Here is a 288,358-nt window from a genome sequence, read left to right on the forward strand (position 1 = left end):
CTTTCATCATGGTAAAATATCTATACATAGGCTGATGAGTAATGATGACAAGTGTTCCATCCATTCCTAGGACCCTGCTAACTCAGTTCATTAAATGTATTCAGTTAATGAAGCTGAGGTCACAAGATCAATTCCCCTGTGGTCTTTAGATTTTCCTAACTGCCATCACACAAAATCATTTAGAGAACTCAGACTGGAAATATATAGGCATTCAGTCTAGTTAGGCATCTTAATTAGGTCAGTCCCCTGCCATCAGAAAGAAGCATCTCTTTGAAAACATTTTGCACAAAAGCTTTTTAAAAACAATTTGTTTTATTATATACCATTTGAACACTACTTTCTCCTAATTTATATTTTAATATGCTAATCTGAATACCAAATTATTCCATTAATAGGAATGATAGGGTCACAAGAACTTGTAAGTGAAGCAACAAATTTATCCCACTTTCTTTTTTGCCTTTTGGTTAATTTTCCATTTGTCCTTCAAGTGGTGAAAATGAAGTGGCCCAAATGATATTTAGGAACTGAATTTTGTAGATCTCTTTCTCCATAGTTGATATTTCTAGATGTGTTGATACAGAAGGTTTAATCATTGACATGTGCTTAAAGACTATCCATAATAGATGAAGAAAAAGAGAGAGGGAGAGAGAGGGAGATGATCTATGTAGTGAAAGTGTACTTTAAAAATCATGAATTTGGGGTGCCTGGGTGGCTCAGTCGGTTAAGCCTCTGACTTCAGCTCAGGTCATGATCTCACGGTCCGTGAGGTCAATCCCCACTTCAGGCTCTGTGCTGACAGCTCAGAGCCTGGAGCCTGTTTCAGATTCTGTGTCTCCCTCTCTCTCTGACCCTCCCCCGTTCATGCTCTGTCTCTCTCTGTCTCAAAAATAAATAAATGTTAAAAATTTTTTTAAATAAAAATCATGGATTTATGCTCATGAATAACCAACTTATATAATGGATACATGGGTTAGTGCTCATATTACTCATACCAAAACTCCATTCCAAGTTCACCTTAGAGAAAAAAGTTCCATTTGAAAATTAGCCTGTTGACAATTATAAACATATAAAATTAATTTCACTAAAATAATTCAAACTAAATATGGTCTGGGAAATGTATAAGCATTCAATAATTAATAACACCCTTCCCTCTGGAAACTAATGACCCACTGAAGCAAAAGTTAAAATGATATTTGCGTCATGCAGATTTATCATTTACAATATAAGCTATAATAATACTATTGCAATATCTATAATTTATATTATTATACCCTCGATAAGGAGATAGGAAAAAGAAATAGGAAAAATATCTATAGATTTACAATTTTCATCCACTAATTTGTGAAATATTAATGTAAAATTATTTACAGATTATTTCACCTTTTTCTTGTACACATACAGTACACACACAAAAATTTATATATTTCCCACCGTCTAAATTCTAGGAATGAAAATGTAAACCTAAAGTATTTAAAATCTTGATACATATAAAGTTTTAAATTATAAGTAAATAATTAGAATTATACTTTACATGTAAAAAGTATATATAAATACATATAACTGCAATGATTATAATTTATAATTAAAACATTCTTGGGTGATATAACATTTTTCTTACTACATTGTAGTGCAAAAGGAAAGACAGTATAGTGGAGGGATTAATATCATGTGGTAATAGATAATGAAAAGCAGAATAATTGGGATTTAAGATCTCAATTACTGAAGTAAGACTGCCTGGATTTAAATCCTGATTCTATCAATTATTAATCATGACTTAAACTCTCTTTATTTTTCCAGTACTTTACCTCCCAAATGTCATTTACACTAGTACCTACCTATAAGATTTATGGTAATGTTTAAATGAGTTAATATAGGGAATGTATAGGGCAGGTCTGGCACATAGTGACATTATATATATGTTTGTGTGTGTATTTGCTAGCTATTATCATCATTATCTTCTTCTTATTATTATTACTATAGTTATAAAATGGCTACACCTATTTTATAAAGAATTTAAACTAGATAGCTTGTTAAAGTTATTGACCCTGGGGTGTGTGGGTGGCTCAGTCAGTTAAGTATTGACTTTGCATTTCAGCCGAGGTCATGATCTCAAGGTTCATGAGTTTAAGCCCTGCATCAGGCTCTATGCTGGCAAAGTGTTTTTCAAACACTTTCTCTCACCTTTCTGCAAATGGTCTTTCTTCCCTTTGTGCCCTTAGACCTCTCATCCTCTTCTTAGCTCATATAAGCATTATGTTGCTTCACTGTCTTTGAAATTTCCATTCCCATATGAATTCCCTATTCCCTATTAGTTTGCTCCTGTTTCTTTGTCTCATGTCAATTTGATTCTAAGTTCAGCCTCTGGACCTTGAAGGGCAGAGGAAAGTCTTCCTCTAGTACAAGCTAATTTAAGGTGCAATTGTGTATAAATACACACACATTCACCTCCATACATATACAAAAAATGCCACACAAACATGTATGTGTATATTTAACAATTTAAAACTACATATATGTGTAGTTCATTGTGACTCAACCTTCTGACAGCAGTAGACCTTATCATCTTTTAACTAAACCTTCTCAATCTTCTCATTTTGTGACCATGGGGCCTTAAGGTATCAAGAAAACAACCTGGTTACCAGAACTCTTCCAACCCTACCAAACTAATTAACCCTAATATAATTTACAATACCCTCGGTTGAAAGAATGCTTATTTCACAAAAGAAGGAGAATGTATGCAGTTTACTAATAGAAGTGGCAAAGGAATTAAAATCTTGTAACACTGATGTATCAATGAGACCCAAAGAGAATAAGGTCTAAAGTGACATTAGATGTTTTCAAAGATGCACTTTTGCAAAACATAATCATCTTCCACCTTTGTTTACTCCGTTGATTTGCAGTAACTCCCTAAAGAGAACTTGCTGTCGTGGAAGAGTTCTACACAACTGTCCATTTCTGTGTTCAAATCAGGCTCTATAATTCATCTCCCTACAATACATTTATACTATAATACAGAATATCTATGGGTGTATCTTGGCAACTGAGAAGTCTTTCCTTGATGATAAGTCTGAAGCTACTCGATTTTCTTCTCAGTGTGGTACAGCCATCTTAAGTTTCTCTGATGCAAATTTTGCAAAGAATCAGGCAATTACTTTCATTATCTCTTACATACACCAGTTAATGTTAAACTGACCCACTTGTTTGTTTATTGTTTTCACTGCTGTAATGAACTTGATTTTGTTTTTGATGTCATTTGTTTAGCTTTATAGGTAATTATGGAGATATATATATATATATATATATATATATATATATATATATAAAAAATACTATTAGAGTTTGAAGATATTAGTATAATTTATGGTCAATTTTATTCCTTCTCATTTCAGTCCTAAAATCATCTACAGACTTTCCCTGAATAGATTTTAGCTCTACCACATGTGGTTACATTTCTAAGTGCTATTTACTTCATTTGCAAATGGCTTTTCTCTTTATATCGTCAATGCATGGGGTGCAAACCCATTATCAGGGCAAATGGAAGTGATATCTGCAAAGTAAAGCCTTTTAGACAGCTTCAAGGCTACTTGTTCAAATGCTAAGTTCTTGGTCCACTTTACTTTTACATTTATAAAGAGGCAAAAAATCCACAATTGCATATATATATGCAATTGTGGCATATATATATATATATATATATATATATATATATATCCATCCATCCATCCATCCACAGGATGTTCCTGACCTTTATACATTTTACATAATTTACTAATTTTACATGTAAAAGTTTTTGAATATATATTTCCTTCTTTAACCAATATATTATCATTAGAAGTCCCCTACTGATTAATCATGCTCACTTACCAAGCTTTGGACTAGAATATGTAAGATAAGTTTAAGTATCATTTTTAAGAAGCTATGGGTCAAGTACCAACTTAAAAGTTATAACATTCATACTAGCAGAGATGTTAACAGAATAAAATTGATCTAGGCAGGTAGAAGGAAACAAATAACATAGTAAGTAGAAAAGAAGCAACAAGATGGTAGAAACAAATCCCAAATATCAGTAACTCAAATAAATACAAAGCTTTAAAGTAAATGGTTAAAAGTAGAGAAACTGTAATTGTTTATTTAAAAATAATTCATCATTATGTTATTTCTACAGGCATTTTAAAAAATAAAAGACATGGAAGCTTTAACAATAAAATTATAGAAATATATGAGTCAAATAAGGAAAAGAATAACCTGCAAAAGTGAGCTTGTAATGTAATAATTGTCCAAGTTCAACATGTATACTGAAACATGTACAAATCAAAAGTATGTTGCTTGCCACATTTCCATGAAAAGAAGAAACAGACCCACAAATTTCCCCTCACAAGAATTTCCAGCTACTCTCTTTCTCCAAAGACAACTATTACTTGGGCTTCCAAAACAATGGATTAATTTTGCCTATTTTTAACTGCTTATAAATGGAGTCACATAGATTGCACCATTTTGTGTCTGATTTTATTGCTACAATTTTTGTTTTCAACATTTACCCGTTTTTTCATATAATTGTATTTCATTCATTCTCATAATTCTCTCATGTTCCACTGAATTAGTTGTCCATTGCTGTAAAATAAATTGCCACAAAACGTCAAGGCTTAAAGAAACAAATGATTATGATAGTACACTTTCTGTGGGTCAGAAATCCAGGCAGAATTTAGTTGAGTAACTCTGGCTCAAGGTCTGCCACAAGGCTGCAGGCAAGGTATGAGCCAGGGTGACAGTCAATTCAAAAATTTAAAGGAGGAAAATATGATTCTGAGTTAACTCACTTGATCCACTCTGGATGTTGGGCATCAGTTCCTTGCCTTGTAAGTCCCTTCATGGGGCAAGTCACACTATGGCATCTGGGTTCCTTCAGTGTGAATGGGGAAGTGAGAGAATACCTAAAACAGAAGCCATAGTCTCAACGTTATCAAAGCTCAAAAGTGAACTCTATCACTTTTCTTGTATCCCACTGGTTAGAAGTGAGTCATTAGTTCCAGCACAAGCTCAAAGAAATGTGGTTACACAGAATATAAATACATTTAGTCAGGAATTATCTGGACTCTCTTAGTGGCTGCCTACTATATCTGTTATGAACTCAAACTTGTTGGTGAAGCCAATGCACAGAGTAAGCCAATGTCTGAGACATCGGTTTTGAAGCAAAGAAAGCTTATGAGAAGGGCAGCCCAAAGAGAAGGCAGGAAATCATTCCTAAAGTTGCCCTGTTGAGCTTAGGGGCAGTTTATATACAAGAGAGGAGGGTAAGGAGTTTCTTGAAACCTTGGAGGGGGGCGGGGGGTGGGCCTTGAAATAATCTGACAGTAAGCATTCTCCCAAACAAGGAGGCACTATTTGGGACCTGATATGATCAGATACATCAAGGCAAATGTTACTATCTAGTCCGCATTAGGTTTCTACAATCAGTGGATGAAGAGGCAGTAGGGGTAAAAACGCAAAGTTAATGACTGATTGAGCGTGAAGTTAAGAGGTGCATAACCCATAATTAAGTAGGGAACAAAACAGAACATGCAGCTAAGTTAACAGCACAGCTGATACAATGATAGTTTTGCCTATTCTTTCAAACCAGGTCCAGGAACCAAGCTTCCAGTCTCAAAACCCCACTTTTATTTTATAATTCCTCAGCCTCAGGGAATAGGACTATGAGAGCTCTAGCTGCTTTCTGCTGCTTCCTATTCTTGAGTGCCTGGGTGCACGGTGTGGATCTTCTTTTTGAATGTCACTGTTTCTCTAGGCTTTCCTAGGTGGCAGATCTAACAGTGGCCAGCCATCTCATTTCTTTTTGTTTCTCAGTTCTCTGGACTCGATGCCAGTTATTATAAATCTTGAAAGCAATTCATCAATACCCAAGTAGCCATCTGAAAGCTCCCTTCTTTTTGTAATTTTCTTCAAATATCTGGGGTGTGTTGGCTAATAAAAGTCACACTTATCATTTTTAAATTTTTATGGGCTTCTTGATCAATAGCAGCATATCAATGATCTGCTTGATAGATTCACTCAAGAAAAGATGAGAGATCTTCTTGAGGCAGCTGATTAATTTGGTGAACCTTATTTAGATTCTTTTGTTTAGGTATCCCTGTTTTTAATCCCACCAGGATAATTCTCAGTGTTTTTGAAATCTGGGGAATCCTCCCTCATTCATATCCTAATTGAGGCCACAGGTTGACATTGCCTCTGGTGCCTCTGGCCTCAGGATCCTTTGGACCTAGTAGATGAAGTGGATGGGCTTCTTCTCTAGCTTTGTCTGAAGTCATTCAGTAGTCTTCAGCCACAGAGAAGCATTTCTGTGGAAACAAAAGAAAAACACAAGTTTATGGTTGGAGTAGATTATAAACCCATTGTCTAAGTCCCAAGTGTTGCCAATGAAATGGTTTTTAGATGTTTTGCTCAAAGCATCCTCAGAGTACTAGGGCCAGGCAGTGGCAATCTGACAGATTTTTCTGGCCTGTAGTTTGAAAGTCTCTGGTGACTGATTTCTCTGAAGCAAATTGTTCACCTTTAGTTGATTAAGCTTCAGGAAATGGATAGTCTTTTTTCCTAATTGTTTCAACATAAAAGAATGGGAGAAAATGGGAAACCTTAGTTTGTGGCATCATAGCCAGATATTGGAAGAAACTGAAAGAATTTAGGATCCAGCCGAGTTTTATATGCAAACAACAATCATTTAAATGTAATTAATTACAATTAGAATTTAGCATCCACAAACGTGTAATTGAAACACAGTTTTTCTCTCCAACCTCACCCTCATTTTTATCAAAGATGGCCAAATTAAGACTAAAGTATTTCCAAAATAAATTCAGTTTTAACAAACTTAGCCTAATTATTTACATAAGTGCAGTGAAAATAATGATTGGCCATATAGGTTCTTCTAAATCTGCTTTGCTGGAACTTTTCATAAGGAATTTCAGATGGAACTTTTAATAGTAGTTCAAGGTCAGAAGCCAACCAAATACTCGCCATCAGATATTCCCTCAGTAACTGGAGATTTGGGTTATTTCTTCTCTTCTTGAGGTCCCCCAAATCTTCTGAGGTCCTGTATCTGCCAGGAAGTGAAATTCTTTACTTATCTGGTGAGTAAAGCAAGGTATCAGCATTTCCAAGGGGCTTCATTGGGTCTATAAAAAGTCAACTTTAGTTCCTTAAAGCTGTCTGGTTATATCTGAGTCTATGTATGTGTCTCTCAAATAAGACATTCTAGTTTTTTTACTATTTTATTAGTAAAATAACCAATGTTTTCAGTGATTTCCTGTTACAAGGAAAACAGATTCTTATTGAACTTATGTAAATAATGATAATTGTCATAAAAGAAAGAATACTCACTGAGAATTTTTGAATTCTAGAGGGTTTGGGTAGAGAAAAAGAGAAATGTTTCATTTTGTCCACAAAGGAATATTTAATCAAATTTTTATAAGTCATAGATATTTTAATAGAGAAATTTTCCTGAAATCCGGAAAAGCAAAAATGTGAGGACCAGCAATGTTTCAAACAAGAGTCATAAAAACTATAATGACTCCAGAAAACATGCCTATTTTAATTAAGCTAACAAACTCAAACTTTAATTTATCAGAGATTATCCCATATCATATGAATCTGAGAAGCATTTGAATTAGATTCTATCTTTGAGTGTTATAAAGCCCAATTCTTGTAAGAGCTGGTTATCAACTACATCCAGCTCTTTTATATTTAATTTAATAATACTAAGGGGAGGTAGCATCAGATATAGATAAACACAAATGATAACTTTACCAGTAAGATTCGTATTTGTCTTTGACAAGTAACCTTATGGAAGCTGCGGGCCAGACTCTGAGCAAGGGTGGATATTTTTTTCAGCTATTTTTATTTTAGGCCTCTCCCCGCCCCCCCCACCCCACTTTTCTCAGAGAGACTGAAGGATTTTGAATTCTTTCTGGGATAGTATTTCCAGTTTTGCAAATAAATAAATAAATAAATAAATAAATAAATAAATAAAAACATAAATAAAAATAAAACAAAACAAAAAAACAGTTCCAGATGTATCATGGCCAAGCTACATTACTAAGGTATCATTTTTCAAAGACCAGTTTTGCCTAATGCAACCCAAAGGGCTATATTTTGGGATGAACTGGTGTTTCCCATAAAAAGATAAGATACATTGACAAGATGGGACTAACAATGTAAGTGCAAAACAAAAGCAAATGATCGACTAGCAAAGCAAATTAAGGGTGGTCTTACCATCATTCCAACTCTCAAAATGTGAGGTTCTGTCTTTAAACATCTTATTAGGAAAGATTCCTAAAAAGAACCAAAAACAAATGAGAGGAAATGCATTCATTATGCACATCAGGAACCCACATTTCAGCAGCAAAAATTCTTTGCTTCAGTTGAGGCTTGGCATATAGAAGTGGCTGGGGTTGGTTGGGAAGGTATCGGGGCATTTCCCTGGATTCAATGGTGTTCCAAGCAGCAATGGGAAATTCCCCTTTAAGTCACCACCCCATCCTCCAGGCTGGTTCACCAAAGCCACATTTGTGTTAACAAACTCAAACTCGTCCATGCCCCTGATGCACACAGTAAGCCAAGGTCTGAGACATTAGTTCAGAAGCAAAGAAAGCTTTATTATCGAAAGGGCAGCCCAATGAAAAAGCAAGGGATCATTCCCAAAGCTGCCTTGCCCAGTTGAGCCTAGGGGAAGCTTATATACATGAAAGGATGGTAGGGGTTTCTTGACACATTAAAGGGGTATGGGCTTGCAATAATCTGGAGGTAAGCATTCTCCTAGACAATGAGGCACAATTTGGGACATGGTATGATCAGATAGTCAAGATAAATATTACCATCTGGTCCCCATTAGGTTTCCACAGTCCATGAATAAACAGGCAGTAGGGATAAAAAGGTGAAGTTAATTGAGCATGAGGTTAAGAAGTGCATAAAACATAATTAAGTAGAGAGCAAAATGGAACGTGGAGCTAAGTTAATAATGGAACTAATGCAATGATATCTACTTATGCTTTCAAAACAGGTCCAGGAACCAAGCGTTCAGCCTCATATCCATTGTGGATATATCACTTATATATTTATGGAAACATTTACTTATCCGTTCTAAAGTAGATGCATAACGGGGTTGTTTGAAATTTTAGCGATTACAGAGGGGCTTCTAGGAAAGATCTCACACATTTTTTTTTGAGGAAAAATGTTCATGGTTTTCTCAAGTTTATACCTAAAAGTGAAATTGTTGGACTATAGGGTTGATGTATAGCCAGCTTCATTAGATACTTCCAGTTATCCAAAGAAGTTGCAAAAATTCAAATTCCACCAGCAGAGGATAAAATAAAATTTAATAATTTTTTTATACTCTAACATCTCTACTATTTCCTTTATTTTAGTGCCTTATATGTCATAAAAATCTTTAATCTAGACCCCAAAGATATTCTTTTATGTTATCTTTTATAACTTTTGTTATTTACATTTCATGCTTTGATTTGATTACATTGACAATATATTTTTGCATATATTGTGAGTTAGAAGTCAAGATATGCGTGTGTGTCTGTGTGTATATATGTGTATATATATGTGTGTGTGTGTGTATATATACATATATGTATATATATATATATTTCCATTTGGATAGCCAGTTGGTCCACCGACATTTAGGAAATGACCATCATTTCTGCTGCAGGACATGTAAACAAATGGCACTATTCCTGGACTGTACTCTGTTCCATTTGTCTATTTTTTTATCTTTGATTCATTATCACACTGGTTTAGCTGTTATAGCTCTATGATAATTATATCCAGAAACATATGTCCTCTGTACTTTTTTTTCAAGATTTCTTCAGTTATTTTTGTCCTTTGTATTTCCAAAAATATTAAAAGTAACTTGTCAGTTTGTCTCAAATGTCATTTTTTAAATTAATTCTCCTGGCAATTACCTAAGTGTCTCTGATGTTGTCTTTCCTTTATTGTCATTCTCTATGCTGTAGTTTTCATTTCAGTGATTTTTAGTCTTTCTATTTTTCAAAGGTGCTGATCACAGGTGATTCTCTATCTACACTTTCTCACTCTGATGGCAACTTTTGCTGATAATCATGGTTGCTATGGACTTGATCATTTTCAACTTGATCATATATATGTACATACATTGTCAACTCTTTTATGAGATTTACAGAGAAGAAGAGCTAGTCATGAGTAGTGCATTTCCTATCATTATCAAGAAAAACAAAAGCATCCATGACATCCAGGAGCTGACCTGGTAGTTTTAGTTAGAGGTTGGCATTGCTACGAGCTGGTTTGGCACTCACAGTGAGGTTTTGGTATTTTCCTGTTGAACATAAGCAATCTCACAGAATGTCAAAACTAGGCAAGGAGACTCTGATCATGATGGACAGAGACAAAACCAGCACCACTACCTAGTTATGTCTGAATACAGAGGAACCATGACCATTGTTCAAGACACAGAACACCAAAATTCCCTTTCACTCCTCTACATGAGTGTTGTCGCATCCTTACCAATTAGAGCTGTGTCTCAGTCTTGTCTTCCTACTTTCTAAGTCAGACTTATTAGAATACTCAATCATAGAATTATCCCCATATCCTGACACCATACAATTCAGAGTGAAGTCCCACTCCATTAAACCCTCCCCACAATCACCTACACTAGCCCACATCCTATAAAACTTCACTTACATCATTTCTGATACTCATTTAATGAAACACCCCACAATTTCCCATTGCGTGGTATCTCCCTTCAGGCAACAAGAAATAATTCAACTTGTTCAACTATAGTGTTCCTGGTTGTCTTTGGCTGGAGGGCAGTGAGATTAACCAATATGAAAATCATTTATAGGATACATTTCCATGATGGATTTCTTCACAGATGCAAGAAAAACAAACTTACAAGAGGAACTAATTTGTTTTGAAATTGAGAATTTATTTATAATTTTTAATTACATATTAATTAAACAAAGTAGGCTGTTTATATTTGCACACTTTAAAGTAATATTTACATCATTTTTTTATTGTTTCAAAGATTTAAGTGAATCAATGTTTAATGAAAATTTTTTTCTGACACTAGTGATGAAAATATTAATGTGCTGAATAAATAAAGGAATAAACATTTCCTCAGGTTTTGTTTGTTTAATAAATCTACCTGTCTCTACCATGTTCAAATTTCTAATCACATGCAAATATTCACCTTTGAATATCTGCTACCCTATGTCTCTAGAATAGATTATTTTATAAGGAACTAAGAAAATGCAAACATTTGATCGCAAATAAAATGCAGTATCTTTAAAAGTTGACTTTATGAGCATTATCTAATATATGCATGCTCTCACATTAATATATTATTTTTTCAACACAAACAGTTTTCATGGGATTTATGTGCATTATACTATTTATGAAGTTTAATATGATTCAACATAATAAAGGCATTTGCATGTCAACAGGATCCTTCAGTAGATTTTGTGCCAAGAAGCTTACATTGCTTTATAATTCATTTGCTTCGTAGCAGTCTCTGGACAGGATATTTCATGACCTGGCCTTATTACTTGGCGACATTGAACTCTCTCAGATGCTAAACACTTAAAGAATAAAAAGCCAACTGTCTTTATGATAGAAAGTATCTGTATACTTCTCACTTGCTTAGTTATATAAATTTCTTTACATCCTTTTGTCATACGACAAACACAAAGCTCTGTTCTCTTGTCCTCACCACCCTGTGAAATTATTGTTCTAAATGCCCTCGAATTCTGTGGCATAGACAAAAATCTTGATTTTTTTTAACATAAATTCACTCTAATTGCTTATTTCCTTCTCAATCAGCTACAAACTATGTAAGTTGAAATTTCTTGTTCCAAGATCACTAACCACACCATTGTTTCCATTTGACTTGACGTCTCTACAGATTTTGATATTATAGATAATCCTCCATGTAATAACGCATGTTCTCTTGTTTCTATGACTCAGCTTTTGTTTTTCTCTTTTTCTTGAGTGTTTTTACCCTTATTTCTCCTCTGTCGGATAATCCCCTTTTGCTGTCTCATTAATGGTAAAGTTTCAAAATCTGTGATTATCGCCTCTTTCCTCTTCACACCTCCCTCTAATTGGCATTCACTATTTCATGGCTTTAAAACCATCTGTCTTTGGATGACTGCTAACTATACAGCTCTATTGCACACTTCATCTTGGAACTTCTGGATCAGACATTCAACTCTCTCATTAGCAACTCCACCTAACTAGTGCAAATTTTCTTATCGAACATACCAACCGTGAACTCTTGATTTCTCCTAAAATATTCTCTTTCCTAGTGTTCTCCATTTTTCATGTCTAGAGGGCACCACCTATATGATGTACCTCTGTTTTTATTCGTCGTGTCTACGAAACCATCATATCCTCCCGATCTTGCATCCAAAACATCACAAGTATGCCTTTCTCTCTCTATTTCCTTGGACCAAATCTCAGAATAGCATCAATGCGTGGTGCACCTAAGCTGCTGCAATACTTCCTAACACTTTCCTATTACTTTCCTCACCACCTGCAGTGGGTACTGCTGCTTTTAGTCTCAGAATCCATTTCTTTATTACTTTTTTCTAAAAAAAAAATGGGACTTCAAATTAGAGGGATTCATGTTCATGTCATTTAGGGAGAAGGTGGACTTGGCTTAGTAAAAAGTAGTACATCATACTGCCACAGGGTAGGGTTTGTTGAAAGGATCAGTTAATGAGAGGAACTGAGAAAATGAGAGCCAACAAAATACCACGCAGGGCATATGTTCAAGCTGTAGAGGAATAGGATGTGTTTTCTGCAGAATGTTCTTCTATTCTTATTTTTATAGAACTTATTCTTGTACCACCTAGAAAGCAGAGTGGTCTTTATAAAGTGAAAGAGAAGTCTAGCATTGGGATCCTTAGAAGTCTTTAGTTCCCTCCTAGTAGAGCGAGAATAAAATGGAAGCCCTTTGCTTTAGCTTAAAAGGCCATGAGGTCCAGCACAAGTCAGTACAGAACTGCTAACTGAAGCCAGTATTAAGTGGGCTTTGCTAAAGGAAGCATGATTTGCATACAACAAAAATTCTCACAATTCTTAAGGTTAAAAATGTGGACATGGGAAGAAGAACATTCAGTACATCATACCTTTCATCCCTGACAAAATCCCATCGCAATGACAGAAAAAGTAACAAATAAACAAATGACCTCATACCAGCCGGCCTACTGAGAAGGATGCCATAATAGACCAGAAACATTAAAATATTTCTGGAATTTATAAAAGGAATGACTTTTGATTGCTGAAGAAACAAAACTGAGGAAACCGGAGCTTAGTATAGGTAAATGAGTGAATATCTGACAAGTGTATTTGCTTTTTTTTAGAAACACAGAAAAAAAAAATCCAAAGACCAGAAATAGAAGGAACTTTGGTTCAGGGTAAATAGTAGGAAAACTGGGGAAATGATTAGCAGCAGGAATATAGACCAATGACCTATCCTTAGCTGGCAGTTGGATGACTGCAACTCTTTCCTTTTAAATAAAATCCAACAATTAAAAAGAAAAGCTTTATTTACTAAAAGCTATGGGGACAGTTTGCTGTAGGGAGACCCCAACTTTACACATTTTTCTATGAAACAAAAAAACTGGAACAATCATGTATAATGTTATGTGGCCCTGTAATGGACAGAGTTCTTCTAAACTTGGAAGTAACCTCTCTAAAATGGAGCATTAGCTTGGCTATGAATCTTCCAACACTCACCGTGACCAGGACCTATAGTCATTTCCTGGGTTCACTCTGGAGGAGAGTAATTTTACATGAGTGGACAAATTAGTTCAGGCAACAGATATTTAACAATTTTGAATATATTTTATGAATTTAGGTAAATCAGTCTAGATTCACCAAATGTTTGAGAAAAATTACTATGGTAGATAGGCATCAAATTGGAACAAAATTCACAAAACAAACACACAAATAAATAGGGGTACCAATCTTTAAGAAGTACTATTTAAAATGAAAGGGAAGCTATATATGGAGGGAACAATCTAACTTGATTTCATAAGCATATTTTGTCAAATGTCACACATATGTGAGAATAATTGAATAAGGAAATAAGACACAAGAATTTTAAAAAAAATGTTTAATGTTTATTTTTGAGAGAGAGAGAGAGAGAGAGAGAGAGAGAGAGAGAGAGAGAGAATGAATGGGGGAGGAGCAGAGAGATGGAGACAGAATCTAAAGCAGGCTCCAGGCTCCGAGCTGTCAGCACAGAGCCTGACACGGGGCTCAAACTCACGGACCGTGAGATCATGACCCGAACCGAAGTCAGATGTTTAACCAACTGAGCCACCCAGGAGCCCCAGGACACAAGAATTTTTAATAATTAAAAATAAGGTTGCAAAATTTAAGTAAGTATATATCAACAGAAAGATTCATGATAAGGCTGAAGATTAGATTGGTTATATGCAAAAGTGAGATAAGATATTCCTCCTCAAATAAAATTTTAAAATTTACTCTGCTTGTGTTTCATTTCAACCTTGCTTCCTTCTTTTAAAATCTGATATTCAGGCACAATTTTGCTCTCTGCGTTGGTAAACAAATCTTTGATTTTGTCTTGGATTTACTCTTTCTATTTTTACTTACTCTTTCTGGATGATTTGCTACCTAAATCCAACTCATTGGGACCCAACACTAAAACATATGCATTTCATGGTACTTTATATCCGTTAGAAACCCTTTTTAGTGAAAGAATCAGTCGACCTGTCATCTGGCAATACGTGGGCTCAAGGTCTGCAGGGTAACAACATCAAGAGCTCAAAATCTATCTGCTTGCTCTCTTGTCTTCTGTCTTGGCACTCATTTCTCCTGTTCATTGCTTGTGTTGATAAGCAACAGTTGCTATAGACCCAGCACTATTGTTGCATTCATGACAGAAGGAGAGAAACGCAGTGGCGAATGTGAACCCTTCTGTCACACACGTCTCTTTTCTAAGGGAGAACTTTCCTGTAAGCTTCTAGAAGAGTGTCTCTGTTATTTCATAGGCATATGCCTGCCACCACCATAGGAGTTAGTACCTTCTTTCTTGAAATCAAGTTATATTCAGCCAGTACTTGAAAACATTTCAGTTTTCTAGGAGGTGAGAGATTGTTTATGGTTTGATTAAGCATGGTCAAAAGATCATAACACAAGTTCCCTGGTAGGAAGAAGTAAAACAACAATAAGGGTATATGAAATCTTTGTGAAAGTCTTGGCTATGAAATAGAGGAATGCAGTTTGGTGGAAGTTGAAGAGATGGTATAAAAACACTATGTGTATATAAGCAACTCTTCATATCTACACACACATACACACACACACACGTAATTACTGCTATTTGGTTTTTGTTAATGGGATGACCTTGAGCATGGATAAGAAGCTGGATTTAGTCTCTTCCTTCCATTTCCACACTTATGGACACAGTTTCTGTTTTGATTCCTCATCCGGAAAATGACAACACAAAGAATCTCTTTTAGTCCAGGAAAAAGCCAAAAAAAACCCCACAAAAAACAAAAAACAAAACCAACTCCCACAAAAGCATTAGTAAACACTCCATATTTCACAGAAGGTTTTGTAGGCTATATGGAGGAGGAATTTTACATCATATATCCACAACAAATAATTTAAAATCCCCTTTGGCATTTTTTCTTATTCCATTGTCCCCCCAGTTATGATAAAATTATATCTTGATTTGCCTGAACAGTCCTAATTTGCTCTAGTTTTTAGAATAATTATTGACAGTATCCTGTTCTTTTCAAGAGTCTTAGTTTACCTATGAAATTATATGCTTACTCTATTACACCTGGGTCAAATAAATAACTAGTCATCAGTCAGGAGGGAGATTATAGGAGGTGATTCTTTCCTTAAACTCATCTTAATGGGATTTCCTTTCTCCCCCAACCCCAACTCAATATTTTAAAATCTTCATATCTTTATTTACACATGATCTCTTTTTTTTTTTTAGCTAAGCCTTGAGTTTGGCCAATGCTCATTTCATAGGCATCATGTTCAACCACAAAAACTTATTAAAATCTATTTCCAGCATGAACACCATGGGGATTTTCATACCTCTTGCTAAAGCATCACAAAATCTCTTCAAACATAAAAAGGAGGAAAAGAGAGAGAAAGAGAGAGAGAGAAACTGATATGTCATATCTATATGGATTTCCTCAATACACATCATTTCATAAAGCATTTAAGTTACTTCAAAATATGTTTTTAATGGATGTATTGTTCATTTTTGCATGTTTTAGCCAGGATTCCTGCATTACCATCATTTTCAGCCTCTTCTTTAGTAGAAATTTATCTTTAATAAAGACTTTAAATCTTTATTAAGCCTAAACACAAGGATTTTCTGCAAATAACATAAATTTATGTATTTTCAAGTCACACTTCATATTTATTTTATTTTAATTTTTAACGTTTATTTATTTTTGAGGCAGAGAGAGACAGAGCATGAACGGAGGAGGGTCAGAGAGAGGGAGACACAGAATCTGAAACAGGCTCCAGGCTCTGAGCTGTCAGTACAGAGCCCGACGCGGGGCTCGAACTCACGGACTGCGAAATCATGGCCTGAGCCAAAGTCCGCCACTTAACCAACTGAGCCACCCAGGCGCCCCAACACACTTCATATTTAAAATAGATTTTGGCTCACATTTTTATGTTTATAATTGACACACTTATTAAATATGATGGTACTATTTATCTTTACTTTGGCTCAGTGATACCAAATCCTATTATGGCCAGATTCTTTTTTTAAAATGTGAGTCAGCTTTTCACCACTCACAAGCTAGTAAAAATTAATAATATTAATAATGATATACAAGATTCATCTGTAAATCATACTTTTCCACAAATCAAAAGTAAATTCACACTACTTTTTTAGATGGTTAGTTTAAGGATTTTGGAAAATATTATGTAAAATATAAAGACAAACATCAATAGAAGATATGCTATCAATCATACCTTTGTCTCAAGACAACTAGATATATATACCTCATGCACACATATGAGAAAATTTAAAGTGAACCTTTTCATTTTAAGATCTTAATCTATTTTCTGTAATTCAGTCACAAATATGGATAAACCTAATTGATCTGTTTTCCTTATGTTTTTAGATAACACTTTTTATTTTTATCCCAATCCTTTGAGATGCTATAATATACAATAAAAATTGCTTGGTTGACAGTTAAAGAATAGGTTTGAAGCACAAACACATACATAAATATAACTGAAAATGGGAGGAATCAGTATTCAAATACAGGATCTGTCAAACAATTCCTTATAATAATTCCAATCAAGTGCAGTCCCCTAAATATTCCATTTAAAGTATGCTTTACTATTATAAAACACTTGCATAAAATAAGAAATAGAATTCCAAATACAGTTCATGACATTTTTTACTCATGATAATCCTATCATTTCTTCACGCTATTTCAAATGCCATTACCATAATCCCTTAAATATTTTTTTTGCTTTTAGCTTCTTATAATATCTTGGTATACCAAGTGAAGAACATTTCAAACAAAAGGACACTTTCTACTTTATGATTAGATGAGAAATTGAGTTTCAAATAGATTCTCCCGATGTATTCATATTTTTTTCTAGTTTTAAATTATATAATGTATTAAACTTTCTTCTCTTTTAGAAGTGAATTTTGAATGACACTATTTTTATCATATCTCAACATGAATTCTCATCTAAACCAGCTGACATGATTATTCTTTTATTTCAAACTTTGATTTCCCATGCTTTTATTTGCTAAATGGCCTTTATATGCTTTGATCCTTTTTTGCCTATTATAGACAGAACTTAGTCTTTTAACTTATCATCTCTCACCTGAATCTTCTACTTCATTATTATTCCATTTTCTCTAATCTCTTTATCTCTAAATAAGCTCTGTTTTTTTCACTCTTATGTTTTCAAAATGACATAAAAACACACATTTTTTTATGCTAATGCCCAGAGAAAGATTTTAGCTAATACAAGTTGCTTGGGTGCAGTTCCTACTATCTTTAAAAAAATTTAGCAGCTACCCTTGAAAAACTATTCATTTCAACTTAACAGATCCAACACAGGCATAATCTATTCTTTTCTTTCTTTGTTGAATGATTTTCTTACTGGTTTAGTTCAATGTATAGTACATAAAAATAGCTGAAAAGTTTTTGCTGGGTCTATAATATATATAAAATATGCATACACAGAGACTGAGAGATGGATAAATAAAAATATATTAAATATATACTTATATATAATACCCACTAGATACCACTGCTATGTCTCATATATATAATAGTATCATCTGAAATAGGCCTATGCATTTAACTATTAAAACAGCTTAATAGAATTCAACTTTCTTTTTATAATTTAATGTCAATATTTTCAGTCTCCATATTTTAATATATTTGTAAAATAGATATCATAGTTTCTTAAGATTATTTTTAAAACTTTGTTGCAGATTTTCCTTACTTATAAATTATGGAGACTGGTAGATAATCATATTAAAGTAATCAGCAACCCTACAGATGAAATTATTAAATATATGAGACATACCATGATAGAAAAGAAATAGGAAAATGTCAAATTTTATTACTCAAAGCAAGGAATTATTTCCTTAAAAATACCAACAATGGGATGGATCTTTGATAAGTATAATGAAGGCTCAACTAAGGAGCACACAAATAAACCCTTAGGAATTAAAATAATTGCATATTTTATGTAGGTTTATGTACACACAAACACAGAAATGCATTTGAAATAAAATATACATGAAGTAATTTTGAATGAAATATAGTTTGATAAAATTAACTCAGAAGTGACAGAAAATTTTAATAGTCTCAAATGTCATACAAGAATTAAGAGATTCAAAGCTATGTCTCTCTTCAAATTTACTGTGTTCATCCATTATCATATACAATTTTAAGGCATTCCACAAACCTTTATAAAAAATTAGTACAGCTATGACAATAAAACAGAAAAGGAAGAAAAAGACCTGACTGGAATCTTTCATTTTTCTTACGAATAGAGGTGGAAAAATCTACGTAAGGACCAGACAATCATACTGAGCTAAGTACTTGGTTTATTAAGGCTATTCATTATTTCAACTCCATATATTATTCTCAGTAGATGACAAAAAGTTGATTAAATTTGAAAATCTATTCCTGAATAAAGACTTAGAAAACTAAAAATAGAAGATATATTTCATAGATTTGCATTTCTAGGACTAGAATAAATCTACTGAAAAATTATAGAGTTAAAGCTTTCTATTAATGTCAAAAAGATGAAAAAGTCTTCACTCTGCAGTGTGTCTATTATTTAACACTTTGCAGTCAGTCTTAGTCTACACTGTAAGTGAAAAATAAATAAATAAATAAATAAAAGCATAAGTCCGAAAAGGGCAACAGTTACCGGACTTTTTCTAAATACATCGCTACACAACTCGAACATGCCAGACTATGAGTTGCAAAATATTACACCTAATATTAAAAGTTGGTACATTACATTAATACATGTTCAATATAAAAAGCAAGTTTTCTATATAACATTATCAAAATAGAAGGTTACAGGTGAAGGGCGCCTGGGTCCTCAGTGGGTTAAGTGTCTAACTCTTGATTTAGGCTCAGGTCATGATCTCACAGTTTGGTTTGTGGGATAAATCTCCACCTTGGGCTCTGTGCTGACAGCATGGTGCCTGCTTGATATATTCTCTCTCTCTCTCTCTCTCTCTCTCTCTCTCTCTCTCTCCCCCCACCTCCCCCATTCACCCACGTGCTCTCTCACACACTCTCTCAAAATAAACTTAAAAAAAAAGAAGATTCCAGGTGAAAGGAAGAAAATCATGTCTTTCACAGGAAAGTTGCTATATGGAAGACATATATAGACATATATGCTTCATACATCAAAATCCTACAATCACTAAAACATATTTTTAATAGAAATTTTTAAACCAAACTGATTCTTATTTTTTTTTCAAAATCAGGACAAGAATAATGAAACATTTATGAAGCAAGAAATGACAGAACTGAATGATGCACACTCACCACAAATCAACTCCCCTCCTCTGAGCTACTGGTATGTAGTCTTTTATATCAGTAGACATTATTATGCATTCCAGAAATAATATGTAAAGAATAACATAACAATAAAGTACCTTATTTCTAAAAAAAAGATAGACTCTCTAGTTTATGAAATTTTCCAGTGTACTGAATAGTTTTTGAATTTTACTTCGATATTTCTTAGTGATTACTTTTTAAAGCATTAAAAATAAACTTGAAGTATCTTTTGCTGTCTTGTGGCCTCAGGCTGTCCCCCCTAAGGTGGAGATAGGTGGAGAGACAGAAGGGCAGTCTTTCTCTTGCTCTATTAGTTTTTATTTATTTAGAGAGAAAAGAGGCATTATGTTAGGGAGTATTATCACTTTTAATCCATATGCTTTTAAAATTTCTGCACCCAAATATTGTTAACCAAACTCAAGTTCGGCTGCCATAGATCTAAAGGCCAATATTGAAGATACACGTTTTGATTGGAAAGGAATATGAGCTTTATTCAGGAGGCCAGCAACCTGAGGAGAAGCAGACTCTTGTGCAAAAGCCAATCCCGAAGTTTCTGCCTGGCCCAGGGATATTTAAAGGGGTTTAAGGCAGTTAATCAGTAAAGGGAGTAGAGTGGTCTGTGTAACATTTCTTGATTATGTCCGGACTTGGTGCCAGCCACAGACGTTATCACAGTACTCAGAGGTTGTGTGAAGGGGTCTGGTTCCTTAGTGCCCTGGGGCGGGGTGTGTGTGCAAGAGCTTTCTGTTTTGGGATGTGCAGAAGTCCTCTGTTCTTTCTGGGAAAGAATGCATGATCTATAGATATACAAGAAAAAGTTAATCAGTCCTGCAAGCTCAGGGTGTTTGTTAAAGTTTAAAGACTACTAGGTTGGCCAGAGAGGCTGAGGTGGCTTCAATATTACTATCAAAGGGAGGTGCCGAAGAAAGTTTCCTTGTGAAAGTGCTGTTCATAATCTGAATATTTGAGCACTAAATACTCTTTTTTTTCTTGTTTGTGACACTTTATTGATTCAAGCTCTAAATATTCTATTACATCCTCTAGATTTTCCATTGTTATAGAAACTAAATAGTGCTGGATTTACTTTCTGTCTAGTATTGCTTTTATAACAATTTATGATTTTTTTTATCATAACTGAACATTAGAATCCTTGGGTGACTTACAAAAAGGAAGATAAATATGGAACCACACTGCTGGATTTTGTTTTAATTCATCTGGGTGGATTTAGGCCTTTATATTATATTAAAAACTCACTAGATAATTCAAGTGTACGGACAAGTTTGAGAATTGCCTAGAATCAAAATCAACTGTCATATATTTGAAATGAATATTTACCAGACCAAACGATTTTCGATTCAATATCCAAAACCAGAGGAGACTGATTTGTGAACTAGAATTTTAGTGAGTTTATTAAAAAGAGAAAATAAGAGTTCAGGTCTCTGAAAAACTCCCAGTTCTTATAAAACTGTTGAAACAAAAAGCAACTTCAAGTGTGAGAGCTGTGCAGTAAAAATAAAATTAATCACTTTGTTAAACATTATGATGGATGTTAGTTGTTCCAACATCTGGGTTAATCTCAGACTTGGTATCACCTGGTTTTCAGTCGTGATTGTTTGATCCTTATGGTTTTGAATATTCTATTACAAGACTATTGATCCTATTTGAATCTATTATTGCATCTAGTATTTATCTTGTTCAGATTTAGTGTGTATGTTCTGGCCTGCATTTGTGGATGTAATTCCATTGACACCTTTTCTAGCACATGCTTTGCAATGCTTTTCTGGTCCTTGTTCTTCAGCTTTGAGGAGAGAGCTCCCTCTCTACCCCTGCTGGTGCTTCCTGTTGGGTCAAAAGGCACTGCCCTGGGACTCCCTGCTAGGTGGTGAGGAAGCTGGGTGGAGAATGTTTACTTTATCCTGTTCGCCACACACAGGATGCTATAGGTTTCTGCTTTATCTTAGCTAAGCTGTTGGAGGAAGGAAATACCTCTCTGGGCAGTTTTCTGCCACGGGGTGAGAATCAGGAAATCCTGAGCCTACTTACTTTCTGCATTGTAGTGGATGAAGACCAGGAAATACCTGACCTGTTGGAGCTGGGATTTGGTCAGATCTGTTATGCTGTTGTCAGACATGTGGACCAGTCTGTCTGCTGCTCACTAATGTCACTGCCGCTGGGTGTGGATCAATGAATGAATCTCCTTACTAGGTTTCCGCTGAGCTTAGCCTATCTTAGTCATTTGGCCAGAGAGCAAGCTTCACTTCTCTCTCTCTCTCTCTCTCTCTCTCTCTCTCTCTCTCTCTCTGTGTGTGTGTGTGTGTGTGTGTGTGTATCTTTCCTATGTCTATTGGTAGTTCTGGGTAAAAAATAAAATTATATACATCTTTAAGAATTAAGTGCCCTAGCCAATCTATCTTCTTTTTACCTTTCAGAGCACTTTTATGGTTGTTTGTTGAATTATTTCTAAAGTATTTTGCTGTATTAGAGGTTAGGAGAAGAGAAGAGTGAGTTTATACCATCTTATGGGACCAGAAGTATTGAAATTGAAAACTTTTTTATCATTGGAATTACTATCAAAATTAGTTCCTTTAAAAACTATAATACCTGGGGGGGGAGGGGGAAATCTGTATTAACAATAAAATCTACACTCTCATACAATCATCTCTATGCTTTGTTATCAGTAAAATAGTAGAGATGCAGAGTCCTCATCCAATTTTGTCCTGCATATATCCTTTCCTATTATCCCAATACTGGATCAACTACCAAATGAATATTTTAAAGCTCTCTGGGTGTCTTTTCCCATGGTTTCTGTTAATTTCTATTTCATTCCCAATTCTTTTTCTTTTGATATGTTGTCCTACTTCTCACAAGATTCATGTTTATTTCATAAAATTACTGGTTTCTAGTCCGTAGTTTACATCTCATACTTAATAAATTATAATACATGGTATCTATAATATTAATTATTTCAAGCTACAAATATTCTATAATTGATTAAAACTTAAAATTAAAAAAATTAAGCACTCAACTGTTATAAAGCAATCAAATCAACTCACTTAAAATAATACTCAAAAAATAAAATAAAATTCAAAATATTGGGAAAATAATTTCTGAAATAACTAACTCAGGATACTTTTTGCTATTAAATATAATCTATAATGGTAACTAATTACAGGAGCCATAGAAATATAAAAGTAAATTCAAGCCATATTCATCTAATTGACATGTTCTAGTAGAGGTATTCACCTTAAGGGCAAAGGTATTAGAGTTCATTAGCTAAACTTATTCAAATAAGTTTTCTGTTCGTTAGGATTTAAGAAACTTTGTCAAATATACAGTAATTAATGATAAATTATTTAGTAGGGTACACAGTAAGCAAATTAAAAATGTAAACTTCAATGGATTTCCAGTCAGCTCTTTTTGGACAAGCATTTATGATTCAAACATTTACCATTTTAACATTTTTTTTTTTTACAATCCACATAGCAAGAGAAAATTATAGAATATATTTTAAGTTATTCTATGATTATGCAGAAAACACTACATAACAGTAAAATTTAATGAGTATGCACTACCAAACAATTAAAATTTTCTTTCAGAGACATATGGTGCATAAGTTAAAAATGTAACATGTATGGTGGCTACTTTTTATTACTATCCAGAATGAGATAGAAATAGTGTTCTCCTAAGAATTCCAAAATATGGCTAAATCTAAAGTAATGCATCATGAATTGCTGAATAAGAGGAGCTCTAATCTGCAATATATTTCCTTATTTCTCCATTTATCTCTTATTAACTACTGCTCTAGCTGCTTAGAGATTTCTAGGAGCAATTAGTGGTGACAATCATCAAAGATCAGATAATATATATTAATTCTTCAGACATTAAACTGTAGCTTGATCCTAATTCTTAAAAAGTACATTCTAGGGGCTCCTGGTTGGCTTAGTCTGTTGAGCATTTGACTCTTGATTTAGGCTTGGTAATGATCCCATGGTTGTGGGATTGAGCCCCTCATCGGGCTCCATGCTGAGCGTGGATCCTGCTTGGTATTCTCTCTCTCTCTTTCTCTCTCTCTCTCTCTCTCCTTCTCTCCTTCTCTGCTACTCTTTCCTGCTCATGCTCTCTCTCTCCCTAAAGTTTTTTTAAAAAGCGCTTTTCTATACTATAATTATATAGCTTAAGTACAATGTTTTTAGAGATATTACATTTTTCATAACATATTTTAAATAATTATTTTATGCTACAGGAAAATTTGATAACTATATGTTAATTTTTTGAGTTTATTTATTTATTTTGAGAGAAACAGAGACAGAATGAGTAGGGGCGGGGCAGAGAGAGAGAATCCCAAGCAGGCTCCACAGGGTCAGTGCGCAGAGCCCAATGCAGGGCTGGGACTCATTAAACCAAGAGATCATGACCTGAGCTGAAATCAAGAGTCAGACACTTAACCTATTAAGTCACCCAGGTGCCTCTGTGTTTATATTAAAATTAAAGACTACAGAGAAATGAAGGTTTTCAAGGCAATTAAAGTAACAAACTGTTAGCTGTATCTCTTCATACTGAAATAAAACTAAATATTAAGTTATGGTGTCAAACGTTTGATTATTTACATAGACATCTGATATATTCCTGTCACTGAACAGAAGATAAAAAAAAATGCTGATAAAAAGATTGAAGTGTTTGTTATTTGTGCTATACTTGGTATTTTCAGTTACTATGAAACTGAGCTGTATTTGGCATTTTGTTTTTCAGTCTGCAAAAACAATAATACCAGTACTAAGAATAGATAACAGATGACAAGTTTATATCGAAATATTATAATAATAAATTTTTTGATAGAATTACACTATATAAAAATAAAAATCAACATTCACCTGATTTAGAAAATTACACAAGAGATATTTATTTTCATTTTACAAATAGACATTATTTTTATTATTAATTATTATTTTTATTTTTATTATTATTTTACTTTGTTTTAAAAGTTTCACTAGGTAGTAATAGACTAAGTATGATTAATGGGTATCAAACTACCCTCCTGACTGAGAATAAATCTAAAACCATAAGAAATATCTGAAACAACTGTTGTAAGAATTTTGATGACAGCAATAATTCTTGGGGCAATGTACACATACAAGGTGTACTCCACAAAGGTCTGGGGGCTGCACAGAGGTGGGAGACCACCAACCAATCAGAATAAAGACACCCCACTAAACACTCTAGGAATTCAGTCAAGAACCAAGGGATACTCTAGACACGTCTCAGACAATCTGAGCATCAGTAGATGAAGCTGATCGGCAAATAAATTAACTGACAGCAAGAGTAAAGGTCAACACGAAATCTATACCCTCAACAATGTAGCAACTGCAATTTCCAGTGTACAATAAATGCTACATATATGAAGACACAAGAACGTGTGTCCCATAACCAAAGGGGAAAATTCATAGGTAATGATGAGGTTATAATTTCCAAAAAAATATGTATTTAAACATTTTAATGTAGTGAAAGGAAAGTTTAAGAATCTTAGCAGAAAAATGGAAATCAAGAAAAAAGGAATGACATGGAAATTCTATAACAGAGAGAGGGCTTCAGCAGAATGCAGGATTTGTCAAAGAAAACACATACATACATACACACATACAAATAGCCACCTAATGGTGGTTTCTGATAATGACATTTACAGCAACAAAATGAAGAGAATTTTAAAGAAGGATTTGAGAGATGGGAATTCCTCTGGTTACAAAGCTAGAATTCCAGAGATCACTTTGGGCAACCTGGAGGGTGGCATGTTGGGGGAAATGAGTGTTATTTCCACAATAAGGATGTACAAAGCCATTTGACGCACAAATTCTGATAAAATGAAATGTTCTGTGAGACTAAGAATTCTTCAGTGATTGAGGGAAACAAAGGTGTAGGGCATAATGGGATTTTTCCTGGTTAGTGTTTTAGAAAAAATTGGTAATTGGCCTCATTTTGGAGATGGCCTTTGGGCAATGGTAATGGCAAGGGAAGGAGATTTAGGAACGGGAGAGTGCGAGAGATGGCCTTCTCAGGAGCATATCAAGTTATGGGGGTGAAGATTCGGTTAACTCTTGCAGTGCATACTTTTCAAGCTGGATTATGAAGAGTCTAATGTGGCCATTTATTTTGTCAGTGTCTGTTTACAAAAATAGGAATGGGGGCACCTGGGTGGCTCATTTGGTTAAGCATCTGACTTCAGCTCAGTTCATGATCTCACAGTTCGTGGGTTGGAGCCTTGTGTTGGGCTCTGTGCTGAGAGCTCAGAGCCTGGAGCCTACTTCAGATTCTGTGTTTTCCCCCTCTCTCTGCCCCTCTCCTGCTTGTACTCTCTCTCTCAAAAATAAACATTTAAAAATTAAAAAAAAATAGGAATGAATTCTGTATGATTCTTACTTTCTTTTTTCCTTTAACAGGCTCCTTAATGGAAATTCTCCCAATTCAAACTGCGTATATTAGCCTCAATTTTACATTATATTAATGTACCTTTAATTCAAAAGTTTAGGTAATAATAAATATTCACTCTTTTTAGATTTTATTTTGTTTTGAATTCATTTCTTGACACTAGTGATAGTTTTGTATATTATCCACTGTAGCTGGTGGTTTTCCTTTACAGATGGATTCCTGGGTGTGGGATTGGTAAGAATTCATATTCAAGGTTACATTCATGTTTATGTTAACATGTAACTACAAGTTGCTTTATATATATATATAATTTTCTTTTATATCTTAATTATATTCTTCACTGATTTTATTTAATCTTAATTTTTAAAAATGTATTCTTTCCTTCCTTTTCATTTCTATTTTTATTTTCTTCTCACACTGATGCAATTGCAACGCTATGAAATTGTTACTGTTTTATTTAGAGTGACACTTTCTTGTTCTTTGTTAATGATGCTAAATCTTTTGTAGATATCTGTATTTTACTCAACAATATATCTTTTCAAGATGGAAGTCCTTGATTTAAATCTCATAAGCAATAACCCCTTGTCTGATTCTAAAGTTATTTTTTAAAACCACATGATAATTTATCTCCACTCATTCTGGAACGAGGCTGTTTTGGAGGCAGCTTGATCCTACTGTCTCTATTTTTTCGTAATCTTTATATTTTTAACTCTGTAGTGAAGAGCAGGATGGTGTCTAGTTCTCAATTCAATTACAATTGCCAAATCTCATAGGGATTTTATCATAGACTAAGTGGATTAAAAAGAAATTCATTGTTTTATACTTCTGGAGGCTGGAAATTCCAAGATCAAGGTTCCTCAGGGTTTGATTTTGGGTGGGCGATCACTTCCTGGCTTTCAGAGAACCACCTTTTCACTTCTTACATGAGAGAGAGAAAAATTTCCCTTTTTCTCTCTCTGTTCCTTTCTATGTCTTCCTCTTCTTATAAGACCACGGTCCAATCTAAGCAGGTCCCTACTCTTATGAACTCATTTAAGCTTAATTACCTCCTAAGGATTCTATCTCTAGCTATCATCACCGTGAGGGTTAGAGCTTCACCATACAAACTTTGGGGGAATACAATTAAGGCCAGAGCAGGAGCTCTGGACCACAGTGTCAGAGGATAGAACTATATGCCGTGTGGATTAGAAAGCCCTTTATTGGGTACTATGCAGCCGTGGAAACCCAGAATTATCTCAGAGAAGGGCTAGGTGGATGGAGGGCAGGTAAAAATAAAAGAGACTATTACTTAAAGGACTATTAAATCATCAAACCCAGTTTTGAATTTGATAGAAATAAAATCAGTTTCTCTTTTACTACCCACTGGGCAGAGGCTTATGATAATAAATTATAAAAGAAGAAAAACATATTTCCTTTGCTCACTCTTAGTAAAATGTGAATGCATTTATGAACTTGATATATAGTCCTTCACATGTCAGAGACGATGTTAGGGGAAAAGTGTAGAAATAAAGAACACTTAAATAAATTGAAAAAGAAAATTTGTAGTCATGACAAGGGATATAAAAAAAATAAAAAGGTAACATGATTGTAAGTTAGAGTGACAATTTTGGATGGCCCAAGAGATTTCTGATTTATGCCTTTTGTCTTAATTTAATTATTAAAAATTAAAATTTTAATATTAAATTTTTACAGATTGGTTGGATTACTGTAAATATCTTGTCATAGCAGAAAGCAAAGAAATTTTCAAAGACTAAAAGCATCCTTTATAAAGGGCTCAGGAGTCAGTATGAAGAAGTTCTAACAGGTTAGCAATGAAACAATTTGAGTATTAATACGAGTAATAATGCAATTGATTATAATTTATAAATATTTTAGATCAATAAGCATATCTTTATGGGATTGTTTTAACTCATAAATCAAAACATTTAGAATTAAAACATCATGATTTTGCAATCCCTAATGAGATAAAGGAACTAAAGAATTAAAATCAATACCTTTTAATGTCACAAATAAAAGATAAACATTATGTGCCTCTTATCAAAAGAATACCTATGAAGCACTTTTGCTGAAAGAGAGACAGGTTGAGAGGTTGAAAGAGAGAGATAGGAGAGGAGAGGAGAGGGGAGGGGAGGGGAAGGGAGGGGAGGAGAGGGAATGGGAGGGGAGAGGAGGGGGGAGAGATCAGGCCTCTAATATAATTACCAGTTGAAAAATACTATGATAACGAAGGCACTTTTTTAACAATTCGATAGGGATACAATCAGAAAAATATCCAGCATGTGGGTAACTCTATACAGAGTCTATTCAGTTAAATAAATTTTGATGGATATTAAGAGAGTGGACTTTGATAATATTAAGTTTTATATATATATATATATATATATATATATTTTAGTTTTATCAATAGTGTTTTAGATATAAATTTATGTGTCCTCATTTTATACACATCTATACTAACATGTTTATGAATAAAATTACATGATTCTGGAATTTGCTTCAAAATAATCCATCAGGGTGTTAGAAAATGTATGTCTAGTGTAAATAAAGCAAAATTCTTTATGAATGGATAATTGCAGAAAATTGTAAGTTGTTACTTGTGCACTGACTGCATTATTCTTTTAGCTTTTTAAATATTTTAAAATTTACTATAATAAACACTATATATATATATATATATATATATCTCCTGTTCTGTTTTCCTTCCAACCAGTTCTAGTATTTGGGATTTTCAGAGGTAATTATTTTGATTAAATAGAGGTAATGGTTGGCTAAGTGGAAATTCATTGCTTAAAGGCAGCAATTGATGTCAGAACTAATATCATGGTGTTTTGTCATTAATTCTAAGATGAGACTCTCATTGACTTTTCTTGATATATGACTTGTGACAGAAGATTTTTATTATGCAGACTGGGATTCACAGAAAGAAAGTAGGTAAATCTTTGATTAGATCCCTGATTTTTATTTGAAGGTTTGCTTAATGTGGTATTAATTAAACATATACCAATAAACGAAAGACATTAAAATTCATGTTTGTCATTGCAGCAGAAAGAGAAATGTTAAGGAAAATGTAGGTGAGAATAAATTATTTGCAGTTTAATTTAAGATGAGTAATCTAAGTCTTACACTGTCTCATTTTGGATGTTGTTATCCTATGTGCTCCTCTTCGATGTTCCAGAAATGAGTATCCATAAGATGCATGATCAATAACTCTTTGAGTCATGCTATTATGAGTATTGTGGTCATTTGTGAAGTTTCCTGTGACTTCACATGCTATACCTTACAGAAAAATATCACTGAAAACATACCAGTTTCTTGAGAGGTGGATGGAATTAATTTTGTGATGTTCTACCAATATGAAATTTGGTTCATCCAAAAGGGGCAATTATGTGCACATTCAAATGGCGATATCATTACACAAGAATTTTTTCAAAATAACTTTACATTATAAGCACAAACAATGGCTAGCAAAGTATATAAATATTAGTTTAAGAATAATTAAGTTAATTATTAACTTAAGCAAGGTTGGTAAGGCAGAGAAAGACACAAGGAATACACGGGCTACATGACTTAATCTGGATTTAGCAAAAGTTTATGTTTGGAAATTTCATTGAGTTCTTTCTGGGTATGAGCTAATTTAAAATAATTTGGACACAACTCATATTTAAGTCACCCTCTACAGTAAAAGAAAATTCAAGTATAAGAGGAAAGGCTGTACTTTTTTTTCTAATGAATACTTAAGTATGAATGTTTCATTCATAGTGAAGATATTTACAAAAAGGCTGTGATCAGTTTCTCAGATTTTTAAATTAGAAAATATTATGTAATGTCCATATATATCATGTTAAAGCTTCAACATAAATATATGTTGAAATTATTTATGCTAGAATACTTAAGACAACATTCTTAAATACTTCCAGTGCTGTTTACACTGAAGTCTTGCTCTTCTGGAGATGTAGTGTGTTTAAAACTTGTTCATTTTTTCACTTTATTTACTAATGGAATAAAAATTAAAATTGCTTTGGTGGTAATGTTAAAGAGGTATTAATTTTCAAAATTTCTGCTAATGAGAGGTCCTATAATGATTAATGTTGTTCAAAATTTTCTAAATGACTCTTTCAGCTAATTTATCCCCCACCCCAAGCAAATGCATTTGTATTTTTCTCTTAGTATTTCAATGTTGCTCTAACATTATTTTGTTATTTTGAGTGTAAATTAACATGTGCATATTACAATTTATTTTTCTGTGAAATATTTGTTCATAGCTATAGACTATGTTCTTTTTTTTTTTTTTTGGCCTTAAAAGTTCTTATATGTTCAGAATATACTGTGCAAATATATACTGTGCAAATATTTCCCAATGGGTGATTTGCTTTTTTACTCAACTACAGTTGATATTTTCTTAACATATAGGTTTTCTTAATGGCCTATGAGTAAATGTATTGCTGTTTTTTATTTTAAGCACCTAGGAGTTTGTATAGTAATAGCACATATCCCTCAATTAGTTATGAGAGATTCACCCACATTTCCTTCTATCACTTGCCTGGATTTATTTTCAAATTAAAATCTTTGACCCACTTGAACTACATATCCTAATGCATGATATGAGGAACAAATCCAATTTTTAACATTCTCCACATGATTTTATAGCTATTCCAGAACCATTTATTTAAAACACCATTCTTTCCATGGTAATTTGAGATTGAAGCTTTATCAAATATAAAATTTCCATAGGCATTTTTTTTGCATTTTCAAGATTTCTTAGGTAGATATATCTGTGTAAATGACTATAAAACTGTACAATTAAATAGTTTTTTCTAGTAAGGCAGTATTTGGAATAGTAACCAAAACAAACGAGAAAAAGCTTCTATTTGCTTTTCCATTTACCTCTCCAAAGTAATCTTCCACCATTTGTAATAGTATTTGCTTTATCAGGGCTTTAAAAAAAATCCTACTTAGAAGTACAGAGATGAAAGTTGTTTTTATTTATTCTCATATATTGAATATTTGATTTGTCATCTATAACCATCCCAAGGTAACCTGATGGCCTTCTAGGCAATGTATTGCAGTCTATAAGTTGATTATTTTGTGTTATGTCCTTACACTACCATATTCTTATTCCTAATAAATGGGCTAGATCATTGTGGTCAGCAACAGTCTTTAAAAAAAATTAATGTTTTTATTTATTTTTGAGAGAGAGACAGAGCACAAGCAGGGGAGGACAGAGACAGAGGGAGACACAGATTTGGAAGCAGACTCTAGGCTCTGAGCTGCCAGCACAGAGCCTGACTTGGGGCTCGAACTCACCAACCACGTGATCATGACCTGAGCTGAAGTTGGACACTTAATCGACAGAGCCACCCAGATGCTCCAGAAACATTCTTTTTGATAGTCGAGAAGAAAGCCTGAGCCTAAGACAGGCCAGTGACTTCCTTGGGTTTGTCACTCAGGCTACATACTAACCCCAGTTATTAAAGTGAAATTAGCTCAAGATAAGGAGAATCATATCAAAGTTAAGCACATGAGGATAGATGAACTTTCCTTCTGTACTAGAGCTATTAGCCTAACTTCTTCCTGTGGAGTTCCTGATTTGTTTTCCAAGGGTGATAGGAAAGTTAAAAACTTCACCATTAGAGAGCCTAGGCCATTCTTTTTCCTACCAGTGACACAGGAAAAGATCAACATATTAATACCAGAAGAGAATACATCAATCTTCATTTTCATACTGTTGAACACATTCTTTATTTCACTTGTACTCCTTTTGAGCTTCTCCTTTAAAAAAATAAATAAATAAAGACATAGGGGACACTGGGTGGCTCAGTGGGTTAGCATCTGACTTCCGTCGGGTAATGATCTTGCAGTACTTGATTTCAAGCCCCACATTGGGCTCTGTGCTGACAGCTCACAGCCTGGAACATTTTTTGGATTCTGTATGTCCCCCTCTCTCTCTGCTCCTCCCCTGCCTGTGCTCGCACTCTCTCTCTCTCTCTCTCTCAAAAATAAACAAAAAATTTTAAAACAACAACAAAAAAATAAGGATGTAAATGAAGTCCATTTATAAGATTAGGAAAAAATGAAATAAATGATTTAATTAGGAATTAATATGTATAAATTCACTCCATCCTTTCCTGCAGAATCTTCCTGATGTTTGCTTTTAAAGTATTTCCCCCATTTTACTTCTGGAATTCAGTCAGTACCACTATAATACTGACAGACATATGGCAACATTGGCAAAAGACTTCAGTAGCTCAAGGATGACGGGGTCACAGAATGAGATTAATCAGGGTCTGAGGAATAATTATAGGAGGCTTCTATCAACACAAAATAGGGATTAGCTGTATGTGCATGTGGCTTATATAATCAAAGGTAGTAGGAGGCAGAGTATGGACATACTCAGCAAGAAGCACATGACCATAGGAAGTCAGAAAATCTGATGAATATAAAAGCAAGCCCTTGAATCTGAGAAAAAATACTAGCCTTGGCATCTGAAACTTGCTGTGGTTTCCATATTTGTGTATTTTCCATGTCTGTGGAAGGTGTTGTTGCTATTGCCTGGTGCAGGATAATGAGGTATCTCACCAACGAGACAATATGCCAACGCATAATATTAGGTTCTGAATGAAAATCTGAGTTGTCAAGGATTATCTCTGATCCAATAATAATTGTATATTGTGATGTGCATGGTCAGGCACTCCAAACTAGATGTATCCATATATTCATGCAAATGTATAGTTGATTAGAATAGAGAAGTGCTGATAATATTCTAACATTTGTTATAAAGAATCAATACTAACATGACTGCCAATCCCTGAGGAATGTTCTTTCTTGAATCTCACTTTTTCTTCTGGGTTTAATTTATTTCTACTTGAAATAGATCCTGTAGTACTTATTTCAAGAAGTTTTACTCCCGTCTCCACAAGAAAATTGTCCTAATCTTTGTTTCCTTTAAGTAAAATAATGTGTGTGTGTGTATATATATATACATATATATACACGTATACATATATATATACACATTATCATATATATATATATATATATCTGATATATTTGTCTCCATTTAACTGTATAAAAATGGCAGAAATAGTTTATTTGGTAACTAAATCTCATTTTGAAAATTCCTTTTGCCCCAACATTCTCAAAATATTATTCTATTGTTTTCCGGCTTCAGTTGATAATAAAAAGTCTTCTATTAGTCTCCATAATATTCCATTGTAATCATCTTCATGCCATCTTTGCTTTATTTTGATATTCTACAGGTCAATGTTATGTTTCAGGTTAAATTCGCTTTCATTCATTTATTCTGTTGTTAACTCAGTTTTATCATTTTATCACTTCTGAAAATTCTTAGGCTTATTTCATTAAATTGTTACATCTACCATTATTCTTTTTGAACTCAGATTCAATATGTTACAGCTCCTCATATGATCTTCCAAGTATTACCACCTATCTCGTACTTTGTATCTCTTTTCCTCTCTCTGCTGCATTGTGGGTAATTTCCCCAAAACTAAGTAATGTAAAACATTTACAATCCAATATTTTTTTAAACAATTAAAATAACTATATTCAACATTTATAGGAAGTCTTTAAAAATTCTTTTTGAAACTTTCTCGACTATTTTAATGGTGTCCTAGGAATTCTTACGTTAAGCATAAACCTCCTATAGAGTCTATGTAATAATAGCTTTTTATCTAAAGATATACAAGAATTGAATCCATTTTATTTTTTGTAGATGCTGACTTTAATTTATGCTATAACAATTACTATTTTATTTTTATTTCTGAATTATGAGCTTATTTATAGAAAATTTTTGTGGGTTTTTAACTTTTTAATTTTCATTTGCATTTTTTCTTTTAAAAAAATTTTTATTTATTTTGAGAGAGAGAAAGTATGCTTGCACACTGGTGCAAGAAGGGGAGGGGCAGAAAGAGAGGGGGGAGAGAATCCCAAGATGTCAGCAAAGAGCCCCTATGCAAAGGGGCTCATCCCAGAATGGTGAGATTATGGACCGGAGCCAATTCCAAGAGTCCAACACTTAACCAACAGAGTCATCCAGGCACCCCTAATTTGCATCTTTTCTGAGAAGATTTTGCATTTGCTTCTTCCAGGAAAACATAGGTAACATCCTCTAAAATTATATTTAATTATCATCTCTTAGCATGGATTTCACTTTATTGGCCTACATGTATTTGCATTCAAGATAGTGGATGCAAAGTTCCCAAACTAAGAATTATGCAAAGACACTACTTCCCTTACTATTAAAAGGCTAAATATTTGTCTTTTAGTCACCTTACCAATGAAATTTTCACAGTTTAAAACTTCAAGATTTAATCAGGCATCTCAGTTCCAAATAAAAATTTAACATGGGCTGAAGAACTGGTCTCTGACTTTGATATAAACTCAAGACATTAGTCCAAGTTAGAAATCCTTAAGAGTACTGATTTCTCATCCTGGTTTTTTGTTATTTTTTTTTCTGGCCACCAGTTATTTACCTTATTTTTTATCAACAACTTATCTGTGCTTTTAAAAATATGTTATTTAATTCAGACTTTGTATTGGGAAAACATCAGTCTTGCTGAAGGAGAAAGAAAGAGGGAAACAGAAAAAAGAGAAAAAGAAACAGAGTTAGAAAGAAATGTTTGAAATTTATGTCTGTGGAATATCATCACAGGTGACTTCTCACTCAGTTTTGCCAAATTGCTTCTCAACTATTATATATTAAGTGATGATTATTCTCAACAGAATCGTTATCAGAGAAGATAGCAACCATACCCACATGACAGAAGAGTTTCATGAGTAGAACTAGACATAACGTTTTCTCTTACGAAATGCTGGAAAGAATTATATACAAATAATGCAGAAAAAAGTATATGGTCACACACTAAAGGTACGGTACAGATGAAAGAATCTTTTCATTATATCATAAGAAAGCTGCATTAATTACCTTAAACATTAAACATTCACAACTCAATCAGTAAGGTTGTAAAAAATAGCCTTGCTGAAAACAATACTACATTTAAATTAAAGGCCAAGCATGCATGAAAGCAGTTAAAATATTATTTTCTTAGTAGTATAGCTAACTTGTCTGAGAATTTTCAAGATTATTTTAAAAATCCTTATTCAAGTAAAATGACTAGACTATGTGTACATTGAGGTATTATTAAAATAATTAATTGTTCTTTCTTTTTTCAGTCCAAAGCTAAATTATTGTATCTTTCAAGTCAATATAGCATGTGAAATGAAAGTATTAAAAATTAATTTTCCATAATTACTCTTTATTAAAATAAATTATTTATAATTAGTATGTAATAATTTTAATACTAATTTTCCTTCTGGGTCTTTAATCCCTTTAAATAGTCTGAGGATTCTACATGAGAAATAATTTACCTTGGGAAGAGAATGGGCTACTTCAAAATAGGAAACATTGAGTGGAGGAAGGATTATAATTTAGTAGAAATGTTATAGGTGGAATATCGCTATTTATATACCTGCTAAACAGGTTGTTTCCTCCTGAAAGGATTCCACCAGTCTTTATTTCTGGAAAAAATAAGAAATATTACTTTAAAAAAATCAATGTTGTTTCTCCTCAGTTTCATTAGCTGATGATTGAGCAGTCTGACTTTTTTCTTGAGACTGGCTTGCCAGTGTTTAAAAACAAATAAAGTAAGAATCTTTATCTTCCTATTCCAAAGAATGACCTAAAATAAACCACACTTTTTGAATGTGTTTCAAAGTAATACTTCCTTCTTGGGTGTAACTAATACATGCAACTAATGCTATTATAGATTTACTTTACCAATTGGTCACAGCTCTCTTTAGGGAATCACACAATATAAGATTATTGTTGGTAAGAACACTTATTTGTCTAGCTGTGGAGACAAATACTAAATGCTTCTAAACTTATAGCTGAGTAAAATATTTGGATCTTCTTTTAAAAAAATGTCTACACAGGACAAAGTCTTTGTAAATATCCAATATTAATTTGAAACTTTCTACTACTTCAGTTACTATGAGTACTACGACTACTACGACTACTACATTATTGGGTTTGAAGACATTGATAATGATAAGTTGGTAGTTTATACCGATTAAGTATTGATACAATACATCTGAGCTGCAACCAAGGGGAGATACTCCACAAGAATGCCTTCTATGACTATTCTAAAGATATCCTACACATTTCCCCTATCTGTGTTAAGGTCAAGTGATAAATAAAATTGTATACATTTAAGGTGTACAAATATTCAACTTGATGTTGTATATACAATATATACATTGTGAGATAACCATCCCATTCAGCCTAATTAACATATCTATCACCAAAGCCAAGAATAAGCCTACAGATACTGCATTTTATTTAATTTTGTTTTCCTAATTACTAGTTTCATTCACCACATTACTGACTTACAGATATATAGTGGTCTTGATAATAATATACCACATATAAATTGAGGCAATCTAATTGCTTAAGACAGCAAATAATTTTACAATGTTTTGTTAACCTAAAAAATTGTTTTTTTGAAAAGTTAAAAGGTCAAGTAATATGTGTGAAGTTAAATCATGACCGACTTTAAATCCCAGACACAAAAAAGCTCTAAAGTATGAATATAAGTTTAGGAGTTGTCACTTTTTGTACAATAACCAGGATTTACTTTTAACATGGATATTGGGGGGATATTCCCAAAATTAATACATCTTTAGCTGTGGTTTGTAGGTGATTTTTTGTGTGTATAAATAAGGAGGCTTTTCTAAAACAGAATTATACATATGGCTATAACTGAGGCAAAGTAAAATATAGATATACAATACTGAAAACTCTTACATGTTTTTTACCCCTAAACAGAGAAAAATGATGGGCTTTTTATGCTTAAGAAAAAGTAAGCAAAAAGTCATGTATTGTTTTTTACTTCTCAAATAATGTGTCTTAAACCCATGGTTTATTTGTAGGCAACGGATTCATCCCTGAAATAGAGAAGAGAAATTCACTAGATGAAGATAAGTGGATGGAAATTTACCTTAAGATAAGTCACATTTCTTTCTTCTTTTCTATGAATGTTGAACTATTTTTATACCTACACTACTTTTGAGATCATAAATTTACTACACCTCCATTCTAGTGATCAGATGATATCTGTTAACATATTTTACATAGACAAATTGCCATTTTAACTTATCAGCCAGTCTCAAATTAATTTCACTAGTGAATTTGCCCTCTTTTAGAGATTGATAATTTGAGCTATAAAGATAAAACTGAGTTTTTGAAATTGTAAAGCCAACAACTACATGTAAAGACACTATAGCAAGTTTAATACAATAAAAATTACAATTACATCATGTCCATAAATATACTACAACATATTAATGAGAAAATATAGTAGTTTTATATTTATGAAAAGAATAAAAACATTTAAAGAGATTTTAATTTTTTAATAAATAGGATATTAGGCCAAGAAATAGGAAACCTTAAAGAAATAATTTTGTAAGAAATATGTCATACTAAAATATTTATTTACCTCTTTATAGTCCTTCAGAAAAATTTATAATTCTCAAAATTTAATACACTGAAATGCACTATAAAATGTAGTGTCATTGTGGATATCTATTATTACAGATAACAGAATTTTTACTTAATCTTATTAGCATATATATAAGAGTTTTAAAAGTCATAATTGGTGTTTAAAAGATGATAAAAATAGAACTTTGTTTCTCCTCTTTAAAAGTGCTCATTTCATTCTATTAATTCAGAGTGGATTGCAATTATTTATGGGTGCATACAAGGAGAAATATCCTTACCATTCATTTTTTTTTTTTTTGGTTTGCTATTATTATAAACTCCCTGGCAGCTAAATTGTCATTTATAACTTACATACCAGTAACTAAGCAACACATTGCTGCCTCAAATTCTTTTTGGAATGAGGCAGGTATAATAAACAAGAAGAACAAATAAGTGAGAACAATTTAAAGTTTCTGCCGTACAGGATTTTGACTTCTCTGTGCAACCTACGTAAGCAATTCCTGGGTACTTTAAACACTTAAGAGGTAAAGGGTGATAAACAAAGTTAAAATAAGTACTGCCTGAATTTGCAGTCACGCTCTGGTTATATCAGCAAAAATGGTACCTAGAGAACCTGTCCAAGAATAGCCTGTCTAGTTAGGTTTTCATTTTTGTGAGTAAAGAATATTCACTCCTGAATTGTTTAAAGGTTCTCAACTGTGGTGTTTGAAATATAACTTCTGTGTTTGGGGAGTCCCACAATGAGAGTCTAGACAGACATTTTTCCTTGCTTCTCAGCCTTTGGAGACCCTGCCTTAACTCTAAAGCTGAGATTGCAAGGAGGTTAACTCAGACAACTCAAAATGCCACGTTAAATATTAGTATTGGACAAGATTTGCAGAGTGCTTATATTACCTAAGATTTAGTAGTGAGATTTTCTAAGAATCACCTCTTTGTGCCTGCTTCTACCAATGTACATACACTACCCCTTTCCTGACTGCCTGACAAAATGAAGACCATCAACTTTCCAGCCCACTGAGTATGGAGGGTCTTTGTGTCCAATGTAGTTTCCCAGGAAAATAAAGAAGACTCAGGAAGTCAGGTTGTTGAGGACATAATAAAGATGAGCCATATTCCTTCAGGGTACATTCACCCATTTGACTGAATCCATAACTACACTCCATGAATTCTCGACCATCTCTTCATAGCTGTGATATATCCTGTGAAAAGGAGGCTTCTATTTTTTATGGTGTGTTTACTACATATTGTTTTTCATTTTTGGCTTCTGGCTCTGTTCAGTGTTGTCAAGGGAAAAAAAAAAAAAAGGTAACATGTCCTACCCTGTCTGTGCCACTCTTTCGTAAGCGACCCACTACAAACCATCCATCACTGATTTTCAGTCTGAGTTGATTTTAAATTCTGCTTTATTTTCTTTAACACTCAGTGGACTTATTGAAACACTTCTATTTTTTCTTATAACAGTTTACATAAAATAAAACTTTTTAGGATCGATTTTCTTGTGGTAGGAACACTTTACATGGGATCTACCTTCTTAACCAAATTTTAGGTGTAATTATAGGTAAAATATTGCACAGCAGAATTCTAGAACCTATTTGTCATGTTTAACTGAAACTTTGTGCCTATGAATTAATAACTCCACATTTCTCCCTCTGTCACTCCCTGGCAACAACCATTACACTCTTTGATGCTATCAATTTCACTATTTTAGATATCTTATCTAAATGGGATTATGCAATATTTATCTTTTTTTAAGTTTATTTATTTATTTTGAGAGACAGGGGGATGCAGACAGAGGAAAGAGAATCCCAAGCAGGCTCCACACTGTCAGCATGGAGCCTGATGCGGGGCTCAGATGCACGAACTGGGAGATCGTGACCTGAGCTGAAGGCAAGAGTTAGATGCTTAACTGACTGAGTCACTGAGGGACCCCATGTATTTTTTTTTTTTTGTGACTGGTTTATTTGTGATCCTTTGTCTATACTTCTTTTTCCCTCTGTTCATTTTTTTGAGATGGTTGAATGTTGTCTGTTTTTTTTTATTTCATATTTATTTATATCTACTATTTATAGTTTGTACATAGAATGTCTAGTAATAGATTCAAAATTTTGCCATATTTAACTTAGCAAAGTTGAAATTTAAAGGTCTCTTCTCAGTACTAAAAATGTTAGAACAGTTTAACTATGATCATCTTCATCCAAATACCTTAATATTTGTGGTTAGCATTTGAGTTATTTTAGCTGCATGGAATATTGAGCGTTCTTGTTAATATTGTTATTATTATTTTGTTACAGGCACTAGACTTTATTCAGATGATTCACAAAAGTTTCTAAAGACCTTGTATATAGCTTTTTCTTTTTTATTAAGTTTCTTCTTCTTCCTGATATTTCTTCTCTAGATATCCCATTATTATATTTTCTAGCAGTAAACTCTATTTATCATGACATATTGCTATTTAAATCCTGACATATGATACTATTAATGGTGTCATAATAGAACAGAATGCGTATTCAGAAGAAATAATACAGAATAGACTATGTGCCAAAGTGTGATCAGATCATGAAAATCAGCTAGGTCTAATGAAACATTCTGAGGCCAGAAACAGCAGGGAGAAATTCTTCCTCGAGGCCTGGAGAGCTGATGAGGCAGGAAACTACAACCAGGAAGAGCTATAGGGGTAGTAAAGGGCAAATGCAAATGATTTGAGGACTTTGAAAGAAGAAACTCCATCACCTATGAACCTGCAGAGAAAAAAAAAAAACCCTAAGGAGTAATTATCTTAATTTTTATAACTCCATCTTCCGATCTCCAGCTGATGACCCCCAGTGGCTGAAACTGTAGCAGTAGATTCCTCCAAGAGAGCTGATTGATGCTCACCACAAATTTTCAGGAACCCGGAGCACAAGAAGTGTGAGTGAAGAGGACAGCATCCAACATGATATTTTGGGGGTATATATTCTAGATTAATACTTTCTCTCAACCTTATGATGACAGTATTCCCCTGTTTGGTCATCTATTTTTGCTGCAATTTTAATTTTCAATCCTTTCACATAATCTCTCTCTCCTGTGGCTGTATTAAATATTTGTTTTTGTCTCTGGCGATTTGTAATTTCACACGGTGTGTTTGGGCTTGAGTTCCATTTTATTAATCCTGTTTCGGATACAGCATAAAACCCAAATATTATCTTTTTAAGTGTTATTCTATCTCCATTCCTTCAGCTCTCTGCATCTGAGATGCTGATAATATACATTAAATTTCAATTTATCCTTCATGTATCTTATTGTTTTTTTCATAATTTGAATATGTATGCCTTTGACGTAGAGATTGCAAAAAGCAATTTTAGTCCATTTTAACATGCTGTTTAACCAATATATTGAGTTACATACTTTACATATAGAAAATCCATTCTAAGAGAGCTAATTCCTAATAACCTTTTGAAGGAATATTTTTATTGTTTCTTTTGTTTCTTCAAAAATTCCATGCATATGTCCTTTATAGTCTTTATAGCATAACTTTAATTCACTCAGACTTTGGTATTTTAAACGTATTATTTCCATCTTTAGCCAAATTTCACTTGTAGTAGACTGCCTTATCTTATTCTAGGTGATCTTTGCAAATCCACACTTTGATTTGAATATTTTCAAGTCCTACAAGCCTATAGTAGGGAAACGTTCCTTCAGTAAAGATTTGCTTTCACTTCTGGATGTAGCCAGTCGAACACTAGCTAGAGGACACTGTCTCCAGTTCTCAATATCTCATCTCAGAAAAGAAGTCTCTGCTTCATTCCTCCAACTCATAGCCAACCAGAGGATCAGGTTTTCAGTTGCTGGGTGAAATGGGGATCCATCCTCTGGGCAGAGCTTGTTGACATGTAGGCTCTATCCCTACTGTTCTAGCCTCAATTCAAATTAATTTTAGGATAGAGAGGTAGACTGAGCAGACTTTTCTTACCTCTTCATATCTTTTGTTTTAAAGCTACTAATCTCAAGTTCTGTGTCTTTCCCATTCTTCTGTAACATGTCAGTAGTTCAGACAAAATATTTCACCAGGGTGCACATGTAGTTCTACTCCTAAACCAATTTTAGGGCAGTAGTATAATGCAAATAAAACAGCTTTCTGTCGTTAATGTTGATTTTCTTTTTCTTAAACTTGTAATTCAGTTAGTGTTTTTTGCAACTGTTGCCACTAATTGAGAGCTTCCTTTGTATCCCACTCTGTAGCTGAATTCTTCAAGGCTTGTTGCTAAGAAAATTTCTATTCTAATTCTCTACTTTTTCCTAAATGATCTTCTTCATGTTGAAAGCTAATTAATACTATAAACAGATGAATGAAAATGAAAAGTGGGATCCCCACCTAGATGTCTACATCAATTGTTAGATATCTGCGATAACCACCTTAAAATTTCTCAAAAACTAAATAGAAAACAAACAAAAATTCTCCCAACTTACTCCATTACATTTAACCTGTTTGAATAAGTCCACCAGCATGCATCAATTTATTTAAGGCATACATCAAGATTTATGTGGTACATTAATTTCATTCCCTTCTTCCTTCCCTCCATTTCTCCTTCTTTCCTGCATTCTTTTTTGCCTTCTACCTTGATGACCTCCTTCCTCCCGTTAGCATTTTTTTAGAACAAAATATGCATTGGGTATAATTTTATGCACTGGGGTTTTGTCAGACCACATGACTTGGTTTCTTTACTCGTGGAGTTCAAACTCAAGATGTGGGAAGTCTTTGGGGTGCCTGGGTGTCTCAGTTAGTTGAGTGTCTGACTCTTGATTTCCGCTCAGGTCATGATCCGAGGGTCGTGGGATTGTGCCCTACATCTGGTTCTATGCTGAGCATGAAGCTTGCTTGGGAATTTCTCTCTAACTCTGCCCTTCTCCCTTACTTGTGTTTTCTCTCTCTTAAAAAAAAAAAAAAAAGACATGGGAAGTCTTTAGTTTTTATTTCTGCTTTACTCTTGAATGGTAATTTTGCTGGATACAGATTTCTAGGGTTTTGTTGTTGTTGTTGTTTTGTTTATGTCTCTTAACACTTTTTTTTAAGTTTATTTATTTAATTTGAGAGGGAGTGTGTGTGCAAGCAGGGGAGGGGCAGAGAGAGAGGGAGAGAGAGAATCCCAAGCAGGCTCTGCACTGTCATCACAGAGCCCCATGCGGGGCTTGAACTCATGAACCATTAGGTCATGGTCTGCGACAAGAACAAGGGTTGGACATTTAACCAACTGAGCCACTCAGGTGTCCCTCTTCTAACAGTTTAAATATTTCACTCTGTTATCTTTTTATTTACATGGTCTCTGTCAAGAAGTCCACTGTACTCCTTATTCTTGATTTTCTATAGGTTAGAACACCCCCCACCCACAGACCTTTAATTCTACATTTCTATCAGTGTTTGGATTGATTGATTGATTGATGCTACTGTAAAGTTTTGAGTCCTAGATATTTGACTTAATTTACTCTTATTAGCTTATATTAGATGTTGGATTTCCACCCCCAAATTTGTAAAGAAAACAATTGAAATCTTCGAGAGGTCTTTAGCTATAAACAAATGCAGTCAGTGAATTCAGTTTTATTATGTATATTTAAATAAAGTGGCTTTTAGGGGCTCCAGGGTGACTCAGTCGGTTAAATGTCTGATTTCAGCTCAGGTCACGATCTCACGGTTGGTGAGTTCGAGCCCTGCGTCGGGCTCTGTGCTGACAGCTCAGAACCTGCAGCCTGCCTCAGATTCTGTGTCTCCCTCTCTCTCACCCTTCCCCTGCTTACACTCTGTCTCTGTCACTCGAATAAATGTTAAAAAATTTTAAGTGGTTTTTATACATATATACTTACAATGACAATCTGCTAAAACACTTTGGGCAAAATAACTATTTGAAGGCATCTTACACATTTACAGATATACAAAAAAATTTTTTTTGATGAATGCAGCATACAAACTTTATTTACCAAAAGTAACAGGCAAAGTCAAACGGATACTTATCTTAAGAGAAAAACTGACCAGAAGAAATTTCATCTTAAACACTGTGCGGTAACCTTGCAGCTGCATTTAACTGAGCTCTGTTGCTGTGAAGAATACAGCTCACGTGCAGTTATAGGTGAATGATTTGTACACTTTTTCAAGTATTCACTGAATACTACCTAATATACGCATATACATGACAGTTGAAAAAGATTTAATCGATGATCCCCAGATACTTCATTTTTGCCCATCTTTTGGAAGAGGTTATCTAAAGAGAAGAATATGCAGGTTTGGCTCCTGGATCACATACTGAATCCAGACAAGCCTCCGTTGGAGTCTGTTGAACCAAGTCTCCTCCACTCCTCGTTAGATATCAGATGGGTTTTCGGTATTTGTTTGGAAAGTTCTCGATAACACGACATGCGGTACTCACAGTGCTCCTGGAAGTCCTTGACCGAGTAGTAGATCTGCTTGTGGGCCATCATGTGTGAGACCATAGAGGGAGTGCAAAGGAGGTGCGGCAGGCCACACATCCCTGCCAGGCCTGGGCAATGCCTCAACGGCCTACACGAAAGAGATCTGACATCTTGTCAGTTGTGTTGTTTTGTTTTAAAAGTGTATATTCTGCTTACCTGGAGATTTTCATATGCTATATTTGAGAACATTGTGAATATGTGAATGAGTGGAGTAGTCATTATGTGATCAATTATAGCTCTCATAGTCTAAAACTCTTGTTATTGAAAAGATAACTATTAGAGATCAGGGTGCTTAAGTGATGGAGTTTTAGAAATTTACAGTACACATAAGATCGTAAGTGATTATGTAAATATAATCAGAAGTTAAACACATATCTCTAAAAGGAAACTTATTGCCTTAGTAAGACCAGATAGTTTGACTTAAAAATTAAGTAATTTGTTTTAATGTCCAAGAGTCATGACATTTTTCAACAACATATATAAACACATCTTTTCAGGCAATTATTTGTTCATTGTATATATATTGCAGCATAAACTATTGTGTCTGCATGATATGTACACTCCTAAATTGTTACAGCATTTATCCTTAAGTTTATACAATAATTAAATAGAAAGCTTTAAGATAAAAAATATTTTTATTTCTAATTTTGTTCCAACACCACAGAAATTGTGACAGACATTGTTTAGACAAACAACTAAATACTACATGAGAAATGAAACCACAAAACTTCTAGAAAAAAGCAAACAACTAAGCCTTGTTTCAGATACTTGTATAACTTTAATAAATTAGCATTAGTTAAGTTACTTATTATGAAATCAATTGTTTCAACATAAAAAATTCCTTAATATTTGAAATACTACAAATAAAGTGGTAGAACAAAAATCATTTGCTAGATAAGATTTGTATTTTGCCTGAAGAAACACCTGTGAGTTTATTCACTTATCTCCATATTGATTTAATTAATGAAAAATATGTTAAGCATAACTCCAGGCCCAACATTGCATTACAGGCAGAGGTTAAAGCTGAATTAAAACAGAACAAAACAAAAAACTAGACTCTTGCTGTTCACTGATCATCAGGCATGGGTAGACATTTATTTAAAAAAAATTTTTTTTCAACGTTTATTTAGTTTTGGGACAGAGAGAGACAGAGCGTGAACGGGGGAGGGGCAGAGAGAGAGGGAGACACAGAATCAGAAACAGGCTCCAGGCTCTGAGCTGTCAGCACAGAGCCTGACGTGGGGCTCAAACTCACAGACCGTGAGACCATGACCTGAGCCGAAGTCGGATGCTCAACCGACTGAGCCACCCAGGCACCCCATTATGGGTAGACATTTAAATGAAGACGACAACCTACCATCCTTGGACACTTGAGAAAAATACATATATAGAAGGTGTACATAAACTGAGCGGTTACCTCTGGAAGTTTCACTACTGTTTATTTCCCATCACATAAGTTAATGAATTTCATTCCTGATGAGCTGGATCCATTAATTCTACTCCCCACTTGCCCAAGAATAATGACATTCCTGACGTGACTACTAAGACTTGCCTGTTTACAACCTCCCCTGGTGACCTGTGGGCCATCATGTGTCTTTCTACATAGATGGTAGTGATTTACATATGTTCTCAGAATCCTGCCAGGTAAGAGGGAGTGGAGAATAGTAAAAAGGAGTACAATGGTTCTGTGTCAAAACCTGGATATTTCTCTCTCATCTGTACAGGTACCTTGAGAATGAAACATAAGAGCATGGACAACTCCAAAAATAGCCTCTTGTTTTGAAATTAGAATAGTAAACATAATTAAATCAATTATAGCTCCTCCCCACTTGCACATTATTTATGTTGATTATAGCTGATACATTAAAAATTTTAATTCTTGTATATAATTATGTATAATTATGCATCTTATGTATAATTTTAGGAGCATCTGACCCTTCCAAATTAAAAAGAAAAAGTCTTGTATTTAAGTTAATTTTACATTTAAATATACAGTAAACTTTTGTTACAGTTTGTCTCTCCTTAATTTGTACAGAATATCTAAGTACTAAATTAAAATTTGTGAGAATTATGCGGCACCTGGTTAAATATCTGACTTGATTTCAGCTCAAGTAATGATCTCACGGTTTGTGAGTTCAAGTCTCACGTCAACCTCTGCACTGAATGTGCGGTGCCTGCCTGGGATTCTGTCTCTGCCCTTCCCCTGCTCTTGGTCTCTCTGTCTCTCTGTCTCTCTCTCTCAAAATAAATAAATAAACTTTAAAAAATTGTGAGATTTCTGTAAGTTCCAAATGATGCACTTATAGTGATTTGACCAATATTTAAATATGGGTACTGCTTAGTAGCCACTTTTTAATGTAATAATGAAGAGTTGGACATATTACTCAATTTTATGTTTCTCAGTCAACCTCTATATGTACTCACAAACAAGCTAAATCTAATATACTCAATAAGTATCAAAAGGAAAACTTTATTTTCCTTTTTTTCCTACACACTGTCATTTAATAATATATCTATAAAAACTATTTACATATATCTATCTCAGTCTAAATATACACTCCTATCCTCAATATTTAAACTTAACTTCAGAAGTATTATACACTTAGAAATGATAATAAACACTAAACGAGCATAATTTTAGATGATAAATTATAAATTGCCCTAGTAATCATTTATTATGGTCTTTTGAAGAAGCAAAGTGTCATAAGCAAAGAACTGTAATTGGTATTTTGATTTGACTGGATCAATTTCAGGTCACACAAAACATTTTCTGAAACATATTCTCAGAAGAAAATTGAAGATTTTCTTTTAAAGGAAATGTTCCAGAATAAGAGCACTTGTCCAAGGGATATTAAAACTGACTGTGTTGTTTCAGCTTAAACAAAAAAGGAGCCACAAACTCTGAGTGACCCTGGATGCCAGGCCTTTACTAGATATTAACTCTCTTGACCAATGGACAGTGGGAGTTTGTTTTATAAACTGCCTACAGTTCTGTGAACTTTTCCCTTCCTTAAATAAATATCTAAGAGTATATACTGAGTCACAAGGTGTGTGTATGTTTAACTTATTTAAAAGTGCTGAATTGTTTTCCAAAGTGCCTATATTTTACATTTCCAGGAAGTGTTTGTGACTAATATTTTGCCAATATTTGGTATTGTCATTCTCTTTTTCAGTTTAGCATTCTTTTTTTTTTCTTAAGCATATTTATGTATTTTGAGAGAGAAAACAGGTGATCGGGGGAGGGGCAGAGAGAGGGAGAGTGAGACTCCCAAGCAGGCAATGTGCTGTCAGCATGGAGCCCCATGAAGGACTTGAACTCAGGAACTGTGAGATCATGACCTGAGCTGAAATTAAGAGTTGAACACTTAACTGACTGAGCTACTGAGGTGTGCCTCATTTTAGCCATTCTAATGAATATGTACTGGTTTTTCATTGTGGCTTTAAAATGCATGTTCTTCGGGAGCCTGAGTGGCTCAGTCAGTTAAGGCTCTGACTTCAACTCAGGTCATGATCTCACAGTTTGTGGGTTTGAGCCCCGCGTCGGGCTTTGTGCTGAAAGTTCAGAGCCTACAGCCTGCCTCAGATTCTGTGTCTCCCTCTTTCTCTGCCCCTTCCTGGCTCTCTCTCTCTTTCTCTCTCTCTTTCAAAAATAAATAAGCATTAAAATTTTATTAAATGAATGTTCTTAATGACAAATGATACTGAATATATTTTCTATAACTATTGGCTTTTCATCTATTTTCTTTCTGAATTGTTTGTTGATATATTTTGCCCTTTTTTATTTAGGTGAGTTGTCTTGTTGAGTTGCGGATATTTTTTTGAGATGAAGTTTTTGTAAAATGTACATATTGTAGTTATGTTCTCCCAGTATTTACCTGCCTTTCGTTTTAACAACAGTGGTATTTTAAAAACATGATTTTTTATTAACTATGTTGAAGTCAATTTAGACAATTTTGTTAATAGTTTTCCTAAAAATTGCCATAAGAATTCTTTCCCTACCCTAAGATGATGAAGATTTCCTCCCACGTTTTCTTCATGAAATGTTATGACTTTAGCATTTACAGTGAGACTACGGTCTGTCTTAGCATCTGATGCCAAAAGTTGAAACCCACAGATGAGATAGCCGGAAAGATAGATATTTATTACAGGAAAGTAAGAAAAAGTTGGCCCCACAAGCATGAGCTGAAGTTCAGGAGTGTAGACTGAAATCATGTCATTGTGTATTGCCTCTGACCTACTGTGGCATGCACATCCTGCAGATTGCAGAACACATCATTATGGAGATAAACACACACATCTGAGCCAAGATTTGGCCAAATTGGAGGAAGATCCTAAGGACAGCAGGCAATTGCATGCCTACCCACTGCTTCAAGCCAGTCAGGTGAGTTAGGTGAGTAACACTTGTGTGTGATACAAAAGTTGTTGCTGTTTAACTTCCAGGATCCAGATCTCACAAAGGAATGTTGTATTGTAGTCCACTCTAACCAGAAACGTTCTTGGAAGAGAATTCTGGGAAACCTAGTCCAGCCTAGCAAGTGGACACATTGCAAAGCACTGTGTTCTACCCATTGCCATCTTGGCATTGCCACCCATATGCATTTCCTCAAACTAGAAGACTAGACTTAATATCTAATAAAGACAATAACTGTGCCATGCTTTCTCCTAGCGTAATACACAAATCCCATGTATATCTGAAAATTACACACTATCCGTTCTTCCCAAAGAGGATACAAACCCCTTTCAATCTTTGGGTGATGTTCATTGTGACTAGGTAATTCACTTTGACTTCCTGGTACATAAATATCATTTTAGAAAGTTAACTAGTAAGCAAACATATCATGCTATGATAAAATGATGCAGAACAACACACACACACATTCAAATCAAAATAAAGAAGTTATAACTGTTATAACTGTTATTGCCCTAGTTTCTGGAACTGGTTACATAGTTCACATTTATGAATAACGTCTATTCACTTCATAGTTCTCATATACCTAGTGAGTGCCTCAGTTGGTTGTTACATTGTCTAGCAGGGTTACTGAAACATTCATTCCTAAAAATTCTGGGCCATTATTATTAGTCTCGCCTTGGTTGTTGGGTTGTTGTACTTTTTCAATGACTTTAATCACAAGCTATGAGAGTACTGAGATATGCTATAGGGGATGTTCTTACAATTAAGAGGATAACTCCATTTTTTGATGGAGTTTCACCATTAATAGCTTGTAGATCTCTGCATGTTCCACATCTGGGCAACCAAGGAATTTAAAAGCCCAGCACACGTCCTTTGATTTTTGAGTATGTAAGGGAATTTCAGCTAGTTGCAGCCTCTTGATTGTGGGAACTCTCCCCTGTTGAGCACCCTTTGTTCTCCTTTTTTCTCTACCCCTGTTTGAGCCCTTCAGCTGGTGTTAATCCTCAGTTTGTGGTGAGTACTAAATACACTTTATTTACGTTCATGGGTGAGTGTGTTGTGTCATCTGCCCTGACACAGAAATAAATTCTGGGAAGGTAACCATGTTTGTCTCTGTGTATATAGATGAAACACTCCTTCTCCTCATGTCCATTGTGGAGTAGCAACCCAATTCCCCCTTGGTACTCAGGATCAATCATGCAGAATCAGAATAACCTTTTTCTTTTCTTTTCTTTTTAATCATTGATTCAATCACATGAAAAATCCAATGTGACCAGGAAGTAGTTTTAATTTCTAGTCTATTGACATCATTACTGTGTTCCCTGGTGGAAATATTTCTCCTTTTGGAACTAAGACCTCTAGTCCAGCAGAGTCTAAAGTCATGCGGATAGGAAGCAAGTACTTCGCTACTGAATCTCCAGGATATGAAGGAGAGAAGCCATTTTCATTTCCATCCCTTAATTCCCAGACCCATGAATTCAGGCTATGAGAAAAGTAACACCATACTTTGGATGCTAATTTAGAGCATATATCTAATCTTGGCAGATACTGCTCTAGCCCAGCAAGGTGTTGCCACCTGGCTGGCACTGTAACTGAATCTTCAAAAGACATTCCACCATTCCATTAAGCTAACTGCTTCAAGATGATGGGGAGCATGGCAATCTTGGTGAATTCCAAGAGTGAGGGCCCATTGCCACACTTCATTTACTGTCAAATGAGTTCTTCGGTTAAAAGTGTTGCTGTATGCGATGCTATAATAGTGGAAAGGTGTCTGTAGTTTTGTCAGAAACATTGCAGCAAGAAAGACAAAACAAAATATTCAGAGTGTGTATTCCAATAAGAAAAGAGTGCTGTTTGTTCTACAATATTAAAGATGCAATGTTAACCAATTTGATTCAGGAACCTGGTCTATGGCCTGGGGAATTATGCCACAGAGCTAAATTCTGGTCTTCACTGTGTCAGATTAGATACTCAACAGTGACTGTAATCAGATCATTTATAGTGAATATTTGTGTTGAGATAACAAGATATATTCACCATTGCTTTAATTTTACTTCATTTGAGATTGATTGATTCATTGATTCATAAATTCATTCATTCACTCATTCATGTATTCATTCATTTACAATTTATTGTACCACTTGTAGATATTTCTCATTGTTTTAAGTATTGAAGTTAAATTTCCTATTTTTCTTTTATTTTGGAAATTTCAGGAGAAGAGAGTGTTTCAATATTTAAAATTTTAAAACCAAAGGTTTATCTGGAAGTTGCTTTTGGAATTTAAACTTACTTCAGAATAAGGAGTTCTGGTGATGTTTTTCTAATCCACTCATTAAAAAGTTCAACTCAACCTATCACCAATATGACAAATGTTGATGACTATTGCCTGGTTCAATTAATTTTCATCAAGGGTTGTAAAATATTACCTTTCTAATCAATTTCCCTGAGTTTACTATTCATGATGCTTCTTTTAAATATAAAGCAACTGGTCAGGGCACCTGGGTGACTCAATCAGTTAAGCATCCTACTTTGGCTCAGGTCTTGGTCTCCTGGCGGTGAGTCCAGGCCCCACATCAGGCTTTGTGCTGACAGTTCAGATCCTGGAGCCTGCTTCAGATTCTGTCTCCCTCTCTCTTTTCCCCTCCCCCACTCTCTCTCTCTCTCTCTCTCTCTCTCTCTCTCTCAAAAGTAAATAAAAACATTAAAAAATAAAAAAAATATAAAGCAACCAGCTCTCATTAAATGTTTTGTCCTTAGATTCACTCAGTAGAGGCAAGACATGACACATACCTAATTCTTTCTCTTTAAATATACTTACCATTTGCATAAATTGTTCCCAGTAGTCATCAACTATCTTTCATATCATTATGAGGTTATGAATTATTATTTTTAATGCCTTTCAACCCACTGAAATTATTTATTATTATTATTATTATTTACATCACTAATATTCTGCTATTATTGTCTAGTTGGGATCCTCTGACAAAACCAAAATCAACAAAAACAGGATTCCTAAAAAAAAAAAAAAATCCAAAGGTTTTTTTTGTCATTATGTCAAGAAAACATACTGCATTCATAAAAATTCAATGTAAGATAGGATTTTTTCCTGAAAAATTTTTAAGCCTACATTTTTGATAATTTATCAAGTACAAATAAAAAGATATTTCAGATAATTGCTGACAATCATATATTGTTGATTTCAATGTTTAGTAATTAGGCTATACACTGTTATTATTTTTCCACGTTATTTCAATTCTTATATATTCAGAGTTCCAATCATATATGTCAAATGTCCCAAGTTCCAATGAATGCTATTATCTTTGTGAGCTTGAACATTTGACATTTTCCCTGGTGATCCAAAATTAGGGTAACTTTCCTCTTGCCTAAGTATCTGGCCAAGAAGATATTTCTTTGGTAAGCAACAAACTAAGCATGGAGAAGAAAAATGCTTTGATTACAGTCTATATCTTCATAAACCAGTGTGCATACTTTAATAATTCACTGCTGTTTTCACATGCTACTTCTATATCTAAACCAAGGATTTCTTACAGGCTGCTCAAAAGAGCTTTGGAAGCAAATGCAAGTAAATGATTCAGTACATTTTAGAGTGAGGTACAAATGTAATTATTTATTGGCAAAAACAATAAACTTAGTATTTATAGCTCCCTGTCGGTGCACATAATAATCCATTTTATTAACTCAGCTCACTTTGCATAAGGAATCCTAGAACAGTTCTTCAGAGAAAAATCTTAACAGAAAATCTTCAAGTTTTGAGAAAACACTATTTTTGCTTAAGTATGTTTAGCCCAAGGTCCTTCATAGATAAGTCATTATAAACAAGTTCTTTTACTGTAGCTTATAAAAATATAATGTTTTTTCTTTTTTAAAAAATAGATAGCATATACCCTCAGGTAGGTCACCAATTAAGTGCTTGACCTTAGAAAAAGAAAGAAAATATTGAGAAATGTCTTCCCAATTTTCATACAATAATTTATAGACAGAACTCAGCAAAAGCATTTTTCAGTCAGGTAAAGTTGACCCAGCTCTAGAACTGCTATTTATTAAGGTCACAATCCTGGTCAAATCACAGGTCTGAAGCATTTTTCTCACCTTAAGATAAAAATAATATAGAGCCTTTTTCAATTCTTACTGTGAGAATTAAGCTTTTTTTTTTTTTTTGGTGTGTGTGCACACATGCATGAATTTATATGTATTACTATCATATCTGGTGAACACATTATTAATAAACATTATAATAATGTATACTATAATTATTATCATTATGAGTAGTAATAGACTCTCATTGTCTTGTATTTATCCTTAAAGTGAATATGTAAGAAAAAAAACTGGAGTCTAGATTCCAATACTTTAAAATCTCTTTTATAAGGTACTTTATTTCAGTCACAGTATTTCTCTCTGGGTTATGAGCCACTCCCCTTAGAAATGTTAGAGTTTTAAGAGGTAGCTTAATTCTCTCAGGCCATAAAGATAACATTTCTGCACTTACGCACCTATTTTCTGCAGTTATTTTCAATGATGCCCTGTTAACTCAAATATTTTAAAGCAAGTTGCATTCATATTTATATATTTTCAAAAAATGCCATAGACTGGAAGAATGTGAGTTATATTATTTCTTTCACTCGATATTGGTATTTTTGGAAGCTAAAGTAAACCTTTAACAAAGCCAATTAAGTGATGATTAGAAAAGAACGTACACTGCTTAGAGACTTCTAAAGTACTTAAGCATAATGAGGAAATTTGGTGATGGTAGAGAAATTCACTCATCTATCAATTTATTCCACTAGCCACTCTAATCATTTGGATGTACTCATTTAAAGTATAATGAAAAGAATATATAATGTAAAATCCAGTTGCAATGTGATTTCACTCTACCCCAAACAGACGTGTCATAATCAATCTGCTATTCTGTTGCTAGACAAAGTAGGATTTCAGATTGTTCCTGATTGGTATCGTAACTATTCTTTTGAGTTATTATCCTACTAATATATGCAGAAATAAAAAGAGGTTTATTAACCACATCAGTGTGGTTGTTTAATAAATATTGCAGTATGTTTTTGTAATTAAATTGGTCCAAGGCTCAAGTATACTGATATTTTAAACCTGCACGTTATAGAAAATAAAATATCAAATGTGTAATGAGCTTCCAGTTTGATAATATGAAGTTAATATACTAATGTTTGTCCCATACAAGTGATTCCTATGAAACCTTCACCACTTTAACCTGCTCTAAGCCAAGAGTCTAATAGGTCACCTTGCTTCCACCCTTGTCATCCTATACCCATCTCTAAGCACCTAGTTATCCTTTCCATACTTAAAAGAAATCATGTCATTCAATTCTCAAAAAACATCCAGGGGCTTTCGATTCTATGTCAAAATCAGAGCCAAGTCCTTGAAATAATTTTCACGGTCCTCCATGGTCAGGATCTTCTCCTGCCACCTCTTCCATTCCATTCCTATTGTTCTGGAACATTCCCTCCAGTCATACTAATCTCCTTGCTGTTCCTGATCCCAGATATGTGACAGACTTACATCCTTGAGGTTCCTGCATATATGTCACTGTATCTGAAAGGTCTTCCCTAATCATTTTACATAAGATGACAATCCACACTACACAGTGTGTTTCCTACCTCCGTTATTTCTAACCACAGGACGTCATCTGATATTTACCACAGCACCTACCTCATTCACTTTACCTATCTCCACCTATGGAGAGGGTGTCAAGGGTTATTCATGAACAGAAGTTTAGATAGGCAGTCAATGACTATTTGATGAATGCATGAATGAGACTTAGGTCTTATTTTTAAATTTATTTAAATCTTCAACTTTCTATGTATATTTAGGTGCCATACAAAATTACCCATTGACTACTCTTAATTTCTTGCTTAAAAATGTCTAAGGTGCTAAACATAATGCGTAAAAGGTAAAAAAAAATGTGGCTATTGAAGTGAATTGTAAATTCAATGGAAATTTTAAATTAATCTTTCATGGTATGGTTTATTTTTCAATTCAGGTCAAAATCAACTAATGCTTCTATAATGTTTTTAACCAAAGCATGCAGGTGACATTTTATATTATATAACTATAAATTATGTAAATAAGGCATATAAGAAGAGATAGACTAGGAGCACCTGGATGGCTCAGTCGATTGAGCATCTGACTTTGGCTCAGGTCACCATCTTTCGGTTCTTGAGTTCGAGCCCTGCATCGGGATCTGTGCTGACAGCTCAGAGCCTGGAGCCTGCTTCTGATTCTGTGTCTCCTAGTCTTTCTCCACTCCTCCCCTGCTCTCATTCTGTCTCTCTCTTTCTTTCTCAAAAATAAATAAATATAAAAAAAGAAGAGATAGAGTATACAATTTATTTATATCAAACACTGATAAAATACTGTTATTAAATTTTCTAAAAATAAGAACATTTCAGCCATTGAACTTTCATGAAAATATAACCTTATGGTGTTGCATGGGAAATATAGCACTTTTCTTATACTGTGTTACTGTCAAAATAGACCAGGCTAAATATGGCATAATATTGCCATTGAGGGTACTACCTAGAAGACAACTTTGTACATTGACTAATTGTTCTATTCATTTGACAAATATTTATTTTGGACACTCTTCTAGCATTGGAGATATAACTGGAAGAAAACAATTTTTCAGATCTTACCACGATTATATTTTAGGAGGGCTAAAATGTTTTTTTTAAGAGGGTGTGTTTCATATTTAGTTTGAGAAGGTGAAGAGTGATAATGGTTTGAACCACAAGTCTTGTTCTGAGTGAAATGGTACACTCTTAGAGGTTCTTGAACCAAAAGATAAAAATCAATGGAAAGAATCATAAGAGATGCTGATGTAGTATACAATCTGTGGGAACTTGTAGACCATTTAAAAAGGCATAGAAATAATTTAAGAAAGTAATTATAGTGTCCTGAACTAGAGAAGTATTGGTGGAGATGCCAAGAAACTAAACTTTTGTGAATATGTTTTGCATTTGTTTTGTTTTGTTTTTAATTTTTTTTTTTTTGTTTACTCTTGACAGACAGAGACAGAGCATGAGCAAGGGAGGGGCAGAGTGAAAGAGAGACACAGAATCCAAAGCAGGCTCCAGGCTCTGAGCTATGAGCACAGAGCCTGATGCAGGGTTTGAACCCACAAGCCTTGAGATCATGACCTGAGCCAAAGTCATACGCTTGACCGATTGAGCCATGCAGGCTCCCCATGTTTTTCATTTGTTAAAGACGGATGTAGAACATGACAGAAAGACAAGTGTTAAGCACAACACCACCTTTTTTTTAAGCCTACGGAATGAAAGTCAGAGTTCTAAAACACTGAAATTGGGCAGAATTAATAATAAGCAGATTGAGGAGTAATGTCATGCTTTCTTTGATGAATCAATTGAGCTAGGTTACAGTCACCAGTTATTCAACTAAATGATAAGCTAGATGTTGCCATGAAATTATTTTGAAGACATGAGTAAAGTCTATTATCAATTGACTTTAAGGAAGTGATAATACCCTAGATAGTCTGAGTGAGCTTGATCCAGTTAGTTGAAATCCCTTAAAGCATAGCTAGCTAAATCTTCCCTGATAAAGAAATTTTACCTCTGGACATAGCTTTAGTTCATGCTCTGGAATCCCAGCCTGCCCCTAAAACTTTCCATATCATTTGGAAATTGTCCAAGTCAGCCCTCTACATTGTACAAGCCAATTTCTTGCTATATGTCTCTCTCTTTTTTTTTTTTTTTAAGTTTATTTTGAGAGAGAGTGAGAGACAGCACAAGTGGGGTGGGGAAGAGAGAGAGGGAGGTGAAGAATCCCAAGCAGGCTGCATACCATCAGCATGGAGCCCGATGTGGCTCTCAAACTCACAAAACTGTGAGATCATGACTTGAGCCAAAACTGAGAGTCAGATGCCTACAGACTGAGCCAGGCACCCTGTGATGTGTCTCTTAACATGTATCTTCTGATTTGCTTCTCTATTGAACCCTGACTGACAAAACTAGGTAGTAGTTTTTCCTTTTGTTTTGTTTTTTTCTATTCCCCTCTTGAGATACCCATGAATCTCACAAATGAAGGTGTCAGCCAAATATTTGAAAACGACACTAAATGTCATTGGAAATGTGTGGGCTGGAGAATTACATGTTGGAGTTATTAGACTACAGATTATTGATAAGCCAAAAAATGATCTCTTGGAAGCTATCCACTGGAGACCGTGAAATCTGGGAACCTGTGAATAATAGCTTATTTGGAAGAAAAGCCTTTACAGATGGAATTAAATTAAGGATCTTAAGATAAAAAGATTTCTTTTGGCCAAAAATCCGTGGCAGGTGTCCTTGTAAGAGATATGCAGAAAACTGACATACAAAGAATGAGTCAGAGGTGGCAATCATACAGCCACAAGTGAAGTCATGGTGACAACTGCCAGGAGCTGGAGACAATGGAGTGCAGTATGCCGGCACCTTGGTTCCAGACCGTTGGCCATCAGAACTGTGAGTCAATATTTTTTTAAACCACACATTTTGCGATAATTAGTTAAAAAATACTACAATCGTATCTAAAGCTGTAAGACTGAAGACAAATAAGGAGCTAAGTATAGATAGAAATAAGAATAAGAACTGACTCCTGGGGTACTCCAAATTCAAAAACTGGGGAAAAGGAGACTCTAACAAAGGTATTTGGGAGAGAACACCAAAAAGGTATTAGGAGAACTGGAAGACAGAGTTAGTTCAGCATCTAGGAAAAATAAGTGTTGTAAGGAAAATGTGGACAAACTCAGAGAGGTCAAGACAGATGAATATTGAGAACAGACATTTATATTTGCTGAGTTATTGTCATTGATAATCTTTATAATGAAAGCTTCAGTCTTGTGTGGTAGTTAATGGCTGATTTCAGTGCTCAATGGAAAATGGCTGGAGTGAAAGTAAAGTCACAACCTCTCGATTGTGACAGAAGAGTTGTGACATAAGGAAATGGTAGCTAGACAAAATACTGAGGTCTAGGATGTGTATATGTATCTAGGTTTGTGTGTGTGTGTTTCATGGACGACAATACATTATATTGGTTCATGGGCAAACTGCCACCCTTACAAAAAAAGTTATAAAATGGTAAGAAGTAACAAAAGCAAAAACAATAAAAACCTGTCCTGAGTGTGTTATTAGAATTGATTTATTGAGCTCCTGGGAAAAGAAGCCCCTACTTGAATGAGATTACTGGCAAGTGGACATTCTGGAACTTGGTCTGACTCATAATGTAGTCACTCAGTTCCTCTTTCTGAGAATACTAAGTGAATTTGTTACTTTAATTTTGTAATCAGACAAGTTAAAAGTTATTGGTCTTTATTTTCTACCTCACATGCCCAATTTGTCCAGTTCCAGAAAAGCTATGACATATTCAGAGTAGGTATGGATTATTGACAAATAAATGAGATTGTGATAACAGTTACTAGTATTTTCTGCTTTGTTACCATAATGGGTGTTGTTGTTGTTGTTGTTGTTGTTGTTCAACTGGCAGGGCATATATTTCTCTATACATTCATTTTATTTGTCAATTTGACTTCAACATGTTTCATAAAGAGAGTTGACTCCATTCTTTGCACAAAGGTTAATGGTTACTACAAAAAAAGGGCAGTAAGGTACATTTTAGGACACCAAGGAAGAGACTGATAACAAAACTTTTCTGGTGTCTTTTCTGGTGTCTTCTGGTGTCTGGTTTCTATTTAAAATAATCTTAAACACCCTTTTACGTTTTTTTTATGAAAAAAATTTTAATGCGTATTTATTTTAGGAGAGACAGAGCACAAGCAGGGGAGGGGCAGAGAGGGAGACACAGAATCTGAAGCAGGCCCCAGGCTCTGAGCCATCAGTACAGAGCCCGATGCAGGGCTCAATCCCACGAACCATGAGATCATGACCTGAGCTGAAGTCAGATTCTTAACCAACTTAGCCACCCAGGCACCCCAACACCTTTTTATGTTTTAAATTTGTTTCTGTGGTCTTTTAAGGTGACTTTAGATTTTTCATTGTTTGCCTCTCTTCCTCCCTCCCTCCTCCAATTCTTTCCTCCCTCCCTCTCTTCCTTCTCTTCCTTCCTCCTTTCCTCCCTTTCCCCTTTCTTTTCTCATTTCTCCCTCTCTTCTATATTCTTTTATCTTAATAGTTGTGGAGGAGGCAGAGAATGCAAAATTATTTCGCTTGCAATCAGATTCTTTTAAAAAATAGGGAGAGTTTTTAAAAGAGGAACATATATTGACCTTTTGTTTTATGTCTTTTCTGGAAATGGTAATGATTGGCAATGCCATTATCTAATTACATATTTTCTTACCCTATTAAACATTCAGAGGAAGATTTTTACTTTGCTGCCAAAATATTAAAAAGTTAAAAAGTATATCTGTTTCAGAGAAAGAGAAGCGCCATAAGAATCTCCTAAAAATAGCATGGACCTCTTTTTCCTTTTTTTGTTCCCACAGCATTTATTTTCCCAGGTGAAGTTCTGCCCATTCTTTCAGTTCTAACCTGCAGGACTACTTGTGACAGTTTATCAATCTTGTCTCTTTGTAGACAAAGAAAGCCTTGACATATAGCCAATATCCACAGAGCTCTCTGGCCTGAAATCTAGACCATTTGAGTATTTCCCGGAATGGATTAAATGTATTGTAATGATTCTTGTCTAGGGCCAAAAGCTAGGTAACAATACTGTGGGCAGGAATAAGTTTTTAATTGATAGATGACTCAACTGCTCCTTGTGAAAAGAAGTTAGATTCTGAAGTAGGAAATAAGAATATGGCACATGAACCATGGATGAGCTTAAAGGGCAGGCAATTTCTATTTGAATACTAAAGAATCAGGCACATCGGTCAGGGAGGAAGAAACAATATGGAGCTTTCCTAGTGCTTAGAAGTATACTGGTTCTTGCCACACGGTGCAAGGAAAGCAGAAGGTAGGAAAATAACATGCTAAGAAACTCCTGTGCCCTCCTTTTTATCCTATTATACTTTACATATATGGACTTTTCTTATATTTATTTTCTTTTTAAAATTCCCGGTGATGTGAATATGCTAAGCCTACACCTTGACAAGATTACAGCAGAAGAGAGGAGTCACGGACATACAGGAGAGACTGTGATCTTTTCCCCAAAACATTGTATTTGGTTAATATTTAAACTTTATTCAGCAATTTCAGAGGGCCAATCATTACTCAAAATCTTTATATTTTTAACCTATTGAATATCTACAACAAGTTTAGGAAGGTCATTTCTAAAGTGCTGAAAATGGGTAGACTGAACAGTTTGCCTACAGTTACACAGACAGGCAGCCCCACACCTGGGAGTGATATCTAGCTGTGTTCTGAAGAGCTATGCAGTAGGTCTGCAGGATCAATATTTGTAAGAAACATCCATGTCTGACTTACCTACATCTCAATTTTAGTTTTGACTTCATGGATATCTTATTCCTTAGAAAGGTTTCCAGGTTTTTTTCTCCATATCTCTTAGATGCTAGGTATTTCAAGAGATGCATCAAGATGCCTGCAAAAGACCACATGACGCTTGCCTTTCAGTCTGAAGGCTTGTCTGCCCAGAACAAAAGGAAATACTCCAGGGACAGTGTCAGCACTGACTCAACCATCATTGTATGATCTACAGTACTTCAAAAACACTTCAGCGACCTATAATGTATGTTTAAGCTTTCCTGATTACTTCTCATGAAATTCGGAACACACATACTAGACAAATTTTCAGTGCCTGATTTTCTTACATTTGTGTGGCTCTCTAAACTATTCTATTTTGGAAAGAATTTAGTTGTTTGCAATCACTTTACCTACATCATGAATAAAGGTCCCAACTCGGGGTTGGAGAGTGAAACTCACAGAGATTCAGATTCTTCTTCTTCCATTAAAAGAAGGGGCTGGACTGTACAAACTTTAACATTTAGTTTGGGCCATAAACATCTTATATTATTTATAACTGCTTCATAGATGTAATGAGATAATAGAAATAATCATTGACGTTTCTTATAAGTCTTTAGAAAAAACAAAAAGAAGATCAGCAAGACATCTTGCATTTTTGCATTAGCTAAATACTTCACGCAAACTAGATATCTTGTATACAGGCTATAGTTCATGAAAGCAAACTTATAGTAGAAAGGCTATGTGTATGATAACCTCTGTTAGTTTTTTCAGTACTTTAAAAAATCAAATTTCCTTTTGAAAAGATATTTGATCCTGTAATAAATTTAAAAAATGAAATTTCTATTGAGAGGTAATTATCTATAACATTTGAATATTGTCATCAAAGGAAAGTTTACTTTATCTGTAACAATATATCTGTCAATAAAACCAGTCTTCTACATACCTAAATTTTACCTTGACTGTGGATACTTAAGCGTCATATATTTCTTTGTGTGCTTGAAATAATTTGCAAATAAAAATAAAGTAAACTTTGAAAAAAAGACTATGAAAATATAAACATGGACAGAATTTCATTTTAAGGATAGCCACGTAAAGAGCTGCAAATAATCTAAAATATTTTCAAGTTTAAAGACAAAGAGCAGGGTAGTAAATTTATTTTTTATTGAATGGTCAAAAAATATATATGGGCTATCTGTATCTTAAATTGCGTCAGAATGTTGCTAAATGTAATGCAAGCAAACAAATAGACTCACAAACAAAGCACCTCAGTTTACACTAAGTTACATAATATAAAAATAAATTGGAAATAAAAGGAAAATACACACACACACACACACACACACACTTTCAAGAAAGAAAATCACAAGATCAAAACAGGCTATCACCAAAACACTGTTTAGTAAAAGAGTTATTGACTAGGTGCATATATCTTTTTCTATGTTGACCACATACATTTAAATTTCTAAATAGATCTTTCCCTGTAATCCATTCAGAAGTACATTTCTTGCTATTTTTACCTCCCATAGATTCTATTTTATTCTGAAAGTGGTCCTTAGGAGGCTGTGAATAATTTAAAAGGAAAGATAAGGCATACAATAAAAAAGAAAAGCAGGGCAGTGTTCAGAAATAATTTTTTACAATGCTGAATAAGAAACACTCGAATGCACTTGTGACGTTCCATTTGTATTAATATCGTAGAGTAAGAGTTTTCCATTTTTTTTATAGCCTGGAAACCGTCTCTTCAAACAAAGTCTTACCCAGAAGCATAAACAAATAAAAAATATAAAAGCCGCACAATGCTTGTTCAAAAGATATTTTTGGGGACAGTAGTATAGAAGGTCCTGCCCATTTATAGACAGACACATGGACACACACACACAGACACAGACACACACACAGATAGTATCAAGAGGGCTTATTTATCATTACTATTACATTTTTTCTAGCATTTCATTTTAAATTCTTCTGTGTCTCAATCCTTAAAAACTTGGGGAGAAAAACATTTAATGCAACCATATCACAGTAAAAATAGAGAGTATATAAAATAGGAAGTGAAAATTTTACAGTTAGCAAGTAGATGCTTAATCATACATTATGTTCAGGAAATCAACTTAGATGTGAAAATAGCAAGATATCAGAAATGAGGCATGAATTATATGATTCTCCACTCTTCCCAAAAGGTAATATTTCATTACCTTTATTTTTTTTAAATATCATGTAACATCTGGTTATCACATATGATGTGTAGCATATAAATCACACCTTTTTTCTGGAACAAGTCCATACAAGTTTGCAAATAATAGATAAGAATATATTCAAAATATAATTTGATTTCCTGTGAAAAAAGTTATTCTCATACAACATTGTGAGAACAGATTCAGTTAATACATTCTAAGAGTTACATCTTGTATGTGTGCATTTCTTTCAAGACTGCATCAAACGCCTTAAAGGATAAATGTTGATGAACCATTTCTGTGCAAACTATCCAAAGTAAGAATGGGATTATGGTTCAATAATGGATTGCATCAAGAAACCATTAGTGAGGACTGAATTAATTACTACACTAATTCTAGCAACATTTCTATGTTGACAGCAATTTCTGGAAAAAATATCTTTTTTTATTTATTGCTTTAAAAAGTGGGCCTTTGCTAATATAAAAAAAAAAAAAACAGAGCAAAGGAAAGCAGATCTTGCTCAAGGAGAAAGTTGAGAGAATCAAGAACTTTTTTTTTTTTTTCAAATATATTCTTTCTGCAAATACAAACACTGGAGACAGACTATCATAATTATCAAAAGAATAATCTTTATGTATATACACATATATAAAGATTCAAAAGTAGTATATAACATTCAAAAATAGTATATAAATAGCTCCAAGAAATTTTAATTTAAAAATTCTAGAAAAGGCATAGTATCAGCAAATTAGGTCATAAAAGACCTTATCAAAGAGGCAAAGAAACCCAGGTGTATTTCCAGAAGCACTGACTATTTACCTAAATTACAGTCATCAGAAATACCAGCTGCATCTATGCTCCTTAGATTTTTGCTCTAGGCAACTGAAATCTTAGAACTACTTTTGGTAAAGCGATCTAGGAAGATGAAATGAGACAAATGATTGTTGCATTAAACTTATTGTGGCAGAGGAAACAAAATAACAAAGTCATTTGGTAAGAAGTTATATCCCACTAAAAGCCTGTATGATGTAAGTTGTAAAGGATCACATCCATAAATCTTCTATGTACTTTCTTGTTTTATTTAATAATGTTGCTTGTTTACATCATTATGCTGACCTGTGTTTACTGAGACCGTGTATCTTTCCTGTTCTCCTGCCATTATTTGACTCCTCTCCAGCTTCAGATTTTGCAGGGATCTGCATACTTTGCCATATATCAAAGTTACTTGAGAAGCTTGTCAAAGATCCAGACTCCCAGGGCCCAACCCAAGAGTGATTTAGCAGCTCTGGGGGAAAGCCTGGGTAAGGATTTTATAAACAAAACAAAGAAACAAAAACACCCGAATAATTCTGGCAAATATATTCCTCTGACTAATATTTGAAGTCTCTGTTGTGGTTTTCCCAGGCATACTTTTTACACTTTATAAAAGAAATATGGTAATGTGTTTTAAAAAATAAAATATCAAATAAGGAAAAATGTAAATAATCATTCTCCACCCCATATTTCTGTGCCAGAATACTCTCTCATCAGGAAAACCACTATTAACACGTCAGCTCTTTTAATTCTCTTAGATTTTTTGGTGGGTATCTTTATCAACAAAATGGTTATGTCTATATTGATTTTTCTTTTCATCTTCTTTACATCACCTGTATAAATTACCCTATCATTAATAAAGGTGTAGCTCAAACCTTCCCACTCAATAAAAAAATATTACTAATGTACACACCTGAAAATTAATACAATATTATATGCCAACTATTCTTCAATATTATATATAAATAATTTTATCCTGTGTAATTCTATATTAAAATACTTAATTATGTATTAAATTCTATTAAATTTATATTGATATATTTCACTAAAATTTGTCTGCGCTAAAAACATGTATTTTCAGATCGCCCTCATCTATTCTTTTTATGTCTTTTGCTGCCAAAGAGGTTGGAGAAACTATGTTTATGTTTCCATTATTCATTGTGCTTTTGTGGCCATGACTTTCTGAAGAGACAGCACGCAAGTGACTGTACTGGTAAATGTACCAGGTGAACTTATAAACAGTTATAAGATTGCTTGCATGATTCATCACTGAACTTGAAATAAAGTAAAAGAGTTCCAATATATTATAAATATCATGTATCCATGTTAACTAGCTAAAGCTTTTTGTGCCTGGATAGTACATAATTAACATGTCACAAAAACTTACTATAAAACTGTTCACTATTTGGAAGACTAAATTCACATTCCATTAAATAAGGATCATCACCACTTTAATGGTCTACATGTTGCATTTTAATAGCCATAGAAGTAACCAGAAAATTAAATAGGTCTTTTATCTAATATGTATTTTCACATTTGAGTGTTCTCCTGGCAGAAGAGAACTGGGATAGCTGAAACTGATCAGATCCCATTAACGTGAGATTGCTTGTGAAGTAGTACATTTTCTATTATCTTGTGTGGAGATGTTATGCAAATTATTTGTAAATGTGAAATCCTCAAGAGCAAAGCTACATTAACTGTTCCCATTGCTAAGGTATGCTCAATAATTTACAACCCATCAATGGCTGAATTGGAAACAAATTGGTTCTCTGCAGTTCCGTAACGCAGTAGAAATGTAAACAGCACCATCTTCTGGATTCTATACACTCTCATAATTGTTTTATAAGATGTTATGCACATATTCTCTGAGACAGGTATCTAACAGATATTAAACATTACATGTTTACCCTGCATATCTGGAAATAATTATGGTTGATTTTAAACATGACAAGTAGATTTAGACACTAACTCAATGACATGTAGAAACAATATAAGCATTTTTGTGTACATTAATTTGAATATTGAATTATAATTCAAATATAAGTACTTTAGCATTGAATAAATAGGGGGATAGAGTTTTGGTCTGATTAACTTCATCCCTTCCATAGCCATTGGCAGTTTAGGAAGTATCTGAAGTGGAAAAAAAAAATTCATGACTTGAATATTTCCTTGGAAGAGTAAAACAGAAAATAGACACAACATCAATACGTACAGCCAATGCTCTCACCCTAAAAAGTAAACTTCAATAAATGATTCTCCCAAACTCCAATAGCTAGAAAAAAAGTTATTTTATCATTTCCTTATCCCACTAATGATTAACCTTCACAGGAAGAAAGGATTCAAGGAAATGGTGTGTTCTCAATATCACTGCATTTTCAACTGAAATATAATTCTAGTGATTTAAATTTACATTTGTCTACATGGGGGGTAAATTTGTGATACTTTTATTTTTTAGCTCAAGAGAATGTGAAATAATTGTAATAAAGTTGTATGGTGACAGATGGTAGCTACAGTTATTGCGGTGAGCATTGAGTAATATATAGAATTGGTGAATCACTCTGTTGTCCACTTGAAACTAATGTAACATTGTATGATTACTATCCTTCAAGTAGGAAAAAGAAATTAGATCAGCCTAACCCTCCAACTTTTTCTATGCTTTGCGTGGGCTGAACAGTGCAGACACTGAAAGACAACTACTGTATCATACCATATATATGTAGAATCTGCAAAACCCAAACTTCTAGAGACAGAATACAATGGTGTTTACCAAGGTCTGGAAAATGGAGGAATTGAGGAGATATTGGTTAAAGAATACAAGCTTCCAGTTATAAGTTAAGTGAGTTCTGGGGAATCTAATGCACAGTATTGTGTTTGTAGTTAAGAATACTATATGCTATACGTTAAATTTGTAAAAAAAAAAAAAAAAAAAAAAAAAAAAAAAAAAAAAAGAGTATATTTTAAATGTTCTCAGGGTGCCTGGGTGGCTCAGTCGCTAAGTGTGTGAGTTCAGCTCAGGTCATGATCTGAGGGTTTGTGGGTTTGACCCCATGTTAGGATCCGTGCTGACAGCTCAGAGCCTGGAAACTGCTTCAGATTCTGTCTCTGTCTCTGTCTCTGCCTCTCTTCCATTCATGCTCTATCTGTCTCTCCCTTGAAAATAAGTAAATGTTAAAAATTTTTTTAAATGTTCTCACCAGAAAAAAGAGAAAGTAATTATGTGATGTGATGGAGGTGTTGGTAACACTAAGGTGGTAATCATACTATAATATATAACTGTATCAAAACAATAGATTGTTCAGCTTGAAGTTACATTGCTATATGTAACCTATATCTCCATAAAGTTGGACAAAAAAGAAAAGCTGAAGTTGTTAAAAATGTAAAGCTTGAACTTACTCAATTCTTTAGATTAAGGATGATTAGTATCAGGTTTGGTGGCCTAGCCCCCTATTTTCCCAATTTAGGCATGAATGTTTGAGTATGGAGGCTTTTCAGGTTGGTGATTCAGTCTCCAACTATTATTTCTCGATAAAAGATCAAATATAAAAAAATTATAGGGAAATCTTTGGAGCAGAGGCTAGCCTATGTACAGGTACAAAGGGAAGACAAATGATAACAAACTGGAACGCAAATATATGTATTTGGATTTTGATTTGTATGTATTTTTGTATTTGCAATTACATATGTATAATTATAATTACATAAGCAATCATATATATAAATATATTCATTTTATATTTTATTTATTTATATTACATATTTGCATGTAAATACAATTAAATATATGTGAATATATACTATATATAATATACGATTGTATAAGCAATAATATGAAATTTTTAGAAATCTAGACATTCCTTGGATATCTGTCAGAAGTTATTAATGATGTTACACAGACAGTGGCATGATAAAAATTTGTTTCATGAAGCTCCTGTATTCCACTATAGAAATGTGATTGAAAGGAAGCAGTATGGGAGAAAGAACCAAGGAGGAGTTTATTTGGGGAGTTATTAAATTCTGAAGGCAATTTTAGTTTGATGGTCAGGTAAGAACAGAGGAAAGAAAATGATTCTCAGAATTCAGTCCTCTGTACATATAAAATATTGCCTTAAAATGAGTTAGGGAACAGAAGAAACACAATATTTAGGGAGAAATAAGGTAATTTAATTTTGAAAATGAAGGAGTTTGAGGTGCCTGCTATAGATATAAGAAGGAAGGATAAAATGTCAGCAACAAAGTTGGTTGTGAGTTGATTAAAACCATTTCCATTTTGTTTTCCAGTTGAATTGAAAGGAACAACTGAGGTCATCTGCAGAGCATATTGGGGATATATAAATGAAGTGGCTATCTTAGGTAACAGGACAGCTAAAGAGAGATGGTTTCATAGGTGGCCAAGGAAAGGTGAGAGAAGGGACAGAAAATGGTGGCATAAAATATCTGGAATACATTATCGGAAATACAAATCTCCCCATGAACTCAGAGCTAACGGTACTGAAATGGGAACATAACCCCTTTCCACAAGAACAGAAACACTCCACATCCTGGAGGACACGGCTCAGTGGATTTGTGGCAGGGCAGTAGATCAGAAATTCGCACGGTATAAAGGGTGAAGGTCCAAAAATTTCCCTATTTTAGCACCTCAGATTTCACCAATTGAGGGAGGGAATATCATGCAATGATTTTTTTTTTTAATGTAAGCACAATCTTGCCTGTCTTTCACTTCTTTATTTACTCTGCCATGGGGCTTTGCAGTGGCTTATCTGTATATTTGGAATGAATGAGTGAGCATGCTCAGCTCAGCTATACCCCTCTTCAACTTGAGAATGAGTCTATTTACCATATGAATTTCCAGGACTTTTTTTGTATTGGGGTTCCCTCCTCAGAAAGAATCCTACCCATCAAATGAGACCTTGACTGGATGGGTGTATTAGTTTCCTGGGACTGCTGTAAAAAAGTACTACAAACTGGATGGCAACAGAAATTCTTTGCCTAATAGTTCTTTAAGTTAGAAGTTGAAGATGAAAGCACAGTTGGTTCCTTCTGAGAGCTGTGAGGGAGAATTTATTCTATGCCTCTTTCTTAGCATCTGGTAATCTCAGGCGCTCTTTGGCTTACAGGCGGTGTTCTACCCATGTCTTCATAGTCTTCCCTGTGTACATGTCTATCTCTGTGTCTAAATTTCCCCTTTTTATAAGGACATCAGTCATATTGGATTGGGATCCATGCTAATGTCCTCATTTTAACTTGCTCATATGCACAGACCCAATTTCCAAATAAAACCACATTCACAGGTAGGGGTGAGGACTTCAACATTTTTAGTGGGGGGATAAGTAAACCTATAATTGTGGGTGAGTCTGACTAATTGTGGTGCCCTTCAGGTACTGAGATGTGAGGCCATATTGTGTAGTTTAGTTATCAAACAGGTCAACTTTTGGCTGGCTCCTATATGTATCTTTGCTACTTCTCAGTTGATCCAGAAACCATGTAGAGAAAGATATTTGTTCTTTATTTGGCCCTCTCAGAGTTTACACATGTGGGAGAAATGTAGTTTGAAAGACTCTTGGGATCATCACAATGGCAGGTTAGAGCCAGTTTGTACCAGCTCACAAGAGCCAATTCTTACATATTAAAGAATTTTGAAAGTTAATTACTAAACACAGTTGTTAATTAAATCATATAAACTTGACATGCAAAATTATCCCTTCCCAATTGTTTTACTGTGTCTTCCTACTATCTATGCTTTGGGGATATTTGCCTCTATTGTATCTACGCAGTAGAAATACTATATAAGTTTACTGATGTGTTGCTACTGCACATCTCTTTCAACTTTGCAATCAGTGACATCATAATACTAATTTGAAATGGACAACGGGAGGATGTTTACTCCACATAAATTAGCAAACAGTACCAATCAGGAGTTAAGTTGTGTTTTGATAAATCCTTAGGAAAAAAAAAAAAGAGTGTGAGTGAGAACATGTTGAGAATGCACAGTAAACTTAAATGTGTTATGTCTATAGCTGATTGACATGGATATTGTAAATAACAAAAAAATTGAGAAAATGGTTTTCCAATATTCTAACACTATTCTGATTAAACAAAGTAGCCACTTGCATCATCGGCAAGTGAGTAGATTTCCAACACATATCTGCATCATCTCACTTTTGTTTTACTCATTAACATAAACAAAAATACCAGTCAACACACATTGAAACTACACTTGAAGAATCAGTTGCTAAATCTTTACTAGTCCATCACAGAACAGTGAGCAGTTAATGACAGCATATTTAGATTTTTTTATAAGAATCTTGACACTATAGGTAAATTGGAAAATGTGCAGTTAATGTCACTTTGTTGTTTTGTTTTGTAGTGTAAAAGATTTAAGAGGTTTAAATATTCATTGCAAATATGTGTGGTAGAAAAGAGGGAGACAGAAAGGAAGGGAGAAGGAGAACCTGAATCTCCATATGAAGGAAATATACTTGAGATGAGAGCCAACTTATAGTTGAAGACTATGCCATGGCAGTTGGCGGTAACTCTTCCATCCTGAGAAGAAGAAGGAATGAAATAACAGGTGCGGGCTATAGGTAATTGGTAATTGGCATTGCAGTACATTGAGAGAAGTCCACACCTGGTGTTTTTATATGTACTTTTTTAAATCAAATAAGTTTATTACTGAAAGCTAAAGAGAATTCAGAAAAGGAAAGGACGTTAGATCTAATGGATTGGTTTTGAGTTATCTATGAATAATAGTAAAACTGAATATTGAGGGGAAGTAAGATTGGAAGTGTTATGTAAGGCTTTAAGGAATCCTATTTCTGGATGCACCAGTGGGTCAAGACCCCTCCTCAGGCCATGGCCTATGGAGCTGAGTCCCACAAACCAAACAGAGGCACATCTGTTCATGGATGGATACTGAAAGTTTGTTGCTGAAGGGGTTATTTATTTTTGAAAGTGCCAGTTATTTTACCATCTAAAATGGGTTCATTCTGGATTAGCCAAGAATTATAATCAGGACAAGTAAGATATGGCAAAACCAAAGGCAAGTCCACAGAACAAAGGAGATGAAGCTTTTTTATACAGGGAAAGGGGAAGCTGAGAAGGGTGTTATAAATAAAAAGTACATTTGAGTCAACTGGGAGTTTGAAGTATAGTGGCTTCTCATTGGCTGAGTTGTAATAGTCTGTCATTGTTTCTTCCTCTAGCTGGGATAGTAAAGTAGCATACTCATGCAAGGTCTCTCTTTCCTGCTGGGTCTACAATTGACAAGAGTGGTAAGGAGTGAGAGCTCCCCTGCTGGCCTCCCAACTCCATTTTAAATGAGATTTTCTTTTAATTTTTTTATTCCTTTTATTAATTTTCACAAAGGGGAGCCATCCAAAAGAAACATTATTGAGACTTATATCTGTATAATACGTTGCAAAGAAAGTTTTTTCTTTTCTTGTTTTAAAAGATTTATTTATTTTTTAGAGAATGAGCACAAGTGGGGAAGAGACAGAAAGAGGGGGGCACAGAAGATCCAAAGTGGGCTCCACGCTGCCAGCAGAGAGCCTGATACATGGCTCTAACCCATGAATCGTGAGATCATGACCTGAGCCAAAGTCAGACACTCAATTGACCGAGCCACCCCAGGAACCCTGCAAAGAATTGTTTTTCAGTCTTATCCATATTTTATTTTTATTGTTATTATTATTCGCCAAGGAAATCACTAATGTCAAAAAACACATATTTAATTCCTTTTCTTCATGGTATCCCAATTTTGTGTCAATTTAAGAAAATCTCCATCTGGCTGACTTTCTTTCACATAGCATAATACACTCTAGTTCAATCCACATTGTTGCAAATGGCAAGATTTTATTCTTTTTCATCACCAAGTAGTATTCCATTGTCAGTCAGAGAAAGACAGCTAACATATGAGTTCACTCACATGTGGAATTTGAGAAACTCGAATGCAAAGATGAAAAGATGAAAAGAGGGGAAGGAAAGAAAAAATAAGATAAAACAGAGAGGGAGGCAAACCATAAGAGATTCTTAAATACAGAGAACAAACTGAGGGCTGCTGGAAGGGGAGTGTGAGTTAAATGGGTGACAGGCATTAAGGAGGGCACTTTTTGGGATGAGCTCTGTGTGTCATACTAAGAGATGAATCACTGAGTTCTACTCTTGAAGCCAAGACTATACTGTATGTTCTCTAACTTGAATTAAAAAAAAAATCTTCTCTATGAAAGTTTTCTATTAATATTTTAATGCCTATTTTTCTTTTTAGTATTTTTAATATCTTACTCTTTGAATGACATGAGAGTAACATAGGTAAAAATTTGTTTTGACAAGTGGCTATACCTAATATTTTGCTAAGAAAAGAAAATGTCACTTCTGAATGGATGTATCTTGATAATTTTTTGATTTGTTGACATTTTGGGAAGAAACAATTTGTTTTCAGATAAATACACTCAATTTTTCAAATAATGGGTGTATTTGCTGAAAAACAAAATAATGTCTACTAAGGAAAATAAAATTTATACTATTGAAATTAGAATAACTGTATTTAAAATATATGAGTTTTTCAGTTGGAGCATAGGGATACTTTATGTATATATACCTATATATTTATAATATATAAAAATATAAATTTACATTATGTTTTATTTATAAATATACTGTAGTAGAGTGATGTCTGGACAATTGAGTGATATATGTATTATTAATACTAATTTTTAATTTCTACCAATTCCATGAAAAACAAATTGCTGTAAGGTGTATATTAGGAAACACTGCAAAAAAATTTAAAAACTAGGCATTAGGGAATATGTTGAAAATATGTCATATGGAATTTTACTCCTGCATTGTTTTTTTTCATATGATTTATACTGTCTGAAAAAAAAAAAGACTAAAAACTTCCAAAGTTGATACATACACTTAGTTTCTAGGGTTATCACCAAAATCAATGAAATCATATAAACAATTTATACATATATGTTTGAATTTAGAATTTTTAAATTCAGAATGGTATTTCCAGACTTTCCCTCTATCAAGGCACTCTTGAGCCCGTTTTGATAAAATCCTTTTTACAGAATGTTTTTGACATTCTTTTTCTTCTAATCGCTGTCTGATTTAAAGGCAAATTAGTTTTAATGATAAATGGGATATAATAAAAAATTTCCACTATAGTTTCTGTTCCTAAAACAATTAGTGTATTTTAATAAATATTATATTAGATAATTACCTCCTTTATTATATAGAAAATAGATTATGATTAAATAATACCTTTGTTTATTATTACTCTACCATTCTTGTATATTACAGGAAATTATTGACAAGAATTATGAGTACTGTTTTCATACGGATTTTCATTTATTGGACATATTTTTCTGACCATAAAAATCAGTTTGTCTAAAAGACTGAAATCATTAAAATAGTTTATATCCAGTTTTACCTGCAGGTAGCAGCAAAATACTATTAACTGAGAACAATTATCCTCTCTGCTATCAGGATTTTTATTGTAAAACACATGTTTACACTCAGGATGCCTATATTCCTTGAGATACAGTTACTTAGGTTTTTTTTTTCCTATAAGTTTATGCAAATGGATTAACAACTAAATTAATGGCTCTTATTTGTGGTTTATAGAGAAATAACTTCAATCTAACCTTGAAACTTCATAGAAATGCAATTCTTAGATGTCACCTTAGTCCTACTGTGGAAGGAGAGTAGCATACTGTTTAACAAGCTTTCAAGTGATTCTGGGGCAAGCTAAAGTTTGAGAACCATGGAACTAAGTCAAGCCATAGAACAGAACTTTCTTTGATGATTAAAATGTCCTATATCTATTTTTTCCAATACAGTAGCCAATAGTCACACATGCCTACTAAGTACCTGAGAAATGGCTAATAACCAAGGGACTGATATTTAATATTATTTACTTTTAACTTATTTAAGGTTAAAAAGCCTCATGTGGCTGATGGATACTGTTTTGGACAGCACAAGTCTGAATGAGCCCACGATTTCATGTGATTAGAATGGCAGATTAGATTCTAAAGGAAACAAGCTTATTACATCTTTCCACCATTACTGGAACTTGGTGCTTTAATTTACTACAAGAAAAAACTTAACCCATTCTAATTTTGATCCTAACAAAATGACTATAATGGTGGAATCAATCACTTTGGAAAAATTTGTGAAGTGAAATGCATTTAACAATGTTTCCCCTTTTTACCAAAAAATGTTGTTATCTGAGTGAGGCAGAAAGCTCAGGTGATGTACATATCCGCTATAATCCTCCCTCCTTTAGTGAGAATAGGATCAATGAATGTGATGGGATTATGTTCATAGTTAGGTTACTTTATGTTAAAGATAAATGGATTTTGCTGATATAGTAAACATCACTATGCATTTGATAATAAGTTAATTAAAAAGGAGATAATCCTGGACGGGCCTGTCAGGTGAGCTTTTTTTTTTTTCAATATATGAAATTTATTGTCAAATTGGCTTCCATACGACACCCAGTGCTCATCCCAAAAGGTGCCCTCCTCAATATCTATCACCCACCCTCCCCTCTCTCCCACTCCCATCAACCCTCAGTTTGTTCTCAGTTTTTAAGAGTCTCTTATGCTTTGGCTCTCTCCCACTCTAACCTCTTTTTTTTTTTTTTTTCTCCTTTCCCTCCCCCATGGGTTTCTGTTAAGTTTCTCAGGATCCACATAAGAGTGAAACCATATGGTATCTGTCTTTCTCTGTATGGCTGTCAGGTGAGCTTTTAAGGGAGGGTCATACCATAAGCAAGTGTGATTTGTCACTGGTGTGCAAGAATGGTTCAATATATGAAAATCAATGTGATACACCATATTAAAAGAACAAAAAAGAAAAATCACATGATTAACTCAAAAGATACATTTGAAAACACCTTTTCATAGTAAAAACTCTTCATAATTAAAAATAAACTGGGAGCACCTGGGTGGCTCAGTTGGTTAAGTGTCCAACTTCCGCTGAGGTCATGATCTCATGGTTCATGGGTTCCAACCCTGCCAGGCTCTGTGCTGATAGCTCAGGGCCTGGAGCTTGCTTCAGATTCTGTGTCTCCCTCTCTCTGTCCTTCCGTCACTTGTCCCCTCTCTCTCTCTCTCAAAAATAAACATTAAAATTGTTTTCAAAAAATAAAAATAAACTCTATATAGAAGGAATTGACTTCAACATAATATGAAAAGCATACAGCTAATATCATACTCACCAACAGAAAACTGAGTTTTCCTCTAAGATTAGAAACAAGACAAGGATGTCCACTCTTACCATTTCCATTCAATATAGTAAAGTTTTAGCCAAAGTAATTAGGCAATAAAAAGAAATAAAAGGCATCCAAATCAGAAAGGAAGAAGTAAAATTATCCTTGTTCACAGATGACATGATCTTACATATAGAAAACTCTAAAGACCCTACCAAAACAAAACTGCTAGAACTAATAAGCAAATTCATCAAAGGTGCATAAAACAAAATCAAAACACAAAAATCAGTTGCATTTCTGTAGAGCTGAAACAGACTATCCAAAAAGGAGATTAAGAAAATGATACCATTTAAAATTGTATCAAGAAGAATGAAATGTTTAAGGACAAACATACTCAAGGAGGTGAAAGAATTGTATGCTGAAAATAACAAAACACTGATGAAAGAAATTAAAGAAAAGAATCAGTGCAAAGACATCCATGTTCATGGATTGGAAGATTTAATATTGTTAAAATGTCTATACTACCCAAAGATATCAATAGGTTCAATGCAATCTCTATCAAAATCCTGCTGGCATTTTTCACAGACTTCAAGAAAATCCTGAAGTTCATATGGAACCACAAAAACAAACAAACAAACAAACAAATAAACAAAACCCCAAATAGTCAAAGTATTTTGAACAAGAAGAACAACTAAAAGCATATCATTTCTGATTTCAAAATGTATTACAAAGTTATAGTAATTAGAATAGTATGATATTGGCATAAAGGTAGACATATAAACCAAGGGAAGAGAATAAAGAGCTCATAAAATAGACACACATATACTGTCAATTGATCTTCCACAAGGAAAATAAAAAACACACAATAAAGAATAGATAGTGTGTAGAACAAATGATGTTGGGAAAGTTGGATATTCATATGCAAATGAATTAAACTGGATGCTTATCTTACATCATACACAGAAATCAACTCAAAATGGATTAAAGAGTTAACTATAAGAAGTGAAACCATAAAACTCCTAAAAGAAAATATAAGGAAAAAGTTTCTGACATTGGCCTTAGCAGTATTTCCTGCATGTGACATCAAAAGCACAAGTAACAAAGGCCAAAATAGACAAGTGAGACCACATCAAATTAAAAAGCTTCAAATAATGTTCAAAAGCTTCAAACTAAAAAGCTGCAGCAAATAATCAATGGAGTGAAATTAGGAAATAGGTATTGCAGAATGGCTCACATAGACTATTTTATATATGCTAACTTTGATGCTAAGAACTTTAAACGTATTAATTTATTTAATTATTAGTGGAAAACTACTGAATGACGACCATTATGGTTCAATTTTCTTGTTGGGAAAATTGGGATTTGGGGCACAGAGATATAAAGTAATTTATCCAGAGTTACACAAGCAGGTAGTAAATGGAGAATTTGACAACAGGGGTTATAGTTCCAGAGTCTTTGTACTTATACAATTCTCTATTTGCCTTTCAATGGGACCGTTAATTTTGGAATGTGGAATGTGGAATGGAAGCTCTTTCTCATGTTAAGAAAAGTGTTGAAGGTGTTTAGAGGGCTTGTGTAGGGGTTAGTAGGTGAAGCACAGGAAATTCTTTTAGGCGGGGAAACTGTTCTGTATGATACTGTAATGATAGACACATGACATGTATTTATCAAAACCCATGGAACTGTACAACACTAGTAGTGAACCTTAATGTCAACTATGGACTTTTGTTAATAAGAGTATATTAATATTATTTCATTAATTATAACAAATGTCTCACACTAATGCAAGATATTAATTATAAAGGAAAAGTATATGGGGCACAGCAAGTGGTAACCTGGACATTTCTGCACCATCTGCTCACTTTTCCTGTAAATCTAAAACTGTTCTTAAAAAATTCAGTTATTTCAAAAAAAAGAACAAAAAAAGTGTTGATATTATAGATGAAGACAAAAGACATTTGAAGGTGGAGAACAGCATTCTGAGGGATGTCGATATTGAAGGAATTGAGAGACTCTTGAAAAGATGCAATGATTCTGAAGGTAAAATGGAAAGTAGGATAATACTTACAAATGGTAGATGACCAAATAAAATCACTAAATGTAGCAAATGACAGCCTGAAATGACAGCCTGAAAAGAACGTTTGGAATAGTTGTTCTGTGATATTTCATAAATATCCCAGAAAAGTAAGAAAGGTATTTACAATTTAAAGTGGGCAAACCACAACCATAAATGTTAGCCATAAAATATAAAGCGTAACAACCAGGAATTACAAAGTGGACTAGTATAAAAAGGACTTGCTAGTGGTTTAGAACCTGGTCCTGGGGCCAGGAGAAATATGTAAAAGTAAAAGTCACAGTTCTTTTATTTGAGACATGTGGTCTAGGGGTCTACAATCAAATATTCCTATTAGCATTCAATTAAGTTCTAAAGAGTAGAAGAGAGGATAAAGGCAAAATATGGCTGACATTTAATTTTTATTGCTTACAATCTGGTTGATATAAAAGGAAAGTAGATGGAATTGAAGTATGATAAGGGAAGAAAAAGACAGTTATAAATAACTTTTATAACTTTATAAAAACACCTTTTATAAAAAAGGTTTACAACAAAAATGTGTTTATTAAAAAGAGAGGTGGTACAAAAAGAAAATAAAAAAAATCAAGACACTTAGAATACAGAAGATATACATCAAAAAAGCATAAACCAGAAAAATACTTTTCTACAAAATCTATTCAGTACAGACCATTTTATTAAACCCATGTAAGAGATCAATTAGGAGATATAAGTTATCTGAAGAAGATTTTGCAATATAAAGAAATAGAAGAAGAAGGAAGGAGGGAGGAGGAAGAAAGAAGAGGAGGAAGAAGATGAGAAGGCAAGGAGGAAGCAGAGAGAGAGAGAGAGAGAGAGAGAGATTAAAAGGAAAACAGCAGTTTTCAGGAAAAATTAAAAGAAATTTAAAACTTCATGAAGTGAAAGTCACACTGAAAACAGCAAAATTTGGATAAACATGAACAGAAATTTACAACAATACGAAATATAGACTTATGAAATATGATAGTTAATTTTATGTTCAAATTAATTGGCCATGAGATGCCCATATATTTAGTCAAACATTATTCTGGGTGTTTCTGCAAGGGAGTTTTTGGATGAGACTAACAATTTAATCAGAGTAAAGCAGATTAGTCTTCATAATATGGGTGGGCCTCATCCAATCATCTGACAGCCTAAAAAGAACAAAGCAAACCCTACTCCTCCCTTAAGTAACAGGAAATTCTCCAGCAGACTGCTTTTCATTTTCATCTGCATCATTGACTCTTCTGGATCTCTGCTGGCTAACTTTCAAACTAATACTGCACCATTGACTCTCTTGGGTCTTGAGTCTGTGGGGCCACACTGCCAATCACCATAATAATTGAACCCCATTCCTTATAATAAATCTCTCTCGGGAGGGAGGCAAACCATAAGAGAATCTTAAATACAGAGAAAAAAACTGAGGGTTGATAGGGTGTAGGGAGAGGAGAAAGTGGGTGATGGGCATTGAGGAGGATACTTGTTGGGATGAGCACTGAGTGTTGTATGGGAGCCAATTTGACAATAAATTATATTTAAAAAAATCTCTCTATATCTTTCTCTTTCACATGCACACACACACACACACACATACACACAAATACATGCACATATGCACACCTTCTATTTTTTCTGTTTCCCTATAGAACCCTAATACACAAAATTCACTCACTATGCAATGGAAGGAAAGCAAGATTTAAGCAAATTTCAGTTTTGACCATGAAAAAGTAAATGGCAAGTGATCTACCTTCTTACAAAAATATCAGCTATAATATGTATAAAATTTATACATGGACTAGCTTCAGGCATTGAGCAAAAAGAGGTAAAAAGTTGTGATCCTGGAGGGAAAGGAATCATAAGAGGGAAGCTCCAACATTCAAAACAACACTGTGCCTGGGGGAGCTTTTCAAACTGTATCACAGGAAATGGAACGCAATCATGAACCAGTTTTTTGAATGAGTAAAATAAGTAGAAATCAAACTGGCATTCCTGAGACATCTAGGATTTGAGAGACAATTAAACTAAAAGAGTTAATGTACAAACGAGATCCCTAAAACTGCTTCCTTCAGCCTGTATCATAATATTAAGTTAAGTATACCATGGGCAATGTTCTGCAAGGTTTGGCAGAAAACACTATTGGAGGGTTGTGAGTAAAATACAGATTATAAAATTTGTACAATTAAATGGAGTCATTAACTATCAGATCATGTAGTACGAAGTGGCCCTGCTATAAAACACGTAATGTTTTTAAGCACACATGGATCATTCAAAAAGATGAACCATTGTTTGGAACATGAAACAGGTCTTGATAAATTTTAAAGAGTTTTAATCATACATAATATATATCTTGATCAAAATTAAATTAAATTAAAATTAATAACAGAAGTAGCTGGAAAATCCTCAAGTAGTTGAAAACTGATCAATAGAGTTCTATATAGTCCTGAATAAAGAATAAATAAATAATAAGAAAATATAAAAACATTTTGAACTACATAATGATGAGAACATAATCAAAATTTTAGTGATGTATTTAAATCAATGCTTAAAGGGACCTTTATAGCTTTGGAATTTTTCTATATTTTATTCATTTCATTTCATTTCATTTCATTTCATTTCATTTCATTTCATTTCATTTCATTTCATTGTGACTCCACGCCCAATGTGAAGCTCAAACCCATGACCCCTGAGATCAAGAGTCACATGCTCTACCAACTGAGCTAGCCAAGTGCCCCTACACTTCTATAGCTTTGAATGTTTATATTAGATAAGAAGAAAATTTTACGTCAATGGACAATGCTTCCATCATTGAAAGCTAGGAAAAGGAAAGTAAATTAAACCTAAAGCAAGTTAAAATATGGAATGAAAAACAGAAGAGCTGAAATTAATAAGAAAAGGACAAATAAAAAAATGAATAAAATTAAAAGTAGGTTATTTGAAAGTAGATTACTTCTACTTTAATCTTCTAATCAGTAGATTACTACAACTGATAAAACCCTAGCAAGGCTTATAAAGGAAAGAGTGAAATCAAAGTGTCATAAAGGATTGCAAACTCACGGTTCAATACACCCTTCCAATTTCACTGGTTGTTGGTAGAATTACTAATATTCACTCATTAGTGAAAAAGGGGACATCACTACAGATCCTGTAAACATTAAAAAGGTAATGATAATAAAATAGAAAGAAGTAATACTCTCCATTTATTAAATGGATCCAGCAAAATATTGACACTCTTTGCTTACACTAAGAAGATAAAAATTGGACAGATAAATGATGCTCATGGAAGCTCATGGGATGAAAAATTGAATATTTTTAATATGCTTATTCTTGGGGTGCCTGTGTGGCTCAGTTGGTTAAGTGTGAGACTCTTGATTTTGGCTCAGGTCACAATCTCACAGTTTGTGGGATAGAGTCCCACACCCGGCTCTAAGCTGGCAGTACAAAGCCTGATTGGGATTCTCTCTCTCCCTCTCTCCCTGGCCCTTCCTTGCTCATGGCTCACTCTCTCTCAAAATAAATAAATAAACTTAAACAAAAAAAGATGTTTATTCTTCTCAAATTGACCTAAATATTAAAAAAAAAATTCACCAGGCTCTTTTGTGCTAAAGATTTATATTAATGGGAAAGAATTTACATTAAAGTATAATTTCAATTCTAGTTAGGAAGTTAGAGAAAGAAATTAGTTTATGTACACGTCTATTTGTGTTGTCCCAGAATACAATAGAGACTCTACAGAACACAAGGTTTCTTTAAAGAAAAGAAAAGAAGGCTGAAAATTTAGTATTAATGAGGAAATGGTCAAAGAAAGACTTTGGAGAAATCAAATAAATAGGGGTTAAGGGCAGTGGGTGTAGACTTTCAACTTCACCTCTGCCTAGTTCTGCAAGGGATAAGGGAGATAGCTTTAAAGCACTCAGTCACTGTCCAGCACATACTAAAACACCTTATGCAGAGTTATCATTACTAGTATTAATGTTGGAAACAAGAATGAAAGTGTAAGAGTCTTATGAAGTCTGAGATTCACTTTTGTCAGACTCCATTAGGTTGGGAAAGAAGAAGAAAGAAATGGAACAAGGCCATTTGCATTAATCCAAATTAATACTCCATCTGAATAAAATATTTTTATTGAAAATGTTTTTATTAGACATTATAAAATTTCCCATAATTTATCCAAATAAGTGTATCGACAATTCACCAAGGAAAATAACCCAGCATTTTCACAGAAGGCTTTCTGCATGATTTTATTCATATTACTCTATTTAATCCAATCAAAATAATTATAAATGATGAGAATATATTTTGAATTTGAGGCTTCAAATTTGAGAATAACTCTTGTTTTATTTAGCTTTTTTTTCAATGTATAATTGAAGACTAAGAATTAACTTATTTTGAGTGGAAAAAATTAAGTGAGGAAAATAAAATTTTTCTTCCATTAAGAAACCATTTATCTTCCATAGCTCAATGCTTGCCTATTCCAAGAACAGCCAAATGTCCTTACCTTTTTCAGAAAGGCATTAATACCTGTTGTGAAAAACCTTTATTACTGCTAATTGTTCCAGCAGCAGTGAATGGGAAACAGCAGGCCTAGGGGTTGTCTGTGACTATCTACAATAAAAGGAAGTTCTATACTTCATGGACCTCTAAGCATGCAGCTAACCCTCCTGATCACAAAAGGTACAGAGTGCCATTAAAAGGCATCGAGATTTCCTGAAGACAATTATAAAGGCATATAACATCTGTTCTCAATCATGGGCGACAGAAGAGAAAATGCGCACCCCATGATATGTTACATACAACAAAGAAGTCCAGCTGTGTGAAGAAAAGCATGTGAACAGGCGATGGCCAGGCAAGAACAGTGCAAAGTAAGCATTGTTCCAATGACAGTGACCCATGGCGATCTCTTTGAGTAGCTCTGTGGTGCCAAGCTCTGTTTGTTCTCCTACAAAAAGGGCCACCTGGGACATCCTCAATTATTGGTGCTGTTCATAAAAGAGTACTATTCACCAGACAATTTGGGTTTAACATTTAAAGTGACAAACTTCAAAAAAGCTACATGGGGGCAAAGCATTTTCTTAGCCCTTTGTTCTAATTGTCCAGGATTGAAAATACCTTTATCTCCTTATAGAAATCTATGCCATTCCAAACCATTTTTACAGAATATAAAACAGAACCAAAATAGTTTCATAATAAGTGTCAATAGGAAAAAATTATTGTGGAAAATAATGATTAGAGAGAATTATGCAACCGTTTACACCGCTGGCCCTGCCACTTCCTTCTGTCTCTCATTCTTACTGGGCTTCAGCCAACTTTCCCCTTGTGGTTTTCCCCACATAACATGTGCCTCCAACTGGGCCTTTGTATGTGGTGTTCTGTCCACTTGGGATGTTATTCACCCAGTTAGTTACCCACATCTTGCTTCCTCATCACCTGAATTTACTTACTGACATTGCCATCACAGTAAGGCCGTTTCTGAAAAGCCCAATTAAAACTGAACCCATTCCACACCTTTCCTGCTGTTTATGATTTATTTTTTCACATAGCATTTTCGTACATAATAATATCTTCTTAGAAATTAATTTTGTATATTTGTTATCTTTTCCTGGAAAACATAAGCTTTATGAAGTCAAAACTGAAGCTCTTTCGTTCAGTGCTGCCTCATCAATATCCACATGACAGAAGTCAAAATTATTTCTCAAACAATTGAATGACTTGATGACTCTTTGGTTCTAAAATTCGACTGGATAGTAAAGGGTTAATCCAGCAGGTTTAGGGTGCTCAAAGCTACATGTTCTACATAAAGGACTGGCCCTTCACCCACTTAAAAGGGAGATTGCCTCTGAGCCCTTTAAAATATCCTGCCTGATAAGAATGTCTTTCTATACCTGAGACATTAAACCACGCAGGTGGTTTATGGTAACACTGTAATTTATGGTGACCATCTATTTTTGTTTACCTGGGATCTGAGGCCACTCTGTCAGTTTGACCTCTGGGGGATTGGAGTCCAAGTAGCTTAGGTCATTAACATCAGTATTCCATGCCTCAGGACAACCATTAATAAAAACCCTGGTCAAGGGTCAAGAAGGCCTGAGCTTCATTTTTTGACAACACTTGGCAAATGTCATCATACATTGTTGCTATCTCTTTTACTCTACTGGGTCAAAGACAGTAGAGGTCAGAGGGACAGTTGAAAGGTGGTGCCTCGTTCCTCCTACACTATGCCATATACACCTTTGCCCTTTACTGATTTAAATCTGTATCCTTCCACTATAATACACTGTAACTGTGAGTATAGCAGCTTTCCAGAATTCTGTAGGTCTTTCTAGCAAATCATGAAACCTAAGAGTGGTCTTAGGGACCTATGAGGCAGTAAAGACATCCATACTTGGATAAAAGTGACTAATCATCATTTTGTGGTCAAACTATAATTTCTTATTTATGAAACTCAATGTTTAGGGTCCATTCCATTAAACCTACAAAGTTTAGATTCATTTATGTGAATAAATAATGGTATTCTTTGCAAAAATAACAATACACTGATTTTTGATAAATAAGTATTTGAGAGTCATTATCATATAGATATCAGTAGTACAATATTAATATAATTGATTGTTTCCATTTCCAACACTGAAATTACCTAGGAAAAATAGATGTAAATTAGCATGGTGTCTCAAAATGAATATAAGCCACACTCTATGAAAAATAGCGCATATTACCATTTTTTCCTGTTTTGAATAACTTTGAGAACCAAAGTGGACACGCACATAATCAAAAATATAAGTCACGGGTTTGCAAATATAAATTAGACACATACAATAGATAAATTATTCACAACTATACAAGACCACATATTTCTTTCAACTTATACTAATGTAATGTGACTACAGTACCCTTATCAGTGATAATGAATTCAAAAGGAACTTGAATGCTCCCTAGATATCATGACCACATATATCCCCTTGATTAAATTAAAGCACCTGATGATTACCTTGGATTCTTTACATATACATAAAAATCCAACCAATTATATTTTGTATATCTGTGTGATATCCACAAACTTGCTAAGGATATTTGATTTTGTTGAATTGCTCAAAAAAATAAACACTTAAATTTTATAGCATGCTGAACTTGCACACATGTGCATGCATTAGAGGAAACAAATATTTTTGACAACTTTGAATTTTATGCATTTTGAAAAAGAGAAAAGAAAATACATTTGGTAATTATTTGAGTTAAAAACAGAAATGCAAATATCCATTGATGTTCTTTTTTCCAAATTTCCCATGATATATCAAAACCACCTGAAGTTTACTCACTTCACTATTTCCCATAAAAAAGCAGAAGAAACAATTCTGTTTTAAAGCTTAATAAAACTGTAATGTGTGTGAATATTATTTAGTATTTTATATATGATTTTTACATTTAGTATATTTAATATACTAAAAATTCAATGACAAATTACTAAGTAAATATAATACTAAAAATATACAAATATGTATAAATATATTCATATATAGCAATAGGCAGACACATATACATTTCTGTGTTTGTGTATACATGTGTGTGTATCCATAAGTAATATATTTAGTAAACAGCATATTTATTAATTTAGTATTTTATATATAGCTACATATAAAATATATGATATATATACATGTATATAAATATATATTTCACACACACACATGCGCACACATACACACCTGGGTGCACGTGTGCATATCTCCAAGTAGAAGTTTTAGAAATCTGAGGAGAGAAGAATTTCATTATCATTGTATGGGGGCAGAGCAGTACTAATATTTAAAGGCAAATCTTTAGAGACTAGGAATCCTGCACCATATAGATGGTCACCTCAATGAAGAGATTCTAAGTCCTTACTCTTTTTAAATTCTTCCAGATATGCTTACAAGTGAAAACCTGGAACCAAGTTGATTTTACATATAAATTTAAATATTTTAGCAGTTTTCCAGTAATGCAAAAAAAGAAAAACAAAGCCAAAAATGATAAATACCATTTTGAGCCAAGGCTTCACATATTCATTTAATCAAATTTAATGGAAAAATATTACCAAGAATACTGCGGTTTCTATTCTTTTGTTGCAACTTCATATTATTTAAGTAGTTACTAGAATGATCACACAATCTAAGTTCAAGATAGCAAGTAAAAAATGTTCTGTTCAACATCAATTTATTCCAGTTTATCTAGATACAGAACACTTAGGTCAGACAGCTATCAGACCTTTTATATCTGAAGGCCCTCTTAGTAATGTTCACTTTGAAATCATTTTTTGGCGTATTATCTGCAAATCTCCAATAAAGCATTATGAAGTACAATGGCCCCCGACGTACAGATGATTTGACTTATCATTTTTTGACTTACAATGTGTGAAAGTCATTCGTATTCACCAGAAACTATATTTCAAATTTTGAATCCTGATGATCTCCGAGGCTAGCCCTATGCAGGACATACTCTCTTTTGACGCTAGGCAGTGGCAGCGAGCTGTAGCTCGCAAGCAGTCAGCGATCATGAAAGTAAGCAACGGATACATTTACAGCCATTCTGTACCTACACAACCATTGTGTTTTTGAGCTTCAGAACAATGTTCAACAAATTACATGAGATATTCAACATTTCATTGTAAAACAGGCTTTGTGTTAGATGATTATGCCCAACCCTAGGCTACTGTAGGTGTTCTGAGAATGTTTAAGGTAGGCTAGGCTAAGCTATGATGTTCAGTAGGTTAGGCGTATTAATGCATTTTAGCTCATGACATTTTCAATTTAAGATGGGTTTATCAGGATATAACCTTATTATCAGTTTGAGGAAGATCTATACTTGACTTTAGGTAATAATATTAATTTCATATATATTGTAGACACTATAATTTTATGGATTTTCAAAAGATTCATATAAATTTAGTAAATTAAAAATAATATTAGTGATTTGGATTTATATGATTATTTCTGGATTGATTATTGCCATAAGTCATCATTCAAATCTCACTTAGATTATTTCTTTAAAAAGATGATATTATATTTCAAGTATACCCATATTGAGAAAATTAGAAAGAATTTTATAAATAAAATTTCTAAAAACCCACTAAGTTCTTAGTGGTTTTATGAGTATTATCATAATTTATGTTGATATATTTATTACTATAGATTTCTTCAAAGAAACACTAATGTTTACAGTTTAATTGTTTATCTGGAAATATCTGGATTGTTTTTCTAAGCAAAGTTAATTTTAATTACACAATCATAAATTCTAATGAGTTTCACATATGGGCATGTGTGGTCATGAGTGGCATGTGTGGTCATGGTCATGAGTTTCACATATGGGCAGAGAGAGGGAGAGAGAGAGAATCCTAAGCAGGCTCTGCACCATCAGCACAGAGCCCATCATGGGGCTCGATCCCACTAACCATGAGATTATGACCTGAGTCGATATCAAGAGTTTGGTGCTTAACCTACTGAGCCACCAGGCACCCCTACAGTATGGTATTTTTGAATGATGATCTTGTCCATGGAGCCATGGTCTTCAAGTGTTACAAAAGAAGTGTTACAAAAGCAATGCCTCTCTTCTTGCCAGTGCCTCAGTCAGTCACAATTTCAATCACCTCAATTTTCCCATACTGTTTAAAATAATCTCTGAGATGATGTCCTTCAGTGTCTTCTTTAATGCCACCAACAAAAACATTTTTCACAGTTAAGTGGTACCAGGTCTTTGAGAATCTTCTCTTGAGATTATTCTTTTCTCTTTGGTTCCACACCTCTTCCATCCACTTTGTGTGGCCCTGATTCATGGCTGCATCCACCCCCTCCACAGGGGCATACATGATAGACCCTAACCCTCTGGAAAGTTTGGTGTTTGGATCTCTCATTCCTACACACTCTGTAAATGTTCCCCGTTGCTCAAAATGGTTCCTCAAACTCTTATCAATTATTTTTAAAGCTCAAACCTCGGATGAAGAGCCTCCACAGTTCTTCAGGCTCTTTGGGAGATTCTGGTTTAGACATGACAGCAGTGGGAGGGCAGACTTTAACGATGCTTCCTCGGCAGCATTCATGGGAAGAAAGGGGAATTCTGTATTTTTTAATCAATTTTTATGTAAACCTGAAACAGCTCTAAGAAATAAGCCATTAATCATCAAACAAAAGTAATAATTATATTTATTATTACAATTAATAATTATTATACAGAAAACAATACAAAAGATATGCAAACACACGCAAATTCTTAAAATTGCACATATCTATGACCTCTGCATCTTCTTTTTCTTACTAGCCAAACCTATTTTTTCTCTAAATCTGAATTTTCTACTAACTTTTTAACTGCCTTTGTCTGACTTCTAATACCATATGTTATTCATGGAAACAACTGTCCCTAAGGTAATCAATGACATGCATTTCTCTAAATCTATTGAAAAGTTTGGTTTTCATTTTACTTGATCAAGCAACAGAATTTGACAATATTGTAGTATTTTTCCTTCTGTAAATTCTCTGTGTGTGTGTGTGTGAGAGAGAGAGAGAGAGAGAGAGAGAGAGAGAGAGAGAGCGGGAGAGAGATCATACTGCCTTGCTTTACTGTGATTATCTTTGGCTACTCCCCAGTAGATTTCTTTTCAGGCTCATTATCTTCCTCCACTCTGCAAATTAACTGTATTTCTACATTGTTCAGTTGAAACCCTTCTTTGTGTTTATTCTAAGATTTCTCCCTTGAAAAATAAAATGCTTTACTTGTTATTTATGGACTTTATGTATTCTAGTTTACTCATCTGAGTTTGTGATCAATGACATGATTGACAAATTTACTTGTGTGTTTCAAAGTTACTTTAAATCAGCAAGTGCACACTAAATTTATGTTCTCTTTCAAAAGTCAATCCTTTCTTAGAAAACATCATCTTTTTAATCACTTGAAAAAAACGAAACAACAAAAGGTCATTCTGATAACATCTTTCCATCTTGATCTATATCCAAGGGCTTTAGTTTCAAATAATAGAAAAATCTTGCTGGTTTAAACCAAAAAGTCAATATATTGACAGCTTTAACTTAATAGTTTGGAGGTTGGATGGAATACAGACATAGTTCTTTTACATCACTAGCTATGTTTCTTGGTGAATCTCTTTTCTATACCCTTATCTGTATCCAAGCTTCAATTTAAGGTTGCAAAACACTAACCATCATACACAGCAGTGTATGTTTCATTATTCAGAACAAGGGCAGAAGGAAAATCACTCTTCTGACAACTCTAACATAAAAGCTTTATTTTCTTCTGGTTTGAAGATACTGGGTAACTTGAATAACCTTGAGCCACAAACATTACACATAAGATAGTATTGGTTTTTTTAAACTAATCAAGGTCTGTTCTTGCAGTTATGACTGTGTTAATCATATTCAAGCAAATGGAGTAGTTTTGAAGGATTATTAAAAAGGTGATAGCCAACTTCAGAATCTATCATTTGTCCACTTAATATTCATATATATCCTCTTTCACATGCAGAAAGTTTCTAAAATGAACGTGTTTAAATTCATTATACTCAAACATTTTCAAAGGGACACAAATCAATGTTTATTCTAGTTGCTGTGGTAAGCTTTGGTTCTAGAATCTTAGCTAGATCAGCTCTCATTTTAATTGTATATTGTCAGTGCTCCTCATGTTCCAGTAATTGATAAAATATCTACTTCTAACACACATGATCTATATTGAAAAAGAACAGAACGTGTGGAGGGAATTACCTTAGTTAATGTGCTGATGTGTGAATTAGTCACTATTGTGGGATGCTGACATGTTTAATGTGGGTGACTTGGCAGGTAGTGGGGTCTGAAAGATTAGCTAAATAATGAAGAATAAAAAGATAAAGATCAAATTGTAAAAGTTCTAAATGATAAAGCTCAGAATTAAGATTCTAATAGCCAAAAATATTATTAAGTAGGGACACAATTATGTCACTTTTGATAATTATGTGTACCCTGTGCTGGCGTAAAGAAGATGGAGTCATGAAGCTATTTAGTCAAGTGAAACTTAATATTGAGCAGTGAGGTCTGTTCAAAGAAACATGAAAAAAGTTAAGAGCCATATGGATGTAAGACAATGAGAGAGGTGACAGAATCAAGCACACACTATATGTTTTAAATTTTAGTGGGATTTTTTTTGCACGAGTATCTTATTTGTATATGCAGTCAATAGTTTATTATTACTTTATATTATTTGTTAAAGTTTATGTATTTTTGAGAGAGAGAGAGAATGAGTGTGGGGAGAGTAGAGAGAGAGAGAGAGAGAGGTCAAGAGACAGAATTCTAAGCAGGCTCGGCAGCCTCAACATACAGCCTGACACAGGGTTCCAACTCATGAAACATGAGATCATGACCTGAGCCAAAATCAAGAGTCAGACGCTAACCGACTAAGCCACTCAGGTGTCCCTAATCTTATTTTAAATACATGTTCTGCTACCTTGTAAAATAAAATGGGAGAAGTATTTTTTTTCATTATCTAGATGAATTTGTGTAAAGCAGGTGTTTTCCCCTTAAATGTTTGAAGGAATCTACAATGAAGTTTGTCCAAGACTAGAGTTTTCTTTTTGAGAAGGTATAAAATGATGAATTGTAGTTTATTAATAGGTAGAGGGTTATTCATATTTCTTTTTTTTTTGTAATTTTTAATGTTTATTTTTGAGAGAAAGGGAGAGAGAGTGCAAGCAGGAGAGGGGCAGAGAGAGGGAGACACAGAATCTGAAACAGGCTCCAGACTCCAAGCTGTCAGCACAGAGCCTGATGCAGGGCTCGAACTCACGAACCATAAGATCATGACCTGAACCAAAGTCAGGAACCCCATCAGATTTCTTATTCTTATGTCAATTATATTGAATTTTTGAGAAAAATTTTACATACACATTTTTTTAAGTTTTCGTAATTTTTATTTTTTTTATATTTGTAAGATATATTTAGAAATATTTCTTTTTATTCCTGTAGAGAAAATATTTTATTTTCAGCTTTATTAATAGAATACATTTGATTTTTTTATAAATTTTTGTTTTTAAAATTTGTTTTCTTTTTTTTAAGTTTATTTATTTAGAGAGACAGAGAGGGGGGAAGGGCAGAGAGAGAGAGAGGGGGGGGGGAGACGGAATGCCAAGCAGGCGCCATGTTGTCAGCACAGAGCCCAGCACCGGTTTTGAACCCCCAAACCATGAGATCATGACCTGATCTGACATCAAGAGTCAGACGCTTAACCGATTGAGCCACCCAGGTGCCCCTTTAAAAATTGATTTCTGATCTCATATTTATCATAATTTCCTTCTACTTCTCTTGGAACCATTTTGCTTTGCTTTTTCTAGCTTTGTATACTATTTACTACTATATTCGTTTCCTGTGGCTGCTATAACTAATTGGGTGGCTTCAAACAAGAGAAATTTATTCTCTCATGGTTCTGGATGCCAGAAAACCAAACTCAAGGTGTTGAAAAGGCTGTTCAACCTCAAAAGTCTCTTCGGGAGGCTTGAATCTTTGCCTTTTCCAGTTTCTGGTGGTTTCTGGCTTTCCAACCCTGGGGATTCATCCCTCCAATCTCTTCCTCTGTAGTCACATTGCTCCTTCCTCTTCTGTCTGTCACAGCTCCCTTGTGGATCTCCTACAAGGGAAATTGATATTGGACTAAGGGACCAAGGGGGTACACAGGATGTTCTCTTTATTTCAAGATTCTTAACTTAATTACACCTATAAAGACCCTTATTCTAAATAAGGTAAGAATCTCAGGTTCTGGGAATTAGGTTGTAGACATATCCTTTGAGGGCTACCATTCAACTTACTGCACTTTGGTAGTTACAGTTTAAATCATAGCGTTCCTGACAGGCGCTTAAGGCTCGCCCACTGAAGACAGACTCTGCAGGTTCCCACAAGGTATGATGCATTTTACTTGCATTATTATTTGATCCAAAATATTATTAGATTCAAAATGTTTTGTGAATTCTTCAATGAAACACAGCATGTAACATATTTAGAACTATGTTGCTTAATACTATTGTGTCACATCTTCAGTAGTAATTTTTAGATTGCTTTCACTGTGGTTAATAATTAGTCCCAGGATGGTTTTGTTCTTTTAAATAAATTTATATTTTCCCAGAATTTAATCAACATTAAAAGTTCCCACCTTCTGTTGGTATGACTTTTACCAAGTTTCTTAATCTTGATATTCAAACATTATCTTTCTTGAGTTTTTGTCTGACTTTGTACTGTGGTATCGATATCTCCAATTATGATTCAGTATCTTTCAATTTCAACTTTAGTCAGTTGTTGCTTTATTATATATTTTAAAGTTAAGTTATTAGCTGCATTAAAATTTAGGATTTTTATAGCTTTTAAAATTGAACCTTTAATCATAGCTAAATGTTCCTTTTTATAGCATATAATATTTCTCCCTTTAAATCTATTTTGACTCATAGTCATACAGTGTCATCAACTTAAATATTCACATATGCTTCCATGGCAAATGATATGCAGAATATCAGGCTAATCTCTTCCTTGTGTTTATGTTATTTAACCCTTTCAAATTAGGTCACTTTGACAATCTGGAAGTTCAGTTTTTGTCTATCATTGCAATGAAAAGGCCAAAAATCTTAAGAATGCTCATTCCTCCTCATTTTCCATTCCCTGCACTGTTAATCCACACATGCCCTGGATGAAATAGCAGTGGGAAATGTGTAACTTATAACACCATCTTTTTCTATGAGGTACTGGTCACTTGAGTTTAGTTTTCTTGGCTGTACTCTGAGGCCTTCAAATAATTTATTTGTGCATTTTATACAATGTTTATAATTGATCTCTGTAAGTGGCTTTAACTCTGATATAGCTAAAATCCATTGTGTTTAATTAGGGTGGTTGGGGGTAAGTAGGCAATACTGGAACAGGGATGAATTACTTGATTCTCATTCATTTCAAGTCATGCCCGGAGGCAATCTGCCCTTTAAGGTGGACACAGCTTATCACAATCAAACTTCTAATAGTTCTTCGGAATTCTTGATTCAACTCATAGCTATTACTCTGCGTTAGTTGTGGGAAGAGGAGACACACACATAAAGCTGTGGCTTATAGAAGAATAGAAGTTTATTTCTCTCTAATGGAATGGTTCAAATGAAAATGTTCCTGGTTAGTATAGCAGCTCTTCCATTGTAAATATACTGCTGTTTCAATCTCTATGTTCACAGTGGATGCCATGGTTTTCATCTTCCCACAGTGTGGGGAATAAGCTTAGGAATTCCCTGGGCTTATACCAATGGGTTAACAAGGCTTAAAGGATTACAAAGCCATAGGATCACACCTGAGTTTGGGTAAACAAGATTAGGACCCCAGAATAGAGAGGGAGGGGCAAAGGCCCCAGAATAGAATAGGGAGGGGGTGCAGAGCCCCCAGAATAGAGAGGGAGGGACAAAGGCCCCAGAATAGAGAGGGGCACAAAGGCACCCAATACAAAGTTATATGAGGTAAGCAAGATTAGGCCTTCAGGGAGGAAGCACCCCACAATTTAGTAGTATAGCAGAAAGCTACTTTCACAGGAGGGAAGGACCAAGTTAGGTAAACAGGTAAATTGAGGTATAGACTGCTGTGCTGCAGGTGAACAATCCCAGAGCTGGTTAACAAAAGAAAAGGTGCCTTGTTAACTGCGAGGTTATTTCCCCTATCTGCCTTATACCCTAGGCTAACTAAGATAAAGAGATACAGTGCCTCCTGTCTCCCTTAACAACCATCTGCCCATCTGCAGGGCACCAGGATTTTGTTTTATATTGACCCAAACCCCAAACACCGTATATCTTCAAAACCCCCCTTTCCCTCATGCCCATGAGTTAATGTTCACCAATTCATTGTTTCCTGGTTCATGGCCTCACATTTGTGAGCCTCTGATCCTAATAAATATGGGGCAAGGACCCTTATTTGGGGCTTTTGTCTTTTCCAGGACATTAGCTATCTCTTGCCTTTCATCCTGCATCCTGCTCTTTTGTTGGCCAAAAGAGAACTTCATATTTAGAGTCTATGACACCCCAGAACTTGCTAAGAGATAGAAAAGTAGGGTAAAAGATGTTCATTCTTATTTAGAAGTGACCCATAAGTGGTGTACTGGCACAAGAATTTGGATACATAGCCACAACATGCTGCATTAGTCAAGATGAAACTTGAGAGTTCCACAAATAAAGAAGGAAGTGGATATAACTACATAGCTAGAAGTCCCTGTCATAGTTCTTTGCTTTCCCAGGAATGGAAAAGGCATGAACAAGATATTCCTACACCATGGATGTTTAATGCCAAACACGAAACTCAAGCTCTGGTCTTTTGTAAGGAGTCAGATATTACCACCCCCACTCCTGCACGGTCACTTTCTACCAAATAATATTAGTATTAGGTGACACTGTTCTCCTGAGAATGCACTCATGGAAAATTACACTGTGTAAAGTACATCCTCCACAGACAGTTTATAGCTTATTATAGCATACTCACAACGACATAGAATGGAATTTTTTATGCAGGCTTTCAGTTCAGTTTCTTCTAAGCTTTGCAACATATTTCATTTTCTCTTTGACTGACTTTTACCACATCAAAGTCCAGTTTTGTGAAGTAGTGTTTTAAGTACAATTCTGGAAGTTTAAGGTAGGTATCATATTTCAATACATTGCATGTAATACTTTGGCTTCCCAGGATATACAGGTCAGTATCAAAACTGTCATGTTAGGACATTCTAAGTCCACATGGCAAGCCATCCTTTTCACAAAATTTAGTCATTTATCTTTGTCAATCAGCTTAACTACAGTTTGTAGTACAGTTAATATTATTAAGACATCTGTTTCAATGCACAATGGAAATAGAAGTACAGAATAAAATTACCTTTTAATCATTTTTTTTAAAATTTATTTTATAGGGTTTTAAATGAAACTATTGGAGTTAATGGTGATAACCAAATTGGAAGTATCTCTTATGGCTGAGTGAATCTTTAACACATTCAGAAGAGCTTCTCATTCTGCACATCAATTATCACCATTGTATGTTTCCCAAGGATCATTTATGATGGACTTTCTCTGAAAATGTAGAGATATAGATGCCTAAACATTTCAAGTTTGAGTATTTTATCTTTTTAAAAAAGATACATTTGGTAAATGGAAATAAGGTTTGACAAGGTCAAGTATACTTACATTAGATCAGCTGTTGTGGACTGTTCCAACTGTGTTTTTCTGTCCAGTCTATATGTATTGTTCAAGATAAAGATATTTTGCAGGAAAGAGATACTTTGTAAATAGTTATTGAATGGGAAGATGAATGAAATAAATAATCAATAGAGAAAACTAAAGAAAAATGAATACCCATTTTTATGTGGCATGTATGAGTCGACATTTGAAAATTTACATGAGGCCATCTGAAAAGCATGAGGTAATTTATGTCTAGAATTCCAGAACTGGGTCACAGTTTTCTACACTGAATAATTTATACAAATATGTATATAAGGAATACCTTTTTAATAAATGTTGAAAATAAATCCCAGATCACTAATATTCCATTAAGAAGGTTAAATTTAATTGTGTGTGTTACAGATCTTATATTTCCATTTACTCAACTGACAAGGAAAATGTAATTATTTTTGAAACATTATAATATGCTAAGAATGTGTGACCTTTCCACAGTTTAAGCAGTAAAGCTCACTCAAAGGTGTTCTGCTCAAGCTTAATATTAGTATACCTAAACTACACTGATTTTTTATTAAACATGCTAACGTACCAACTACCAATGGCATATCCTGTGAAGTGTTAGAAAAGACGACCAAGTATTAAATGAAGAAGAATTGCTCAATACTTGATAAAATTTATTTTTCTACAATTATGCTGACCTGTTTACATAATACTTGGGAAGACATATTCTTATTTAAAATACTCATTTTAATGTATAATGTAAAATTTCTCATGAAAAATACAATCTTATTTTCATGTATTTGGAAAATCAGATGTTCCTGTTCAGTGGATAATTACTGATATACTAACGTTACATGAATAGGATAAAACAAGGTTCTGTACTAAAAATATTGAAAACTTTAAAAGTTGTGAATTAATCCTTTCAATTTTATGTTCTGGTGTTTTAGAGATGCTCAGAAACCAGAAGTCACATAAATGGGTTAATTCTAAAATTGTTTAAACATTAACCATCATCACAATTTAATGTTTAACAATTCTTGCCAGATTCATGACTTCATATATTTCACTAAATAGAACTTTTCCCTTATTTTATTAATTGTAGATTGCATATGATTCTTAATGAAATATTCACATTTCATTGACAAACCAAGGTAGCACTGCAGGTGTCCCAAGTTGTAAAATGTCACACACATTTTAGTAAAAGTGTAAGCACTATTAACTGAGGATTTAAATACATTAGCTCACGTGATTCTCTCAACAGCTCCATATAACAGAATAATTAGGTAAAATAATATGAGTTTCTATAATAGATAAGGCCCCAAATCTTAGTGGCTCCCTTAACACAATAGAATTAATCTTATTCATGTGAATTCTAAATGAGGGCTTCCTGATTTGGACTCATTTCCATCCAATCTATTCAGGATACCAGGCTGATAAAAGTTCTTCCTATTTCAAGACAATATTGCTGGGGACATCAATATCCAATCAGCAGATTGGGAAGTGAAAGAATCATATTCAGGAAGTTATGATAAGCCAGACTTTGCTCTAATTTCACCGGTTCTAACTCTGTCACATGGTAATGACTCAGAAAACAGGGAGCCTTATGAGCACAGGGAAAATGGTCTATTTTCTGTGCCACCAGTCTCTTATTACAGTTTGCCCTTCTGTTCATCAAATCCCAATTTCATTATTTTTCTGCACACAGAATATGTTCATTCTCTGATAAAGATTCAGGGTATATCTAACAAGTTTCTGTATTCAATTAAATGGAGCTATGATGTAGATAGAATATAGGAATGAAGAAGACTAGTAATTTGTTCTCAACTTATACAATACTCAATGGTAGAGTAGGAGCAAGATCATTGCAACTAACTTCCCCATCTTGAAAATGAAGTAGAGAGAAACTCCAATGGAACGGTAAAGTCCTGCCAACTGGAATTGAAAAGATCCTTGATTGCAACCTAACTTTGCTCTCTGAGAAAATTCTCTCATTTGTTTCCTTTTGGAGCCCCTTGCTCACCTTTCTTGGACATCCCTTGTCCTTTCCTCTCAGGCCACACAAAGTGAATATTGAGGCAGAAGGCTGCCTCTGGTATGTGAGGCTTCCATAGACAGCCTCCCAGGCATGCAAGTTTGAGAACTTGAGTTCTGTTAAAACCTGTATAGTCAAGATATATTTTAGTTCCAGTAGCTAGTTTCATTGGCATTCCCTTAGAAGAATAGTAGGTTTCTAATTCATTTGTTTCTAGTAAGTACCATGTGCCAGTAACTATACTGGAATTCTGTACTAGACAAAACTCCAAAATGTAATTCCTTTCCTTGCCTTACTTTGCATTCTATTCTCTTCTTTTCGAAAAAAATGACAGCTACACTGAGGCAATCTGACTTACATGGGAAAGAAATACTCTCAGTCATATTTGTGTCACAGGGATGATTCTTAATTGGCTGCTTGTACACACTTTTTTTTTCAGCTTATTTTTCCCTTCAAGGTGAAAGAAGAGCCAATTTATCTACCTGTTGAGGCTTCACATTAGCTGGCAGTTTTCATTCCAACAGGTAAAATTATTGTGTCATTTACAGGTGAGAAGAATGAAGTACAAACTAAAGGTTAGGTGGCATATCTTGTGTTAAACAGCTAGTGGTTTTGAGGCGAAGGTTTAAATTCAGCCATTTTCCAAAAGACAGCATCCGCTTCTATACTGTCCCTCACATCTGTTATCTTCTGCCCATAGCACTTCTCTCTATGGGGCTTAAATACCAATCTATATGGCATAGAAGTGGGATAGACTTTATCCCATGCCCCCATCATCCTCATCAATCATTAGTATGCGTTTCTTCAGAGCTAATCCCTCTTCTATGTTTCAGTGACAAACTGAAGTTCTTATGCTCATATTCTCACTGATATGGTTATCTGGAAGTAGATGCCATTAACATTTCTTCTACGCCCACGGGCAAGTCCAAGTTTTTCTTACACTGCCAGAACAGCTCATGCTACATATGCAAATCTCCAAACATATGACAAATTTGCATTTTTGCAGTGGTATTGACTTTTTTTTTAAGATAATGCACACATGTTAAGTCTAGGGTTATATATATGCATGTTTGTGTGACCACATCATACATTTTTCATAGCACTTTGAATTAGAGTGGAAAAATATTTTAAGTGGCATAATATGATAGATATATTTATTGTGTATTTTCCCCTAAAATACTGTCTTTATTTAAACATTATCATATTTTTGTACCCATGCCTGTCAATTAGCAGAAATATTTAAAATGAACATGGGAGGACCCAGCACTGAAGATCCTAAGCAGTATGTCTGGGAGAGATCCTTTCTCTCTCTCTCTGTCTCTGTCTCTCTCTCTCTCTCTCTCTCTCTCTCTCTGTCTCTCTGTCTCTCAGTTCTGTAGTGTATTTTGATGCTTTAGGTGAATACACCAATGCTTTCTTAATTTTTTTTTATGTTTATTTTTATTTAGAGAGAAAGAGACAGAGCGTGGGCAGGGGAGCAGAGAGAGAGGGAGACACACAATCTGAAGCAGACTTCAGGTTCTGAGCTGTCAGCAGAGAGCCTGACGCTGGGTTCAAACTCATGAACCACGAGATCGTGACTTGAGCCTAAGTCGGAGACTCAACTGACTGAACCACCCAGGCACCCCATTCACTGCTTTCTTTAACAGGTCTGTGGTAGGCAAAATATTGGTTCCTCAAAATCTCAATGTCTTAATTCCAGGAAACTGTGAATGTATTACCTTGACATGTCAAAAGGGATTTAGTATATATGATTAAGATTAAAACCGAGATAAGAAAATTATCTTAGATTATCCTGGTGGTCCTAAAATAATCTCATGAATTCTTAAAAGCAAAGAATCAATCAATCCCAGCTATGGTCAGAGGTAGCAATCGTCATAGCTATGGTCATAGGGAACTATGGAAGGAAAGGGCCAAGGAATGTTGTGACCTCAAGAAACTAGAAACGCAAACAAATGGATTCTCTCTTAAAGCCTCCAAAAAGGAATGCAGCCTCACCTACTCATTGATTTTAGCTCAATGAGACCTGTGTTAGACTTCTAACTTATAGAAATGAAGACATTAAGTCTGTATTGTTTTAAGCCACTAAACTTGTGGTAATTTGTAACAGCAACAATAGAAAACTAATATGCTGTCTTTATAACTTATATATAACTTCATTTTAACACCTGATTGTTTCTTATTTCTTTTTAGTAGGATCTCTTTGTATTAAAAACCAACCACACCAAACAAAACAAAACAAACAAAATTTTTAAAAAAAGACACCTAAGGCCAGCATCCACTTATTTTACAAAGCAAGAAATTTCAGTGTTTTACATAATCGTGAATGGTGAGTAGAGTTTCTTATTATTCCAAAATTGGCAACTAGAATACACAGCTCAGGATAGAGGATATGCTTCCCAATTTAATACTAAAGAAAGTCACAGATAAAAATTTGTGGTGTCAGAAGAAAGGACACTATTGCCTCTCCCTACTACTTGGTGTCTAGTGAACTGTAGAAACTAACCACTCTCATTCTTATCTGGGGACAGCACTTTGAAAGGAAGTTTCTTATAGTTTGACATGGTTCAGAAAGGCTGGGTGGTTCAATAAGTTAAGTGTCGGACCTCAGCTCAGGTCATGATCTCATGATTCGTGGGTTTGAGCCCCAGGCCAGACTCTGTGCTGACAGCTTGCTAAGGGCCTGGAGCCTGCTTCAGATTCTGTGTCTTCTCTCTCCCCCTCCCCCCCCCCCAACCCGCTCACACTCTCTCTTTGTCTCTCAAAAATAAGTGTTAAAAAAAGTTAAAAAAAAAAGATTTTGACATGGCTCCCTTTAAGTGAGAGCACTTTTTGTGTTTCTTCGTGGGTATTTCTGATGGCAGGAGAATTGTCATTTGGGCTGCATCAGTTGGATAGTGTATCTGAGTAGAAATGGGTAGAAACTGTATTCTTCATCAGGTATATCCTTATATCCTTAGCATAGGGCTTGGTCTAAAGAAAGCATGCAATAATTGTGTCATGAATCTGTGCTCTAATGTAAAACAACATGCATTAATTAAATGCGGAGGAAATGAGCTTTATATCCCTAAATATAAATTATAGAATTTCCATTTAAGTAATGCACCTTTCAATGTAAAATTTAAAAAAATGCCATATCTTATGCATACATATGCAGGAAAAAGCTAATTGCCAGAAAGACAAGAAGGTCATATTCAGATTTAATAATTACACAGACATGACCGAATTAACTGATAATGAGAATGAGGATAAATATGGACTTTCATTACTATGTGATAAACGGTTTAAAATTTTGTTTTACCACAGTCACACTTTCAAAAATATCATATTTGTAGTCAAATGACCTTTTCTAGGAAACAAAAGTATGTATGGCTACATAAATATTTTGCAAAATGGTTTTACGCTTAGGTAGCTTTTCTATTTAAAATTCATTATTTTGTACCCTTATATTTCAAAAGATATACTATCTAAAAATGAGGAGTCACTTAAAATTGGTTATTTTCTAAAGTCAATATATGATACAAGGTAATTAAAATGAAATAGAACACCTAGAGTAGTTCAAAATCAAACTACTTATATCCAGCTTAGAATAATGACCATATTACTAGGTAATAGCTTTTCAAATAATGTACTCTGTTTTGATATAAGAATAAGGTGGTTCTGTACGTAAATATATGATGATGGCTCATTAAAAAATAGTGGTGTCAAAACCTCAGTTAGGTAAGAAAATAAGCATATATTAGGAACACATCTAGGGAGGTCAACCAGATGCCTCTGTTGAACTTGGGTTGATTTGATCACATCTGAGAATTGGCTATCTGACAAATAATCTAGGATGATGGTGGCTCAGACGATTGGGGTAATTTGATTCTGTTCCATGTGTTGCTCTTCCTCCTTCCTGGAATGACTTGGATATCTTGAGAAAGTCCATCTGACAGCAATGGCGAGAGTAATTGCAGAAGCAGAAATGTGTAAGCCCTTTATACATCTGTCCAATAGTCCATCCCCAGAACAAGTCATAAGACCAGGCTAGAGTCAAAGTGGAAGGGCACTGAAAGTTTGTAAGGCAAATGGTGTGATCCCAAGCGGGGGTTAAAAACTGGGGACATTAATATGCCATATAGTCAGACCTCAGCTGAAATTATTCATGACTCTCCCACATTGCAAAATAGTCTCAGTCCTCTTCCAGAAACCTCAATTATCTCATCTACCGCTCATCAGTATTGGTCTGTGTGTCATCTACATCAGCGCCAGGCACAGCTTCTCCTGATTTGGAGATTTCAAGCTAAAAAGGGCAAGATATTATGCTCAACCCCCAACAAACAGTAGTTAACGGCTGTAATAAACACTGCTCTTTGAAACATAAGAGAATGGTAGGTACATGGCAGTACTGTTCTATAATAATTTTTTGATGCCACTAGGTAATCATTGTCAAGTATCCTACACCAATAGGATGTATCCCTTGATTAAGCCCTGCTTCTGCTCCCTGGGAGTAATTCACCACTTCATCATACACCATGACTTTGGGCTGTATTCTATTTTTTTTTCCATGCCTCTCTTGACTCTCCTTGGTAAGTTGTGAAAATTATACTGGGAAATATGCCCTTTGAGCAAAATTTCAATATGTTTTTCACCAGTAGAAATCTAGGAAGGATTGTATTAGTGAGGGTTCTCTAGAGAAAAAGGACCAATACGAGATTATATATAATAATGAATATTATATATATGAATGATATTAAGTATAAATAAATAGGAGGTAGCTTTAAAAAACATATGGGGATTATTCGTTTATATGCAATAGATGTCACAAACATTTTCTCCCCAGTTTGTTTTATATCTTTTGGTTTGCTAATGACTTTTGTTTTCCATATGAAGTTTTTGGTTGTCTAACTTATAAATTTTTTTTTGTTATTACATCTGAATTTTGACACATAGTTAGAAAGAATATACCTACACCCATGTAATATAGAAGTGCTTTAAGAGAAATAATTGATTGATAATTCTTTCTAGGTTTTCTGTTGAAATTGTTTTAAGTTTTCTACGTTGGATGGGGTCAGTTTTTGCTAAAGCATATTTTCCAAGGCAATTACCTACTTCATCTGTATACTGAAATTTACTTCCTTAGACTTTTACAAACAATTAACTTATGCTTTTATTATCCTGTTTTTTTTCTATTGAAATTTTACATCTCCCTTCTCAATCCAGTATAAACCCAATTCACTTACTGACTGCACTGAAAAGTTCAACTCTTCAAATTATAACACAGAAAAACTTCTCTGTGTGACATCAATACCACCAGCATTCTCAATGGTTCTCTTATACAAAATAGAATAGCAGGATACATGTAAATGCAAGATGTGGACAGTGACCAAAAGACAGTAAGAGAAGATTGACAAATATTCCAGAAATTGTAGTTGAAATAAATGGACTGTAAAAATAGCCACAATAAAGAGAAAGATGAACAACATGGATGAAAAAAAAAAAGATGGTGTCTAACAGAGTACTGGATTCAGTTTAAAAAATAACTAATTTGACCATTGATATAGAATGCAGGGTGAGAGAAATTACCCAAAGCACTTCAGACATTATGACGTGTACTGCACGGAGCAAAGAGACCACCCAGGTAGCTAATACTCAATGTTAGGTTAACAGATTTAAGAATTCTCTAGAATTTTTAGCGTATGTTCTACATTATGTGAAGATGATATTCTTATAGAAGCCTGCACTCTCAAATCCTTAGAGATGACTGGCTCAAGAATAACCATTGTTTATTCTGTGAATGAATTATTTTATCTTCAGAATGGGATGTCTATTCTGTCTTTTGTTTGTCTATTTTTGGGGGCAAGGGACTGTATTTCTAATGCAGGAGGAGAGTATATAAGTAATATATTTCTGTTTGGTAGCCACCTCTTATGTCAAACTAAAAGTGGGGAATACATCTAAAGAAACACCAACTTGTTATTTTTATATTACATAGCTAATTTCAACTGATCTACAATCTTAAAAATATACTCTGAAGTCAGGGAAGAACTCAGAAGGGAATTCAATAGCTGATTCATAATCTTGTACAAGAATCAATTTGATAAGCGCAAAAACACTTGTTGCTGTTTTATGAGAAGATCTAGAAGGAGTATTTATATTAATATTAATACATGTAAAAATGTATGGAAAACACCTAAGAAATGAAAAACAAAGAAAACCATTGTTGAAAAATAGGCATTAATGATAAAGCGGATTTATTTGTTTCTATTTTACTGAGTGGATTCAAGTAAGACATGATAAAACTCATTAATCTAGTAAAAAGAAAAAAGTCAAACTAATTTATGTAGCAGATTATTGCGTATATGACCAAGAAAGAGAAACTAATAAACTATTTGAATGCTTTGATAGTAATACCCAAATCTTTGAAATGGTAGAACAGATATAAGAAGACTTTTGGATTAGACGAGGTGGCAAAGTCTTAAGTTCAATGTGAAAAAATATTAATAATTCTTGTGCAGAAGGTTGTCATTTCTGTGGGTCAGAACATTATTGAAAAAAATAAATTTTCAAATAGAATTTCAGAATATTTGAAGCCACTTCCATGTTAAAGTCTAAATTGCTCTATGAGCAATTAGAAGTCCAATAATCTGATTTATTTTAGATTACCTTCAGAATATATAACAAGGTCTCTAATCAATCATTGTCATTAGAGCAGTCAGGTCTTTAGGTCTCTACAATGCTATACCCTCATAAACATAGTCAGGAGAGACCCCATTTCTTCTTCTTCTTCTTCTTTTTTTAATGTTTATTCATTTTTGAGAGAGAAACAGAGCACAAGTCGGGGAGGGGCAGAGAGAGAGGGAGACACAGAATCTGAAGCAGGTTCCAGACTCCAAGCTGTCAGCACAGAGCCCATCTTAGGGCTTGAACTCATGAAGCATGAGATCATGACCTGAGCTGAAGTTGGATGCCCAACTGACTGAGCCACCCAGGTGCCCAGGAGAGACCCCATTTCTTTTTTTTTTTTCCAAATTTTTTAAACATTTATTTATTTTTGAAAGACAGAGGCAGAGCATGAGCAGGGGAGGGGCAGAGAGAAAGGGAGACACAGAATCGGAAGCAGGCTCCAGGCTCCAAGCTGTCAGCACAGAGCCCGATGCAGGGCTCTAACTCACACACTGCATGATCATGACCTGAGCCAAAGTCAGACACTTAACCAACTAAGCCACCCAGGCGCCCCAGCGACCCCATTTCTTAACCCCAATTCCCTTTTCCTTTGAAATAATGAATACCATATGGATATTTAATTATAATGTGTCCTCTTTTGTCTCTATAACTGTATTCTAAAGAGTGTATATTATGTCACTCTGAATTTCTATAGTCAACCCAAGTATCCTATTAACCTATGGGACTAGGGCTAGATCTTTTTTGTTTTTCAGTTTAGAGCATGACACTCACTGCACTCAGTTGGTATGTGTCCAAAGTGTTCTTCCTTGTTTCATAAGATTTAAGGATTCTTTCACTGTCAGGACAGAACACAATGGCACTTGAAAAGCTAGAAGGCAGAACTCTATATTTCAGCCCCAAACAAAAAGGCTGTCAGGCAGGACTATACAGGGAGGTGCCTTTGGAGAGGGTAACTGAAAGTTGTTATGCATCAAGCAGAGTTCTGTTACTCAGCTTTCCCAGGCTCCCTGAGGGTTGGCTTATTTGAATAATTTTGGTGGACCCTGGGGCATAGGGATTGCCCTGGTTGTATGCTGCTTGTTCCCTGGGCTGATACTTAGGGTTCCTATCTATGAAAGCCCAATAAAGGACGCGATCGAGGTGTGGACCTAATGAACTGCTCAAGAAGCTACCTGACCTTTTTCAGGATATCATAACTGGGCCAAAAAAGTGCAAACACACCAACCAACCCCAGACTAAACTGTATTATCGTCCTTAAAAGGAATCTTGGCACTTGTTGCCTTAGCTGACGCCCAAAGAACAACCATACCTTCCTCCAATAATTGTGCTAAAAGAAAGCTTAATTTCTCTAAAATTGTGTCCAGCATGGGAGTAAAATGGGACTGACTAAATGTCCAGATAGTTGAGATTATAATAAATGTATATATTTCTTCTCATAAAAGATCCGATCCTAATCCTGAGTCCTTGCAAATGCTCATCTTTACTAATCAACAAACCTGATAAATAATTATTTGTACAAGGCCTAAAGCCATTACATTGCATTTTCCCGTTTTTAAAATGTGTCATGTGGTGTCTCCTGGATTGGATGGGAGCCCCCAAAAGTGGGGTGACCATTGATCGGGTGGAAGCCAGTGACACACGCTGGTGGTGAAAGAAGTCACCTGAGGCAAAACAAAGGAGATAGAAGTTTAGTGGATACACTGGAAGGGACCAGTGGACAAGACAGCAGAGTCATTGTCTGCAACAAGGCAGTGGGTGGGGGCTTTATTTAAAGGAAGAAGGTGAGGCAGCTGGGGACATAATGGATTTTCCCTTCTTTGGTTTGTGTGCATGATTGTAAGTAGCCCATTGGTTAGTCAGGGCTTATGGATATTTTAAGGTGGGTCGCGTGATGGGCTGTTAGTAGGCAGCCAGGTGGTCCTGTGGGCCCTTTTTACATTCCATGGCTCAAGTCTATTGCCTAAAAGCGACCTCTACATGTCACTGCTATTATTTTCCATGCATTTCACCTGTTTCTAAGTACATCATTGTTGTGGTAACTTTATTCTACACTTTATCTATCCTTCTGAGCATTTTTGCCTTTATTTTATTAAGTCATTTATTATATTTATAGCAGAATTCCCCAACACTACCCTGAGAGATTTTAATTTTTTTTTATGTTTATTTACTTTTGAGAGAGAGAGAGAGAAGGACGGTGTGATTGGGGAGAGGCAGAGAGAGAGGGAGACACAGAATGAGAAGTAGGTTCCAGGTTCTGAGCTGTCAGTACAGCGCCTGACCCGTGGCTTGAACTCACGTACTGGGCGATCATGACCTGAGCAGGTCAGACGCTTAACTGACTGAGAAACCCAGGTGCCCCTACCCTGAGAGACTTTAATTTGTTGTTTTTGTTGTTACAATTGTTTTCCTCTCAGATTCTTGAGAAAAAAAAATCCTAAAATGTCATTTTCTGTCCTTTATCCCTATCGTGATGAGTATTTGCTGGCTTCTTCCACAAAAATGATCATATATTATGATTCTTAATTTTTCTTGAAGTTTTCTTATAAGATAAATTTATAAAGTTATATTTCATCAAGAATTTGCTTAGTTGAAGGAAAAAAACAAAGTTGGAAGATTGATAGTATCCGTCATCAAGACTTACTGTAAAGCTAAGTAATCAAGACAAGAGTGATATTGGTGAAAGCATAGACAGATCATTAGAACAGAATAGAGTGCCAGGAAATAGATACATACATACATAGTCATACGGGCAATGCACATAAATATCTATACAGTCAATACACATACACATACATGCACTCAAGTGATCTTTGATAAAGAAAAGAGGACAATACGATGGAGAAAAGATAGTCTTTTCAACAAATTGTGTTGGAACAACTGAGCATTCACATGCAAAAACTGAATCTACACACAGGCTTTAAACTCTTCAAAAATTACTAATAAATCACAGACTAATTATAAAATATGAAACTATAAAACTCCTAGAAGATTGTATAGAACAAAATCTAGATGGCTTAGGGTACCATGATGATTATTTTAGATATAACACTCATGGCATGCTCCATCAAAAAAATAATGTATACACTAGGCTTTGTTAAAATTCATAAAAATGTTTACTGGGGTGTCTGGGTGACTCAGTTAAGTGTCCAACTCTTGATATCGGCTCAGGTCATGATCTCATGGCCATGAGATTGAGCCCCGTGTTGGGCTCCATGCTAAGTGTGGAGCCTGCTTAAGATTCTCTCTCCCTCACTTTCTGCCTTCCTCTAAATAAATAAATAAATAAATAAATAAATAAATAAATAAATAAATTTCCGGGGGGTGGGGGGGAGAGGTCTACTTTGTGAAAGACAATGTCCTAAGAATAAGAAGGCAAGTCACAGAATGGGAGAAAATATTTCCAAGATGCACATCTAATGAAAGACTATTATCCAAAACATATAGAATTCTTAACATTCAAACTTAAGCAAATAAACAATATGATTAAAAAATAGGGCAAAGATCTTAAGTGACACCTCATCAAGGAAGGTATACAGATGGAAAATAAGCATATAAAAAATGTCCTGTCCCATACATCATCAGAAAAATGAAAGTTAAACAATAAGATACCACTACACACCTCTTACAATGGCCAAAATCAAGAACACTGACAACACCTAATGCTGGCAATGATTCGAACAAGAAGAACTCTCACACGTTGCTGGTGGGAGTTAACATGGTACAGCCACTTGGCACTCCAGAAGTGAAGTATTACTGCTTTTTATTTATTTTTTGTTTATTTATTATAAACTTACTTATTCATTTATTTTGTTTTAAATAAATTATCTTCAATGAGATATCAAATTGTTCATCGATCTGGAATCGTTCTTCATATTTTTAAACTACTCTTCTCACTACTCAAAAAAATAGTGTATTAAAAAAAAAAAAAAAGACTTGGCAGGTCTACACTGGGACTGGTTCCTTAGCAGCCATTTCTTGTCCAACCAAATAGCCGATTGGTAATTGGAGCCAACCAGAGCTGCACTGGGGATGGATGGTGACAGTGTTACTGTGATAAATGTGATAGAGTGATAGATGCTTCTCAACTATCCATTCTATACACTACATTGGAGGAAGTCATGTTACACTACCTCATGATGATACTGAAGACAGCATGAATGATCAAGAACACATAAATGGTTCAAAGTAAAGTTTCAAAGAGAAACATATATTTTCCAATTGGAAATGTACCTAGGATGATGAAAAGTGCCATACCTCAAATGGGAAAGATTGGAAAAGATGCCCAAGAATGTGTTCAAGAATGTGTGAGTTCATTAGCTTTATTATAGGTGAAGCAAGTGAAAGACGCCTTCAAGAAAAATGGAAGGCAGTCGAGAAGATATTGTCTTTTCCATGTCTACCTTAGGCTTCAACAGTTATGTAGAACCGCTAAAATTATACATTCAGAAATTCAGAGAGGCTATGAAAGGAAAGAAAAGAATTGGGGGAACAGTCACAGCTATAGAAGGACTAAGTGACGAACTTATAGAGGAGGCATTTACCAACCAGTTACCAGCTGGCCTAATAACCACAGATGGTCAGCAACTAAATATATTGTGTTTTTTTTGTTTGTTGTTTGTTTTTGTTTTTGTTTTTTTAGGGGAGGGGCAAAAGTGAACGAGGGGCAGAGAGAGGGAGAGGGAGAGAGAGAGAACAAAGTGGGGCTCACCCAGGGCTCATGTTTTTACCTTAAGTGGGGCTGGAGCTCACCAGAATTGGGGCATCAGCTCACCTGAAGCACAAGTCAAGCTCACCTGAAGTGGGAGTCATGCTCACCTGACATAGGCTCAAACTCACCAACCGTGAGATCATGACCTGAGCCAAAGTCAGATGCTTAACGATTGAGTCACACAGGTGCTCCCAAAATGTGTGATTTTTACAACATGATATCAACAGATTTATGTTCTTCAGCAAATTCAGTTTTCACGACCTGAAGAAATGGTGGAATGGGGAGTGTCAGAGAAGCAAAAGAGTCTGTGTGATTCTGGGACAGACATTTAGAAGGAAAAGAGGAGAAAAGATGTCTTTGTATAGTAAATAGCTATAATGTAGCTTTCTGATGCTTGATTAATTGAGTTGTCAATTCTTACTTGAGAGAATCCTTTTCATGAATGATTTTAAAGAAAAATTGGATTTGCAAGGTATAAGATATTTTGTTTTCTTTGAGAGTTTGTTGCTCTGTATGACTCCTGTATGCATGGTATATTGCAATTTGTTACTGACAGTGATTTGTAGATAGTTTCTTACTTTCATATTGAGTCATGTTTCTTTTGTAATTCAAGTAAGCAGCTAGGTTAATTTATGATGTTTGTTATCTTAATAAAATATAAGGGTAGGGTTCAGTTTGGGAAAAAAAAGTAAGAATTTCTCAAAAATCAAAGTCAATAAAATGATGAGAATGTAACTTAACTTTTGAACAGCTGTTCTAAGTTCACAAATAAGTCTATAGGCTCAGCAATTTCCAACCAGTTTCTAATCAATAACTAATCAACCTCACTTCTATATTTATAATTTATGTTTTAATTTGTAAAGCAAGATTTTATTCCTTTTATTTTGCTTCTCTTTTAACCATTATTTTGTAATCTAGTATTTCTATGTGTCCAAGGTGTAAAGGAGGTAATAATGTTTGTGGAAATGCCAAAACAGTTTTCTGGTTCAGATATTTTGGTCATTAATATTTGTATATTTTTATTTTCTTTGTGTTTATTTGCTTGTTTGATTTTCTTTTAGAAGGAGCTGAGTGACTGAGTTATTTAACATTGGAACAAAATTTAGAGTCAATTTCCAATAGATAAAATGTATAGTACCAATCAACCACTTGATTTACTTCATATGTTCACCAATATTTATTGCATAAAAAAATCCATGGCTATCTCAAATCCACTTTTCCAATTCTTTCATATTTACATATACCTTGTCTTTAGATAAACAAAATATCTATCTCAAAGTGTACTCAACATGTTAATGATCAAATGCAAACAGTATAGCATAACAAATAGTTCATAGTAAAAAAACTAAGTCAACTACAGACTTTTTTTTAAAGAAAGGCTTCTAAAATAATTATCTGAGTTCATTAACCATTTCCAGAAAAATAGTTCAATACTGAATATTTTCAGAATTCAAGGCAAAAAGGAATGTTGTTAGTGCCTGCTAAGAAACTTCTATGTATAGATCATTAAGAAAGTTTAGAATGGATACTATTCACATGAGTCCTAGCAGAAATTACATAAGTAAGCCTTATGTAAACATGCAATAGTAACCATGAATAACAAATCTGTAGGATGGTACAAATCAGTTTTCAAAGAGGTGTCTTAATTATCTTGAAATTTGTAAAAGGGACCTGCTATTTAATTCAGTCAAACCATTTTTCTGATTTCAAAATCCAAAACAAAAATCAAAATAAAACTAAATTGTTAAATCCTTAAACAGTTCACAAGTGAAATTTTACACTGATATTTTGTAGATCATGATTGTTTTATTCTTTCTTTACTTGTACTTGAATTCAAGCTTAGTGAAAATGTTAGATTTCCTCTTAACACAGGCACACTCCTTTATGCCTTCCTCAGTGCTGGAGAGAGGACTGGGCCCATGTTAACCTTCTCTACCTCACCACTCAAGTCTTCTAAATTAAAGCTGTATTACAGTTGATAGTGAAAATTTCACTTGCATTTTCTGACAAGACTGACATGTCACACTGACAAATTTCCGACTAAAGAGTAGCACATATTTTTCCAGGATTTTTAAAAATGCTTTCCTAAACTTTATGAATAAATTAGAGATATGTGTATTTTATTTTCTGCTCTCTACTTCTTCCTTTCATGTTATTTTGGATCTATTTTCTAACATATGGTGTATGGCCATATATAATAAAATTATAGAGAAGTGTGTCACAAAATTTGCATAGAAAAACCTATTTTCATCCATATGATTTGATACTTAATTCATTAATTGGTATGTTAGGAAGGTGATATGAGTATTTTTTAAAAATCTGTATAAAATCAGTTAAATAGACAAATAAAGCTGATGTCTATAGCCAGAGGAAAAACAGGTCTAAGTAGTACCAATATGATGAGCTTAATTGAAAATGCTTCATTCACTTCTCTTTATATAGCCATGAAGCTAGTAGCATTGGCTTATTATTTATCCTAATTACATTACCATAATTTTTCTCTTTTTAAATGACTTGCCAAAATGTAAATAGGAGACACATTATGCCACCACGTTTACATGTCATAGAAAAATCTAATATTGTATCATGCTTTGGCCAACAATGTCTACCAGAGAAATACTATGTTATAAATAGTCCATAAAACTTTAATAATCCAATATTAAAGAACTTATGTTGAGCAACAGCAGAACAAAGTATGGTTGGTGATAGACAAAACATTTAAATTAAAACTTTTCCCCAAAATCAATGAAGTAATATATATGGGAATCAAAAGTTTACTCTGGAGTGTATTCCCATTAATGTTCACAACTACAGATTTGGTTATATTTCATAGACTTCCCTAGAAGGGAAACTAACCCTCACTGACCAGATGCCATCAAATTTAATTTTTAAAAAAAAAGTATTCAAAGTATACTTCCCATAATTGGGTAAAGTAAGCTGAAGCTGAAGACAACTTTTTAAAAGGGTGATTTATTGAGGCACGACGGACATACAAAACCTGTAGATATTTAACATATACTAATTGATGTGTCTGAGCTAAATATACATCTGTGAAACCATCATTACCATCAATGCTATAAACTCACTCATCACCTGTGAAAGTTTCCTCCTTTGTGTATTGTTTGTTTTTTTCCTTTTGTGGCAAGAGCAGTTAACATAAGATGTACACACATAAGTAAGTTTATAATACAATATTTGTCTACAGAGACATTTAATTGATTAATAGTAAAATGCCCAATTATTAATTAGAATAAAGTGTTACAGCTAATAATTGTTAAGTAAAAATGTGTCAGATTCTGTGCTACGTGTTGGAATACGAATGATGCCTCAAATACTTTTCCAGATGAAGAGATGAGAATTCAGGTTTACTAGGTTTTATTTCAAGATGCCTGTGGAGATATCTAAAATGTATATGCCCATTATAAATTGGTTACATGCGAAAAATCTGATTTACAAGTCATATTTACAGTGTCAAGAAACACTGATTTACAAATCATATTACAAAGATGACCTTTGAAGATGTAAAAGTGGATGAGATTTCTGTGAGAGAGTACAGTAGAAAATGGAAGAGAGTTCAAGTAAAACAAGGAATACCATCACTTAGGGATAAGTGCAGATGAGAGCATCTTTGAATAAAATTGTGGCCAATAGTAGTAAATGAATTTATCAACCATTTTGTATACGTGACTTTTTTTTGAAATTATTTTTACACTTAAATTTAGGAGGAGAGTATATGGAAGAAGTATATTTAAACTGGAATAAGGAAAAAATGTGTGGCTTACTCTTTGAAGATATTTGTGGACAATAGCAGTGGGTAAAGTACAGTTGCTTGAACATAGCTAAATGGTACATCTGGTGGAGGGTATGTTTGCCCTGATATTAAAGTATTTGAGTATATTATATATATTGGAGGGGCATGTTTTAAGGAGGTGATGGGGCTTTAGAAAAGAAGAAATAGTCAACAGAACCAGGTAGAATGAGTTGCCACTATGCCATATTACTAACCCATAATAAACCATCTTAGCATATTGCTTTCTAATGTATTTAATCTATCTTCACTTAGTTTTTGCACGTATGTATTTTGAAAACAGTCAAGTCTTGTGGGGAATACCTATGTAAGTTGTAGTCAATAGCACAATTTTCAGAATCAATTGTAATTATTTAAGAAACATTTATACTGTAAAAGCTGATCATTTGATTATGACTAACAAACATTAAAACAAAGTGCATGTTTAGGCAGATTCTTTTAACTTATCTTACTGAAAACATTACATGGGAAATATTTGAAAATACTTTTTAAAATATTTTGTGATCTACTTTTATTCTCCCAAGTTGTTTTTCTCATAGTTCCATATTCAATTTATATTTTAAAGGAAAATTAATCTGTATGGTTCTGAATTCTTTACAACTTATCTCATCACACTGCTTTGCATGAGCTATTTTCTATCTGTAAATTTTCTAAATCTCTTAAAAGCCCTTTATTCTATGTTGCACAAAACTATTTTATCTACAGTTTAAGTCAAGGCTGAAAGGACTCAAATTTCTTTGCAAATGAAAAGCTTATTGAGTTAGAATGAGTTGGAAACACTTCCTATTAAAATGTATTTGAATATATCTGAAAATTGTTATACCAGAAAACAATTTGTGAATTTTAACTTATTCTGAACTTTTCCCCAAAATATTTAGAATAATATGATTGTTAACTAAAAATATGTATATTTCTTTGAAAGTACAAGTATTTTCTTCCTCAGTCCAAATATGGATGTTTCTGATTTATAATAATTGGAGTCATTTTTCACAATGCATTGGACTGCTCAGAATAAAATAGCATTAGTTTATAGGCTCAACACAACTGTATTTTGCTTTATTTTCCTAAATTTATGAATGCAACATATCGCACTACCTAATACCACTCAGAAATATTCCTCCTCTCAATTTCTATATTATTTACTGCTTTCATCGTTTCGATTCTTATCATAGGCAGTGTTAAGTTGTTATTTCCACATTTTACCCCTTTGCTTTCTTCTAAAATATAAGCGAATTCAGTACAGATTTGTTCTTTACTTCTTTTTTCAAATTTTTTTATGTTTATTTATTTTTGAGAGACAGAGACAGAGCGCAAGTGGGGGAGGGGCAGAGAGAGAAGGAGACACACAATCCGAAGCAGACTCCAGGCTCTGAGCTGTCAGTACAAAACACGACTTGGGGCTCGAACCCACGAACCCTGAGATCATGACCTGAGCCGAAGTTGGACACTAAACCGACTGAGCCACCCAAGTGCCCCTGTTCTTTACTTCTTTGTGTTCCATAAATGATAAAGACCATAGTTTGTGACTAAAATTAGTACACTAAGTCATTAATTTCTCGTATTCTGTTTATAGCTAAATATTGAGCTTGGGATCCAAGTATGGTAGTTTTAATTATCTGTGATTTATTAGTTATTAGTGCTTCTTATCTGAGCAAGGGTTTTCTTTATCCTGAGATACATTATCAACCTGAGTGAAAAAGGTGGCTGAGCCAAGGATGCTGTGTTTGCATAAAGAACTGTGGAGACTTGTAGTAAAGAATTTCAATTTGGCTTAAGGAACATAGACAATTCTGTAAATATAAATATTTTATTTTATTTTATTTTTAAATACCATTTTAAAAATTTTTATTTATTTGTTTTGAGAGAGAGAGAGAGAGCGCCAGGGAGGGGCAGAGAGAGAAAGAGGGAGACAGACAATCTCAAGCAGGATCCGGGCTGTCAGCCCAGAGCCCAATGCAGGGCTTGAACTCAGGAACTATGAGAAAATGACCTGAGCTGAAATCCAGAGTCAGATTCTTAACTAATTGAGCCACTCAGGCTCCCCAAATTATAAACATTTTACATCATCGCTTCATGTCTCTCATTTTATTTTCTCCCCAGCCCTCAGTGATTCATAATGTGCAAGATGGCATGTGGTTCACAGTTACACACACATACACACACATGGAGACAGCAGTGAAAAGAAATTTTCTAGAATTTCTATAACTTCATTAGTTCAAAGCATCTGCAGTAGTATCAGCAACGGTTTCAATAGAAACAGATACAAAAACTTTGATATATGTATCAAATCTGTTGCTAATTAGTTAATAGTTAATTATAGTAACATATCAAAGACAGCAAGAATATCATCAGTCATCTCATATCACTGTCATTTACTTGAAAAGGCAAGGAGATTAAGTGTTACTATTCTAGGGAGAAATATCAGTACTATCTGCACCCAATATTAAAAATTGCAGTGTGGATTCCATAATTTATTTGCAGCAATATTGTTTTCAGCAAAATAGTTGCTGTTTCGGGTAAGTGTGGTGACTGAAAATGCCACCAGATAACGATACAGATGGATAAAGTGGCTGACACCAGAAAATATCTAAAAGAACTATTTTTCAGAGGAAAAGGTAATATCCTCTGTTTCAAAATGACTTGAAAGAGGATGGAACTTTCTAAGAGTGAGAAAAGAATTTCAAAATGTTTGTGATTCTTTCCAGGCTCTATTTTTATCTTGAAACTGTTGAAGACTAGGAAGTAGTCTGTTTAGGAAGCACCAAGCAAAAGGAAAAAAAAAAAAGGCGCAATTTACTAACATTCTTCTGGGTGTAAGAGACATGGAGATTAAGTAGATTTATTCCCTGTGCCTCCAATGGGATTGACAGAGGCTTAAAGAGATTTTTAAAATATGATGTTACATGTATTATAATAGAATACAAATGTTTCTAGTCTTTGTGAAACTCATACATATCTGAGCTGTTAAAGATGAATAAAAGTTACAAAGGCCAAGAAAGCCACCTAATCAAAGAGTGAAAATGACAAGAGCTAACATTCATTTAGTGCTTTCCTGTGGTTGAAGCTCTTCTGAGCACTTGACATAGATCATTCATTAAATCCTCAAAACAACTATATGAGAGGATCCTATTACAACAGTTTTACAGATGGGGAAAACAAGTTTTAGAATAGTCACATAAATTGTACAACATCACAAAACTAATGGCAGAAGAGATGAACTGAAAACCCAGGCAGCCTGACCCCAGAGCCAACACTTAACGTTTTTCTACTAACCAGGTCCTGAAGAATAAAGTCAATTCACCCTACAATATTCAAATTGTTTCTGTCAGTTATTTAAACATTTTTAAAAGTAAGAACAACAACATACTCAATATGTTATGGTTTTGTGCTGGGAAATTTTGAGATGGCATAGGACTAAAGGCTGGAACATTGTTTAGAAATTATTTCATATGAAATATGTCAGGGTCTGATTTATGATAGAGCAGTGAGTAGAAAAGGGGATAGAATTGAGATATGGAGATTAAAATTTCTAGGAGTCAATGTTTTATCAGGTGCAGAAAGCAGGTAAAGGATGAAAGAGGATTGGGTAGATGATGTTAAGTTTAACTGACATAAGAAATGCAAGTATAATAAACTTAGAGTGTGATTTGAAAGGTGGGACAGCACAAGGTGATTTGAGTAAATGGAGACTGAAATGTCAGGTGAACACTTACAGTTTGTGCACAACAGACAGTTCAATGTATAAGTCTGAAGTGGAGGGAAAGACAAGAGTTTGTGAGTTAGATTTCAATTCCTTTTGTTTAATGACTATTACTGAGCAAGTAGTATATTCTGTCAAAGTAAGACAGATAGATGGAAAGACTGGTAGGAAATCATCCCTGTTTTCAAGGATCTAAACATCTATGAAGATTCATCAGTCTGTGGGTGGAACATGAATTATATTACCCTAGGATAACGTTAGATGGAAAGGCAGAATGGACCAAGTGCAGAATAAAGTGCATACGATAAGGAGACTGATTAAAACAGTAAAATGATTAGAAGAAAACATAACATCTGGTTGTAATGGTAGAAGGATTAGAATAAGGGAAATCTCAACAGTGACCCACACTGCACAATGTCACTATGCAGCATGCTTTTCAGTACTTCTCTCTTGGTTCTCTCTTAGCAAAATTTATCTGTAATCTTAGAATCACTTTACCTATTCAATAATACACTCTAAATATGCACCAAAAATAGCATTGGTCATCCAGCTCCTTTCAGCTCGTTGTTAGGATTGTGCTGAATACAATGGGAAGAAAGGAGACAAGTGTAGCAAAACCAAATTCTAGCTTGTGGGAAGAGTATGACTCCAAAATACAGCCTTTGTCAAAATCACATGAGGAAACGCAATCATATCTCAGTCATAGGTTAATTTCTTAGAGTCAAAAGATGTAGAAAAAAACATACATGAGGCAATATTTTGTATAGAAGTATGATCTACTTGAATAAAATTGTTTCTACGTAGTTGCAACTTTCATATTTATGTTAGCACTTTCAAGCAGGAAAAATTACAGGATAATTTCAATGTTCATAAACAGAGCATACATATTTTAAGTCTTTTTCATATATGGAATTATCAGACATTTATAGAACTGAATCCTGAAAAGAGTGTGAGGCAACAAAAAGTGAACAAAACCCAAATGCCAAGAAGTAGACAGTCCACAAACATGCCACTTATAATCTATTACTGAGAAAAATTTCAACAATATTTTATTTGGCATTTATTAAATGTGGGAAAATGTAAAGACTTACTGTATAGCTTAACTTTTCCCAACATGGTAAAATTACAGATATTTTCTGATATATATATTCTGTTACTTAATCAAAAGTAAAAGGAGTGAAATACATTATAAGTAACACAAGATGATCTGGTTCCTTATGTTCAAGCATACATCTTTCCTAAGGATTTATATTGAATCTGAGGTTTAAAAATGTATCAGAAGAAAGAAATAAATGTGAACAAAAAATTGTTATTCACAGGGGTGCTTGGGTGGCGCAGTCGGTTAAGCGTCCAACTTCAGCCAGGTCACGATCTCACGGTCCGTGAGTTCGAGCCCCGCATCAGGCTCTGGGCTGATGGCTCGGAGCCTGGAGCCTGTTTCCGATTCTGTGCCTCCCTCTCTCTCTGCCCCTCCCCCGTTCATGCTCTGTCTCTCTGTCCCAAAAATAAATAAAAAATTGTTATTCACAAAAACACCTGATTTTTTTTTAACTGGCTGAAAGTTGATCTTATAAAATAAGCTATTTTCTCTTTAAGTGAATTTCTTAAAACTGTGTAGCACTATTACTTTTTTGTAATTAACGGTACTATTTATTCACAAGTAATATAAAATACATAATAAGATGTCAGTTAGGAAGAACAACTTCACAAGAACAAGTTCTAGAACATGCTGTACAGCTTCCTTTTGTATTTGCCATAGTAAAGACACTGATACTTTCAAATAGGTTAACTGATAAATAGAAATAAATAATGTTGTGATGTTTACCATCTGGAATGTGGACAAGAGCCTTAAAGCAAGCTCCTTCTCACCTCCTTCTCCAGAATTAAGCCCCTGAGCAGCCAATATCAGTCCTGAAACAGTCACATTCTTAAGCTCACACAATCTCCATGCTGTTTCTCAAATGTCTCCTCAAAAGTCACTTTACTTTAGTTGTGGTTATACCAAGCTCTTTGTTTGGTTTTTCCACCCACAGTAAGTCAGATACAACAAATTGGAAGTTTCAGGGAATGAGGCATGAGGCTCAAAGTTATGGATGATACCAAGAAGGGACAGCTGGTCAACTAATAGCCAGGGAGGAGACCTAAGGACAATAGAAAACAAGTCCAAATACTAAGGAATCCAAATGGGGATAAGTAGGCCTATTAACCTCAATAGCCTTTGGGGGAATTACTACTTTAGAGTAAAATAATGTTCATAATGTGACCATCAATCTTTAAGAACAAATAAAATTCTCCTTCAGTATATTCTTTGCAACAAGGTAACTGTTTAACAACATAACCTTTACCAAATTTTTATAAAAAATATTTAAATTAGTAATCTTAATGCTTTGCTCATATAGAATTTTTTTTCTGTATGAATGTAGGACAAGTGAAGTAGTTTTGTACAATGGTTGTTCAACTCACTTAAGCTCTGATGAAAATTCAGATACTAATTTTCATGTATTTTATTTAGTTCCTTTATTTTCTCCTTCCCTATCTCAAGGAGAAAATACCTTTACAACAACTATATTATATTCTGGTTCCTATTTTTTAGCCTCTGACCTTAGGCAATCCAATTAAGAAAGCCTCTCAATTCCTAACACTATTAATTTTATATTTAAAAATATTTAAAGTTAAATATTTTAGGAAAAAAATTGTATACATCTATTTTTGTCTTATTGCTTTTAACTGTAAGAAAATTGAATCTTGAAAGGTATGGTTCTCATGTACAGTAATTATAACTACGCATTTAATCACCAACTGGTCCATCTATTTAGTTTGCCACCAAGAATCAGGTAACAGCAGTGGTCAACTGATTTTTTTGAGCCCAAGGTCCATCTGGGTGGATTTCTCACAGAATAACTCCCATATACATTTGCCAATTACTTGAAAATTATATCTAGATAAAATTTGGGGAAATATTTCTGATGGAGAGGTAATAACAAGCATAAATATAGATAATCCTACAAAAATACCTTTATTCAGATATTTATATTCAGATAGTTTTCATCTGTGTCTCTATCTCCATGGCTACTAATCCATACGTCACTTTTAAGTCCTCATTGACTGCAAGGCACATTGTACTCTATATGCATGCAATTATTTAAACACCATCACCAACCTGCAATGGGCATTATTGTCTAGATGCTTTTCAAATGACTTTCCCAGTGTCACTTTTGGCATTAAGTGGCATAGCTCAAACTCAATGCAGACTGAAACATTGCCTATGACTAATTAAGTCAAATATGCAACACCATCTAGCCTTCGCTAGACAAATGCATGGAAACAAGAGACAGCTATAGCTGTGGCTACAGCATTCTACAATCTCACAGGTGAAGATGAAAATCTGTTGGGGGCTCTGAGGACAGATAAGATGAACGTAGATACACAGGTCCTGAGTGGCTTAATTCAAGGAGGATATTGTTTTCCTTAGTGACCAGTCCCATGGAGAGGAAAGAACTGCCCTGAGGGACAAAGGTAGATTTCCTATGAGTCCTCTCAAGTGTCCCACCATCACATCTTGAAGAATTTGGCTATAATTGTAGCAGCATCCACAACCTCCTTCCTAATCCTCACTGAAGTGTGCTCCCGGTTAGAGAATCGAAATATCTTTCATAAGAATATAAGCTTCATGCTGAAGCTGTCCTATTCATTACTATGTCTCTTATTCCATGTATGATTTGTACCACATAGAAAATATTTATTAAATAGTAATTGAGCTAATGGAAGGACAGAATTGGTACCACCACTGCAAACTTCCATAATCCCAGAAAGAATGTGAATATAGGACCCCTTGACTTTTTTGGACATACTGACTAATCTCTTATCATAACACCCTCACCTATGATTCACTCAGGTGGGCTGGTGCCCTTGACTGAAATCATTCAGAGACAGCAGGGGGTGATACAGGGGTGTATTTTCCTACCTTTTAGTGTATATGGTCTTGACCTCTTATGTAGATAATAAACATCCAGTGACTATATGCCAAGTATGCTTGTTAATTTTTATGTTGATAGCCAATTTATTGTTATAGGTAGTAATTTATAATATAATTGTGTTTATGAAAATTTATTATATAATGTTTTGAAATCATTATTAGAATTTATAAAATATGTAATATAAAAATAATGTCACATATATCTAGTCTTGAAGAGGCAGAAAGTCTTCCTAAAACGTCTTAGGCTTTCAAGTTTGCCAGAGAAAATAACTTATGACCGAATTGGCTTATAGTTTCCAAGTTTTGCTTGTAGTCAGAGACAGTCATATGCTTTTCTCTCAGGAGATATTCTAAAGTTAAATTTAACTCTGTCCCCAATGAAATGAATCAATAAACTCATTAATAACCTATGTTGATTAAACATGAAATTATGTTTGATCAGAAAAATGCATTTTAGGCCAGGTACACATAGGTTTTAATGATTATAATTAATAAAACTGAAATGCCGGTCCACTATCAATATCCTCCTAGAAGTGACTAAGGGTCCTTGCTATAAACTAACATCCTAATCAAAAGGCATTCTGCAGATGGTGCACAGAGCAGCTCCCCATTCTGTTCTCTGAAACCTGCTCTTTCACACTGACTATTTGGAAGCAATGTTGCCCCAGAAATGATTAGAGGGTTAGGAAAGTAAGTATTTGGAATGAGGTGAGTTTTCTCCAAATATTAAACAATTTTTACACGGGAAAGGAAAGACTCATTCCTTATTTATCCAGAGAGCAGCTTACAATGAGTATTGTCCATCTGTATATAGTGAATATCAGTGCAAAAGGTAGTGAATCAAAATTTATTCCATCCACATGTACAAAAGGCAAAAGATGAGAAATTAACATAAAATGGTCCAGAGTTGTTAAATGCTTCTATAAGGGCAAAAATAAAATTTAAATATACTGTATAGAAAAAATTGCTGTCTAATCTATGTAGAAGACCCCATCAAAACAAACAACAGGCAACAAAAAAATACTCCATGTAAACCAAGCTTACAATAAAAAAGAACACATATCAAAAGAAAAAAAAAAGCACCATTGTGATGAAAAGTTACAGACATAACAGAAAAACTTCACCCCCCAAGTAAAAAGACAAAAGAGCACATTATAGCATAAATACATATAGTTAAAAATTGTAAAATAGTATTTTCTCCTAAAGATAAAATGTGATAGCAGCTTTAAAAGCACAAATCATTCAGTAAAGAGCTAAATAACATATCTAGAAATGAAAACAACTTTTATAAATACTCAATTCCCTGTATCAAATCTCTTTCTGTTCAAAATAACTAAAGTGGCATTTGTTTTTTGTAGCTTAACTTTTTCTGATACATCAAGGATTTATTCCTCCAGAAAATTTTAGCAATAGTGTTTTTGTTAGTAATACTCATGTACTAACTAATGTTGCCATTGATAAAAATATCTTCCTGGGAATGGAGACTCTACAAAGGAACCGTCATTTGATTGATGTCTCAACATAAAATTTAAAGATGTCTAAATCATATATTTTAACGAGTTTTTTTAATACACTGTTATGGCTATCTCCTTAAATATGATACTATAACTCCATACATTAGAATAATGGCACACATATCAAACTATTGGTTGACAGATTAGGAAACGTGCTCTCAATATGGAGCAATCCTATATGAATTAATAATACCAATACCTGTTATCACCTAAGGATTGTTGCTGCTGAAATACTTCCTGTCTTTTATATTCACTCCTAGTACTACTTTCAACATGTAGTACATTTTAAATAATCAGATATATATATCTGATTATATATATCATATATATATATATATATATATATATGATATATATATATATATATATGTTTTTAATTTGGCATGGTGTGAAGGGTTTCATAGCTAAGTGTATTTTCACAGATAAAGAAATAGTGGTCTAACAGTTTAAGTTAAATTATGTCAGGAAGTCCAAGTGACTAATTTAGGCACCAGCCAACATATATCAGGAATGCCTGATCTCAGAATTCAGGTTTAATCTTTATTCTGCCTGTGTCACATCATCTAAAATAACAACCAGGATGGAATAAAGTTGGGAAAAATAAAATGAAGAATGATGAGGGATATAAATATCAGTTTTAACAAACCACTGCAAAATTTAGTGCCTCCTCCACCCCAGCAAAAATAATCATTTGTTCTCATAATTCTATGTGTTAGCTGGGCATTCTTTCAGTCTGAGTTGGCCAGGCTGGGACTGGTTGACCTAGTACACGCTGACTCATCTATGTGGGTTCTCAGCTGAAAAAAGATGGGCTAACTAGAATGTCTGAAACCACTTTCCAGGTCTTGCATTGTTCAGCCATTCTGCCTTTGACTAGTTCATATGGTGAGACATTCCATCAGAAAGACGGAAAATGTCCCAATATATAATTATTTTACATCTCTCTGCCTTCCTTACCTGTTAAATAAGCAAGGTCATACGGCCAAGCCCAAAGTCAAGTTGGAAGAGGATTATCCAAGGACATGTATAGAAGGAGGTGTTATATAAGCATAAATTTGGATATTTCTGTAGAGTAGATTTCTGGAAGAAAAAGAAAAATGCATGCATGTACTGTGATTTTTGACATTGACCAATAAGATCACCATACTAATATTCATTGTCCCAATTAAATCCTTTCCAAATAACTCCATCATTTCATTTTGCTTGCCCATACATTTATTCCTAGTTTGAGACGATTCACTGACCAGGAATCTAAAATTTTGCATTTTTACTTCCACATATGCATATGTATTTAATACTGATATATAATCCATAACCTTTATTTTTTATATGTATGGCATACATTTTCCTCAACATGTATCTCTTTAAATGTTTGAAGGCTTATAGCAGCAAATCCATGTGCATAATTTCTTTATTAATCTCTTCCATGCCACTTTCAATAAATATAAAAAAATTAACTGGAAAGGAAAAATAAAAGAATAAAATGAATAAAAAAGAGAATAAGGCTAACTGGAATCTAAGTTTGTTATATTGTCTGTTAACAGTTCATATTGAATTAATTAATTCTAATTAAATTAAACAAATACTTATTGCCTATAATATGTGGACAACATTATTTTAGGACTCTAGTGAAATGAAAATTAGTAAAAAGTTGCCTGACATAAAATAATTTGCCACCTAGTAAGAGAAATGAGACGTGTTTACAAATAAATATCGAAGAAGAAAGATTATAATCATTGATTTGAGAAAGTTAAGACTTCTTGTGATATTATTTTTAAATTGTCTTAATCTGCTCTTACTGCTAGAATATAATGCCCATAACCTGGATGGCCAAAAAAAATAGATATATTTTTTTTTCATAGTTCTGAAAGCTGGGGGAGTCCACAAATGAAGTGCTGACCTCTTCCATATCCGATAAGAGCTCTTTTCCTGGCTTGCAGAGGGCATCTTGTTGCTATATCCTGACAGGGAGTGAGATCGTCTTTCTCCTGTGTATTATTATAAAGGCCTTAATTCCATCGGTAGGGTGCCATCCTCATGATCTAACTAATTCCTAAAAGCCCCACCTCCAAGGGATGCCTGGGTGGCTCTGTTGGTTGGACTTCTGACTTCCTCTCAGGTCATGATCTCAGAGCTCATGGGTTCGAGCCCCGCATCTGGCTCTGTGCTGACAGCTTGGAATCTGGAGCCTGCTTGGGATTCTGTGTCTTCCTCTCTCTCTGCTCCTCCCCTGCTCGCTCTCTCTCTCTCTCTCTCTCTCTCTCTCTCTCTCTCTTTCTCTCTCTGTCTCAAAAATAAATAAACATTAAAAGAAAAATTTTAAAACAAAGCCCCACCTCCAAATATCCTCATACTGGATATTATAGATGCAACATAGGAATTTTATGGGGACATAAACATTCAGCCAATAGCACTGTCCTTCAAACAAATATAGAAGTTTGACAAGAGGAGATGAGGGAGGATATTGTTGAAAGTAGGATGCAGACAGTAGATAATTATTAGCAACAATATTCTATGTGCTGGCCCTCTCTTCCTTTCAAATTGTCAACTATGGGACATTTATCTATAAATAGTCTGATAACATGAATGTAGTGAAAGCCTTAAATCCATCAGAAAAGAAGTCTTGTCTGAAAACCTTTTGGTATGGTATAATATATAGTGCTTCAAATAGAATTTTATTTACAATTGATGTCTATATTTTCAAAATAATTATTTATGCAAATGAATAGCATTTGAAAACACTCAACACTTTAGGAAAAAAGAGGGAGAGATATATCAAATATCGGACTAAAATTTTCTTCTCTTTTTCAAGCAAAGAATTGACTTTTCGAAACAACAATGCCAGTAATGGGTAAATCAATAAGAACATTTTGGAGATTTAATAGCACTTTCAGTGAATAGCACTTGCAAATATCACTATTACCTTAGTTCAATTCAAACATAGACTCATTGCTAAAGGTTGAACTTCATACTCATCACCTGTGATTTTAGTGAATAGGAGGTGATAGAAAGTCAGTTTCAGAAAAGGTTGTGAAATAACATCTAATTGGATTGTATTAAAGATGGTATAATATATCATTATAGCCAAAACACACTTCTGAATATTGACCATCTTTTGCCAGACTTAATGGAAAAGAGTTTTGTATGTATTAATTACTAATATAAAAATACTTCTTAAAACTGGGATCTTGGAAAAGGCAGTTTAATATATAAAGGGTAATATTGTACATACACATGCAGTATTATAAGTATATATATATATGTATATATATATATGTATGTATATATATATATAGATGTATATATATATGCAATTTAAAACACACAAAGTGAAATATAAAAAAAATAAAATAGATGTTAAAATATAGAAAACATATTTTCTATACATTAATACATTAAATACATTTAATACATTCTATACATTAAATACATTTAATTTTTTATCAAAATAGAAGCAAAAAGTGGGCATCTGGGTGGCTCAGTCGGTTGAGAGTCCAATTTTGGCTCAGATCATGATCTCATGGTTCATGAGTTCAAGCCCCACATGGGGCTCACTGCCATCAACCTGTCAGCACAGAGCCTCCTTCAGATCCTCTGTCTCCCTCTCCCTGCCCCACCCCCACTTGTGCTCTCCCCCCAAAATAAATAAATATAAAATTATTTTTAAATTAAAAAAATAGAAGCAAAAAGAATTTTGGAGAAAGATTTAATAAGAAATCCAATTGGGAGGAGAGAGAGCACTGTGTTCCTGGCTTGAGCTGCCTGAGTGGAGGTTCAATGTCAGGCTAAATTTGGGAGGGTGGATCAGGGAGCGAGGGAGGCATGGTTCAAACGACACCAACTCTTGCTATTCCTACCAAGTTTTAGTGGATTTTCTAAAACGTATGATTCTTCATTTGCTATATGACCTTAGGATAATGTTCAGACTTTAAATGGTTGCTTATTGAAATTTGACCATTTATGCTTTTTCATTCCACAAAGCACCTCACATTACTATTTTGGAAGTGGGATTCCTATATAAAATGTTTAGCTGTTAAAAAAAACCAGTTTTTTTTAGCTGTAAAAACATCTGTCTGTCATCTATCTATCATCTATCTATCTATCTATCTATTCTATCTATTATCTGTCTTGATAAAATATATACAAACATACATGTGCACATTCTTCTGACACAGCTGTTGAGAGTAAAGAATCCTGGGGACTTCTTGTCTGTAGGGTGGAGTATCTATGCTGGGAAACAGAAGTTGAACAAAGCACAGTGTTCTTGTCTTAAGGCAGAAGGACCACTCAGAGAGAAGCACGCCGTTGTCCCTGCCATCGGCCTCAGAACTACGGCTCAGAGATTTTTCTCAGGGAATATCTCGGGTCATAAAATGCTTTGAAAGTTTTCCAAACAAATCGGCTTTATTGTACACAGAGTGTGGGAAGCTCAAACGTAAGGATGCTCTCAAAAATAATGGAGAATTTGGTGGGATATAACAAGGAAGAGTAGCCGCATGTCGGTGAGACAGTTCGCCAAAAAGAACCCTGGGGAGATAGCGAAACCCTTCTGCGGCTCAGCAAACAAACAAACAAACAAAACCTCAGAGATTTGCCTTAAGAACAACTCCTGCAAAATAGCCTGGATTTAATTGGTATTAGATTAACGATAGAGAAACAAAACACAAAGAATATTCAGTCCTATATGATTTCCCTGGTGATTTCTACCAAACATTTAAGGAAGAAATAATACCAATTGTTCATAAATGCTTCCAACGAATATAGTGGAAAACAAAACAAAACAAAACAAAAAAACAAACAAAAAAAAACTTCCCAACACATTCTATACACAGAGAAAGCCATGCCCAAAAAATTAAACTAGGAACCAATATGTCTTATAAATAGGGACAAAATACACACAAGAATACTAGCCGAATCCAGCAATCCAGCAATATATAAGAGATTATGAATGGTGACTAAGAGGGAATTATGTCTAGAATTGAGGTTAGTTTAAGGATTGAAAATCAGTGAATGCAATGCACCATAATCAATAGAATAAAGGACAAAACTACATGCTATCTCAATAAGTGTAGAAAAAAGAATTACAAAATGTAGCACATCCTCATCATAAAAATACTCAACAAACTAGGTATGGAAAATAAATTCCCCAATAAAGGATATCTATGAAAAACTCACAGTTAATATCACATTTTACAGTGAAAGACTGAATGCTTTTCCTTTATTGTCTACCATATACAATTTATAATTATTGGTTTATTAAAGTTTTCTTTTATATTAAGATTATTTGGCAGTATTATTTTTTCTTTAAGATTTCCCAAAATACATTCCAAATTTATGGCATAAATGTTTCCTTATGATCAACGTATGTGTTATCTACGTCATCTTTGCCATACTAATGTAATTTTTGCCGTATTTACTTTTTTTCTGCTTTCTTCTTTTTTTGAAGCTTGGTAAATATGTGTCTGCTTTGTATCTTTCTGAAATAATAGCCTTTTTTAATTTTTTTTTACGTATATTTATTTTTGAGACGGAGAGAGACAGAGCATGAACGGGGGAGGGGCAGAGAGAGAGGGAGACACAGAATCCAAAGCAGGCTCCAGGCTCCGAGCCATCAGCCCAGAGCCCTACGCAGGGCTCAAACTCATGGACGGTGAGATCGTGACCTGAGCTGAAGTCAAACGCTCAACCGACTGAGCCACCCAGGCGCCCCTGAAATAATAGCTTTTATATATCCTCTGGTGCCACTAAGCCTCATAGTATATACACAAAATCTGAAGCAATAGCTACAAATTCTATAGAATTTGTATAGACTTCAAGAGAAGTGTATTGACTTCATGGTGTTAATCTGTCCTCATTCGCATACAAAGAGACATACTTAACTGAAATGAATTATTTTGTTAATCAGCACATTTTCATCAATAGTTTCATTTTCTGACCCATTTGTGTCACTCCTTGGCTACCCAAAACCATTTACTCTCCATTTTTTAGCAGAATATCACAGAATATTACTTTTAACATTATCCTTTGAAAAACCTGGCATATTGTACATCTCAGTGCTTGGACCAAAGGCAATTTATTGGTGGAGGATTCTTGAACTCTATTGGTCAAGAGAAGTGTAATAATTAATTTAGAGAATAGAGATGCACTGCATTTGAGTATTGTTTTGAAAAGTGATAAACTGATATAAATCTAGGTCAAAAGGAAATACTGAATGCTATGCTTTCATTAACAAAGAGTATTTGAATCTCTTAACAGTATTTTTAAAGAACTATTTCTGTTATAGACTGAAAATACTACTGTTAGTGATGTTTTGTGTAAGAGATCAGACTGAGAACCTTATGGTTGATGATAGAACATTTAGGATTAACATTATTGATACCAAAGTAAAACTATTATGTTGGATGAGAAAGAGAGAATAAAATTGAGGGTTATTATAATATTTGACCATGAAAATGTGACTGTAAACTTTACCAGTGAAACTGCTTTGGGAGTTTGAGTTTTAACACACTTAAAATAAAATTTCCACATTCCCCCTTACTTTTCCAAAATGTTCTTGGGTTTCACATATGTCCAACATTATTACAAATAATCAGATACCTTTGATCTTAAAACATGTGTTGCCTAGGAAAAGGTACAAGTAGATGCAAATATCAAAGCCATTGAGTCCTCATATATCGTCAGATGCAATTTTCATATTATCATGGCATAACAAATTTCATGACCCAGTGAATACGTATATTGAATATTACATAGCTTTAACAAAATTATAGGGCTTTATTTTTCCATGAAAATAATCGTACACTTGCATATTTTTTTCCACTTTTTCCTGCTTAAGCCCAAAGAATGGGATTTAAAAGCGAACTGAAGATACAGAAAAAATATGGGAAATGATTTCATAAGCTGCTTTAGTGCAATTACAGAAGTATAATTGGCAGACATTATAAAATGTCAGCTTTTATCTATAGTAAATATAATTTACACAGCCGAAAAGAGTGATTAGAGTCAGATCACTGAGAGGCTAATGAAAAGAGCCATCGGCACAGATGCGGATTGTTCATTTTGCAAGAGATCAGAGAAATGACAAGCACTGACGGTGTTTTTACATGCACTGAAACTCATCACAGACATGCTCAATCATGCCCTGGGATACAGAGCAATCTAATCATTTTTTATTAAATAATTCAAATTCTATGGCCTGTGTTTGACTCACATTTTGAAAGGTATTGAATTGAGTCATCCATTGCTTGGAAGTTAAAGTATGTTTCATAAATTGGGCTTGTAAGAAACATTAACAGAAGAGGGCCTTAACGAAACAGAACAGAATAGAGGGATAGGGCTTGGCAGGGACAATAAACCAGAGACCAAATTGCAAAACTAAATTGCAACAACAAAATAAATAGATCTGATATGTTGTTGAAAATAACAGTCCACATATTTGTTTGGTAAATGATGTCCTCTAATAACTATTAAAAGAGTTACTTGAAAAGTTTCATGTGTTTTGGTACTCCAGTTAATGAGATTGTAGAACTTAAAACATTGCCTAAGGAAGAGAGGACGAAAAAGAAAATTATGCTTCTTTAGCATCTTTTGGTAAATGAGTACTATTGCTTAATCAAATAAAATTGAATCACAAGGGAAATCAGAAGGAAGCAGAACTGAGAAAACTCTTAGAAGGACATTTAAAGGAAACTAGAACACATGAAAAAGATAAGCTCAATAATAATTCTTGTTAAATGTATATTTATCTATTTTATTATCCTATTTTTTTTAAGTAGTAACAAAATCTGTTGGGGTGGCCCACTCATATTATTTAAATTTTCATTAAAGCATTTAATTAATGTTTTGGGGCAAATTCAGGCAACAAATTTAGACGAGCATTTTGAATTATGAGTATTTAAACATTAACATATAATTATTCAAGACTGCATGTTTTCCTTTTTTTTCAAATTTTTATTTAAATTCCAGTTAGTTAACATAAAGTGTAATATCAGTGTCAGGAGTAGAATTTAGTGATTCATCACTTAAATATAATTCCCAGTGCTCAACACAACAGGGGCCCATCACCCATTTACCTTAATACCCATCACCCATTTACCGTCCCCGCACCTTCCTTCCATCAGCCCTCAGTTTGTTCTCCAGTTAAGAGTCTCTTATGGTTTGCTTCCCTCTCTTTTTTTCCCTCTTCCCCTATGTTCATCCGTTCTGTTTTTTAAATTGTACATATGAGTGAAATCATATGGTGTTTGTCTTTCTCTAACTAACTTATTTGGCTCAGCATAATACACTCTAGGTCCATCCAAGTCATTGCAAATGGCAAGATTTCACTCTTTTTGATGACTGAGTAATAAATTTTTATCCATTAATCAGTCAAAGGACATATGGGCTTTTTTCACAATTTTGATATTGTTGATCATGCTGATATAAACATCAGTATTTACAGTATAAACATCCAATCATTATTTTGTATCTTTTGGGTAAATACCTAGTCATGCAATTGCTTGACATAGGGTAGTTCTATTTGTAACTTTTTTCAGGACCCTCCATACTGCTTTCCAGGGTGGCTGCACCAGTTTTCATTCCCACCAACAGTGTAAGAGGGTTTCCCTTACTCCGCATCCTGGTCAACATCTGTTGTTTCCTATGTTGTTATTTTTAGCCATTCTGACAGATGTGAAGAGGTATCTCATTGTCATTTTGATTTCTACTTCCCTGATAATGAGTGATGTTGAGAACCTTTTAATATGTCTGTTGGCCACCTGGATGTCTTCTTTGGAAAAATGTCTATGGATGTCTTCTTTGGAAAAATGTCTATTCATGTCTTCTGCCCATTTCTTAACTGAATTATTTGGTTTTGGGGTGTTGAGTTGGATAAGTTTTTTATGGATTTTGAATACTAACCCTTTAAACCTAATTATGTCATTTTTTTTAGTTTTTTTTAATGTTTATTCATTTTTTGATATAGAGAGACAGAGCGTGAGCAGGGGAGGGCCAGAGAGAGAGGGAGATGCAGAATCTGAAGCAGGCTCCAGGCTCTGAACTGACAGCATGGAGCCTGACGCGGGGCTAGAACTCACGGACCGTGAGATCATGACCTGAGCTGAAGTCGGATGCTCAACCGACTGAGCCACCCAGGCGCCCCAATGTCATTTGTAAATATATTCTCCTTTCTGTAAGCTGCCTTTATGTTCTATTGATTGTTTCCTTCACTGTAAAGCTTTTTATCTTGATGACGTCCCAATAGTTCATTTCTGTTTTTGTTTCCCTTGCCTCTAGAAATGTGTCTAGAAAGAAGTTGCTATGGTTGAAGCCAAACACGTTGCTGGCTATGTTCTCCTCTAACATTTTAATGGTTCCCTGTCCCACATTGGGTCTTTCATCCATCTTGTATTTTTGTGTATAGTATAAGAAAGTGGTCCAGTTTCATTCTTCTGCATGCTGCTGTTTAGTTTTCCCAACACCATTTGTTGAAGAGATTGTCTTGTTTCCATTGGCTATTCTTTCTTGCTTCATTGAAGATTAGTTCACCATAGAGTTCTGGTCCATTTCTGGGTTTTCTATTCTGTTCCATTGATCTATGTGTCTGTTTTTGTGCCAGTAACATACTGTATTGATGACTAAAATTTTGTAATATAGATTGAGGTCTGGAATTGTGAGGCTTCCAGTTTTGCTTTTCTTTTTCAAGACTGCTTTGGGTATTCAAGGTCTTTTGTCGTTCCATACCAATTTTGAGATTGTTTGTTCTAGCTCTGTAAAAAATACGGGTGTTATTTTGAAAGGATAGTGTTAAATATGTAGATTACTTTGGATGGTATAGACATTTTACCAATATTTTTTCTTCCAATCCATGAGCATGGAATGTTTTTCCATTTCTTTGTGTCCTCTTCAATTTCTTTCATCAGTGTTCTATAGTTTTCAGAGTACGGGTCTGTCTCCTCTTTGTTAGATTTATTCCTCAGTATCTTACAGTTTTCGGTGCATTTGTGAATGGGATAGATTCCCTGATTTCTGTTTCTGCTGCTTCATTATTGTTGTATAGAGATGCAACAGATTTCTGTACATTGATTTTGTATCCTGCGACTTTCCTGAATTTGTGTTATCAGTTCTAGCAATTTTTTGCTGGAGTGTTTTGGGTTTTCTAAATAGAGTATAGTGAAAGTTTGACTTCTTCCTTGTGGATCTGGATGCCTTTTATTTCTTTTTCTCGTCTTATTGACGAGGCTAGGACTTCGAGTACTATGTTAAAAAACAAGAGTGAGAGTGGGCATCTCTGTCTTGTTCCTGACTACACAAAAAAATCCCTCAGTTCTTTCCCATTGAGGATGACATTAGCTTTGTTTGGGTCTTTCGAATATGGCCTTTATATTGAGGTATGCTCCCTCTATCCCTAATTTGTTGAGGGTTTTTTAATCAAGAATAGATGTTGTATGGGGCACCTGGGTGGCTCAGTCAGTTAAGTGTCCAACTTCAGCTCAGGTCATGATCTTGGTTCGTGGGTTTGAGCCCCATTTCGGGCTCTGTGCTGATAGCTGAGCGCTTGGAGCCTGCTTCAGATTCTGTGTTTCCCTCTCTCTCTGCCCCCTCCCTGCTCACTCTTTCTCTTTTTCTCTCTCTCACTCTCTCGCTCAAAAATAAACATAAAAAAAAGAATGGATGTAGTACTTCATTAATTGCTTTTTTCTGCATCTATTGAGAGGATCTTACGGTTCTTATCCTTTGTTTTATTAATGTATTGTACCATGTTGATTGATTTAAGAATATTGAATCACACAGCCCACTTGATCATGGCAAATGATTCTTTTAATGTACTATTGGATTCAATATGCTAGTATTTTGTCGAGAATTTTTGCATCCGTGTTCATTAGGGATATTTTCTTGGAATTCTCTTTTTTAGCATGGTCTTTGTCTTGTTTTAGAATCAAGGTAACACCAGCCTCATAGAATGAGTTTGGAAGTTTTCCATCCATTTCTATTTTTTGGAACAGTTTGAGAATAGGTGTTAACTCCTCTTTATTCTTTTTTAAATTTTTTAATGCTTATTCATTTTTGAGAGACAGAGAGAGACAGAGCATGAGCGGGGTAGGGGCAGAGAGAGAGGGAGACATCAAATCTGAAGCAGGCTCTAGGCTCTGAGCTGTCAGCACAGAGCCCAACACGGGGCTTGATCTCCTGAACCATGATATCATGACCTGAGGCAAAGTCAGACGCTTAACCGACTTAGCCATCCAGTCGCCCTGGTATTAATTCCTCTTTAAATATTTGGCAGAATTTCCCTGGGAAGCCATCTGGCCCTGGACTTTTGTTTGTTAGAAGATCTTCCATTACTGATTCCATTTCTTTGTTGGTTACTGGTCTGTTCAAGTTTTCTACTTCTTCCTATTTCACTTCTGATAGTTGGTATGTTTCTAGGAATTTATTCATGTCTTCCAGATTGCCCAATTTCTTGGCATTTTAGTCCCTGGAGAGGCAATATCACCTATTCCTTGGAGATGCACTCCAAGAAGGGGAGCCATCTCTCCCAGTGCCTTCCAGGGGATCCTCAGATCACACTGTCTGCCCCAGGGTTACCTGCCCTCCTTCCCCACAGAATCCCTGCAATGTCTGCCAGGCTCCATATGAGCCAAGCTCCGACATCTATACTTCCTATCTTTAAGCTCCCCTTGTAAAAACTGATGAAAATTAGCCTTTCTCATTTCCCAACATCTTTGGGGAAGTGTTATCCTTGTGTGATCCCCTGTGTGCTCCTCTCTCTCTCTCTCTATCTCTCTCTCTCTCTCTCTCTCTCTCTGTCTCTCTGCCTTTCCCTATCCCTCTCCCTCTCTCTCTGTCACCTATCACCTCTCTCTCTCTCTCTGTGATTAAGCTCCCTCCCCTCTGCAGCACTCACAACCTTTTTCTCCCCTGTATCATGTACCCACTCCTCCTACCTTGCACAATGTGGCCTCTTCTGTCCCTCTAGTTGTGCATTTTGTTCTGTTAGTTCTAAAATTTCTTGGGTTTTCAGACTGACTTGATATTTATCTAGCTGTAGGAGGGACGAGGCAAGCCTAGGGTTTTCCTACTGCTCCACCATCTTAACTCCTGTCCTTTGAAAGAATCCATTAATTTTGATATCTTGTATTTTCTTTTTATTCAGTTAACATATTTTTACTTCCCTTTAAGTCTTCCTTTTTGACACACAGGTTACTTAGAATTATGTTGTTTAATAAGAAAATTTGTGGATTTTCTGAAAATATATTTTTAAAATATTTTTAATGTTTATTTATTCTTGAGAGACAGAGAGAAACAAAGAACAAGCAGTGAGGACAGAGAGAGAGAGGGGGACACAGAATCCGAAGCAGGGCCCAGGCTGGGAGCTGTCAACACAGAGCCCCACGCGGGGTTTGAACTCACAAACCGCGAGATCATGACCTGAGCCGAAGTCTGACGCTCAACCCATTGAGCCACCCAGGGGCCCCTGAAAATATTTTTTTTTAATCAGTTTCTTCTTTACTTCTCATGTAAATTGAAAAAATACTTCTGGAGAGAAGCACAGCAGTAGCTGTGAGTTGTGATGTAAGGAGCTGTGAAAAGAAAGGCAATCTGACGTAGTGTTTCTGTGAGTCAGTGCTAGAGAAACACAAGGAAAGTACTTGAATTGTTTTGAAATAAAGCTTTGGCCACTTTGAATTACATTAGCTACACTCTACTTCTTATTCATACACTGCTAAAATACAGATTACTAAGCTTTCTGCTTCAATTGTATTAAACATTTGGTTATTGGACACTTACTTTCTTTAAAGCAGGTTTTATCAACCTTGGCATTATTGACATTTTGGGCCAGATAATTCATTTTTGTTAGTAGCTGTCCTGTGCAATGTGGGATATTCAGAAGCACCTCTGGCTTATTTTCATTAGATGCCAGTAGCACCCATTCTCACTTGTGTAATGAAAAATACCCCCAGATGTAGCCAAATGTCTTCTGGGGACAGACTTAGGCCTGTTAAGAACCACTGCTATAAAGTGATTTAGTCCATACAAAAGATTAAAAGAAAACATTGAAATTACATGATTTCAATTTATATATAATAAGTGCAAAGTTTCTCAAACTCGATTATTTTTCCAGTGCATTGATTGCATAGGATCAAATACTTGAAAGGCTCACAAGACTCTTCAGAGTGCCTCCACAAAGTCTTTAAGATATAGTATATGATGCAATAGGAGAAAGACAGCCAGGCAAACCTCAGGGGACAAAGGGACTTCCATGTGCAGCATCCCAGGTATCTAAGTGAATGTGGTTTGTCCCTGCATTATGAATTCCTAGTCTGAGAGAGAAATCTTGGTTCCAGGAACCCTCAGGCAAAAGTTTCTAAGAGGGTCTTTTATGCCCAGGCGTCATGTAACCACAGCAGTCTGTGCAACTAGTCAGAGTAGGTTTAAGGCATCAATCTATACTTGTATATGCCAGCTGTTCCAGAAACGTTTCAATATTTAAAGAGCATATTGTAAATCCTTAGCTATCCATCGTGTCCTTACATTAACTACGGTTCAGGACCAGGTTTGAAGCATTCCTAGAGATAAGCATAGGGCTGTCTCCACACAACTATAAGACTACTCTACGCTTCCCCTCAAAAAAATAAGCAAAGAACAAAGGCTTTTCTCAAAATTTTCTGTGTCTCGGACTGGCTTCAACCCATCTTTATATAATCATGATTCTCACTGCAATTCTCCTTTCTTGTCTTAATTACCAACTACACATTCATTCATCCTTTTTTTTAAAACTACTTCTATTACAAAGCACACTTATTTAAGAGTAGAAGCTGACTAGATTTGGCAAACTGACACTATTGAGCAACTACCAACACAGTCCGGTTCTAGACCACTTCCATCCCCCGAAAGGTTATTCATGCCCACTGGCATTTGATCTCTGTCCTTTTCTTGACCACAGACAATTGATCTGAATCTTTTTTACATTATCTTTGCCTTTTTAAGAATTCCATATGTGTAGAATTTCTAAGAATTCCATATATGTGGAATCACGTGGGTTTTTTTGGTTTATTTTTGGTTTTTGGTTTGTTTGTTTTTTTTTTTTTTGCTTGACTCCTTTCACTTAGAATGATATTTTTGAGATGTACCCATGATGTGTCATGTATTGGTTGGTCATTCTTTTCTGTCTCTGAGTGCTATTCCATTGCATGGATATACTACACTTTGTATAACCTTTAGCCAGTTGATGGATACTTGATTTGTTTCCAGTTGCTTCCTATTATGAATACTACAGCTATGTTTATTTGTGTCTTTGTTTAGACATGTTTTAATTTCCTTGAATAGATGTCTAGGAGTGGAATCAGTGTTTCAATATAAATGTATATTTAACTTATTAAGAAACTGTCCAAAAGTTTTCCAATATTACTATAACATTTTACATTCCCACCAGCAATGTACGATAAGAGAATTTCTGTTTCCCACACCTATGCTAACATTCAGTATTGTTAATGCTTTGAAAATCTTAGCCATTGTAGTGGATATATAGTGATTTTGTTTGAATTTCTCTAGTAATTAAGAATGTGAGCATCCTTGTTGTTTTTAAGCTTTATTGAGAGATGACTAAAACATTACATTGTGTGAGTTGAAGTGTTGATTTCATACACTGATATATTAGAAAATGATTACTACCAAAGTGTTAGCCAACATTTCCATCACCTTACATGATTACCATTTTTTATTTTGTAGATAGAACATTATGATCTAATTTCTTAGCAATTTATAAGTACATAATATGGTATCGGTAATTATAATCACCATTTTGAACATTAGATTCATGTGTTTAGTTGATATTCTTTGGAAAAGCATCTATTCAAATTTTTGTGCAATTTTATTTTTATTGGGGTGTTTGTCTTTCTAATTGATTTAGAAATGTTTATATATTCTGTATAGAACTCCTTTATCAATACATTTTCAGAAAGTGTTTTCCTCTTGTCTGTAACTTGCTTTTTCATTTCTTCAATGATATATTTTGAAGAGCAAAAGTTTGACATTTTTATGAAGAGTAGATTTATTTTACTTTCATTTCAAAGACCCCAAGATTACAATGATTTTTCACTAAGGTTTTCTTTTACAGGTTTTATAGACTTAACATTTACAATTGTATATCCACTTTGAGCTCATTTTTACAATGATACTAGCTAGATAATGAGATTCTGGCTTTGTTTTATTTTACATACAAGTATCCAATTGTGCAAGCACTATTTGTTGAAAAGACCATCCATTCACCATTGACTTACTTTGTTATTTTATTTAAAATCAATCAACTATATGTGTATATCTATTTCTATATTCTATCCCATAGATCTACATGTTATTGTGTTTTTACCACATTATCTTATTTACTGTGGCTTCATAACAAATTTTGAAATCAGGTCATATAAACCTTCTAAAATTATTGTGGTATTTAGATTTTTTTTTCTTAAACAAATGATTGTGTTTTACTTGTGATATATGGTTACTGCTAGTTGACTTTGAAAACTCTTTTGGTTATTGTAGACACTGCTGCCATGCAATAGTTTCCCTCAAAAACCTGTTTATTCGTTAGGTACATAGATACAGATATAAGCATAGTGACACAGTTATCTACAATGCTTTCAAGCTAATAAGATTTGCAAAACCAGTTTAAAATGAAATAGTTAAGGGGCGCCTGGGTGGCTCAGTCGGTTGAGTGACCAATTTTGGCTCAGGTCATGATCTCATGCTTTGTGAGTTCGAGGCCCGCGTTGGGCTCTGTGCTGACAGCTCGGAGCCTGGAGCCTGCTTCGGATTCTGTGTCTCCCTCTCTCTCTGACCCTCCCCCACTCATGCTCTCTCTCTGTTTCAGAAATAAATAAACATTAAATTTTTTTTTCAAATGAAATAGTTAAGAACTATTTATTACAACATCATTAGCTATCAGAAGAATGCAAGTGCAAATCATAGGCTCTCTCTACACACCTATTGGAGTGGCTAAAATGAAAAGTAAGAATAAAAATACCATAAACTGGAAAACATACAGAGATACTAAATCACTCATATATTGGTAGTGAAGATGTAAAATGGTACACTTTGAGAGGTATTTTGGCAGTTTGGTAGTTTGGAACAAAACTACACATATATTTATATGATTCAGCAATTGAATTTAGAAATTTATGTAAGAAAAAAATGAAAATATATGTTCACACAAAACCTTGTAAATGTAAAAAAAAAACCTGTACATGAATGTTCATAACAGCTTTGTCTTTAATAGCTAATAAATGATGGATTAAGAAACTGGCCCATACATACCAATCAGCCATAATAAGAAACAGACTGTTGATACATTAAATGACTGAATGGTTCTTTTTTTTTTTAAATTTTTTTAACGTTTATTTATTTTTGAGACAGAGAGAGACAGAACATGAACGGGGGAGGGGCAGAGAGAGGAAGACAAAGAATCTGAAACAGGCTTCAGGCTCTGAGCTGTCAGCACAGAGCCCAACGCGGGGCTCAAACTCACGGACCGCGAGATCATGACCTGAGCCAAAGTCGGCCGCTTAACCGACTGAGCCACTCAGGCGCCCCAATGACTGAATGGTTCTTAAGGAAATTATTTTGAATGGGAAAAATAATTTCAAAAGTTTATATACTATATGAATCAATTTATATAACAGTCTTGTGGAATCGGAAAATTATAGAAATAGAGAACATATTAGTTGTTGTGAGGGAGAAAGGCAGATGGCTGTGTCTATCAATGGGTAGTATGATGGACCCTCATGATGAACCTACTCTGTGTCTGGCCTGTCTTTGTGGTCACATGAATCTACACATGTGATAAAATGACACAGAAATAAATTCATGTGTTCACACACATGAGTGCATGTAACACTGGTGAAATCTTAATAAGGTCAGTGGACTGCCTCAGTGTCAATTTCCTGGTCATGGTAATAAAGTAAAAAACCATGCTACTTTTGGGGGCTATGAGTGTGCAAAAAGTAAACCTGATCCATCTATTTGGTAAGAGTAATATAAAAATAATTAAAACTTACTGAGTACTTGCTAAGAGGCAACACTGTTCTAAATTCGTACAGCAAGCCTATGAAGTAGGTACTAATTTTATCCTTATTTTGAAAATAGGCAAACTAAGGCATAGCGAGTAGAAAATCAATTTGAGATAACTAGTAACAAAAGAGCCAATCCTTAAAAGTAGGCATTGGTACAAGGATGCTTAACTGCCTCTATCATAGTTAGCCCCTCGATGGAACCTAGTGTAAGTCTCACAGAATTTAAAACCAACGTAGGTTAGAGAAGCCTTAAAAATTGTTGTGAGCTTCTTAAACATAGTTATATTTAAAGCAAAATGAACAGATTGAAAGAACTGCACGGTTTTAAGTTGAGATACATTTTTCTTCAAGAATCACATTCAAAAGCAATGAAGAACCACAAGGATATAAGACAAATATTAAGAGGCAGTAACACCATTTACAGGAAGTAAGCTTTCTTCTTGAAGTAAAGACACATTTTAAGGTGGTGTTCAAAAGTTGAAGAGGGAATGTACTTACTTTAAGTGGAGCAGATAGAGTTCCTAAATAATAGGATAGGGCTGGAGCGGGGGGTGGGGGAGAGAAATGTGGCAAGTAAGAGAAAAACTGACTGAAATTAAATAGTAAGTGATTAACAAAGGAAAATGATGAGTCAGAATGATTTTTGCAATTTTAAACATGCAAGATTGAATAACAGTGTTCTAAGAGATGTTGTCATGCACCACACAGATCCGCCTTCAGGAATGAAGGAATTTTCCCCCCACGTTCTGGGAATGCTGGCAGCCAACATCCTTCCCCTGTAAGTTCTCTCATGGAGGTGCCAGGGCTAAAGAAACTACATTGTGTGTGCACATGGACCTTTCTGGTACAGTCCAAATCTATTGCCCAATAAATAGAATGATGAAAGGATCATAGAATTGCCAGAATGAGTTAAAACCTGAAGAGTTATCTTGGCTTCAGAGATCCACATAGGGCAATGGTTTAAGACTGCAGCATAGACTCTGGTCTCTGTTCAAATGCTCCTCCTTTCCTGTTCTTCCACAAATCCCAAGCATGCTCCCTAATGGAATTCCACCATGTTGGTCTCTGTCACGGAGTCTACTTTCATGAGAGGTTAACCTGCAAAAGTTGGCACTTTTGAAAACACTGTAATTGGTCATTCTAATATTCAAAATTCATCTCGACACTCCCAAACTTATAATGCTTTTGTGACTTTCCATTATGTACAGGAAAACTAAAAGCATCGGCATGCTTTGTAATAGGTACTGGGCGATCATTCTCTTGCTTAAGTTGCTGGCTTGTCTCCTACTATATTATTTTTCCACAAGAGGCTATTATTATAGAGCATAATTAACATTTGTAGCATATTTGCTATTTACCAGGACAAAAACTGTTCAAACTGCTTTACATAGATTATTTCATGTAATCCTTACAACTTTACAAGCTTAATAAACTATTTGCAATGCCCTGAATATATAAGCTAATGTATGCCTCAATTTCATATTGCTTCCTCCACATGCAACGACCTTTCCTTCCTCTTATCTCCCATATGAACACCTACTGGTCTTCCACGACTTCATTCATTTATTATCTTCCCTATTAATACATTCTTTCTACTGACACTTCAGGTGTTAGTGTTAACTTACTCTCCACCATTAATCTCAGATATTTCTATCATGAATACTCTATATTTCAGTAACATCTTTTTAAAAATTTTTTTTACATTTATTTATTTTTGAGAAACAGAGTGAGACAAAGTGTGAGCGGGGGAGGGGCAGAGAGAGAGGGAGACACAGAATCCGAAGCAGGCTCCAGGCTCTGAGCCATCAGCACAGAGCCTGATGCGGGGCTCGAACCCACGAACTATGAGATCATGACCTGAGCCGAAGTCGGATGCTCAACCGACTGAGCCACCCAGGCGCCCCAGTAACACTTTTTTTTTAATCATTCACCTCCATGCTTAACTCTTAGCAATTTGAAGAAATAAATCACATTGAATATTTCTGTTTTGTGTCGACCATAATCTTTAATAAGTTAAAAAAAACCCACACAGATAATATCACTGTCTTATGTTATTAACAAGGACAACAATTAAAGTGGTTTTCTCAAACGTATGTAGTTAACAACAGAAGTTGGCTTAGAGATGCTTTGTATGATAGCAACAAAAATGTAGCTTTTAACACCAGTCAGACCCATAATGGCACTTTGTTTTTTGCAACATATCTGATGATTACATCGTATTATACATGGTGTATAGGAAAGCCACAAATGACAAACAGGTATGCTTGACCTCACAACTAGGTTTCACTTTGCCTTCCACTATCTCAGATAGAGTTAAGACAGAATTGGGGGCTGTGCCTGAATGTCAGTCTCAGGATGCATGGTGCTACACAGGCTCGAACTGGCCTTAGCTGTGTGCCAGGGTCTCATAAGTGCCTGAACTGGGGGCTGTTACTTTTTGCAGGAGCCCAATGTTAAAGCTGGGGTAGGAAGTCTTTGTTCAGGCCTGTGCTAATGGTATATGCAAGTGTGCCTTTCAGATCCTGAAAAATAAGCCACTTTGGCTGCTGGAATTGAATCACCCCACTCTCTACTGCCGCTTTTCCTTCTCTTACACAATTTCCCCTGTTCATCCAAGTCCCCCGCATCTATACCTTTATCTCCTGCTATTTATTACCAAATTCACTCCAGTACCTTCTACCATTTGTAAAACACGGTTCTACATGATAGAAAATTAATTAATGAAGCAATACATCATTGCACTTGTAAAAGGAAACTGGTTTCCCGGAGAGGAAAATGAAGTGTCTGCAAATTCTTTTACTTCTAATAAAAGCCAGCTACAAAAGCAAAAACTAATAAACCAGTTTAACAAACTTGTTTTCCATTTTCATTTGGATTATCTCAGTACTCAATTTAAGTGAAATTCAGAAAAATTTCCAATAGCAAAGTAACAAAACCTGAGTTTATATTAAAAACACATAAATGATCATTTTAGTAATAAATTTAATAAATGGTAATCGATAAAATTACCATAATTCAGATAATATTTCAAGTACATTTTCATTTAGTCTTTTTCTCATATTCAACAGATATTAATCATAGCAGATGAATTATGAACAATAACAAAAATGCATTTTCTATGCATTTTTGAATTGTTTAACAAAATTAAATCATAAATTGATGTTAACATTGAGCTAACTGGGTAGTAATTAACTTTTTGAATTTTTTCCTTAATACAATGTCTTATTAAAATGGCTTAAGGAATTTTTTTATTATATTAAATTAAGTCTATTTTTCACTCTATAAAAAGTAAAACCAAAACTACCTAAAGCCAACTTGGGCTACATTCTTCATATCATTGACTTATAAACAGACACTCCCCATATATTCATTATGATATATTTCTTTAAAGTACATTTTATAGAAAAGTGGTGTGAAATGTATTATCCCCCCACTATAAGCAATTAAGAGTATTCCAAAGTACCGGGAGGGTGAATGCAGCTACTGTTTTGACACTAGATGGCATTCCTGTGTAATCAGAAGCCCACAAGGCTAATGCAGTTGCTGGTCTATTTCCCTGAGACCTGTCATAAATTTAAAAATGAACGGATTACAGCTAGAGAAAGTTAAATATAGGCTTTTATTCAGAAGATTATGTGAATAAACCAATTTTGCATCATGCTATTTATAGTTTGTTGACTGTTATAAAATTAAAAACTGTTGTTCTGCCTTCACTAAATTTGAAGTGTAGATGTTAGCTACTGAAAGCTATCTTTTTTGCTTTTTATTCATGATACTTACCCCCAGGCAAATAGTTTTATATTAATAACTCAGAAAACATATTTAATTCTACTTGTATAAAATGTTGTCACAAGTTTATTTCAATGAGAAAATAATTCCAACCATCAAAATTAAAGATTATCTTAGGTTCATTATTATTTTAAAAAGTTAAAACCAAGCATAAGAGCTTTTTAAAATTATTGTAAAAAAATTACACTTTTAAAAAATATCTTACTGCTTGTCATTTGTATATGCTGGTGAAATAAACCACTGATTTAATATGATGTGTCCTTTTAAATGTTTTTTTCTTAATGTTTATTTTTGAGAGAGAGACAGAGCAAAAGCAGGGGAGGGGCAGAGACAGAGGGAGACAGAATACGAAGCTGTCAGCACAGAGCCTGACATGGGGCTCAAACCCACAAACTGTGAGATCATGACCTGCGCCAAAGTTGGACATTCAACCGACTGAGCCACCCAGGCATACCTAAATATGTGTATGTTCTTATCAACATGGAGCTTTTCACGTGTTTTATAATAAAGCAAACACAGAGAATGTAGTATTAGCCTGACAAACTTGGGGAGAAGGAAGTGGCCATTGAAAGCCTAGAATTGAGGGGATCGACATGTCAGAAAACTGGAAGTCCCTCATAACATACCAGTGGAGATTAAGTGTTAGACGTAAACACACAAACATTAAAATGTTAATAAAATTTTTCAAAAGTTTTTAATAAAATTAGATACGTCTCCTCAAAAAGATGCAAAAAATGATACATATTGTTGAATTTGCTTTTTCCATGAAACAAGAGGAACATTAATTTTTTGCAACATGAGGACATATTTATTGACCTATTGTGTGTCTGGCACATCAAAAATAATAACTCAGAACAATACATTTAACTCAATCCTACCCCTTCCCATTAGATATGAGAAAAATCTGGATTGAAGAATTAAATTATTTATCATGGATCAACAAATCCAGACCCAGGACATGAACTGCAGACTTTTGAAACACACACAGTGAAATTTTCACTACGTAATCCAGTATTCTTGTTGTGGGGTGAATTGCGCTCTTCCCAAATTCATATATTGAGGTCCCAGAACCCATTACCTCAGAATATAACTGTATTTGAAGGGAAGGCCTTTATAGACGTAATTGGTGTTAGATGAGGTCATGTGTGTTAGGGCCCTCTTTAATATGATGGGTGTCCTCATGAGACGAGAAAGGGATACATACTTTCAGAGGAGAGTCCATGTAAGGACACGGCCAGAGACTGCCATTCGCAAGCCAAAGAGACAGAGTAGCCTGAACCGAACTTGCCAACCCCTGAATCTTGGATTTCCAGTTTGCGGAGCTGTGAAAAAATGAATTTCTGCTGTTTAAGCCGCCCCACCGGCAACACTTTTTTCTGGCATTCCTACCAACAAAGACAATGCTCAAGACAGCATTCTCTTTAATTTTTTTTAAATTGTATTTATTTGTTTTGGGGGGGGGAGAGAGAGAGAGAGAGAGAGAAGGGGAGGGGAGGGGAGGGGAGGGGCAGACAGAGGGAGAGACAGAATCTCAAGCAGGCTCCACACTGTCACCAGGGAGCCCAATGCTGGGCTTGAACTCAAGAACTGTGAAATCATGACCTGAGCCAAGATCAAGAGTTGGCACACTTAACTGACTGAGCCACCCAGCATCCCTCAAAACAGTATCCTTAACATTTAGTAGAATCCAGCTTATAATTACTTCCCATGTATTTAGAGCAATGAATATTTCTACAAATGTATTTTTAAATATTATATATGTGTGTGTGTGTGTGTGTGTGTGTGTGTGTGTGTATACACAGTTCTGTGTGTTTATATTTGTGTCTATCTATCTATCTATCTATCTTTCAAAAGAACTATTATGCTACTATTTGTCACTGGACAAGAATGTCAAATAATATCTTAAACTTTATTCAGTGATTCTGATGTTTTAGAAATAATTTTCTGCTATTTGTTCAGGTAAAAAATTAATGTTCAAGTTTTAGAAACCAATATGTTTAGTGAAATAGGTAATTTAAAAAATAAAGATAGTTACTAGTTACATAAAATATCTGCAATACTAAATATATATGTGAAATATTAGAATGGTCACAATTTTATTAATACTTATTTTAATCTCTCTCCTAAAAATAGTTAAAAGCGTTGACGTCCCAGTAACAATGATGTAACCACAAGCATTGGGTTTCCTACAAAAATGTATGGATAATAAATGATGCTAGACCTGGCTGAAGCACTGTACAAGGTGAGCATAATTTTATGATGCACCGGAAGCAAAGAATTCTAAGACTAATAGATTCACTCATATGGTTACAGAAGTCAGCTTAGAGATTCTAGTACTTAATAAAATTTGTGAAAACTGGTGCATCAAAATATTCATGATTTTAATTGATTGGAACAGATTGAACAAATAAAAATATATGACTCCATAGACAGTCTCAAACAAAGGACCAAAATCTAAATTAAAAAAAAAAATTATCACAATTAGATATTTCTGATATATCAGCTTCTTACTCTGAAAATTGATATTAAATAAATAGTCAGGGACTCCTGGGTGGCTCAGTCGGTTAAGTGCCGACTTCTGCTCAGGTCATGATCTCACAATTCGTGGGTTGAAGCCCTGTGTCGGGCTATGTGCTGACAGCTCAGAGCCTGGAGCCTGCTTCAAGCTGTGTCTCCTTCTCTCTCTGTCCCTCCCCCGCTCGTGCTCTCTCTCTCTCTCTCTCTCTCTCTCTCAAAAATAAATACTAAACATTAAAACATTAGAAAAAAAGAAATAGACAAACTCATGCTATTTCATTAGAAAGTGTATTTCATTCAACAGCTAACTCCAGATGGTTAGGAAATCACAGCCTCATGACAGTAACGTTAGTTTGATAAAAGTAAAAGGAATCATAGCATTTAAAATGGCCAATGACATCTAATGAAATCACTGATTCAGAAAAGAGGCATAGATCAGCGCTAAACTCAGTAAGTGAAATGTTGTTGGTTAATTGAACATTCACAGTTGCAAAGTATCATGGCATAGATTACATATTATTTGCCAACAAAATAGGTAACAATGCAACAGGGAAACAAAATAACACTATGTGTCTCTTGAAGATAAAATATTCCATTTGAATCTAACCTCTCTCCTCAGGAGATAATTCCCAGTTTCAGGAACAAGAAAGATAAAGGAATATATTAAATGACAATTTGGAAACGATGAAGGAAATCTAGAATAAAGAACATTCTCCAGAGCATGTGTTCTCATCTTTCTCACTGCCAATATGGGGGGGGGGGGGGAGGAAGAAAAGGATGAAGCAGGAACTATATACTAAATTAAACAGATTGAAGAGACATAGAAAGAAAATGAAATGTAGGGGCACTAGTTATATTTTTTTGTTTGGGGAAAAACAGTTAATAAAGGCATGTTGAGGAAACATTAGAGAAAGTACAAATGAAATGTATATGAGGTAGTATTAATTTCATTAGCATGATAATTGAATTGTGGTTAAATATAATTTTTATTTGTTGAATGTATATACTGAGCATATATGTTCAAGATTTTAAGGATAAAGTGTACAATATCAGTAAATAACTTTAGGTATTAGTTCTTCAATATTTGTTTTTGCAGATATGCTGATGAAGCAAATATAGCAAAATTACAGAATCTAGGCATTGGCATACCTGAATGTTTGCTGTATTATTCTTTATGTTTTTATTTTTAAAATTATTTTTATTATAAAAAATTAAAGCTTCTCAGACTGTTTCATGATATGCCTACAAAATAGAACATGTATAGTAAAACTATCCATATTTAATACATAGAATATATAGCTGTTTTCATAGTAGTGAGCGTCTTCAATCCAGAGTTCTGACATATATGTGACATGTAATTTTCCAGTGTTCTATATTCAGTGGTTATTAAGAGAGAGAAAATGTGTTATTTTAAATATTTTTTTATGTTTTATTTATTCTTCAGAGAGAGAAAGAAAGAGACAGAGAGACAGAGCACGAGCGGGGGAGGGTCAGAGAGAGAGGGAGACACAAAATCAGAAGTTGGCTCCAGGCTCTGAGCTGTCAGCACAGAGCCCGACGTGGGGCTCGAACTCACAATCTGTGAGATCACGACCTGAGCCAACTGAGATCACGACTGGCGCAACCAACTGAGCCACCCAGGTGCCCTGAAAATGTGTTATTTTAGTGCATGTAGTCAGCTAGAGGAGTTATAGTTAAGATCCTTTGGGGTATTTTAAAACACCAGGCTATCAATCATTTAAAGACTTTGAAAAACCAAGTGTCATTTGGTGTGGGTTTAGATGGCAGAAAACTAATTTAATGATTCAAAGCTACGTTCTTTGTCATGGAAGGAGTGTACTGCTCAGGGTTCATTCCCAGCCCTGCGTGACCTGACGTGAAATCCAATACAGCACATGCCTCAGGGAATTCAGATGCAAGGGGCAAGAAGTCATTTGCCTGATAAGATGACAAAGTTGGAGAGGACGACAGGTGATTTGCTTTTGGTGACCTCTTTCCCATTATTTATTCTCTGATTGCAAATTCACACAAGGTGAGCCCTGATAAGGCAAATACAACAACAACAAAAAATCATATTGGAGTCTTATGAAATTATGTCTTACTAGGAAAAAAAAAACTTTTAATGGAGCTAAATAAAAAAATGAATCGAGCCCTTAAGAAAATTGATGATACAAATCAGTCAACACAAAAATTGGCTTGTTAGTTACAAATGGCCATTGGACTTCTGTATACTTGACTTTACTGGTATTCTATAAGAAGCAATTAATGACTGAAAACCTAACTCATTTTCCACAATTGTAAAGTAATCCTTCACTAAAAAGATAAATATTTCTTTTACTTTATGGACACTTTCACTCTCTGATTTTTTTTCTTTATTCTTTATTTTTATTTTTTCCTGTTTATTTATATTCAACTTAGTTAACATACAGTGTAGTCTTGGCTCCAGCAGTAGAACCCAGTGATCCACCTCTGCATGTGACATCCAGTGCTCATCCCAACAAGTGTCCTCCTTAGTGTCCATCACCCGTTTAACCCATCCCCCACCCACCCTGCCTCCAGCAACCCTCAGTTTATTCTCCATATTTAAGAGTCTCATGTTTGGGGCGCCTGGGTGGCTCAGTTGGTTGAGCGTCCAACTTCAACTCAGGTCATGATCTCATGGTTCATGAGTTCAAGCCCCACATCCAGCTCTGTGCTGACAGCTCAGAGCCTGGAACCTGCTTTAGAGTCTGTGTTTCCCTCTTTCTCCACCCCTCCTCTGCTCATGCTGTCTCTCTCTGTCTCAAAAATGAATAAACAGTAAAAAATTTTTTATTAAGGGGCGCCTGGGTGGCTCAGTCGGTTGGGCATCTGACTTCCGCTCAGGTCATGATCTCGCAGTTTGTGGGTTTGAGCCCCACATCAGGCTCTGTGCTGACAGCTTGGAGCCTGAAGCCTGCTTCAGATTCGGTGTCTCCTTGTCTCTCTGCCCCTTCCCTGCTTGTGCTTTGTCTCTCTCTGTCTCTCAAAAATAAATACATAAATGTAAAAAATTTTTTTTTGTTAATTAAAAAAAAAAAGAAAAGAGTCTCATGGTTTGCTTCAGATTCTGTCTTCCTCTCTTTCTGCCGTCCCCCACTTGCAAGGTCTCTCTCTCAAAAGTAAATAAACATTAAAAAATTGAAAATAAAGTCTCTTATGGTTTGCCTCCCTCTCTGTTCTTATCTTATTTTTACTTCTCTTCCCCTACGTTCATCTGTTGAGTTTCCCAAATTTCATGGATGAGTGAAATCATATGATATCTGTCTTTCTCTGACTGACTTATTTTGCTTGGCATATCACCCTCTGGTTCCATTCACATTGTTGCAAATGTGCATCAGCTGATGAATAGACAAACAAGATGTGGTACATGTATACTGTGTCCACTATGTGTTTTTTTAAGAACTATACTTCTTTTCTACCCCACACATATTTCACTGTGAGGGAGAATTACTTTAAGTAGTAAAATTTAACTAAATTGCAATAAAGATCCTTCTCAACTGCCATTAACATTTCATCAGGCCTTGAGGCCAAAATGTATACATGTTCTGTCACATTAAATTTTACTGCATTTAGAAATTATTTGGAGGAACTTCTTTCTCATCAAATTGTTTCTAAATTTGTTCAATTCCTTGTGGGAAGTACCTACTTACAAGTACTGAAAACAGATATACAAAATTCTTAGTAGTTATAAATATGGAACTTTGCACGTCTTTCAGGTCTAGTTGTATTAATTCACACATATTATTGCAAGATAATTATGATGTGTGGCTTGATATAGACACAGTATTTCACGTTTTTAAAAATGCTTGGGCATCCACATGGATGATCTGTTTGTCACTAATCAGTCTTGCTTCCATAGTAATGAGGCCAATTGATTTTCAACTTAATCGGGGCGACAGTATTAGTCTCACAAACTGACTCTGTCTCAATGCATGTTTGTAAGTAGAATATGTTTTTCTCCTTCCAAACACATTGTTGCCTCAAGTATGTAATATGCTACATGGCTATGTGTAAACAAATTCTATTAATTTTCAGCAAGTTACCGTTCAGTGAAATAAAATTGCCATTTGATTGTAACAAGGAAAACTCCAAACAGAACATATAAATCAGTATTATTGGCAGTTGGAAAAGATACATTGCCTAGATTACGGTTAGTGACTAGGGAAATAAATGACCATTTTAGAGGTTTTAGAAGGACTTGGAAGAGTAAATGAAGATAGCTTTTGAAAATTGCTGATGGGAATTCATCATAATGGAGGCCTGAGTTATATAAACAACATTTATTTCCTAGACTTGATCATTCTAAAATGGAATACAGTTTGGGTGAAAAGAGATTTCTTTATATCAGAAAAACGCTGAAAAAGCATAAGAGAAGATTCAAAAGAGTTTTTTAGTTGATACTAACAGGTAGCAGAAAAAAAATTTAGTTTACATCATGTTGAATTTAAAAGTCTGGTATTTATCTAGATGCCTAACAAGAAACTCCAGGTGTTTCCTTTTTTTGAATACAATCTGTGAGTTTCAGATGGGTTACATGTCAAGGGCATAAGCCTATCTCTGCCACTAGATGAAGCTGCAAATACAGCTGTCAATCACTAGTTCAGTAAGACAAAAATCATTGGTACAGATGGAATAAAACAGTGTTTGAAGATATCTGGGGCAGAAAATGTACCCTGTATGTGGGCTCCTAGAGTATTTTTGACAAGATAGAAACCACAATTTAGTTATTTATTTTTTTACATTCTAAGACGAATTTGTAAAATTCCATGTATTTTTCAAACATGTATAATTTAGTAAACATGAGAGCAATATTCACATATATATCTAGAATCTCTTCATATCTAAGAAAAAATATATTTAACATTGATCAAGTTGAGGTAACGAAACTGAAAACCTTGTAAGATCATTAAACAATTATTTAGTTTATTGACTTTATTTTTATTTGAATTTACGGATTGGATCATTTAAAATGATTCATCATCAGGAAAAGTTTTATTCATCATATATGTTACTTTCTTTTGAAACAACAATTTTATATTTCAAAATATAACTATTTCATTTAGATTGTTGAAAAATAGGAAACAGTATACATTTTTATCACTTATTTGCAGGAAATTCAAATTCTAATAAACATGAATATACAGTAAAACCTTGGTTTCCAAGCATAATTCATTCCAGAAACATACTTGTAATCCAAAGCACTTGTATATCAAAGCAAGTTTCAAGAACCATTGACTCAGTTGTGATCATGTGACATTGGGCATCAGGTACTACTCATATTCCAAGACGTCACTCATTTATCAAGTTAAAATTTAACAGTAATGTTTGCTCATCTTGCGAAACACTCAAAGAACAAGTTACTTACAATTCAAGGTTTTACTTATTCTCAAGAAGCACCTTGCATTAAGTAACTAAGAATTAAATTATTTATTACAATGTTTTTTATATATTACCTATTAAAATTAAGACTGTTTTCTATTTATAATGTCTACAACCTTTCTACCCATAATATTCTCTTGAGATACTGTTTTTAGTGAAAGTGACACCCAGAGAAAGTGTGATATCTACATGGATATCAAACTCCACTCTTTCTCTTTATTTCATTTCTTCATATTACTTGAAATGGATTTTTTTTACAGACAGAAGATAGTTTCAGTGCAGTGTCTGATTCAGATCAGTTACAAAAGGTAAATTATAATGCAAGGAATAATGAATGATGTGGCTGGAGCAGCAGGTGGTGGTAATATCCTATCCTATCCTATCCTATCCTATCCTATCACATATGATACTGTGCAGATTTCAACCGTCATGGAAGCTGTACCAAACCACTGAAATTTTAACCAGCATATTGAAATGATAAGGTATACTTTTAGACAGATGCTATTGGTTTCTCTATAAAAATAGATTTAAGTTATGAAAAACTACAGTTAAAAGGTCATTTAGAAGGGAGTAAAGTAGGACATAAAGTATGCAGAAAGGAGATTTGGAAATCTGTTCTATACAAAGGGCATATATTCTGTTTCCATGTTTTGCTTTAAGTGGAACATTTGCCACTTCTTCAAAATTGAAGCATTAGATCACAGACAACGTTCCTTCTAGAAAGTACTTATTTGAAGTAGAATTAAAAAAAATATGTAAGATAATGTATTAACACACTGTAATAATATGAATAAGCAATTGGTAGTAGCTGAGATTTATATTACAACTGCTGAAAGAATACATAATAAATATAAGTTGAAAATTCTGCCTGTAGGTAGAAATGAAATTAATGCAAATGACAAATGTTTGGTTAAAGTTGTTTGTGCATCTATTTTGTACACAATTAATTATAAAATCAGATGAGACACAATGTAGGTAGACATTCAGAAAAGATAAATAAGTGATTATTAGGGAAGGGGTAGAAGTTTTCATATGATCTATAACATAAGCCTGGACTCAAAAATAGGTAGCAATTTAAGAAGCTTTGCTAGATTTAGGGGGAAAAAAGTTAAATTTGAATTTCAGATTAACAATGGATAATTTATCGGTGCAAATATGTCCCACACAATATTTGGTGTATACTTATAATAAAATGTATCCACTTTTTATCTAAAAGTCAAATATAACTGAATAGCTTATATTTGGCAACCCCAGATTAAAAGAAGATAGCAGCCAACAAGGGAAACCACAGGGTAAAGTAAGATGTAATAAACATACCACCTAAATATTGGGAAAAGGAATATGTTATAAACAGAGAAATGTCATCTTAGACTCACAGAAGTACAGATCTGAAGAGCATTAAATGTTAGAGAAATATAATTTGTTAAAATTAGAAATATAAAACCATTTGAAACTCTGATCAGAGGATCAAAATACATTTAAGAATAATCAATCTAGAAAATGAATTTTTTATAGTTTATTTATTTACTTTTGAGAGAGAAAGAGAGAGAAAGAGAGAGAGAAAGCATGAGCTGGGGAGGGGCAGAGAGAGAATGGGAGACATAGAATCAGAAGCAGGCTCCAGTCTCGAAGCTATTCTCACCGAGCTCAATGCAGGGCTAGAACTCACAAACTGGGAGATCATGACCTGGGCTGAAGTCGGATGCTTCACTGTTTGAGCCACCCAGGCACCCCACGATATTATTGTTTTTAAGTTTATTTATTTTGAGAGAGAGAGAGAGAGAGAGAGAGAGAGAGTGAGAGTGAGTGGGGGAGGGGCAGAGAGAGAGAGAATCCCAAACAGGCTCCTCACTGTCATTACAGAGACAGATGCTGGGCTCGAACTCACAAACCGTGAGATCACAACCTGAGCCAATATCAAGAGTTGGACACTCTACCAACTGAGCCATCCAGGGGACCGAGATTCAAGATATTATTTAACCTAGATTTGTAGCATGCATGCCCTTTTGTTAAATTATGGCAAATAACAGAGAAAGTGAAAGAAAGGGAAAGTGCAGTTAAGAATATTAAATGAAATTGCAAAGACAGAGTTATTGAAAAAATTGTGATAAAAATACCAAATTTGTTACTGGTGATTTTTTTTGGGGGGGTGGGTGGGGAGAGGTTATGAATAGGAGTGGTTATCAAAGTTCAGTGAACAGGACCTTCTGTTCTCAGTGATAAAGGAAGCAATGGAACCACCACAGCCCTCCCCCTGTTAACAACCAGACAACAGTGCAAGATATTAGAAACGGCTATTTTCAGATATTAGATGACACGACACACAGCACTGTGAGCCTGACTAAAGGCACTTTCTGTCTTTAGAGAGGCAAAATTCAAGTAGAGCATGATGGTCATATTGAGCTAAGACATAGGTCAGTACTTGGAGAACTGAGACAGATGAAATTTGGGGGACAGTACTTGAGAGGAGCTGCCTGTGGTTAAAGTCATTCAGCAAGGGAAGCATTAGACTGGGGGAATGCTAGAGCCTTTGGTAGCTTAAGGTAAACAGACTGAAACCAGTTAGCTAGGTTTTGCTTCAATCTGAGACAATGAAGCTCAAGAATCATTAATCGTGGGTAGTTAACCAGATTCTCTTGATTCTAAGAAAATGAAATTCAAGAACAGTCATCATGGCAACCAAATAACTAAATTTTCCCAAAGAAAGCAAACATTTAAGTTACAGCCAACTGAATAATTGCTTTGCTTCCCTGTCTTCTCTAGACACGTCTCTGCTCGAGCCCTCACTCACAAAAGGCTAGCAACCACCTTTGGCTTTGTGTTTCCTGATTCAAATACTTATTTGCTCAAACAAAAATCTTTACAAAGTTTTTAATGTGTCATAAGTTTACATTTTAACACCATGTAGAAAAAGAGTTCCAGAAATCTCCATAAGGAACCACGTGAATCCTTGGCTGAATACTCAGCTTTCATATGCAGGCTGAGACTTCACAAAGCTGAGGGAACAACTAGCAAGGAACAAGGACCTTCAGGCAGCTCTGAAACTAAGCAATGGCAACAGCTTTCAACATACAGAGGAATGTCCAATATCCAAACACGTAGAGTGGATTGACTTTACTGAGCCCCTGGGGATTTCAGTAGATATTTTAGAAAGACCATTTCTTAGGTCAACAGGTAAATGAGCCCTAAAGTAATGCCTACTCTAGTCACATAAAAATGGACTTTATCTCCAAGTAAAGCAAATGTCTGCCATAAGAACATCAAACTTGCTTAAAGGAAGACAATAAATCCAACAACCAATGTAACATACACAATTGCTAACACACAATAAAAAAGGTGGCACATTGCCAGGGGGAAAATCAATCAATAGGAACATAAATGACAGAGATGATGGAATTAGTAGACAAAACTGCTAAAACAGCTATTATAAATGTGTTTCCAAATTGAAAAAAAATATGAACATAATAGTGAGAAAACGGAAACCACAAAATTTTAGAAAACTGGTCTCTGACAGGTAGATATTTAATTAATTAATTAGTGTATTTTTTTTATTTTAAAGTTTATTTATTTGAGAGAGAGTGAGTGAGTGAGCACAAGCAGGGGACGGAGAGAGGGAGAGGGAGAGAAAGAATCCTGGACAAACTTCACACTGTTAGCACAGAGCTTGAGGTGAGGCTCAAACCCACAACTATGGAGTTATGACCTGAGCCAAAATCAAGTCAAATGCTCAAACAACTGAGCCACCCAGGCGCCCCTGACAGGTAGATATTTAAATGTGACACAAAATTTCAAAAGATGGTGTTACTAGCAGATAAGACATTGCAGAATAAAAGATCAGTAAACTTGAATTTAAGGGAAGAAAAACCATTCCACCAGAATCACATAGAGAAGAAAAGTAGAACACCCGTCAAAAGAAACTCAGAGATGTGCGAAATTTCAAGCAGTATAAACATCAGTGTACTGAAATTTTCAGAAGTATGAGGGTGCAGAGAGAAAGGACATTTTAAAAAGAATTTAATGTTTATTTATTTTTGAGAGAGAGAGTGGGGAGGGGCAGAGAAAGGGAGACACAGAAGCTGAAGCAGGCTACAGGCTCCACGCTGTCAGCACAGAGCCTGATGCAGGGCTTGAACCCATGAACTGCAAGATCATGACCTGAGCTGAAGGTGGCACTCAACTGACTGAGCCACCCAGGCACCCTGATAAAGGACATATTAAATGCAAGAGGGGAAGACAGTGAAACGGAACATGTGAGGGGGGGAAATAAGCATAGAGAAAAGCATTAAAACAAAAGTCAATTATTTGAAAATGTTAATAAAAGTGACCAATCTCTGCCTAGAGTGATGGGAAAAAAGAAGAAAGATTAATTATCAAGATCAGTAATGAAAAAGGTATATCAATAAAAATACTAGTGATGTTCAAATGGAAATATTGTGGAGCATTATGAAGCTTCATGCCGATTAACTTGAGTACTCTGAGGAGATGACAGCTCCTTAAAAAAATAAAATTAATCCAAGAAAAATAGACATTCTCAATTCATCAAATAAGTTGAATTTATAATTAAAAGCACCCCTTTCCCCCCCAAAAAATCAGGCCAAAATGGCTTCAGTGGTGAATTCCATGAAATATGTAAAGAAGAAATAATACTAATTCTACACAGACTCTTCCAGAAAATAAAAGAAAAGAGAACCTTTCCAAAAGAAGATAATAAAATGCATGAACAGAAATTCAACATCATTAGTTGTCAGTTGAATTCAAATTAAAGTTACAAAAAGGTATGAATATGTTATGAGATGAATATTTGTGTCCTCCCAAATTTTATATGTTTAAATGCTAACCTCCATTGTAATGATATTAACAGGGATAGGTATTGAACCAAAATATATGAAAAGATATGTCTACACAAAAACATATAAACTGATGTTCATCAAAGCTTGATGGTAATGACCCATCTGTCGATCACTGGTGAATTGTAGACCTAAAATGTGTATGTTTTAATTCATGTAAATTATGTTTTTAAAAGTTTGATATAAAAATATTTTGAACCTGTGAATTTCCTGTCAAGTTTATTAAAACACACCTTCTTAGACTATCTTGACGGCTATCCCTGTCAAAGAGGTAAGTTAGGGAAAAAGCATCCTGTCAAATAGAGGGAAGTTAGGGCTGAAGCTGCCAGTACTCGAATTCAGGAACGTGAATGTTTGCTTGTTTCTGATGGTGCATACTATGCAATATGTATTCTAAATATGACATGCAGTTGTCTGGTAACTTAATACCTAATTTATGTGTTATTAAAACTTTCCTATATTTAGTCTTTATGTTAAATCGACCGTTCTATTGAGATAGGAAGACAGATGCATTACTATTAAAAACTATCAAGTAAAAAAATGTATTATTTTTTTATGAGCCTTAAATAAATATAGTGATCCATATTCCCATTTGGAATAATGTAATCATAGGAACTAGGGCTTAGATATGGTGATATTTGTCATATCTAAATTTTTGTATCAGTTTACAGTTTATATCAGATACAGATCTTGTTACATAGAACTGTCTTGTGAATCTCCACCCCAATCACTTAACAAAAGTCGTTATCATAAAGTATATGTTGTAGCATTTCACTGATTTCACTTGTTTTAATCATTCATAACTTCAAATTGTAGACAGCAAGCTTTATGTTTTTTTAAAAATAAGTTCTCTGAGCTTGTGCATATACACTGTATCCTTCATCTGAAAGAAAGGGAAGAATTAATGCAACTCTTAAAATTTGATTAAGTTAGCGGAATGGTAAAAAGCAGTAAATCAAATATTGCAGGACAGTGGGAAAGGCCTGAGTGACACCAAAGAGAGCATGGGTAGGCAATAACCACCAGAGTTAAGGAAATGAGGGCAGTTAAATCAATGTCATCAACGACACAGTGATGCATGACAGACATATTTTTACACTAAGCAATTTCTAATTCAATTGGAATAAAATGGGAGATTCTAACAAACATTACAGAGAATGTGTAACATGTCTGAAGATATTTGATTTTGATTTGAAAAATAGTGAATTTATAGAGTTGTTAAAAAATGGTTGAAAGGGTTAGTGGAGTGTTTGCATCATAAGGAATAAATGGTATGTTTAAAGGGTTATTTCACTTTCCAATATTGACTAATAAATGCTGGTCAGAATAATGACAATTTAAAAGGTGTTCTGATTTTTTCCTCTGATTAATGTTTTATGTTTTATTATCTAATCTGTTTGCAAAGATTTAATGAGGAGAAATAATTATGGCTGTAAAATGGTGAATTAATTCTGATCATAAAGTGATTTTAACTATATGCTATATTTAATTTCAACTGTGATGTGTTTTATCACATTGTTGATTTTTACTATCTTAAATTTAGCTTTACTGGCAGTGGCAGTTTTAGCAGATTTTTATATTTTTACAATCTGATTCTAATTCATTTGACTAGTTTGCTCATGGCAAAGCATAGTCTTATGTTATATTAACCAGCTACATGTGTGGAGTTAATAAAAATAAAGAGGATAAAAAAGCATATCTAATATGTGACATTTACCATTATTAAAGATTCCATATCCTACATTTAAAATATGTTTAGGTCCAAAATTGGGGTTATCAACCAATTATATACTTCTGTTTCTTTATTTCATATATCAGATTATAAAATACTGAGTGGAAATTTAAGCTGCTCTATGGAGTAGTGTGCATACTGGTCTAAAGCCAGATGTCATGAGTTCAAATCTCTACTCCTCCAATTACTGGAAATATACATTTGGATAAATTACCTAAGCAATCTATTTGTACACCAGTTCTCTTATCTGGAAAATGGGGGAGAAAATAATAATAACTTAAAAAAAACTGTTTCATAGGATTGTTAGCAGGAACAAAAAATGTCATTACGTAAGTGTGTCTGGCACAGAGAAACTAGTGCTTTCCAAGTCATCCTACAGAGATTTGTCATATTGCATTTTTCCATTTAATACAAAAAAGGTTTACAGTCTATTTTAATCTGTTTGTCATCCTCTTGTTATTTTTCTACATTTTTTTTGTTTATTTTGTATATGAATACAATAGAACAGTAGCCAGAGAATATCTTTTTAAAAGTTTGCCAAGTGTATAAAGAATCATGATGTGTTCCAAGACTCCACAACTCCCAACCATACCTTTCAACACAGCCCTGATTCTATATGAATTTGAATCTTTGGGAGGGGAGGCTGGGTATGTTTCTTTTATGAAAAGCTCAGCAGGCAAATCAGATATGCACATCTGGTTAAGAACCACAATTAAGGTTATCCTATGTAAGATTTCTCTCACAATGAAATGTTTAGGGGTCAATTCCTTGACTCCCTTGGCTTCAACAGATCAGTTGGTACCCTTGAATCAATGAATCAATCTCCTTGGACCATTCTTTCTTTAAATATTAGAATGCTTTATGATCTCCATCATTATATCTTCTTAGATATCTAGTCTTTACAGTTTTTTTGTGTGTGTGCCAGCACCAGAATTTAGCAAACAATGACTTCTGAAATTTTGAATAACAAATTATGTTTGTTCATCTAAAACATTTAAAATTTTCTGTTCTAATCTATTACATGTCATTATAGAAAGTATTTGCAATATATTCTATATCTGGTAACTCTGTTCCAATCTTCCTGCAAAGATAAGGTGATTTAGGTAATATTTAAAGCATGAAAAAATTAGTCTTCATAAATACTTCATTACAAGGAGCTACTGAGAAAGATATTTCAACATTCCCTCTTTCCTTTGAATTTCTTTCTCTGGGATAAATCTTTTTATCAAACTGTCAGACCTCTACTAAATTGGGAACATGATTCTCTCTTATTTTATGTTCTCAATTATAATTGCTAAAGTTAAACTCCTAGCAACAGCGAGTAGAGTATTGGTTATTTGGGGCTGAGCAGAGTGGGAGACAGACAGATGTTGGTTAAAGGCTTTCAGTTATAAGATTGGTAAGTTCTGGGGATCTGATGTACAGCACAGTGACTACAGTTAATAATACTGTGCTGTGTACTTTAAATTTGCTAGAAGAGCAGACCTTAAGCATTGTCACCACCCACAGAAAGATAACTCTGTAAGGTGATACGTGTGTTCATTATTGGGATAGTGGAAATCATTTCACAAAGTATATGTATGTCAGATTGTCACACTCTACACTTTATTTTATTTTTTTGAGAGAGAGAATCTTTCTTTTATGTTTATTTGTTTTAAAAGACACAGAGAGAGAAAGTGTGGGAGTGGCAGAGAGAGAGGGAGTGAGAGAATCTCAAGCAGCCTCCACATTTAGCACAGAGCCCAAAATGGGAGCTCACTCTCATGACCCAAGACAATACCAAAAGTTGGACACTTAGCCAACTGAGCCACCCAGACGTTCCCACATTGTACACTTTAAATGCATACAATTTTATTTGCCAATTATGCCTCAATAAATGTTAAAAAAAAAAGAGACTGAGCAAGGATTGTAAATACCCATTAGGAAAAACCACCAAGGAAACACTTGTAGTTGGATAAAGTTGAGTTTGTCAATTCTTGTTGCAAAAGAAAAACAGAAACCACAAAGCATGTGGAATCATGGAGTGTTGAAGAGAGTGTGTTAGGAGTGGCTTATGATTGTGCTTACACAATATTAGGCGATCTTAAAGAGGGTTCAAGAAATCAAAAGTTTGTTTGGGATAGGAAACTATCAGAAGCAGGAATGATTTTGTGATATATGTTTAAATATATTAAAACATTTAATATAATTTAATATATTTATTTTAATCTATATGATGGGAGGAACAAAGTGAAGCTAGTTTGTAATTGGCAAAGAGGCATCAATTAATCAGAGATAACCCAAAAAGGAGATAGTCTGGATACTTTTGTGTTTTGGCAGTGCTTTTGTTTGTGTATCTCCTTAACCTGATTACAAAGTGATCTGTTTCAGCTTTTCTCCACCATGGTCATAGATGTTGAGGTTCTGTGACATTGGCGCAGGTATTAGTGCTGGCCAGCTCAGAAAACTCTTTCTCAGAAAACTCAGTAAGACACAGAAAGTTTGTATTAAATAAGAGGTTTCAAGTTAGTCTTAGGAGGCTATTTATATGAGCCAAACCATAATCCAGGAAAACATACTGTAAGCTAGGACCTCAGGCAAAAATGAAATTGGCTGGGTGGTTGTTGGGACCTAAGGTACAATTTGGGAAAATGACTACTGTAAGGACAATTTCTAAGGAATCTGCTATGTCATCTATGACATGAACTTACAGGGCTACACGAGCACACTGGGCCTTCTTTGTTACAGTAAATCCTGGGTTTCATCAATGTCAAGTACAACCCAAAGAAGGTAAGTAGCAATAACAGGCACTGTGTGATTGTGCTTGAGATCAAGTAGATTTAATCCAAACTCCAAAGCACAGTGTTGATCAATTATGATACATTGCTAGGCACTGGCAGAAGCAATTCTAGTAATTGCTTGAGCTTCTTTCCCCAAAATGGGACAGATTTGCACAATCAGCGAGAAAGTCCAGAAGAAGAAACACAGTGAAAATAAAGGAAGAGCTGACATTGTTGCGTTTCTTCCCTCGGCAAATAAATGAAGAAAGGAAATGATAGGAATGGACAGTCTACATATGTTAATTTACTAGATATAACATTTATAGTGATTAGACTTTTTTTTTTCACTGCCTTAAGGATCATGAAACAGGCTCAGATGACTGAAACAACACATCTAAAGAAACACACCTTGTAAGTACTGAAACCTGGACAGCTCTGCTTTTTTCCAGTCATCAAAATCATAGTCTACGTTTGTGGGAAATCAAATAGCTATGTCCTAGGTTAGGAGATTACAGGGGATGCATTGCAAAGCAGAATACTGTTTTCTTGCCTTGCTGAAAACAGTGGGCCACACTTCATTTATCCAGTTAACATATATCTAGGGGTTGGGTCCAGCCTGTGCTCATGAATTCCTTAGGCCATGTTATCTATGGAATATTTTATCTTGTTTTCCACCCTGCCTTCTACATCTGCTCTTTTGTAGTCTTGGAAATGCTTGAGGTTGTTTTTCTGCACACTTTCTATACGTTCTTACTGGAGTGTAGCCCACTGATGTAATGCACGATGTTTCCCTAAATGTATCTTTAATAAATACGGGAGCTTGAGAGCAGCTCGGGGAGACTTCCCTTAGCCTCCCTCTCACCCCTCTTGACTTGCAGAGTCTTGAGTAATTCTTTCTGCTGTCTTCGGCTTTGCTGGACAAAGCTGAGAGCTGAACCCACATATATTAACTCTCCTGATGTTCTCCTTCCATTGTACCTCCATCCATAAGAAAGTTACCAGTAAAGTCTTTATAAATAATTCAAATTTATATTTTTGTCTTAGGTTTCATTGGCATCTTGTCAGCATGTTGACACTGTTGCAAATGCACACCTTCTGGAACACTCTTTTCAGTCGATTTCATGAAACTATTTCATTTTTTTCCAAATATATTGCTATTACTCTTATAATTTTCTTTGCTGGATTATCATACACTGGCCAGTAAGAATTGGCATTATTCAAAATTCACTTGTAGGCTTTATTCTATTGCCACTCTATAGTCCCTTGTTGCATGATCTTACCCACACTCCTGGGATTAAATAACATCTATAGGCTTATAATTCTAAAATACAAACTTTCAGCTCATGTCCCTCCTCTGATCTTTAGGCTACATTCCATAGCTTAATAGATGGCACTTAATGGATGTCACTCAGACCAAACTGGACATGCCCAAATTGAACTCATGACAATTCCTCTAAGAATCAAATCCTTCAACCTATTGTTTTACCAAGTACATTCACAATTCACCCAGTAAGAGAAGTTAGAAGAAACTTAATTCACCACAGTCAACCCAAATGTCCAATAAATCAGCACAATTTACTGCTTTTACTTACAATTATTTCTGAAATTCATGCATTTATCTCTCTACATTTATATCTCATTTTCCCATAGTTCCATTTACCTTTCAACAAGACTATCATAACAGCCAAATCTTGACTCAGACACACATGTGTTAGCCTTCTCTCCATTCAATCTTTCACACTGCAGAGTCTTATATTCAATGAATACAGTTGACCCTTTAACAACATGGGGGTTGGGATGCCAACTCTCCACTTAGTCGAAAATCTGCATATAATTTTTGATTCCTCCAAAATGTAATTATTAATTCGCTTACTGTTGATAGGGAGCTTTCCAATAACATGAACAGTCAACAAACACAAATCCTGTGTGTTATATGTAATATATACAGTATTCTTACAATAAAGTAAGATAGAAAAAAGAAAATGTTATTGCAAACATCATAAGGAAGAGAAAATATATTTACAGTGTTGTACTGTATTTATATTAAAAAAAACACATGTAATTGGACCAATGAAGTTAAACCCATGGGTTATTTGAGTCTGTATTCTGATTAATTCGATTTTTATATCATTTTTATACGTTTTTCATTGTTTTATAGTTCCATCTTGTCTTCTATTCATGTATGTTTTACGTTATAGTACTCTCCAACAAATTCCTCCCAAATTACATCCTAGCTCTCCCTGAAGGACTTTCTACCACCTCTGACCCCATCACCTAATTAACTCCTATTCACATTTCAGACCTATTTCAAATGAATTTCCTCATTGCAGATCTTACAGATGCTCTAGACTTTGCTAGGACCCCTTTAATCATAGTACCCCATGCTTATTTGTAACTTTGTTCATAACTGTACTATAATTAACTAACTTTCCATTTATCTGATTGCTTAATACTTTAATGTTTAATTGTTTAATGTTTAATTTGTCCGTCTAAACAAATTACAAAATGAGTTCAAGATCTGGGAAGACAAAAACTAATAAAGAATAATATGAAAATTTCACACAAATTTTCAAAATCAAAACTCATTTTTAAGAGTTGTGTTACACCACTTTTAATATAATAACAATCTATTAAAATAGCAATAAATAAAATTAAGACTTGTAATTAAATCATGTGTTATTGACTTATACCTGAATATAATATAATGACTTGTAACATTTTATGGTTAATTTTAATGATTCATCAAATATGTATTTCAGGATACCTTACAATATGTTTTGTGCAATTCTCACCATTGGCAGGACACCAAGGCAGAGAGCAAAATTATCTTTTCTGTCTTTTATTTTTAAGGCTATTTCAGGAGACCAAGTTGAATTACACATAGAAGAAATAATAATTCGTAGTCTCTGGGACCAGTTGTCAATGAGTATAGGATTTCAAAGAAGGTAGACATTTATATACTGCTTTCCAGTGGCTTCAGGAACCGTTAAAATTTGATTTGAGTTTTAAAGCCAATCTGTATGTTGAAAGATGTATGTGTGTTTTAATTTGGAAATAATTAAAATTTTATTTATATCTTCTAGCACTGCCCCACTTATTGGCAAATTGCAAATTATCTGCCACTATCCAGTTGTCTTCTTTTTTTTTTAATTTTTTAAAATGTTTTATTTATTTTTGAAAGAGAGAGACAGACAGACAGAGCATGAGCGGGGGAGAGGCAGAGACAGAGGGAGACACAGAATCCGAAGCAGGCTCCAGGCTCTGAGCTGTCAGCCCAGAGCCCCATGCGGGGATCGAACTCGTGAACCACGAGATTGTGACCTGAGCTGAAGTCGGACGCTCATCCGACTGAGCCACCCAGGCGCCCCTCCAGTTGTCTTCTTTATAACCATATCGTTGTGTTTCATCCACCTCTTCACTAAACCACTGACCACACGGCACAATTACAAAAGGAATTATCACCAACTTCTTATTCATCCTTCAGGGAAGGACACTGATTCTCAAAATCATATTCATTAAGAATGAAAGAGTATACTAGTTTGAGGTTAACAGTGACATTTTAAAAGATTGTAAATGTTGTTTTGAACTGAAAAATTTGCAAATCATATCGTTTTCCCCACAGAGGTATCAGAATTCCTGTTAATAAAACATAAATTTAAAAAAATGTTCTTGTGAGTCTGGTAATGTGTCATAATATTCAATTAATTTTAGCGTTTAGAGAAGAGATATTATCTGAATAAATATAGTTAAGGGTATGAATAAGGAACTGAATGATTACTCTTCAGGTTTACCCTTTGGTATATTCTTACCTGTGATGACACATAATTACAGATGTAAAAATCTAATTAGGTTATTTTTTATTTGATTTAATTGTACAGTTTAGCCAATACTTACTGCACTGTGAGTAATTTCATATGCATTAATGGATATACCTGTGTTAAATACATTGGCATAATTTTATTCTAGTGTCTTCTCCCAAGCTTCCTATTTTATATGAAAATTAGATTAGCTTCTAAGAGAATTGTTTAATTGCCTAATATTTAATTTCTATGGTCTACTATTTTGTGTGATCTTGAACAAATTATTTAACCTCTCTTTAAAAATATTTGTCTTTATTTTTCATCAATAAAATGGGATTAAAAATAGTACTTAATTCAGACAGTTATTTTGAGCCTTACAGGAGTTAATGACTGAAAATATTTAGAAGACAGTCTGAGATATAGTGAGGACACAATACATGTGAGCCATATTATTAGTCAATGTTTTTTTTTCACTTTATCTACTTAACACTGCTCTTTCATTTCCTCTTTCTTTTCTTCCAGAATTTTCAATAAATCTACAGTGACACTGAGAGATATTATATCTGGAGCTTGCTATTTAAGTGAGCTTGCTCTGTCATTTCTGGCCTGATGTCCCAATGCTCTAGAACAAAGGATCCCTTCTTGACCATCTGTTCTACCTGCTCTAATAAAATGAAGGAGATGAAAGTTTTGTACCCTTTTTAAAAGACTCACTATGTACTCTCCAATCCCATTTTCTCCTCTTTTTTTCTCTCCCAGATACATTTCCCAGCTTCCCTTGGAGGAGCAAGGTCATGAGAATGAATGTCGGTTAAAGAAGTGGGAATGGTAGTGATCAAGGCATTTCCACACACATTCAGGCATACATCTTGAGTGACCCTCCATATTTCTTCTCTTTCCTCAGCCTGCCAGTCAGAAGATAAGAGTAGCTTAGGTCCCTGAACAACTGGGTACATGATAACGTCTCACAGCTGCTCTGTATTGCATTAGTACATGAAAAAAATAAAGTTTTGTGTGTGCATGTGTGGTATAGCACCAAGATTTAATTATTGCAGTTGCAACAGTGAACTGACCATACCCACCAAGACATTATATGCCTCCAAATCCCCAGTGCTTAATAAGTGACTATTGCTTATTTAATGAATATGTAGCAGAATTTACCAGATAATATGATAACCTTAAAAAAAAAACAACAATACAAAAACTTCTTAGTTCATAAAATGAGGAAATGGATAAACAAGTCTTTTTTTCTTTCTTTTTTCCTTTCGAGAGAGAGCACACACGCGAGTGGGGCAGGGGCAGAGGGAGAGAGAGAGAGAGAGAGAGAGAGAGAATTTTAAGCAGACTCATCACAGAGTGGAGCCCCATGCGGGCTCAATCTCACGACTAGTGAGATCATGATCCAAGTCTGAATCAAAAGTCAGACACTCAACCAGCTGAGCCACCCAGGTGCCCCAATAATACCTTATTTCTTAAAGAATAAGTCACTTTGGGGGCACCTAAGTGGCTCAGTCGGTTAAATGTCCTATTTTTGATTCAGACTTGGAGCATCATCTCACAGTTTGTGGGTTCAAGACCCGCGTCAGGCTCTGTGCTGACAGCTCAGAGCCTGGAGCCTGCTTCAGATTCTGTGTCTCCCTCTCTCTCTCTCTGCCCCTTCCCCGCTCATGCTCTGTCTCTCAAAAATGAATAAACATTAACAAAAATTAAAAAAAAAATAACTCACTTTGTCCTTCAAAAGTATTTTCTCCAACAACTACATTATAGATTTTAATGTTTTAGTAAATTTGACAAGCAAAGCATAGTGTATACTTTTTTAGCAAACAAATATAAATTTCTGGCATCAATCTCCTTGATTAACTGAAATATTTTAAAGCAGAGTTAACCTTGCTTCTCTTTATGTTATTAAAAAAATAACTCAATGATACAAAGTCTTCAGAGCTTCATATGTCTCTCCATTCTAGTTTCTTTATATTTTCTCACCCTTAATGAATAAATGTATTCAGCATATTTCAAAATATGTATTTCACAGAAAACTCTGCAATGTTTACATTTACTGAATAATTGTGTCATGATAGTAAGAATAGGCAAAAACTTTATGCAAGTGCAGAACAGTGAACCAGCTTAGATAAAGTGAAAAGAGAAAATGAATTGAGAAAATATAAAAACTGCTGACTAGCTCCACTCCCTTTCACTATGGGCAGTAGGAAAAAATATGAAGAGGAATTTCACCATGAAGGATTTGGAATTACTTCCTGTCAACTGGGGCCCTAAAATATATGTTTTTTTGATTGAACAATAAACTGTGGTAATAAAGCAGTAAAAAATCCAATAACGTCTGATTACACAAATATTTTATGTACCATAAGTAAGTCAATATACAATTTAAAGCAAAAACAAAACCACCAAATTGTACTGTACCTTAGGTTAAATATTTTGGCCATGGCACTTTGCCATGAATTTCATATTAATAATTGCTAATCACTGTGCAATATAATCTTTGATGAAAATTTTAAACTGTTTTATTTGCTATTTGGGCACACAGAGCTTAACAGAAGTTAATTCATCTTGTAAATCTTCCATAAACCTTTCATTGAAGGTGATACCAAATCTATATCAGAAATAAAATGTTCAACAGTATATTTCCATTTACTACATGATTATTCATTTCTCCAATTATAGAATTGAAAAATACTTTCTGTGATTGTCTGATTGTTTGATGTGTATGCTTGATATTACTCACACTGTGTCTAACTGAAAGAAAACTACCCTGTTTGGTTTTAGTGGATTTTGAGGGACAAACTAACATAATGAAATTGAAGCAGGAGACAAAACAGGCTAAAGTACAATTTTTGTCCTAAATGGCCTTATAAAGAAAAATATATATATATACATATAATCATATATATGATATATAATATATATAATATAATATATAATACATATAATCATATATATGATATATAATATATAATATAGTATATATAATACATATAATCATATGTATATGATATACAATCATATATATACATATATATGTATATATAATAATATATATACACATATATATGTATATATATATGATTAATCTTCCAAGACATCTTCAAGGTGCCAGCTCAATGAGAGGCAATGAGATGCAGCTCAAGGGCTCAATATTCTCTTCAGGTAATACCCTTGGAGAGATTGTTGACTCGACTCCTAAATGTGGACATGCAAAAAATGTACAACTCAAAACAAACAAGGATGTCTTGCATTGTTAATTTAAACTTATATTTATTTATTTTTTTTAACATTTATTTATTTTTGAGACAGAGAGAGACAGAGCATGAACAGGGGAGGGTCAGAGAGAGAGAGGGACACACGGAATCTGAAACAGGCTCCAGGCTCTGAGCTGTCAGCACAGAGCCCGAAACGGGGCTCGAACTCATGAACCGCGAGATCATGACCTGAGCCGAAGTCGGCCGCTTAACCGACTGAGCCACCCAGGCGCCCCTAAACTTATATTTAGATTACATAATTGGCTAAACCCATGTGTGATTCTTAAATTTTCTGTTTGTGTGAAAGAACACAAATTGCTAATATTGTTCTCAAGCTTTTTCAAAAGAGACATTTTAAAAAATCTCTCATTTTCCTGTTAGATACTTGCGTGAACTTGTTATATCTCATTATTTTGCATAAATACACCTGAGGATTGTGATATCTGTAACATTTAGACAACTCAGGATATATGGTAGCTGGGTGGCCAATAGTTAAGTGGTCAATCTTTACTAAGGCCCGGTAGCAAGCCAAAACCTGCTTCTTAAAGGGCAGTACCATCTGCAAGGATGGCAGGACTTTGCTCCAAAATCCTAAGGGTGTTCTCTGTGACACTCCAATAAAAACCTGCCAAGGACCTAAAACAGCATCTCTGCCACTGACCGTTAAGCACCGTCAGATCTGCCAGACCATGTGGCGCATGTAGAAGAGCAACATGAGTGGCAGCATGGACCTGTCACACAGTTTTCTTATGTTTGGTTCCCACCCAAAACTATCAGTCTTTCAGCTCACTGGATGGATGGGCCATCATAGCACACCTAAATGAGGAATAACTTGCTTCCAAACCCAAAGCATCCCACTAGACTATTTGTGCCTCTGCCTCAGGTGTAGTAGAGGTCACATGTAACAGCTTATCCTTGAACCTACAAGGAATAGTTTGAAATATTCCATATTACTGGATCTCTAAAAATTTCATTCAAGTGGAAGGTCCCTGAATTTTGGTCAAATTTATTTTACATCCTCCTACACACAGATGTCACAAATATGTCTATAGTAGTTGCTACTTCTAGCTCACTATATCCACTCACCACATCATTGGAAGACAGGTGTGATGTCTTGAGGAAAGGTCTGGTGGTCAAGTTCCTTGTGGACTAAATTATGAATAGGGCTTGAAAGTTGATGACTCTCAAGGTAGGAACGTGAAGGATTATTATTGGCCTTGCCAGGTGAAAGCAAACTGCTACAAATGGTATTTATAAGGCATAATCAAGAAAAGAAACCTTGCTAGATCACTAGTTACATACCAAAGACAGAGTATGCGTAAATTTGCTCAAGAACTGACACAAATCTGAAACAACAGCTGCAATTGAAGTCACCACATGGTTGAGTTTATGATAATCCAGTCATTCTCTAAAATTGGGCAGTTTTCTGTATAGGGACCAGGCTTTCTATTTGGCAAGCCAAATGCTTTTCTATATAGGCGAAACCCTGGGCTTTAATGAGGGCTCTCTTATAGTTGATAGATGTTAGATAGATGATAGATAGATAGATAGATAGATATAAGATGCTTAACATATGGAGTAGCCAGTGTGGGAATAGGAATAGATTTAAAGAGACAGCTAATTGATGATGCTATCCCTAAAAATAAATAGACTTGGCAGTCTGCTAATTTCTTATTTGATCCACACAATTCAGTGGAATAGTTTTAGTTTTCATGAATAGAAACCTAACTTGATTCACCAAAACAGAGAGTCATAGCCCCTCATTCAGTTCTCAGACTTGGGCCAGTTTACATACTGAGAACCCCTTAAGTGAAGGGGAAACTAGGTCTACTTAAGAAAGCCAAAAACCAAAAAATTTCCAGCACTGATAAATATTGATACTGCTAATATTTCTCCCAGCATTTTCTAAAGAGACATGACAATTTACCAGGGTAATTTTACATTAGCAAATCAGACTGTCGGGAAATTCTTGAACACTGGCACTAATTCCAGGACACCTCAGAACTCACTGTGGTCCTCCAGTCAGAGAAGTGTCTTATAGAGTCCAATGATGAAGAATTTTAGGTCAAGTCCATCTCAGTGTGAGTTCAGGGGGTCCCTGAACCTATTCTGTGCTATTCCCTACATTGTAAAATGTATAATTGAGATAACATACATAGCAACTGACAGAATGTCCTGACCTCTGACACGAGGGCTTTTATGGTGGCAAAGGCCAAGTGCAAACCACTTGAAACAGCCTCTCCCTACAAAGCAGTAAATCAAAAGCAATACTGAACTCCAGCCAGGACTGAAGAGGTTAGTACCACCATCAAGAACTTGAAAAATTCAGTGGTGGCAATACCACCACATCCCCATTTAACTTAACCATTTGGCCTATAGAGAAAGTAGCCAGTTTTCTGAAATACATCTCTGAACATATGTCTCCCAGTGGTTCTTTTTTCCTGGCTGTGCACTGACTGATATAGATTGTGATAACTAAAGTAGAGTACTATTATAATAAATACTTGAAAATATGGATGTGGCTTCAAAATTTAGAAGTTGATAGAGGATAGAAGAATTTTGATGACCATGGTATTTGGGTAGAAAAAAAAACCTAAATTTACTTGATGGGACTGTTAGTAGAAACACAGACATTAGGGGTGGCTAAGGGCTCAGAAATACGTGAGAAGCATGGTAGAGAAAACCGATTTTATCTTAGAAACTATATAAATCATCGTAAAAATACTTTAGGAAGTGAGAGAACAAAGGAAATGAGGAACACATCATTATAAACCGGAGAGAAGGTGATCCTTGTTACACGCTGGCAGAACACTTAGTTAAATTGCATCGTAAAAAGATGTGGGATCATTTAAGCAATGAACTTAGTGTTTAAATGAGGAGATTTCCAATGTTGAAGATAGCGTCTGGTTTCTCCTTACTGCTTATAGTAAAGCTCCAGAGGAAAGAGATAAATTGAGAGAAGAACTGGTAAGCGAAAAACAAACAAACAAACAAAACACCCACAGCTTTCTGATTTGGGAAATTTTAAGCTTATCCAGATTGCAAAGGACACTAAAATGAAAAGATGTATGGTCAGTAAAATGTGCTCTTGAGAGAAAGCCAGCCTCTTGCTAGTGTCCCATAAATATCAGAATGTCAGCGTATTCAGTCATACAATGGGAACTTGGAAGAGCAGGAGATGTGGCAACAGAAGCTGAGAGAGAAAAGGAGATGTGACAAACAGAGCAGACATTGGAGGGATGTAGGGCCAAAGGCCCGAGAATGCAGGTAGCTTGTAGAAGCTAAGGAATGACCCGAAAACAAATTCTCCCCCAGAGCTTCCAAAAAGATCTGAGCTCTGCCAACACCTTGATTTTAGCCAGTGGGTGTTGATTTTGTACTTCTGAACTCAAAAACTGTAAGGTAATAAAGTTGATTATTTCTGTTCTTGTTTTGATAAAAGAAAATTCCATTTACATCATTGGATATCCTCAACTGATTTAAAAATTCTGGAGTTTACCTAAAGAATGACACAGTTCCCCTAAGATTAAGAGAAATGTTAGATGAAAGAAACTATTTTGAGTTTTCAGGGATTTTTTTCTTTCCTTTTGTTTATTTTCATCTAAATATCTTCAGTGGAGAGAGTAATCTATACATGATCTCTTTTCTATGAACTTCCAGAATGTTATCCTAAAACACAAGAGAATATCCAAATGACACACTTCAAGGATTATTATCGTATATTTTATTTTAGCATACGTGTGTTTTTATTTAGAACATACTTTCCCTAAATTTTTGTTCATAATTTGGTTGTCTTTATAATTCATATTTGTTGATAAAAGTGTCCCATTTTTTCTTTAATATTCTGGGAGTTTCTGGCCAGAATTCCTGGTATAATGTCCTACAGTGCAGCACCCCCATTTACAGTAAACTATTACTCTCAGTCTCAGCTACTAAGATGTAAGCAAAATAGAGGCAGATGTCCCTGAAGATTCTACTCAAACTCCACCTATACATATTACTCAAAATTGAGCTGCAATTTCTTTAACAGGGGTTATTTTATAAGCAATAAAATACTTGGTATTCAGAAATTATGTACATAAGAAATAGAGAGAAAAAAGTTTAAGATATTACATTTCAATAACTATTCCTCATAGAAAGAATAATTCCCTTTATATAATGTTTTTAGCCAGTCCATCGATGCTTGTATCAGTGGCTTTTAGTTGTCCCTCCTAACATAACCTATCATTTAATAAAATAGAATTTTTGACATGTTGCTAGTTTGTTTTTCTTTCTTTTTTTCCCTCCTTCCTTTCCCTCCCTCCCCCTTCTGTTTTTTCTTCCTTCCTTCCTTCCTTCCTTCCTTCCTTCCTTCCTCTTTCTTTCTTTCTTTCTTTCTTTCTTTCTTTCTTTCTTTCTTTTCTTCCACTCTTTCTTTCTTTCTTTCTTCTATCCATCCTTCCTTCCTTCCTTCTTTTTTCTTTCTTTCTTTCTTTCTTTCTTTCTTTCTTTCTTTCTTTCTTTCTTTCTTTCTTCCATCCTTCCTTCCTTCTTTTCTCTTTCTTTCTTTCTTTCTTTATTTATTTATTTCCTCCTTTCTTCCTTTTTTTCTTTCTTTCCTTCAAAACATATTCTCTTTTTAAGTTTTTGTTAGATTCCAGTTAGTTAACATACAGTGTAATACCAGTTTCAGGTGTACAATTTGTAATTCAACACCTCCATACATCACCTTGCTCCTCACAGCAAGGGCATTCCTTAATCCCCATGACTTATTTCACCCACCCCCATCCACCTCCCCTCTGACAACCATTACTTTGTTCTCTATAGTTAAGAGTCTGTTTCTTGGTTCCTCTCTCTCTCTCTCTCTCTCCCTTGCTTATTTACTTTGTTTCTAAAATTTCTTACACTGTTGGTGGGAATGCAACCTGGTATCACCACTTTGGAAAACAGTATGGAGGTTTCTCAAAAAGTTAAAAATAAAACTACCCTACAGTTCAGCAAATGTACTACTAGGTATTTACCCAAACAATAAAAAAATACTGAGCTGATGGGATACATGCACCCCAATGTTTATAGCAGCATTGTATACAATACCTAAATATTGGAAAGAGTCCAAATGTCCATTGACTGGTGAATGAATAAAGAAGATGTGGTTTATATATGCAATGGAATATTACTCAGCCATAAAAAAGAAAAAAAATCTTGCCATTTGCAAATGATGTGACTGGAGCTAGAAAGTATTACGCTAAATGAAATCAGTCAGTCAGAGAAATAAAAATACCATGTGACTTCAGTTATATGTGAAATTTAAGAGAAAACATATTCTTGACAGAAAACTTGAAAACTAATGTTTTTTACACACTTAAAATAAAATGTGATGAGTAAAACAATGGAGGTATGTATACCATTCAGTTGTATACTTATGAAGAAGGAGGTTACTCTGACTGGGGTTCAGAGAGTTTTGCACTATTGTTTCCAAGGGTGATGAATTCACCAGTCAGTGAGAAAAGAAAGGACATCCTGGGTAATGGCAGTTAGTGTGGCAGAGACACATGCTTGAAACTGTACTGTGTGTTTAGAGAGCATTAAAAGTATACTACTGATGATGCATTGAGCTAACGGTTAGAAATGTTTGAAAAAAACAAACCTGGAATTGCAAGTAGTTTTCATATAATTCCTTTACTCACTTGTTCAACAAGTATTCATTGAGTACCAACTCTGAGCCAGGAATTAGAACAGTTTGGGGGAGGGGTCAAGTAATGAATGCAGTGACCATGGATTATTCTCATAAAAGCTGTAGTCCAATGATGGAAGAGCTTATTTAAAAAATGTGTGTAAAATACGGAAGCACTATTGTGTAGATAGTGGCTGATCTGGTTATTTGTTGCTGCATAACAAACTTCTCTCAAGTTTAGTGGTTAAAGAAGTATTGTTGTTGTTTTATTATTTGCTTGTTTGTTGGACTTGGCTCAAGTGACTGGTTCTCTCATGCAGTTGCCATCAGCTGTTGCTGGGGTTGAGTCATCTGAAGGCCCACCTGGCCTGTAGGACCAAAATGGCTGAATGGCAGTTGGGTGAATTTCTTGGAGCTGTTGACAACCACACAAATGTGCAGCCTCTCTGTCACTTGGCCTTCTGACAGCAAGGATGCTGCATTCTGAGAGTGAGCTTTCCAAGAATCAGGAAGCAAAAACTTCAGGTCAAAGTGGTGACATGAATGGCCCAGATTCAAGAGTATAAAGAAATATCTACCTTTAAAGTGAAATCTGCTCCATTAATCATATAATGCATTATCTAAATGAGGTTACTTTTGGTAAGAAAATATGGCACAGTTTTCCACATATTTCTAGTTTTACACTTAACTTCTAATTTCTCATGTTTCTTTCCGCCCTTGCCATCTACTGGCTTAGTCGTTCCTTGGATCTTGTCGGACGTGTCAAGGGCCACAGAAATGCAGGCTAGTGGTATGCCAAGTGGCCCAAAACAAGACACATTGTTTCTTACTGCAAGGCATAAGATGTCTTAAACTGTTCATAATTGAGCATTTTGCTTTAGTGTCATGCTCTACATACTGACCTTGAAAGAGCAATGCTGGTTGTGTTGCTTTTAGAAGGGATCCAGAAAGCAAAAGTGCTGTCACCAGTCATTTTCTAGTAATTATTTATTGAGCATGCATTTCAGTCACTACTAAACGAATACATGGAAGAAACTGAAAATAAAAGTTAAATGTTTTGTTTTTTTTTTTTACAGGGCGCCTGGGTGGTTCAGTCGGTTGAGCGTCTGACTTCGGCTCAGGTCACGATCTCACGGTCCGTGAGTTCGAGCCCCGCGTCAGGCTCTGGCCTGATGGCTCAGAGCCTGGCGCCTGCTTCCAATTCTGTGTCTCCCTCTCTCTCTGTCCCTCCCCCGTTCATGCTCTGTCTCTCTCTGTCCCAAAAATAAATAAACGTTAAAAAAAAAAAATTAAAAAAATTAAAAAAAAAGTTAAATGTTTTTTTTTTTTTTTTAAACCCATACACACTATTTTAATACAAATATCAAAATAATACTTATTGGGGCACCTGGGTGGCTCAGTCGGTTGGGAGTCCGACTTTGGCTCAGGTCATGATCTCACGGTCGGTGAGTTCAATCCCCACTTCGGGCTCTGTGCTGACAGCTCAGAGCCTGGAGCCTCTTTCAGATTCTGTGTCTCCCTCTCTCTCTGCCCCTCCCCGACTCATGCTCTCTCTCTCTCTCTCTCTCTCTCTGTCAAAAATAAATAAACATTAAAAAAATTTAAAAAATAATAATACTTATTAAAAACAAGAACAAACTTGGGGAAATGCAAAGCCAGACAAGAAGCTTGGAAAACAGGAGGAGCACCCTGGGCAATCCAGAATGTGGTCACCCTCAAGGATACACCTAAGGCTAAAAGAATACACACAGAAAAAGCTATTGAAATTTAATGGAGGATATAAAAGGATTTTCTGGTGAGCTAAGCATTTTTAACTTTATCCTCAGGCTATGTACAATTCAAGCATGAAAATATAAAATCAGATTGGCATTTCAGAATCATAACTATATAAACATAAGAAATGTATTGGAGTGAGTATATACAGAGTCATAAAAGAACAATGAGGAAGCTATAACCATTTTCAATATTATTAGAAAAAGGGAAAATAAAATGATAGCTTTAAGGATGGATTAATAGAATTTTTTTATCAACAATCTAGAATGAATAATTAGACAGACATAATTACCAAAACATTAGTATGATATTATCATATCACCTTTAAAATAATTTAGTTTTAAGGTAACTTTCAATTTAATGAATGATGGCATTAGAAAATTCCAGCTTAAAAAAAAAATAAAAAGGAAAGCAAAGAAAATTCCAGCTGTTCTTGATCAGAGAATAAAGATCCAAGTTTCTTGAAAAGCCTTTTTACTAACTTAATATTTGAGATATTCAACAATAAAAAGGTTTTTTATCAAAGCTAATTTCTGAAAAGTCAAATATAATAATTTTAGCAAAAAGTTGTAATAGGATACAAATATTCTGGAAAGTTTGTCTCAGATGAATTATCTAAGATGAGATCAGAATAGTGTGTTTTAAGGACTATCATATAGAAGACAACCTAAGACATAAGAAAGTCTGATGGTTCCACACTACTCTCTTATGGCAAACATTCTCTATAGGAGGTAAGGTGATTCTAATTTGTTTATTTTTTTAACTTGATGTTTTTGAGTATTAGATATAAGGAAATCTAAACCTTCCCTTATTGTGGTTGTGCACAGGTACACATGTTTCTTTACAGTCTATAAGAGAGAGTATACAGTAGCTTGGAGAAAAGCTAAAATGACAAGAATGGGCAGCAAGGAACAGATATCAGAAAACTTATAATAATAAAATTGTTAGCTTAGAACCCATAGCTATAATTATGTCAGGTTGTAATTGTCAGGTTTTCTCTAATAAATTTGACATGTGTATCATAGGCTTTTTATATCTAAATTCCCCTACTTAAAAGTGAAATCATGGCACTCAATCCTTATCTGCACTATTGCTTAACCTAGAACCTGAAACCTAGAACTTGTATTATATACAGGAATTATCCTACAGAACTCTCCTTTGGTCATCTTTCCTTATCCAAAAGAAATCCACTAAATACTTTCTTTTCTACAGTCTTGATATAAATATATTGATCCATTTCTCTCCAGCTATTCGTATTCACATTCCTGAACATCTACAATTTCTTATCTGAATTACTAAAGTCTCCCTAAGTGACCACTACTCCACATGTAATATTTTCAATGTAAATTTTTTCTTGTTTCTAAGTTGTTTTAACTCTGCAACGGCCTCCTCATTTCTTAGAATAGATCCCAAATCCTTACCAAAAAAAGTCAAGACCTTACTCTCTGGCTTTAACTTTCTGACTTCAATCTCTTTATTTATCACTCCAGCTTCATGGCCTTAATTCATTTGCTCAAATGGGGCAATTCCATTTCTACCTCAGGACATTCACATGTACTCTTCTCTCTACCTGAAATGAACTTCTGTACCATCGATCTATGCCCAGAAAACTTCACTCAATTTTAAGGTTTAGATTACACGTCACTTCCTCAGAAAATTATTTTGTCAACCATTGAACAGTTTAGAAACAACAATAATACTCCCATATCAGTCAAATACAAAATAGAAAAGGTCTCTGATGAAAATATCGTCAGTAAAATTAAGGAATCAAATTAGGAATCAACTCTAATCAAAATGTGTTGATACTTACCTTCTCTATTTGGAAAAGAGGACTGTGTTGAGCAAGCAGGGATATTCTTGATTTTCTTTTTCTTTTCTTTTCTTTTTCTTTTTAATGAAGGTATATCAAAGTTAATGAAAAATGATATGAATGACGATAATAAAAGTTGAACATATGGAAGTCCTAGTTCAGATGCTGGTGGTAAAAAGTGTTTGGTAGCTTTGTGACAACTGGTTTGAGAATATAACTCATTGTTATTCCACAAGGTTATTGTATTTGCTTAGGCGAGATTGATGCCCAAGCAGCCATCCTGAGTAAAGCTTGGCCTCTAACACCATTTAGATGTCTCTTCAGTGGTTTTGCTGCCCTTCATGATGGAAGGTTTGTCAACAAGTGAAACAAAGGGCACACTAATATCAGATTAAGGCAAAGTCTAAGACTCTCTCTCTGTCTCTCTCTCTCTCCCTCTCTCTCAGTAGATATGCATATGTGTTAATGTTATGGTGAGTGAATATCCAATGTTTGTGCACGAATAGAAAAGAAAACAGAACAGTATCCTATCCAGAAATTTTTCTTTCTCTGGTCTTTCAATAATTTGAGATTATTAAATTGGCAGTGATATATAGAAAAGACCAATCAACTGAGATTATCAATAAATTTTTGAAAATATTCTCATCATTTTTTCTTGATTGCACTAATTTCATTGTTTGTTTTATGTAAGAAAAAATGTTTATTTATTTTTGAGAGAGAGAGAGCAAAGGGGAGGGCAGAGAGAGAGGGAGACACAGAAACTGAGGTAGGCTTCAGGCTCTGAGCTGTCTGTCAGCACAGAGCCCGATGCAGGGCTCAAACTCACAAACTGTGAGATCAAGACCTGAGCCAAAATTGGATGCTTCACCGACTCAGCCACCCAAGTGCCCTAATTTCATTGTTTAAATATAACAGAATGGTTTTGCTTTTTGAGTTGGACAGGAAATTGATTTTATTTAACTAAATATTCATCAAATACTCACCTAACGCAAACTATAGTATGAGCCATATATAGGTCATATATCCACAAATGTTTAATGTATCAAAAAGTATATAAAAAGATTATAGTTGTTTTTTTTAATATTTCAAATGTACTAGAGGTTTGTGTACATAAACAAAATCACTGAAATAGTTACCATGCTTAACGAAAGCAAGTCAATGTAAAAGTGCTTCTACAAAGATTGCTTATAATACTGTGTTTTACTAGAATTAAAGAGAAGAAAAAACATCACATAAACATTTACCATGCTGTATTACTGTGAGATACCAAGAAAATGATAGAATCAATATCTACCATGTGGTAAAGTAGAATTTCTGAATATATATGCAGATCATAGGCCTGATATTAAGGATTCAGACAGGAAAAATGAGTCCAATTTCCAATCAATACTCAAAGCCTAGCTCACTGGATTAGTGAGATATATTACAAGTCATGATTAGGGAGCAGTTTTATAAAAAGGAAAAAGTCTTGGGGCGGCTGGGTGGTTCAGTCGGTTGAGTGTCCGACTTCAGCTCAGCTCATGATCTTGCAGTTTGTGAGTTCGAGCCCTGCGTTGGGCTCTGTGCTGACAGCTCAGAGCCTGGAGCCTGCTTCAGATTCTGTGTCTCCCTCTGTTGGCCCCTTCCCTGCTCATGCTCTGTCTCTCTCTGTCTCTCAAAAATGAATAAACGTTTAAAAATAATTATGTTTTCATAAAAGGAAAAAGTCTTCCTCAAGCCAAATATGGTAAGTTCATTTTGTTTCTTAGTGCGATGACGTTGGACAAAAACATAAGGACAGAGCATGTGACAGTTTTTGAGGTGACCTAACAGCCTCCACTTCTTGAGAGTCACAAACTTGTATAATGCCCTCCACTGAGTTCGGATAGGATTTGTGATTTTCTTCTAATCAGTGGAATATGGCAAAGATGGTGAGATATCATTCTTGTGATTGTGTTACCACACATGAGTAGCTGGCAACTCATTTTAGAGACTTCCCTTGCAGCCTTAAGTGGCCATGTTGACAAAGCCTATGTGGTAAAGATTGCAAGAAGCCTCTAGGAATGTCACTCTGACATCTGAAGGTGGTTTCCAACCAAAAGCTAGCCAGAAGCTGAGGTTTTCCCTCATAGGCCCAAGAAAATGAATTCTGCCAGCAACTTAGATGAGCTTGAAGAGGATAATTCCCAAGTTGAGCCACCACATATGAATCAATTCCAGCTGAAACCTTGATGGAAGCTTGTGAGGCTCTGAGCAGTGGACCCAACTAGGCTTTGCCCAGGCTCTTGACTTACAGAAAACACAGGGCAATAAACCTATGTTGCTTTAAGCCACTACACTGTGGCAATAGGTTATACTGAAGTAGAAAACTAAAATCATAGAGAAAGAAGGAAAGAGTAATCCTGAAATCCTCCTGGATGGACTATCGTGATCATGTATAAACTGGTGAAAAAAAGTCTTCCCAAGGGGAATGCTAAGCTCCTTTATGACACTGTACATGGTCAAGAACTAAAGAGGAATTACCTCTGTCCTTCTAAGCCAAGAAAATAAAGCATACAAGTAGATTTCACCAGCTGACCCTGTCTCAGATACCAGACTGGAGATCAGAAAAAATACAGAGGGCAGTAGGTAGAATTAAACACCTGTATCTTCTCCATCTTTATGTGGTTAGTCTTCTCCTTCTTCTAAAATAATTCAAGGAGCACCCAGATGGGTCAGCTGGTAGAACATGCAACTCGATCTTGGGGTTGTGAATTTGAGTCCCACAACGGGTGTAGAGATTACTTAAGAATAAATAAATAGAGGCTTCCGGGAAGATGGCAGCATAGGAGGATGCTGGGCTCACCGCGTCCTGTGGATCTCATAGATTCCATCCCATCTGCCCAAATAACCCAGAAAATTGCCAGAAGACTAACAGGACGGATTCTCCAGAGCCAAGTGCAGACGAGAGGTCCATGGAAGAGGGTAGGAAGGGCGGTGAGGCGGTGCGCGCTCCACGGACTGGCAGGAGGGAGTCGGGGCGGAGGGGCGGCCCGCTGGCCAAGCTGAGCCCCCGAGTCTGGCTGGCAAAGGCGGAGGGGGAGGACGGAGTGTGTTCCCACAGCAAGCAGGACTTGACATCTGGAAGGTTATAAGCTAACAGCTCTGCTAGGAGAGCGGGAGGGCTGGAGGACAACGGGAGGGAGAGTTGTTGAGCCCCAGACAATAGAGTGCAGCTTGGCAGGCAACAAAGGTGCTCGCCAGCGCCATCTCCCTCGCCCATCCCCCAGCCAAAATCCCAAAGGGAACCGGTTCCTGTCAGGGTACTTGCTTGCACCACACAAACACCCAATGCTGTGCTTCTGCGGAGCCACCCCTCTGGCAGCGGGTCTGACTCCCTCCCGCTGCCACAGGGCCCCTCCCGAAGCAGATCTCCGAAGGAAAAGCAAGCTGAGTCTGCCCCTCCCGCCCCTGTGCACCGATCCACCCCAGCTAATATGCCAGATCCCCAGCACCACAAGCCAGGCAGCGTGCAAGTAGCCCAGACAGGCCACGCCACCCCACAGTGAATCCCACCCCTAGGAGAGGGTGAGAGAAGGTACACACCAGTCTGACTGCAGCCCCAGCGGTGGGCTGGGGGCAGACATCAGGTCTGACTGTGGCTCCACCCACCAACTCCAGTTATTCAAGACAGCACAGGGGAAGGGCCCCGCAGTCCCACACCACTCCAGGGCTATCCAAAATGACGAATCAGAAGAATTCCCCTCAAAAAAAAACCTCCAGGAAATAATGACAGCTAACGAACAGATCAAAAACGATTTAAACAATAAAACAGAAAATGAATTTAGAATAATAGTCATAAAATGAGTCGCTGGGCTTCAAATAGTATAAAGGACAGCAGAGAATCTATTGCTACAGAGATCAAGGGACTAAGGAACAGCCAGGAGGAGGTAGAAAATGCTATTAATGAGCTGCAAAATAAAATGCAGACGACCACAGCTCAGATTGAAGAGGCAGAGGAGAGAATAGGTGAACTAGAAGATAAAATTATGGAAAAAGAAGCAGCTGAGAAAAAGATGAAAAAAATCCAGGAGTATGAGGAGAAAATTAGAGAACTAAGTGATGCACTAAAGAGAAATAATCTACTCATAATTGGTATTCCAGAGGAGGAAGAGAGAGGGAAAGGTGCTGAAGGTGTAATTGAAGAAATAATAGCTGAGAACTTCTCTGATCTGGGGAAGGAAAAAGGCATTGAAATCCAAGAGGCACAGAGAACTCCCTTCAGATGTAACTTGAATTGATCTTCTGCACAACACATCATAGTGAAACTGGCAAAATACAAGGATAAAGAGAAAATTCTGAAAGCAGCTAGGGATAAACGTGCTCTAACATATAAAGGGAGACCTATAAGACTAGTGATGGATCTCTCTACTGAAACTTGGCAGGCCAGAAAGAAATGGAAGGAAATCTTCAATGTGATGAACAGAACAAATATGCAGCCAAGAATCTTCTATCCAGCAAATCTGTCATTTAGAATAGAAGGAGAGATAAAGGTCTTCCCAAACAAACAAAAACTGAAGGAATTTGTCACCACTAAACCAGCCCTACAAGAGATCCTAAGGGGGATCCTGTGAGACAAAGTACCAGAGACATCGCTACAAGCATGAAACCTATGGACATCACAATGACTCTAAACCCCTATCTTTCTATAATAACACTGAATGTAAATGGACTAAATGCGCCAACCAAAACACACAGGGTATCAGAATGGATAAAAAAACAAGACCCATCTATCTGCTGTCTACAAGAGACTCATTTTAGACCTGAGGACACCTTCTGATTGAGAGTGAGGTGATGGAGAACTATTTATCATGCTACTGGAAGTCAAAAGAAAGCTGGAGTAGCCATACTTATATCAGACAAACTAGACTTTAAATTAAAGGCTGTAACAAGAGATGAAGAAGGGCATTATATAATAATTACAGGGTCTATCCATCAACAATAATTAACAATTATAAATGTCTATGCACCGAATACGGAAGCCCCCAAATATATAAAACAATTACTCACAAACATAAGCAAACTTATTGACAAGAATGTGGTAATTGCAGGGGACTTTAATACCCCACTTACAACAATGGATAGATCATCTAGACACACGGTCAATACAGAACCAAGGGCCCTGAATGATACATTGGATCAGATGGACTTGACAGATATATTTAGAACTCTGCATCCCAAAGCAACAGAATATACTTTCTTCTCGAGTGCACATGGAACATTCTCCAAGATAGATCACATACTGGGTCACAAAACAGCCCTTCGTAAGTATACAAGAATTGAGATCATACCATGCATACTTTCAGACCACAATGCTATGAAGCTTGAAATCAACCACAGGAAAAAATCTGGAAAACCTCCAAGCATGGAGGTTAAAGAACACCCTACTAAAGAATGAATGGGTCAACCAGGCAATTAGAGAAGAAATTCAAAAATATATGGAAACAAACGAAAATGAAAATACAACAATCCAAACGCTTTGGGATGCAGCGAAGGCAGTCCTGAGAGGAAAATACATTGCAATCCAGGCCTATCTCAAGAAACAAGCAAAATCCCAAATATAAAACCTAACAGCATACCTAAAGTAAATAGAAGCAGAGCAGCAAAGACACCCCAAACCCAGCAGAAGAAGAGAAATAATAAAGATCAGAGCAGAAATAAATATAGAATCTAAAAAAACTATAGAGTAGATCAATGAAACCAAGAGTTGGTTTTTTGAAAAAATAAACAAAATTGATAAACCTCTAGCAAGTCTTCTCAAAAAGAAAAGGGAGATGACCCAAATAGATAAAATCATGAATTAAAATGGAATTATTACAACCAATCCCTCAGAAATACAAGCAATTATCAGGGAATACTATGAAAAATTATATGCCAACAAACTGAATAACCTGGAAGAAATGGATAAATTCCTAAACACCCACACGTCTCCAAAACTCAAACAGGAGGAAATAGAAAGCTTGAACAGACCCAAAACCAATGAGGAAATTGAATCAGTTATCAAATATCTCCCAACAAATAAAAGTCCAGGACCAGATGGCTTCCCTGGGGAATTCTACCAGACATTTAAAGCAGAGATAATACCTATCCTTCTCAAGCTGTTCCAAACAATACAAAGGGAAGGAAAACTTCCAGACTCATTCTATGAAGCCAGTATTACTTTGATTCCTAAACCAGACAGAGACCCAGTAAAAAAAGAGAACTACAGGCCAATATCCCTGATGAATATGGATGCAAAAATTCTCAATAAGATACTAGCAAATCGAATTCAACAGCATATAAAAAGAATTATTCACCACGATCAAGTGGGATTCATGCTTGGGATGCAGGGCTGGTTCAACATTCGCAAATCAATCAACGTGATACATGACATTAATAAAAGAAAAGATAAGAACCATATGATCCTGTCAATCAATGCAGAAAAAGCATTTGACAAAATTCAGCATCCTTTCTTAATAAAAACCCTCAAGAAAGTCGGGATAGAAGTAACATACTTAAACAGCATAAAAGCCATTTATGACAAGTTCACAGCTAATATCATCCTCAATGGGGAAAAACTGAGAGCTTTCCCCCTGAGATTAGGAACACGACAGGGATGTCCACTCTCACTGCTGTTGTTTTACATAGTGTTAGAAGTTCTAGCATCAGCAATCAGACAACAAAAGGAAATCAAAGACATCAAAATTGGCAAAGATGAAGTCAAGCTTTCACTTTTTGCAGATGACATGATATTATACATGGAAAATCCGATAGACTCCACCAGAAGTCTGCTAGAACTGATACATGAATTTAGCAAAGTTGCAGGATACAAAATCAATGTACAGAAATCAGTTGCATTCTTATACACTAATAATGAAGCAACAGAAGACAAATGAAGAAACTGATCCCATTCACAATTGCACCAAGAAGCATAAAATACCTAGGAATAAATCTAACCAAAGATGTACAACAGCTGTATGCTGAAAACTATAGAAAGCATATGAAGGAAATTGATGAAGATATAAAGAAATGGAAAAACATTCCGTGCTCATGGGTTGGAAGAATAAATATTGTCAAAATGTCAATACTACCCAAAGCTATCTACACATTCAATGCAATCCCAATCAAAATTGCACCAGCATGCTTCTCGAAGCTAGAACAAGCACTCCTAAAATTCATATGGAACCACACAAGAGGCCCTGAATAGCCAAAGTAATTTTGAAGAAGAAGACCAAAGCAGGAGGCATCACAATCCCAGACTTTAGCCTCTACTACAAAGCTGTAATCATCAAGACAGCGTGGTATTGGCACAAAAACAGACACAGGGACCAATGGAATAGAATAGAAACCCCAGAATTAGACCCACAAAAGTATGGCCAACTCTTCTTTGACAAAGCAGGAAAGAATATCCAATGGAAAAAAGACAGTCTCTTTAACAAATGGTGCTGGGAGAACTGGACAGCAACATGCAGAAGAATGAAAGTAGATCACTTTCTTACACCATTCACAAAAATAAACTCAAAATGGATAAAGGACCTGAATGTGAAACAGGAAACCATCAAAACCCTAGAGGAGAAAGCAGGAAAAGACCTCTCTGACCTCAGCCGCGGCAATTTCTTACTTGACACATCCCCAAAGGCAAGGAAATTTAAAGCAAAAATGAACTATTGGGATATGAAGATAAAAAGCTTCTGCACTGCAAAGGAAACAATCAACAAAACTAAAAGGCAACCAATGGAATGGGAAAAGATATTTGCAAATGACATATTGGACAAAGGGCTAGTATCCAAAATCTATAAAGAGCTCACCAAACTCCACACCCAAAAAACAAATAATCCAGTGAAGAAATGGGCAGAAAACATGAATAGACACTTCTCTAAACAAGACATCCAGATGGCCAACAGGCACATGAAAAGATGCTCCTCATCGCTCCTCATCAGGGAAATACAAATCAAAACCACACTCAGATATCACCTCACGCCAGTCAGAGTGGCCAAAATGAACAAATCAGGAGACCTTAGATGCTGGAGAGGATGTGGAGAAATGGGAACCCTCTTGCACTGTTGGTGGGAATGCAAATTGGTGCAGCCACTCTGGAAAACAACGTGGAGGTTCCTCAAAAAATTAAAAATAGACCTACCCTATGACCCAGCAGTAGCACTGCTAGGAATTTACCCAAGGGATACAGGAGTGCTGATGCATAGGGGCACTTGTACCCCAATGTTTATAGCAGCACTCTCAACAATAGCCAAATTGTGGAAAAAGCCTAAATGTCCATCAACTGATGAATGGATAAAGAAATTGTGGTTTATATACACAATGAAGTACTATGTGGCAATGAGAAAGAATGAAATATGGCCCTTTGTAGCAACGTGGATGGAACTGGAGAGTGTGACACTAAGTGAAATAAGCCATACAGAGAAAGATAGATACCATAGGTTTTCACTCTCATGTGGATCCTGAGAAACTTTACAGAAACCCATGGGGGAGGGGAAGGAAAAAAAAAAAAGAGGTTAGCGTGGGAGAGAGCAAAGCATAAGAGACTCTTAAAAACTGAGAACAAACTGAGGGTTGATGGGGGTGGGAGGGAAGGGAAGGTAGGTGATGGGCATTGAAGAGGGCATCTTTTGGGATGAGCACTGGGTGTTGTATGGAAACCAATTTGACAATAAATGTCATATATTAAAAAAAAGTTAAAATAAATAAAATAAAATAACTCAAGATTACTTTTGATTGCATTAGCATTCTATATTGACATCCTGGAGAACATCCATTAAATGCTATGATCGTCATTGGGTAGTGATTTAAGAGCAAGGGCTCTGGTGTCACACAGCCTGACTTTGAATCCTACATCCTCCATGTTCCAAAAGCATAAATGAGCTTACTTCTTTAATTCAACTTGCTCATCTTTTAACCAGGGATACCAATAGTCCTTACCACTAAAGGATCTGTTAAAAATCGAGTTGATAAACATAGAAACACAAAGAACACAGAATGTCTTAGAGACAGAGAAGGGAGATTATCCGATTGTATCCAGACAAGGATCCCTTGAGAGAGATTGGTGATTGTATTCATAATTATTCCAGGTCAAATGAGAACTGAGTCTGTCCTACCCAAAAAGATTCATATATTCGACTAACAAAGAGTTATCACATGTGTTTTGTAATGTTCGTCTCTGAGTCAGCCTTTATTTCACATATACATTCAACAAATTGAGGGCCCCTTTGCACCTGACACTGTTATACATTAGTGATACATACAGTAGCCCTCCAAACATAGAAATTTTGCTTTTGTCATGGGATAGTGATAGACTTCAATAATTGTTTATAAATTATAAATATTTATTTATAATTGCAATAAATTTACAAATTAATGTTAGGAGGTTATTTTTCTTTTGTTTTGTTTCTTTATTTTGTTTACTTGTCTTTTCTTGTTTTCTAGATTTTTATTATTTACAGTAAGGCATTTCTTCTACAGAATTCATATAAGGTATTTAAAGTAATTTGCTTCTCATTAACTAAGGCAAGAGGCATAAGATCATGTAAAATGATTAGGAACACAAAACAATAACTGCACATGAGACAAAAATGAAGTAAAATAAAATTAATATATTCATTTGTATTAACAATTTAAAGCTCCAAGTTTTAGTCATCAAGAGTTTTAATCTCTTTGTAAGTATCATGTGCCTAATGTACTACAAGAAATAAAATGTTAATTAAGTAGGAAAATATGTGCCTTTTTTCATAAAATAAAGCTTTAAAAATTATTAAAGTTAATTTGTTTTACTTTTTTAATGTTTATTTAGTATTCTGAGATAGAGAGAGAGGGCTTATGAGCAGGATAGGGGCAGAGATAGAGGGAGAGAGAGTCTCCACACTGTCAGCACAGAGCCTCACATGGGGCTCGATCTCACAAAATGTGAGATCGTGACCTGAACCAAAATCAAGAGTCAGAAACTTATTGGACTGAGCCACCCAGGCACCCCGATTTGTTTATTTTTAAGTCATGAAATGTACAGTACTGATTCCAGAATATGGTGGGGGAAAAACTATTTTAATAAAAGGCAGGTTAGTTATTAGTATTGATAAGATATTGAACAATTCCCATGGACTTGCATCTAGATTTTTAAGATATTTTAATTGTAAATAACATAATGAATTTAGATTGCACTAATGGCATTTGAATTAGACTGGTATAAATATGTGGTGGTCTTGTGTCAGTCTTGAGGAGAACTTCACAGATAAATAACAGACAGTAGAAAATCTGGCCGCTGAACATTAACTATAGTCCATATAAAGTTTATTCTCAGCCATGTATATTATATATATATATGTATACATACACATATATATTATATATTATATAATTTTATTTTATATAATATATAGTATATATTATATACTGTGTATATATATACATAATATATATATATATACCATGTACATATATATGTATATTATATACTGTGTATATATATATTATATTATATTATATTATATTATATTATATGTATACACTATATGATTATATGTATTATATATTATACTGTGTATATATATTATATACATATAATATATATTATGTACATATATTATGTATATATATATATATATATAGACATACATATATATATCTTGGTTGGGGGTGGAGAATTAGCTCTATGAGGGGGTGTGTGTGCACACGTGTGAATGTGTGTGCGTTAAGTGAAGACTATGAAATTGAAGGGTTAAGGGATGAAACTAAGTGGTAATTCATGATTTTATTTATTCATTTTACTCTGAAGCCTTATTGTCAATGGTTAAGCAATGTGATCTAAGGAATGAACAAGGTAAAGACTGCTTGCAAAAGTCAATGGGATTTTTTTTTTTTTTCCAAGAAGAAATGAGTGTCTAGAATCCACCATGACGGCATTTTTCCAACGGCTCCCATCCATCAAGAATAGAACAAGAGCGCCTTGTTGATCATATTGAAAGTTCTACCGCAAAAGTTTGGGGCTAGTGGTAGACACTCCTGTCCTAACATTGTTCAGGTTATAACCCCTATGAAACAAAAACCGGTATCTTATTCTTGAAACTATGTTCATACCTCCATTTTCATCAAGAAATATAACAGCATTTCGTTGTCCTTAATTTATTGAGAAAGTAAATTTAAGAATTTTCCCTAGGCTGTATTTCTGAATTCCTAGAAGAAATTGGAGAAGTCATTTACTTTTCTGTGCACTTCAGCCACACTATCTGTCAGGAGGAGGAATATTCATCTTTCTCTCCCAGGTACTTGGCTTAATTTATATTAGTACAGAACTTTTCATTTTATATCATATTTCATATAAAAATATCAACCTTTTATTTCATCTTCATGTACTTCCTGTCAATTGCCTCCTTGTTTTATTTCATAGTAACATTTTTAGGATCAGTGCCATTATGATCTGTGAAAAATAGCTTTCAAGGCTGTATATCAATAGAGTACCTTTTTTTGTTTTGCTTTGTTTTGTTTTGCTTTTCAGTTAGGAAATGTGAATTAAATGTATATATTTCAGACATTACCTAGTATAACATTTCAGATGTCTCTAAAACTTATTGAGAAAACAGGTAAAAAGGTCATATGTAGATTTAAAACTTTATTTTCAAACACCTAGGGTCAAATACTATTGTTTGACATTCCTGTAGATCTTACAGTTTTCTTTAACAAACCTCGAAAAGCAGAACCTTAGAATATACTCTAGTAAAAATTAATGTACTTTTAAATTCTAAATGGAATAAATTTGACATATATATTTGCTATTTCATTTTAATTTTGGACAAACTGTAAATGATTACAATTTGGGTGACCACTAGTATTCCAAAATTTGGAAAATAAGCTATAAGCAATATGTGCTTATAAACCAGAGTAATCATACATTTACACAAACACACAATCCAAAACATCATTTTACCTCAGGTTATAAAAGTATGAATAAGTAAATTTTCTTTTTACCAGAAAGATATTTTGTATGTTATTTATGCTACAGGGTAACATAGTAACAGCTTTTTTTATAAACAAGAAAATAACATAAAGTTAACTGTTCACTCAAAAGGTAGAGCGTAAATCCTAGTATTCACACCTTTTGCTTACCTCCATTGAAGTTAAGACTTTCCATAAGTGCTTACAATTCTAAATTGAGGGAGAAATGTATACATCAGTTTAATATAGCATGCATTATTTTAATGATAAAAGAACATCGTTTTCTGTTCATAGTTACATTTCAAAATAAGGCTTATTAAAAACAAACATAATGACAGTATGATGAAATACACTGTTGTAAAAACACATGATCTACTTCTTAGTTCTAAAACAAATGTCAAACCATAACTAACAAATTATACAAAGAAAATCACTTTAGCTTCTAGCATCTGATATACTGATATATCTAGTATCTGATAATAAGGAATACTAAACAAATCCAATATCTAAAAGAAAAAATTACAAAATGAGTTAGTGAATATTCTTGACTGGGGTAATTGACTCACCTTTAGAAAGACGATAATGCTTCAGACTACATTCGGTATTTGCATCTTATATATAATGATTCATAAACCAAGCCCAAACTTTTTTGTTTGTTTGTTTTAGGCCCAGGGGTCATACAGAGGGTGCGTCCCATGAGGCCATAGATGTGGGCTGAAGGCCAGGTGACAATTAAGTACAAGTAAGTGCCAGGGGAGTTTGTGCAATTTGGTGGAGTCTTAGGACCCGCTAGAGCCTGATTTCATACATACCATTTCCAGCTGATTGTGGAGTCCTGTGGCACAACTTAATTTGATGATTTACTGGATCAGATAATACCCAGTTTTTTAAGGAGAATTGAGAGGAAACGCCTACTTACGTGGTTCCCCATCATCAGGATGGGGACACAACGTAAAACCATTTTTCTTTCAATCCTTAGAGACCAGATTATGATTTTCCTATTGGCTTACCAGAGCTCCTATACTACATTTGTCACTGGCCAAACCGAGCGCAATAGGATCAGAGAGGCCCAATAAGGCACAATTGGTGAAGGGACTTGCACGGCAGATTGTATCATCACCAGTACTTATGGGTCTCATTCCCACTCAAAAGCAGTAGCCTACGGGCTTTCTGAGAATTGGTTCAAAGCAACACACACACGTCATAAATGTTGCCTCTATAAATCTTAAGAGGCTGGACAATTATTGAGCTTCTTTCTGAGGTACTGGCTTTCTAAATTTTCTCTGGGATTTTTCCTCCACCTTCTGGCAGACTTATTGTCTTAACAAGTTACATAGGCGTTTGCTACTTCTTCCTTACAAGCCCCAACCAGCATGACATCACCGACTGAACGCAGCAGCATCTACTGTGCATATATAATAACAAAAGATAAAAAGAACGGTGAGCCGAATTGTGACAGGGAGTTGTAGAACCATAATAGCCCTGAGCATAAACAATAAAGTTGTACTGATGTCTTTATAATGGAAGAATACATAGCTTCTGCTGGGATTTTCTATTTGATAAGGGGGAAAAGGGCATTTGTATACCAGGAGACAAAGGTTTGGTTGATCAAGTCCACTAAAGATCAAATAACCAGCACAGCAAGTGGAGTTGAAGTCGACACCTGATAAGAATACCAACAAAACATGCTCATTTATCAATATCTGTTTTTTCTTTAAAAGTCAAATAGAAAAATTAAGATAAAGTGAAAGGAAGGACATTTTTACATTTTCATGCCTTTGACTGTAGTAATGATATTTGTAATCAATTATGTTATATTGCTTTTGGTTTATGATTTTGTTAGCACAGAAAAGCTCCAAGATCTTACACTTTCCCCTTTTTGCTGTAATAAACCCCTATCTCTGGTTACGGGGACTGGTATAAAAACTGTTCCCAACTATGGATTGAAGAACAGAGAAATAGTATAATGTATATTTGTGGGCACATTGAGGTAGATTCAGGTAAACCTCTTCACTTGTAATTCGATCACCTGTGCTATTTATTAATTCATTTTCTCTCAGATCCAAATTCGCCTGTCGATACATGCTCTGCAATAATGAATTGAAGTTTTTTAAGGATCACTCCCCCCTTTACAGGGAGCACAGTGTTAAGCCCTCTCAGGAAAGGGCACTGGAGGGATATTGCAGGTGGAAGGCATTGTTCAAAACTTTTGACTATTATAAATCCATTCAAACATTTCTCTCTCCAAGAGTTAATCTTTCTTGCTATAAAGAAGTAATTCTAAAGCTATATTTATTACAAGCTATTTTCAATCTAGACTCATGCCATTCAATCAGCCTAATGATTAGAAAGACTTCTGTGGCAGGAACAAACTCAGTGAATTTAAACACTCTGAGAAGTCAAGCTTTGCCAAAACTATATACCTTCTTCCATGAGATAACCTCTTAGTTTTTTTTCTCACATTTATTACTTAGGTTCTGCCAACATAAATAGCAAAAACCTTGCAGTTCCTTTAATAGCTATGCTATCTCCTTCCAAGAAAGGTTTTGCTCTCTAATTGGATGATTTAGTTATTTCACTCTAGTTATCCAGATCTAGGTGAGTCTAAGTGCAAGGAGAGGTAGTGGGATGGGTCTTAACAAAAGTTGGCATCTGTGTGCAAGTCAAATGTTCCTTTTTGGAATTTTACAGTTTCTACAGGTAAAGGGAATCTGGTCTCCTCTAAAGAAAAGAGGATGGTATTGGTTGAGAAGGTAGGCACAATGGGATAAGGAGATTTAATATAGAAATAAGGAATGTTTCTTCTTTCCTAACTCCTTGCCTTTCATAAGAATGTCATTGCAGCCAACTGAAAGTTACAGATATTTCACTACTGCCTTCTTTTTGCCTATCCAAGCCCTAGATGTAGTAAGACTCTTACTAACTTGAAATCAAACCAAGTTATATAGGAATTCTAAATTTCTATTTATGATGCTCTGTTTTGTGAAAACATTTCAAACACCTAAGCCTCTATCAGGAAAGGCTCAAATAAGAAAACATAAGTTTATGCTATGTATTTCAAATAAGAAATATTCAATAGAGAATTGATATGATTCAAACTACTGGGAAGAATGGTCAGAGAGGCGATTTCTAACTTCAGCATTTGGACACTTTTAGGCATCACAGGGAAACAATGATTAATGATGACAGTTACTTTCAACACCGAAGTAGATGATTATTAGAAAGATGCCTAAAAGCCAACATTTGCTTTATTGCCTGTCCACAGTAGCCAAAAGACAAATAGTTTTTAATTCCATGTTACTTTCAAGATTTTATATGAGCACTTTTTATTAGCAACATTTATTTTTGTTAGCAACATTAATCCAAGCTTGATTTTTAAGGGAGTCTAAAAAATAAAGGTTCAGGGATTTCAGTCTTTGCAGTAGAAGGGAAAGCATATATGGACAGAAGGATAATATGGTGCAGACAAGCATTGCATGTTTTCAGCAGATGATGTCTTAGTCTGTTTGGGCTGCTACAATAATAGAATTCCATAGAATGGGTGGCTTATAAGCAACAGAAATGTATATCCCACATTTCTGGAGACTGAAAAGTTTGAAATTAAGGCACTGGAAGATTTGGTATTTAGTGAGAAACAAGTTCCTATTTCATTAATGTCCATCTTCTCACTGTGTCCTCCCATGGTGGAAAGAATGAAGGACTTCTCTGAGGTCTCTTTTATAAGCACACTAATCCCATTCATGACAGCTCCACCCTCATGACCTGATCACCTCCCAAAGGCCCCACTTCCAAATACCATCACACTGTGAATTAGGTTTCCACACAGGAATTTTGGAAGGATACACACATCCTGTCTATAGCAGATGAGTTCTAAATTCTAAGTAATCTAAATTCTAAAATGCTCAGTATATTTGCTGTTATAACAGTAGATTAGGCAACATGAGTGAAGAATCAGTGAAGCCAGTTAGAAATTTTCTTCATTAATAAAGAACAAAGATAATGGCAGTCTGTTTCAGAATGGCAATGACAGAAGTAGTCAAATTCTGGAAATACCAAAAGGGTCTGTAGGTGCACTGCATATGGAGTATAAGGGGAAAGGTGGAGTAAAAGAATATTGTTTTGCCTCAGCACCAAAAGATTGACTTGCCATTCATGTGGATGGGGAAGACTATGAACAGAGCACATTAAGAAGAAGACAACCATTCCACTCTGGAAAACAGTATGGATGTTCCTCAAAAAACTAAAAATAGAACTACCCTATGACCCAGCAATTGCACTACTAGGTATTTATCCAAAGGATACAGGTGTGCTATTTCGAAGGGACACATGCACCCCCATGTTTATAGCAGCACTATCAAAAATAGCTAAAGTATAGAAAGAGCCCAAATGTCCATCGATGGATGAATGGATAAAGAAGATGTGGTGTATGTATATACATATACAATAGAGTATTACTCGGCAATCAAAAAGAATGAAATCTTGCCATTTGCAACTATGTGGATGGAACTAGAGGGTATTATGTTAAGTGAAATTAGTCAGAGAAAGACAAACATCATATGACTTCACTCATATGAGGACTTTAAGAGACAAAAACAGGTGAACATAAGGGAAGGGAAACAAAAATAATATAAAAACAGGAAGGGGGACAAAACAGAAGAGACTCTTAAATATGGAGAAAAACAGAGGGTTACTGGAGGGGTTATGGGAGAGGAGATGGGCTAAATGGGTAGGAGGCATTAAGGAATCTACTCCTGAAATCATTGTTGCACTATATGCTAATTAATTTGGATGTAAATTAAAAAAATAAATTAAATTAAGCAGTCTCCAAAAAAGACAACTATTTTAGTTTACATATGATAAATTGAGAATTTTATTAAATATGGAAGCACATTGACTAAATATAACACTTCAGTCTGGAGTTTTGAGTGCATAATTTGGAAGTGATTGGTGTATAGATGTGTTTAAAATCATTGGACAAATAAAATAGCACCAATAGTGGATACATTCAGGGAAGAGAAAAGAAGACTGAGGTTCATAATATAGCAAAATTTAAAGGTTTGGGAAAGAGGAGAATCCAGCAAATGAAGCTAAACAGGAATGCCCAGTGAGAGGTGCAATCTAAAGTCCAGGTGAAAAGGAAAAAAAAAAAAAAAAAGACTCCCTGAGAACAGAGACCGGCTGTGTCAAACACTGCTAATAAGGCATGTCAGATAAAGACTGAAAATTTGACTATTCAATTTAGCAACAGAAGGATGGATATTCAATTTGACACAAAACCAACTGGATGTATTGTCATGAATCACAGAATATAATTTCATGGGGTTAAATCACTGGTATCAGTGGGACTAAAGCAGTATGAACTAGGAGTGAGAAAACAAAGAAAACAAACCTGGGAACTTACCAGCTTGAAACCTAGAAATTACCAGCTACTATTCACTTCCTCCAAAAGGATGGTTACCTAACCAGCATGGAGCAATGAGCAAATATATTGATGGCATAGTCAAAACTAAGGAGAGTCTAAAATTCCTTTTGCTGAGAAATGGCAGAGGGCCGGAGAAATGCAAGAACTTACTGCAGCGGACCAGTTATCAGTGATCTTAGAAATGTCAATGGAAGATCTCTTTATGAAAAACAAAATTAAAGAAACTATTTAGGGTGGAATCAAACTTGAACAAAGAATCCAAGGTGAAGTCAAGAGAAGTTTGAATACCACTATGAGGGACGAGTACAGACAAAAAGGACAGAGCTCAGAAGAACTGGGTGAGTCATAAAGGGAATATATAAAGGTGACAGGGCTAATAAATATTTGGTAAGGTATAGCATATGAATATACAAATATAATTAGTTTATAAATATTATTAAGATACTCAATGTTTTAGGCTCCTGAATCCTAATTTGGAGATTTAACCATTTATATTCTGCATGCCTACTATTACATGGTTACATATTATGAAAAATATATTAAATGAGTATTTGGCACTGTACCATTTTCATTATTATTAAGTATAACTTTGCTTCTCCCTAAAGCCATTGATGTTAAACCAAAATCCATTGTCAACTATGTGTGATGAAATCACAGACTGTTCCTACAGTGACCATGCTCTTGAGATTCAAAATATAAGGACAGAAAAATATCTTCAAACATCATCAGAAAATAATGGATGGACCCAAATATAAAATTTTATAACTTTAAGCCTTTAACTCAATTCTTTTATAATAAAGATACAATCTTTTATAATATGGAAAGTTTGAAAGGGGCTGCTTCTATTTCCAGCTCTGTAATGTATGAATTGCAAATAAATGGGAAAATTTAAACATTGACTGTACCATTGATTACTATCGAGAGAGCATTTTGCAATTCATAAATCCTAGTGAAAACCACTTTGCAACTTGTCATCTTTTGTAAATCACCATTTTCTTTGTAAAAAATAGATGTTGGAAATACAAAACAGCAAAGCATATTTTAACTTATCTAAATGTGGGATAAATTGTGCTTTTCTATTTGAAGTAGATAAAAAGAACATTTATCAGAAATACAACTTAGTTGTAGCTACAGGACATTCAAGCATACTTTCTAAATAAGACTGCCATTGATTTGGGCAGATCAAATGAAAATAAATCATGACTAAATATAATTATCTAGTCTTTGGCATGATTAAATACTTTCGGGTTGTGATTTATTTAGCTTACATACCTAGATATTTTTCTTTGTAAACAGATGTAGGTGATCTCAATATAACTGGAACAATTTACTATCTCCCTCTCTTTGCCAAGAGAAAATGAAGGAAAACTAATTTGATCCCTTACTCTCCTCTGGAAAGTGATCATAAAAATGTGATGTATATTATTTATTATGGTTGTAGGCTCCAAGTTGAAGTATTAAAGAAACCAATGAGTACTTTACACAATAATACAATTCTTGGATTGGTAAGGAAAATAGAGTTATCTAGTTTCTTCTTGACACTACACTGGATCTCAAAATAAATGTCTGTGCTTAAAAGATAAATAAGTGTTTGACAAATAAAATGTAATATTAAGGAAACTACCATGCTTCCAATTGGCATTCTTTTGTGTGTGAACTATAAAGACAATCTGACTGTATTCAGTCTTGACCATGGTTTCTGGGGTGGAATTAGATAATTAATAGGATCCTAATACTGATTCCCAGGGCTATTACAGAAAATAACACAATCAGGAAGACAACTATGAAACAAAAATAGAGATGGATTCAGAAATCGGGATATTGTCCTGTGACCAAGGGTGAAGAAATTGAAGATAATTTCTTAAAGAGAAAGAAGAAGAACTATTTAGAAAATGAAATAAAATGAGGGGTATCTACAAGAGGACATTATAATGACTTTCAAAGTTATGAGAACCCTGGGTAATTCTTATTTTAGTAACAGCCTTCAAAATTCAAATTCTAAATTATATGTCCTTTAGAAACTATCTCAAAGACTCAAAAGTGAAAATATTATAGAGATGGAAAGCCAGCAAACTTCACTCCATCTTCAAGATACTCTATATTTAAAGAAGAGGACAGCACTACAGTGAATGGCAGCCACAATGGACCTGGGACTAGGGGTGAAAGACAGCATCATAAATGAAGAGATATTTAACAGTGTAACATTCTGGTTTTCTCTTTAAAACAAAAAAAAGAAAGAGACAGAGCAAGGATGATCTCTATGTAGTGGAGACAGGGTCGGACATACGGCTTGCATTTTCCACCATAAAGGTACGTAAGAAAAAAAAAAATAGAGGCAATATCGTAGCCTCACACCGCGTACCCTTTTAGTCACTAGGAATTACGGCCCTTTCACATGCAGAATGTGCTCACCCTCAGGACTCTCAGCCTACTCAATAGTCACGTCATGAGACTCAGAGTCCAAGATGTTCCCAACTATATCAGAACAAATATGACTCTTCTTAATCAGATGTGCCCATGGATAAGCATGTTATCTGCCTTCCCTTATCACACATCTCACAAAAAATGTTAAAATATGGGCAGGAAAACTGCCAAAAATCTCTTATTCAACAACAAGAAGAATGATAGACATATATAACACTCACTGATTCTTAGCAATTTTGAAATCATTCTGAGTAAAGATTGACAGGTTCCCCTACAACGAGTGTAAGAGATGTTTCTTAATTAGGTTCTGGTTCTGCTCCATTGTCTCTCTGTCCATTCTCTAAGGGTTTTTCTGCTATTATCTTTGGTCACCTACAAAGAGAACATTGAACGATATTGCCTCTTTGATGGCAGATAAATATTTTAAGCCTGCTTTCTGCCTGTTGAGCATTGAGATTCCAGAGAACATGTCACATCTAAAAAAAAATCAATTATCTATTAGGTCAAATGCAGATAACTTAGCCAATAAAGGTTTCTCAGAGCAGTATTTTTTAAGCAGTATTTTTTAAAAGCAGTATGAGTTTTCTATGTATTTGATGCTAGTTAGTGCATTACACAAAAACCATATCTAATATTCTTTTAGACATATGCCTCTTTCTAGACATAACCTTAAAAAGTTATGCTACTCTAGAATGATGCCCTATGCTTTTTACAGTATTTTCTTTTTTTCCAGTTAAAGAGACCAATAGAGACTCCTTTATAGGAGTCACAGATTTTTACCTGAAAAGCATATAATACTGGGTAGCACCTTAGATTTGGTCTAGGGTCGCACACTGTAATTGAATTTGAAGGCCCTTTATTCAGTAAATAGTCTAGATATGAGAAGTAGTTTAATTTTCTTTTCTGAAAATAATACTGTTCTTTTTGTATCATATCACATGAGGCTAAAGAGAAACAATTCATTCTCACATATCTTACCTGAAAGCCATGTCTCTGTTGACGTTATATTACATACATGTTCAGTCTTTCAAGTTATTGTAGGTTTAATATTACCAAATGTTTCACAAGTAAATAATAAAAGAACATTTTTTTTTAGTCTCCTTAAATACTTTCTTCACCACTTCTCCAGCATCCATTCATTGTGTGCTTCTAATGACAATGACATGTTACAGACTTTTTGTTATAGCTGTACCCCAGCTTTGAGTATCATATCTTAAATGTCAACAACTGTTGTGGATCAAATAACCCCTAAATTAAGTGGCTGAAAATTACAGCATGTATTTGTACTTATGCAGTCATACTTCAGCACAAAGTCAATGACAGAGACTGGGGTCAGGTGGACAACTCCACTCAGAGGTATATTCACACACATATCTGTCCTTTAGCTTGAAGAAAGCTGTTCTCTGTCATGGCTGAGGTGGCTTAACTGAGGCTTCTTTGTTCTATGTATCTTATTCTCCTCCTGAGATCAGCAGCATTGCCCAAGTGGGTAGTTCCAATGGCATGATATAAATAAGTACAAGTCAAGTCAAAACAACTCAAGTGTTGGAAGCAAAAGTCAAGAAAATACTGAACATTAGGCTCTGTTGCTGACAGCTCAGAGCCTGGAGCCTGCTTCAGATTCTGTGTCTCCCTCTCTCTCTGTTCCTCCCTCGCTCACGCTATGTCTCTCTCTGTCTCTCAAAAATAAATAAAGCTTAAAAAAAAGAAAATACTGAACATCTTTAGTGCAAAGAACTTCAAAGTCATACGTATAGATGCAAGGACAGATGAACAATGAAACAAAATCACAATCTACTGAACACAGATTTACATAACTCTCTTGAGTTTTCTTTTCTCTAAAATAATGCTCAAACAAGTATCCCTGCTTGGACTTTATGTTTCTCTATATTCTATTGTAACTTAGCATTAACATCAGAATTTTTTTTAAATGCAATATACATCCTTTTATTTTCAATGAAGATTTTCTGACTTTCCCATTTAAAAATTACATTTTATCTTACTAATCTTTTAGTAAGATAAAATGTAATTTTTGTATATATATATATATATATATATAGTAAGATAAAATGTATATATATAATTTCATTCATAATATGAATGTATTCTTTAGGGCTTTGTACTATCATCATCCATGTTAATGTCTTCAACTTCAGCACTTATTTCAAGTTGTTAAGAAAGCAATCATAACCATCATTGTATCACCTAAGAGCATTGCATATAATCTTTTCCATTATGGTTATTCAATATACTGAATTTAGTTATTAAGTGACACCAGTTAATAAGTCAATAATATTTTTGTTCTTAAACTATTAATTTGTTTCAACTCTTCAAATTTAGGTGCTTTGAATAGATTTAAAAATATTCCTTACAAAAAAATTACACTATTTTTGTATAAATTTTACTTAATGTTGAAAAAATGAATATTGAAAACGTATTTAAATAATGAGCTTTGTTAATATTATTCTGATGGAAAGTTTACATGACTTTGAAACTTCACCTCTGGAGTGCTTTACATGACTTGGAAAAAAAGATTTCTAAAAACCATTACACAATTCATTGCCTTATAGCTAACATGACATTTATAAACCAATTCAAATGAAGTATTGCTATTGTAAGAATTTCATTTTGGTATCTAACCGTGTAAAAAATCATTTTAATCATAGAGTCTACTTTTCATATATCTAGCAACCACATTATCTTTAATCTATTAACAATTTTAAATGTCTGATGTTTGGCTCATGTGCTAGAGCAGACAAATAATTGTTAGCAAATATATGCTGAGTGATCAAAAATATACAGTTTTAGATAGTAAGAGGTGCAAGACAGTACATTAACATAAGTATCTGTTGGCAACCACTAACAAATGCATATCACTGCTCAACATAGAAGTGCTAGTAATTTGTCTGGCAGCCATACTCTTCCTTTAGATTGCATGCTATTAAATGTGATGTTTTTTGAGCTGAAAGGATTTGCTTTTTTATTACCAAGTTTATATTATGTGTCATTATTTTATATTCTGATAACATGATTCTCTCATCTTAGATTAAGTTTCAACAGCAATTTAAAATAACTAATAAACTCGGGAGCATATTAGTATTAAAGAAAAAAAGGAAAACCACAGTGCCATTTGATGCTGAATTTAATTTAAAGAATCCATTTCATCAGCAAGAAATATTTACCGAGAAGTGCATTTTTTATGTCAAAAGTAATCTTTATCATGTTGGATTAGTAGCCATTAAACTACACTTGAAATATTCATCTTCCCAACATGGTTGTTTATGCAGATTATATTACAAAATCACATTAAATTGCTTGGTTAAAAGTAATTTTGCCTTCTGTATCCAATCACTTGTTAGTCTTGACTCAATCAATTAATTAAAATATTTTTGAATTATTGCTACACATTGGATTATGTGCCTCTGTGAAGTTTATATATAAAACATGGTTTCTGCTCTCAAATTTCTTATAATTATAAACACATGAACTTACACTATTAGGCACTGAGGAAAGCTTATAAATAGTATCTTAAAAATGTAGATGCAGGGAGACATTATTCTCCTAGAATGTATGCAGCTTTTCTTCTCTTAGCGGGACTAGAAAAATAGTAGATAGGTTCAAATATAAATAAAATTCTTATTTTTATTTAAATGTCAAATCGTCAAATGATTTCTTGCAACAATAACTTTATTAATAGTTCTCTGATTATACTGATCTGAGGATGCCTTCTGAAAAGAAAGGTGAGGATGTGTTAACATAGATGGAAGAGTAAAAAAACAAAGTATCAGAGTAAACATTATTCATTAGGTCTTATAGCCAAGGAAGGTCTCGGTTTATATAAAGGTGGCTGTGGTAGACAAACCCCAAATGGTTCCCATGAGACCCAAGTCCTGGTATTCATGTCCTTGTGATATCCTGTCCCTTTGGGTGTGGGTGGAACCTGAGACTTGCTTCTACTCAATAGCATACAGCAAATGTGATAGGATGCACGTATTGATTAACATAATTATTTTGCATAAAAGTGTCAATCGTATTGTTAGAAGATACTATTTCCCTTTCCCTGCTGGCTCTTAACTCTCAAGCTTTTATGTTTGTACTGCCTATGGAAAGGACCACAAAGCAAGAAGTTGGGGGTGGCTTCCAGCCAATAACTAGAAAGAAACAGGTCTTCATCCCAGTATCCTGGAAGGAACTGAATGTTGCCAACAACCACATGAGCTTGGAAGATATTCCTTAGTCAAGTCTCATGTAAGACTGCTACCCTAGTCAACATTTGGAGTTCAGCCTTGTTAGACCTTGAAGCAGAGGACCTAAATTAAGCTATGCGCTGACTGTGGACTCACTGAAACTGTGAGATAAACAAGTATTGGTTATTTTAAGCTACTAAGTCTATGGCACTATTTTCACACAGCAACTGATGACAAATACAGTAACTAAAGATTTGAACCTTTTAAATGGAAAGCTTATGGTGGAAACATGAGAAAAAATGATTGACTGCAACATAGAATGCTCTTAAAATGTGGAGGACTGTAAATACCAGTATTTTTTAACATTTTCCTGTAAGCAGTGTGAGTCAAGGAGGTGAGTAGCATGGCCATTAAATATTATGTTAAAAATGGGAGTCAGATAAAATAACTGGAAACAGTTTCAGCATGAATATGACAAAGAAACCAGAATTTAAGAAAATGCTAAATAGGGGCCCCCTGGGTGGCTCAGTTGGTTAAGTGACTGACTTGGTTTCAGCTCAGGTCACAATCTCACAGTTCATGAGTTCAAGCCCTCCATCGAGCTCTGCACTGACAGCATGGAGCTTGGGATTCTCTCTCTCCCTTTCTCTCTCAGCCCCTCCCCTGCTCTCTCCCTCTCTCTTAAAAATAAATAAACTTAAAAAAAAAAAAGAAATTGCTAAAGAAGCTTCTAAAGGGATTTAAAGACAAAGTATGATAGCCTGTGTTAGTCTAGAGGCAACAATAAAAATAAACAAGAAATAAGTTGCTATAGTACATTTTAGAGATTGTATAAATAGGAAAAAAGAAGGATATGATACAAATTATGAAACTGTACTTGAAAATCTGCTTTCAGATTTGGATTATTTTTAAAGGAGAATGAAATAAAAGGAAACGGAATTGATTTGTCAGGAGAAAGATTTGGAAGGAGAATAAGATGTATTCACTTTTTCAGTATTATCTTTGAGATATTAGAAGGGTAACTTAAGAAATGATATATGAAAAGAGTCTTAAAATAATAATAGTTAAAGTTGAAACTGAGGGAATGTATATTACCATTGTTAGGATTGAGGTCATAATATAGAAGTTGATACAGAAAGGTAAAAAAAGAAGGGAAAAAAATACCCAAAGAGAGAAATGGACTGGAAACAAAGAGTTGAGCTTACTGTAATCAGGAATAGAGACATTATTTTGACACCTTCACTACCTAAAGAATATAATATCCCCCTTCTTTTAATTCTTACAATTTTTGTGTTATATTTGATAGAAAATATTCATCTGTGACCCATCTTTTATATCAAACAATTATTAACAAAGTGGATTATATTAAATATTACTTCATAAATTTCAACTTTTGTATTGTATTCAACATAAACAAATCAATATATTCTAATAGTATTAACGTTAAGAGCTGAGTTGTGCCCCTCCTCCAAATTCATTTGTTAAAGTCCTGACCCCAATACCTCAGAATGTGACTGTATTTAGAATTATGGTCTTTAATTTTGTTTTAATTTATTTTAGAGACAGAGTGAGCATGTGAGCAGTGGAGAGAGACAGAGAGATAACCTTAAGCAGATTCCATGATCAGCACAGAGCCCGATGCGGGGCTTGATTCCATGACTCTGGGATCATGACCTGAGCTGAAATCAAAAGTCAGATGTTTAACCAATTGAGCCACCCAGGTGCCCCTGGAATTAAGGTATTTAAAGAAGTAAATAAGGTTAAATGACTTCAAAGGAAATGGATCTTAATCCAAGAACACAACCAGTGTTCTTTTAAGAAGAGGAGATTGTTATCATATACACAAATACACACAGAGGTAAGAGCATGTAAAGATATTGGAAGAAGCCATCCATCTACAAGCCAGAAAGAGAGACCCTTACAAGAAATTGACACTGCTTACACCTTGATCTTGGAGCTCTAGCTTCCATAAATGTGAGGAAATAAATTTCTGTTGTTCTACTCAGTCTGTGCTGCTTAATTAGGTAATCCTAGAAAACTAATGCAATCTACAGTCAATAAAACAATAAAATAATTGTTTAAAATGTATAATAGAATACTAATTTTTAATGAATACGCTTAATTATAAAGAAATGTAGTTTCAATGTGATTTTGCTTCTGAAGAACTGTCCCCATGCCTTCTATTAGGACAAACAAAATGGGAGAAAAACATTTTGAAAAATATTACATAAGCATTAGGTTACAAATTTCAGGTCTTGCTTCCAGGAGATAAATTTTCAGAGATGGAGTAAATATTAGCAATATCTGGGTACTCACTTATATTAGATGTCTAAAATGGTCCATTTCACAGAAGCAGAAAGTAGAATGATGGTTGCCAGGAGCTGGGGCAAGAGGGAAATGGGGAGTTGCTGTTCAAAGGGTCTAGTGTTTCAGTTATACTAGATAAGTTCTAGAGATCTGCTGTAAAACACTGTGTTTATAGTTGGCAAACTTTACACTTAGAAATTGTAGAGGGTAGATCTTATATAACTTTTCTTCCCACTATATATATGATATTACGATATGTATATATATATCGTCATATTAACAGCACTAAAGGCCAAGACATATGCAGAAATGCAAGTGTCAGAGGCATAGTGTTTTGCCTTTTCAAATTCCCAACTGTTATTCTAGAATCCTCTTGTGTCCTGCTTCTCTGCCAGCAAGGACGGTGAGGATTTAAACTCAAAAGAGTCATCCCTTTTGACTCTGAGTCTGGACAAGTAATGCTGAATCCTGGCAAGTAAATGAACAGGAAATTGGCTTCTGTGTTATATAAAAGAAACTTTCATGTTTTTATAATTTCCATTTGCACTCTTTCTCCAGACACTTACTTCACTTGCCATAACAATAAAGCAAGTTTTCCCTCAAATGCTGCCTTTGTATACAATGTTTGGCAGTCAGTCAGATAAACCCACTATTTTTTTTTCCTTTATAGGAGTGGTACCATGATGCATAATTTTGAACAGATGCATATGTGATCAGTGTTTTATGGAGTTCATGCAATTTCCTAAACCCATTTAAATTGTACGATAGTAATTGTAACATGTATGCGTATACACTAAAATTAACCTTATCATCAAAAGTATTTTTAGAAGCGTTCAAAATTAAGTAAACATTCTTCTTTGTATTATACACAGGTACTATCACACATAATCTGCGTATTCAACATACCCATTTTCTGTACCCATCACTACCATCACTTTGGGACATCATGCAAGTCACTTCTAATCTCTAAATATACGTTTATGTCTATTTTATGGGCTTTTAAATTTTTTGCTTGTGTACTGCCTAGTAGGGAACTGAGTAACTATTGCAAATACACCTGTTTGTTTGTTATGAGGATCCAGGTGTGTCAACAGATATGCTAAGCATGTCAAATAAGAGGTTTCTTGTAATTATCCCAATAGGTTATAATAAAGGGTTTATGGGCTTAGATATATTCATAATTCAAATCTATGTGTACTTTTAAACATCCCAAGTCTCTTAGTATTTTCTTATTCTAACTAAAAAATACTTAGGCCATTATATTCCCACTGCCAGCAATATATGACTCAAGTTGCATGTTCTATACAATTTAGCAGATTTAGATTCATGCAGCATATGTTGTCACATAAGATTCTTAATTTGATTTCTATAATTAAATATAGCTGTGAGCTTTTTTTTTGAAAACTAGTGCTTTAAAAAACATTGTATCATTAGCACACATGCTAAAAGTTAACTTTCTGAAGATAGTCTGCTTGAAAACACGTATACAACTGATGCTTTGTCTCTTAATGTATACATATGACAGAGAAATTCAGAGCATGAATGTCTGACAGAAACTGATGACATGAACAATAGGAATATCTTAAAAAATAACTCCTGCGGATTCTGATTAAGTCAAATTATCTATTGCCTCACTTTAAATCTGTGAATGTGGAATCCATCACTTCAACCATGTATCCTCATGTGAAGCACATCTTTCCAAATTGTGTAAATGCTTTCAAAGATCCTCAGAAAAAGTTATTTTGAGAACATATGCATCTGTATTTTCATATACTTTTAAGAAGAAACAATGTAAATATTAAATATATATGTTATAAACTTTTATTAGGCATTTTAATGAAAAAGTATACAGTGCATTTATTATACTAAAATAAGGTGGTATTTATAACTGTTCTTTATTATAGCTATAACAGTGTGATACTGTGGCTCTTACATGCTTAAAGTTGAATTCTGATTCTGCTATTTCCTTCTCATTCATAGGTAATTGGGTTAAATTTTATTGCCTCACTTTTCTCATCTTAAAATGGGGATGATGAAAGTAATCACTTCCTATGAATTTTATGACAATTAAATAATATCATGCCAATTAAGCATGTAGAAGAGCCTGAAACAAAACAAATACATAACAAACAGAAGTATTACTACTAAGTTTTTACCATTACATGCCTTTTCTTCAGATTTCCATAATCCTCCTCCACATAAAATCATTTTGGGGTGTTTTGAAAGTTTGCCATGTTAATCATGTTTATGTTTCCAATATGAATTAATGTAAAAAATATTTTTTTAGCCGAGGAACCAGGTTGGGTTGGAAAAGTTTTGCTCCCTACCTATTAAAATGTTACTCATGTGCGAACACTGCATTTCTTTAGAAACAGTCTCCTAGATGATGATGATGATGATGACAATTCACAGTTCTTAATTACTTATCAGTAATGGTATTATACCTCCTTGCCTTTTGCTATATGACTCTTTGGTACATTCTAGGAGACTAGAGACAATGTGCATTCTCACTGCACCAGCTCTGGTCTTGCCCACATGAATGGCTTTGATCAATAGACTCTGTGAAGAAGAACAGTGTGCTCAGTCCAAGTAGAGGCTTTAAGATTCATCACCTTATGCTTGCGGCTCTCGAGTTCTCTCCAATAGCAGTATCATATCCATAGAGGAGATATTTCTTCACCCTGAATCCTAGAATGAAAAGCTTGTGAAGTCCAGCTGAGCCCAACAGAGGCAGAACCAGAGGAAGAAATAAAAATTTGTTTTTGTAAGCCACTGAGATTAGGGATTATTCATCACCACAGGAGAAGCTGATTAATATGTGCAATAAGGGCATTTATATGAAAAGAGGACATATATGCTCATTTCACTACTTCATTGAGAAATGAAAAAAAGAATGAAAGATGAATTTAAATACTAATTAAAATGTGTTTTTCCCTGAAAAAGTGCTAGAAGTAGTAAAACCTATTGAAATAAAAAGGCATTTGGTATATAATGGCAAATACACAATTACACTGCAACTGTGTACACGAGGATGGTTAATTTTATGTGTCAGCTTCTCTGGGTGATACCTAAATATTTGGTCAAACATTATTTTGGATGTTTCTGCAAAGGTGTTTTGGATGACATTAAATTTAAATCAATGGACTTTGAGTAAAGCAGATTGCCTTCCATAGTGTTAGATTTCATCCAATCACTTAAGGGTCTGAACAAAGAATAAGACTGACTTCCCCAGGTGCAAAGAGATGCTTCCAGAAGATGATCTTCGAACTTGAACTGATCAGACATGAGCTGCAACATGTCTGATTACCTTTGAACTTGAACTGCAACATCAAGTCCCCTCCAGCTTGCTTCCCCACTCTTCATATTTTGAACTTGGAAGGCTCTATAATCATGTGAGCCCATTTACCAAAATAAATATCTCTTTCTGTTTACACACACGCACACACACAAACACACAGACACACACATCCTGTTGTTTCTGTTTCTTTGGAGAACCCTGATTAAAGCAGATATGTTACTGGTAGTGAGGAATAGAATCTTAAGAAAAAGTTTTGGAAATGGTTTTGCAATTTCTAAAACTGGCTTTCTATTCTGATTAGATTTCAGATCCTAACAACTCTATTTTCAGGAAGAAAGAGAGCGCTTGTAGTCCATCTTGTGATGTGGCTATAGAGATACACAAATTATTAACACTGGATACTCATAATAAGGCACTTATAAAGCAAGGATTTTATAATCCAGGTATATGATACCTTTGAATATTTTAATGAAACCAATGAATAAAATAAGATAAACTGGTTGCTCCTAATGTCTCTGCACAAAGTAGAGAAAGCAAAGAATGAGCTCAGGGATTTGAATTTCCAGCTGAAGGGCTACATAAATGGCCTGAGAGTTTCTATGTCTGCCCTGAAAAAGATACTTATCTCCTATAGTCACATGGCAAAAGCAGAAATTAACTATTGGGACTTCATCAAGGTAAAAAGCTTCTGCATTGCAAAAGAAACAATAATACTAAAAGGCAACCTACAGAATTAGAGAAGATATTTGAAAATGACATATGATAAAGGGTTAGGATCTAAAATCTATAAAGAACTTAAAGGGTTAGTATCTAAAATCTATAAAGAACTTACCAAATTTGACAACACCCCAAAAACAAATAACCAAGTTAAGAAATGGGCAGAAGACAGGAATCAACACTTTTTCATAGAAGACATCCAGATGGCCAACAGACATATTAAAAGATGCTTGGGGTGCCTGGGTGGTTCAATCAGTTGAGCCTCCAACTCTTGATTCAGCTCAGGTCATGAGTTTGAATCCTTCTTGGGGCTCTGCACTAACAGTGTTGAGCCTGCTTGGGATTCTTTCCTCCTCTCTCTCTGCCCCTTCCTGGTTCATGCTCGCTCTCTCTCTCTCTCTCTCTCTCCCTCTCAAAATAAATAAATTAAATAAAATAAAAAGATGCTCAACATTACTCATCATAAGGGAAATATAAAACAAAACCATGATGAGATACCACCTGACACTTGTCAGAAAGGCTAAAAATTAACAACCCAAGAAATAACAGGTGCTGTCAAGGATGTGGAGAAAGGGGAACCCTCTTACACTGTTGGTAGGAATGCAAACTGATGCAGCCACTCTGGAGAACAGCATGAAGTTTCCTCAAAAAACTATAAGTGGAACTACCTTATGATCCAGTAATTGCACTGCTAGGTATTTAGCCAAAAGATACAAAGGATACAAAAATACAGATTCAAAGGGGTACATGCACCCCAATGTTTATAGCAGCATTATCAAAAATAGCCAAGCTATGGAGAGAGCCCCATTGTCTATGGACTGATGAATGGCTAAAGAACAAATTATATATATATATATATATATATATATATATATATATATATATACCACTTATATACACTATATATTGGTATTTTATATATATATGTATATATATATACATATATATATATAATGGAATATTACTAAGCCATCATAAAGAATGAAATTTTGCCATTTTCAATATGTGAAGGAAGCTAGAATGTAATATGCTAAGCAAAATAAGTCAGTCAGAAAGACAAGTACATATGATGTCGCCCATATATGGAATTTAAGAAAGAAAATAGATGAACATATGAGAAGGGAGGTATAAAGAGGAGAAAAAGAAACCACAAGAGACTCAATGATAGAGAACAAACTGAGGGTTGATGGAGGGAAGTGGGTGGGGGATAGGACAAGTGGGTGATGGTTACTAAGGAGGGCACTTGTGATGAGCATTGGGTGTCTTATGTAACTGATGAATCACTGAATTCTACTCCTGAAACCAATATTGCACCATATGTGCAAAATGTAACTAACTAAAATTTAAATAAAAAGACATTAAAAAGAGATTATTAAAACTGAACCCCAAATCTTATTCTGTCAGTGGCTGAATAACAATGCAAATTGAAACCTTAGCATCACAGGGTGTCTACTGTTAAAGTGATAGCATTGATTGGGAAGGGACTGGATATTGAAAGTTGGAATATGGATGTGTGGAAAGACCTAAATGAAGCTGGACTCGCTGAGCTTCTAAATTCTGATGAATCTTCCTTGCCAGGACCAGCAGCCTTTCCATCCATGTCTGAGGAGACTAACCCTGCATTTTCTGAGGACAGTGTAACAGCCTACCCTGAGGAAGTTGTCCTGCAACACGCTGCTGCCCACTTCCACAACCCCTTTTAGATTCTTGACCTATGACTAGACTCAAGTCTCAGGAGGGTCCTAAAGGTGAGGTACAAAATGTGACCCATAAGGAAGTGTGCTACACTCAAAAAGAGCTGCTTGACTTGTCTAATTTATGCAGACAGAAATCTGGGGAATATGTGTGGTAATACATTTTAAGGGTGTGGGATAATGATGAAAAAACCCACAAAATTGTGTCAGGACAAAATCATGGATATGGACCCACTAGGCAGGGGTCTCTGCATTTAATATTGCAACTTGGGAAGTTAGAAAGTGCTCTAACAGATTGTTTGCTTGGCTGGCTAAAACGTAGATGAAAAGGTGACCCACATTAAGTGTACTTGAAATTCCAGACCTGCTTTGGTTTATGGTACAGGAAAAGACTCAAAGGCTTAGGGGGATTGGAAAGTTACAGAGAATTTATCATTTAAGAACCACTTACCTACCCTGGGAGGTTGCAGAAGATGCAACACTCAACATTACTGTGAGAAATTAATTGCTCTGTGATTGCTCTTCTCTGTAGGTGATCCCCACCACATCTCCATTCAACTTATCTTTTTTTTTTTTTTTTTTTTGCACAGAGAACAGATGGATCTTGGAGACTGACAGTAGATTATCACAAGCATAACGAAGTGGTGACTCTAATTATAGCTACGTTACCAAATATGATTTCTTTGCTTGAGCAAATTAACATACTCCCTGATGGAAAGTATGCAGCCACTGAGCTGGCAAATGCTTTTTTTCTACATGCCTGTTGATAAGGAGTATCTGAATTAGTTTGCTTTCAGCAATATATCCTAATTACGCCACCTCGGGCATATATCAACTCTCCAACACTAAGTCATAATTTAACTAGCAGGGATCTTGATCACCTTTCCCTCCAGCAAGGTATCACATTAATACATTACACTGATGACATTATCCTTATGAGACTTGGTAAGCAAGAAGTGGTAACTACTCTAGACTTATTGATTGAATATAGGTGTGTTAAAAGGTGGAAAGTGACTCCATCAAAAATTCGGGGCCTTCTAGTCAGTGAAATTTCCAAATGCCCAAGGTGTGGGGCATGTTGAGATGACCCTTCCAAGGCTAAGAATAAGTAGGTGCACCTGGGCCCTTCTACAACCAAAAAAGAGGCACAATACCTAATGGGTTTCTTTGGATTTTAGAGACGACATAGTCCTTATTTGGGTATGTTAACTCTAGTCCATTTATTGAGTGACCCAGGAGCTGCTAATCTGGCATGAGACCCAAAACAAAAGAAGGCTCTACAACAAGTCCAGACTGCTGTGTAAGCTGCTCTACTGCTTTGACCACACCATCCAGCCAGATCCAATGGTGCTTGAGATGTCAGGGGTTGATAGGAATGCTGTTTGGAGCTTGCGGCAGCCCCCTGTAGGCGAATTACGGTGCAATCCCTCCAGGTTTAAAAGCAAAGCCCTGCTATCTTCTGTGAATAACTACTCTACCTTAGAGAAACAGGCCTGAACAGAGACTGAATAATTGATTAATCCTGAGACAACAAGTTACCATGCAACCTAAGCTGCCAGTCATGAGCTAGGTGTTATCTGGCTCACACAGACTTATGTTGGGCATGCACAGCAGTACTCCATCATCAAACGGAAGTGGTATATACAATGTCAGCCTGAGCAGGACCTGAAGGCACAAGTAAATTACATGAAGAAGTAACCCAAATGCCCATAATTGCCACTCTGGCTCCACTACCTTCTTTCTCGGAGCCTTCAACTGTGGCCTCAGGGGGAGTTCCCTTTGACAAAGGCAGAGAAAGCTCTGGCCTGGTTTACAGTAGTTCTGTATGAGATGCAGCTGCATCAATACAGGCCCTTTCTGGGACACCCCTGAAGGCAGTAATGAAGGGGAATCTTTCTGGGAAGCAGAGCTTAGAGAAGCATAGCTGGATGCTTGTTTTGCTTGGAAGGAAGAACGGCCAATATATACTGAATCATGAATTGAGGTCATGAATTAATGACAAGGAAGTCTGGAGAGGGGTATATGGATAGAACTCTCTGAATGTGTGGGGGGAAAAGCAAAGATATTTGTGTTTATCTATGTTTTTTAAATCCAAGTTTATCCATTTATCCATGTTTTTTTTAATGGTATAATGATAGATTTTTTTTGCAACATGTTTTTTTCTTACAATTATTCACTGTCATTGTGTTTCACTTACATAGAGCTTCAAATTAGATGCACTGGTGATATTTTTTTTTTCAATCTTACACTAGTAAAATTTACTTTGTGTGTATTGCCCTTACACACAATAGTGTGATTGCCCATCTTATATATACTTCTTCAACTGCCCTCTAATAAGATTTTGGCAGACATTTTAATAGGTGAAACTGAGATACACTCAGTTATAGTAACATAATTGACAAAAATTATAATAGTGCAACTACAGAATCAGAATTGAAATATATAGATATTTAGAATGTCTGCCCCCAAAATATCACCTGTGTTTGAAAGTGGCCAACTCCTGGAATAAATACCTTTTGTCCTATTCCATTTAAGTTGGAAACCCCTTCTTTACCTTAAGAGATTTTTAGGACACAGTTATATTTTTAACCCTAAACAATTCTAACTCTGACATATTGTTTCCTCTCTGTTTGTTATCTGTGTTCTGGAGCTCACTTCCTGTTCTATTTGTAGTTGAAGTTGTGCCTAGTTGTCCAAATCTTGACTCTTATTCTGTAAGATGTCAACTAAACCTGTGTGAAGCAGACTTTAATGAATGTCTTTAGGGTGAGAAAGTGTGAATTGAGAAGCTTTACACCAAAGTACCACACTGAAAGTTACTTTAAAATTATATTAATATGTCTTTATTATTTTATGGACCTTGATAGTTTTCATCAATCATCTCTTCCCAAAGCTTTCAATTTCCCAATTTTTCACTGAGCACATCATTCTTTCTATGCTTTTTTTTTCCTATTTGTCTTGTTCCTTTCTTTTCTTCTCATTCTCCTTATTATTCTCTGTGTCTCATTTCCTCACTCCTCTGTACTACGATGACCTGAAATTAAACCTATCTCTCTTCTATGTACTGATGAGGTTGGCCCTTTCTTATTCCTTCTTCATCCTAGGACTATATCGCCTAAACAAAAAGACTACAAGGTAATCTTCTAAGGCAAATGCCATTGACTTTTGAATTCCAACCTCCACAAGCAAAGACTAACCACTACTAGACTTGAAATAAAGAAACATGTTTTAGTAAATCAAATCGTTAAGCATAATTTCTCCCTTTTAGAGTCCATAAGCAAATAGAAGTCATACAATACGGAAATGTTTATGTAATCTCTCAAATACAACTTTTATAACCAACTTCCTGCTTAGCAATAGGCTATGGAGAGGTGCCTGGGTGGCTCAGTGGTTGAGCATCAGACCATCTCAGGTCATGATCTGACCTGCTGGGTTCCAGCCTTCATGACCTTCATGGATTCCAGCCCCACATCATCCTCTGTGCTGACAGCTCAGAGTCTAGAGCCTGCTTAAGATTTCATGTCTCCCTCTCTCTCTGTGTTCCTTCCCCGCTTGCATTCTGTGTGTGCCTCTCTCTCAAAAATACATAAACATTTTAAAACATTTAGAAAAACAAATAGGCTATGGATACAGTCAGTTTTTTGGTTCTTGCTTTATTTTTTTTTCAACGTTTATTTATTTATTTTTTTGGGGGGGACAGAGAGAGACAGAGCATGAACGGGCGAGGGGCAGAGTGAGACGGAGGCACAGAATCAGAAACAGGCTCCAGGCTCCGAGCCATCAGCCCAGAGCCCGACGCGGGGCTCGAACTCACGGACCGCGCGATCGTGACCTGGCTGAAGTCGGACGCTTAACCGACTGCGCCACCCAGGCGCCCCTTGGTTCTTGCTTTAAACAAGTTCCTGTATATAATTTATTTCTCTTTCAGCTACATAGAAAGAAGTTGAAAAGGAAACACTAAATTAATGTTAAAGAGCAGCAGAGAAATAATGAGGTGAAAACTAAATTCTTATGCTATGGTTATGATAATAAAACCTCTTAATTTGCCACTGATGCTTAATATTCAACTTGTGATCCCATCAAGAGTATATGTATTAATTTTCATTCTTTCTACAAAGACCACAAAGCTAGAAATTTTATTTTCTTTATTTAAATACATATGTAAGCCCCAGTTACTTTTTTTTTTCCATTGGTTCCAAAGAGCAGAATACTTTGTAATAACAAAAGCATTGCTATTGGGTTAGAAGATATTACATAACAATTAAGATTGTAGGATTTAGAGATGACATCTTCCAAGCTCTAGTAATAGCTAGCTGTGTGGCTATGAGGAAGTTACTTAACTTCTTTAATTCTGAATTTCTTCATATGTAAAATGAGAACTGAAACAGTTCTTGTGTCATTTGATTGATGCAGTGATAAACTGTTTAAGAAATGTACAATATTTAGAATAGTATCCAGTTACACTAAGATAAAAAAAAAGTTGTAATGTATATAAGACAACATTCAAATTTATTCTCCAAATAAAAGTAAATAGTTCCATGGGAGGATTAAGTACCAGATAAACAGAAAGACAAAATGTGTACACCAAATTGAGAAGAAATGCAGGGAAATAAGGGCTACAAAAACCCCAAAGTATTAGAATTTGGAAGAACCATAATTATGCATATATATTTAATGTAAAATAAATCATTGTCATTCTTATATTTATTTTCACATTCCTAAATATATGCTGAAAAATATATTACAGGGAATTCAGGCAAAAAAAGAATCTGTATACAGCATTTGAATTTAACATGAAATGTATATAGTTATAACAAAAGATAATAAAAGCCTCTAAAATTATAATTTAGACTTGATATTTAGAGTTCTTCATATTTCTGAGTTATTTAAATTCTCCTTACCATAACAACAAAGTTGTGTATTTGAAAGATACCAAAAATATGAGTACCATCTAGTGGTAAAACAGGAGGTAAGCAGCAGGCTGTGAGAGAAAGGGGGTTAAAACAGGTGAGGGGAACAAAAAGCAGGAATAAGATTATAAGGAGGAATGAGGCTATGGCCAGAGTCAGTAAATATCAAAAAAAGAGCCCATGTCATTAGTATAATGTATATGGGATTGGATGGTAAACCACCTGAGCTGTAACAAACAGGGGACAATATATATCTGTCAGAACTATGCTTCTGACCACATTTCTGTTTACTGAAGACATACCTAAATTCTAGAACCCTGAAGGTTAGAGAGACTGGAGCTTAACCCCCTCACATCAATTCAGAGCATAAGTAATGCTGCAAAACTCTGAATCAAGACCCAAGATGGTGGAGGGGGCATGAAGGTGCGAGATTGTTGTATAATATACAGAAGCAAGCATTTGGCAAACTGTCTTGTAACAGAGTAATGGAGTTTCCACTAAGTATAACAGTAATAATTACAGAAACAACAATTTGTTTGGGAAGATACTGCTTCAGTTGTCTTAAAAATCCACATGAGAAAAATTAAAGGCTGGCCAAGAACTCAAGTTTAGTAAGACACTAAGCAAGAACACAAATTCGAGACTGTTTGGTTATAAAATACAAACTCAACAAATAAAAGATGCTTTGCAAATTATTTAGCAATAAAAAATATTTAATATGAATGTTGTTCTAGTGGTTATGGAAATAACAAGTGTAAATATCCTAATAAGGTTAAAAATCTCAAAATGTCTCAAATAAATAAAAGCCCACAGAAGATGAAGACTATCTGTGCCATTTGTATATTATGAGCAAAGGAAGGAAGGAAGGAAGGAAGGAAGGAAGGCAGGAAGGAAGGAAGGAAGGGAGGGGAGGAAGGGAGAAAGAAGAAAGAAAGAAAGAAAGAAAGAAAGAAAGAAGAAAGAAAGAAAGAAAGAAAGAAAGAAAGAAAGAAAGAAAGAAAAGAAAAGAAAGGAAACAGTGGGAGGGAGGGAGGAAGGAGGGAGGGAGGAAGGAAGGAAGGAAGGAAGGAAGGGAGGAAGGAAGGAAGGAAGGGAGAGGAAGAAAGAAAGAAAGAAAGAAAGAAAGAAAGAAAGAAAGAAAGAAAGAAAGAAAGAAAGAAAGAAAAGAAAAGAAAAAGGAAACAGTGTGAGGGAGGGAGGAAGGAGGGAGGGAGGGAGGAAGGAAGGAAGGAAGGAAGGAAGGAAGGAAGGAAGGAAAATCTACACATATCAAAAAATAAAAGTATATTTTTAGCTATAGGACTAATTTTTTTCTTAGATATCTACATGCAAATGAATAGATATGATAACAAAATTAACTTACAAACTGACACATATTACATTTACATTTTTTGAAGTCTAGGCGCCATAAATTCACAGAAAGATGTTTGTCATTTTAATAAATTTGAGATTTCAATCTGTTTACATTGTTGAAAGTTCATAAAGGTTCAGTAGAGTTTTACTGTATGAAATTAAGCTGTAATACAGATGGATTGAAAAAAAATAAAATTAAAAAGAAAAAAAATGCTGAGAACTCTGAAATAAGCATGAGGAGTTTCAGCCCAACTACAAAGTTGGAGGGCACATAGCCCTCCATGAGACAGCTCTTACTTCTGATAGTAACGGCAAATTCAGGAGGTTCCTCAAACCACAGTTAAATTCAACCATTTGCCAGAAGGACTCAGAATTCACAGAAGGCTCTTTCTCTCATAGTTACAGTTTATTACAGGGAAAGGACACAGATTAAAAATCATCCAAAGGAAAAGACACATAGGAGAGAGTTCAGAAGGAATCCAAAATAGAGATTTCACTGTCCCCTCCCTGCAGAATCAGGGCTGTGGGAGGGTATTATTCTGACAAACATTAGCAGGTCCTACTTTAATGTATTGCTTCAATATCCATAATGGTTCCCACAGGGCAGTATCCCATATGGACATCCCTGTGCTATGCAATTTTCTGTTGCCCTTCTGCCTGACCATCTGACTAATCCACTGGCCACCACACTTGAGTTAGTAAAACCCAAACATAAGGGCAAACAGCATCTAATTTAACCCATTGAACTGATTTGTTTTTAGTTTCTCTAATCAAAATGACAGGCTTCTGAACAGGATGCTGTCCATTTACCTGGGAACTGCCATCCATAGGCCAAGAAACTTTTTACTGGTGAACAAAGAGCATTGCTCAAGTGGCCCAAGCGACCATGGTATGACCATAGCATCTAACACCTCCTCAGGAGGTTCCAAGTCACCAATGGGGGAAAAGAGGTTATCTGCTTGTGCAGATCTTCTTGTTATTTCCCTGGTAGCATGTTCTGGCATAAACCATTTCCATTTCATTATGGAACACTTACAGGCACTGTCTTCTCCATTAGAATTTCTTTGACATCACCCAAGAAAGTATAGGTTTTATAGGTTTAAAGATTATTTTATGTCCCTCAGCCACAGAGACAGTTTTAATTATTTCTAACAGAACCTGGTAAATGTTGCCCAAATGGGAAATTCCAGTTCAAACCTCAGTGCTGTTGTTGGATGGCACTCACAAGCTTTTGCCATAAGGTCCAATCTGCACAGTATTGTTTAGCAAGGGTATTGTTTAGCAAGTTAACAACCTGTGAGAGTTCAGGCACTCATGGGTTTTCATTTAGTATGTCCAATTAATATTGGGGGAAGAGTAGGTTTTCATGGATTCGGTTTTAGAATACTAAGTCTATCCCCATAATACATTCAGGTAAAGGAGTTAAAAAAAAAACAACACACACACACACACACACACACACACACACACACACACTTCCTAGAATCTGTTCAAATACATAAATTTCCATCTAAACTTTCACCTTAATCCCATCAACACTTATATTCTTGTATTCTCCTAACTGTCTCTCTCATTGGAAGTCCACCAACAGATTTTGGAACCGTAATGCATGAGGCTCCCGTTTCAAGGAATCCCCAAACTTCTTTATCTCCCTGACCATTTATTTACCCACTCATGTGTATGACCTAGGGTCCACAGCTAGGCTTCAGGCCAAAGGACCCAGGCTTACCTCTCAACACTTATCTTGATTAGATTACTGGACCAGTGTCCCAGCATTTGGGCATTGAGTTTGTCATTGTCCCTTTGACTATGGCTTTCTAAATTTCTGCAAACTAAGATTACTAAGCAGATTTATTTAGTATCCATCAATGTTGGGGCACCATCAGTCCATCCAGCTTCCCAGAGTACTATATTAAAATCCTATCAGCATCCACTGTATCTTATTTCTTAATAAATGTTTAAAAATCTTCATCTCGTTGTGATGAAACTCTAGAACCTTTTTTTCCCCATTCTTTTGAAAATTATTCTAGTTTTCTTCACTATATGTTATTTTAGTTCAATTGTTCCCTTTGGTAGTGGCCCTGACGCCAGAGGCTGATACTGTGAATGCCTAAGATCCAAGAATGACCCGCCATCAGGATCAGTCCCAATACTCTGTCTTATTTTCATTGTAACATTAGAGATAATAATAACTAGGGATTACATTTATTAGTTGTTTCTCATCATTTGCATTTCCTTATGCATCAACGCCTCAGAAGTTAGACATATGATTCCTAAATTTACTTGGTACTTTTCACCTCCAGTAACTAATTGCAATACAGCTGCAATTCCATAAAATGGTGACCCTTCTCCCCCATGGCCATCCAAGAATCACGGGTTTGTCATTCCCCACCATTTCATCTTTTTTCATAAACCACATCCTTCCATGAATCAAGGTCATTTTAGCAAATTCCACTTCTCAGGCCAAATGTCCAGTTACTCAAACTGCAGAGTTTGAGGGCACACAGTCCTCCACAAGACTGTCTTCACTTCTAACACCAACTCAAATTTGAGGAATTTCAAAAAACCCCCTCAGCCTTGATAATTCTCTCAGAATTTACTGAAAGCTATTATTCTCATAGTTAACATTTAACATACAGGAAAAGGATTCAAATTAAAGTCAGCCAAAGAAAGAGACACACAGGCAGTCTTTTGTCTTTTCTCTCACTGTAGAGTTAGGGCACCTTACTTTGGGAGTATCAGTATGTACAAATGCAAACAGAGTATTACCAAACAATGAGGTTTACCCGAGCCCAGTGTCAGAGTTTTCCATTAGGGATCTATTGGGTATTCATGATTGATTTATTGTTTCCTCATATGGTTAATCTCAGTCTTCAAGTTGATAGATACTGCATGACCCAAAGCCTCCACCTTGTGTCCCACTGTGAGTCCTTCTGGCATGAACAACCCTGACTGTAAGAATGTAGGCTTGTGATCAACCCCCTCCTAAACAAAAACACTCTTATCAGATGTAATCCAAACTACCTTGCAAAAGCTGAGGGCAAGTATCAGACCTTATTGGCAAGGTCAAATTATGTACTACACAGTAAGTCATTACCAGATTTTAGACTGAGAGTTTGGTAAAAGTTCATTTAACAAGCATATAGCAAGGGTGCCTGGGTGGCTCAGTCGGTTAAGTGTCCTACTTCAGCTCAGGTCATGATCTCATGGCTCATGAGTTCAAGCCTTGCATTGGGCTCACTGCTATCAGTACAGAGTCTGTTTTGGATCCTCTGTACCCATCTCTCTTTGCCCTCCCACTCTTGCATGCTCTATCTCCCTCAAAAATAAACATTTTAAAAAATGTTAAAAAAAAAACACATAGAATGACAAGTTTGGTTTATAATGTTGGACTTCATTCCAAGAATAACACAGCACCTTTACATCTTTACCATGCTTTAAGTTTGAAGAGATTTGTATGTGTATGTAAATGAATATATATTGCATTTATTGCATATTATTGTATTTATTGTGGAAATAGATAAGGATATGATAGAAATAGAGATATTTAGATACAAGTTTTTTTTTTTCTCTAGTCATTCTGTACATGATTGATTTGTGGGATGTATGAGCAGAAATTGGATAGCCAATTAGGAATCCATTAGTCCACTGTAGGAATCCAAGTGAAAATGGATGGCCAGAGATGAAGAAGAATATGCACTACTGTAAGTACTATCTAAGATGAGATATAGGTGAGAAGATCTATATGAAAACACATTAAACTGACTATAATATTATTTTGTGATTATTGTTAGAAACTGGTAAATATTGAATATTTAGAATGCCATCAAAGAAGTATAATGTCCTAGATAATGGGATTAGAGTTAAAACGGAAAAATGATTATGGTAAGGATAGTTACCACCAGAGAAGTTAGTCTAAAAAAGTATGCATGTGTTTTGTATAGGGAAGAGCTAATTTGATAGGAAGCCTATACCCATCTGCACACAAACCAAAATGGCAGAAAGTACATGCCATCCCTCACATCAATGGGAAAAGTTTATATTATTGTAGGGCAAGAATGGCAATGGAGCAAGGAAGGCTAGGAAAACATGTTTGTCTTATCAAGGCTTGATAGACAGTTAATGGCTACACCAAGCATCTGAACTTTTAAAGCTATCAATAGTGGCAGTACATGTGATGACCATAAAATGTGGGTTAGGGTTTGATGTTAGAGACAGCAATGAAGGCAAAAACTCAGAACAGATGAAAACAATCATGAATTTTTTGAAACTGAAGAGATTGTTTCTTGGACCGCATAGGTGTGATCAGAAAGAATTAGGAAATCACAGAAAAAGAAAGACAAGGAATAGGTTTTTTGAAATAAGCAAAGTCATTTTAGACCCTGGCCATCTGGTAGTTTATTCCTTACCAGGAAAGCACACTTCTTGTAGAATTTATTACGTTATGTTGAAATTGCAGAAGAATAGACCTCAGTCGTTAATGATTTTAAGGGAACAAAAGAATGTAAGAATAAACATCCATGATCAGGCCAGGAGATAGCCTAATCATATCAGGGACAATAAATCAGTGATAAAACTTCCAATACTGATTCAAAAGTAAAGATTGACTTGATGCACATCCTTGAGTTATCCTTGCAGGATTTAAACCCCTTTGAGCATTCAAATTCCAGGCCAGGTGGAGCCAGTGATTGTTGATGCTGACTCTTGCCAGCCCTCATGGCCTTGATCAACTGAGACCTGAACCTTAAGGTGACTTTTGCCCCAATTCTAAGCTGAATCCACCATTGGACAAGCCTCTTCATTAATATGTGTGAACCATTAGCTTAAAACTTTACCAGTTTTCTTGCTTGAGGAGAAACTGATGAAGTTTTGGGGTAATGGTGGGGTGGTCTGGAACCAACAACCAAGAAAGAATTCTTGAAGACATCTTTGGTGCAAAAAAGGTTATTTTATTATAGCATGGAGACAGAACCCATGGGCAGAAAGAGCTGCACTGGGGTCGTGATGGGTAACTCATTATAAACCCTATATATAGGTATATAGGTTGAGAGGGGGTCAGGGATAGAGTATGTTTCTAAGGAACTTTGGAACCAAGGTTTCCAGGACCTTGAGGGGCTATCTGTTGCCAGGGAAACACCATTTATTACCATTTAATAAAACCTCAGTCATGAGACCCTTCAGATGTATTATCAGGGGGCCATAAGCTTGGAGCATGATTGCCTGCATATATCTTGGAGCAGTTGAGATAAAGGAAGTAGACTATAGAATCCTCCAGGTTGGGATATGCTAAACTAAGGATCTCTTTTGCCCCTAGCGAAGTGTCATCATCGAGACAGCTGTGCGAGCCCCTAGAGGGAAGTCACACTACCAGTTACAAGGACTTGTCAATGGGCTGTAGGCAGTAAGGGAATTTAATTTTTCATTTGCTTTAGTTTCCCACATTACCATGGCAAGCACTTAAACTTCTTTCCTTTGTTCTTGGGTAGCCAGGAATGTCCGAGGAATATCATACATATTCCATTGGAGTGTGTGGGGGTGATGTATTTTGCCCTCAGCTTTCCCCTTGCTCCCTCATCAGAAACTGCTTTGGGAGATACCCCTGGTATCTGGGGCAACATGGGCACAGGCAGGCACCTGCGACAGCACCAGTTCTTCTAAAGCTTATGACAGGAAATGGCTGTTTAGAAATAAGAAACCCAAATATCTGTCCAAGATTCTCCACGAACCACTTGTGGTAGAATAAATAATGGCCTCAACCCTGTATTTGCAGGAATGATTAAGTTAAATCCCGTATTTGTATTCTTAATTTGAGATTAATTCATCTTGAAGTGAGAAGGTTATCCTGGCTTATCCAGGTGGACTCTGATGATCTTGAACTTTACCTGTGATCCTTGAGAAGAGTGGTGGTTAAAGAAACCCTCCACCCTTCTGTGTTCTGGTAAACACAAAACCTGGCTACTCCAAAAGAATCACTTTTCTCTATGTGACTTAACTAAGACTCATAGATGCCCACCCCCAAATCCCCTCCACCCCCACTCCCATACCCCAACATCGCCCTTGTTTACCTACACTAGGACCAGACACACCTTCTGTATTTCCATTATTTACCTCATAAATGATTAATTAAACTGTTTTGTCTTTACTCATCAATTACAACAAATGCTTTTTACCAAACTTCAGTGGAGATTCTCTCCTGCCCCAGGTCCTGAAATTTGGCTACCCTCAGCCTGAGCCAGCACACAATCCCTCCTTAGAGGCCCCCAGCCTAAACAGTCTGGCCTCAGGGTAAAACATCCTCTGATCTACTATCCAGTCAGGCTACCCTTTTATGTCACTTCCCTACATAGGGTTCATCCTGCTTGTTTGCTCCTCACTACAAAAGAAAAATCTTGTTTTGCCTATTTTCTGATAACACAGATTTTGAGTTCAGAGCTTTCTCCCTATTGCAATAATATTTCAAAGCAAGTTTCTCCTTACCTACCCCTGGACTTGTTTCTATTTTGGCAGGTCAATGTAATCACAAGGATCCTTGTAGGAGGGAGACAGTGGAGTTCAAGTTAGAGAGAAGACAGGGTGACAGAGGCAGAGGTTGATATGATGCCCTTGTAATGCATCACAATCACACAAAGCAAAACAATCAGGAAATGCAAGCCACCTCTAGAAGCTGGACAAGGTAAAAAGTGGATTCTCTCCTAGAGGCTCCAGAAGGAAGCAGACCAGCTGACACTTGACGAAAGCCCAGTGAGATTTATCTTGGTCTACAGAACAGTAACATAATAAATTTGTATTATTATAAGCCACTAAATTTTTGGTAGGTAATTTGTTACAGCAACGATAGGAAACTAATACCCTTCTTGTGTAAATGTAAAATGACTCCATTGAGGAGGTTATTCTCCAAGGGTATGTTTAGGTTTAATTTTGTTATAATACTGCGGTCAAGAGTATTAAGCCAAACAGCACTATTTTACAGGTTTTAAACTTAGACTTTAGAAATTAGGTATCGAATCCTGGAATAGAGAGATGTTTTAATCTAAATATGTAGGTGACTAAATATGCTAGGGGCCAATGAGAGCCTTTGAAAATTCAGGTGTAGTAAACTTGGAATTAAATCAGAAAAAGGACTAGTCAATCATAAAATAATACAAACAAGGGATGATAAAGGACCAGAAACAAAACCCATTACCAAGTAAGAAAACAAACAACCAAGAGAAGAGTTCAGCCATGAAGGCTGAGGAAGAGGTATAAGTGGAAACAATAGACAGAGTGTCTCCCATCAAAATCCATGTCCATTCTTCACATGGTGAGAATTAGGTTCATCTCAGGGTTATCCCAAGTGCATTGATTAAGATCAATCTTGGCCTGAAAATGTCGGCTTCAGTCATGGGACTCACATGGTTCAGGAGACAAAGCAATTCCAGAACCATGGGAGGCAAATGCAGAGCTTTGACAATGTGACAGTGTCACAATGGCATAACCTTTTGTGTCAACTTCTGATAAAGCTGCAGTAATTACCATAAATTACCACTGAAAGATTTCAAAATGTACAAGAAAATTAGTGATATTTTTAGGTTTCTTGAGAGTCCTTGGAGCTTGAAACACATATATTCTTTGAGTAAAATACCTCCTAGAATACTAATATTTTCCATTATGTACAAGGGTATATATGTGTTTCTGTGTGTGTGCATGTTGTGTGTGTGTGTGTGTGTGTGTGTGTGTGTGTGTGTATTATAAAGAGCTATGAGATATTTATGAAGTGATAAGGTTGTATTAGTCAACTCAGGCTGCCATAACAAAATACGACAGACTGAGTGGCTTAAACAACAGAAATTTGTTTTCTCACAGTTCTGGAGGTGAGAAGTCTGAGATCAGGGTGTCAGCATGGTGCGGTTCTGGTGAGGTACTCTTCCTGGCTTTGATAGCCTCCATCTAGCCATGTCTTCACATGGCAGAAAGTGCTCTGGTATCTCTCCTTTTTCTTATAAGAGCTCCCAATTTACCAGACCAGGGCTCCCCCTTATGATCTCACTTAACCTTGATCATCTCCCTACACACCTTATCTCCAATAAAGTCACCTGGGTTGTTAGGGCTTCAACATATACACTTTGGGGGGATACCATTCAGTTCATAGCAAAGGTAACATGCAAAAATCCCATGTTAAAATTGAGGTATATTTATTATTAGATAAATGTTGTTTATTTTGGTGAAGACAGGAATCAATGGCAAAGTAATAAGAACAAAATTACCTACATTCCTATTCACAGGGGCAAATGCTCAGTTATGGCAAGTGTCATTATGGTCAGAGTTCTGTAAATGTTGATTCTACACTACAGCAATATTTTTATCATAAAAAACTTTACCAAAACATTATTTTAAAAGCTTTAAAATATAATCAATGAGTGCATGATTAAAAAATATTTTTTTTGGGTAACAGACCTAAATGACAATACATACATTTTTCATCTTTCTTCAGTCTAATCCATATCTTGTTTTCCCACAAGTCAAGGATACATTAATGCAATATATCAGGTTCTTCCCAGTAACTATTCCCATATTCTCTTTATGTCAGAGCCCCTCAGTGTACCCAGCACCAATAGTTACCACAGATGGGTCCCATGTGACCCAAAGTACAGATCCACTCTGTGCTTGAGCTTCTGGGTAAGCTCTGGGCATATTGGACCTCTTGCTGAAAATAGTACTCTTATTTATTCCAGGAAATACTTATTTTTCTATGGTGTTAACAGGATAAACTATTCTGGATTATACATTGATTGAGTACTGAGTCTACCCTCAGAAAGTCCACAACCATCAATCTTGATATCAGGAAGACCATTCTCCCACTGACTTCTCAAGCAATTGCTTAACACAATTGCCGTATTACCCAACCCAAAGTTTGTGGCCCAGTTCAAAGATGGATCAGGCAGTTTTTCTGCAGTGGCTCTTCTGGCTCTACTTCAAAATGGCTCCAGTCATGTCAATTTTTCACAGATGAACGTATTTGTGAGCAAAAGATACTCAGTGTTTCACATGCCTTATTAAATCAAACTTCGCAGAGTAAGTGGATAAAGATATAAAAGTTTTCAAGTAAATGGCACAAATTACAAGACTTTTTGTTTTTGTTTTTAAGTTGTGTCAATTCATGCCCCCACTGTTATGGGCTGAAGTGTATTCCCCCAAAATTCTTATTGTGAAGCCCTAAAGCCCAACATGACTGAATTTGGAGACAGGGCCTTTAAGGAGGCAATTAAGGTTATATGATGACATAATGGTGGGCCCTATTCCCAAGGAACTGGTTTCTTTATAGGAAGAGGAAGAGACAACAGGAGTGTACATGCAAAGAGGAAAGGCCGTGTGTGGATACAGTGAGAAGGAGGTCTGCAAACCAGAAAGAAAGGTCTCTAGAAACCAACCCTGCTGGTACCTTGATCTTGGACTTCTAGTCTGCACAACTGTGAGAAAATCAGTTGTGTGTTTCAGTCACCCAGGCTATGATATTTTGTTATGGCAGGTTGAGCAGACAAATACACTCATTAACAAATTAAGATTTTCATTCTCCCACATAGCTACCTGATCCTGATTCAATTATTAAGAGAGAGAAACACAGAGAGAGAATGAAAAACAGGTTAAAATAAACAACTATAATATCTGTGAGAACATATAGTATCACACACTATATGTGTGTGTATGTATGTGTGTGTGCTCATAGCAGAGTTTTCATTAAAAAATATTTCAAATCAATTAATTATCATTGAGTTTAGCATCATTAAGTTTACCTGCATGATTCCTGAATGGAGAGAGGTTGATTTCAACTATTACCTTTTCAATGCACACTGCAATCGCCACAGCTACTAGTATTTAAAGATCAGAGACAACAACATAATTTTAGAGATATTCTGGGGGGAGTTAATGATTAAGTAAATAAAGAGCAGATTTTGAAGTGTGTTTTGTCAATAAAAACAGTTTAATATATTTCAGAAAGAGTGAATTGATTTTTCAAGAGATGAATAGCATTCTCAAAAGCTACCAGTAGATGGTGTGATAGGAGTAATCAAAATTGAGGAAACATCTATATGTATTTTCTCAATAACCACTCTTTAACTGACCAGGAGAATTATTGTGTAATATTATAAGTTATTTTAATATGAGTAAATGTCTATATAAAGTTTATCTCAATTAGCTCTACACTTCTCTACAATTACCAGAACTTATTCAAACACAGACGACAAAAAGGATATAATACTTCATTTTTTTTCTTTTTCATTAAGTTCTATACACACATGTTTCAAAGCTTTCTTGCCTGTATGTACCTAATACTTCATGTAGAATATATGCATACTGTATATGCATCATTTTTTTTCTTTCAATGCAGCATATCCACTTCTAAAATTCTGTATTCATATAATCCATATTGGTCTATGAGAAAATATTATCATTATATTAATGCTTATAAATGCATTGCTAGAATTAAGTCAAATAAGATATCTGTCATTTCTTTAGTGTCAATAATACAATGTTATTAGATACATATATCTGTATAAAGGATGGTATATATATATATATATATATATACATATATATATGTACATGTATGTAATTATAGACTTTGTGTCAGCTATGAATATTTCATGAATACATGTGACAAGTCTAAGAGGACCCCAGTGTAAAATCAAAATAATGTGTGAAATATAGAACAACCTCTTGCACAACCAACTATTCTATATTGTGTGATCAGTGCCACAAAAATATCCTGTCTCCTCCATGGCCTGAAATAATGACAATTATTCTTTGTGCTGTGTGCAGTAATCATGATTGTTTTTATAATAAAACTTTGTGTTTTTTTAACTTCCTTTCTTTATATATATTCCCATTTTTTAAGGATAATTCATTCATGAGGTGAACCTCCTCATTTCCCTAATGGGCCATTTTATAGATCACCTAAGATTTACACTGAAAGTATACACAAGGTTACTGATTGTGATGCTCAGAAATTTGTTCCAGTGTTACGCCTACCAACTCTTCTGTAGAATCACATTTTCTGCTTCTCTTCTGAAGTGTGGCCCCATGACCTGGTTTTGACTCAATACTTTGTGAAGATTTATGAATCAGTATAGGAGTCACCATAATTTTTTTTTCCCCTGCAGGATTTGAACTTTATTGGTTGAATATTTATTAAGAATATAGGACGGGGCACCTGGGTAGCTCAGTTAGTTAAACGTCCACCTCTTGGTTTCAGCTCCGATCATGATGTCAGTTTGTGAATTTGAGCCCTGTGTCAGGCTCCACACTGACAGCTTAGAGCCTGCTTGGGATCCCCTCTCTCCCTCTTTCTGTCCCTCTCCTGCTTATGCTCTCTCTCTCTCTCTCTCTCTCTCTCTCATAATAAATAAATAGGGTGCCTCAGTGGCTCAGTCGGCTATGCCCCCAACTCTTGATTTCAGCTCAGGTCATGATATCACGGTTTCGTGACTTCAAGCTCCATGTGGGCTCTATGCTGACAGCGAATAGCCTGCTTGGAATTCTCTCTCTCTTTCCCTCTCTCTCTGCCACTCTCTTTCTCTCTCTCTCTCTCTCTCTCTGTCAAAATAAATAAATAAACTTAAAAAATAAACAAAAATAAATGAGTAAACCTAAAAAAAAAAAAAGAAAGAAAAGAAAAAAGAATACAGGACAATACCTGGTACATAGGAAGTACCAGACCAAGTGCTCACAATTCCCCATTACTTAACCACTCGCTTGGCTTGACTAACTTTAGTCAGGCTTCTGTCTTCCTCAGGCCCTAAATGGCTCATCCTAAGTTTCAGCCATGCCCCTTAACAGCTCATTCCCAGAATCTACTGACCACAGAAAGAAAGAAACATTTCCTGCGGAAGCATCTGATTTTGCCTCCTGCTCACCCAGACTGCTTGCTCTACTCCCTACAAAGTTCCTGCTGGTTTTGCTTCCCTCTGCCTATAAAAGAAAAGCCTTTTCTCTGTTTAATTTTAAGACACCTGCAATCCTGAAGTCATAGTGTTCTCCCCATTGTAACAGCATTTCGAAATAAACTCTCTACTTATCTGAGTCATGATTTATCTTGGTTATTGTATGATTGTTTGCTATTGTTATCAACATCTATAAAGATTATTCTATCCTTTGTATCTTTTAATATATTAATAAAGTGTGCTCATATATTTTCTAAAGTTGGCACACATTGATTTGTTTCTATAAACTTGAAAATATGATGCCAATGTGTTTCTCATTATATTTAATTAAATCTGTACCTAAAGAAGGAAAAACATTTGAAATGGCTGGCATTCATTTATTTGCAATTTCATATGATTCAGCCTAAAACGTTGATAAGTGAGAACAGCCCATTTTTTATTTTTTTGCATTCACATTCCCTGGTTGATGCTAGTTTATAAACTGAATTGTGAAATATCTAGTATTTGTTGTTGCTGTTGTTGTTCCTCTTAAATTACTTATAAGCATGAGAAATAAAAATTTATTAAAATCCTGCTTGATCTTTCATGCATATGTCAGGAATATCTTGATACTGTGTTGGTCTTAACGTATTAAAGTTTTCTACTTACTTTTGAAACAAATTGCAAGGCAATGTTAAGATTTCTTAACCAACTCTTATAATTCAATTGGCTAAAGTTGTACATTTTATTACTATTGCTTTTTTTGGAAACCACACATTACAACTCTTATAATAGTTATCACTAAATGTCTAACATAGAAATATGAATGAATTAATCACTAATACGTGGAACTAACTGCTCACCAGACAATAATATTAGCATCCTTTTCTTTCTGTTACTCCAAACACCCTCTACAATTCACTGTTTGATATCATATTGGGTGGTATTTTACATTCTTTTTTTTTTAATTTTTAATGTTCCTATTTATTTTTGAAGGACAGAGAAAGACAGAGCATGAGCGGGGGATGAGCAGAGAGAGAGGGAGACACAGAATTCAAAGCAGGCTCCAGGCTCTAAGCTGTCAGCACGGAGCCCAATGTGGGGCCCGAACTCACGAACAGTGAGATTATGACCCGAGCCGAAGTGGGACGCCCGACTGACTGCACCACCCAGGCGCCCCTTTAAGATTTTGTTAAGGACAGTTTTAAGGTCACAGCAAAACTAAGGGGAAGATACCAAGATTTCCTTAAACCCTTGACTCCACACATGCATAGCACCCCTCATCATCCACATCCCCCAACAAGTGGTACATTTGTTACAACTGATGAATTTACACTGAAATATCATAATTACCCAAAGCCCATAGTTTACATTAAGGTTCACTATTGCTGGTGTACATTCTATGGGTTTGGACAAATGTATAATTGAATGTAGCCACCATTATAATGCATAGAGTGATTTCACTGCCCTAAAAATCCTCTGTGCTCTACCTATTCATCTCCCAATCCCCAACCCTAGAAATCACTGATCCTTTCTCCAGCTCATTTTATAAGGCCAAACTCAGGATTAGATTTTATTACCTGCTTTAAATAGTGCTGATTTTTTGTTTGTTTCTTGCAAATACATCAGTTACTTTGGATATGGTTGAATTTTTAGAATATTGCTATTATGACTATACAGATGACTCTTAGAATATCCTTTATTGTAGCTTTCCTTTAGTACTATCCCTAAAGCATAATCTTTCTGGAGGGTCAGTACTTAATACCACAGGTGTTTAATGCAGTCTATCTTCCCTGATTAGTCAAAACTTCTACATCTCAGAGGTTCAGTTTTTATTCCACCTAAAGATCCCTGTTAATCATACTTTTGCTGGCACCTGGAGCTTTACTCTAAACGTGCACAGCTTAGAATTTAGCCAAATACTCAAGAGGTTCTGTGGGCAGGCTTCTGGGGCTCTTCTTTGTTTAATCTCTCCTTTCTGGAACCTCTCTGTCCTCCAATTTGAGCTGCCTCAGTATTCCCAATCTCTAGCTCCTCAATTCACTGAGATTTTCTCCTCTGGATGGTGTCTGTAAGTGTCTCTGATTAGAAAAATAGGCACAGAGTTCATATGGTTTGTTTGCATATTCCCTTAATGCTATCTTCACCCATTTCCTTCATCCCCTACCCCTAGAAACTGCCAATCTACTCTGTTTCTGAAGATTTTTTTTATTCCACTTATACATGAGATCATACAGTATTTGTTATTCTCTGTCTGATTTATTTCACTTACATAATGCTGAATAAATTCTGGGGAATCTAATGTACAGCATTGTAACTACAGTCAACAATATCATATTGTTTACTTGAAAGTCACTAAGAGAGTAAGTCTTAAAAGTTCTCAACACATAAACGATATTATAATATATGTGACGTGATGGCTGTATTAACTACCCTTCATTTTATTTTATATATAAATAAATATAATCATCATGTTGTATACTTTATATACATCATGTTGTATACTTTAAATTACATGGTGTTAGATGTAAATTACATCTCAATAAAGCTGGAAATAGAAACCAACAAATCTACACTTGATAAGGAGAGATAATAGGCTTTTATTTAAACTGGGAAAATAGGGGTGGAAAATCGGAGCTGGAATTGTACACAAAAGTTCTTTTTTCAAGAGTCTTTAAAAAAATAGGTCTGAGGCCTTCAAGTGCTTCTGCTCTCAAAGTTTAAGGGTCTGGAGGGGTGCAGTGGGGACTATTTCTTTTTCAAGTGCTCTTCTCAATACATTTTATGAAACCCAAATGGACTCAGAACTACGAATTTGTGTATTCTGAATGTAGAAACTGCCTAAGACTTGGAGAGCTGTGAAAAGGGCCAGAAAACTGGGTTATCTATCAGAACTGTTTTGGGGAACAGTGGCAGGGATGGGGGAGTCCAGGATTTCTAGGATTATTCCTTTAGGGTGAACATTAAATATCACACTCCAATTATTAAGTAAATCTCTTCCTCATAGATTAACAGGCCTTAAAAACCTATGTTGGGCTTTGTGAGGTTGAAGAGATACAGAAAATAGTTTAGAAAGAGTGAAATCAAATTGTAAGTTTTCTGATCCCATCAGAGATTGTTTGTCTACTCTGAGGGATTACGGTGGGATAATGTGTGGTGTTAAGGGTGGTGCAAGTTGTTTAAGGGTCCATCGGAAAGGTCATAGAGTGCTCATCAACTAGGATTATTACTTCACCCAGTGTGTTTAAAGGTCTTGGAGGCCTATGGAAGCAGATCCTTCAGAGAGATCATTGAGACTTTAAAGTTTGTTGGATTCATTTTCTTTCTGGACAAACTTTAGCTAAATTTACTGTTTCCTTGCAATATCTAGGGCTATACCAGTCCATGTAGGGACTGAAAATGTAGGGAGGTCAAGGGAAGGTTGAAGGTCTGGAAATGGATTTGAAGGATTTGAGGGATAAGAAAAGGGAACAAGGAAGCTGGGAGTGCATCTGAGGTTGGAGTATGTAAGAAAGCAATAGTTGAGAAGACAAATTAGCCCTGAGACTTTCAATAAGCTCAGATAAATATATTGAAATTACTGCATTGGCTGATTAAGTTTAGACAGATAAGGTTACTTTTCAGCCTCCATATACCATGAGAAATAAGCAAACCATTGATTAGAAGTGAGGTCCTAACAATGCTAAAGAAGCCATTTTACTTCTGAATTATCTTTAGTGAAGTTGATATTTTTACAGATATTAACATCATTAGTACTATAATTGTAGAACATACAGTCAGTGGCAGAAGGGGAGAGAAGGTGCACAGAGAATTTCCCACAGATAATTAAGTCCAAGTCCTTAAGGAGACATGAGCCAATCCCATTCAATTAATTCCCTAGTACAATCCCATCACCAGGGAGCCAAGGAGCCAAGAACATTCACCCAGACAATTCTTAGCCTGGAGAGATTACGAAAAGCAGAAGAGGCACAAAAAGGCCAAGGAAAAGTCTCTGCCTGAAGGAATCAAAATAATCCCTTCCACATTTCAACCAACAAGATGTCTATAGCAATGGTTTGTGAGTTTAACTCACCAAAGGATCCCTGACTTACTGAACAGGAGAAAAGTTCAAATGACTTACAGATGGTAGAGGTTTGTAGGTGAGGTCCAATCTTGATCACAGTTACAGGACTAGAAAACTGCCAAATCAAACCAAACCTGGAATTAATAAGAAGAGATTTTATTTTAACAAGAAGAATGCTCAAACCAAAAGATCTGCAAGCATATTAAACATCAGGCAAAGAAGCACTTTTCTCTTATATTGGGGATAAAGCAAGGGTATAAAGAACCAAGTTCAGGGATTGGGACAGGAAATATTTTCTGATAGCCTGTTGATACTTGGTAGGGCAGCTTTGCCTTGCAATTCTGCCTAGGGCTAAAGATTGGCCTATGTTCAGTATCTTTTGCATCCTTATGTACAGAATATAAGCTAAAGTGAGGTAAATATAAATTCTTAAGGCCAATCAGTGCATCTTGGATGTGTTACTCAAGGTTCTCTAGAGAAACAAAACATGAAGAAGTATATAGAGAGAAATAGATTTATTTTACAGAATGGTCCCATGTGATTATGGAGGCTGGCAAAGTCCAAAATCAGCCGAGTGGGCCAGCAAGCTGGAGAACCAGGAAAGAGTTGATGTTACAGTTGAAGGCTGAAAACCATCTGCTGGCAGATTTATCTTTCTTGTTTGGGGGAGGTCAATCTTTTGTTCTATTCAGATATTCAATTGATTGGATGAGGCCCACTGAAATCATCGTGGGCAGTCTGCTTTATTCAAAATTCATAATTTCAATATTAATCTCACCCAAAATATCCCAAAAGAAACATCTAGACTAATGTTTGACCACACATGTGGACACCATGGCCCAGCCAAATTTGATACATAAAATTAACCCTCAGAATAGATGTGAAGATTTTTCTTGCCAGTCTCTCTTCCCTAATGCAGTGTGACTCATACAGTAATGTACATAGGATCATCTGGGATATCACTTATATAGATAGAATTCTAGACACTTCTGTTTAGTATTCTACTTCATTAAACCTCAGGTAATGGACATGAATTTACAATTTTTGCAGTCCCCCAGGGGGAATAGAGATAAAGGCAGTCATGCACCTTTCTTTGGAAAACAATGTTAGTGATTTTCTTCTGACATTCAGTGTTTAATTAATGCTTTATGAAGTCATGGGGATTTTAAGCACCTGCAATTGCTCAGCACAGTCATGTTTAATAGTCTGGAAATAACATGTCATGATCTGTAATATTTTTTGAATCCATTAGTTTCTTTTACTTTCTTTCATCACTAATTTACTAGGTTCATTACGCTTACATTTTTTACAACTCTGTGTAGTAAGACTTATTAAATGTGAACCCTAAACATCATCCCCTGTAGATATTCCTTTAACTGCCTTATTTATTCAGTGTTCAGTTAAGATTGCCAGTGAATTAGCTGGATGATGATACCAAAAGAATTTCACAATTTGCTCACTAGAACATATATGCCTGTTTTACAAAATAGATGCATAAAATTGTCTATCCAATTAAAACTAAAAATAGAAATAAAAAGTTAAAAATTGAAAAAATATATATACTTATATTAATTAAAACAATGTAAATATATTTATATTTATTTAAAAATTATTAGAAAAATGTACATTAATTTAACAAAGTACTCAGTGGTTTAGGTTATCATATACATAAAGGAGTAATTTTTAAATATTTTTAAAAATTTTTTTTAATGTTTTATTTTTTGAGAGAGAAAGAGAGAAAGACAGAGCATGATCCAGAGAGGGGCAGAGAGACAGGGAGACAGAATCTGAAGCAGGCTCCAGGCTTCGAGCTGTCAGCACAGAGTCCAATGCAGGGCTCGAACCCATGAACCATGAAATCATGACCTGAGCCAAAGTCGGACACTTAACTGACTGAGAAACCCAGGAGCTCCAGTAATTTTTAAATATTAAATTGCTTTAATTGCCAGCACATGGACATTTAAGACAATAACCTGTAATAAATATAAAGATATAGTATCTAGTTATTTGGTAAAATTTCTAAACCTTAACAGTCCCTGTTGTATCTGAATAGATACAATGTATGTGCAACATACATAAAATAATGACCATCGTATTTTCAGCAAAATAATATTGGGTGCTATAAGACAATAGAGGGATGCCATCAAGTTTTGAGTACAAATTATTTATCAAGTATGAAAACAATACATGTCCTTGTACCTGTGCATGCACACTAACAAACAACACTCATATACACTTTTTAAGTAAATTAATCAATAATGAGTTCCAGAAAAGAGAAACTAACATAAGGAAAATATATGATTCAGGAAATAGTGGCTTATATTATTAATAAAATGGAATAAAATGTCAAAAATATTAATTATGACAAAGAAGTATATTTTATTTAATTTATTTTTAAGTGTATGTACTTTATAGTGATAAATTGCAAAGCACTGTAAACTTTTAAGCATTAAATAACAGAGTATCAATCTTTTAGTTAATGCCTCCTATTTTTCAGAGAAAAGAGAAATTTTTAAACAGTAATTTCCTCAACTGTCCACCACCAAAGTAACAGACATCCTCAAATGTTTTTTTAAGTGGATGAGTGTTTTATTTCTATCTGAATCACTTTTTTTCTGTGTAATGAATTTCATTACTTCCAAATTCTAAGGAAATATTCACTATTTTTTAAACATTTATTTATTTATTTATTGACAGAGAGAAGGAGAGAGAGTGAGAGACAGAGAGAGAGAGAGAGAGAGAGAGAGAGAGAGAGAGAATTGCAAGCAGGCTCCATACTGTCAGCATAGAGCCCAGTAGAAGGCTCAATCTCATGAACTGTGAGATCATGACCTGGGCCAAAGTCAACAGTCAGATGCTTAACCAACTAAGCAACCCAGGCACCACTGAAACCTTCACTACTGATTGTCCTTTTCCATATATAATTTCTAAATCACCCTCCCCACCAGATCTTTCACATCTGCATTTCGATATGTTGTGTTCTGGTTAATTTCAAAGATTAAGTAACTTTACATCAGATAAAATTCAACTTCTTTGTCCCCAATTTTTTTTCTATATCTAATAGTAAACTCTCCCTTCATTAGAAAAAGTACATGAACTAGTTCTATTTTCAAAATCTTCAATTCAGTTTAATTTGGCTCATGATCTTACCACTTAAGTTACACTGTTTTCTAAAGCAGTTTTTATCTTAAAACACATATAAGCAAAACTCAAAGAATTTGCATTATCTATTAAATAAATTGTTTCATTTGTTCATAGGTAGATATAGATTTTTGAATTTGCTTCTAAATCTGTATCAATAAATTAAAACATCTTCCTGATATATCAACTGAACATAATACAAAATTAAGTAATCCATTTAAAAAAAATTTAATGTTTTTATTTATTTTGAGACAGAGAGAGACAAAGCATGAGCAGGAGAGGGGCAGAGAGAGAGGGAGACACAGAATCCGAAGCAGGCTTCAGGTTCCGAACTGCCAGCACAGAGCCCGACATGGGGCTTGAACTCACAGACTGTGAGATCATGACCTGAGCTGAAGTTGGACGCCCAACCGACTGAGCCACCCAGGTGCCCCAAGTAATCCATTTTAAAGTCACCTAGAAAGTAATTGTTTTCTAATATATGGGTTAAGGCAGATTAGATTTATTTGAAGAACTTATATGTCTTTGTACATCTAAAATCTTGTATATTTAAATATATTTGTATACCGACTTATTTTACATTTTGGTTATATTAATAGAGTTTTAGGCAATAATATATTAGAAAGTTGCACATCCTATTTTACCTCTAATATGGGTTAATTTATTATTTAAAAATAGTATCTATAGTAGAGAAACACAGCAAACATTTCTATGGGTAATAATTGTTAACTTCACTAATATGTAATGTATATATCATGTAGCCCCCATACAAATGTGATCAGGGCATTTAATCTTTGTTTTACTTTTTCCAAAAATCTAAAATTCTAGTATAAAAACATGAAAAAAATAGCCCTAGTTATGATGACGTTTATACCTAGTCTACAAACATCAAGATTGTAAAGATTGTGAAAAACAAGAAAAGAAGGGGAAAACATCACCGGCCAGAGGAGGCTAGGGTCACATGACAATGAAATGCAGTGTGATATCTTGGGTGGGATCCTGAAACAGAAAGAAGACACTAACAGAAAACAGGTGAAATCCAAATAAAATCTGGAGCCTGATAGTTCAAACTAATATACTGTTAGAAGATGGGGGCAAGATGGTATTATCTTCCAGACTGAGGAGGCACTTAGAGACTGATAAATGAAGCAAGCCACTCAAAACAATTTACATAGAGTTTTATTCAGGGTAATCTACTGATGGGGGTAATTGAGAGAATGACAATCCAGACACTACACAGCTATTCTCCTCAAAGTCGGCACCTTAATCCACACAATTTATAGAGTGAAGGGATCATTGTGATGAGGTCAAAGGGTATTTATCTAAACTGGTGCCTTCTGTGCTCCAGAAGAGAGGTCAGAACAAGCCTTCCCACATTCTGGCCAGGGCATATATTAACTCCCAAGGGGCCTGGAACACAAGGGCCCAAAGGAGGTCTTCGTGAACAAAATGAAGGGCCAGAGATGGAGTCCTTTTTATCAGCACTCCTACTACATACACCAATGTCAGTTTCTTAGTTTTAACAAATATACTATTTGTAAGGTGTTAACAATGTGAGTGACATGGTGATAGGTATTCAAAAGACTCTCTATATTAACTTCGTAACTTTTGTTATTTCAAAATATAAGTTTAACTAAAAAGACTTACAGGTTCTTGTATATATGTAGGTGGTGGTTATGTATATATGTACTTACTGCCGACTTCAGGTGCATTTGTTGAATGTACCCCACATTATCATCATTCATACTTGTGTCTCTCATAAAATAATTCTCTATATTACATATTAACAGTTTAGTTTTGTAGGTGCTTATATTAATTACCGATTATGACCATTCCATTTCTTCTCTCTTTATTAGACTGATTACAAAAATGTTCCTAACTTCTGAGCCCACTCTGTATCTCCATTTTTACAATGTTACTTTGCCACTGCTCACAAGATGAGATGGAGTTTATATCCTCATTCCTAAATTTTGCATTGGCCTTATGATTTACTTGTGCCTGTAGCATGTAGTAGAAGTGTTGTACCACTTCCAAATACATACTTCAAAAAACTTGGCATGCCTTTTCTTACTCTCTTGGAAACCTGCTGCTGCCATGTGAAAAGGTTTTGGCAAACCTGCTGGATCCTGAGAAACACATTGTGTGTTTTCTCCTGTTAACCCATCAGACAGACAGCCGGCTGCCAGTTGTGTGTCAGAGGTGTTCCTGGCATAGACACTCTCTAGCCACACATATAGCTAACTACTGGAATATAAGGAGTGCAGAGATCAGCCAAGCCTGACCCAGATCAGTAGTACTTACTCAAGTGATCCATAGACTTATAAAAATTAAAAAATAGTTCTTGATTTATGATACTATAGAAAAGGTAACTGAAACACCTTCTTTATATAATATATATGTATACATATATATGTATGTATATATATATGTGTGTGTGTGGGTGTGTGTAATATTTATTTTTTCTTTATACTTTATGGACTTTTTTGGTATATTATTTTTTATGTAATGCAGAGAATTCACTTCTATCTTAGTCTGGCAAGTAATTTTTTAAATGGTTTAGATTCATCACCTTTATCTATTGAAAAAAGTCAAAGTTTTCTCCCATTAATTTATTGGTGTTTTGATTTATATTTACAGATATTTTGATGATAAGCCACCTTTGCATTCTTGAAATATAAAGCAGAGGTCATTTTGGCCATTAAAAAATACATTGTGTTTCAATTATATAATACTTTACTCAAGATTTGTTTTTCATCATAATTTACAAGTGAAATAAGACATGCATAAAATGAGCTGGAAATTATCTGTTCTAATTATTTTTATAATACATTTTTAATGTTTATTTAATTATTTTGAGAGAGAGAAAGAAAAAGAGAGAAGTGGAGAAGGGGCAGAGAGAGAGGGAGAGAAAGAAAATCTCAGGCTCTGCACTGTCAGCGCAGAGCCCAATGTGGGGCTCCATCTCCCAAACTGTGAGGTCATGACCTGAGCCGAAATCAAGAGTCAGAGACTTAAGGGACTGAGCTACCTATTTGCCCTAATTATTTTTAAGTAGATCTAAGAAGTTAAATCCTTCTTTGCAGTCAGGTAGGAGTTAACTACAACATCTTGAAAATAGCTTTGATTTAGGAAAACTATTTTATATCAATAGTGTGGTCAAAAGTTCCTTTTTGACTGGGATAGTGGTTGTTTATATGGGTAAACTGGCATACATTTCTGTTGATATTTATGTTGATACAATGTTTATATATAAACATTGTATAAGTTAATATGGAAGAATCTATTCAATTTCTGCCCAGTGTGTATACTCTGGAAAATTTGAACCCATGGTTTTTCAAAGCCAGCTTCTCAATAGATTGTTTCCTTTGAGGGTTGTACACGCAAGTTGTGCCATGAAGGTGTTTGGAAGGAGATGCAGATAGCAGAGATTAATAGATTTTCTCTTTTCAATAAAATTTTATTTATTTATTTATTTATTTATTTATTTATTTATTTACGTAATCTCTGTACCTAACGTGGGGCTCAAATTCCTGACACAAGATCAAGAGTCACATACTCTACTGACTGAGACAGCCAGGTACCCCTAGACTTTCTTTTTTAGAATTGTTTCTGCTCAAGATACAGAGTAGAGACATTTTTGTCTTTCGTTCTTTTTTTCTTTTGAATTACTATTTTATTTTAGGGGATCAGTTTAATAATTAAATGAGTATTTACTAATTGGAATTATTGACCATTGTATTTTATCTTATTCATAATAGATTTTATTACAAAACTTTCTTGGTAAATAATCTAAATAATCTAATAATTTGTTATTTAGATAATAATCAAATTTCAATAATAATCTCAAATCCAATATTATTAAGTTCTAAATAATAATCACACTAATAAATACTCTGATTATATGTTTAAATAATGCCCTTACAACTCTAATTAGGGATCCCAATTATACTATAAAGGTAGATAACAACAAAATAAACTTTAATATGCATATTTATAACTACATAGTTTAATTTGGCATCCAGGGAAATATATATATTTTTGCAATATTCACTTGAGCATTTGTATTTCTATTATTATAGATTTTATATTATATTATAATGTATTTTATAATTACATAATGACCGCATAGATTGAATTCAATAGATATTTATAATCATTTTTACTATATGCTATTTACATATTTATTTATTTATATTATTTATTTATTTTAATGTTTATTCATTTTTGAGAGACAGAGAGAGAGAAAGTGCAAGCAGGGGAGGAACAGAGAGAAAGGGAGACACAGAATCTTAAGTGGGCTCCAGGCTCTGAGCTGTCCACACAGAGCCTGATGCAGGGCTGGAACCCACGAATTGTGAGATCATGACCTGAGCCAAAGTTGGACGCTTAACTGACTGAGCCACCCAGGTGCCCCTATTTACATTTTTATTTGGTAGCTAGTTGACTGTTGCTCTGCTGCAAAGACTTAGAAGTTGGCTAAAGTTATAGAAACAGAAAATATACAAGTAAAGAACAATTCCAAATGGCTGACAACTAATTTTAGAATTGAAAAAAATCTATGAATTTCATTCTGAAAATTCAACTTGTTCAATGACATAGAGCCACAAATTGGAAAGAAAAACAGAGGTGTAAGTTTCAAAGTCTTCCAATTTTCTGGCATTTGCCTTTGAGGTAAAAATTTCTTGCACTTAAAAAATGTATATAAATTCCTGCTACTCTACTCAAATCAGTTTTACTAAGGGACTCAAGAAATAAAAAAAGTTTGAGTAACTGAAACATGTATAATATTAAAAAAATAAATTATAAAAGTATTTGAGGTGATGAGCATGTTTTATGTGTGGATTTGGACGGTATAATTCATTAATAATTTAATGCATATTTTCTTCTCGGTGATTTATATATATTAAAGGTCATATTAACTTGAAAGATTTTCATAAATATTATTATTTTTAATAATGGATAGTTGTTTTAAAAATATACTTTAAATTGACTAAATCTACTTTTACATATTTAAGTCTATAAATGTACACAGAGTTCATTAGTAAAAATGATCATTTCAGTAATGTGATCACTTATATTATGTTCAGGGAATAATCATTTTTCAAAAAATTAGTTTTTTTCTGAGATCTTGGCACATAGGGTAGATAGTTCATTTGAAGTTGGAATAGAGAAATACATAAATGTTCATACAGCTGGATATATCATCTGTATATGTATGCTACATTTATGCTTCATGAATTCATGAAGAAAAATGAATTATTTGAACAGGTGGGTAAAGTTAAAAGGGGCATTGTGGTTTTCACATATAATGAGTGTTGTCCAGTCCTGCTTGTGACAATTCGAAGTTAAAATTGACCCCCCCAAAAAACGCACATATATTAGAAAAATTTCAAGAAAAAAAAAGTATACAATAGGTAATATGGAATCTATAATGATTACATAGATTTAACTTTATACAAATAGCATATTATTACTATTTGTCCTGGCTTCTCTCCACCTCTAAAGCAGTATGCACTTGGTTGTTACATTCAATTATTTATCCCTGCAAATTACAAGAGTACATTTTATCTCCAAATCTGGATACCCTGTTATAATTCTACTTCCTCCTCATTCTTATTTTTCTCTTTATCTAAAAAGCCTAACATTAACCCACCAATGTTATTTATATTATTCTCTGGAAATCAAAGAAAAGATCTCTGTACTGCTATGTTCATGGCTGTATTATTCACAATATCCAAGGTATAGAAACAACCTAAGTGTTCATCGATGGAGAGGTAGGTAAAAAAATTGTGGTATATAGGAAATGCAATAATATTCAGCCTTTAAAAGAAATCCTGTGGTTTGCAACAACATGGATGAACTGGAAGGCTTTATGCTAAATGAAATAAGCCAGATAAAGAAAAATACAGCATGGTACCACTTACATGTGGCATCTGGGAAAAAAAAAAGTCAACTTCATAGAAAAGAGAGTAGAATTGTGGTTGCTGGTTGCTCTGGAGTAGAGGGAATGGAGAGATTTGATCAAAGGATATAAACTTTCAATTATAAAAGGAGCAAAATCTGAGGATTTAATCTATAACAATGTGACTACCTTTGATGACACTGTATTGTATTATTGAAATTTGCTAAGAGAGAAGACCTTAAAGTGTTTTCCGACACGCAAAAGAGGTAAATATGCAAGGTGATTGATGTGTCCATACTCAATGATGAGAATCCTTTTACAATGTATAGGTATATCAAATTGTACAATTTAAATATCTTGTAATTTTATTTATTGAGTATACCTAATAAAGCTGAAAAAATACTTATTCTGGAAAAAAGCTAGGGAGCTATGCATATAAATATTTTCATTTGATATCTATATACTCAGTTTAACATAGATTTTTATAAGGTGAAATTGTCAAAAATTTAATATCATATGTCTCCCTGAAGAATGAAGATTTTCATACTTAGAAATACAGCCAAAAATGTTAAGATGCAGTCCAAATACATGAAGTATATAGAATATATTAATTAAGCTAATCGTTCTCATTCTAATTCTTTTACCTTGAGTAACCCATTAATCTTTCCACAGTTTATATATTGGTGAAATTAAAATGGGTTGTAACTATATATATGTAACTTTTGAAACCATATGGCAAAGTGTCTTCGGGTACAACTCCAGGCAACTAACCAATTCCAGGGTTCTCATTCCTAGACAATTTTTAAACTGAACATTTATGAATGTACCCATCTACTATATTATTTTCTGTAATAAAGCTTCTTTTGCCAAAAGGTTTGTATATACTTTTAAAAGTGAGAGAACCAGTATAAAAGAGCATATGTTATTTCCAGTCTTTTAAACACTGCAATTCACATTTTCCAAAATATTACATTCTTATACATTTTTTGGTTATGCTTAGTCTCTTATTTCACAATCAATTAAAAGGTGGCTGATAATAAAAAACATGGCAGGGGCACCTCGGTAGCTCAGTTGGTTAAGCGTCGACTTCAGCTCAGGTCATGATGTCAGGGTCTGTGAGTTCGAGGCCCATGTTGGGCTCTGGACTGACAGCTCAGAGCCTGCAGCCTGCTTCAGATTCTGGGTCTCCCTGTCTCTCTGCCCCTGCCCACGTCACTGTCTCTCTCTGTCTCTGAAAAATGAATAAACCCTAAAAAATTGAAACAAACAAACAAACATGGCAGGGGTGTCTGGGTGGCTCAGTCTGTTAAGTCTCTGACTCTTGATTTCAGCTCAGGTCATGATCTCACGGTTTGTGAGTTCAAGCCCCATGTGGGGCTCTGTGTTGACTTCCTGGAGCATACCTCAGATCCTCTGTCTCCCTCTCTCTCTGCCTCTCCCCCACTTATTTTCTCTCAAAAATAGAGACACAACTTTTTTTTTTTTTAAAGAAAAAGACTCATGACAATGAAAGCAATTTAAAAAAGTATAGCCACCAAGATATTGTGGTAGCCCGGTAGTAACTACTTTTTTTTTTTTTTCTACAGAGTCCTAAAAGGTGTTATACTTGCCCTCTCTCCTCTTTCAAAATATAAGGATGTGGTCTATACACAGACCATCAAGTCCTCTCTCGTGAGACTTTACATTTTGAGAAATTCACACAAAGGTTCAAAATTGATTAAAGACCATTCCCAGAAGTGAGAGAGTGGGCATGGCCCAGGGCGACAGATCTGTAGATCACATTCCACAGCGACATTCCCAGAGACAAAGGCAGAGTGTTGTAGTGACTTTGCCCGTGGCAATATCCTAAGCACAACATTCCATCCCCTAGATCTCAACTCTCCCAATCTTTGTTTCCTACCTGAATTCGGTTCTCCATTCATCCTTAGATTCTAGAAACCATCAGTTAGCCTGCTTTAGAACTCCCTTTATTTTCCTAAGTGAATTGCATTGGCTTCTACTGTTTGAATATAAAAATTCTGACTCAGTATGTTGTCCATGTATTCCCCTCCTAAAAACCCCATTCATTAGTTCTCAAAAATACTTGATAAAACAACCACAGCAAGAAACTCCTTTACCCTCTTGATATTCGTTTATACTGAGACTAAAAAAAATCATCTCACTGTTTTCAAAATATACTATTTTGATCTTTAAAGATGGAAAAAAATACTGCATCATGTATAAGCCATTATTAGGGGGCCTTTTTAATGAATGTGACACAAGTTAGTCAAATAAATATCTAAGAGATTTCATAATGAAAAGACTCAGGTCTTCAGTTTTTGAGAAGTTGTTTGTTTTTGCTGTTACAGAAAAGGCCCCTAAGGATAATTCCCCTAAAACAAATAGGTATTAAGTTTAAGGACATGACTAGTCAATGTGACAGTACTCTCTGTGCTTAGATATTCACCATTAGTGTTTTATTCCTATGGCTCTGCTAAAAAAAAAATGACTAACATTCTGTTCTGGTAAAATCACTAAGGTTTATCAAATAAATCAAACAAAAGGAGACATTTAATTAATGTACAATGTGCATATGTCCTACATTTTTAAAGCCATGTATCAGATGAGAATAATTTTATGAAATATTTAAATAAAATAAAAACTGAAAAAAAATCACTGCTTATTATGAAATATTCAGTGTCTCCCATGAGGGCTCTCATTATGTCAGACTTTCTCATTGTCAAAATATATTTTTTATTTTATTGTTTTATGTTTTTATTTTTAGAAATTTTAAGAGTAACTTATATAGAGAAATTTTAAAAATAAGTTTTTGAAAAGAATGCTTTTTGATTTTTGGTGAATATTTTGATATTAATATATTTTTAATGTTTATTTATTTTGAAAGGGAGAGAGAGAGAGAGAGAGAGAGAGAGAGAGAGAGAATGTGTGTGTGTGTGTGTGTGTGTGTGTGTGAAAGCAGGGAAGGGACGGAGTGAGAGGGAGAGAGAGAATCCTAAGCAGGCTCCACCCTGTCAGCGTAAAGCCCAACATGGGACTTGATCTCAAGAATCCATAAGATCATGACCTCAGTCAAAATCAAGAGTTGGACCCTTAACCAGCTGAGCCACCCAGGTGCTCCAATACTAGTATTTTAATGAAGATGAGACCTCTTGTGACTATTAGGGTATTGATCCATTTATACAAAGCAACTAATGTGAACATTATATCCATATATACATAAGAAACATTAAAAATAAATTACAACACTTATGTCAATAAAAGCTTTTTTACAAGTACTTGAAGTGTGTGTTGCATTCATCTATAAAGTAAATATAAATAAAAATTCAGAGAGACAAGTGCATAAGGCAAAACAATTTTTGTCTCTGAATGAGGCCTCATCCTAAACCAAGAGCATGGTTATATCCTTGGATACTGCTTCCTGACACTGAGAATATGCTTATGGTATTCCATTTGACAAGAATAAAATATGGGCTTATTAGATGGTCTAAATGGATGAGAGATAAATTGAACAAACTATATTTGATTATGATACTTTTTTTCTAAATTTAAACACAGTTAATGAATTAACTCTATTGACTATAAATTATATCTTGGTTTTGGCATATTGATTATATTCTAACAAAATTCCACTTAAGTGGTTTCATAAGAGTCTTCTTAAAGTGCATATTGAAACACTAGAATTTCCAATGAATAGTATAAATTTTCAGCCTTGCAATATAGCTTCTTAACCAGAAAAAACAGTAACTAGTTTTACTGATCAGTGTGTTCCAGAAAGTGTAGTACACAAGATAAAACATATTTATAGAATTATATTTTCCTTATGGATTTAATTTCTCACAATGATTTAAAAATTCATGTTTCCCACGATAAAATATGTGTGCAAACATGCAATCATAACATACATGCATTAGCCACAGTATCCATCTGTGAGTGCTCTGGCTTTTGTACTATTTAGGAGGTGATGATAAAATTATTCCCTTAGTTTTTTGTGTTTTTTTTTTAATGTTTATTTATTTTTGACAGAAAGAGAAACAGAGCATGAGTGGGGGAGGGGCAGAGAGAGAGAGGGAGACACAGGATCTGAAGCTGTCAGACTTCGAGCTGTTAGCACAGATCCCAAAGCGGGGCTCGAACTCACAAGGCGAGATCATGACCTGAGCCGAAGTCAGACGCTCAACTGACTGAGCCACCCAGGCACCCCCCCATTAGGTTTTAATATGAAGAAAAGTTATCCAAAGACCTGTTAAGTTATAAAAGTGTATATATTTTAAATACCATGTAATAAGAGTGAGCAGAGAGCTCAGGATCTTTTTAATATTTGTTATTTGGATAATTTAAGGAAAAATACTGTATTTTTCCTTAGGAGTACATTCATAGATCATCACTAAGTGAAATTTGGTTTTACTGTTACTTATTTCTTCTTTGATCTGTTCACTCCTTTTTCTTGAAATTTCTCCAGACACGAGTGTTCTCATCTAGTACCATGATTGTTTGATTCATTTTCTTTAATAATGTCTTTTTTTCTTCAAGCCCAAAATTGTTTTGTTGATTATGTAAAAAAAAATTGTTTTGATATGAACTGAGATGAAATGTCTTACAGACTATGACTAGAAGTTATTCTTCCTAAATATTTTCAAAATATTTTTAAATTTTATTTTGCTAGTAAGATTTTTAGTCCCTAGTCCTGGAACATATATTTCAATTTTTACTGGCTTTAATTTCAGCCAAAAGAGAATGGAAAACCTGAGAGTAGTTACAAATTATTCATTACACAGAGGTGGCAGATGAGCAATTATAAACACAACTTCTATTGAGAAACAGCCACAAACCTTCCTTTACTTGCATGTCAGTAAGAGTATATTCATATATAATTAATACAAACTTGTTTCGGTAGTGTAATTTTCCAGTTTATGTGTGAAGAATTTGGAGTTGGTTAGAAGACTTATTACATCATTTCCACCAAGTTGCTGAATTTCTTTCTTTTTTCTTTTTTCTTTATTTTATTTATTTTTTTTAAAATTTTTTTTCAACGTTTATTTATTTTTGGGACAGAGAGACAGAGCATGAACGGGGGAGGGGCAGAGAGAGAGGGAGACACAGAATCGGAAACAGGCTCCAGGTTCTGAGCCATCAGCCCAGAGCCCGACGCGGGGCTCGAACTCAGGGACCGCGAGATCGTGACCTGGCTGAAGTCGGACGCTTAACCGACTGCGCCACCCAGGCGCCCCTTTTCTTTATTTTAGAGAGATACACAGTGTGTGAGCAGGGGAGAAGAACAAAGGGAAAGAGAGAGAGAATCTCAAGGAGGCTCCACACTCAGTGCAGAGCCTGACAGGCAGCTTGATCTTATGACCATGAGATCATGACCTGAGTCTAAATCATGAGTCAGATGCTCAAGTGACTGAGTCACCCAGGTGCCCCGGATTGCAGAATTTGTTTATGCCAAACTTTTCTTATTGTTAAAGTGGAGAAAATAGGATTTATTTACTTATGTGTGTTGTGGTAAGGTTATTCAATATCATTCTATTACTTTAGAACAGTTGATTCAATAGTTTGTTTCCAATCTGTGTTGATGAGTAATGAGAACTATTTAGTCATATCTAACACTTATTTAAAAACTATAGTAAATTCTGGTAGATAACTGTATGGGTAGGATGTAAGAGGGGAGACATATTTATTATCTAACAATAAAATTTAGTTTAAAATGACTGTCTTCTATAGACATGACCTTAATTTACCTGACGTTTTATTAGGATCAAATTAACATCCATCATTTAAATGCCTGTAATTATCTATTATCTGTCTTTGAAATTTAACATTTGTTAAACTGCTCCTATGAAACGGCACTTTGAAAAAAAAAAGCAAGCAATAAATGTGCAACCCTGAAATAGCAGGTTTATAAATGCATAGTGACAGGGTTTATTAATCACCGCAATGAAATTAACAGTGCATAGTTAAGATGAAATCATTCTGTTCATGGGCTAGAAGAATATCACAGAGACCTTTAAATGTATTAATGTGATTTAATATAATTCCAGTTTTAAACTTTAAAAATAATTATGAGGTTCAGTAAATTTCACCCTAAGCCAAAAATATATTTGAAATATGGGGTTTACTTTTTTTTCTAAAAAATTAAATGTCTGAAAAACTTCAGGATGAACATCTCAAAATCAACTATGGTTTTCAAGAACAAACAAGTGGCATACATGAAGATATCAGATTATGTTTCAGAATAGTTAGAGATGTTGGATTTTTCCTTCCCCATGATTTTAAAACAAATTACCTAAGAGGGAGTTTTGATTGCAGAAAATTTTTGGAAGTATAAGTTTTATACAAACAAGATACCATAATAGGTTTAATTTTCAGGGGCTACAAGTATAGCAGTGATTATTACTATCTATTCTATGTCACTACTCTAGAGTCACTGAGTAGGAAAGCAGTTTTCAAAGTAAGTATATATTGCAGTGCATTCCAAACCTTTAAAACTTACCTCATTAATATTAGTAAGTTTATTTAACCCTCCAAACGAGCTTAAATGCACCTCTAACATTTAGGTGTACAATTTATGCCAGGTTTCTTAAAAAGAGAGTCCTATGCTCTGTATTTTGTTTTCTTTCTCACAAGTTGTAAAGAAGTTCGATGTGGATAAACTCTGTTTAATGACTTCTCTTTCTTTCCCAAACATTAAAATAAAATTCTTCTAGAAGAAGATTTGTTTCTTTTTTTTTTTTAATGTTTATTTATTTTGAGAGAGTGAGCACGCAAGGGAGGGGCAGAGAGAGAGGGAGAGAGAGAACACAAGCAGGCTCCCCATTGTCAGCACAGAGCCTGACACGACATCTCTATCTCAGGAACCTTGAGATCACGACCTGGGCCAAAATCCAGGGTCAGATGCTTACCCAAGCCACATAGGTGTGCCACGATTTGTTTCTTAAAGTAGTTCTATACATGCTCTTTCAACCTTCCCTCCTCCAATATTTCTTTTGTTTTCAAAAAAAAATGGCATAAAATTCTTTTATAAAAAATATAAAATAAACAAAGTTAAATTACTTTCAGAAGAGTATATATTCTATACTGATTTTGGTATTTATTTATGTGCATGATATAAAATAAACAATAATTCCCTAATGATATTTCCCACTTGAATCTAGTACATAGAATTTATTATACTCTGCCCCTCTTATTTATAAACTCTTCTTTTGAAAGTAGGAAATATGACTGCCATTATCCACAATTCACTCATTTATTTGTTCAACCCTAGTATACATATAAAGTAGTTTCATGATTGTTAATCCAGATTCCTATGAGAAACACAAATTATCAACTAAGTCACAGTCTTTATATTCCTTCTTTCTTTTTTCCTTCCCCCTTCCTGCCTGCCTTCCTTCCTTACTTCCTCCTTCCTTCCTTCTTTCTTTCTTCCTTACCCCCTTCCTCCCTCCTTTCCTCCCTTCGTTCCTACCTCCCTCTCCCCATTTCTTTCTTGTCTTCTTTCACTTTACAGAGTTGGGACAGAAGGATGTTCTCTGATGGTCATAACCTGAGTTTCAGGGATGGCCTTCATTAGTACTCATCCTGAGGTAATATGGGTATAGCATGTATTCTTGCCCCACAAAAGAGAGTAGAACATTTTCCCTGTTTCCAGCTGCAATAGCTTCAGGTGGTATTTTGATCACTTTTCATCTGACGATCAAGGCTTTTGCTCTTTAGGGGAGATAGGGAGATGTGCAATTGTGAGCTTTGATAGTGACTTCTCCTCCTCTCTAACCTGCAGTAACTTCTACCAGTGCTCAAAAGCTGTAGATATTAATGAACTTCTCCCTGAAATTTCAGCTGAGTGTGGGTGACATTTTGGTGGTGGCAGCTGTTCCATTTCCAGGCAGTATCTTAGGGGAGGCTTTGTAAGGATTCTCCCTGATCTTGCCTGTGAGTTGTTAAAGAAAAAATTTCAATGCATATTTGTTAGAAACAGCAAAGTAAACTTGATTCAATGCGATTTTAATACGAGAAAAAGATAAACTCAACCTCACTGAAACAAAAGCAGATTTTAAATGTTGATTTGAACTAGAGAAAAAGTACTGAAGAACATTAGGAGGAAGGATGGTCAAGTTGATTAGGTTATTGGTGTTTGCTAATCATTGCTATCAGAGTTAGGTAACTAGGCTACCATAAAGAGTGAAGGAGGTGGGGGGGGGGCGCTCCTGAGTGGCTCAGTGGGTTCAGCATCCAACTTCAGGTCAGGTCATGATCTCATGGTATGTGAGTTTGAGCTCTGCATGGAGCCCCCTCCCCCTCCTGCACTGAGCTCCACATTGCGCTTGGGATTCTGTCTCTCTTCCTCTCTCTCTGCACCCCCCCCCCACTAGTGCACATGCATGAGTGTTTGTAGGCATGCTGTCTCTCTCTCTCTTTCTTTCCCTCTCTCTCCCTCTCAAAATAAATTTTAAAAAACTAGAAAAAAAAGAGTGAAAAGGGCACTATTATTATTGTCATTGTTATTATTTTAATGATTATATTTCAATGATACAGCTCCCAGTTACTTGAGAAACACATTCCTGGGTTGTAGAAAATTTATATCTTGAATGACAGAAAAAAAAATTATACCTGCAAATTTTCTAAAGTAAATGTTCTAAGGAAAGGGAGTTCAGGATCCTGTAGTCACGAAAAAGCCTGTCCAAAATCTTCATCAGAATGCATGACTTCCTGGATGAAAAACCTGTAAGAGGGCCATGCATATGCCTGCAACCCTCTGCGGCTCCTTCTCCCACACTATTTCATACTTGGCCTTTAGCAAATCATTGAAGTGTCTAGCTTATTATTATTTTAGAGCATATGCCATACAAGCCTAGAGGTGTATCTCCTTCTATATTTTGATTTAGTTGTTTATCACATAAGATCAGCTCTTAGATGGGTTCAAGAGCCTTAAATCTGCAGCTGTCCAGCCTGTGGTCCTAGTTGTAAGGGCAGGAAAGATGCTCTTTCTGGTTCTCTACATGTCTGAGGTAGAACTGCAAGCATAATAGGTTATGCTTCTAACTCCAACATTTGAATAGGCTAAGTTGAAACTATTGAGTCTCCCTATTATATAAGAAGACTCTGTAATGAGTGTTTAGACATATTTGTTAATTTGATTTATTTATATACTAGAACATCAGTTTTAATAGACTTTGTAAAAAAAAAACTAGGCACGTGAACCTCATCATATAAATATAAATGTGCATACTAAGAGAGAAGTTGTAAGTGCTTTCTTCAGCATCATACATCTAATTTACGACTCCAGCTTCTTGCTCCCAAGTGCAATATTCTTTCCTCTACATCATCCACTCACTTATATTAATAAATCCACTTTTTTCAAAATGTGTTTCTCTATCTTGTTTATTATTTCGAGGCTTGCATTCATTCAATAAAGTGATGGAAAAGCACATTGAGTTAGTAGTAAACATAGATAACTATGTCGGTAGAATAACAATACATCATTTAATATGGAAACCATTTTTCAGTCTTTTCATCCCTAAGGAATATTGACTCTCTTTTGTATCTAGTTAAAAGCCGAGTTGTTTCTGATCTCTGGAGTTTCTTTTTCAAATTATGGACTAAAATTATTTGCCATGCTAATCACCTTTAAATATTTTTTTAAAATTTTTTCAACTTATTTATTCTTGAGAGAGAGACAGAGAGAGAGAGAGAAAGCAAGGGAGGGACAGACAGAGAGGGAAAGAGAATCCCAAGCAGGTTCCACACTGTGATTGCAGAGCCCAATGTGGGGCTTGAACTCATAAACTGTGAGATCATGCCCTGAGCTGAAACCAAGAGTTGTGATGCTTTACCCAACTCTTGGTTTCAGCTCAGGACATGATCTCACAGTTTTCAGGCTTTGAGTCACCCAGATGTCCCAAAATATTTAAATACTAACAGTATTTTTTTTTCTAAAACTTTGCCTTTGTTATTTTTCCCATTATAAATATATATTTGTATATTTATAAATACTTTGTAAAAATAGTCAAGCAATTTTCAATCCACCTCTGTAAGCTACAAAGAAGATGCAAAATAAAAAGTAAAATTGATAAAGACAGACATGCAAGAAAGCAGTATTTTTGTTTTAGTTATACATGACTTGAGCTAAAGAAGTATGTGTGACTCATTAATGAATCTGACATCTGATTTTATACCTAGTCCAAGCTGAATATTTTACTGAAACCTCTAGTGATCTATAATACATGATACACTAATATGTTCAAAATATCTTTATGCAATTAGTATGAAGTTTCAGGTTATAATACTCAGTGTAAAAAGGAGAAACATCTAGTGCCATTGTTACAAGGAGGGCATGGAAGAGAACTGTTTTATTACTTTGCTATATTTTTCCAAGTTTGAGATATTTATGCAAAGTTGTATGAATTACTTTGCCAACAATACAGAACATATTAATCCAGCATTAGCAACTATGCTAGTCATTGAGAAAAATTAAATTCTGATAGTCACTATGATGAAAAAAAAATCTAGTAGTGAGGATGATATTTAAAAATCACAAATGTTCCTAAAATGAAAGAATGGACACAGTGCTATGTATTATAAATGATAGAAAGAGTACACACTTCGTATTAAAATAGAAATATGCTTGTTTTATGACCTTGAAAAAAATTCTGAAACCATCTGAGATACATTTTTTTTGATCTGCAGAAAATGAGTAAATGCCTGACCTATTAAATTATTGTGAGACTTGAATTATATGATGTCATGATCATATCTGAAGTTTCATTCAAATTATTAGGGGGTTCTGTTTATACTTTGTTATTTAATCTCATAACTTCTACATGAGTGAAAACTCATTAAGGCTATTTTATGAAAAGTAAAGAAATAAAATTGCATTTGTACTTTTCCTATGACTGAGATTATGCTGAATACTGAACAAATGCAATATGATCATATTTATCATGGCTCATATCCTATTATAGGAGGAAAGGCATTTAAAAATTTACAAGGTTAATTATTTCATTATGATCGTGCCAGTTATCTGATGGAGAAGTAAAAGTGACATGAAAGCATCTAACAGGAACCTAATCTAGCCTAGTATGTCCAAAAGACTTCATTTCCAACTTGATGTATGAGAGACAAACTGGAGTTAGACCATAACAAGAACGTCTATAGCAGTGATAACAATATATGTATTTTGGGACAGGTATGCGGGCTGAGTTTCTTCCACAATCCAAAATTTGATCAGTTCACTTGGACATTGGTAAGCAATGGGGAGAAAAATCTTAGGATGAGTTTGGAAAGTTAGTAAGAGGCCAGTTCATGTTAAGCTAATATAGGGACATAGACCTCTATTTTAAAGGCAAGAAGAACCCACAGAAAGATCCCCAGTGGAAAAATGGCATGACCAGAATTGGATTGTAGAGTGTTAATTCCTACATGAATTATGGCAACAGGAATATGTTTTGGGTGAGCAGCAGCAGTAACGGTTCTGAGTGCTCAGTCACCATTACCCCAAAGGCAGCAGTGTAGACAACTGTCTCTAGGGGCTTCTTCCCATTTAATGATTTGCTCTGACAAAAAAAAGGAGATAATTTCATACTTTATTTATATCCACTGAAACCACATTTATGTGAAAACGACCAGGCATGTGGCATGTTCAAAGCCTGACACAATTTCAGGTATATGGCTGTGTAAATTCTATATCATCTATAAATTTAACTTTTCCTGTATAATCTCAGCTACGTTTCCTGAAAGAAGACCCTTCAAGCTGATGAACAGCTTCTCTTTTTGTTGAAAACAGTTTTTTCTTCCATACAGCTCCCAAATAATCTCTTAAGCTTTAAAGCTTTGATTAAATTTTATTTTCCAACATGTAGACCATAGGAAATATATCTTATTTTTATTATTTATTCTTTTTATTTATTTATTTATTTATTTATTTATTTATTTATTTAGAGGGAGACGGAGCATGAGCAGAGAAGACACAGAGAGAGGGAGAGCGAGAATCCCAAGGAGGCTCCATGCTGTCAGCACAGAGCCCAGTGTGGCCTCCATCTCATGAACGATGAGATCATGACCTGAGTTGAAATCAAGAGACACTCTACCAACTGAGCCACCCAGACACCCCTGAATCATTTTATTTTTTTTAATAAGTTTTATTTTACAGATTTCTTTTTTCTTTTTTTTTAAATTTACATCCACATTGTTAGCATATAGTGCAACAATGATTTCAGGAGTAGATTCCTCAGTGGCCCTTACCCATTTAGCCCATCCCCTCTCCCACAACCCCTGCAGTAACCCTCTGTTTGTTCTCCATATTTATGAGTCTCTTTTGTTTTGTCCCCCTCCTTGTTTTTATATTATTTTTGTTGCCCTTCCCTTATGTTCATCTGTTTTGTCTCTTAAAGTCCTCATATGAGTGAAGTCATATGATATTTGTCTTTCTCTGACTGACTAATTTCACTCAGCATAATACCCTCCAGTTCCATCCATGTAGTTGCAACTGGCAAGATTTTATTCTTTTTAATTGCTGAGTAATACTCCATTGTGTGTGTGTGTGTGTGTATATATATATATATATATACACACACACCACATCTTCTTTATCCATTCATCCACTGATGGACATTTGGGCTCTTTCCATACTTAGGCTACTGTCGATAGTGCTGCTATAAACAGCATGCCCATGTTTGTAGCATCTTATTTTTAACAGTATATATGCCATACACAAAATATTCCCCAGCATTGCTGACAATATAGAGAGGCTCTCACAGGGTACATTTTCCATATGTATTATTATCTAACTTTTTTTTTATGTTTTAACACAATGCATACCCTTCCTGATTGCATCCATTAAATTTTTTCATAGAGAGACTGTAAGTGTCTTAGAAAGTGGGAGCTAAGTAGATGTTAGCCTAAACAGTTAGTAATGGTTTATTAATTCCTTTGAAAACTTTTTTAATGTGCATCTCTAAGTGTTCAGTAAGATATGATACTTGAGCTGGCATCTGAAAAAATACACATTTTATTGATATATTAACGATGGTTGTTTACCAAGCAGAGAAAAGAGAGTGTAAGAAGACAATGATATAAAAGAAATTCAAGTTAATAAATGTTAATTATCCAAATCTATAAAGAAGCAATGCTATCAGGACTTAACAGTAAACACGGGAAGACTGATTAATATCACAGAATTGCAATTAATTATACTGAAGGGCTGAAAACTCTGAAATAGTTCCTATTTTTCTTTTCTTATCAACCAACCAACTACAAACAGGTATTAATTAACAAGTTGTATTTATACATAGTGGCCTTCCTTTGTCCGGCACATTAATTTCTTTGGGAAACTTCCCAGGCATTTGAATTTTTATTGCTCTAATAAAAGCAATAAAGAACTAAAAGAATTTTTTAAAAAAAATTTGAAATATTAATGGCATTGAATACACTGTTCCTAAGACTGTTCAGACCTACCCAGTTTTATGAATGCAAAGTAAATTGTCTTTCATTGTTTTCTTCTCAAGCATCTATTCAAAGCAAAAAGAATAAATATGAATGGAAAGCAACCCAACTTTGATGACAGTGATATCTGTAATTTCTAACAGCATTCAATGACGATGGAATGCCAAATTCCAAGAAGGGGTCAAAGTATAGAGAGACAATTTAGAGAGCCTGTAGTTACAAATTTCAGACTAATTTCACACAATGCATTTTTTTTTTAAATATGAACTTCAATTCAAGGGGGGAAAACCTAATAGTTGTTAGAGCAACGTAAATAGACTTTTCAGACAAAAGATGGAGCTTCATTGACTCTTGTTTGTCATCACAAAACAGCAAGAGTCAGCTGAGAGAGAACACATACAAACATGCTATTTGCAGAATGCACTGGATCATTTAACTGGTTTAATTTATTGATATAATTGTCATTATTAACATAAATACGTTTATTTCTAATACTATTTTCAGTTATTTATAGCATGCCTTTTTCCATTTATTTTTTATGTTTTTCTCAATTCCTGACAGCTATTCATCTAATTTTCTACATTTGTGTCTCAATTTGTTTATTTAACAGTATCCTTAAAACTTAAGCATACTTTCAAGCCGATATCTATCTACTCAACAATGAATATTAAGAAATAAATATTTTAACTTAAGTTAAATTCATCTTCATTTGCCATATTGTTGCTGCCAAAACAGCCATTTCCAACATCTACATATATTATTCAGTTACTTTTTTAATGATTATCCATTTATTTACCATTTATTTTCTCAATAATTTCTTGTTTCCATTTTAATTTCTTTCTCTTAAATCTATCCTTGCTATTTTTTTCAGGTGAGGAACTGTCAGCAAATATTCTTAGTTCCTCTGTCTTAAATTTTTCCCCCATACTATTGGAGATAGTTGAGCTAGATACAAAACTGATTTTATCTCATGTTTAAAATACACAATTCTATTGGTGTTGGATTTTTTGTTATTAATGAAAAGCTTTTTCACTCTAATATTTTGTCCTTTGTAGGTAATCTTGTTTTTTCTTTTTCTCCTCTTTGGTTACTTTTAAAATCTTGCTATCTCTTTGCCAGTAATGATTTCTATTTTCACTATTTATTTGTATGTGTGATTTTATTTTCATGGATTTTTGTTGCTCTCATTGTTAAGTTTCAACAAGGATATTTATCTATTTAGGAAAATTTTAGTCATTATCTACTTAAATATTATTTCTTCCCATTTTTCTTATTTTTTTTCCTGAATCTCTTAAACAACCTTTATTGGACTTTCTTATTTTATCATCATGCTCTATAATCTCACCATGAAAAGAAATTCTATTTATATCTCCATGGTGTATTCTGAATGATTTCCTCAAATATACTTCCAATGACATTTCAACATGACTAATTAACACTTAGACTACTGGCTGAATAGTATTTTTAAGTTGGTTATGTGGCTATATCTATCTTAGGTTTTACTATTTCATATTGAAGCAAAATATGTTACCTGCTTTAAATGAACTGATGTAAAATGATTATAAAATTTCAAATCTTACCTTTTGTACCTTTGACTCTGTACAGGTTAGAACGATTTCTTTTTGTCTGTATTTTGTGTGTGAAATTAATTTTATATCAGATTGCTTTCTCTTTTTAATTTACTTTGTTACACATTGGTACACAATCAATTCTGAATTAAAATAGATTTAAAACACTTTTATAAAGATATTTTCTTTTCATTTTATTTATTTCTCTTTCTTTATTTTCTCATTCTTTCTTTCTTCCAACTGCTATGTGTAGTTGAGGTTTTAACAACCTTGAACTTGCTGCTGAAATAATTACTCAGCCTGGGATTCTTCATCTTTAGGTTTAGTATATTTTTGGACTACTTGCCAATATGTGATATATATTTTGGTTAATTCTTAACAAGTTTTTAATACATATGTGTGTGTGTGTGTGTGTGTGTGTGTGTGTGTGTGTGTGAAAGAGAGAGAGAGATAATTTTTTACCGTCTATTGAATGTTATGACCAACTATTTTAGCTTTTAAAGACCTATGCTAATTAATCTATTTATTTATTTACTAATCTTCAGTTTCTTTGTCAACTACTACAAAGCTTCCAGAGCCTTGACTTTATACTCTAGTTTTAATCCTGACCATTGAGCTTGCCCAGGGCTAAAGAAAATTCTCCTAACTTCCTATCTATTTCAAATTCCAATAGAATCTAAACCATCACACTACATTGGAACATGGCCTGCTGTTTCTTGATATATTGTCTTCTTCACCAAACCAATTTTGCAATGCATTTAATCATTACGTTAGTAATTGATGTGCTAGTATATTTATATTTTTTACATATTGGTAATGAACATCATTTTGCTCAGACTCTCACTATTCCAAAATTGGAAACACTGCTGTATATTTTTACAATGTAAATATTTTTTAAAAATCTAAAATAACAGTAAATTAAACTTTGCAATACTGTGGGTTAAATTTGCTATACATGATATTACTTTTGTCTTTTACTTTTCTGTTCATAATTTTGAATTGAATTGGAAGTTTCTTTGTTAAAAAGTATTTAATACTTTCTACACAGTCTGGTTTAAAAGCTTATCAGTTTTCAGTTATAGCTGAGTCTATACTTAAAATTTGAATATTATGTTTAAGTGACAAAAAATGAATGATTATTGAATTTTTTATCAGGGTGTAAGAATTTAGTCAAGATTCCAAATATTTATCTTTTTTTGAAAATATTTATTTATTTTTGAGAGACACGAGAGCACGTGCACATGATGGAGGAACAGAGAGAGAGGGACACAGAAGATTAGAAGCCGATATGGGGCTCCAATTCATGACTTGTGAGATCATGATCTGAGCTGAAGTCGGATGCTTAAAACAACTTACCTTAATTATAAATGCTACACTAAATCTTGCATATATGTCTTCTTCTAAAAAATTAGGTTAATTTAGGAAATGTTAAGATGATATTCATAGAAAATTGACACATGTATTTTATTTTATTTTTTTTTTAGTTCTGCAAAACTATTAGTCCAGTTACAGAAAACTCAGAGGGAAATTGTCTATCATAAAAGCCATGACAACCATGGCAAGTTTGTATTTCTTAAATGAAAATTAAAAAATTCTATCTCCATCAATATACTTTCTATCAATCTAGACAGCACGTGCAAAAAAAGTCATGAAAATTCGTGATTCTCCAAGGGCTATCTTAACTGCAGGGATTGTGGGAAGTGTACTGTTTTTTTTTTTTTCTTGAGATTTTCTTGGCATAAAAGATAGTAAAGTCATTTTGTTCTTTTCAACAATATTACTCCATTTCTACTTATAGCACAGCACATTAGCTTGTCAGGAAAAATCATCACCTAGCATATCCAAATATGTTTATAACATTTTTATGGGCTCCTTCTAATGGATGCATGTCATCAAGAAAAACTATTTTGATATCATTTTTATGCAGCACAATGATGTTTCATAGTCTATGTGAGATTTTCCATTTACAAGGGTTAGAGAAATTTACATATAAAGTGGGATAGTCCAAAAAGTGCCACATCATTAAGTTAAAGCATAGCACAACATACCCATTAGTTTAAGATTCTGTTGCATTTCTTTAGTTAAGCAATTTCTGCATGCTATCATATTTCCACAGATAAGCACAGGAAAACAAGGAGCCATAAAACTGATTATTTGAGATACACTGGTTTGTTTTGTAGGGTATTGTTTAGTTTTCATTAATGTTCGTAGGCCTCTTATTGTCTATCTCTAAAAGCCTCTCTATTTTCAGTGCTTTCCTGTCATGTTAGTAATGGGAACAGCACCTTGTCGGAACATATGGCATTCTGGGAAAGATATATTCTTCTCCAATGAGTCATCACCTTGAATGTTCACTAGACAATGTTGTGATCTTTCACTTTACCCAGAATATAAAAATGTTCATATGAGAATTGACCTGGGGATGACACTGGACTCAGTCTTTTTATTGCTTCAGCACAACAGTTAACCTGGATAACAGGGCATCTATGTGTTCCTTTTCCATTATTTACCAAATATTTGCATCTTGAAATGACCACTGTGAATAATTTACTCAAGGATGTCTTTCGTGTCACAGGTCCTTTAAGAGCTCAAGGAAGCATACAAGAAATGCTCATCATGTTTGTATCAAACAATATGAAACCCAAGATTCTCAGTTCGGTCTCCAGAGTCTCACACTCCGTGCTCCTGAGATTAGTCTGATCACTTTTATTCCTCATGCTCTCTCTCAGTGAGCAAGATATTGGGGGAAATGTCATTCTATGTACATGTGCCCTTCAGTTTTCCTGGTTCACTTAAACTATTACCTTCCTAAATTACCGTCATATGTGCTTTAAATTGTTGAATTCCTTTGTCTAATGGTGTCATACAATATTTTCCTGACTATTAATGGGACATATCCTATTTCTTACCCCCTTGTTCAACATTTGTTATTCTCCATCCTCCTTCTCTTCTTTTTTAACTCTTTCCCTTCTTTCCAACCCCATCCCACTGAGACTTTATTTCATACCTAAGATGTCATGGCTGTCCCACGTTTTCTTTACGTATAATTGTTTTTATGCAATTAGATCCTCAGTATGAAAGTCTTCTGTTTAAATGGCTAGATAGTGAGGGTAGGCTCAGATTTGAGATTCCCTGAATAATTTCTTTACTCTATCAATTGTATTAATTTTTAATGTATTCGTTCATATGTAACAGCACAGCTGATTAAGAGTGGCTCAAATTTCAACATGTGGCTTTTTTCTCATGATTTTAGTTGGATACTGCAGCTCTAAACACTGCATCCATTTTTGAGGCAGGGAGAATTGGGGAGAAGAATTGAGAGGGATAAAACACACAATGACACCTGTATCAAGAAAACAAACATATTTCTCAGAAATCTCTAGCAGATGTGGCTTATGCTTTATTCTGCAGGACTATGCCATAAAGTCACTGTGGCTGCAAAGGATGAGATGAGACATTAAAACATGACTCTCTAGAAAATATTCAGTGACTGTTGTTGAAAATGAATTTATAGGCAACCAGTACTAATGGTTATTGGACTGGTACCCTAAGTATATGGATCTTAGAAGGAACATATAAATTTTGTTTAAGTCAGTAAAACGTAAATATTATTATTATTCTCATATCAAATGATCCTAGCCTATGTCTTAACTACGTCTGCCCATTCAGAATATGTGGACAATTTACCATGACATTTCTCATTCTTCTTTTCCTTTTTTTAAAGTTTATTTATTTATTTTGAGAGAGGCAGGTAAGGGCAGAGAGAGAGGAAGAGAGAATCCCAGGCAGGCTTGTCAGCACAGGGCTCAACATGGAGCTTGAACTCATGAACTATGAGATCTGACCTGAACTGAAATCAAGAGTCACACTTAACCAGCTGAGCTACCCAGGTGCCCCTCATTCTTCTGTTTCTTAATCATGCAAATCTATTTTTTAAAATTCCCTACTCATAAATTTAAAGATTGCCAAATTGAAGACAACTAATGAAGGTTTTATACGTGAGTGAATGTAAGAATGAATGGATCAGAGAATAAGTGAGTAAACTAAGGAAATAGTAGGATTCACCTATATTTCCATAGTAGTTTCTATTCGTATAAAATCAATTAAAAGAGTGGAGTCCAGCATTGGAATAGAAACCAATAAAAGCCACCATAGTAGGTGAGTGCTATTTATGGAAAAGCTGAGACTTGCCACTAGACTTCTATGACTATGCTTTATAAGAATAGATAAACAAGTATGAATTTAGTGCCTCTTTTTTCCCATTCTCCTTCTCCTCTTAGCAGTATGTATCTAATTTAATGACTCTCTCAACCTGCTAATATTGTATGTTCACATAATGGATATTCCACTCTGGTGACTAAACAACATTCCTCATCCTTCTAACTCAGTATCTCCTCTTCCTATTATTATTCCTTTTACACAAGAGAAGTCTGAGGGGCAGAACGCTTAAATGACTTGTCCAACGTATCCAGCTAGTAAGTTTTCTAGCTAGAATCCAAAGTAGGCTACCTAGTTCTGAATATCTCTTCTCAATCACTACCTCACTTTTCAACTTTTCTTTTTACCACTATGCCCTGTGAAGCTACAAGTGATGACTATAGGACAAGTATTTCTTTTAAACGGTGGAAAATATTATTTGCATCTAGGAAGGAAGGTATGAGTTCAAGAAACATACTTAGGAGCCATCAACATATAAGTGCCTGGGAAAATCACTGTAACAGAGGAGAATATTGAGAGAATAAACACAGGGAATACACAAGAAATACTAAGGAGAAAATCCTGGACTCTTCCTCCACTAAAGAGTAGGCAGATGCAGAAGAGACAGTGATTGAACTGAGACGGAAGAGAATAGATAAAGAAGAGAGTAGTGCTCTGTATTTCAAAATATGAGTGTTTCAAGCAGAGGTGATTGATATTCAAGAAACAATTATTAAAGCTTAAAAATGCATTTCTTAAAATGGAGAATACTATGAAATCAGGGTAGACAAATATTTATTACCAGAACATAGAAAGAAATAATTATAAAAGAAAAGAAAGCAATAATCATAAAGAAAAGATGGGATTATTAGCACATCACTAAAATGGGTAACTTTTGTTGAACAAAAATTGCATGAAGACAAGGATCAAGGCAGAAAAAGAGAAAGTGTTTGCAATGCAAATACCTGAGTGAGATCTTTTATCTAGAATTTTTTTATGTCCTAACTTAATAAGACACTGAACAAATAACATAATATAAATAAAATGAGTCAATGAGGTTGTCAAATGGCATGCAAAAATAAGAAAAAGTGATTCCAGAGCAGTACTTATTCAGTAAGTACATATCAGATAAAAAGAAGAACAAACATACACACTGGAATTATAATTAAACAGTGGCAATACCACATATTGGACAGAGTATGAAGCCACAGGAACTCTTATAATTTTCTTGATGGAAGTGAAAATTCATACAATGGCTTTGGAAAACTCTTTGACACACTCTGTTAAAACTAAATATATGCCTATTTTATGACCCAGCATTTACACTTGTAGGTAAGTGCTCAAAAATATGAGTGCCAGTGTCCACCAAAAACAAATGTGAAACTTTTTCATAGTATCTTATTCATAATAGTCAAAAAGCAAAAACAACCCAATTGTCCATTAATGATATAATGTGTCATTAAATTATGATAGATTCATACAGTGCAACACCTTACAAAGACACTAAAACAAAGAAACAAAAAAATGAACTGTTGTTATACAAACAACATTGAAAAAGAAGTAAGCACAAAATAATATATACCCTATATCATTCATAAGAAATTAAAAAATAGTCAAAATGTATTCATAGTGTTAGAACCTACTTTGTTGGGAGACAATTGACTGAGAAAAACTTAAAAGATGCTGGAAATATTGGGGCGTCTGGATGGCTCAGTTGGTTAAACATCTGACTTCAGCTCAAGATCGTGATCTCAAGGTTCATGGATTCAAGACCCTAGTTGGGCTTTATGCTGACAGCTCAGAGCCTAGAGCCTGCTTCAGATTCTGTGTCTCCTTCTCTTTCTGCCCCTTTACTGCTTGTGTTCTGTCTCTGTATCTCAAAAATGAATAAATGTAACAAAAAAATTCAAATATGCGGAGATATCTTGAGATGGGTGATAGTAAAATAGGTGTCTATTAATATAAAAAGTCATCTAGCTATACAATTATATTAAGGCATTTTATTGTCTCTATCTCCCAAACTTTTTAATAAATAGAGCATAGATCATTAGTTATCAGTTTTTCTTCCTTCTAATATATGTATCTAATGGTAAACATTTTATGTTTTTTACAGTAAATCGGGCAAAACCAGCAGCTTGTAACAGACACTTCAGGTTACAATTCCTAATTAAGGCTATTATTCTCTTCAGTGTATTTTAAAACAATATTTAATATATTCCTTGCTAAGACATCTATTTTTCAAATACCATATGTTGTTTAATATAATTAAAAATAGCAGTGACTAGTGAGTTAACAGTTAAAACCTAGGGGGGGAAAGTGGTTTGAAAACATGCCTACTTTGCAATCATTTTAAATATAAATGCCAGTATTTGATTTTAACTTTAAAACATTGTAGTGCATATATTTGAATAAGGTGGATACTTTTTACCTCATGGCAATTTCAATTGCTTTTGAATGTATCCGTAATTTAAATATTTGAAGAAAAGTACACGTTTCATTTTCTACTCAGCAAACCTCTAAAATCCACAATATGATCTAACACTGTGATGTCAATATTTCACAGATAGAGCATACAGTCCCAAAAATACAAGTAAAACTGTGGCATTATATAAAAATAAATGATCAACAATTTAAAATATGTTAGGACATGTAGAGATGGGACTGTCCAAAAACCTACATAATACACCCAACTCAAAAATTGTTTAACATGTTCTATTTGGTATAACTACTTAAAGAAGATGTTTATATTGTAGATGATACACAATCATAAGCAAGAGTAAAAACAGGCCTGAGATAACCACACACTCTAAAAATTTATTTTTCTGAACAAATAAAAACATAGTATCTTTATTTAGTTTTATACCTAACAATCTTTCCATGTGTTTAGTCCGGTGCAGAGCATAAAAATGGTGTGGGTGAACAAATATATGGGTAATAGCAAACACTTAAGTAGGGTTATCAATAATAGGATATTTGAATGTGGGTGAGTAGTTAATAGCAAACACTTAAGTAACTTGGATCATTGTTTTAGGATTATCAATAATAGGATATTTGAATGTGGGTGAGTAGTTAAAAGATTAAAGATAAAATAGACTTTATTAGAAAATGACTAAATCAAACAATCACTCATCTGCAAAGCTAAAAATAGTGGTTCAATTAAACCGGCAGAATTTTAACTTAAACAGCAAGATGTATTAAATTAAGAAATGATTTTCAGGGCACCTGGGGGATTTAGTTGGTTAAGCATCTGACTTAGGCTCAGGTCATGATCTCACGGTTCATGGGTTCGACTTCCGCATTGGACTCTGTGCTGCCAGCTCAGAGTCTGGAGCCTGCTTTGGATCCTGTGTCTCCCTCTTTCTCTGTTCCTCCCTCGCTGTCTCTCTCTCTCTCAAAAAAGAAACTATTTTCAAAATTGGACATGGAATATAAAACAAAATAGTTATTTCTGGGTAGTGTAATTATGGGGAATTTTAATTTTTCTTGTTTTTAATATATACTTTCCAGTTGTTTACATGGAACATAAATGCCTCCAAGACCAAAGAGCATCATGACCATGTGGACAATAACCATTGCAAAAACAATGGCAGCACAAAAATATCTGTCCCAATGGGCATCCTAAAGACTCTTTCAAATATATAGAATTTAGTAGTAAAATATAACCTAATAGGAACAGAGATTATAAAGCAGTGAGAAGCAGAAGGTCTGTAGGTGGATGCTGTCATTGTGAGGTCTCTGTAGCGCTTTCTGTGCTGCGTTACCACCAGTGCTCAGTGACGTCAGTGCCAGCAGCAAGCAGGTTAGAAGCACCTGTAGGCCTGTATCACACACTTATTATTCAGTACTGAATGTTTTTTAAGCATTAAGATATTGAGATGTGGGTGATGCTAGAGAGCAAGAATATCCTGTCCCTTTCAAGCTCCTTCTAGCAGCTGGACTAAGAATCAAACTGACATGGGACAGGTTAACAGGGGAAAATACACATTTAATTTCTTACTTACCAAACGGAATCCATATGAACAGGGAACTGCCCAGACAGGAAAATGAGGTACATACATCATTTCGAACTAAGAAGAAGGGGGTAGAGACCTGGGACTTCAAAGGGAAGGAATGCAATTCACAGGAAGATGAAAAAACTGATAAACAAATATTTTCTGGGTCACTCAGGAACAATGGGGTGGAGAGGACTCTGCCATATAGGCCTTACTACGATCTGCCCTGTCTGCTACACCTAGCTCAGAGTATAATGTAGTTCTGCGTGGTGATAGCTGTCTTCCTGGAGCAGGTATTCTATTGAAATCCTTTGTAGCCAGTCGTGAGGAAAGTAGAGAGCTTTTCCTGAATCTGTTGGTGTTTGATTGCTTTTTAACTCAAAATAATCTTGACGCCAGGGGGCCTATTTTGGGGTGACCTGCTGTTGGCCCCTCCAGTGACTTGTTACCTTATCTTCTAGGGAGAATTTAGTGTTCTTATGCGCTGAAAACATAAAAGAGATTTGTACCAGGGTATTTTATTCTCTAAAAGAGATTCAAATGGGAATTGTAGAATTTATTAAATCAAATTAACAGTTCGATATGTCATTTTAAAAGCAGGCTAGGGGCGCCTGGGTGGCTCAGTCGGTTGAGGGTCCGACTTCAACTCAGGTCATAATCTCACAGTCTGTGAGTTTGGGCCCCACTTCTGGCTCTGTGCTGACAACTCAGAGCCTGGAGCCTGTTTCGGATTCTGTCTCCCTCTCTCCCTGTCCCTCCCCTGCTCACATTCTGTCTCTCTCTCTCGAAAATAAATAAATATTAAAAATTAAAAAAAAATAAAAGCAGGTTAGACCCAGCAGAAGACGTCATTGCATTGGATGTGCAGAAATAAAGGGAAATGAGAATGGATAGTACAGAAAAAAAAAAATAAATAAAGGTGTGTGTGTGTGCGTGTGTGTGTTTGTGTGTGGTGGTTGTAAGAAACATAAAGAAGCAGGAAAAAAGTGTCTAAAATACATATAATTTAAGTGAAAATACTTGAAGAATCACTAGCTAAACATTTTCTGAAACTCATGATAGACATTAACCCACAGACTGCTGTAGCACAATAAACCCCTGTGAGAATTTATTAAAAGAAAATCATACTTAAGGCATCATAATAAAGCTACTGAAATCCAAATACATGAAAAGAAAATACTGTGCATAAAAAACACTTATTTTTTAGTTGGGACACAGAAAATGTGAGAATAGGAAGATATAAAACATATTGTGCAAATAACAGTCAAAATAAAGCTTTGTATATGTACTACTGTTTGACTAAGTAGGCTTTAGGTTAAGAAAAATATTAGTGTTACAGGGGGCTGGAGTGTATTTATATTTAATTTTGTAATATAAAGAATCTACCACAATGCCAAAATTATGCAAAATGCTCAGTATTTTGTGTATCTATGCCTGAGCATTGTACATAGACTAAAGCAAAAATTGTCTAGCTTTATGAACCTGCTCACTTTCTTTATTTTACTGAAAAGTAACCAGTAACATATTTGGGACAGAATTTTCAGTTCTACTGTTAACAGTAATCTAAAGCAATCTGCTGCACCAAGGACACAGGTATACACTTACATATATACTTAAATAGCACTTATAATTACTCCCAACAGCAAAGCTCTAGAAACAAAATGACTAGCAATATAAGTTGGATTAAGAAAATTCTGTAGTTTTAATATAGATGTACAATGGAGAACTATAAAGCAATATAAAAGACTATGGTAGATGTATATATAGTAATGTTAAAAATGAAAATGTGTATTAGATAAATTAGGCACAGTTGTAGAGAAATATTCAGTGTATAGCCTTGCATATCTTAAATACATTTGCAATTTTGTATGTATGGGTCTGACTCTATATATAATGTGTACATGCATATGGAAATGTATGTAAAATGTTGCAGTTATATAACTGAGCAGTTGGATTGCTTGGGAATGGTAAAGAAAGAATATTTTTTCTCCTTTATTCCTTTTGCATCTTTGTGTAATTTTGGTTTGCTGTGTGTGTGTGTGTGTGTGTGTGTGTGTGTGTTTCAAAGAGCATCTTTACTTTCATAGAAAATTAAAAATGTGTTCATTTTTTATAAGATTACCAATGTGTGCATACATACACACAGTGAAACAGTGTTCACAACAGTTGCAGTACCAGGATTAGTATAATTTTAGAATTACAATGAATTGGTTTATCCATTTTGGATAGAATACTACACGAAGCATATGTTACTATTTCCTAGAGCATTATGAAATTAGGACTGCACTTTGCCAAAATATGCCAGATGGCCATGATATATGCCAGTTGCTCATAGTGACTACTGTGCCACATTTCAAGCTTGGAGTAAGGCTGAAATATGGTACAAAATATCACCAATTCCCGAGAGCAGATTGTTAGAAGACACGGCCGATGTGATCCAAGCATCTCCACCACCCACATTTCCCTGGTTGTTTAAAATAATAATAAAATAATAAAGCAATTCTATTGTTTACAAGGCATAAGAATCATTTAACATGCCTTCTATAGCCTCAATGGAGGGTACAGAATTGTCTCTTAGATGACATTTTATTCGTAACACTTTGTGGGTGCTTATGAAATTTAAAGTGATCTTCCATAAGAAAGCTTACTTATGTGATCTATTTGGATTCTAGTTCTCATCCTTAGAAGAATCATCCCAACTTAAATTTAAAAATTAATGTAAAATCATTTTATTTTATTTTTTTAACGTTTTATTTATTTTTGAGACAGAGAGAGACAGAGCATGAACGGGGGAGGGGCAGAGAGAGAGGGAGACACAGAATCGGAAGCAGGCTCCAGGCTCTGAGCCATCAGCCCAGAGCCCGACGCGGGGCTCGAACTCACGGACCGCGAGATCGTGACCTGAGCTGAAGTCGGACGCTCAGCCGACTGAGCCACCCAGGCGCCCCTGTAAAATCATTTTAAATGCTCTACTTCCTACTTCCATATGAAATAAACAAATCGTTTACATATAAAAATTTAAAAGCTATTTAATGAATAAAGTGCACAAAAATGTAGGAGAAATAATTTTTCCTAATGCCCCCCACCCCCGCCCCACCTCTTCTTAGATATCTAGTCCAAGAGATACTTGTAAGACCTTCTCCCCCAAGATGCTCCTGATTCAGGACATCATTCTTGCTGACCTACACCTTCAACTGTACGTTTTCCATGGTAAATCATAGGGATACAAAAATTGCACAGCATTGGGGCCCCTGAGTGGCTCAGTAGGTTGAGCATCTGACTTTAGCTCAGGTCAGGATCTCGCATGATCTGTCAGTCAGTACAAAGCCTGCCTGGCATCCTCTGTCCTCTTCTCTCTCTGCCCCTCCCCTACTTGATCTCTCTGTCTCCCAAAAATAAACAAACACTAACCAAATTAAAAAAAAAAAAAAAAAAAAAAACCTGCAAAGCATCAACTGAAAAAAAAATCCAGGCTGGCACAACACTTCTCTGAATCTTACCACTCTCACTCATTTTATATCCAGGCTTCTTTTTCTTCTCAGACTCTACTTTCGCATCCCAAACCTCAAGATTATACCAATGAAGTTTTTCTCTCACGTTCCTTAGGCTTGTGTATTATTGGTACGAAGGTTTATCTCTTTTAGATTTTTGATCGTGAAAATTTTGAGTTTACTTAACATTGCTTGGTTACTTTTGCTGGCTTTATATATATTCAAACAGTATATTTTTTATAGCCAAGTCTCTTGCAAACTGTCAAATGATATTTTTAAAAATAAAATATAGTTTTTAAATAATTAAATAGTTACTATTTTACTTTTCCATTTTCCTAAGTGAAGTACTAATAAAAATTTAAGGAATTTTCCATAAACTGAAATATATGGCTTAAATTATTTCATATTAGGTAGAATATTAATATCGGGACTCCATGGATGTGTCATTAGGTTCATAAGACATTTATCATCAAGGCTTTAGGAAATCTTTGATTTTCTTTTCTTTTCTCTCTCTCTCTCTCTCTCTCACTCTCTCTCTTTCAATCTCATTTTTGGTCATGGGCTGGGTGGTAGCTTATGGTCATCGGCCTTTATTTTATATTTAAAAATTGTATCTTTAAATACATTCTATTAACACTTGATAAAATATATGTCAGTGTCTCTTTAGGTTTCTTTTTCTTTTTTTTTATTTTACCAGTTTCATTGGGAAATGATTTATATCACTCTATAAGTTAAAGTTCCATACAGGATATAAATATATATATGCATATATATGTATATATGTGTATATGTACATATGTACATATATGTATATATGTAAATTGTGAAATGATTACCTCAGTTTATTTCTCTTAAATGATATTTAGCTAATCTTAAGGACACTTTATTCATGTTTTTGTATTACAAAATCTCATATAAAATTGATAACTTTAATATTTATACTTCACTAATTTAACACAATTTTATTATGCCCATATTTTGCTAACAATACATAACCAATTCATAAAGTATTGTTTAATAACTTCTAACTTTTGTTCTTCTGTTTTGAAAGTATTCTTCATCACTAGCTAAATTTTTATAAATAGAGAAATAGAGAAAAGAGCCTCACCATACAGACAACCAGATCCTTTTCTATCCTATGATAGATGGTTAAATTTTTATTTTAATGTCAATATCAGCTTTTGACATGATAACACACTATCATAAAAGAATCATGTTTTTAAAATAATTTTTGAAACGTTATTTGTAAATACTTTTAAAGCATATCAATTGATTTCAACGTTTTTCTATTTTTTTCACTTAACTTTAGGGGTTTTTGTCCAAGAGTTTTATTTTATAACTGTAATATCCTGAAGTTAGATTAATTGGTAAATGTAGATATATGCCTTTAAAATATTTCCAGGGGCGCCTGGGTGGCTCAGTCGGTTGAGCGTCCGACTTCGACCCAGGTCGTGATCTCATGGTCTGTGGGTTCGAGCCGCATCAGGTTCTGTGCTGACAGCTGGGAGCCTGAAGCCTGCTTCAGATTCTGTGTCTCCCTCTCTCTCTCTCTGCCCCTGCCCGCTTGTGCTCTGTCTCTGTCTCTCTAAAACAGACAAACATTAATTTTTTTTAATATTTCCAAATTGCTATACAAAGAAATAAAATTATATTACTTAAATTATTTTAAAAATAATTTATAAATATTATAAATATTAAAAATATAAAAGTAGCCATAGGAAAATATACAACTCATTAGAATAAAATATAAAATACTGTGTATGTAACTAAAAGTAATACTTAAAGTACCAGTTAAGTATCAAAAATCCGTATTTCAAACCTCACTTCTCCATTTACCAGGTTGTGGGCAGGTTGCTTATTATTCTTTATGCTTTCTTTCTTATATGAAATATGAAAACTAACTTTATATTAATCAAAGTATTAACTTAAGAAGTAATAACTTATTAATAAAAATTCTAATTATAGCAATGGCATGTATTTTGTTCTGAAATTGTTTTATTTTCAATGAAAATTTGCTAAATGTCATTTAAGTACAAGGTGTAATTTTTCAAGTTATAATTTGAAAAATAACAATTTCTAAAATTTAGTCTTGAGACTTTGCTTGAAAATGCAAACTTCAGAAAGATTCACTCACAGAATGTATAACTCTTCTGAATCCATAACACTGAAAATGGAATTTGTAAAACTATTTTATTTTATTGGTTGGGTTCATTGAATTGTGGATGAATTTTGGCTAATGGCATGTGGATTTCAGCAAAAATTTCAACTCTGTCCATGCAAGCTGAGTAACCAACAGACCCTAAATTCAGAATAGTTTACCAGTGCCCTCTGCAAACCTTGAGGTCTGTCCTCAAGGCACCACTGAACCAAAGATGAATAAGAGCTATAAGCACATGTGTAGATAGATACAAAAGTAAGACAGTCCACAAAGCTTGTGAAAGTGTGTGAAGGTTTCATGAAGGAAGTGAAGTCTGAGCTCATTCTGGGAACAACTGCTGTCTCACAGTAAAGAGTGAGTATATGAGAAGTAGCATTATGAAAGGCATGGAAAGAAACATGAAATCACAAGTCAACTTGTGTTTGGGGATACAAAGATGAGTACAAGAAACAATGCATAACGACCCCACAGAGATATTAAGAGGCAGGAATCAGGAAAAGACTTCCTAGTCGTACAAAGGAGATTATATAAAATATTGAATTTTAAAAGAAAGCTCTTAGATTTTAAAATAGAACATGCTTGGGGCGCCTGGGTGGCTCAGTCATTTAAGCGTCTGACTTTGGCTCAGGTCATGATATCAAAGTTTGGGAGTTTGAGCCCCACGTTGGGCTCTGTGCTGACAGCTCAGAGCCTGGAGCCTGCTTCGGATTCTATGCCTCCTCCTCTCTCTGCCCCTCCCCTGCTCATGCTCTGTCTCTCAATAATAAATAAACGTTAAAAAATTTGTTTAAAATAAAATAAAATAAAATAAAATAAAATAAAATAAAATAGATTCTTTTTTTTTCTTAACAAAGCTTTGGAACAGCAGCTTAGGTAATTAATTTATATTGAATGTGATTGAGATTGGGACACTTTATTAGTATTTCAGGTAGCCAAATCATGAGGGCCAAAATTTTTGGTAATGTTTAATGTAAAGAGAAAAAATGTCTTTACATTTTTTCTGATGGGAATCAGCATTATGAGTTCTTTTGTAAAAGAAGGTAATTAGGGGGGAAACTGGGTGACTCAGTGGGTAAGTGTTGAACTTCTGCTCAAGTCATGATCTCCTGGTTAGTGAGTTCCAGCCCCTAGTTGGGCTCTGCGTTGACAGCTCAGAGCCTGAAGCCTGCTTCAGATTCTGTGTCTCCCTCTCTCTCTGTTCCTTCCATTGTTTCAATTCTCTCTCTCTCTGTCTTGAAAAATGACTAACATAAAAAAAAAAAAAAAGAAAAAGAAGAAGGTAATTAGAATCTAGAATGTAGTCACACACAACTACCCAAATTCTTGCTTTAATGATTGGTTGAACTGAATTAATCTAAATTAAAGAATGGAGAGAGAGAGAATAGGATTTAAAAGAAGCAGATGAGCTGACATTTGATCCCTGTGTATCAATGTATCTTTACAAGACACTAGTGGAGAAACAGATGACTCTGAAGCTCCTAGAGAAAGAGGTCAGCTACTGAATTAGTGAACAATCAATACATAAGCATAGTAGAAATTGTAAGACAAGATAAAACTGCAGAAGATAAATGGGTACAATGAGAAGTGTGCTAAACGCTTTTGAGAAAATACAGGATTATTTACACATTAAAACTGCTTAATTGCAATTCAAAATCCATCATAATTAATTCAGATCTACAGGGAAGTTGAGTATTTGTGTGATTCCACATTAAGATTTTAATTATTTTAAGGCATCCAATACAATGCTATTAATGAAATGTTTAACAATAGAAATTTCAGTAATGTGAGGCAGCCAGTAGAGGGGGTCACATTTCAGTGTAAACCAGAGACCTCTGGCTTTATATAAATATTCACATTTGATCAACTTTTCCAGAAATAAGACTATGTAATGCAGTTGTTTGTTTTTTTTGTTTTGTTTTGTTTTGTTTATTTTTGAGAGAGACAGGGGCTGGAGAGGGAGGATGACTGGGGGAGGGGCAGAGAGAGTCAAACACAGAATCTGAAGCAGGCTCCAGGCTCTGAGCTATTAACACAGAGCCTGACAGGGAGCTCCAACTCACAAACAAGGAGATCATGACCTAAGTTGAAGTTGAACCCTTAACCTACAGAGCCACCCAGGCCCCCAGAGGTAATTCAGTTTTCACTAAAACTTAACTCATTCCTACAATGCCCTTGGCGTTACTAAACATTTGGAATCTTTTTTTTTTCTTTTTTTAAAGAAAAGGCAATTTTTGAGCCAAGAAAATATTCAAATTAGAAAAAAAATCATTTAACTGTTTGATATAGAAGACTTGCAGAGTAAATGCAATTCTTAAGAACATAAAAAAATCACTCCATTTTGTAACAATCAACTTGTTCTCTGTCCCTTGAATATATTCAGTGTGAGACATCGCATGGTGTCAGTGTTTCCGAGCAGATCCCAGCAGACTGTGAGAAACACGGGAACTCTTGTCAATCTCTTCATAATAAATATTTCAAAGTCGGTATAATGTAGAATTAATGTTTTTGGCCTAAAAGGTATACATTCATCTCCCAGATCAAAAGAGAGACACATCTATTTAACCGGAAGTTCAGAGAGTTCTTAATCCAGCAAATCCCGAGCATCTGACCTGTTCTCTCTGTTTGGAATCACACTGGAGAATCCCGTGGCATGAAAATTGGCCCAAGCCCTAAATAAACACTCTTATTCTACAATATTGCATTTTTCCTTTTGGAAGAATTTTACAGAACCGGCAAAATTAAGCAAAAGAAAAAAAGTAAAAATAAAAGTAAAGTCCCTCTTAAATCTAAGTTTCTTCTCTATTACAATCTCCTTTCGTTGGCGAAGAGTTTCACATAATAAAATATTTTAAGGAAAATAGAAACATCGACATATAGTAAATTAATGTTTTTGAGACATTAAAACAAATAAAGGTACTTGGTATATGTTCTAAAATATCTGCTATATCCAAGAGGGGGGAATTAAAGATACTAGAGTCTATCAAAAATAGAGATTTCATCATTGTGGCTTTCATGTACTCTGATCTGGCTTAGGGCAGCGAGAGATTCCTCTAAGACCAAGCTGAAATCTGTCTCCTGTAACATTTACCCTATATCCTTATTCTACTTTTTAAGCTACTTCGTGTTATCCATTCAAATACTTTATTTGTCCTGAATAAAAATGAGCCTATTTCTTTTTAAGCACAGAATGACTTAGTACATTTTCTCAAGCTTAGTTAAAGAAATGGTATTATAATGCTCAGACTCATGTATCATTTGCAAATAAGTAAAATGACATCATTTACTTCTTGGCCACAAACTGCATATCTGTTTTTCCTTCAACAATATGAATTCCTGTGCAATCTGGAGTAAGGGCTGTGCCCAAGTAGAGTGGACATGGTTTCCTCTTGGAGCAAGAACAACAACAAAAAGTCATTTTGGCTTGCTTTACTACTTTTGTGTGAAAGTGAGTGTTTGCTTCTTTCAGAATGATGGTGGATTTTCAGAATGGGAAACTGGAAATAATTAAAACTGGATTTCATTTTTGTTTGCTTTTAATGTTTACCATACATTGAAAAAATCCTTCTCAAGTACCAAGATTCTAATATATGTATATAAAGATATTTGTTAATATTGTTATTACCTAACTATTTAAAAATCATATTTTTATAGCTTTTGTTACAAAAGAGGAAAAGAGAAATTTACATAAGGAGCCATAAGATCTGAGAGTCCTTATTATCTTCTAATTTATTTTAATAAATATATTTAAAATACTGAATAGAAATAATTTAGCTCTATCAAAAAAGAGTTTGTGATCTCATAAGATACACACACACACACACACACACACACACACACACTTGAAAAAATGTCCTCCTTCCCTATATACTTACATACAATAAAATGTACATTTTTCCTTTACAGAGCTTTTTATGGGTGAAAAGTTAAAAATGTATGTTATGTACTTTATAACCTACCTTCTTCCCCAACTTAATATTTGGAGAGTCATTTACGTTATCATGAATTACAGTAGTCTATGCAATTCTTATTCTGTGTATTATTCAATTGTAAGAGGACCACTCTGATTATACCTGCTATAAGCATTCAATTACAAGTATTTTGTAAGACTATGTTTTTATTTCTCTGGGGTAAATACCTAAATGTGTACTTGCTGGGACACATGTTAACTGAATGTTTAATATATAAATAACAGAATTCTAGTTAGTCCACATTCTCAGAAATATGTTATCCTCATTCTTTTTCAATTTTATCCACTCAAGTGGGTAAATTTGTATCTTTGTTGCTTTTAATTGCATTTCCCTAATGATTTTGAAGATATTTTCATGGATTTGTTGGCCATTGGTCGTGTGTGTGTGTGTGTGTGTGTGTGTGTGTGTGTGTGTGAGCAAGTGTGTGTCTGGTAGCAAGAGGACTATTGCTGACACTTGATCTGCAGGAATGTTCTTTCATGTGTTTCATTCCTTGGTCGCAGGTTGTTACCTCACACCCCTGCGTTGATCAATACTCAGCTCAACATTCATGTGCCCCTCTGTAGACCTCCCTCGTTCTCTTTGTGTGCAGGCCTTTTCCTCTGAGCACTCCACCCTATACAATCTCACTGCCTTCATCTCCTTAGTCTCCCAGCTTTGTTTCAAGTTATAGACTCCATAGTGTCTGCCTGGGGTCACCATCCCCAAGCCAGGATCTAGAGACTCTCCACGCAGGAATTTTGGGCAACTGAGGTGCTAACATGTGTTGTTTGTTTCTAGTCTTTCGGGACGTCCGATGTACTGTTTTGTGTCCTAAAAATTATTGTTCCATTTATTTCATTTGTTTTGTGGGTTGCTACATGTGGGTGAGTAAATCTGGTCATTATTACTTCATCTTGGCCAAGAATGGAAGTGTCTGAATTTTAATTTTATTTAATTTTAATTAATTTGTACTTAAATTCATATAGCCCTATGACTAATGTCAACAGAACTTCACATACAGCAAAGTTCTAGATGCTTTGAGAGTACTGTATAGTTCACTCAGTTTGACCACACAGCACATTTTATCTTCCTCCTGGAAAGTCCTAGAGAGGAAGTCCTGCAGTAAAGGAGACGGCTCAAATCAGCACTCACCATACTTTCTTTCACTCTAGAAACATTTCATTGTGTGATAGCTATTAACATCCTGTGGATGCTGTGTTCTGCTGAACAGTTTTGGGAGATGTTGCTTAGAGAAATTTTATATTTATATCTTTCTATATAGAGAAACTTGATATTAACACACTTTCCTTCAGTGTGAAGAAAGGATTTTGCCCCAGTGTATTAAAAACAGAGTTCCTCATTTTACTTATTTTGTGTAATCGGGATTTCTTTGGAATCCTTCTCACTGCAGGAGTAGCTTTCCTGAGGGAATTAAAACTGATAAAGACTCCCTATTTTGGAAGCCTTGAGATCCATGTTGCACATCTTCTGCACTTTATATGTTATTTGATGAAAAAGTGAATAAATATGTCATTTTCTCATTAAAAATAGTTCCTAAATATGTCCACTGAAGGATTCAAAATGTTGCCTAACCTAGAATCAATGGGCTACCCTGGTATTCATACTGTAGTATTCAAACTATAATTTTCACTAAAAGGAACCAGGATAAACTGAAGATAAAATAATTACAGATCAGAGAAAGCAATTTAGTACATAAGCATGGGATATCTTGTTATGCAATACTGTTCTTCCCTTACTCACATCTATGTACAACTCATACTTCATTGTAAATTGTGATTTCAAAGTAGTAAAGAAAAATAATTACTGAAGAAAAAAATAACTGGCCATCCCATTAGCAGTGCTGAGTTGTGACCAACAGCCTTCAATTGTGTATCTTTTGTTGTTTCATATTAGCTATTTTAGTCTTCAGAGCATTAGCAGGCTGCACTCTACTCTTTAATTACCTTAATTTTACCTGCAACTGTGCCACCATACTTCTTCCCAAACCCTAAATTTCTACCTTGATGTTGGTTTGAGAAATAAAGAAAAATCCTCAGGCATATGTATAAAAGTGGAATATTTTTATGCTAACATCATTAGCTCAAAGGAGAACATGCAATGTCAACACGTAAGAACAAAAAAATATTTTTTCCTAGTAACAAAGTTTATTGAAACAGAAATAAAAGGGGGTGCCTGGGTGGCTCAGTCGGTTAAGCGCCCGACTTCGGCTCACGGCATGATCTCATGGTTCGCGAGTGCGAGCCCGACATAGGGCTCTGTGCTGACAGTTTGGAGCCTGGAACCTGCTTTGGATTCTGTGTCTCCCTCTCTCTCTGTCCCTCCCCCACTTGAGCGCCCTCTCTCATTCTCTCTCTCTCTCTCTCAAAAATAAATAAAACTTAAAAAATTATTTTAAAAGAAGTAAAATGGGTTATGCAAACCTATTTATATATCTAATCACTATAAAGGACATTTTCCAAGTAGCATAGGAATTGGACTAAGGACTAGGAAAAAAAAAAACTCACAAAAACTATTGTCTTGATAAGATCATTTCATAAACATTTAAATGATTTAGAAAGACTAATGTTTTAAACATTTGTAAAAGCTTTAGTCTAAGATACAGTGGTTACTAATTAAGATAAATTCTAATACTAGTAATATGCACCATAACAACAATAATGAACTTCCACATGATAGGTGTCAGGCAGTAAATTAAGCACTTATTATGAACTGCCTAATGTCTTAAATAAGTATATCCACGTAAGGATGTCCATTTTAGAGATAAAGAATTGGAAGCAAAGACAGCCAGGCAATTTGATTCAACTAGCTCAAGTCATAAAGTGCAGAATGACTATTCCCTGTTTGCTGGGTTCATCTTGTGCTTTCCTATTATGTGCTTTATTTTCATCATACAAAAATAGAGATAATTTTTTTTAAATAACCATGGATTATAAACCAATTTAAATTACATTTTCTCATGCCTTTCTCCACTTCATTGTCTGAAACACCCTCATTAACTGATACAATTTCACTACTCTCATCATTATGGTAATTAAAAAAATAACAAGTCAAGATAATATTCTCCATTGTGCACAGAAAGTTTCAGTACAGAAATTCCCAAAATTTCTCCTTATGCCACTTCTCTCCTTTATGGAAGACTTATATTAGTACCTGCTTTCACTAAAGGAAATAAATCTGAATAGGAGTTTTGCTTTAAAAAAAAAAGTGGTTGCCATACAAATGAGGATCTTTCCCAAAAACAAACTTTCAGAAAAAGTGGAGATATTATTTGCCTTAGGTCACTTAGCCTTGGCCACCTTTATCTTACTAAAGGTTTCAAAGAAAAACACTACTTTCAGTTAAAAAGGGAAACTATTGTTTTGTTTTGTTGTTGTTTTATTGTTGTTTTTGTTTTCATTTACTTTGGTGCTGTATATATCCACATGCTGTACAAAACTTAAAAAAGCAAAAACCAAAAACAGACAGACATGGAAATATTTAAATAATATTATCAGTGATCATTATTCCATTAATGTGATAGTTTTAGTAACGCTTACTTATGCATAAATTACGTTCATTTCTTTTTAACAGCTTACCATCTACAAATTTATTTTGCCTCATTCATTCTTCTTTGTTTTCCATGAATTTTAATTACTTATTACATATATGTCTATAATTATCATTACATTGTCTTATTGTTAGGATCAGCAGATAAAGTCAAACTAAATAAAATAAAACTAAAAGCTTCAATAAATAAACTATGCAAGGAAAAAATGACTTTTAAAAAGTAAAAATCATGTGTAAATAGTAAAATAATTATTAACTTTCAGAAGCAGCCATTACATGCCTTTGCAGATCACAGATTTGATTTCTAAAATAATTATTTAAATCTTCAATTATATACCATCCTAACATTTCAGATAAGATTAATAAGGGTAATAGGATGCATAGATTTTTCTCTGCATATTACAGGAGAAGACTTAAAAAGAACAAAAAAGAATGAAGGAAGGAAGGAAGGGAGGAAGGAAGGAAGGGAAGATGGAAGGGGGAAAAGGGAAAAAGAGAAGGATCAAAAGGAGGAAGACAAGAGAAAGCGAAGGGACAGAAGCAGAGAAGACAGGGAAAGAAAATATTGGGAAAAATAAAGAGGAATAGAAAAAAAGTGAAGACAGAGGGTCTTACATGAGTGAATCAGACATATTTTTAAATATAAGAAATATGTGGAAGGAAAAATGGCAAAATTAACATAAACTACATTAAAGGTTTTAGATGAGAATGGATACAGATTGCCATTTATTTTATTTTTCATTTTTTTGATTTATTTTGTCATGTTGCATTAAAAAATATCTGCCCAGCTTTTGTTGATTACTCTTTAATTGAATATTGTTTCCTTTGGGTTATCTTGCATCATGCATATATTTGATAGTCTGGAGATTTCCATATAAGATTTATAGAAAACTAATATTTTTAGGGGTGCCTGGGTGACTCAGTTGGTTAGGCAACCAACTTTGGCTCAGGTCATGATGTCAGTTTGTGGGTTCGAGCTCCATGTCAGGCTCTGTGCTGACAGCTCAGAGCCTGGAGCCTGCTTCAGATTCTGTGTCTCCCCCTCTCTCTACCCCTCCCCTGCTCACACTCTGTGTCTCTCTGCCTCCCAATAATAAATAAACGTTAAAAAAATTTTAAAAAAGAAAACTAATATTTCTAAACCATTATGTATAAATGTATACATACATTTATGTATAAATCTTTTTGATATTTAATAATATTTTATTGCATTTGTCCCATTTACTTGTTATAGACAAATAATGTTGAAATTTTTTATGCAACTGCATTCTCTGAGTTTCTTTTATTTTTGTAATAATTTATAGTTCTATATTATAGTGTTAGCTAATCTTGTGCATACATAATCTTCACTGGTATATTTCTGTGATTTTATCCTAGTACTTTAATTTATATAAAATTTCTCATGTAATATTTAATAGGTATGCTCCTCAATTTTATTTGACATAATATTAATATTTATTTTGCCCTTTTTTTTGCTTCATGTTTTCCTTGTCCACTCTTGGTTCCCTTTCCTTACACTGCACTTTCAGATTCAAAGTCTTATAGTACAACTTTGATAATTATTAAAGAAATTATGGATAAAATATCTTAAAACTGTATTTCATCATATATAATGCACCACAATGCAAAGACACACTCTTATTTCATCTACCACAAGAAAACAAAACACTGCCAGTGTAACTGGAAGTAAATAATTCTTTATTACTGTATTTTCCTCAAATAACATTGTGTGATGGACAATTACAAGCATGTCTGAGGCATCATTCCTTTTTTTCCTCTCAGTTTTATTGAGGCATAATTAAGAAATAAATTATATATATTTAAGGTTTACAATGTGATGCTTTGATATACGTATACATTGTGAAGTAATTATCACAAACTAATTAACATATCCATTACTTCATATAGTTAATATGTTCATTTTCTTTTTCTTCCTTCCTTCCTTCCTTCTTTCCTTCCTTCCTTCCTTCCTTCCTTCCTTCCTTCCTTCCCTCCCTCCCTCCCTCCCTCCCTCCCTCCCTCCCTTCCTTCCTTCCTTCCTTCCTTCCTTCCTTCCTTCTTTCTTTCTTTCTTTCTTTCCTTCTTGATTGCTTGCTTGCTTTTTCTTTCTTGGTTTCTTGCTTTCTCTCGATGAGAACCCTTAAGATCTACCCTGCCCAGTTAGCAAATTTCAAGTAAAATATTGTGCCAATTTTCACACAGCATTTTTAACTACAGTGACATTATTGTATATTATATCTCCAGATCTTATTAATCTTGCTTAACTGAATCTTGGAAGCCCTTTGAACCTCCTATTCATCTTGCATAACTGACACTGCACTCCTGTTTCCCTACTCTCAGCTTCTGCAACCAGCATTTTAATCTCTGTTTCCAGGAGTTTGACACTTTTAGATTCCACATATAAGTGAGATCATGCGATATTTCTCTTACTGTAACCTACTTCACTTAGCATAATGTTCTCCACTTACCCATCCTCCAGATGACCATAGTATCATCTGTGTTGTTGCAAACAGCAGGACTGCACTCATTTTAAGCCTAAATAATATTCCATTTTATGTATCTACCACATTTTAAAATCTGCCACTAATTCATTGATAGACATTTAGGGTCAAGATATTCCATATCTTTAATATTGTGAATAATGCTGCAAAGAACATGAAGTGGAGATACCTTTTCGAGATACTTATTTTGGTTTTTTTTGGTATATATGCCAGAAGTGTGATTGCTGGATCAAATGAATAGCTCTGTTTTAAATTTTTGAGGAATCTCCATACTGTTTTCCATAATGTCTACACCAATTTACATTCCTACCAACAGTATGAAAGTTTACATTTTCTCCATATCCTTGACAACACTTGTTATTTCTTGCTCCTTTGTTTGTTTTTTTGATAATAGCCATTTTAACAGGTATAAGATGAATTCTAATTTTTGTTTTGATTTATATTCCTTTGATAATTGTTGAGCTCCTTTTTAGGTTCCTGTTGGTCATTGGTCTGTTTTCTTTTATGTCTGTTCAGGTCGTTTGCTCATTTTTTAAATCTGTTATTTGGATTTTGCTATTGAGTTGTATAAATTCCTTATATATTTTGGATATACATTCCTTGCTAGATATATGGTTTGCAAATATTTTCTCCCATTCCATAGGTTGCCTATTCACTTGTTGATTGTTTCTTCTGCAGAGACTATTTAATTTAATACAATACCACTTGTCTATTTTTGCTCTTGATACCTATGCTTTTGGTGTTATATCCAAAAAATTAAGGACTAAATTAATGTCAGGATTCTTTTTCCCATGTTTTTTTTCTAGTAATTTTACTAGTTCAAGTTTTATATTTGTCTTTAATCCATTTTGAGGTGATATTTGTATACGATATAAGAGTTCAACTTCATTCTTCTGCATGTAGATATCCTTTTTTTCCCAAGACCATTCAAAGAGGCTATTCTTTTCCTATTATATGTTCTTTCCAGTTAATTATAAGTGCATGAATTTATTTGTGGCTTCCCTATTCTGTTACATCGGTCTATAGATCTGTTTTAATGTCAGTACCATACTTTTTTGATTGCTGTAACTTTGTAATATAGTTTGAAATTGGGAAGTGTGATGACTCCAGCTTTGTAATTCTTAGTAAAAATTGGTTTGACTCTTCAAATTATTTTGTCGCTCCATGTACATCTTAGGATTGTCTTTTCAATTTTCATTAAAAAAGTCCATTGGGATTTTGATAGAAATTACTTGAATCTATAAATCATTTTGGGTAATATGGACATTTGACAATATTAATCCTTCCGTGAATGCAGGCTGTCTTTTAATTATCTCTCTTTTCCTTAATTTCTTTCATCAATGTTTTATATATTTCAGTGAAGAAGTCTTTCACCTCTATGGTTATTTTCCTTCCTAAATATTTTATTTCATTGTTGTTGCTGTTTTGAATGTGATTGTTTTCTATTTTCAGTCTCAGATTGTTGTTTGCAGGTATATGAATGACTGCTTTTGTATGTGGATTGTTTATCATGCAATTTTACTACAGTTAATAGTTCTAGCAGTTATTTTGTTGAGATTTTAGGGTTTTCTACATATATAATCATGTAATCTGCAAGCAGAGGTAATTTTGCTTCTTCCTTTCCAATTTGAATGACTTCTATTTTTTTTTTCTTGTCCAATTGCTCTGACTAGGACATCCAGTACTAGGTTAAATATAAATGGCAAGAGTGGGCATGGTTGCTTTCTCTTGGCTCTGGGGGGAGAGAAAGCTTTAAGTTTTTCCTCATTGATTATGATGTTAACCATGGACTTTTCATATATAAACTTATTGTGCTAAGGTACATTCTTCTATATCTGATTTGTTGAGACTTTTTTTTGAAATCATGAATGAATGTTGAATTTTGTTAGTGCATTTTCTGCATCTATTCAGATTATCATGGATTTTTCCTTTACTTTCAGTTTGTTAATGTAGCATGTGTGACCCATCAGTTCTTAAAAAGTGTTCCAGTGTTGTTCCAAACATTTTCTCCCCATCTTGACAAACTTTGCTGAACTGTTAAGGCTGGTGGCAATATTATGAAACAAAAATTAAACAAGAATTTACTAGGGGCACCTGGGTGGCTCAGTTGGTTAAGCGACTTCAGCTCAGGTCATGATCTTGTGGTTCGTGAGTTCATGCCTCACATCAGGCTCTGTGCTGACAGCTCAGAGCCTGCAGCCTGCTTCACATTCTGTATGTCCCTCTCTCTCTGTCCCTCCCCTGTTCTCACCCTGTCTCTCTCTCTCTCAAAAATAAATAGACATTAAATTTTTTTAAGAATTTATTTAAATGTAAGTGGAATCATTGATGCACACATTTCACTTGAGGTGAGAAAACAGAAATAGCTGTAAGGTATTTCAGACATATTTAGATAATCTCAACAACAATGTCTCAACCTGGCCATCAGTGATCATTAAATTTGGCCTGGTTTGGGAAATGTTACAATATGAAGAAAAATAAAGGTCTTAAAATTGATAAAATATAGAATATGAAGCACATCATTAAATGACTAACCTCCATGCACACCAATAGTACACATAAAGTTAATGTTTTTTGTGTATGTTAGCGTATATACTGATTGGATCCATGTGGCATTTTATATCATTTTTTTGGCACCCTTCTTTATCCTTCTTTCAAATTGTAAAAAAGGTAATTTTAAATCCACCATGTGAGTTTCTCCATTCTCTCTCTCAAAAAAAAATAATAATAATGTTGTAATTCATGGTGTGGTGTGTTTCCCAGATTCCCCCCAAAAGACATGGGGACCCATTCCTCCAGTGTGTGGGAATGTTGATGGTTGACAATTTTGCTCTAAATCCTTCTTTAGGAACTGTCTTCAGACCCCTTATCAGGGCACCCTGAACCCCATAACAGCACAATGTTTGCTTTATCACAAAATATAAAGCAAGATTTATCTTCTCCCATCCACATTGAATGAATTTTAAAACTGATAATAGCCATGAACAAAATAACTCTCGAAACAGTAGAGCCAGAAATCCATATAAGATACGCAAGCCAAAAGTGGATTCAATTATACCACGGGGGAGACATAAAAATACCCATTTTAGAAATGGCATATACAGAAGAACAGATGTTTTGATAATAGTTATCAAACAGACCTCATGTTTATAGGACACAAAAGTGCTAGCTGCTACTGCATTAAAAAAAAAGACAAAATATGTCATAGCACTTGAATAAAAATAAATACAGACACATTTATTGTCTTTCAACCTGAGAATCTGAATGTTACATGCTGCCTGTTCTAATGGATTACCAATAACTCACATCTAGAATCTGTTGACAGAGCTATTCAGTATTTTCACCCCACATCAAAGAACCATGATAATTTGTAAAACTTAATTACAAGATTTTTTTATTCAAAGTCTGAGGTAATACATAATTAAATAGAAAGTTATCATAGTTACTAAAGCTTATTTTATAAGGAAAATATAAAGAAATGTTAGTAACATAAATCATATCACTTATTTCCTCACTATAATAATTATTTGCCAATAGAATTATTTTCCAGGGAGAATTGACAAGTACATGTGTATTTCAAAGATCAAACTGAAATACTACCTATAATTCTGTACAGGGAAACACAGTATTCCACATCACTTTAAATAATTTTAACCTATTTACCTGTTATTCTTTATAGCATAAAGCCACTGTTTGGTTTTTTTCCCTTTAAAGCTCATGTATTTAACAGTATTTCATAGCTTTATTTCCCTGATTTTCCTAATACAGGTTTACCTATCAGCTTTGGGGAAATTAATTATGAAACTAACTAAAAACTATGTTTATTAATGGGTAAGTGATCAGCCTCAGGGGTAGATTAACAATGAACGCTGCAATAATGCTCCAGATTTGCCTGTACTTTAAATGAAGTATAATAAAACTGCATCAGTTAACTTTTGTTACATAAAACCACCAAACATCCTGTGGCGTGTAACAATATTTATTATTACTAATGCACCTGCTGTTTACTGGGATTTGCTGCTGTAGGAGAATATTGGCTAGAATAGCTCAAATGTAGTAGCACTGCTCCCATGATTCTTCTCCTCCTCCTGGGTCCCTGATACTCTCATGGTGATGTCCAAAGTTCAAGGAAGCCAGTGAAAACACATAATTTTTCAGCCTCACCTTGGATTTAGTGGACTGTGTATTGTCCTTAGCGAGTCATAAGGCCAAGCTTAGTCAAGGGGCTCTGCCTACAATGAGGTATGACAAGGCTGTAGATACAGAGAGGGATAAAGAATCAGATCACAAATTCAATACATCTTACATACATACTGCCACTATCTACATAACAAACTATCTTTAGCCCACTATTATGGTTTTTGTGCTTGCTTTTTTTAAGCTATGAAGAATAAAGAGGGTTTTTACTGGGCTGGTGTTAGTTATACATTTTATCATCTTAGGAGTATAAATCTCTTAATAAGCCAGACCTTTCCTTCCCCTAAGAATGCAAGGCACTTGAAAACTGGACAATAGACATTTATCTTATTTTTGATGACAAAAGGAGATATTGCCAACTATTTTATTGTATAAAAATGTACTAGAGTTCATTATTACTTCAATAAAGATTATTGGAATCTCTTACGTGATCATTGACTAGAACATGGAATGCAAAGGAATGTAGAAGAGATATTCTTGCTGCCACACACAGGAAAGTCCAGGAAAGTTCATATAGCATAAGATATGTGGGTAGTGCAAATATGGAGAGTAAGGACAACTATGTCATACTGTAAGCATGAAAGTGGAACTATAAGTCAAACATTTATCATATTCTGGCTTAAGAAATAGAATACTCTAAAATTTCTATATAAATATAAATGAAGATAGATAATATGAGTACCTACAATAAGCAAGGTGAGAGGTAATAATGGTGTGTTTTACAGCAGTAGTATTGGGAGAAGAGAAAAATGGACAATTTGAGGACCATATAATAAGCAGAACCAACATGAGTTTGTAACTGATTAGGAAAGAACGGTAGGTGTAGAGAAATAAAAATCAAGTACGGTCTATGGTATGAGATATATATATCATATCTAATTAGTGTTGTGTATAATTTTTATCCCTCCTCCCCCTATATTATTTTTTTATTCATTCATCTGTTGACAGATACTTAGGTTGCCCCTATCTTAGCTCAGGTGAATAATACTGCAGTAAACATGAAAGTGCAGATTTCTCTCCAAGGTACGGATTTCATTTTCTTCAGATGTATTTCCAGAAGTGTGATTACTAGATCATATGGTAGGTATATTTTTAATTTTTCAGGAACCTCCACACTATTTTCCAGTGGCTATACCAAATACATTCCTGCTAACAATGTACAGGTATTCCCTTTTTTCTACATCCCTGCCAGCACTTGTTATTTCTTATGTTTTTGATAATAGTCCTCCTAATAAGTATGAGGTGATATCTTATAGTTTTGATTTGTATTTCTCTAAGGATTAGTAATGTTGAGCACCTTTTCATGTACCTTTTGGCCATGTATATGTCTTTTTTCAAGAAATATCTATTCAAGTCCTTGCCCACTTTTTAATTGACTTATTTATTTTGTTTTTGAATTATATGAGTTTTTTTACATATTTTGGATATTAACTCTTCATCAGCTATATGGTTTGCAAATACTTACTCTCATTCCATAAGTTGCCTTTCACTCTGTCAATTATTTTCTTTGCTATGCAAAAGATTTTTGGTTTAATTCAGTTCACGTGTTTAGTTTTGCTTTTGTTGCCCGTGCTTTTGATCCCGTATTAAAAATAATCATTGAAGGGTCAATGTCAAGGAGATTTTCCATGTGTTTCTTTTTTTGCAAAGAATGTTATGGTTTCAGGTCCTATATTTAAGCCTTCATTTTGAGTGAATTTTTGTGAGTGGTGTAGATAGGGGCCAAATTACACTTTTTTTTTTTTTTTTGGCATGTGGGTATCCAGTCTTCCCAACACTATTTATTGAAAAGACTGTCCTTTCTTGAGTGTGTGTTTGTGACACTAGTCTGTGACACAGATTAGTTGTCCATATTTGTGTGAATTTATTTCTGGGTTTTCTATTTTATTTATGGGTTGGAAGAATTAATATTGCTAAAGTGTCCATAATACCCAAAATGATCTACAAATTCCATGTAATCCCTCTCAAAAACACAATAGCATTTTTTTCACAGAAATAAAAAAAAAAAATCCTAAAATTTGTATCCAAACTTGACACAAAAGACTGAAATAGCCAGAGCTATCTTGAGAAAGAACAAAGCTTGCATTTCTGATTTCAATGCTCAGGGTAAATTCTAAGTTTTGAAAGACAACGGACTGTCACAGAAAGTTTGGGAGACTACAAAGTAAAAAATATATATATATATATTTGTATATAATATATACAATACATTGTATATGTATATATATATGTATACAATGTATATAATACAATATATGTATACATGTATACATGTACATAATACAATGTATATAATACAAATATAATTAAATATAATATATATCATGTATGAATATAATACACATAATATAATATATAATATATAAATATCTATAATACATATTTATATATATTAATTACTGTAGAAGTCACTTATCTCTATATTCTTCCTGTTTGGGATTGCTATTAGCTATCCAGTTACATTTAGGGTACACTCTATTGATCCTAGCTAAAGTCCATATTATATTTCACTGTGGTAAATAATAGGGCTTGTTTGGGGCATTCACATTCACCTCACTCTGAACATATCCTGTAGTGATAGCATTATATCCAAGAGTCCAAGCAGCTACCTGCTAAACCCTACCACTGAGAGTATTAACGTATCTACTGACCAGTCCTTCAGTATAGGGGAAATAATTACCTAAAATATATCCATGATCAGTTAAACCACTAGGCAACAAATTAGCTTTGGTTTTGTAAAAAGATAATATAGTAAAAATATATCTTTCAAATAATGTGAATTTTCTTCATGGTCTAATATGATGTGTTTCCTAAACGATTTTGTTTGATGGCTTACTCCTGGTTTCTCTTCCCTTTACTGCCACAGTCATTCCTGTATTTTACTGAATACTGGATGGAGTCTCCCTGTCAAGTCCAGAAAAAAAGAACGTGCTAAATATCAGTATCTTCTAGTTTCAAATTCAAGTTACCATATATGTATATTGTACTACCAGTACAGGGAGCTCCGTCCAGGTCTGATTTCATGCCTACGTTTCCACATACTAAACAACCCAAATAAATAGAATGGAAACCTGCTTATAAAACATTTTAAATTTCATTTTTTTCTTGCCGTGTGTTTTTTAACCTACATGGTTGAGACTTTACTTTTTAATTTCATAATATATAAATTTTTCCTTTCTTAACTAGTATGCCTGATGCATCAACTTGGTATTAGAGGATTTTTTTTCAAGGCTCCTTCCAACCGTCTTCCCAAGAGATGTAGCTGTATCTTGCTTCTTATTCACAGAACTAATAGAAAGAAATATTATTTGGTCTGCTGCATATTTCAACCATTACCTGAATTTCCTAATATTAAGTAATATTTAGTGAGAGCTTTCTAGTTTTCAGGCACCATTCTTATTATTTTAAGTGAACTATATAATTAAATTCACACAATAGCTCTATATCTTTGGCACTGTCTTTTCCCCAATTTTACACAAGTACCTGAGGCACATAAAGTTAAATCACTTGCTAAATGTAATGAAGTTAATAGTCAGTGGATCCAGAGTTTGAAATAGATTTCACTATCATAAATAATATGTAATGGTGCCTCTTCCTATATTTAAACAAAAATATTTTTGGCACCAATTACCTCAAGATCTTAAAAAAAATTACACTTCTCAGTCTGTGGGCTGCTGTCTCCCCTCTATCACTTTAAATTGGGTAACTACTCAGTTTTAATTCATGTATTCTATATCATTTTTATGTTTTTGAATTTTTACCAAATAATTGAGACGTATTTTTGGTATTTTTTTTCTAGTTTATCAAACTAATTTTCTCTTAGCAAATTTTTCACATGGTGGTCATCAAGCCAGGATCAAGTCAGGATCATGCCACATGCACATAGCACAATCAGTTATACAAATATTAAAAGAATGCTAGATAAATATCACTCTTTGGATTTCTAATTTAATTAATGCAAAAGCTACTGTTTTATCTTTATCAGTGCTATGGATAAGAGCCTGAGAAACTATTATTGAAGTTCTTAAGGATGGAGATGGAGAGGTGGATAATAGAAATGTCACAAAAGTTATTTTTACATTGCTAGACAATGATTTTACTCAATTTACCAAACATGCACCAAATGCTTACTCTATTTATCTGACACTGCTTCAGTGGGCAATCAGGGAGTAATGACATCATCATATGGTGATAATCAAGGTGCCATTATACTTTGTTCCTGGGGGAGGAGCCAATTTACCACAAATTACGTTTGCTAAAAGCTGATGATAATACTGCTTTGAATTGGTTTTCTCCTTAACTTATAAGAAAGTCAAAAGGAATAGATGTATAAACTTTTAGGGGTAAAAATTCATTTTCAGTTCAAATACTTTTCCTTATTAAAGTGTGCTGCATTTTCTTCTTACATGTTTTATTTTCAAGGGTTTGTAATGCCATTATGCAATTATTCCTCTAGTTATATATTCCCGTTTTTATGGTCCAATATTTTGAAAGTAATACGACCTATGTTGTAAACAAACAAGACAAAGATGAACAATTTAGATAATTTACGATTATGAAAAAATAATTATGTCGGTTATTTAACATGGGTATAAAGGATAGGGGGAAGAGAAGGAGGGTAAGAATGAGAGAAATGAGAACAAGGAGGAAACAAGCAGGAAATGTTCAAATTGTACTAAAATAAAATAGGCATGTTTATTATGATCCCATTTATTTAATAAATTATTGGTTATATGGATAGATTTTCTCTATGTATAAACATTTTGAAGTTTCAAATGTATTCAAAATTACAAGTAGCCACCTTATAGCTACATTTCCATAGAGCATTCCAGAGAAATGTAAAGATTACATTTTAAAAATAATAACAAAAAAAAGGATATTGTAAAGAACATGGAAGAATAAAATTATATAAATGTTGGCTCTGGTATCTCCACTGTCTTGCTGAATTTTATAATTGGCAGATTCTCTATAATCATTTTTCAGAATATGAAATTTATATTTTTAAATCTTTACTAGATGTCTATCCCCTCCAGTAAGTCAGCTCATAGAAAATTAGTGTTAAGTGCATTTCACACCTTTGGATAAATAAAGGAGTGATCGATATTGGATAATTTTGGTTGGTATGTGCCAATGCATTAGAGCCTTTTTGTCAAAGAAGAAGGTTGTCATAGAAATAGCTACCTTCAGCCAAAACAGCAATAACAACAACCAGCAAAAAAAACACCTCCAACTGAACTCAAAGACAACAAATGAAAGCCCTTTTTGAGAAACATACTGATACATGCAGTATACGGTCAGCAGATGCCATTGGCAAACATATGCTCTCCTTAACTCTCAGCACTGGACGGATCTATGGAATAACACATCAGAAATAGACATTGCTTAAAACTAAGTAATAACAGATTTTTAGACCGTGCATACATGTTCATGATGATGAAGTGATGATCTTTATACTGATGAGGAGGGGGAAAAAAGAGAATCAAGAGTCTAAACAAAACAAAACAAAACAACAAAAGAAACCAGGTATGGGAATAACATAATATTTCATAAACATGGTCAATGGAGTTCATCAAATATTAAAGGGGATAAAGTTTGAAAATTAAATGTCATCAAAAATTAAAGGCAATAAAGTTTGAAAATTAAATGTTTAAATTAAAATTAATTAAAAATTAAATGTCAGCTATATATAGTTCGTTTTATATTATACTTTTTTTTAACTATCTTGGTTCAAGAAGATATGAAAATTGTTATTTAGATCATAGGTTGATATATCCTAATTACTATGGTCCACATTAAACAAAATAACATTTTTTTAAATGTTTCTTTTTGGAGTTGCAGCATATACCAGCTTCATTTACAACTTTTTTTTTTCCTAAAAAACTATTATGAGTAAACATTGATTAGTGCAATTTGAGTATTTAACATAGAAAATGAGAAGATGGACTTTTTTATTGTAGTGTAGTTGACTTACAATATTTTACTAGTTTCTGGTGTATAATACTGATTCAGTGTTTATATGCATTAGGCAAGTAACACCAGGATAAATCTAGATACCTTCTGTCCCAAAGTGGTTGCATATTATTAAGTATATTCCCTATGTTGTACTTTGTATCCTCATGTCCAATTCCTACTTTTTTCCATATTTCACTGATCCCTCCACTTCCCTCCCCTCCCCTCTGGCAACCACCAAATGGTTCTATGAGTCTGTTTCTGTTTTGTCTTATTTGTTCCTTTGCTTAGTTTTTAGTTGTTTAGTTTTTCACTTATATGTGAAATTGTACAGTATTTGTCTTTTTCTGTCTGACTTATTTCACTTAATATAATATTCTATTGGGTCATCTTGTTAAAAATGGCAAGATTCCTTTCCTCTTTATGGCTAAGTAATATTCTATGGAATATATATATATGTGTATATATATATATATATATATATATATATATATATATATCCCATCTTCTTTATCCATTCCTCTATTGTTGGACAATTCAGTTGTTTCCATATCGTGACGATTGTAAATAGTGCTGCAATGAACATAAGGATCCATGTAACTTTTCAAATTAGTGGGTTTTTTTTGTTTCTTTGTTATTCTTTGAGGGTTTTTCTGTTTTCTTTTGTTTTGTTTTTTGTTTTTTGTTTTTGTGTGTGTGTGTTTTTTTGTTTTTTTGTTTTTTTTTTTTTGGTTTCTATTTGATAAATACCCAGGAATGGAATTGCTGGATTGTACACTGGTTCTATTTTTAATTTTTATGAGAAACCTCCATACCGTAATCTATAGTGACTGGAACATTTTGCATCCCCATCAGCAGACCAACAGTGCAGGAGAGCAGAAAATAGATCTTATTGTTGACATATCTGTCATGAAAGTCTCATAAGCTATATTTAATACTACTTTTCTCATACATAAGATGTCCTCAAATACTTATTTCCTCCAATCCACAAGTTTATCCAGTATGTGTAAGGATAATCCTAAATGGCCATTGACACATTTTTGACTGCTTTAATATATATTATTATTATTTTTAATGACAGGAAAAATTCGCAAAAGTGAGATTCACTTTCTCATCAAGAATAAAATATACCAAAGTTTTTTATATTACCATCACATCAAACTATTTTAAATTTCTCAAGGACTCATCTATGTATTTTATAACACATCATATACACGCATATGGATATTTACTAATCAAGCTGACTCATGCCATAGCGGCATTTATTTACTTAATATTAAATCCTTTCATCTTTAATATCAACAAATCTCATAGCATATTTTGCCTTAAATCATGAGGCAGCTTCTTTTAGCTGAGGACAATTGCTAGAAAGAACTCAGTGGTGCTCATCAGCAACTCACAGCTGGTGGAATGAGTGCCTTGCCTTGAAAGAGCATCTGAGTAATCCACCAAAGCTTTCACTACAGTCCACTCTTAGCACTTCTTCGATGCCCTGGCTTCAGAGAATCAGTTCATCCCATCTGTGAATCATTCCTTCGGTAATATGGGTGGTCTGTTATTCTGGGGAAACTTATTAAATGAAAGGTTAAAAAACAAA

General features: G+C 34.7%; 2 pseudogenes; one reads left to right on the forward strand and one right to left on the reverse strand.

Moving 5' to 3' along the window:
- Positions 1–44,224: 44,224 nt before the first annotated feature.
- On the reverse strand, positions 44,225–44,469 carry LOC106986988 (cyclin-dependent kinases regulatory subunit 2-like; annotated as a pseudogene).
- A 56,866-nt stretch (positions 44,470–101,335) lies between these two features.
- Positions 101,336–206,500, forward strand: LOC106986985 (nuclear transcription factor Y subunit beta-like; annotated as a pseudogene).
- The last annotated feature ends 81,858 nt before the right edge of the window (positions 206,501–288,358 follow it).

Source organism: Acinonyx jubatus, chromosome A1, assembly GCF_027475565.1.
Source record: "Acinonyx jubatus isolate Ajub_Pintada_27869175 chromosome A1, VMU_Ajub_asm_v1.0, whole genome shotgun sequence".
NCBI classification, from domain to species: Eukaryota; Metazoa; Chordata; class Mammalia; order Carnivora; family Felidae; genus Acinonyx; species Acinonyx jubatus.